This window comes from Amphiura filiformis, chromosome 11 (genome assembly GCF_039555335.1).
Source record: "Amphiura filiformis chromosome 11, Afil_fr2py, whole genome shotgun sequence".
NCBI lineage: Eukaryota > Metazoa > Echinodermata > Ophiuroidea > Amphilepidida > Amphiuridae > Amphiura > Amphiura filiformis.
The window spans coordinates 24,087,797-24,368,450 of NC_092638.1; the positions used below are offsets into that span (position 1 = coordinate 24,087,797).

Here is a 280,654-nt window from a genome sequence, read left to right on the forward strand (position 1 = left end):
ATTGGAGCTTGTTGAGTTGACATGTACATTTGTTTCTGTGCAAAGATCGCTTGACCATTTGTTTAGTGACATGACTTTCAATATAAAGCGGCAGTCTCTGTATGGTTAGGATTCGTGTTTTATTAATAAATCGTGTTATTTTGTTGTTGTACTTCCATTGTCGTTTTGCTCCATGTTTTCCGTTCTCTGTGTTATTTATCTGGAAAATCACGCATCATCCATATACCAACTCCTGAGAAAATCATTATAATATTAATTAAATGGGCGTAATATTGGCTAATCGTATTCGTACTATATTATTTTGTGTACAGATATTTTTACCGGTTGTTTGGAGACACGCACAGCGTCATTATCCCTATATCTCTGTGAGAAATAGCCATGATAGTAGGCGAATTCACTAGTTCTCCCACGCATGGCAAATTTGTTCCACCGTGTTTATAGTTTCCAGATAGGGTTCTTGCGACTCAGGCTAAGCACACCACCAGTACGATATATAGATACGTTTCTTTCCCACTGCGAATGTGCCGCTGCCATTCATCAGCTGAAATGACTCAATTTTACGATCCGCGCAGGCTAATTACTCATCTATAACGTTGCCAAATTAAGAAATTTCCATTTTGTCAGTTTTTGTATTCAAAGCACAGAATGGAAGTTCAAGCACAGACAGGAGCTTTGCCATATTCTTTCAACATATATATTCAACTGCAAGTCAATCAATAGGGTTTACAAATACCAAAAATAACGGGATATATTCAAAGACTTGAGATATAATCATAATATTGAATATCTATAGTAAATACACAACCATACTTGAAGTCTTCTTTAATTATAGCTAGGAATAAATACCAGCAATGATTTCAAGTGGCTGTCACGCAATTCATCTCAATGCAACTATGTTCTTTAGTTAGGAATGTGCTCTCACTGAGTTTTCTATACAGATATTGAAACACTATTATAAATAAAAGCTTTATTGTCCGACGTTGAACAATAGGATTTTGCCTGGATATTTTGAAAGACAAGTCATAGCTGAATTTATTACACCGCTGAGCTACAGCGATATGGTTTTAGCCAATGAGATAGAACTCCGGGAAAAACGAGCTACCTTATAATTATTGGTCAAATACCAATCGCTCTTCGAGCGCGGAGTATAAATTCAGCTTATTTTGTAATGTTTCCACCTTTGTGTCCTCACGTGTACCTAAAAGTATAATTATTATATAAGCATGTTGGCCTAGAAATGAAAGAAAATGCAGACTGTATGGACAAAGGTCACCCAATAGTATCGGAACAATTTTAGTCTATTTATGTCTTCTATGCAGATATACAGGGTGTCCCTGAAAGAACTGTATCGTCGGAAACGTAATTGTTTGGGTATTTTAACGCCACAACTAAATACAGCTAAATCCTTGGTGTGGTTGAAGAACTAATCAGCTATTACTTTTTGAATTTTGACAATTGACCATACCGTTCTTGAAATATAAGAATTTTACGAAAGTCCCTCATTTTCAAGCCTTTCCAAGGATTCAAATATCAATGATCTATATAGTATAGTCGGAGGGGTATAAGGCCATCTTGATTTAATAATTCGTCTCAAACCCCTCGCGCGCATTAGTAAAATCGCCCAGTTTTTTTTCACGTTATTCTCGCTTGATTGAGTAAATTTCAGTTATTTTCCGCTGTTTTATTTTTTCCCAATCCACCACACAAAAACCTCAAGTCATAGTCCAAAGCGTAAAACTCAATAAAAAAATTCTTCATCTTGACCACAGTGCAACCTCCCTGAAAAGGTGGTCTATCCCTGTCACAGTTACACAAAATTAAAGTTAAAAAACTAAATAAAAAATTAATTAAAACCGCATTCCGTATAAGCTTTTTTTTAAAACTTGGGAAGGGCTTTGAGGCGAACTATTAAGATAAAAAATTAAGAAGGCCTAATCACTGCGCATCATCAGCGCACAATGCGTCTGTTGTTATTGATAGATATTGACTCCGTGGAAAGGCTTGAAAATGAGCTGTCAATTGTCAAAATTCAAATAGTATGTGATAGCTGATATGTTCCTCAACATCATCAGTTATTGAGTTATATTTGGTGTATGCGTTAAAGTATCCAAAAAAGTCAGTTCCTGACGATACAGTTCTTTCAGGGACACCCTGTATGTACAGGTTTTCGCGGTACTGAATCCTGATTTTATTTTATTTGTCCTTAGCCTACTGCAAAAGGAATAAAGTTTGTCTCCAGCTACATAATACCACAGTGGTGAAATAACTATGTGCACCCAGGGTGGTGAATTCTCAAAATGATCTGCTAAAATCTCCCCCCTTTAGCCGTGTCAAAATATCTCTGCTTCCCCTTCGACGAGCCAACCAATTTTGCCCCCCCCCCCCACCTTTACAAAGATTTTGAGAACCAAATTTTAAAACCCTAAATTATATTATCATATAATGTGAGCTCAGCAAGCGGGAAAATTTGCATATTGTAACGTGTTTCTAATTTTTTTTCTACACCTTTTAAGGGCGTAATATAGAAACGATGCCCAAAACATCTATGCCAAAAATCGCTCCTCCCCCTCCATCGATCTGTCAAAAAATGCTTGCACCCATCACTGGGGGTAGGCATAATTATTGCACTACCCCTTACAACTTACATTAACAGTAGAGAGGTGACCGTATTTGCCGGAATGGGTTAGGGCTAGGGTTAGGATTAGGGCTTCCGGCAAATACGGTCATCGTCAATGTCTTACACATTCCCATTCCAAGAAGGCGCTTTATAATTATACAGATAACAATATGAGTATATGACCCACATGATATCTTCTCTTTTGAAAGCTTTTCAAGTGCTCATTATTATACGGGTCACCATTAAACAATATTATCTGTGCCAAAATATCTATGAATGTACCTTGGAAAATGAATTTATTTATTTATTTATTTATTTATTAATTAATTAATTAATTAATTAATTAATTAATTAATTAATTAATTAATTAATTAATTTATTTATTTATTTATTTATTTATTTATTTATTTATTTATTTATTTATTTATTTACTTACTTATTGCCTTTAATGCGGTAGACCGTGACCCATGAACTTGATCGAACAAATATAATGCTGTATTATATTTGGTAGGTAGGCATTTACATTTGGTATGACTCCTACACTGCACATATGTGATGCGATCAAGCAAAATCAGTCGGAACTCGGAAATATTAAATTTTCAGTTTTTTATAGGATAGTAAAAAGCATTTGCAAAGCTGGATTGTGCAGAATACCCCATTGAAATTGAACAACCAGTTCCAATGATATGAGCAATTAAAGAGTTTCCGAAACAAAAGGAAACAATAGAAAATATTTCCTTTGTTTGGCTATATCACAAAATCAATATTTCCGAGTTCCGACTGATTTTGCTTGATCGCATCACATATGTATATCACTACACAACGATCATAACCTGATGTCATAATAAACAGCTGCCTACTATACACAAAGTCCAACGCTGTCACTAACAGGTGCAAAATAACATTCGCCGTTTTGTTGGTAACTTAATAGGGTACGTAATAGGGTAAGTTTTAGTTATCTTTGATTTAAGAATTTATTAAGAATACACGGTCTTAAATATTATCAGGCTTTAACAAATGAAATTATAGCTAAAACATTAAGATATTGGAACTAAAAGTGACGATTCCCCTCCCGGCTAGTTTACCCAATAAAATAATTTATTTCTTAAAAAGTGAAAATCGCAACTTAACAAATTAAAGGTTAGAATGAAAGATTACTGAATCATTATACATATGTCTGACAACATGTACTTTAAAACATTGCTGTGATGTTTAAAGTCATACCCACTTTAGACTCACGCTCTTTTTCACAGATATTCTCGAATTCGGGTTTTTTTTGCGCGATTGCTGGTGAAAGGTGATATATTTTTTGAACAGCGTTTTTTGTTCCACATGTGTACACTCGTGTTCAATTATACCTTTCAATGCAATTTGCACGTCTACCATGCAGGTCTTGAGATACCAACTGGGTGACACTTATTATACGTCTCTTCAAATGACACCAAAAACACGAACGCGATAACCTTACATGTTATTTATGCAGTACACTTCAGTATGCTATACGTTACATGCTAAGGGATCATTGAGTATACTATTTAAAGAAAAAACGGGGGGGGGGAGTGGTGGTCATGGGTATATGTGTACATGTTAATACGGGTCACCATTAAACAATATTTTTGTGCCAAACTGTCAAAACTCAAATATCTTTGAATGTCCATTTGTTTATTTAGTACTTATGTATTGCCTTTAAGAGCTTTAAGAGTATACGAGGTATTGTTGGTCGAAGCAGCAAAAAACAAATCGATTTTCATTATCTGAATCAATATATTATTGAAAAATAACACTTTGGTGTTTTGCAAAAGTTCATTCTACAAATCATATACTTTGAAAACCTTGCTTAATTTATTGTTGTTAATGAGTTATGTACGTTTTACAAAAGTGTTGTTGTTTCAGCCCTCTTTACAAAATAACTCAAGAACCACAGGACCTACAAAAGTATATCTGTGATATTTCAATTCTTCTACACGCTCAGCAATGCAATTTTTTTGGCTGCTTCGACCAACAATACATCGTATACCCTTAATGCAATAACGATAGACCGTGACCTATGGAATTGATCGAACAAATACAATATTTTATTTACAATGGGTATAACTCCTAAACCGGGCTCCTAAAATACTGTACATGTATATCACTACACCGTGATCATAATAAACTGCCTACAAACCCGACGCTGTCACTTACAGAGGCAAAATAACATTCGCCGTACAGTTGATAACTTAAATAGGGTAAGTTGGAGTTGTTTTGAGTATGCACGGTCCTATTCCCGATTCCAGACAAATATAGCACTGACTTTTTTGGATTTAATTAATTATCCTGTGGCGTGTTTCATTAAGATGTAGCCTATATTCCGTAAGTAAAATTCCTACGTGTAGTATGTGGCTTTACTTACGACTGATCGTAGCAACGTATTGTACGTAGAACTATGTCACTACGTGGCTACGATGAGTCGCAAGTCTGATTGTACGTTTGTATATATTAGCGTGCCTGTAAATATTTTGATCTACAAAATGAACACCCCTCCCACAAATTCATGCTTCAGACCATTTGTCAACGTGTTATCACATCTATAGAATACCGACGTATAGGTAGATCAGTCAACACAAATTTAATTTGAACTTTACTGGAATTTAACACAATGATGCTTTATGTGCCATATCAAATTATATCAAATAGTCTTCCTATCCCCCTTTAGGGATTTTTACTGGATCATAATTACAAGTGACAAACTTGGTGATTTTCAATACACCTGAACGGCTCCTTACAGAGCTACCATAAGAATTGATCTTGAGTGTGCGCTTACATTTTGTATCCATAGGCTTATCTCCGCTACCATGTTGCTTAATTTTGTGGAGACCATCTTTACATCCGGCAGTGGAACCATTACCGTGGTATTGCTTACCATTCTCGCATCCCTTATTTATTGGAGTATTCGGAGGCCAAACGGGATGCCACCCGGACCTACGGGCCTGCCTGTTGTTGGGAATATGTTTGGTAAGTTTTTCGTTGACGCAGGCATATTACTATTTACTAGAATGATGTGAAAGATCACTTTATGTATGATAAAAACTTGGGACACATAAACTAGAGGAAAGAAGATATTGGGTGTGAATGTCCCAACTGGAGGACAAAAGGTTAATTAATGGGCTATTCCAGAATATATTCTCATTTGGTTATTTTCGTTCTTCTGTTACCTTCCATAGCGTCGTGGGGAAATATAACCTTCTTTTCTGGACGAGTCGTGTAGTTTCACTCATCATGCTTATGGTGATCCCATGTCTTTCGAGCCCTTCCTTTACTCCATCGGCTCACACCTTCATTGCTCCTCTTCGTGCCCTAGTTCCTGTTGTTTTGCTGTTATAAGTTTTTGCTGCAGGTTGGCTAAGGGCCATTCGCATAAGGTGACCAAACCATCTAACTTGTTGTTTTGCAACATATTCTGTGATTGATGTAGAACCCACCATCTTTCTGATATTCTCATTCCTGATTGTATCCCTCCTTGACTTATTAGCCGCTCTTCTTAGGTATCTCATTTAACAGGTAATGAGCTTTTGGGTTGTTCTTTTGTTGAGAGTCCATGTTTGGCATTGGTAGCAGAGTGTTGGGGAAAAATATGGCATTGATTAGCTTTGCTTTGGTATCCATCGGTATTGCAGGATGTGTAAGGAGTGGGTCTAGTTGCGAAATGATAGTATTGGCCTATTGACATCCTGCCTCTATTTCTCTATCATTGTCTATTGATACTTCCATCCTCAGAAAGATACTTGGTTATTAATGTTATCAATTCTACATGGACCAAACAGAGGCGACACCTCCCACACACGAACACCCCATACACCCTCCTCATACAACCATACCCACCCCACACACCCCCACACCCTCCTCATACATCCACCGCCCCGCACACCCACATACCATCCTCATACACCCACATCGACCCCACATACCTCCTCATACACCAACAACCACCCCACACATCCACAAACCCTCCACATACGCCCACATCCACCCTACACACACAGAGACCCTCATACACCCACACCCACCCTACACACACGCTCCAAAAAGAGAGGTCAATTCTATAGATAAGGCTGCAGCTAATTTGCCACCAACCGCCTGTAATTTTAAATATAATATAATTTTAAAATAAGTAAAAGTAGTAGCACGCATGACGGACGAAGTATTAAACAATAAGTATTTCTGCAAAGCCCCGTTGAAGGTGTTTACTTTTAGCAGAATGTTACGAATTACTGTCCAATCTTCGATGTCCTAGGTTATACTGTAAATAAAAGTGTAAGTTTTAACAAAACCAACTGTTTTTCTTTCAGATTTCGTAGATACACCTCATGTGAAATTTAAGGAAATGACAAAGAAGTATGGCAATGTAATTGCCGTGAAAATGGGACAGCAATGGATGATAGTTCTCAATCAAATAGATGTAGTCAGAGATGCACTGCTCAGAAAACCAGATGAGTTTGCAGGAAGACCTGACTTTTATTCATGTATGTATGCTTGTAAGGGTGGGTAAAATAGAGGCTAATGTAGTCTGAAATTCAAACTGTTTTTAGTGCATATTTAATTTAACAATATATGGAATTTGGTTTACAAAACGTCACCAAAAGGGTGTTTTATTAAGTTGTAGCCCTACGCGTCAAAATGTTATTTATATAATACGCCTAGCTTACACGTCTAAGATGCAAGTTTAGACGTCTAAGAATTTCGCGGTAGAAAACCCAAACAGCCAATCATCATAAGCGTATTTAATTATTGACCAATGAATCTAAGATTTTACACGCCTAAGATTTCTTAAGTGTAGTGATAATAAGTGTAGTGATGGACGGTATCACCAATGTGATAGCTCGCAAAAACACCTTGAAGACTACTGGCAGCTCGTACTCCAGATACCATGCGCAGTGATCGATCATAAAGTACGGCGGGATAATCAGTTCAGTTTATAAGTTACGAAGAAAATCACACGGAAAATCACAATCATATTATTATCCGGCATAATTATGGCAAATCATAATGGGGTTGGATTCAGTCCCTTCATTTAGAGACGCTAAAAGTATATGAATTAATAAGACCAAGAGGTATATCATAGATAAAGGCAAAACATTCAAATTGATTCATAGATTAGATTTTGTTAGAATTGGTAGGTTACATTATACTGGTATAATATATTTCAGTTAGAGTATCTCAAGCTATGTTCACATCAGAGACATCATGTTAGTACGCCTGATATCAGCGAGAAATTGATCTGATTGTGTGACCGCCATTTTTCAAGTGGCACTCGCCTAAAGCGCGTCCATCGGTACGCTTTGATCGAATTTGAGATACCGTTCATCGCTACTCATGGTAAACATGGTAAATGATCAATCCTAGACGTGTAAGAAATCTTAGACGTGTAAAATCAATACGCGTCTAAGATTTCATTGGTCAATAATTGAATACGCTTAAGATGATGGGCTGTTTCTGGCCCTGTGATTTAAGTCTACCGCGAAATTCTTAGACGTCTAAGATTGCATCTCACACCTCTAAGATTACATCTTAGACGTCTAAGTTTGCATCTGTAATGTTAGGCGTATTATCTTAGGCGTCTGTCCGCCATCCATAATTTCTTTTAATAAACGGGTGTGCAAGTATGATCGTGCGATTAGGTGGTTGCATAAACTAGCGGTGTTTGTGCTCTAATATTGAGAAAAATAAAGTCCCCACTCTTCGGGAAAGGTATGGGTTCAATACATGATATTCTTAACCATATTATTTTCCCCCGTGTGCATGATTTTCACTGAGGGGGGACTTTTTGTTTTGTTTTTACCTATTACTTGTCATAACACGACACGGTGGCTCAGTGGTTACGGCCTTGGACTGTTAAACTGAGAGCTTGCTCGATGTGCGTTGGTTCGAGTCCCCGCCCCACCACCGTGTTGCACCCTTGGGCAAGGCGCTTTGCCTCGCTTGCCTCACCTCACCCAGGTGTAATGGGAAGCTGTTAGGGGTAGTCACAGTCTTATTTATTTATTTATTTATTTTATTTATAACATTTGGCACAAGGCCAGGCAGATCCAATATTGATTACACAATAAATTGAAGGATTGCCCTTACATTAAAATCAGAAACATTACTAAAAAAAACATATAATCAATACAGAATAAAATAAAACAAAACATAAATTAGGTGAACTGGTTAGAGGAGGTGGGGCTGGATGGCCAATTTGAAGGCCTGGAGGGAAGAAGCATTGACAATAGCTTCAGGGAGAGCATGCCAGATGGAGGAGGCAAACGGATAAAATGATCTCTGGGACAATGAAAGCCGGCGGAAAGGAACTTGAACAGCGCGGGAATTGAGGTTTCGTAGACCAGGTCTGGGATGAGGCTGGAAAGGGTTGGGAGAAGAACAAAGATTGGCAAAGATTTTAAATAAGTGACACAGAGAAGCAACATCACGACGCTTACTAAGAAGAGGCAGGTCGGAATCCAACAGAAGGTCCTCATGGGAGAGGTTCCAAGACTGAAGAATGACACGACAGGCGAATCTTTGGGTAGACTCAAGACGGTTGGTAAGGGTTATGTTAAGAGGATGCCAAGTAGTACAACCATACTCCAGAATGGGGCGAACCAAGGCCAAGTACAAAGAACGACGGATGCTGAAGGGGCTGATTGGAAAGATCTATGAATGAAGCCGATGATTTTGCGAGCTTTTCTGCATATGTTATCAATGTGAAGATTCCAGGAAAGCTTGTCAGACAGCCAGACACCAAGAAATTTCGCAGATGACACACGTTCAATAGGCAGGCTGTTAAGAGTGAGATTGAGATCCGGAAAAGGGTCCTTCTTGGTGGAAATGACCATGACTTTTGTTTTGGAGGAATTGACAGAAAGGTGATTTAGGGAGAACCAAGAATGGATGGAATCAATGTCGGATTGGAAATCAACCAAGTCATCAGGAGCAGAGATAGGCTTGAAGAGAGTAGTATCGTCTGCATAAAGAACAAGAGAACTGTTTAAAGAAAAGGAAGAAAGACACAAGTCATTAACATAGACAAGAAACAACAGAGGCCCCAGGACAGAGCCCTGGGGAACTCCAGAAAGCACAGGAACAGATTGTGAGTCCACACCACGGATAGCAACCAACTGGGACCTGTTGGACAGGTAAGACCTGAACCAAGAGAGGAGTGGACCGGAAATACCAACAGCTCTGAGTTTATGGAGCAGAGGGCTGTGGGGGACGCGGTCAAAGGCTTTGGATAGGTCAAAAAGAGCCATGGCGATGCTTTTGCGATCCTCACGGTGATTGTACCATTCATAAAGAGCAGTTGAGAGTGCATCCGTGGTGGAAGACTTGGGTAAGAAACCAAACTGTCTGTTTGTGAGAATATTATTGTTGATGAGATGCTGCAAAACTTGACTATGAATAACCTTTTCCAGAAGCTTACTGCAAATTGGTTGCAAAGAGATAGGTCTGTAGTTAGAGGCAGCGTGAGGATCCCCAGACTTGAAAACAGGGATCACTCGAGACAGCTTCCATGCATCAGGAATACGGCCAGTTATGAGACTCAAGTTGAAAATATCAGAAAGAATAGGCGAGACAGTAACCACAGTGTGTTTCAACATGAGGCTTGTGATTCCATCAATCCCAGCGGCTGAGTTGTTGTTAAGCTTGGAGATTAAGGGGTGGATGTCATCGCTGGAACAACTGCAAAGAGAGATAAAGGAAGAAATGTCATAATGGAGAGATGGAATGTCGGAAAAGAAATTACAAAAAATATTGGCAATCTCAGCCGAAGTGGTACCAGAAGTGCCGTTATGGTGAACACTATCAGGAATTGGAGATTTACCTGACCTGGACTTGTAATAACTCCAAAAACGTTTGCTAGGAGAATCATTGTCAAGGAGATTGTCAAAGAAAGATTGTTTAGCATACTTAAGTTCATTACTTAATTTGTTTCTGATAGTTTTGTATTTGGCATAGAGTTCATAATTTTTTGTTTTTTTCCATTTTTTGAAAAGAATATGTTTCTTGCGACACATTTTTTTTTCGCAAGTCCCCGTTTAACCAAGGTGGATTTTTTGATTTGCATGAGACAGTCTTTTGAGGGACACATTCCGTGATAACGTCAATGAAAAAGAATGGAAATGATTCCATGCACTATCAACATCCTCCCCTTTGGTGAGTTGGTAAGTGGACAATATATAATTGGCCTTTTCCCAGTCGGCTTTGCTGTATTGCCAGATTTTGCGGCGTACAACGTCGGGTTTGGTTAGCTGAATATCAAGACTGCAGTGAATAACAGAATGATAACAAGCACCAACAGGAGGAAGGTGATTGACATTGGAAATCAAATCAGGATCATTACAATATATGTGATCAATGAGAGAGGGAGTAGTGTTGGGTGCGTGGTAAGTTGGCTCAGAGACAGATTGATGGAGGTTATGAGCAGACATAAAATCAGTCGTTGTACTGATGAACCCTGCGCCAATTGTAGGCTGCAAACGTGGTTCCGACATATTCTAATAACGGCGGAATAAATGTAAAGCGCTTTGAGGCTGTTTACGGCATAAAGCGCTATAAATATCTACATTTATTTTTTTAAACTGAATAACTGCAATGCATATTGAAATATAAATGTGAGCAATTCACTTTTTCGGTAAATCCCATAAGTCTTTGTGAGTACACCTGAGAATTCGTCGTTTGACGTCACGCCGACTTGCAATGCGCAGTAACGATGTTCGATAAACGATGTGTACAGGTGTACTCGCAAAGGCTTATGGGATTTACCGAAAAGGTGAATGGCTTCCTTTACTCATTTTCTCTAAGATGTATTATTCTGCAGAAATAAATTATTTGACCCAAATATATCCCCTGAAGGCTTCGACTCGCCTTAATCTTAAATATCAAACCAATATTGACATCTGTTTTAATTCAATTAATTCAGTTGACATATACAGCCAAAATCGCAAGAACATTGTATCAGCTGACTACAGTGCCACATGGAAACTTCACAGAAAATTGAGCCATTCCGCAATAAGGTAAGCATGGTAAGATGATTAGATGTTCTAGATGAGTAAAATAATTTCTAGTTTTGATGCCCTTCATGTAAAAATTCATAATAAATTATGAATTAAATTCCAACATACCGTAAGGATTAATGAGCTCCTTTGCCTTAAGGTAAATTTTACGTACAAATAGAGAGTTCTCTCCTCTGAAAATCCCAACAACGATTAAGGGTCCGTGCCCATATTTGTGGTGGGAGTTTTACTGCAGGGTAGTTATAATTTGTGCATAAAATTCCAGTTATGTCAAAAGAGCACATATGCGCCATTAGGAGAGTCTTTACGGTATTTTTACACGATTGAAATGTTCTTTATGGGCTCTGATAGCAACGTTTGTATTTTTCTAGGACATGAGAGCACATCAGACATATCGAATTGCATTCTGAATACAAGGGATGTCCTTCTGATATCAAATCATTTGTTTGAAATTCGCGATATAATACACATTTTAGGCAAATTAATAAAATGCCGATATGATATTGAAAACTAAAACATACGTGATGGTAACAAAATGAAAAAATATATATTGCATGGAAACGTTACAATATTGCTTTGACATATTTCCAGAAATTTTGCGACTGGAAAAAAGTTGGAAAGAATCGTTCATGAAGTCACCGAGCGCATAGGTAAACGAATAGATGAGCAGCATGGGAAGCCCATCGACCCTAAACAAGTGGTATGCCTAGGTATCTATAACATCCTCGGCACGCTTTGTTTTGCACACAAGTAAGTGAAAAGATAAAACATGACAAGCCACATTAACATTGGTCCAAAAGGCTCTTTACGCAAATTTAAAGGTTCATTTCTCAGAGTTAAGAACCGCTATTCACAATATCTAAGAATATTTGTTGGTGAACAAATTCGCAATAAACCCAAATTGTGAAAAAATCACCCCACGCAGATTTATGGCTATTTCTCCATTTACAATCCTGCCCAAAAGTGTCTGGTTTGACATGGGACGTCACATATGAAGTACATATTTTATTTACTTTCAAAGTTATAGCTGTTTTAATTGACATTTTTTGTAACAAAAGGTAAAAAGAAAAATCACAAAAACTGCATTTTTCAACCCAAACATCTTAGCCCACTCCACTTTTCAGAAATGCCAGACTGGTAATACGAATATATATCAGAGTGTGTAGATACATTTTAACACCCTACGACACTTTGTCGGGTTTTTTAATTATTATTATTTTTTTATTTACATAAATAAAGGAATGGTTAGAAGAAGATGGTGTGAGGTTCAGAAATATATAGTTACATGTTCATTGTACACATCTTGTTCAGATTGGGTGCCACAAGCGTCACGCTTTGTGTCTTTGCGGCATCCACATCTCTTCACTCTTCTTATGGTTTCCCATAGTAATATCATAATGTATTCTTTATCTTATTATCTTATTTTTTTTTATAACAATGATGTGAATTGAGATGAAAACAAATACTTGAAATAATTGAATATATAGTGCATAATAGTTTTGCTCCCCGGGTTCTGCTCTCAACCCAAACACTGTGGCAATTCATATTTCCAGGTACGAATTGGATGATCCAAGGATTACGTGGCTCGTTCGCCTAAGCCATGAGACATTTGAAGCTTTTGGAGTGGGCATGCTGGCTGATTTTATCCCTGTCTTGCGATTTCTTCCGACCCCTGGTGTCCGAAGACTGAAGCAGCTTCGTAGAGAACGTTTTAGATTTTTGTATGATGAATTGAAACTTCATCGCGAATCATATGATCCTGGTAGGTTTTTGATGTCGTAAATATTGTATATTCGTAGATCCTCTGTCTACCCAGCACACTCTGCAAAAGACATGATTTGGTGCCCTGTTCTCGACTACGTCTCGTCTATTATTTTAATACCCATAGATCGACCAATAAATATGGGCTCGATCGATCGAATTTTATATCAAAACATTGTATTGCATCCGGGAACTTTTCAAGAAATATACAATACGCAAATACCCCGTTTTATTGTATTGCTCAAAAGCCTGATATGAATATTGTTGTTTCTGCAGGCAATATTCGCGACATATTTGATTCGTTGCTTCTGGCACAGAACGAAACTATAGACGAAGGAAGCGATCTGGTGGAATCTCTTACTGATACACATCTGGTAGGAACCATCAATGACCTTTTCGAAGGTAAATATCAGTTCAAAGAACATTTCTGGTTCATTTCTAGAATATTCTCTTTGTTAATAATCTTGGGAAAATCCCTTTGATTGTGAAATGGATAAGATTGACAGAATGGTCTATTAATAGATTTTGGGTTTTCTGGTGTATAAAAGCTGGATGCTTGGAGCAGGGTTTTCTTTAAGCATTTTACTGAAGGGGTATTTTCAAATTTTTTTGACCCTTTCAATTGTGAATTTTTCCTCTGAAGGAGTCAAAAACATTGCCCAAGGGGTATTTTTATAATATTATTTTTGAAGACATTTTTAACAATATGTGTGTTTTTGGAGCCATATCCGGATTGGGGTGGTGGGGGATCTCCCCCAATATTTTGCCAGGGGGATCCCAATGTTGACGCCTGTATTTTGGTTTCTGACCAAATTAATCTCATATTTGGCCATTTTAGCCCCAAAAGTGCACATTTTTGCGCGCTTCGCGCGAATTTATTCCACTTTTGCAACATATTTCAACAGTTAAGCTTCAAAATGGCAAAATTTGTTGTACCATAAACGTTTTCTTTCTCCAAAAGGTGCTGGATTCACTATACTTCAAGACACCCCCCCCCCCCCCCCGAGTCAAAAAAAAAATCTACGCCACTCTTTGGAGCAGTGGCGGATCTAGAGCAGTCAGAAGGGGGTGGGGCAATTTTAGAAGAAAATAATAATATTTAAAGATGCCCCCTGAGAAGTAAGAAACTTTTGCAAAATGAAGACCCAATTGAAGCAATTTGGTGGATCATTTTGGCAATATTAATGTGTACAATTTTAGTTTTAAAAAGCCGAACATTTGTGAAATGAGCAGTCCATGGAGTCTTTCGTGGACGGCAAGTTTTCCCTATTATGGTAGGCCTATAAATTGTGTTAAACATAAATTGGCAAATGTCGAAAGCAGAAGTGAAAGTGGCCATTTGTTTATCAACTACGCAGGGTGATGTCTGGTGATGTACCCCCTTAGAACTTGGAAAATTTTGCAAAATGAAGACCTAATTGAAGCGATTTGGTGGACCATTTTGGCACTATTACTGTGTAAAATTTAAATTTGAACAGTTGAAAAGCTGAAAATTGTGAAATGCCGGTCCATAAAGCCTTTCGTTGTCCTACATATCGGGAGTATAGGTCCTAAATGCCAAAAGCCGAGAATAAATACACAATTATCAGGTGTTTCTCTATTCATTTTTTTTCTATTTCTCTTGCAATATCTGAACGCGTACGTTTTCAAGATTTTGTACGCATTGGACTTTGGAGCTAGGGATTTGAAGGAGTCAGAAAAGTGCCTGAAAGCGTAAATACGCGTGTTTTGTGCGTTAAAGAAAACCCTGGCTTGGAGTGTGCACTTTACAGAATGTCATGAGGGATTGTAAACTCTACATGATTGGGTTGGTCGTCATTGTGCTTCAAAAAGAGGTACATTTTTAACCAGTTTACATAGCCAATAATTGAGCTATTTTTTAAGAGGCAGTCTCCCTTATTATGTACGGATTTGCGATACAAAAAAAAAATAGAATTGTCTCTAAAAAATAATTTTGGTACATATTAGCACCAACAACTCACATGTAAAATATGAGCGTGCACAGCGCCCTCGTTCAGCTTGAAAAAAATCTTGAAATTTCAGCCTCTCTGAGCCTTACATGCAAATGGTAAACTTTGGAGGTGCATAACATTGTGCGCCATCATCATCCCAACCTGCATTTTGCATTTTTTTAAAGTACCAAATGGTTACATTACAAAAACCAAGAAAAAAAATTGGGATCTTGATGGCGCGCAAAATCAGCAAATCCAATGATTTGATGAAAAGCGCCCTCGTGCAAACTTCAAAGCATCATAACGGGCTGCGCCATCAAGATCCCAAGTCCGAACAAGTTTGAAATTAAAGACCTCCATGGCAAGTTTCATTTTTCAGCAAAATTTTTTTGGGATTTCATTGGCGCACCGAGTTAACAGAGGTCAAAGGTCAAAATTTCTTATTTTCGCACATATTTGCATGCCTGTATTATTGCGCGCCAACGTCACCTGACTTTTCGAATAGCATTTCATCAAAGAAGAGTTAATTCTCTGCAAGAACTGAAAAAATTAGCTTGGGATCTCTTGATCTTCATATTTTTCTGATTTTTTGAAAACGGACTTAGCCTCATTTTGGAGGTCAATTTGACCTCTTTTCCCACTCGCTGCACAATGTGGGCTTTTTACTGCATCACAAAAAGATGCGCCAACAAGATCCCAATTTTATTTTTCATCGTCTAGCTTCTTTGGCGACCAGTAGACAAAAAACAAGCAAAAGCTAATTGGGATCATGTGGGCGCACTAATATAAAAGAGGTCAAAGGTCAAGCTTTGTGCCAAAGTGATGCATATTTGCCTATGTGCAGCACGAAAGTGGAACTTTGACCCGCAATAAAAATGTGCGCCAACAAGATCCCATCTTACTTTTTGTATGATTGGATAAAGGGGCTTATGTATAACTGATAACAAGTAAAATAATAGTGGATCATGTGGGCGCACTAATTCAATAGAGGTCAAAGTTCATACTTTTTGCCGAATTGCCATTACTTTGCCTATGTGCAGCACAAAAGTAGAACTTTGACCCGCAATAAAAATGTGCGCCAACAAGATCCCATCTTACTTTTTGGATGATTGGATAAAGGGGCTTATGTATAACTGATAACAAGTAAAAAAAAAGTGGGATCATGTGGGCGCACTAATTCAATAGAGGTCAAAGTTCATACTTCATGCAAAATTAACCGATTTTTAGCCTAAAGTTGTCGAATTCAGCAACCTTTCACTCAAATTTGTCAAAATATGACTAAGTATTTTGACAAAAATTTTTTTTACTCTCACCAACTACCATGATGGAATCAGCATCATCTGAAATGCACTCACACAAGTTTCTATGAGACATGTCTGGTGATCCCATTGAAAAAAAAAATTCGGCACTAAGTATGAACTTTGACCTCTATTGAATTAGTGCGCCCACATGATCCCACTTTTTTTTAACTTGTTATCAGTTATACATAAGCCCCTTTATCCAATCATCCAAAAAGTAAGATGGGATCTGAATTGGCGCACATTTTTATTGCGGGTCAAAGTTCCACTTTCGTGCTGCACATAGGCAAATATGCATCACTTTGGCACAAAGCTTGACCTTTGACCTCTTTTATATTAGTGCGCCCACGTGATCCCAATTAGCTGTTGCTTGTGTTTTATCTACTGGTCGCCAAAGAAGCTAGACGATGACAAATAAAATTGGGATCTTGTTGGCGCATCTTTTTGTGATGCAGTAAAAAGCCCACATTGTGCTGCGCGTCATTGTTCGAGTGGGAAAGAGGTCAAATTGACCTCCAAAATGAGGCTAAGTCGATTTTCAAAAAATCAGAAAAATATGAAGATCAAGAGATCCCAAGCTAATTTTTTCAGTTCTTGCAGAGAATTACCTCTTCTTTGATGAAATGCTATTCGGAGAGTCAGGTGACGTTGGCGCGCGATAATACAGGCATGCAAATATGTGCGAAAATAGCAAATTTTGACCTTTGACCTCTGTTAACTCGGTGCGCCAACGAAATCCCAAAAAAATTTTGCTGAAAAATGAAACTTGCCATGGAGGTCTTTAATTTCAAACTTGTTCGGACTTGGGATCTTGATGGCGCAACCCGTTATGATGCTTTGAAGTTTGCACGAGGGCGCTTTTCATCAAATCAATGGATTTGCTGATTTTGTGCGCCATCAAGATCCCAATTTTTTTTCCTGGTTTTTGTAATGTAACCATTTGGTACTTTAAAAAAATGCAAAATGCAGGTTGGGATGATGATGGCGCACAATGTTATGCACCTCCAAAGTTTACCATTTGCAAGTAAGGCTCAGAGAGGCTGAAATTTCAAGAATTTTTAAAGCTGAACGAGGGCGCTGTGCACGCTCATATTTTACATGTGAGTTGTTGGTGCTAATATGTACCAAAATTATTTTTTAGAGACAATTCTATTTTTTTTTGTATCACAACCCCCCTTATTCATGTACATAATAAGTGAGATTGGCTCTTAATACAGCAACGAAGGAGATTTCGTGTACACAAATCTGCTCTTCCTCATTATATGAGTAAATTTTTCTGTCGAATTGCTGGAGTCTGGTTTATAAAACAACACATCTGTCAAATACAGTGGAGCAGTGTTAAAGAAGCCTATTTCCTGGAGGAGTTAAGTGTTTGGAGATCTGCGCAAGGAGTTAGGTGTTAGGATAACGGCGCAGGAGTTAAGTGATTGCAGAACGGCTCGAGGAGATAAGCGTTTGGGGAACGTAGTGCAAGGAGATAAGTGTTTGGAGAAAGCAACGCCATTTTTGTATGAGGATTTTATTCGCAAGAATATTTATAAATGCAAGTGTACAACGGACTTCGCTGATTTTCGCAGGACAAGTGAATAAGGATATATACATCAGCCGTCCAGAACAGTGCAAGAACTCTATATTACCATCAAGAAGAAGAATGCTGGCTAAGTATTGATTAGTTTAAAGAGTAATTATATTTGATTATTTTGTATTTGCATTTGTTGTCATATTTTGTACCAATCATATCTTGCTTTCAATTAAAGACTTAGATTTTGTTAGCTTAATCCAACAGTGTATTTGTATTGTGCATTCGTGTGAGTTCGGGTAAAAGGTGATTTTGGCCTTGAGTCAAGTACGACTCGTCAAATACCATTATCCCTGATTAGTGCCGATTAATAATTTTGTCGCACGAGAACACCAATACAAACACACAGTCGAATATGGCTCCATGATGGAAGGTGTCAAAGGTTAAGTTTTTGTTACTTCAAATACATTATTTCATATATCTAATACCGATCGCGCATTCCTTTTATATTATTAACAACAAGACCTATTTTCAATATTACTATTGCAAAAAGCCATTCTCACATCAAATTAGACATTTTTTGAAAAGCAAATCACTGCTGTCTGAAGGGACCATAGTAAGAGTTGTTTTGACTCTTTCCAACAGACAAGATTCGGTAAACTATCGACACCTTTATGTGGTGACCGAGTAAAAGTCAAGTGTGAATTCCCAGCACACACAAAACGTTTTCGACATCATTCGCAAAAGGTTAGAAAAGTTCAAATATCACAGATATACTTTTGTAGGTCCTGTGGTTCTTGAGTTATATTGTAGGAGGGCTGAAACACCTGCAACACTTACATAAACGTACATAATTCATTAACAACTAGGTTTTGAAAGTATATGGTTTGTAGAATGAACTTTTGAAAAACATCAAAATGTTATTTTTCAATAATATATTGATTTACATAATGAAAATCGATATTTTTGGGCTGCTTCGACCAACAGTACCTTGTCTACCCTTTAATGTTGGGTTATTTAAAATCTATATAAACGGTATAAAACATTTTCATAACATTCAATAACATTTTTTGAGAACTGACTGCAAATAGTCTAATATCATGTTATTTAAGTGTTGACAAAAAAATTTTACCATAACATTTTGAAAACATTTTACAAATATTTTTGTAGTGTGTTTTCATACAAAACGTTAAAAACGTTTTGTGTTTGCTGGGTTATTCATAACCGATCGATAGCTTGCTTCGTTTTGTAGATCGCAAACTAACGGAATTCGCCATAGAATTGCGTTGCTAATAAAAAACTGTGAAATTGGTGAATTAAATCTCAAAATCTCAAATATTTATCACAAATCCATCTCCTATGATCTTGTATTTATGTGGTGTTTTACGTTTCATTAACTGATTTTTACTTTTTCCACATCAACCCCTGTAGTTCCGTGGGTAACAGAACGACACAATATCCCGCATTGATACTTTAATACGTCAGAATTTACAAAAACTCCGTGACTCCAAAAGTGGTCCCGACCAAAGTGTCCGTTAGACTAAACTAAATTGAGTAAATCGAGCGAAAATATAATTGCTTAACATTATATTTCCATTATTTGTACATTAATGTATGCCATACTTGTGTTTATTTGTGATCAAAGCTGGATCAGATACAACTATCATTACACTGCACTGGACACTGGCTATTATGGCGGAATATCCTGAAATACAAAAGAAGGTGGCCATGGAAATCGAAGAGGTCGTAGGTTATGAGAGACCGTCCTCTTTGGAAGATAGAGGGCGCCTACCCTATACAGAAGCAACCATGATGGAAGTTTTACGCTTCAGTTCTATCGTTCCAATGGGTGTGCCACACGCAACGACATGTGATGTTATGTTAGGTAAATTTCAGGTGTGTGGGTCAGACCTATTTAGCCGACATTTTCATAGTGTTATTTTTTTTGATTTGTTTTTTATATTTAAATGCAACGGAAAGGTCGCCGAAACAGTAAAAAGGATAGAGCATATAGTATATGTATAGTTTATATATTCTATGGTATCAAGAATAATAACACGGAGTAAATTGTAAAACTAAAACAGCATCCACTACATAACAAAAGAGGATGTAATCACTTTGCACTAAAGTGCTACGTATTACCATTTTAAGACATGACTCTTGTACAGTGCCTAATATTAGCACTTTAGTGGGATTGTGAAGAAGCCTGAGCTGCCTTTTCACTTAAATATTTTCAGGTGACTTTCAAATTCCAAAGGACACCATGGTTTCCATTAACCATTATGCGCTGCATTTTGATGAAGAGATTTGGGATGAACCGAAATTCTTTAAGCCAGGTACGTCACAGATACATTCATAAATATGTTGTATATGATGTATCGAAGATCATTCGTCGATGCAACGAAAATAATTTAGTAGGCAAAGAAGTGAAAAGTGGCCAAATTTCGAAAACACTCTGGTCAAAATTGAATATCCGCACGTTTTTGGTTTTTTTTGGATCAAATTATTTGATCGCTCAGTTCAAGTAATGGTAGGTGAGACCTTTTCAAAGTCAACATCAAGTCCGAATTCTAATGTGCATATTGTCCATAACACAAATTGCTCTTTTTTCATAATCGGACTTTTCAGCTAGAATAAATGCTTTTTTTCTTGGTATGTAATTATAACATTAAAATTAATTCAGAATACAGTAGTCGATTTTGTTTGTTTGAAGCTTTCTAAAGATCTTTCCCATGATCTTTATTGTACTTGAACATCAAATGACGTGTGTCTGCTGTGTTCATTCTTAGCGTGCTATACCTATATAGTAATGTAGTATATCATGTATATATATCATGATTATGAGTTTGGCTGAATTTTAATAACTTCATCTTTAACAGAACATTTCTTAGATGATTCTGGTTCAGTACGTCAGCATCCCAATAGTTTCTTACCATTCTCAGCCGGAAGAAGGTCATGTCTTGGAGAATCTCTGGCAAAAGCAGAATTGTTCCTGATTTTTACATGGTTCCTGCAGAACTACGAGATCTCAAAAGTACCTGGAGACAAAGGCGAATCCTTGTTGGGCCGCATTAAGTCAGGGACAAGTTTTGTGCGGGAGTTGGACTCCTATGAGATCATCATGAAGAGACGTGCATAATAATTAGATTGGCGTATTACTGTCTAGTCGTATAATACTGTATTATTTTTTGAGTTTAATTTTGTAATGTTTCGACGTTTGTGTCCTCACGTGTGCCTAAAAGTATATTATAAAGCATGTTGGCCTAGATATGAAAGAAAATGTAGATTTGGACAAAGGTTACTCAAAAAATTGGAGCAATTTTGGTGTCAGCATGGTCAGCGACCCATCTAAAGTTCAGCACAACTTTTAACTGATGTCTAAGCTTTGAGTAAATAGTATAGAGGAAGTATAGATGTGATTAGGAGTATGAAACAGGAGGGTGAGATTTCATAAGAGCAATGTCGGCACCCAGGTCACAGTGCAATTCAAGTTAGCTCAATCGATAAGGCGTTCGACTATTGTGCGAGAGGTTGCGGGTTCGAACCCTGGCGGTGCCTATTACGCTCTCGTGGAAAAATTGAGTCTTCCAATCCTCCTCGTCTGCTTCCTGTTGGAGCTTGAGGAGCTCGCCATTAGCGAATCTCTAGAGATTATTAGGCACCGCTTAACTGAAGATACCATGCTAAATGAGAAAACAAAATAAACTGTTGACGACGTCATGAAGATTTTAGCTTTCGTACTCACTACCACATACTTCTCCTTTCGCGGCAAAGTGTACCAACAAAACTTTGGTACCGCGATGGGATGGGCTCGCGCAACTGATTTTTTACATTGCTCAAAAATAGCCACCGAGTCTTTATTAATGGTCACACATAAATGAATTTACAGTTGTGGGAGATCAAGATATTGATTCAACTATCAAATAAAATATTTTGAACAAATACCTCGTACTTTTTAATCTAGCGGCATTTTACAAACTGTATACTTTATTTTGATACACTCTGTATTGGCGATATTGAAAAAAAATGTAATATCACAAATCGTATACTGTAAAAAATAATGAAAGACAACCATTTTCATGAAAATTGTTTTGGTTGCCATGGCAACCAAACAAAGTTTGAAAAGAATTCGATTTGGCCATTATTTTTGTTGTAGTTTAACTGAACGAATACCAGTAACAGAGTTCCATTTTTGATGTGAAGGTTCAGAAAGACACGACTGGAAAATGAAGATAAATATTCATGGTTGCCATGGAAACGGGCCAACAAGTCATAGAAGTACCCTATAGTAGATGTTGCATCCCCCATATTCGGAATCCTTGGTATATAATTCATACTGTTAATATTTTATGATGGGTTACTCGCAAAATAAAGCCGTTTGGCTTGGATTTTCCATCTATTGATTACTTTAGACTTTATGTGCGCAGTCAAGAATTATTATCGACGAATGTTGATAAAAAATAAAATTTGTACATTATCTTGTATATGGAGTTGGCCTTGGACTATGACCTTATATTGGTGGCGCTCTACTAGATCAGCTGCACTTTCACTTCGCTCCAATTATACAAGCATTTCACTGCAGTTTTAACTATTTTGTGGACAATTATATAACTTTTTATGAACTTGTGAGTAATATGTGACCAGTTTGAACTTCTTTGTGATAATTTTGAATTGCGTCTTGTCTAGTATTTTTGGATATTTTCTTCGGTTCGTGCATCACTGTATTTACGTACTGTTGAATTCATCAGCCATGTCTGTAGGCCTACTTAGTGTTTTCATGATGTGTCGTCTAACATATTCGAAGGACACCTTGTTATCTATCCGAAAAGGTGTGATAAACTCTATTGAACCAAAGCCATTCACCCCAGACAAGTGGAATGAACTAAAACGATTGAACGTTGTTAGACAAACAAAGCGTGGGCGACGAGGTGGAAAGCGTTTAAGACGAAAGATCCACTCGATTGTCACTAATCGATTACCATCTCAGCAGTTTCTTGGAAATGAGAGTGACACCAAAACAATAAATCCTCACAATCTGATTCGTGTCAAAAAGTGCAATTCAAATACACCCTCTGCAAAGTTCGCTGTTTGGAATGGCCAATCAATTAGAGGGCGTAAGAAAGCTTCCGCAATAATTGATCTTGTGATGTCCGAACATCTGGACATTTTAGCGATAACTGAGAGTTGGCTAACTGGTGATGAAAGAGATAATCGAATTCTTTCTGACTTGAAAAATGCTCTTCCTGACTATGTTATGCATCATGTTCCGCGCCCGAAACGGGGTGGTGGTGTTGCAGTGCTCATGCGCAGAGGATTTGACATCGTTATCAACCCGTCTTTTCTCGCCAAATCTTTCGAACAAATGGACGTGACAATTTCGTCGAAATCTTCATCCATAAGGCTTTACGTCATTTACCGACCCTATCCATCCAAGGTCAACAAGTTCACAGCGAAGATGTTCTTCGATGAATTTTCTGCATTTGTGGAGACATGTACATCCCTTGCTATTCCATTTGTAATAGCGGGTGATTTTAACTTCCATGTGGACGTTCTGGATGATCGCGAAGCAATAATCTTTCGTGAACTTCTTGATTCTGCTTCATTTGATCAGCATGTAGACAAACCTACACATCGCTGCGGTCATACGCTAGATTTGGTGATTACGCGCAGCTCCGATTCCATCATTTCTGATTTGACAATTGATGATACACTTCCATCTAATCATTTTGCTGTCATTTGCAAGCTTGCTGTGTCACGTCCACCTGTCACCAAACATCAGTTTCGCTTTCGCAAACTTCGTGACATCGATCTCAATGCATTTAATAATGACATCGCTGCTTCGTCTCTTGTGACTGATCCAGCCAATGACGTTGAGTCCCTCAGTACTCAATTTGACAATGTCATGTCTGACTTGTTAGATTGTCATGCTCCGGAGGTTTCTAGAAGCGTTTCATTGCGGCCTCATATGATGAGGCGCTCCGAAAAGAAAAGCAGGAACGTCGTCGCTGTGAGCGTCAGTTTTGTAAATCTGGACTTGAAGTACACAGACAAACCTATCGTGATCAGTGCAAGAAATACTCAGCTAAGCTAGAAGAAGCAAAATCTAACTACCATAAATTGCAACTGAAGGACTGCGACCAAAAACAGTTGTTTCGACAGGTTGACAAAATGTGTTCGACTGGCTCCAACAGAACTCTTTCCTCCCATGACAGCACTGAAAAGCTGGCAAATGACTTCGCGGAGTTTTTTGCGGATAAGATCCGGAAAGTCAGAGATAAGCTTGACAACATCACTCTGCAACCATCCGTGCCTTCTGAACAAAACCATACCTCAACTTTCAGTAATTTCTGCGAGGTATCTGAAGAGACTATCCATCGTATCATCATGAAATCACCATCGTCGACATGCTCGCTGGACTCAATTCCAACTTCGCTCCTAAAAGAATGCCTTCCTGAGTTACTTCCATCGATTACTAAAATTGTCAATCGTTCGCTCCTATCTGGCATCTTTCCTGCATCATACAAGGTTTCTAGTGTAACTCCCTTGATCAAGAAACCTGGACTCGACGTTAATATACTGAACAACTACAGGCCTATCTCCAACCTGAAGTTTGTCTCAAATGTTGTTGAGAGGGCGGCGTCAGCCCAGCTTCAAGAATACATGCTTGATAACGAACTGTATGGTAGTAGGCAATCAGCGTATCGCAAGCATTTCAGCACGGAGACTGCTCTAGTGCGAGTACAGAACGTTATATTTCGTGCTGTTGACCAGCGTTCTGATGTTGTGCTTGTTCTACTCGATCTCTCGGCCGCCTTTGATACAGTCGACCATCAGATATTACTTCGGCGGCTGAGAGATCGTTACGGAGTCCACGTAAAAGCGCTTGCCTGGTGTACTAGCTACCTTTGTAATCGTCAACAATCAGTTGTTATTGGCGACAGTGTATCTGCGACACACTTCATGAACTGCTCCGTACCTCAAGGATCTGTCGCTGGACCATTCATGTTTACAGTTTATGCTGCTCCGCTTGAAGACTTGATTAGGTCATATGGTGTTGAAACTATGATCTACGCGGACGATACACAGTTGTATCTTGTATTGGATCCTAGTAGCGACGACCAACTTCAACGCCTTGAAGACTGCGTTCGAGGCGTGAAAGCATGGATTGCAGAAAATAGATTGCTTCTGAACGATTCAAAGACTGAGGTGTTGCATTTATCTTCGCGATTTAGCAGGAATCCGACACCAATTTCTACCATCAAAGTTGGCGACTCAGAAGTTGACATTGCTTCAGAAGTGCGCAACCTTGGAGTCCTATTTGACCAGTACATGACGCTCATACCTCAAGTGAACAATGTATGTCGCGCTGCGTGTCTGGCTATCTCCAAAATTGGCCGTATTCGGAAATACATCGACCGTCCTACGGCAGAACGTTTAGTGCATGCATTTGTGACATCCAGACTTGATGCTAACAATAGTCTGCTCTTTGGTCTAACAAGTTCTGCAATTTCTAAGCTTCAACGGGTACAAAACAGTGCCGTGCGACTAGTTTTAGGAGTCAGTGGCCATCGCGTTAATATCAACGATTTACGCTGAAATGAGCTGCACTGGCTTCCTGTGAAAGATCGAATTGTCTTCAAAATCCTCATGATCACATACAAATCACTGAATGGACTAGCTCCACCTTACCTGAAATAACTTCTTAACACCTACAAACCGAGCCGCTCCCTTCGGTCGTCGTCGCTTTCTCTCCTTGAAGTACCACAGACTGTAGCAACATCAACGTACGGAGAGCGTGCCTTCTCAGTTTCTTCACCTAAGTTGTGGAATGGATTACCTCAGCAGATTAGGAATGCCGCGTCACTTGCCACCTTCAAGAAACTGTTAAAAACTCATCTTTTTATCAATCCAACAGTTTAAATTATATGTGTTTTGCTGCTATGTTGTGCGTGGTATCCAGTTAAGCAGACGTTTTAGTTTTCTCACCTCTGTCGGTTTTTTCCATCCGTTCGGCTTGTCCGTTCCACGGAGGTGATGGTCTGTTTTTGCTCTCTCCAACTCGTCTGCTGCCTAGATGCCATGCATGAATCAATTTTGTGCAATTTTTCTTTTCAGATTGCTTATGTTGTTTTTAAGTCATATGTATATTGTATGTTTTGGACCTATACTATGTTAGCTTTTTAAATCACGTTTTAACGTATGGTCATGAGTGCTGCTTTCACTCTCTGAACTTTGTATATTTAATGCGGTTTTATCATTGTTTTTTATAACTTTTAATTTTGTGTATTGGTTGCATATTTATGTAAAGCGCTTAGAGGCCTTTTTAAAGGTATTTCTGCGCTATACAAACGCCTCATTATTATTATTATTATTATTATTAGCCTGGCCCTACAGATTGACCACTGTAATTGACCACAGCCTATCAATGTAGTAAGGGAAGCACCAGTAGATATCAAGGGGGGGGGGGCTTGGTAGTTTTTTGAAGAAAAAAAATTGTCACGCCGTCTGATAAAAAAAAAAATGCTCCACCTCTCAATAAAAAAATTTTGCTCCACCTCAGACGCAAAAAAAAAAAAAATTACCCACCTCGGACCAGAAAAAAAAAGATTTGGCTGATTTGGTATCGAGGGTGGAAAAAATTAGTCAACTTGGTGAAGAAAAATTAACCTCATATTGCTTTTAAATTGCAATTTTCATCATATATTTATTTTAGCTTCAAACTGGTAAGTATTGTGTATGCATTTGTTTGTGAAAAGTTATTCTGTGAGCGAGAACAGTAAAACACTTAATTCATTCCACTTCAAAGATTTTTACCAGAGTCCACCCCGGGTCAAAAAGAAGTCTAAGCCACATGATGATGGGAGCCATATGTGGGGATGGATCTGGGTATGTTTTTGGTGAGATATCCTCACATTAATTTATGTTTTGAAGACATGGATCCAATAATTGTCCCAATAAAGGCTCGATGTACATATTCCATCAATAATGCCGGGTCAAATTGATGATTTTTTTTGGATTTTTTTTTACTTTTACCCTCTGACCAAGAAAGCTGACTACGCCCTGATGTGAACTCATTTTAACAGAAGAATAATGTTTTTTTGCTACAGAAATTGAGGTGCTACAAAACGTAAAAATATGGACAAAATTCGTTTCACAAATCCAAAAACAAATTGGTGAAAATATAGAACTTCGCGATTTTTTTACCATTCTCGCATCCCTTATTTATTTGAGTATTCGAGACCAAGCGGGATGCCACCCGGACCTACGGGACTGCCTATTATTGGAAATATGTTCAGTAAGTCGATCTTTGAGAATATAAATGATGTTTTTAAAAGAATTTTCGGGAAAATATTTTTTGGAAGACATCAAATAATCCAAGCTATCACTCAGAGATATGATGGAATTTTACGCTCAGTCAGAACACAATTTTTGTTAACTTAAGATCTGACTAGATCATAAAATTAGAGTTAAAAATTAGAGCATTACTTAGGCACAACATCTAATTTGGTCCTATAACGCTATCGGTGCCCCAATATGTACTTATGACTCTTTCTATCGTATCCTGAACATTTGTACAATGCTTACGTTTTTTATTCAAATGAAAAACAATAACACTATGCAAATGTTAATTATTATGCTTGATGTAATTTATTATATCTCCAGTGTGTTATGCTAAGAGTCATCGGTACCTAGCCGGGAACCGATAGTTATATAGGATCAAATTTGATGCGGTGCCTTAAAGACAGGGATAAAAAGAATTTATCGCGTCTGATGTCACTGTCAATTACGATCTTGGATTGGTTTACACAGGACAGGGTTATATAGCGCGTAAAAGGAAGACCAATCTATCTGGTGCTGATCGGAGAAAAGGAATAGCAGTAAATGGCGAAAAATTACGTACTTTTACAAGGCAAAAATTAGCTTTTCTAGGCTTTGTTGACATGGTGCCTTCGCCAAAGAAAGTTTCCCACTATCAATACCTAACTTTTGAGATGGTTTGCATGTTTGAAGGTGCAAAATTAACCATAAGGCGCCCGGTTGTACCGCCGCGTTCAGCAAGTCATCATCACGATACTTGTAAACAAACCGTGCTCTTTTTATCTCTGCCTTTAATTATAACAAGATTTGTATGGGCCTATAATGTATTGATGGAGAACGCGTAAGGCACGTACAGAAGAACATATGGAAATAAACATGCTCAATGGGAGGGGGGCAGAAAATAACCAGCTTCCCTCTTATCACATGATGCGGATAAATTGTATGGAGTAATCCACTTTAAATCGGGCCTGTTGCATATTTGTTGACAAAACAAAATACTAATATTCACTTGCTCATGATACGTAGTCTCTGCGTACCACAATACGATTTGAATTTGGAAATCCGTTTTTTTATCCAGGTTTCCTGGATCAACCTCACATTAAGTTCAAGGAAATGAGAAAGAAGTATGGCAATATATTTGCCGTGAAAATGGGTCAGCGATGGATGGTAGTTCTCAATCAAATACAGCCTGTCTCAACAAAAATTGTGCAAGTGGAAAATGCCCTCTATGGCAATTAGAAAATACTGATGTGACATGATGCTTACATCAACGTCAAGGTCGCAGTCATAGCTTTTAGATACCGTTTGTTTTATTCATTTTGGTTTCGGCAATCCAGAGATCTGCTTCACTAAACACAAATGTATGAAACCCCTTTGTGCCACTTTTTAGGAAATTGAATAGAATGTTATATCCAAATAAATACCTGTACAGTACAGTTAATAAATGAACATTCATTTGCAGGATTAGAAATGATTATGTAACAATTGCTCATGCTTCTGTCACACTACACCGAATAGGTCTTCCGTACAAGAAACGGATGGTATTTTAGTAAATCCGTTGTTGTTCGTCAATGATCGTTTTATGTTCTTTTTATGTCCTGCTATCATCCGCCAAATGCGTTTCGTGTTAGGTGATGTTCGTTAAGTCCATCGGCATGCACAAAACTTGAAACGGAGTGTACCGAATACACATGTTCGGTATTTATCCGATGTGTGTTCGTATGGTGCTGAATATTGCCGGAGTTTGTTCGCTCTCCTTTCGTTCATGTTCGTTCTTTGTTCGTTGCACTCGGCCCGTGTTCGTTGCAAATACGTTCCTTTGAGGCCTTCACCACCGGATAGCATATTTATGCATTCGGTGATGTACGTTGACCCAGACCGTGTTAGTGTCACACTACACCGGATCGGTCTTCCGTATAAGAAACGGATGGTATTTTAGCAAATCCGTTAGTGTTCGTCAATGTTCGTTTTATGTTCTTCATATGTCCTGCTATTATCCGCCAAATGCGTTTCGTGTTAGGTGATGATTGTTTAGTCCGTCGACAATACGTTTCAAGTTTTGTGCATGCACAAAACTTGAAACGGAGTGTGCTCGAATACACATGTTCGGAAGTTGTCCGATGTGTGTTCGTACAGTTCTGTATATATACCCTGGGTTTGTTCGTTATTCTTTCGTTTATATACCGCAGGTGTTTGCAAGGTTTCGCAGGCGCTTGTGCCGGATGTAGGCCTATGGCGAACATGTGCATCAATCATGGGGGGGTTCTGAAGGGTGTGTGACGCAATATCATATTTCCCCAGTACTTTAGTGACTGACAAGTAGAAAAAAGGGGAAAGGAGAGAAAAAAGAAAAGAAAGTGAGAAAAATTGAAGAGAGAAGAGAAGAAAAAAGTTAAATTGCACGTAATTTAGTAGGCCTATGCATGTAAGTAGTATTGAGCATGTTGAGGGAGGGTCACTTTCTGAAGGGTAGAGGACGCAATATCAAATTCCTACCAGTTTTAGTGATTGACAAGAAAGAAAAAGAAGAGAAAACATGGAACAGGTTAAATTGTATGTTATTGAGTAGGCCCAGGATAGTATATAGTAAGCCTAAGTATAGGCCTGTGATTATTATAGGCAGTGCTTTAAATGTCGTTCCTTGGCCCAAAAGCCTGTGAAAATTACTGCCGGCCCGTCGATATGTAGGGCCCGTGACATTTTGTACTCCCATTTTGTCACCAAAATCAGTATTTAAGACGGTCTATTACTGACTTTAACATATCAATCCATGCATGCTTTACCTGAAATTACGAGTCTGAAGTCTTATATCTTAAAGTGTCAGTGGATCAGTGTAACATTTTAAATTTTGCAAATTCAGTTCGGGCCTTCTTTGTTTTTTTTTGTTTAAGGCAATAATAGTGTAAAAATGATGCACCAAAAACAAGTGTCCAAATTTTCCATTTTAAAACTAAATTTTTACACAATAGGCCCAGGCCTAATAGGCCCTACAGTCCCCATGCAAATGGCTTCAATTGGACCTTCATTTTAAAAATGGACAAGTCTTCCTTTTGCTTCTGCTATGGACATCCACGTGTTATTTTTAAAACAATTGTTTATATTATACAATAATTGTGAAAACTTTTCAATGGCTTTAATTAGGCTTTCGTTTCACCAATTTGCGGCTCTAAAAAATGACAAATGGCTTCAATTGGGCCTTCATTGTCCAAAGGTTCCTCACCTCTATTGCCCCCGGACTCTGGTTGCCCTGATATATCAGATTTGTAGCCCTTTTGTACTTATTAGCCAATATTTGACCATTTTCGTCAAAGTTTTCCCCCTTAAAAGTTGTCTTTCCCCACTTTGTTCACCCTCTGAAAAAGTGCTTGCTACGTCACTGCCTCTAAGGGGTCAAAACCCTCTCAAACACCCTCTCCTCCCCACTTTTCTGATAGTGTGGACGTCCCTGTTGGTGCCACATGCCACGGATTCGCCGGTTATTTGTCGGACGTTGAACGATTGAATATAAAACGCCTGCAGGATTATTAGCGGCCACAACGCATAGAGAGACGAACGGGAATCGGATCCCAAAATCCGTACATTTGTCGGACGTTGACCCCCATAATCCGGTCATTTGTCGGACGTTGAACGATCGAATATAAGACGCCTGCAGGATTATTAGCGGCCACAACGCATAGAGAAACGAACGGGAATCGGACCCCAAATCCGGTCATTTGTCGGACGTTGAACGATCGGATATAAGACGCCTGCAGGGTTATTAGCGGCCACAACGCATAGAGAGACGAACGGGAATCGGACCCAAAATCCCACCGAATCTTCTGCCGGACTGGTGATTTTTCCACCGAATAAAATATTTTTGTATTCGGTGATGTACGTTAATCCAGTCCGTCGTAGTGTGACAGACCTATCAGCATAATTGTATTGAAGACGAGGGCAGCACAGGTGACGGTCACGCAGAAGGAAGGGGGCTCTGAGTGACCCATGTACACGAACAATAATGTTAAAGACCAAACAGTAAAATGCACTAAACTGTTGATTTATAGAATGTCGGATTCAGCTGCTGCGCACTCGGAAATGTGCTTATGATTTGATAAAAATCATCATGAATTTTAAATCGTTAGTGTAAAATGTCAAACGTTTAATTATGATGTGCAATATTATGTTGACATGATTTTTAATTTTACAACAGAGTGTGCAATATTTGTCTGTCTTTTAACATGTCTTGACTGACAAAGAGAACAGTATATACCATGATAAAATCACTAACATTGTACACGTATTTAACTTTGCAGCAGAATGTGAACATATATATGTATTTATCTTTTATTCTGTTTTAAGTGGAAAAAGAGAATCATTATACCTGTATCATGATAAAACAGTAAAAACAGTATAACAATTTTGTATTGTTGTCATGTGTTATCGATTCATTCTTTTGATTTCACGAAGGAACGCTTGATAAACTTGATGCTATCATTGACTTACATGTACAGCCATCTTAGTAAAAGTGGCACAATTGTGATTTTACCCTTTCGTCGTTAACTAAACATATCTCGAGATCAAAACAAGCAAATTGAACAGAACAAACGGTATTCGACAGCTAAGACTGCGCCCTTGACGTTAATGTAAGCATCATGTCACAACATTTTCTAATTGCCAAAGAGGGCGCTTTTTACTTGCACAATTTTTTTTGAGACAGGCTGTAAATGTCGTGAGAGATGCAATGCTAAAGAAACCAGGACAGCCTGACTTATATTCAAGTAAGTAGGGGGTGTGGGGGTGTGTGGGGTGTGGGTGTGTGTGTGTGTGTGTGTGTGTGTTTGGTTAACGTTGCTTGTGTTTGGGTGTGGTGTGTTTGGGGTGCGTGTGTTTAAGTTGCGTGCTTGGGTATATAAGTCGCATCACATAAAGTAATTACCCCACCCTTCTTAACGAGACAATAACTCAAAATGTATGCATCCAATTTTACTGAATAAAAAAAAAAAAAAAAAAAAAAGAAAAGAGAAGCCCAATAAATTTGATGCCTCAATTGTCCTAATAGCCCAACATGTGTTGCTATTTCAGTTTTAAAATTGGATGCATACATTTTGAGTTATTATTTTGTAAATTAAATCAAATACTGGAACTAAAATTTGCAACTCACTTTGCTACGTTGCGTCCGAAAGCATCGGACTTCGTCAGGCATCTGATTGAAAATGTTATGATGACGTCAGATGTTGTGACGTCAGACGGCGAGGAATGTCTCGTAACGCCGGGTCCCATGCACGTGACAACTGGAAGCGGAGTCCCCCTTTTCTGTTAATGGCGGGATCCTCCACTCTCTCCCATATGGATTCTCTGACTCCTCGCTCAAACCACTTCTCCTCCTTATCTAGAATAACCGCTTCCTCAGGGTTGAAGACATTTTCAGTTTTCTTGTTGCAGTGGTTGAACTACTGGATGAATAATCTACACCAAGATATTTTGAGTTATTGTTTTGTAATACAGGCGGTATAAGTACTTTTTGTGATGTACGTTGCTGTAGCTGCCACGAGCTATAATTAATATTTTGGTAGACCGTAGAAGATTAGGAGCATGGAAATAGCGCTATCATGGACTTAGCGTTATCATTAAACTTTATTATGCGTTCTTTTTGTGTTCGCATTTTATTTCTGGTTTATCCGGAATCTGCTACAAACATGATAAATCAAATCTCAAACGACGGCTATTGGAAATTTGATTTAGAGGACGTCGTCCGTGCAATGTGCACTGCATATAGACCTTTTTCCCTCTATCCCACAATGCACTATTCCAGGGGGTATGACGTAGTTCATCAACCTCATAGATCGTGTGCATCCGATGGTCTTTGCCAGGCCTTTGCAATTATTTTGTCTTAATATGGGCATACTGATTCCATATATGCGGATTATCGTAAAGGCCATCGATGTTACTAATTATGTAATTATTGAATACACGAGTGATGCAGTTACGGAGCGATGCAGAACATCTGTGTAAGAGATTTTTGTTGACGTTTTGTTTTCATCTCCGAAAAAAAAGTGAAACGGATGCCGAAAAATATCACTGCGTGTCCCGTCATTAGTTTTTCACCATTAGGTCTATAAAATGTATACAAAGTTAGGTTTCAATAGCAGGAAACTTTTTTGGCTGATGACACCATGTCCATAAGGCATAAAAATGTTGTTTTTGCCCCCGAAAGGTATTAGTGATCGCGGCGCCATTATCGTGATTATCGGGGATTCCTTTTTTTGTGATGAAGGCACCAGCCGAAATGTCCGTATTCCAGAATGTAATGAACTTAACTCTGTACTCCCCGGGAGATGATGTAGTTTGCGACACTCATACCCCCCTGGAATAGTGCATGATGGGAAAGAGGGGAAAAGGTCTATTGTGTTGTGCATACCGCGGAAGGTGCGCATGATTACTATGGGGGTCGACGATAAGTACGGGTGCGTGAGTGAACTCAAAAATTTTGGTAGACCGTAGAAGGTTCGGAGCATGGAAATAGCGCTATCATGATGGCCCTTCGACTGTAGGGTACACACCACAAAATCACTCCACGCGCGTTGTAATGTGGATGAGTTCCGGTAAAAACAAAATCTTTTTGAGGGATTTTGGGCCTTTCTGTGGATAATAGATGAAAAGTATTTTATAACTTCAAAGTTCCAGACCTACACATGAACTTGGATTCTAAAAAGTTGCATAACTCAATTTTTGAAAAAAGTAGGCCCTCGGATTGACAAAATGGCCAGGAACATGGTATAGGTGCTGTCTAATCACCCATATCTCGAAATCGAAAGACAACGCGTACATTTAAACATATATTAAATTTTCACCGATTTGCAATCGATTGGTGGTAATTTAGTATTCAATTTGTTGTAGAAAAGGTCTAAAATCGCGCAAAGAAAAGACGCGTTTTCACGTGTGTCTCAATGGGACGCTCTATTGGTGATGTGCTTCGAGGGCACAGGCATGGAATATTCTAATCGATTTGTTATTAATCTATGGTGTGTGTTGGGCGGACGGATGTGCCGTATGGGTGTATACTCTGTACGGCTACTGTGTATCTATATTATTTAATCGTCACAACAAAAACATATCGTATCACAAACAATGTTGTTGAACAGTAAAGTTGGTCACTATGATATTTTAAAACACTTTCAAAATAATCATGACACGAATATCCAACGATGATTATTATGCAGTTAGCTTGTTGACCGGAAATTTCCAAGACATTGTATTTACCAACTACAGTGCCAGATGGAAACTCCACAGAAAATTGGGTCATTCCGCAATAAGGTATAATCGAGAAAGAACAAAACGATGAAAAAAAGGCTTGGTCATGTAAACACTGTCCGCCATGGTCTCATCCAGGGGCGTAGCCAGCTTTCTTGTTGGAGGAGGGCAAAATCAAATTTCAGGGGCAAATACAATAAAAATACCGGTTGCATCATTTGACCCGTTATTATTGGTGGAATATAGGGACCTATAATACATATACCGTTTTCGTAGAGAGACTGCACATGTAAAGTCTCCGAGCTTCGAAAACTTCGAACAACGTAGCCTTCCTCATGATCACTCCAGACCTTTCTATCTACTGCTACTCTCGCCCATGTTGTGCCAATATAATGATGTTATATAATCTCTCCACCTCCTCTTCTGTCTACCTCTTCTTCTTTTCCCCATCTTTGTTCATCTGTTATCATTTCTTCTGGCAACATCTTCATTTTGATTGTTTGATTTTTCTCATTAACATTTGCCGTTCCATTGCTCTTTGGGCGGATTGTAGTTTCGCTTCTAAATATTTAGTTAAAGACCATGTTTCAGAGCCATACATCATTGTCGGAAGGACACATTGATTATATACTTTCCTTCTGAGTGACATGGGTATATTTTTGTTGCATACGATTCCTTTTTTCATTCTCAATACTTCTTCCTTTGAGCAATCCTTTAACCTACGTGTTTGGCCCAGATATTTATACTCCTCAATTCTTTCAATTTCCTCAATTTCCTGATTTTCATTGATGATCTTTTCATCTGTTGCCAAATTTATCATATATTTTGTTTTTTTTTTTTTCATTTTCAATCCCAGCTTTCTTTATTCAAGTCATTAAGTTGTATTTCCATGTCCTTTACTGTTGAGGTAGTAAGGGCAACGTCATCTGCAAATTGGAGGTCTGTTAATTTTGCTCCATCAGCATTGATTACTCTTTCATGAAGATAGCCTCCATAGCTGCTGTTAATATCTTTGGTGACAACGTCTCTCCTAGTCTAACTCCTATGGATATCTTAACAATTTCAGAAACGTCACTATCCAGATGAATTCGAGATGTTGCATATGTGTACATATCCTCCAGAATACAAACATACCCTTCATTTATACCTATTTCTCTCAGTGCTTGAAAGAGATCCTGATGTTCTACGGAATCAAATGCTTTATCGTAATCAATGAATCCAATACACAAGGCAAGTTGGTATTCGTTTGACTTTTCAATGAGTTGCTTTATTGTAAGTAGGTGGTCAATGGCTGAGACACCTTTTCTAAAACCAGCCTGCTCTCGTGGTTGATGTTCATCCAGTTTTTTCTTTAGTCTATTTTGAAGAATTTTTGTGAAAATTTTGTACAGATATGAGAGACGACTAATGGGTCTGTTATCAGTTAACTTCGGTTATATATTTTTTTGGTGATGTTATTTTTTGGTGATGTTATTTTGTCTTCTTGGCTCTTGGCCTCTGTATGTGAATTGTATAGTTCTTGATAGAAGTCTGAACATATTTTGAGGATATCCTCCCTATTTGAAATTGGTGAACCATTTTGTGCGCAGTTTTTGGACTCTGACCTTCGTTCGACTTTTTTTTTTATTAATTTCTTTGGGACCCTTTTCCAATTCCAGTATGTTTTAAATATGTGTCTCCTTCCTCTCTTGCTGACTTATGAGTAATCTGGGAATTCCCAAAATTAATTTATAAATATTAACCTTTCTCATTACAACACTTCCTGGGGAATTCCAAGATGATGTCATATCCATTTTACTTTTTAGGGGAATATCCAATCCATAACTAGTCCTGACTTTTTTTACAGCGATTCCCAAATATAATTAATTTTCTCAAGGCACATCACACTACATTTTGTTATTTTATGCAGACATTTTGCGACAGGGAAAAAATTGGAAAACATCGTTCACGAAGTCACCGAACGCATAGGTAAACGAATAGATGAGCAGCATGGGAAGCCCATCGACCCTAAACAAGTGGTATGCCTTGGTATCTACAATATTCTTGGGACGCTTTGTTTTGCGCACAAGTAAGTGAAAGGGAAACGTGAACATGAAAAGAAATATAGGTAAAATATAGGTAAAAACGCGGTATACTTGTGTTACCTTTGAAGTATAGTGAAAAGTAAAAAAAGTATACGCGTATAATTTATGTAAAATTTTCTGAGAAATTTTATAGGTATTGATGTGCTTGCACATGTTGAAGTAAAGCTGTCCAACTAAAATGGGTCTCGTCTCAAATTGAGCGACGGCCATGTTGGATTTCACAGTGGCAGATTCGAATCAGTGCGTTTACCCAGTTGAGTCGCTAGCGTATGGATAACCCGCCCTTCTACGCGCGTGTAAACGCCCCGAGGGATTTGGTTAGCACGAGCGATTTGAATCTCCCAACAATGAATCTCGAAATCCAACATGGTGCTCTCAACTTGAGACGATATACTATAACCCATTCATAGCCAATAGACTCATTTGGAAATTCTCAGGAAATATTCCATGCACATGTCACACTTTTACAAACAAGAACTGTCTTTGAAAGACAAAGCAACGGTTGGAGATAATGCTTCATATTATCTATGCCCGTGCAACGGGGCATAGATATTTATCTATGCCCGTGGTAACGGGGCTTAGATAGTCTGCTTATGCTCTTTAGTCTTCTCCTTTTCCTTCTCCTTCTCCTCCTCAAGACTTTTCTTTGCTCCAGCATATCTTAGGAACTAAAAGGGCCCTAGAGCCCAAACTTAGTACAAAGATAGCCCATGGCCCCTAGATACTTTCTGGGGTAGTCTTGACCCCAGAGGTCAAAGGTCACGGGCCCCAGGGGCCCAAATGTAAAAATACAAAGCACGCAGTTTCTCATATAATAAAAAAGCCACAGGGCCGTGAGTTGGTACACTAATAGCCCCAGGAGTACTCTATTATGTAGAGGTATACATGAGCCCCATATGTAATATATAATGGGCCCTGTTTCAACAAGCTTTCCCGATTCTATTGAGGGTCCAAAGATATTGCAGTCAGAGGTTCAATCAGCTATAAAAGTGATGAGCAGAAATAAGGCTGCTGGGCCAGATGGAATAGTTGTTGAAATGATTGAAGCATTAGAGGATTATGGAATTGAGAAACTGACAGGAGTCATCAACAGAATGTATGATGATGGGATATTTCCGGAAGACCTGAGCAAATCAATCTTTATTGCTCTTCCCAAGAAACCTGGCGCTGTGGAATGTGAACAACACCGTACAATTAGCCTTATGAGCCATGTTACAAAGATAATTCTAAGAATCCTGTTACTCCGTGCAAGAAGTAGAATAAAACCTGAGATTGGTAAAGAGCAGTTCGGCTTTGTAGAAGATGCTGGTACCAGGAATGCGATTTATGTCTTGAGAATGATAACAGAGAGAGCGGTAGAGATGCAGAAGGATGTTTTCATGTGTTTCATTGACTACTCAAAAGCCTTTGACAAGGTGAGACATGATCAGCTTTTTGAAGATCTTGGCAGGCTAGACCTGCATGGAAAGGATCTACGACTGTTGCAGAACCTTTATTGGAACCAAACAGCGTGCATAAGGGTGGATGGAGATTGTAGTGAATATACAAGCATTAAGAGAGGAGTCAGACAGGGATGTGTGATGTCACCAGATCTCTTTAATTATTACAGTGAGATGATTCTAAGGGAGCTAGAAAAGGAAAATGGTCTCAGTATAGGTGGACATAACATCACGAACATAAGATATGCAGATGACACTGTCCTGTTAGCTGAGTCTGAGGAGGATCTGCAAAGGCCTCTTGATGTGGTGGTTCAGGAAAGTGAGAGGAAAGGTTTATCGTTAAATTGCAAGAAGACAGAATGTATGGTGGTATCAAAGACTGAAAGCCCAACATGCATATTGAAGGTGAAAGATCAAAGAATTAAGCAAGTTTCCTCCTTCAACTACCTTGGCAGTCTAATCACAGAAGATGCCAGATGTATTAAGGAGATTAAGAGAAGGATTGCACTGGCTAAGTCTGCATTCTCAAAATTAGACAAGATCCTAAAAAACAGTGCCCTCAGTATAGAGACCAGAATTCGGGTACTCAACTGCTATGTCGTCCCTGTATTAATGTGTGGAAGTGAAGCATGGTCAATAACAACAGACATTAAAAGAAGATTGGAGAGCTGCGAGATGTGGTTCCTTAGAAGAATGATGAACATCCCGTGGACTGGTAAAGTGTCTAATGACGATGTCCTAAGTAGAGCAAATGTGAACAGGAAGCTGTTACGTGAAATCAGAGTTAAGCAGCTCAAATTCCTTGGTCATATCCTCAGAAAGGACGGTTTTGAGAACCTAGTATTGACAGGAAGAATAGAAGGAACAAGGAGCAGAGGGAGGAAGAGAGTGATGTGGTTATCAAATCTGAAAGACTGGCTAAAAGAAAGGGGAGCTGAACATAAAGCGACAGAGCTTCTGGAGATGGCTTATAACAGAGAATTGTGGCATGACATGATCGCCAACGTCTTAGGATATGGCACCTAGAGAGAGAGAGAGAATGGGCCCCAGGGCCCCAAATGTCACCATCTCTACGTAAAAGGTATATAGGATGTTAGCCTTGTGCTCATCGCACTATTGCCAAGGATAATTAAATCAGGATGTGACAATAGCTCATTAGCATGTGTCCAATTAATTCTTATGTATAAAGGAATTGTTATAAAGCCAGGGGGAGTATGTAAATTAAATGGAACAGCCATTAAAGGGACACTCCATTTTGGGATTAAAGGGGTATTCAGATTTTTTTTTTGATTTGTTTTGCATGGAACATGTTTATTGATTTATTTAAAGAGGAGCGCCCTCAAGCGTTTACACAGCAAATGCAATTAAAAGTGCATTCCTTGATTTTCAATTTAATATTTTAGTCAGTATACTGATAGCCACTTTAGAATCAAAAATATTATGGGATGTCAGGGTGGATTAAAGGTGTCATGGTAGGTTAAGGGCCGAGGGGGTGTTAGTGTGATGGAACAGCCATTAAAGGGACACTCCGTTTTGGAATTAAAGGGGTATTCAGATTTTTTTTAAATATTTTTTTTTCCGCAGGCGGATATAATACGGAATTTGCTGGGGATAAAATATAATTATTTGACACATAATTGTGACTGTGGAAATTGTTTTTGTGTTTGGTAGCTTTATGTATAACAAGATTGACTTATGTAAAATTGTTGTTGTATATGTGTTGAGTTTGTGTACGATAATTTGGAAAAAACATTCATTTTAATATACTGTTTTTAGAAACACACTTTCTCTGGCCTCTTCACTGAGCTAGACGCATGCGTGGTGTCAATTTTGTATAGAATTGGGCTCATTTGCATATGCATAAGTTCGTTGATAAGGCTGTGGCGTACTTAGTGATAGTAGAGTTCCAGTAAAATGAAGTTGCACGATTGCGTTTGATGATATAATGCGTATATATTTAAACTGTTGAAACATTTGTTTTGTAAATCTGCACAATGTCCAGGCATGTCGCAAATGGCAAATATTGTATTACGTGTAATAATATGTCCTAGTGTATTGTATTTGTTCGAAAAGTTTAGCCCGCTAATTTACTTCGCGCAAGGCATAGTTAAAGGAGAAAGGCGCTATAACTGATAATAGCGATATTAGCGCTCTTTTTTATACTAGACGCAATTGCGCTATTTTGTCATTCGTTTCTACACATAATTGCGATAATAGCACTGCTATTATCAAAAAGTGCGAATTTCGCTATTATCAGTGTATTTTTTAGACTTAGAAGAAAATCAGTTTGGTGAAAATGGCTCTTAGACAAAATTGCGCAATTATGCATTTCACTTTACCCCACCACTCAAGTGATAATAGCGCTATTTCGCTATTTTCAAAATGGCCTTTAGACAAAATTGCGCAATTTTGCAATTTTCACTTTACCCCACCACTCAAGTGATAATAGCGCTATTTCGCTATTTTCAAAAATGGCCTTTAGACAAAATTGCGCAATTTTGCAATTTTCACTTTACCCCACCACTCAAGTGATAATAGCGCTATTTCGCTATTTTCAAAAATGGCTCTTAGACAAAATTGCGCAATTATGCAATTTTAACTTTACCCACCACTCAAGTGATAATAGCGCTATTTCGCTATTTTCAAAATGGCCTTTAGACAAAATTGCGCAATTATGCAATTTTCACTTTACCCCACCACTCAAGTGATAATAGCGCTATTTCGCGATTGTCAAAATGGCCCTTAGACAAAATTGCGCAATTATGCAATTTTCACTTTACCCCACCACTCAAGTGATAATAGCGCTATTTCGCTATTTTCAAAATGGCCTTTAGACAAAATTGCGCAATTTTGCAATTTTCACTTTACCCCACCACTCAAGTGATAATAGCGCTATTTCGCTATTTTCAAAAATGGCCCTTACACAAAATTGCGCAATTTTGCAATTTTCACTGTACCCCACCACTCAAGTGATAATAGCGCTATTTCGCTATTTTCACAAATGGCCTTTAGACAAAATTGCGCAATTTTCACTTTACCCCACCACTCAAGTGATAATAGCGCTATTTCGCTATTTTCAAAATGGCCTTTAGACAAAATTGCGCAATTTTGCAATTTTCACTTTACCCCACCACTCAAGTGATAATAGCGCTATTTCGCTATTTTCAAAAATGGCCTTTAGACAAAATTGCGCAATTTTGCAATTTTCACTTTACCCCACCACTCAAGTGATAATAGCGCTATTTCGCTATTTTCAAAATGGCCTTTAGACAAAATTGCGCAATTTTGCAATTTTCACTTTACCCCACCACTCAAGTGATAATAGCGCTATTTCGCTATTTTCAAAATGGCCTTTAGACAAAATTGCGCAATTTTGCAATTTTCACTTTACCCCACCACTCAAGTGATAATAGCGCTATTTCGCTATTTTCAAAATGGCCTTTAGACAAAATTGCGCAATTTTGCAATTTTCACTTTACCCCACCACTCAAGTGATAATAGCGCTATTTCGCTATTTTCAAAATGGCCTTTAGACAAAATTGCGCAATTTTGCAATTTTCACTTTACCCCACCACTCAAGTGATAATATAGCGCTATTTCGCTATTTTCAAAAATGGCCTTTAGACAAAATTGCGCAATTTTGCAATTTTCACTTTACCCCGCCACTCAAGTGATAATAGCGCTATTTCGCTATTTTCAAAAATGGCCTTTAGACAAAATTGCGCAATTATGCAATTTTCACTTTACCCCACCACTCACGTGATAATAGCGCTATTTCGCTATTTTCAAAAAGGCCTTTAGACAAAATTGCGCAATTTTGCAATTTTCACTTTACCCCCCCACTCAAGTGATAATAGCGCTATTTCGCTATTTTCAAAATGGCCTTTAGACAAAATTGCGCAATTTTGCAATTTTCACTTTACCCCACCACTCAAGTGATAATAGCGCTATTTCGCTATTTTCAAAATGGCCTTTAGACAAAATTGCGCAATTATGCAATTTTCACTTTACCCCACCACTCAAGTGATAATAGCGCTATTTCGCTATTTTCAAAAATGGCCTTTAGACAAAATTGCGCAATTTTGAATTTTTCACATTACCGCACCACTCAAGTGATAATAGCGCTATTCCGCTATTTTCAAAAGTCGAAAATGCGTATCTGTCTGACCTAACACGTAGCGGAATCGAAATGCGTAAACATTAGACGTAACAGTTCTGCACCCTTGCGATGGTCCAGAATTTCGAATCGGCAATAAAAATATCCGATCTTTCCGATCAAAAACACAAAGTTACAAGTTTAAACATACTATTGTATTGACAAAATACAATATTGCCAAACAATATAGAATAGAACTTTGCACGTTAAGTTGTCACATTATTGCAGGAAATACGGTTACCAAACATTGGGAAAGTTCGCAATGCAATTCCCATTCGAACGTGTGGGAAACTGAAAGTGCATTATAATAAGACAGGCTATCTTTTGATTCGCGTGGTAGACACTTGTAAGGGTAACAGTAAGGAATGTGTGTTATTTGTGGGGGGAGGTATATATTTTGACAAGGAAAATGGGGGACGGCATACAATTGTGGATGAGCAAAATGTCAAAATTCAAAGGATTACCACAGATAGTGTTTGTATTTCCTGAGTATAATTAACACACTAGCCTATTTGTGGTAATGTTATGACTTGCTACATTTTGGTCATTCACAATTTTTATGCCCCCGCCCCTATTATTCTTCCCACAATATGAGGGCCCCCTGGTGGACCCCTTTCCGAAACACTTAACATCGAAAAAGGAATTAAACCCCAAATGTAGAAGTAGACCTACCGTTTGGGCGGGGGGTATATATTTTGGCAAAGGGAATGGGGGGGCATAACATTGTGGATGTCAGAATTCAAAGGATTACCACACATAGTGTGTTTATTTACTGAGTATAATAAACACACTAGCCTATATGTGGTAATGTTATGACTTTTCATTCACAATTTCTATGAACCCAACGATACACCTTTCGCCTTCTTTTGTTAAAGGGGCGGGGGGGGGGGGGTTGAGGTTGAGAATCACGCCAATACCATGTGACCATGTGGCATAAAATTGTGGATGACCAAAATATAAAAATTCGAAGGATTACCACAGGTAGTGTGTTTATTTTGTGTGTCAATCACAATGTTTATCCCCCCCCCCCCCTATTATTCTTCCCACAATATGAGGGGCCCCCTGGTGGCCCCCCTTTCCAAAAAGACTTAACATCAAAATAGGAAAGTTTGGGTCATAGGGTCTACAAGATTTATGATCCCCCTATTTGTCTTGCCAAAAATTTCAGACCCCCTGGTTGACCTACTTCCGATATCATGATTTAATGAAACACCCCTAGGCTATAAATAAAGATATACTGTAAGCAAAACGTTAAGAAAGTAGGCGCCAATACCCGTCAACCCAATTTCGCGAACAAGTAAATGGTAGATTATCGCGTCCGACCACTGCTGCATTGGCGTTAATCAGATGGTGCTCCTAATTAAAAAGGAATAAGAATTAATGGCCCCTTCCATAGAAGACAAACATGTCGCGATTTGTATAGTCGCATCCATTTGCATGAAAAGTGCGATGATCTGTCTGAAGGTAGACTGTTAAACGATATCGCAAGTGTGTGTTATTTCAATATAATTAGGATAAAGAGAGTGGAATATCGAGTGTCGCAAATGTTAATATTAAGGTGGGTGCGACTCTGTCTTAGATTTACAGGGATCGATCTATACGATGATTATTTTCGGCAGGTTGACATTTAAAATACACGTAACCGATGCACCACGCATTTGAATAGCAGAGCGGTACTGCACAGTGCCGCTTGTTACCTGTCCATGATGATGATTATTATGATACTTATAGACGTACATCATCATTCATGAAAATGGCAAATGCACTAATGCTGCCGATATTCGGCTGTTCCATCTTGCGACCTCGCACACGAAGAGGACACTTACCATTGTTATTGCACTCAATGGGAGAAATCACAAAACATGACATAAAAGAAAGGTATTTGGATACAAAACATGCAAAAGTTGTATTTATGACCAGGAAATTGACTTGATTTCCCAGTGAACTAATTTTGCAATAACATACACGCAGCAGCCCAAAAGTTTCGAGAACATGCTGCAAGTGGGACCGAAACGGAACATGCTCCAAGTCATGGATTAAACGGAATAATTACCAAAGACAAGGCAAATGAGTGGTATTTTTTGTTTTGAAAAAAATGACTTTCAACTGAAAGGCCCTGTACAAAGCATTAGGGATTTTGCAATGTCCCCTTTCAGAACCGTGACAAGTGGGTAAATGCAATAGATGGAAAAACCCGTTCGGCTGCTGCATGTATATTATTAAGAAAAATAGAAACACATTTTGGCCGTAAATCCCCAGATGTGAAGGAAATGCGTAACCATCAGACCTAACACGTCAGACCTAAGAGTTCACACTTTCTTACTTGCCCTGCGGGGCTCTTCCGTTTTGGTCCCACTTGGAGCACGTTCTCGAAACGTTTCCGCTGCTGCGTGTATGTTATTAAAGAAATGAGCAGTTCAGTTTCTTTCTTACCCTGCGGGCTCTTCCGTTCTGGTCCCACTGGGAGTATGTTCTCGAAACGTTTGGGCTGCTGCGTGTATGCGTAAACGTTGAACAGTAGAATGAAGAGGTAAAGTGAAATTCTCAAAATTTCTCAATAACAGTTCGCACTTAAACTGCATAAACATCAATTTCTTAAGAAAGACCTAACACATCAGACCTAACAGTTCACACTTCCTTACTTGATTTGCGGGGCTCTTCCGTTGTGGTCCCACTGGGAGCATGTTCTCGAAACGTTTGGGCTGCTGCGTGCATGTTATTAAAAAATTAGCAGTTCACAGTTTCTTTCTTGCCCTGCGGGGTTCTCCCGTTCTGGTCCCACTTGGAGCATGTTCTCGAAACGTTTGGGCTGCTGCGTGTATGTTATGCTAAAAATTAGCAGTTCACAGTTTATTTCTTGCTCTGCGGGGCCCTTCCGTTCTGGTCCCACTTGGAGCAAATAGAAACACATTTTGGCCGTAAATCCCCAGATGTGAAGGAAATGCGTAACCATCAGACCTAACACGTCAGACCTAAGAGTTCACACTTTCTTACTTGCCCTGCGGGGCTCTTCCGTTTTGGTCCCACTTGGAGCACGTTCTCGAAACGTTTCCACTGCTGCGTGTATGTTATTAAAGAAATGAGCAGTTCAGTTTCTTTCTTACCCTGCGGGGCCCTTCCGTTCTGGTCCCACTTGGAGCATGTTCCCGAAACGTTTGGGCTGCTGGGTGTATGTTATTAAGGAAATTGGAATCTGGAAATTGCAAAATGTAGGGCAAAATTGCGCCATTTTGTGGAAATAGCGGAATAGCGCAATTATCACTTGAATGAGGAGGTAAAGTGAAAATCTGAAAATTGTGTCATTTAGCGCAAAATTGCGCAATTTTTTTGAAAATAGCGGAATAGCGCAATTATCACTTCAATAAAGAGGTAAAGTGAAAATTTGAAAATTGCGCAATTTAGCGCAAAATTGCGCAATTTTTTGAAAATAGCGGAATAGCGCAATTATCACTTGAATGAAGAGGTAAAGTGAAAATCTGGAAATTTGAAAATTGCGCAATTTAGCGCAAAATTGCGCAATTTTGTTGAAAATAGCGGAATAGCGCAATTATCACTTCAATGAAGAGGTAAAGTGAAAATCTGAAAATTGCGCAATTTAATTGCGCAATTTAGCGCAAAATTGCGCAATTTTTTGAAAATAGCGGAATAGCGCAATTATCACTTGAATGAAGAGGTAAAGTGAAAATCTGGAAATTTGAAAATTGCGCAAATTAGCGCAAAATTGCGCAATTTTGTTGAAAATAGCGGAATAGCGCAATTATCACTTGAATGAAGAGGTAAAGTGAAAATCTGGAAATGTGAAAATTGCGGAATTTAGCGCAAAATTGCGCAATTTTTTTGAAAATAGCGGAATAGCGCAATTATCACATCAATGAAGAGGTAAAGTGAGCATCTGAAAATTGCGCAATTTAGCGCAAAATTGCGTAATTTGGTTGAAAATAGCGGAATAGCGCAATTATCACTTCAATGAAGAGGTAAAGTGAAAATCTGAAAATTGCGCAATTTAGCGCAAAATTGCGCAATTTTGATGAAAATAGCGGAATAGCGCAATTATCACTTGCATTTTGTGAAAGTTTCATAATTGCAATGTTGACTTCATAATTGCGCTAATTTCAAAATGGGGTTGATAATTGCGCTAATTTGAACAAGTTATTATCATAATTGCACTATTTTCATCATGGATGTCCAACAAGTTTTAACTATAAATTAGCCCTTGATAGAGGGCAAAGCTTGAAGGATTAGGGAAATTATAACCACGAACCGCGAAAGTTGCCTTAACAAACAATATAAGTCAACATGGTAAGATAAGTTATACCAAGTAATAGTAATTGTTGACACCGTATAATTTAAATTATTGAAAAGCATCCTCGGGATGTAGAGGAGGGGGCGGCCCGAAATTAAAGGGAAAATTAAATCTCAAAAGACCGCCGACAACCGCCGCTCAATAGTGATATCCAACTAGATTGCCCCGCAGGGCTACAAAGAACCACAAACCGCGAAATTTGGATATCTAGCTAGATTGCCCCGCAGGACTCAGGAACCACAAATCTTGAAATATGGTTATCCTACAAATTAAAACGAAAAACCGCCAACAACTGCCGCTCAATAGAAATATCCAACTAGATTGCCCCGCATGGCTATAAAGAACAACACACCGCGAAATATGGATGTCCAACAAGTTTAAACTATAAATTAGCCCTCGATAGAGGGCAAGGCTTGAAGGATAAGGAAAATTATAACCACGAACCGCGAAAGACCTCCAACAACCACCTCAATAGAGATATCCAACTAGATTGCCTGCAGGGCTACAAAGAACCACAAACGGCGAAATTTGGAAATCCAACTATATTGCCCTGCAGGGGCTACAAAGAACCACACACCGCGAAATATGGATATCCAACAAGCTTAAACAATAAATTAGCCCCGATAGAGGACAGGGCTTGAAGAATAAAGGAATACCACGAACCGCGAAAGACCGCCAACAACCGCCGCTGAATAGAGATATCCAACTAGATTGCCTGCAGGGCTACAAAGAACCACAAACGGCGAAATTTGGATATCCAACTAGATTGCCCCAGGGCTACAAAGAACCACGTACATTTTAGTTATATAGCTACATATACTCGTATTTTTTATTGTCATAAATCAAGGATAATATTATTCAAACTTCTATTTTCGCTTTATTCGTCTTATGGAGTACTTCGTAACCGGATGACTTTTCAAGCTTGGAGCTACTCGGCTTCATTCATAAAAAGAAAGGAAATCTACCAAAAAAACGTTGACAACGTAAAGAAAGCAGCAAGTTTAAAAAGCCCCACCTCGGCTCACTTTTTGAAACTTGGTCCCATTTGTAAAAGATACTGATTTAAACTTTGTCATAATTATCAACTTAAAACATTTCCAGAAGTGTTATGAATCTTTAATGTGCCGATGCGATATATTACTTAAAAGTTGTTAGCATTCTGGAACGATCAGAAAGGTTATTATGTTGTTCTTGGCCAATATCCTATATATGTTTTGTTTTATAATAATTATGAAGTTCATGATCAATGATTGAATTAAACGAATAACAAGTAGGCATGTTAATGGCAATGATGCTAAAAAACACCGATTTGCTGTTGATATTCAAAATGGGACCAAGTTTCAAAAAGTGAGCCGAGGTGGGGGCTTTTTAAACTTGCTGCTTTCTTTACGTTGTCAACGTTTTTTGGTAGATTGTTCTTCACTGCCAATGCCATAATTGCTTTTTATAGTCTGGTACAACTGTTATATTATGTTTGACATATTTAATCAGTGGCGTAGATTTCTTTTTGACATGGGGGGGGGGGGGATGGAGTTGGAAAAAAATTGAAGTATAGTCAATCGAGCGACAATATATGGCAATTATGGTACAATTGCGCGCTAAGTGCTCTAAAAATTTTGGTATTTTGAAGCTAAACTGATGAAATATGGTGTAAACTGATGAAATATGGTGTAAAAGTAGAATAAATGCGCGCGAAGCGCGTGAAAATTTGCACTTTTGGGGCTAAAATGGGCAAATATGAGGTTAATTTGATCAGAAACCCATTATCAGGCATCGACATGGGGGATGACTGTATGGACCATCCCTGGCAAAATATTGGGGGGTAAATCCCCATCCTCCGGGGATCTACGCCTATGCATGATATTTTTGGATTTTAGTATATTTTGATGTTTTTCATAGTGCAATAGTATTTTGGTTAAATTAATATTTTGCGTGCAATAATATGACAGAGTGCTTTTCTGATCTAATACTTTTTTCCCTATAGATGCAATTTTTGATGTCTTTTAAAAGTTTTCTTGAAGTGTTTAATATTTATATGTATGTTCAAATTGTAATTTTACATGTAATTTGGCCGTTTGGCCACGATATGTGTAAAATAAAATACCGATATCAAATATAATAATAGCTGATTTCTCTACTAAGTAGAGAAATTACAGATTCATGTAAAATAACTTACTTTGTCTTTAATACAGGGCTTAAGGTTTGCACATCGAAACTAACAAAGATACTGGACAAGGTGCTAAAATCTAAATTTGGCTGATTCATGGATTTCTACATTCTCCGGATGAAATCACTGAACAGGCTTTTTACAGCCCTACATACATGTAGGCCTACTACGCATCAGTCATATTCACCATAGACCCTAGAAAATAACGCCACTGAGCTATATGGAAGTCCCCCCGGACAAGACAAATTTCAATACCATTTAAAGTTAGAAGTACTTGCCCACTGAAGCATGATTAATAGCTGCTAGTATTGCATAATATTATTACTATAGTCTGGTCAGTACTAAAATCGCAGAGTGATTTAAAAATATTACTATAGTCTGGTCAGTACTAAAAGCGCAGAGTGACTTTATTTATTGCATTTTTAATTAAAAGAACCACTTTTTAGGTAAGTTACACAGCTGAAGTTGTGATAGTATTGAGATACAACAATATCATGGTATAAACAAGAATATGTTCCTTTGGTAAAAATTTCTATAGTCTCTACCCTTAACATTAAATTTCCATTATTTGTACACTAATGTATGTCATACTTGTGTTTATTTACAATCAAAGCTGGAACAGATACAACTATCGTTACACTCCACTGGACACTGGCTATTATGGCAGAATATCCTGACATACAAAAGAAGGTGGCCATGGAAATCGACGAGGTCGTAGGTCATGAGAGACCGTCCTCTTTAGAGGATAGAGGGCGCCTACCATACACAGAAGCAACAATGATGGAAGTTTTACGCTTCAGTTCTATCGCTCCAATGGGTGTGCCGCACGCAACAACATGTGATGTTATGTTGGGTAAATATCAGATCATGTTTGTGAGTGGGGGGGGGGGTGTGGGTCAGACATATCAAACCGACATTCCCACAGTGAAAGTATTTATTTCTATTTTTTCTATTTCACCTAAACATTAAAATATAGTATATTTATAGTTTACATATTCTATGGTATCAAACAAAATAACACGGAATAAATTGTAAAACTAAAACAACATCAACTGCATAACTAAGACACGAATCTTGTACAGTGCCTGATACCCGGTTCCGGCACTTCGTACGTGTATCCGCGGGTACTCATGCTCGTCGGAAATTTCGCGAAATTAGGGGGTACTTGCAGATAAAGAAACGCGATTCGCGAAATACAATAAAAAGGGAAGGGGTAATTTTTCATACACTTGTTCACAAAATTAAAATGGGTGCTCTTTATTCACCAATCACATGTAAATCATCGTAGTTTCATCGTTTCATTTACGAATCCCAGTTTCATTATTGGCGCACATTACATTAGATCACATAAATTATACGATGCATACAACCGCGAGTGCCATGCATTAATTTGTGCGTTTCCATCAAAAAAGGGTATATTAAAAATATTGTTCACGTTTTAGCGAAAAAAGGGCCATTGTAGAGGGCAAAAATCGCTAAAAATAGGGGTGTTTATATCCTGAAAAGTTCGCGAAATGATATTCAGAAGGGAGTGTTTTCAAAGTTCGCCGACGAGCATGAGTACCCGCGGAAGAGTGTCGGAACCTGGACCTAATATTAGCACTTTAGCAGGGAGACTAGATTGGTCCAGAATTATAAAGAAGCCTCAGCTGCCTGTTCACTTTTATGAATATATTTTCAGGTGACTTTCAAATTCCAAAGGACACCGTTGTTTCCATTAACCATTATGCGCTACATTTTGATGAAGATATTTGGGATGAACCGAAACTCTTTAAACCAGGTATGTCACAGATACATTCATAAATATATTGTATATGCTGTATCGAAGATCATTCGACCATGCAACAAATATATAATTTAGTAGGCATAGAAGTGAAATTGAAAATAAAATGGCAAAATTTGGAAAACACACTGGTCAAAATCATGTGGTGAACGCCACGAATTCGTTAAATTCAGTTGGTTTCCGTTGTCAACCGTGTACTAGTAATTGAATGGGATTATTTTGAAACTTTAAAACGCTTAAAATATCACACACAAGTAGGTATATGTTAATAAATAAAATTATACAAGCTGAAACCGTTGGGGTTCGATATTGAACCCCACAAAACTAACCGAGTGTATGGAAAATTGAATATCCGCACGCTTTATTGATCAACATCAAGTCCGAATTCTAATGTGTATTATTGTCCATAACACAACAATGCTCTGTTTTCGTAATCGGACCTATCAGGTAGAATAAGTGCTCTTTCTTGGTAATGTAATTATAAAATTACATTAAATCACAATGCAGAAGTCGATTTCACACCTGTTTTAGTTTCTTTATTTGAAGTTTTCTAAAGATCTCTCCCGTGATCTTTCATGTACTGTTTCATCTTTCATGCACATGATGAACATCAAATGACGTGTGTATGCTGTGTTCATACTTTGCGTGGTATACCTAATAGTAAAGTAGTATACAGCATGATTATAATGAGTTTGGCTGATTTTTAATAACCTCATCTTTAACAGAGCACTTCTTGGACGATTCTGGTTCAGTACGTCAGCATCCAAATAGTTTCTTACCATTCTCAGTCGGAAGAAGGTCATGTCTTGGAGAATCTTTGGCAAAAGCGGAATTGTTCCTGATTTTTACCTGGTTCCTGCAAAACTACGAGATCTCAAAAGCACCTGGAGAGAATGGGGACTCCTTGTTGGGACGCATTAAGTCAGGGTCAAGTTTTCTACGGGAGTTGGACTCCTATGAGATCATCATGAAGAGACGTACATATTAAATGCCCTGAGCCTACGGGTGCCTCCCTAACCTTTTTCTTGTGTATGAAACTTTCATCAAATGTAATGACTTCGGTGATGCAATTTTACTTGCTGTATTGGCACAAGGCGCATATTCCTGATTATTTGCGTATTTTCGGACTTTCATTAAGGGATCTAAAATGAGCGTTTATTGTGTTTCGACAGTATTTTTGTGGGACATGGGAGCACCTCAGACCTATCGAATTGCATTCTGAATACGAAGCATGTCTTTCTGATATCAAATAATTTTCATTTTTGAAAATCACAATATAATACAAATTTTATGACAAATTATAAAAATTTGATATTTTTCAAATTTTTGATATATAACAGTCCTCGAAGTAAATTATATAAATCTAATGACATATTCTTAAAGTGTATGTAGCAGGAGAAAAAAGCCGACGGTCAATTGAAAATTTTGACCTTTCATATTTCCCAAAAAGACCTAATTTTTTTTGGTGTTTTGGGGAAAAAAATCCATATCTTCAATACGAAAGGTAAAAATTTTCAATTGATCGTCGGCTTTTCATCCCACCTACATACACTTTAAGTATAAATCATCAGATTTATAAAGTTTACTTCAAGTACTGTTAAATATCAAAAATATCAATTTTAATGATTTGCCATAAAATGTGTATTAAATTGCGAATTTCAAAAATCAAAATTATTTGATATCAGAAGGACATTCTTCGTATTCAGAATGCAATTCGATATGTCTGATGTGCTCTAATGTCCCACAATAAATACTGTCCAAACGTTCATACCCCAGCCCTTAATGAAACCCAAATTATTCCTTTTGTTAATTAAATTGACGCTAATTGCATATTAAATTGTCCCATCACTTCTCTTCCAAGTTATTGTGGATGCGTCTGCATTTGTGGTATGCATTATGCAGCGGAAAGTAGACGCATTTCTGCAATGAGGACGGAGAGATGCAGCGATGTATGTGAGACGCACTTTTGCGTCACCAGCGTGGGCCAGCCAATCGCTGCGCAACTTCACTTATGATTGGAGCTTGTTGAGTTGACATGTACATTTGTTTCTGTGCAAAGATCGCTTGACCATTTGTTTAGTGACATGACTTTCAATATAAAGCGGCAGTCTCTGTATGGTTAGAATTCGTGTTTTATTAATAAATCGTGTTATTTTGTGGTTGTACTTCCATTGTCGTTTTGCTCCATGTTTTCCGTTCTCTGTGTTATTTATCTGGAAAATCACGCATCATCCATATACCAAATCCTGAGAAAATCATTATAATATTAATTAAATGGGCGTATTATTGGCTAATCGTATTCGTACTATATTATTTTGTGTACAGATATTTTTACCGGTTGTTTGGAGACACGCACAGCGTCATTATCCCTATATCTCTGTGAGAAATAGCCATGATAGTAGGCGAATTCACTAGTTCTCCCACGCATGGCAAATTTGTTCCACCGTGTTTATAGTTTCCAGATAGGGGCTTGCGACTCAGGCTAAGCACACCACCAGTACGATATATATATACGTTTCTTTCCCACTGCGAATGTGCCGCTGCCATTCATCAGCTGAAATGACTCAATTTTACGATCCGCGCAGGCTAATTACTCATCTATAACGTTGCCAAATTAAGAAATTTCCATTTTGTCAGTTTTTGTATTCAAAGCACAGAATGGAAGTTCAAGCACAGACAGGAGCTTTGCCATATTCTTTCAACATATATATTCAACTGCAAGTCAATCAATAGGGTTTTACAAATACCAAAAATAACGGGATATATTCAAAGACTTGAGATATAATCATAATATTGAATATCTATAGTAAATACACAACCATACTTGAAGTCTTCTTTAATTATAGCTAGGAATAAATACCAGCAATGATTTCAAGTGGCGGTCACGCAATTCATCTCAATGCAACTATGTTCTTTAGTTAGGAATGTGCTCTCACTGAGTTTTCTATACAGATATTGAAACACTATTATAAATAAAAGCTTTATTGTCCGACGTTGAACAATAGGATTTTGCCTGGATATTTTGAAAGACAAGTCATAGCTGAATTTATTACACCGCTGAGCTACAGCGATATGGTTTTAGCCAATGAGATAGAACTCCGGGAAAAACGAGCTACCTTATTGGTCAAATACCAATCGCTCTTCGAGCGCGGAGTATAAATTCAGCTTATTTTGTATTGTTTCCACCTTTGTGTCCTCACGTGTACCTAAAAGTATAATTATTATATAAGCATGTTGGCCTAGAAATGAAAGAAAATGCAGGTATGGACAAAGGTCACCCAATAGCATCGGAACCATTTTAGTCAATTTATGTCTTCTATGCAGATATAATGTATGTACAGGTTTTCGCGGTACTGAATCCTGATTACCTAGCTGGGGGGGGGGTTTACACCCCCCAGCTAGGCACTGTAATGCTCTCCGATTCTTCTTTCTTTCTTTACCTAGCTGGGGGGTTTACAACCCCCCAGCTAGGTACTGTTTTTCTATCCGATTCCTCTTTAGTCCAGCCGAGCAACGGCTGGACTCTTGCATCCCAGCGGTTTCTGCTTCTTTCTTTCTTTCTGTCAACATTTGACATAATTGGCTCTAGCTCCCTAATTATTTGACCGATTCTAATCAAACTTGGGCAAAGGCTCCACTACCCCAGCCTTTACATTTGACATGACCCATTTGGGGTCAAAAGTCACGCATGAGTAATTTGGGCGAAAAATGCGATTTTTACCAAAAATGCTTCTTCTTTTACAGATTACATGGTAGCACAATGAGACTTGGTCATCGGCATCGACTATAGTTGGGGTCTATGGGGTAAACACAGATTTGGGGTCAAAGGTCATTAAGGGATTTTTTCTGCACATAACCAAATACTTTCAAAATGCTTCTTTTTCTACAGATTACATAGTACAGAGATGAGATTGACACATATGCACTGACATTAGCTGGTGTCTATATGGTAAACACGAATTTTGAGTTCAAGGTCATTAAGGGGTAAAATAGGGTTGATTACTGAAAATCACCTTAAAGTTCACTTTTTCCTGCATATTAAGTGCTGTGATCATCAGAATAATGCCAAAATGACTATAGCAGTGGGTGCATATAGGGTTATAATCAGATTTGGCTTAAACATGGGGAGGGGTCTGTTTTAGGGTCAAAAGGGGTAAAATTTTGAAATTTGCCCAATTCAAATGAAAATTAGTATATGTTATCACGGTCGGATTCAAAATATGATGGAGGTCATTTCAAGGTCATCAGAGGTCAACCAAAGGTCAAAATGGATCAAATTCCAAAATTTGTCCAATTTAAATCTAAATTAGAATATGCAATATTGATATGATTTAAAACAAAATGGAGGTCATTTCAAGGTCATCAGAGGTCACCAAAGGTCAAATTATTTTATTAGGTAGATTGTTATCAAACGTAATGCCAACATTTTTCACGAAAAGGCAATTGTGTTCCAAATCTTTTCAAGGTCATAAGAGGTCACTTCAAGGTCACGGCTGGACTTCGCAGCCTTCTGAGGATGCAATATATCTAGTTCTTTCTTTCTTTCTGGCAACAAACTTCAAAATGCTTCTCCTCCTACATGTTACACCCTACAATTACGTAACTTGCACATATGTATCGCCTATATCCAGTGCCCATATGGTGCAAACAGAATTGGGATCAAAGGTCATTAAAGGGGCATTTTCGGTATATAACCAAATATCTTCAAAATGCTTCTTCTGCCACATATTATATAGCACAATGACGTTACTTACACATGTGCATCGGCTTTACCCAGTACCCATACCTTGCACACAGAATTGGGGTCAAAGGTCATTAAGGGGGTAAAATCTTACAATTATATTATCTGGACATCTGTAAGGAGTATGGGGCTCAAACTCGATGCAATAAATCTCATGACCAAGGGGAACATTTTGCGGGGGTCAGGTCAAAGGTCATGCAGAGGTCAAATTTTAGAAACGCATTTCCTGGACATCTGCAAGGGGTACGGGGCTCAAACTTAGTGACAACAAACTTAATGATCAGGGGAACATGTTGAAACACTTTGCAGGGGTCAGGTCAAAGGTTATCTGGGGTCAAATCTTTATAACTTCATTTTCTGGATATCTGCAAGGGGTATGGGGCTCAAACTCAGTGACAACAAATCTCATGACCAGGGGAACATTTTGCAGGGGTCAGGTCAAAGGTCATGTAGAGGTCAAAGTTTCTAAATGCATTTTCTGGACATCTGTTAGGGGTACGGGGCTCAAACTCCACAACAACAAACTTACTGACCTGGGGAACATTTTGGAACACTGTGCAAGGGTCATGTCAAAGGTCATCTGGGGTCAAATCGTAGAATTTCATTTTCTGGATATCTGTAAGAGGTACGGGGCTCAAACATGGTGACAACAAACCTCAAGACCAGGGGAACATTATGGAACATCATGCATAGGTCAGGTCAAAGGTCATCTGGGGTCAAATCTTAGAATTGAATGTATTGGACATCTGTTAGGAGTACGGGACTCAAACTCGGTGAAAACAAACCCCATGACCAGGGGAGCATTTTTGGAACATTTTGTAGGGGTCAGATACCTCCACAACACCAACATGCCCCAGCTAGGTTTGTGGTCTATGACCACCATTTGCCACTAGTTCTTTCTTTCTTCTGGCAACAAAAATTTCAAAATGCTTCTCCTCCTACATGTTACACCCTACAATTACGTAACTTGCACATATGCATCGGCTATATCCAGTGCCCATATGGTGCAAACAGAATTGGGATCAAAGGTCATTAAAGGGGCATTTTCGGTATATAACCAAATACCTTCAAAATGCTTCTTCTGCCACATACTAAGTATTACATAGCACAATGACGTCACTTACACATGTGCATCGGCTTTACCCAGTGCCCATACCTTGCACTCAGAATTGGGGTCAAAGGACATTAAGGGGGTAAAATCTTACAATTGCCTTATCTCAACATCTGTAAGGGGTGTGGGGCTCAAAATCAGTGACAACAAATCTCATGATCAAGGGAACATTTTACAGGGGTCAGGTCAAAGGTCATGCAGAGGTCAAATTTTCGAAATGCATTTTCTGGACATCTGTAAGGGATACGGGGCTCAAACTCTTGTGACAAGAAACTTACTGACCAGGGGAACACTTTGGAACGCTGTGCAGGGGTCAGGTCAAAGGTTATCTGGGTCAAATCTTATAATTTAATTTTCTGGGCGTCTGTAAGGAGTATGGGACTCAAACTCGGTGACGCCAAACCTCATGACCAGGGGAACATTTTTGGAACATTTTGCAGGGGTCAGATACCTCTAAAACACCAACATGCCCCAGCTAGGTTTGTGGTCTATGACCACCATTTGCCACTAGTTTTATTTGTCCTTAGCCTACTGCAAAAGGAATAAGTTTGTCTCCAGCTACATAATACCACAGTGGTGCAATAACTATGTGCACCCAGGGTGGTGAATTCTCAAAATGATCTGCTAAAAATCCCCCCCCTTTAGCCGTGTCAAAATATCTCTGCTTCCCCTTCGACTAGCCAACCAATTTTGGCCCCCCACCTTTACAAAAGATTTTTGAGAACCAAATTTTAAAACCCTAAATTATATTATCATATAATGTGAGCTCAGCAAGCGGGAAAATTTGCATATTGTAACGTGTTTCTAATATTTTTCTACACCTTTTAAGGGCGTAATATAGAAACGATGCCCAAAACATCTATGCCAAAAATCGCTCCTCCCCCTCCATCGATCAGTCAAAAAATGCTTTCACCCATCACTGGGGGTAGGCATAATTATTGCACTACCCCTTACAACTTTATACATTAACAGTAGAGAGGTGACCGTATTTGCCGGAATGGGTTAGGGCTATTTATTATTTATTTATTTATTTATTTATTTCCTTTAATGCGGTAGACCGTGACCCATGAACTTGATCGAACAAATATAATGCTGTATTATATTTGGTAGGTAGGCATTTACATTTGATATGACTCCTAATACACTGTACATATGTATATCACTACACAGCGAGCATAACCTGATGACATAATAAACAGCTGCCTACTATACACAAAATCCAACGCTGTCACTAACAGGTGCAAAATAACATTCGCCGTTTTGTTGGTAACTAATTAATAATAGGGTAAGTTTTAGTTATCTTTGATTTAAGAATTTATTAAGAATACACGGTCTTAAATATTATCAGGCTTTAACAAATGAAATTATAGCTAAAACATTAAGATATTGGAACTAAAAGTGATGATTCCCTTCCCGCTAGTTTACCCAATAAAATAATTTATTTCTTAAAAAGTGAAAATCGCAACTTAACAAATTAAAGGTTAGAATGAAAGATTACTGAATCATTATAACATGTCTGACAACACGTACTTTAAAACATTGCTGTGATGTTTAAAGTCATACCCACTTTAGACTCACGCTCTTTTTCACAGATATTCTCGAATTCGGTTTTTTTTGCGCGATTGCTGGTGAAAGGTGATATATTTTTTGAACAGCGTTTTTTGTTCCACATGTGTACACTCGTGTTCAATTATACCTTTCAATGCAATTTGCACGTCTACCATGCAGGTCTTGAGATACCAACTGGGTGACACTTATTATACGTCTCTTCAAATGACACCAAAAACACGAACGCGATAACCTTACATGTTATTAGTGCAGTACACTTCAGTATGCTATACGTTACATGCTACGTAATAAAGGTCCTGCCGTTAACTTTGTTTGTCAAAAACAGAATATAAAAGGGATCATTGAGTATACTATAGAAAAAACGGGGGGGAGTGGTGGTCATGGGTATATGTGTACATGTTAATACCATGGAGGTATATAAATAAATGGAGAATGATCTAGCCAAGCATCTTTTGTACTACGTTGGTTATGACCAATTATTGTTGAATAGGCAATTTCAGGGGATATTGATTATGCTAAGCTGATTACATTGTTAAGTCTGTTTCACTGGTCATTTTCATTTATTTCAATGGGGTGCTAAATGCAGTTACTTATAATGTTTATTGGAAAGTGCTCATGTTTCAGAAAATTTAATATCAAAATGTCATTTTCGCCAAAAAATTGCATTGAAATCAGTCTTTTGAATAAAATAAACACCCTATCTGTAGGCCTATATCTGTGGTCATATTGTGACCCCCTACATTTTGGTCATGATTCTTGACAAATTAAATTAGGCTATGACCCCTATTTTTCTTTCCAAAAGTTATGACCCCCCGGTATAGGCCTATTTGGAACCCCCCTCCAAAGAAAATGATGGCCCCTAATAATAGTAATAATCATTTAGGCCTAAATACTGATAATTATTTATTATAAAATGAGAAATTTAATGATGATGAAAAGATTTTAGCTGAATTCCGAAGTACTTCCGGTAAATTTTACTCGCTCTTAACTCAATTGGCCCAAATTGGCCCAACATAATTTTTTCACAATCGGAAGGTAAAAACGTTTTGCTTTCATTTGCACTATATTTGAACTCCCTCAGACCCCCTTAAAAGCTTAATATATGAACATGAAAACTAAGTATATTTGTCAAGATACGGCACAACTAGTGTTGAAAACAGTTTCATAACTTGAGAACAGAACATCCAAATTTCATCGGGTTTTCGCACAATCATACATTGAAACTATAAGCTATCAAAACTGGCGACTTTGAACAGCTAATTGACTAGCTGACGTCATTATACAGTCTCTTTTACAAGCCTTCCGGTACGGGTCAATGTAGGGTCAATTCCTATGATGAAATTTTGGGAGTGACGATCAATGAACCATGGTAGAATCTCATAACCATCGTGGAGATCAATAGCTTGGCTGAAGTGGCTAGTCATTCAAGTTTGGTGACTCATTGAATAGAGGTAATAGGATAATCTCCACTTAAGGGCTGGGGTATGAACGTTTGGACAGTATTTATTGTGGGACATTAGAGCACATCAGACATATCGAATTGCATTCTGAATACGAAGAATGTCATTCTGATATCAAATAATTTAGATTTTTGAAATTCGCAATTTAATACACATTTTATGGCAAATCATTAAAATTGATATTTTGATATTTAACAGTACTTGAAGTAAACTTTATAAATCTGATGATTTATACTTAAAGTGTATGTAGGTGGGATGAAAAGCCGACGATCAATTGAAAATTTTGACCTTTCGTATTGAAGATATGGATTTTTTTCCCAAAACACCCAAAAAAATTAGGTCTTTTGGGAAAAAATCCATATCTTCAATATGAAAGGTCAAAATTTTCAATTGACCGTCGGCTTTTCCTCCCTGCTACATACATACACTTTAAGAATATGTCATTAGATTTATATAATTTACTTCGAGGACTGTTATATATCAAAAATTGAAAAATATCAAATTTTATAATTTGTCATAAAATTTGTATTATATTGTGATTTTCAAAAAATGAAAATTATTTGATATCAGAAAGACATGCTTCGTATTCAGAATGCAATTCGATAGGTCTGAGGTGCTCTCATGTCCCACAAAAATTACTGTCGAAACGCAATAAATGCTCATTTTAGATCCCTTAAGAGATTAGAATTCTGGCGATCATTCTCCATTTATTTATATACCTCCATGTTAATACGGGTCACCATTAAACAATATTTTTGTGCCAAACTGTCAAAACTCAAATATCTTTGAATGTCCATTTGTTTATTTAGTACTTATGTATTGCCTTTAAGAGTATACGAGGTATTGTTGGTCGAAGCTGCAAAAAAAAATCGATTTTCATTATCTGAATCAATATATTATTGAAAAATAACACTTTGGTGTTTTGCAAAAGTTCATTCTACAAATCATATACTTTGAAAACCCTGCTTAATTAATTGTTGTTAATGAGTTATATACGTTTTACAAAATTGTTGTTGTTTCAGCCCTCTTTACAACATAACTCAAGAACCACAGGACTTACAAAAGTATATCTGTGATATTTGAATTCTTCTAAACGCTCGCTACGAATTGAGCAATGCAATTTTTGCTAAAGCTCACTACCATTCGCAAGATGCTGCGAACTTTTTTTTTTTTCTGCTTCGACCAACAATACATCGTATACCCTCAATGCAATAACGATAGACCGTGACCTATGGAATTGATCGAACAAATACAATTTTGTATTTACAATGGGTATAACTCTTAAAATACTGTACATGTATATCACTACACAGTGATCATAATAAACTGCCTACAAGAAACCCGACGCTGTCACTTACAGAGGCAAAATAACATTCGCCGTACAGTAAGTTGATATCTTAAATAAAATATTAAGAATTTATTAAGAAATGCACGGTCCTATTCCCGATTCCAGACATAGCACTGACTTTTTTGGATTTAATTAATTATCCTGTGGCGTGTTTCACTAAGATGTAGCCTATATACGTAAGTAAAATTCCTACGTGTAGTATTTGGCTTTACTTACGACTGATCTACCGTAGCCACGTACTGTACGTAGAACTATGTCACTACGTGGCTACGATGAGTCGCAAGTCTGATTGTACGTTTGTATTAGTGTGCCTGTAAATATGTTGATCTACAAAATGAACACACCTCCCACAAATGCATGCTTCAGATTTTGTCAACGTGTGATCACGTCTTAAAACCAACGTATACAGTATAGGTGGATCAGCACTAATTTAATTTGAATTTGACTGCAATTTAACATAATGATGCTTTATGTTTCATATCTTGATCAAATTATATCAAATAGTCAAATGTCTACATGGAACAACTTATATAATGGGATCCATTCCTTTAGGGATATTTACTGGATCATAATTACAAGTGACAAACTTGGTGATTTTAAATACACCTGAACGGCTCCTTATACAGAGCTACCATAAGAATTGATCTTGAGTGTTCGCTTACATTTTTTACCCATAGGCTTATCTCCGTGACCATGTTGCTTAATTTTGTGGAGACCATCTTTACATCCGGCAGTGGAACCATTACCGTGGTATTGCTTACCATTCTCGCATCCCTTATTTATTGGAGTATTCGGAGGCCAAACGGGATGCCACCCGGACCTACGGGACTGCCTGTTGTTGGGAATATGTTTGGTAAGTTTTTTTTTCGCAGGCATATTACTATTTACTAGAATGATGTGAAAGATCACTTTATGTATGATAAAAACTTGGGACACATAAACTAGAGGAAAGAAGATATTGGGTGTGAATGTCCCAACTGGAGGACAAAAGGTTAATTAATGGGCTATTCCAGAATATATTCTCATTTGGTTATTTTCGTTCTTCTGTTACCTTCCATAGAGTCGTGTGGAAATATAACCTTCTTTTCTGGACGAGTCGTGTAGTTTCACTCATCATGCTTATGGTGATCCCATGTCTTTCGAGCCCTTCCTTTACTCCATCGGCTCACACCTTCATTGCTCCTCTTCTTGCCCTAGTTCCTGTTGTTTTGCTGTTATAAGTTTTTGCTGCAGGTTGGCTAAGGGCCATTCGCATAAGGTGACCAAACCATCTAACTTGTTGTTTTGCAACATATTCTGTGATTGATGTAGAACCCACCATCTTTCTGATATTCTCATTCCTGATTGTATCCCTCCTTGACTTATTAGCCGCTCTTCTTATTAGCCGCAGGTAATGAGCTTTTGGGTTGTTCTTTTGTTGAGAGTCCATGTTTGGCATTGGTAGCAGAGTGTTGGGGAAAAATATGGCATTGATTAGCTTTGCTTTGGTATCCATCGGTATTGCAGGATGTGTAAGGAGTGGGTCTAGTTGCGAAATGATAGTATTGGCCTATTGACATCCTGCCTCTATTTCTCTATCATTGTCTATTGATACTTCCATCCTCAGAAAGATACTTGGTTATTAATGTTATCAATTCTACATGGACCAAACAGAGGCGACACCTCCCACACACGAACGCCCCATACACCCTCCTCATACAACCATACCCACCCCACACACCCCCACACCCTCCTCATACATCCACCACCCCGCACACCCACATACCATCCTCATACACCCACATCGACCCCACATACCTCCTCATACACCAACAACCACCCCACACATCCACAAACCCTCCACATACGCCCACATCCACCCTACACACACAGAGACCCTCATACACCCACACCCACCCTACACACACGCTCCAAAAAGAGAGGTCAATTCTATAGATAAGGCTGCAGCTAATTTGCCACCAACCGCCTGTAATTTTAAATATAATATAATTTTAAAATAAGTAAAAGTAGTAGCACGCATGACGGTCGAAGTATTAAACAATAAGTATTTCTGCAAAGCCCCGTTGAAGGTGTTTACTTTTAGCAGAATGTTACGAATTACTGTCCAATCTTCGATGTCCTAGGTTATACTGTAAATAAAAGTGTAAGTTTTAATAAAACCAACTGTTTTTCTTTCAGATTTCGTAGATACACCTCATGTGAAATTTAAGGAAATGACAAAGAAGTATGGCAATGTAATTGCCGTGAAAATGGGACAGCAATGGATGATAGTTCTCAATCAAATAGATGTAGTCAGAGATGCACTGCTCAGAAAACCAGATGAGTTTGCAGGAAGACCTGACTTTTATTCATGTATGTATGCTTGTAAGGGTGGGTAAAATAGAGGCTAATGTAGTCTGAAATTCAAACTGTTTTTAGTGCATATTTAATTTAACAATATATGGAATTTGGTTTACAAAACGTCACCAAAAGGGTGTTTTATTAAGTTGTAGCCCTACGCGTCAAAATGTTATTTATATAATACGCCTAGCTTACACGTCTAAGATGCAAGTTTAGACGTCTAAGAATTTCGCGGTAGAAAACCCAAACAGCCAATCATCATAAGCGTATTTAATTATTGACCAATGAATCTAAGATTTTACACGCCTAAGATTTCTTAAGTGTAGTGATAATAAGTGTAGTGATGGACGGTATCACCAATGTGATAGCTCGCAAAAACACCTTGAAGACTACTGGCAGCTCGTACTCCAGATACCATGCGCAGTGATCGATCATAAAGTACGGCGGGATAATCAGTTCAGTTTATTTATAAGTTACGAAGAAAATCACACGGAAAATCACAATCATATTATTATCCGGCATAATTATGGCAAATCATAATGGGGTTGGATTCAGTCCCTTCATTTAGAGACGCTAAAAGTATATGAATTAATAAGACCAAGAGGTATATCATAGATAAAGGCAAAACATTCAAATTGATTCATAGATTAGATTTTGTTAGAATTGGTAGGTTACATTATACTGGTATAATATATTTCAGTTAGAGTATCTCAAGCTATGTTCACGTCAGAGACATCATGTTAGTACGCCTGATATCAGCGAGAAATTGATCTGATTGTGTGACCGCCATTTTTCAAGTGGCACTCGCCTAAAGCGCGTCCATCGGTACGCTTTGATCGAATTTGAGATACCGTTCATCGCTACTCATGGTAAACATGGTAAATGATCAATCCTAGACGTGTAAGAAATCTTAGACGTTTTAAAATCAATACGCGTCTAAGATTTCATTGGTCAATAATTGAATACGCTTAAGATGATGGGCTGTTTCTGGCCCTGTGATTTAAGTCTACCGCGAAATTCTTAGACGTCTAAGATTGCATCTCACACCTCTAAGATTACATCTTAGACGTCTAAGTTTGCATCTGTAATGTTAGGCGTATTATCTTAGGCGTCTGTCCGCCATCCATAATTTCTTTTAATAAACGGGTGTGCAAGTATGATCGTGCGATTAGGTGGTTGCATAAACTAGCGGTGTTTGTGCTCTAATATTGAGAAAAATAAAGTCCCCACTCTTCGGGAAAGGTATGGGTTCAATGCATGATATTCTTAACCATATTATTTTCCCCCGTGTGCATGATTTTCACTGAGGGGGGACTTTTTGTTTTGTTTTTACCTATTACTTGTCATAACACGACACGGTGGCTCAGTGGTTACGGCCTTGGACTTGGACTCGATGTGCGTTGGTTCGAGTCCCCGCCCCACCACCGTGTTGCACCCTTGGGCAAGGCGCTTTGCCTCGCTTGCCTCACCTCACCCAGGTGTAATGGGAAGCTGTTAGGGGTAGTCACAGTCGTTGTACTGATGAACCCTGCGCCAATTGTAGGCTGCAAACGTGGTTCCGACATATTCTAATAACGGCGGAATAAATGTAAAGCGCTTTGAGGCTGTTTACGGCATAAAGCGCTATAAATATCTACATTTATTTTTTTTAAACTGAATAACTGCAATGCATATTGAAATATAAATGTGAGCAATTCACTTTTTCGGTAAATCCCATAAGTCTTTGTGAGTACACCTGAGAATTCGTCGTTTGACGTCACGCCGACTTGCAATGCGCAGTAACGATGTTCGATAAACGATGTGTACAGGTGTACTCGCAAAGGCTTACGGGATTTCCGAAAAGGTGAATGGTTTCCTTTACTCATTTTCTCTAAGATGTATTATTCTGCAGAAATAAATTATTGGACCCAAATATATCCCCTGAAGGCTTCGACTCGCCTTAATCTTAAATATCAAACCAAATTATTGACATCTGTTTTAATTCAATTAATTCAGTTGACATATTCAGCCAAAATCGCAAGAACATTGCATCAGCTGACTACAGTGCCACATGGAAACTTCACAGAAAATTGAGCCATTCCGCAATAAGGTAAGCATGGTAAGATGATTAGATGTTCTAGATGAGTAAAATAATTTCTAGTTTTGATGCCCTTCATGTAAAAATTCATAATAAATTATGAATTAAATTCCAACATACCGTAAGGATTAATGAGCTCCTTTGCCTTAAAGTAAATTTTACGTACAAATAGAGAGTTCTCTCCTCTGAAAATCCCAACAACGATTAAGGGTCCGTGCTCATATTTGTAGTGGGAGTTTTACTGGAGGGTAGTTATAATTTGTGCATAAAATTCCAGTTATGTCAAAAGAGCACATATGCGCCATTAGGAGAGTCTTTACGGTATTTTTACAAGATTGAAATGTTCTTTATGGGCTCTGATAGCAACGTTTGTATTTTTCTAGGACATGAGAGCACATCAGACATATCGAATTGCATTCTGAATACAAGGGATGTCCTTCTGATATCAAATAATTTGTTTGAAATTCGCGATATAATACATTTTAGGCAAATTAATAAAAATGCCGATATGATATTGAAAACTATAAAAACATACGTGGTGGTAACAAAATGAAAAAATATATATTGCATGGAAACGTTACAATATTGCTTTGACATATTTCCAGAAATTTTGCGACTGGAAAGAAGTTGGAAAGAATCGTTCATGAAGTCACCGAGCGCATAGGTAAACGAATAGATGAGCAGCATGGGAAGCCCATCGACCCTAAACAAGTGGTATGCCTAGGTATCTATAACATCCTCGGCACGCTTTGTTTTGCGCACAAGTAAGTGAAAAGATAAAACATGACAAGCCACATTAACATTGGTCCAAAAGGCTCTTTACGCAAATTTAAAGGTTCATTTCTCAGAGTTAAGAACCGCTATTCACAATATCTAAGAATATTCGCAATAAACCCAAATTGTGAAAAAAATCACCCCACGCAGATGTATGGCTATTTCTCCATTTACAATCCTGCCCAAAAGTGTCTGGTTTGACATGGGACGTCACATATGAAGTACATATTTTATTTACTTTCAAAGTTATAGCTGTTTTAATTGACATTTTTGGTAACAAAAGGTAAAAAGAAAAATCACAAAAACTGCATTTTTCAACCCAAATATCTTAGCCCACTCCACTTTTCAGAAATGCCAGATTGGTAATACGAATATATATCAGTGTATGTACATTTTAACACCCTACGACACTTTGTCATTTTTATTTTTTTATTATTATTATTTCTTTATTTACATAATAAATAAAGGAATGGTTAGAAGAAGATGGTGTGAGGTTCAGAAATATATATAACTAGATTTCGCGGTTCTCGGGTCGGGCGGTTCTCGTGATAGGCCTATTTCTAATTACCCAACACCCCCTCCCCCCGTTACCCATATACTTGCCCTGACCTTTTAAACTGCTATGAAATGCGTCTCTTAATGACCCAACTGGACACAACTTAATCAACTCTGTTTGTTTTGTATCTGTGATGCTTTCTTCAGTCGGTAGTTCGGTAGGCCTACCCATAATCTGGAAACCCATCATTCGCCTCTTCCCAGCCCTGTCCTGCTACCACTTTGGAGGACATTAGTATCTTGACGTGGATATAGGCCGTTACTAAAGTAATGAAATCAATCGGGAGAAACGTGCAAGCAAACGCGGTTATAGGCCTTACCATAACTGATTATTTTATGTTAACCATTCTGGAGGACCCCGGAAATAGTCGTGTTCTGCTGAAATAGGCCTACATGCACGTGTTCGGTATTGAAATATGTGTGGAAAATAAGCCTATTGGTCCGATGAGATGCACCTGTTAGTTACACTGTAATGCTTTCCGATGCGCTCACTGTACTCCGCGCACACTCCCGTTGATACTCCGCGATAGCGCACCGCGAACACGCGATAGTGCATAATAGTTTTGCTCCCCGGGTTCAGCTCTCAATCCAAACACTGTGGTAATTCATATCTCCAGGTACGAATTGGATGATCCAAGGATTACGTGGCTCGTTCGCCTAAGCCATGAGACATTTGAAGCTTTTGGAGTGGGCATGCTGGCTGATTTTATCCCTGTCTTGCGATTTCTTCCGACCCCTGGTGTCCGAAGACTGAAGCAGCTTCGTAGAGAACGTTTTAGATTTTTGTATGATGAATTGAAACTTCATCGCGAATCATATGATCCTGGTAGGTTTTTGATGTCGTAGATATTGCATGTTCGTAGATCCTCTGTCTACCCAGCACACTCTGCCAAAGACATGATTTGGTGCCATGTTCTCGACTACGTCTCGTCTTTTATTTTAACACCAATAAATATGGGCTCGATCGATCGAATTTTATATAAAAATATTGTATTGCATCCGGGAACTTTTCAAGAAATATACAATACGTAAATACCCGTTTTATTGTATTGCTCAAAAGCCTGATATGAATATTGTTGTTTCTGCAGGCAATATTCGCGACATATTTGATTCGTTGCTTCTGGCACAGAACGAAACTATAGACGAAGGAAGCGATCTGGTGGAATCCCTTACTGATGCACATCTGGTAGGAACCATCAGTGACCTTTTCGAAGGTAAATATCAGTTCAAAGAACATTTCTAGTTCATTTCTAGAAGATTCACTTTATTAATAATCTTGGGAAAATCCCTTGGATTGTGAAATGGATAAGATTGACAGAATGGTCTATTAATAGATTTTGGGTTTGCTGGTGTATAAAAGCTGGATGCTTGGAGTTTGCACTTTACAGAATGTCATGAGGGATTGTTGTAAACTCTACATGATTGTGTTGGTTGTCATTGTGCTTCAAAAAGAGGTACATTTTTAACCAGTTTACATAGCCAATAATTGAGCTATTTTTTAATACAGCAACGAAGGAGATTTCGAGTACACAAATGTGCTGAGTAAAGTTCTTCTGTCGAATTGCTTTAGTCTGGTTTATAAAACAACACATCTGTCAAATACAGTGGAGCAGTGTTAAAGAAGCCTATTTCCTGGAGGAGTTAAGTGTTTGAAGATCTGCGCAAGGAGTTAAGTGTTAGGATGACGGCGCAAGGAGTTAAACGATTGGAGAACGGCATGAGGAGATAAGCGTTTGGGGAACGTAGTGCAAGGAGATAAGTGTTTGGAGAAAGCAACGCCATTTTTGTGTGAGGATTTTATTCGCAAGGATATTTATAAATGCAAGTGTACAATGGACTTCGCTGATTTTTGCAGGACAAGTGAATAAGTATACATCAGCCGTCCAGAACATTGCAAGAACTCTATATTACCATCAAGAAGAATGCTGGCTAAGTATTGATTAATTTAAAGAGTATTATTATTTTTGTTTGTTATTATTTTTTGTTGTTATATTTTGTACCAATCATATCTTGCTTTCAATTAAAGACTTAGATTTTGTTGGCTTATTTTGTTAATGTATTTGTATTGTGCATTCGTGTGAGTTCGGGTAAAATATGATTTTGGCCTTGAGTCAAGTACGACTCGTAACAATACCGAGAGTCAAATACCATTATCCCTGACTAGTGCCGATTAATAATTTTGTCCCATAGAACACCAATACAAACACACAGACGAATATGGCGCCATGATGGAAGGTCAGGTCAGGTGTCAAAGGTTAAGTTTTTGTTACTTCAAATACATTAGTTCATATATCTAATACCGATCGCGCATTCCTTTCATATTATTAACAACAAGACCTATTGTCAATATTACTATTGCAAAAAGCTATTCTCACATCAAATTAGACATTTTTTGAAGAGCAAATCACTGCTGTCTGAAGGGACCGTAGTAAGAGTTGTTTTGACTCTTTCCAACAGACAGGATTCGGTAAACTATCGACACCTTTATGTGGTGACCGAGTAAGAGTCAAGTGTGAATTATCCCAAGACACTGAAACACACTGGGAACTATTTTGCTAGGCACTCATCTAGCGATCAACTCCTTATCGAGGAGGAAAAGCTCCATATACCAATGGACAAATATTTCGCTAGGCAATCCTCTACACGATCATCTCCTCGGAGGAGGAAATAAAAAGCTCCATAATACCAATGGAGAGAATATAAAATGCCGCGGACTTACATGAATTCGCTAGGCAGTCATCTAGCGCGTCAAAAGAAATTAAATGGCTGATACCTTTCTCATTTTCCTATTATATTCATATTCAGATTACATAGTGGACATCGGTAAATATACCCATGCCAAATACCCAGTAGGTAGATACCTCCGGATATTGGAACTACTAAATCGAATTTATTAATGTAGTACATGTATAATTCTGTACATTAAATCGATCATTTTAGAAAAATGATCCAAAAACTGCCACAAGGACTACTTGTTAACATCCGTACCCTGTACCATGGAATAAGCTATTTCTGGTCCCCTCATTTCCTTTGCTAGTAAATACCGCAAGATCCACACTTATGATTATTTGAAGAGCCTCTGAATTTTACGGTTGAGGCCTCTTCACCACAGTGGACCATTAACCCGATTTGAACATGTTGAAGGAGTTAATTGCAAAACCCGTTATTTTTCGCTGCCAACGCCAAGCAAACACAGTGCCATGCTCTGCACATTTATGATTTTTTTTTTTCGAATACATAACTAGGATACCATGTCTAACACAAAAGGCAGCCTTTAACAGAAATTAACGCGATAACCAGCCGGCTGCGCAACCTTATAAAAACTTGAACCCAATATTTCATTTTTTATTTATACTTTGATGAACAAGAAAATCTGAGGGCATAGTACTTGGCCCCTGTCTAGCTATCCCATGCCAACCTGGTGTTAATTCCTCCCGTCCTGCTATAATTAAAATTACTCGACCTAAGACTGAAGGGTATTACCACCTAAGACTGAAAGTGGTACCAATTGTATCAATTTTGTTAATGCTTCTGAAGACACATTAGAGTGAACACATACAAAATAGAATTAAAAAAAAAATACAACTGCGCAACAGAATAGAATGTGTTACTGAGTGCTGAGATAGAAACTGAACCTAAAGTGATATACTCACGCACACTCTCACACCCGTATACAATAGTCGTACTACTATGTAACTCAACAAACCTCAATGTAATTAGAATATTATTCAAATTCGGAGAACTCTCAATCGAATATATTTACATTTCTCCTTCGTATTTCATCTCATTCCTAATTACCTTTTAATTTGAAGACCGACACTTTATATGTACTTGTCTCACTACTGCGAGACTCAAATTTTATGACCCACTATCAAACTCTTGAAATCAATTTTAAACATATATCAAATATTACATATGGGGAGTGGTGGGTGGGATAAAAAATTTCTGCGTCCGTTCTTGCTGAAAAACTGACAGAGAATGGCCTTAGGCAACAAAATGGCCACCGACGGCTCCAAGCAAGGATGCCCGTGATTGGCCCTCCTGATACCAAACAAGGCACCCAATTGTGACCTCACGAGGGCGATCCCATTTCAGCTGCAGGGATAATTTTGTGTTTCATTTGATATGTACAAATTAAACTGCATTATCCCCAGACACTGAAATGACGAAAACACTTACACCAAAATTTGGGCCTCTGGTCAGCCATTCAGAAAGAACGCATAATTTATTCAAGCAATGTTTTTAGAAAATTCCTGGAATCAGCCAAATAATAATGATTTCTGGACAACTTTTTCGAACGGAGTAAATACCCGACCGAGCCTCCCAACAATTACTGGGAAGCTTGTTGCGCCTATAACCCAAGAGTTCCCCTTAACACACTGGGAACTATTTTGCTAGGCACTCATCTAGCGATCAACTCCTTATCGAGGAGGAAAAGCTCCATATACCAATGGACAAATATTTCGCTAGGCAATCCTCTACACGATCATCTCCTCGGAGGAGGAAATAAAAAGCTCCATAATACCAATGGAGAGAATATAAAATGCCGCGGACTTACATGAATTCGCTAGGCAGTCATCTAGCGCGTCAAAAGAAATTAAATGGCTGATACCTTTCTCATTTTCCTATTATATTCATATTCAGATTACATAGTGGACATCGGTAAATATACCCATGCCAAATACCCAGTAGGTAGATACCTCCGGATATTGGAACTACTAAATCGAATTTATTAATGTAGTACATGTATAATTCTGTACATTAAATCGATCATTTTTGAAAAATGATCCAAAAACTGCCACCCAAGTTCCTTGTCATCACATGCAAGGAAATTGCCAAACCCCCCCCCCCCCCCCCCCCCCCCCCCCCTCGAGATTTTTATGCTTTACAAATAAGGCGAGCTCTTGGCTGTCTTTCCCTTCCATGTTTATGATCTACCTTATAGTGTTCTTAAAATAGTTTGTCCCAACTTATAAACCTGCCATTGTTGGTGGTGACGAATGTTGGTGCTAAAAAGTTTAGGATTTAACTTGACTGATTGGATCAACAGTCCTACCTTGTGAGCATTCTTATGCAGTACTAGTGGAAAAGAATGCCTGCCAATTCTTTGTTTTGGCCATCTGGTACATCCACGTACGAGAAAACCCCGAAAAGAAAACAACAAAACCCACTGACTATTATAACTTCACAAGGATTGTTTTGAATTATTTGAATTTCCTTCCTTCTGAACATGTGAGATGAGATAATTATGCTACTGTCGAGTGAGTGTCTACTTCTCATCTTTTGACCACTGTCAATTATCATGAATGAGTGTTTTAGTAGCTTAATAGGCCTACTATTACTTATTAACGAGTTACCATTGTAAAAATTGTGAATTTCCTTCTGCTTCAGGAGTAACAACTAGGTGATAACCTATTTAAAACACTGACATACCAAAAACATTACTATAATCTATGAATTTCCGTCTGTTTCGGACTACACATAGCCTATTTGTACATACCAACTAGGACAAATGTTTTAGTGACCAATTTACCGATAAATGAAACTATAAGGTCAATTTGCCATACATGGTGAACGAATCTGTCCTACAGTACGTTTAAAATCATAACTTTGATTTACCAAAGTTAATAATAATGAAGAATTGTTCTTTGCTTGATAGGTACAAAAAGAAAACCATTTGTTTTACCAAACTTGATAACACTCTTATAGCAATGTACATTAATTATGTTATATGAAATTCTTTTTGCTTCTTTAAATGACTACCCCTGGTCTATCCGTGAATATCTACTAGGACAAAAGGTGCTTAATTTAACTGCAATTTAATAATAATACATGGGATTTATAAAGCGCCCCACGATGTAAAAAAACATCCTCAAAGCGCGGCGCTGCACAGAATCTTAAAATACACCCACTAAATAAAAAAATAAAAAATAGGGCCTACATGCTGAACAAAATAGTATACATAAAAAAATACGCATGATAGAACTCATATACACACCTTACTATACTAAAACCATGAAAACATAATAATAATGTACAAGAGTTCTGGACTTCGTTTGATAGATACGAATAAGAAATCATTTACCATGAATTTGTTTTGATAATTTCATAATAATCCTCTACTCAATGTAGCCATTAACTATATGTAATATGTTATATGCATATCCTTATGCCTCTGATAGTAACTACCTACCGTCTATAAGCGAAACTTACGAGGCGGTGAAATTATAAGTATGCCATAATAGATGAAACTGTAATTCAATTAATGACAAATTATTCTCTTTGTTTGATAGATACAATTATTACAACATTTAATCACACACATGCTTAACTTGATGATAATGAAGATCCAGTCTTTGTTTGATAGATACAGAAAAATTTGGTAATAACCGCTCGACTAGCCATTAACAATAGGTAATATATTATATGCATTTCCTTCTGCCTATGTTAACATATAGTATAGTGTAAAAGGTAATTTGATTGAAAGCATTGCCAATTTGCAATAATTTACTTGATGAAAATTTTCCCCCAGTAAATAGGTTTTATTCGGACTCTGCACCTGCGCACCCTATCTGCAAATACACAAATTTCCCTTGTTTTATTAATATGAACATCTATAAAAGTTTGATATGATGAACAATATTTCACTTCAATTTGAATTCTACCCCATAGAATTTGGGGTTCTTTTTCCAACTAGCAAAAGTTTGCCGTTATTTCTCCAACTAGCAAAAGTCAAGTTGTCTGATGTGCTATGACACCTAAAAGATAATTCATGCAGCAACGAGTTTGGTTAATTAGCTACTCCGAGATAAATCCACTTACTTCAATTGCCTTCAGATCGCTTCAGCATTTAATGTATGACATTTTATCACTAAAATGATCCATTGATGACACCAAGATAATTCTGCAGTTTCCTGCAACCGCTTCCTTCATCTGTTTCTTGTATTATTTGACATGGACATATTGCCCAAGAATAATATAAGCCCAATCAGTGGTACAAAATAAATTTTGGCATTTCCATCAAGCTATGGAATGATCTTCCTCTATCCTTTATTGCAGCTCCATTCGTAGAAGCATTTTTGACATCCACCGCTTCCTTCATCTGTTTCTTGTATTATTTGACATGGACATATTGCCCAAGAATATTAAATATAAGCCCAATCAGTGGTACAAAATAAATTTTGGCATTTCCATCAAACTATGGAATGATCTTCCTCTATCCTTTATTGCAGCTCCATTCGTAGAAGCATTTTTGACATCCACCGCTTCCTTCATCTGTTTCTTGTATTATTTGACATGGACATATTGCCCAAGAATATTAAATATAAGCCCAATCAGTGGTACAAAATAAATTTTGGCATTTCCATCAAACTATGGAATGATCTTCCTCTATCCTTTATTGCAGCTCCATTCGTAGAAGCATTTTTGACATGGACTTGTTAGCATACAGAGCTTTGCTTATGCTATTTTTACTCGCATGAAGAACTGTATAATATATAATCTTCCCGTTCACCACTAGCATTTTGGTTCGCTTCCTCGCCATATTAAGGTGCAACAATACTCTCTTTGAAGGATACACTGTATCTAATGTAGATGAAGATTCTTCGTTATCTATACATGCTCTAAATGTAGTTAGCTGTTATACACAATAAAATTTCACCGTTAGAGAAGTTACCGTTTCCATCATGCTTGTGATCTAACAAAGATCGTTCCTCCCCATAGAGCCAGGTTACGATTCAAAATATACTCCCTCCACTGTCATAGGCATGGTAATTACGACTTTCTGTTGCAGATCCCGCAAGATGTCCTCCTTCTACCACCTGTCTCGAAGTAACCACATGACCTGCAGTGAATTAAAAGACAGAAAAAAAGAGAAGCAAATTCTGCCAGCAAAGCCATTTTACTTTGTGTATAATTCATGCCTGTCTATAAATGACATCCAATATATTCAACAATTTAACTCCTTTATTAATCTATTTGAAACTCCGACAACCTTGGATTGAACTTGTAATAAATGTCAAAAAACACATAATTAAATCCATTAAGGCCGTTTTGTTTTTCATAGACGACATAGACGACAGCGTTACTTCTTTTTTGTTGTGATTCGTTTTATCCAAATGGAAACCCGGATGGCTTCCAAAATTAGAGCATCCTGTGTCCACGTCATGATGCTTGCGCTAAAAAAAAATTGAATTTGACAATTAAATTCACTCATATGGTTTTTATATACCAAGAGAGAGAAGCACGCGTTTACGGCCATGATGATGATTGCGATAAATTGACCATGAAATTCACTCATATTATGACTATTATTATAACTATACCCAGAGAGAGCATCACGTGTCTACGCCCATCATGATTGCGCTAAGCGGATTGAAATTAAAATCACTCATATGGTTATTATATACAAAGACAGATTTTCCAATTCAGAACAAAATGTTTGAACCATGTTGCCAAAAGATTGAAATTGACAATTAAATTCACTCATAAATTATGGCTTTTATATACCAAGAGTGAGCATCACGTGTCCAATGCCATGATGATTGCGATACAAATTTTGAAAATGACGATTAAATTCACTCATATGACTAGGCCTATTATAATTTTACCAAGACAAAGCATCACGTGTCCACCCCATGATGATAACATGTGCTAACTTCACTCATATGGCTATTAAATACCAAGAGAGATTTTCCAATCCAGAACAAAACATTTTGAACCGTGTTGTTATACCACTTTCAATTTCAAACCAGAACAGAAACAGATTGTGTTCCTTCAGACTGCCTAATATAATTATGATGAACATAGAAATGGTTCAAAACTTTGCTTTCCCTTAATTTCAAGCATTTTCCATTCCACTACCTGCATGATTTATAAATATTTATGAGTTCAAAAACCCCTGCTAACCTAGTGACCCCCCGGCTATATACTACCGTGATTCAGTGGTCTATGTTACCATTAATAATGTACATACATGTATACATGTAGACGACCACGTTTGACAATTTTGAAAGCAAATTTCTCACCGTGTTTATTCACTGTTGACGCAAAATACAAATACTCTATTTGGCCATCGGCTGTTGCCACCGCTTACAAGCATAGGATAAATGTAGTCTCTCTTCTGCCAAATGTAATAGCGCTAAGATCTCGCCTACAATATTTCAACACATTAGAATTATTCCATACCACCAGTCCGGCAATCCCAATCAATAGTACTCGTACATGCATGACTTCCTCAGATCACTATTTAGACAATCGACCACGAAAGTTTTATCGAGTTATACAAACAACTCCGGACTGCTCATTGTACCGTCACAATTCATTTCATGTGGTGTGATGTGCTGTAAACTGTAAGCTTACTTGCTTTTTTTTTTTTTCCAGTTGTTCATATTCGAGGTATATCCTTGATGTGTTTTGTATCCACATCCGTTGGATTCACCACTACCCACTTGTTTGTAAGCTGTGACGGCCTATTCATTGTCTTATAGTTGAATAAAAAATTTCTGCGTCCGTTCTTGCTGAAAAAAACTGACAGAGAATGGCCTTAGCCAACAAAATGGCCACCGACGGCTCCAAGCAAGGATGCCCGTGATTGGCCCTCCTGATACCAAACAAGGCACCCAATTGTGACCTCACGAGGGCGATCCCATTTCAGCTGCAGGGATAATTTTGTGTTTCATTTGATATGTACAAATTAAACTGCATTTCCAGCAATCACAAAACGTTTTCGACATCATTCGCAAAAGGTTAGAAAAGTTTGCTAGTAAACGTTTAAGGTTTGACACTACTTTAAAGTGTTGCGATTTGGTAGTTCACAGTATCTTGCGAATGGTAGTAAGCCTTGGCAAAAATCGCGTTGCTCATTTCATAGCGAGTGTGTAGAGGAATTCAAATATCACAGATATACTTTTGTAGGTCCTGTGGTTCTTGAGTTATATAGTAGGAGGGCTGAAACACCTGCAACACTTACATAAACGTACATAACTCATTAACAACTATAAATCAAGCAAGGTTTGAATTAGGTATCTGGTTTGTAGAATGAACTTTTGCAAAACATCAAAGTGTTATTTTTAAATATTATATTGATTTACATAATGAAAATCGATATTTTTTGGCTGCTTCGACCAACAGTACCTTGTCTACCCTTAAATGTCGGGTTATTTAAAATCTATAAAAAAAAAACCGTATAAAACATTTTCATAACATACAATAACATTTTTGACAACTAACTGCAAATATTCTAATATCATGTTATTTATGTGTTGACAACAATTTTGCCAAAAATATTTTCAAAAAATATTTTACCATAAGATTTTGAAAACATTTTAAAAATATTTTTGTAGTGTGTTTTCATACAAAACGTTAAAAACCTTTTGTGTTTGCTGGGTTATTCATAACCGATCGATACCTTGCCTCATTTTGTAGATCGCAAACCAACGGAATTCGCCATACAGGGTGTATCAAAATGATTGATACCCATCAGTTTCCAGTGATTATGGACATGACTGACACATCAAAATTCAACATGGGATCCGCATAATTTGTTGATTAATGTCTTTAACAGTTATATAACAATAAATTATGGTTATTTTAAGAGGATTCAATGTTGCATTAAGAAAAAGCAGGCTTTTCAATAACCACCAAACTGCCGGGTACCAATCATTTTGATACATCTTGTAGAATTGCGTTGTTAATAAAACAAAATGTGAAATTGGTGGCAGCCCTCTGATCAGCCCCCTGATTCAAGCTATGTACAACTTTGACTGTGTGAATTAAATCTCAAAACTCAAATATTTATCACAAATCCATCTCCTATTACATTGTATTTGCGGGGTGTTTTACGTTTCATTAACGCGGCTGTGTACTCTAGCCATTGTTTCTTTCTCAAAATTGAGTTTTTATGATATGTTTGTACCTTGTTATGTTTTTTATAAATACAAGGAATGAAAATCCAGATTTGTAAACTCCAACTGCAATATTTTAAGGATTTTATTTCACTATTCCACTCGTGTTTGAAATTGAAAAGGAAAGAAAATCTTTGTTGTACCAGCAAGGTACACGCGCGCAACAACTCATCGCGTTGCGTATCGCGCAATTTGTTAACGCACAAATACGCGACGCATACGCGACGCTTATCTGCATGCGCGGCGCATCTTATGGAAACACCACGGAAGCACTGATTTCACAAAAACCTAGTGGTCAAATGGCTCCGTTTTAGTTGATAAAATGTGGGTTTTTCAAGTTCTTTCCCCGATTTAAATATCAAGTTATGAATGGATTTCGCTCAAACTTCTCAAGGGGCTGTGGATTTACCCGATGTTCACGTAATATAAGTTACAAAAACGAAAACTGTCGCATTCTCCTGTGAGATTCGATGAAAGTGCAAAATGTGACCACTTTAAACTTCATCGGCCATTATTTCAATGTTCATTTCCTCGGTAAAATGACGATTTAGGTACACGATAACTCAATAAATACAGCATCTATAGGTAAGCAAATATGATCATCGTAAAAGCATGATCGACTCAAGAAACGGTTTTCTCATTTTTTATATTTTGGTCTATTTCCGATTTTGGGCATCATTTTGTGCAAATAGGCGTTTTTGAATTTTAAAAGTTCATTTTGATGCCTTATATGGTCAATATCTCAAAAAATAAGGCCAATATCAAAAAATAAAAAAAACCGTTTTTGGAATGGAGCCTCAAGATTGAGCTAAAAACAAAATAAAATATTTTGGAAAGAGTGTTTTTTGTTATGATGTACCTAACAAATATTGCCAAAAACTCACTTTTTGTGATTTTCTTCAAAATTGTTGTTTTTACCCCAAATCTGTATTTATATTAAGATTTATTGATGTCTTGCCTTCATAAAACTGTATACTTTTATATGTTTTGCGCGAATAATTACAAAGTTATTGCACTTTTACTACATGCATGTCTGAGAGTACACAGCCACCTTAACTGATTTTTACTTTTCCCACATCAACCCCTGTAGTTCCGTGGGTAACAGAACGGCACAATATCCTGCATTGATACTTTAGTACGTCCGAATATTCCCATTTACAAAAACTCCTTGACCCCAAAAGTGGTCCCGACCAAGGTGTCCGTTAAACTAATCTAAGAGTAAATCGAGCGAAAATATAATTGCTTAACATTATATTTCCATTATTTGTACATTAATGTATGCCATACTTGTGTTTATTTGCAATCAAAGCTGGAACAGATACAACTATCATTACACTGCATTGGACACTGGCTATTATGGCGGAATATCCTGACATACAAAAGAAGGTGGCCATGGAAATCGAAGAGGTCTTAGGTCATGAGAGACCGTCCTCTTTGGAAGATAGAGGGCGCCTACCCTATACAGAAGCAACCATGATGGAAGTGTTACGCTTCAGTTCTATCGGTCCAATGGGTGTGCCACACGCAACGACATGTGATGTTATGTTAGGTAAATATCAGATCGTGTGGGTCTAGGTGTGTGGATCAGACCTATTTAGCCGACGTTTTGATTTGTTTTTTCTATTTAAATGCAACGGGAAAGGTCGCCTAAACAGTAAAAAGGATAGAGTATATATTATATGTACAGTTTATATATTCTATGGTATCAAAAAAAAATAACACGGAATAAATTGTAAAACTAAAACAGCAACAACTGCATAATAAAAGAGGATGTAATCACTTTGCACTAAAGTGCTACGTATTACCACTTTAAGACATGACTCTTGTACAGTGCCTAATATTAGCACTTTAGTAGGATTATAAAGAAGCCTGAGCTGCCTGTTCACTTATTGTCAAAATATTTTCAGGTGACTTTCAAATTCCAAAAGATACCATAGTTTCCATTAACCATTATGCGCTACATTTTGATGAAGAGATTTGGGATGAACCGAAACTGTTTAAGCCAGGTACGTCACATATACATTCATAAATATGTTGTATATGATGTATCGAAGATCATTCGTCGATGCAACGAAAATGATTTAGTAGTAGGCAAAGAAGTGAAAAGTGACAAAATTCGGAAAACACTCTGGTCAAAATTGAATATCCGCACGTTTTATTTTTTTGGATCAAATTATTTGATCGCTCAGTTCAAGTAATGGTAGGTAAGACCTTTTCAAAGTCAACATCAAATCCGAATTCTAATGTGCATATTGTCCATAACACAATATTGCTCTTTTTTTTTAAATCGGACTTTTCAGCTAGAATAAATGCCCGGGAATAAATGTTTTTTCTTGGTATGTAATTATAACATTAACATTAAATCAGAATACAGTAGTCGATCTCACACCTGTTTTAGTTTGTTTGTTTGAAGCTTTCTAAAGATCTTTCCCAGGATCTTTCATGTACTAGAACATCAAATGACGTGTATCTACTGTGTTTATTCTTCGCGTGCTATACCTATAGTAATGTAGTATATATAGCATGATTATGAGTTTGTCTGATTTTCAATAACTTCATCTTTAACAGAACACTTCTTGGATGATTCCGGCTCAGTGCGTCAGCATCCCAATAGTTTCTTACCATTCTCAGCCGGAAGAAGATCATGTCTGGGTGAATCTCTGGCAAAAGCGGAATTGTTCCTGATTTTTACCTGGTTCCTGCAGAACTACGAGATCTCAAAAGTGCCTGGAGCCAAAGGCGAATCCTTGTTGGGCCGCATTAAGTCAGGGACAAGTATTGCGCGGGAGTTGGACTCCTATGAGATCATCATAAAGAGACGTGCATAATAATTAAATTGGCGTATTACTGGCTAGTCGTATAATACTATATTATTTTTTTAGTTTAATTTTGTAATGTTTCGACGTTTGTGTCCTCACGTGTGCCTAAAAGTAGGGATAACCATCAAAATTTCATGTTGCCCCTATTGCTACAAAAGATTGTTTTCTGGATATATATACTCATCAATAGAAGTATTTTGGTGGTTAAATGGTCAAAATCGGTCAAAAACTTTTCGAATTATGAATTTTCAAAGTTTCCCATTCTGTTTCCCATAAAATGACAAGGTCCAAAAATATCAATTGGGAGCAAAATTGGCATAAGCATTATATTTACCTTTATATATTTCTTTATTTTAACATATATGCAAACATGAAACAAGCATATTATGAAAGTATCAAAGGGGTTTCTTATGAAATGGCACTTTACTAGTCAATGGCATAAATTATTTTTTCAAACCGAGGCATTGAAATCATGATGCATTTAGCGAACATTTGCCAAAAATCATCCAAGATGGCCGATATGGCACAAAATCAAACTTGCACTAAGTCCAGGTAAACTTTTTTTTTTCACAACCAAAAATTTCGATGTTATTGGGTTTAATATGACCAATTAGTAGGTGTATGTAAATTAAATCTTAAGTGTCATTGAAGGTCATTGACTCATTCACAACAATAGAAGTTATCCACTTCACTCATCATGCTCATGTGTGACTTCTAACAAAAGGTGCTGGTTCCCGTAGTATTCCTCATTCAAAACAATTCAATACATGACCTCGGAGTTACCTGCATGACTTTCGCGGGCTATTTTGAAACAGTTATGGTTGCACATTCAGGTACTTCTTTTGAAAGTTCTAAACAAGGTATAGCCAGCAGCAAGTTGTAGATGGTATGGGCCTAAATATAAGAAAACGTTTAGGGTTGACATCAGGTGAAAAATACATCAAATGAGCACGAAACTTCACATTTATGTTCAGAAAGGTGTCTTCTTAGCATGATTCGAAAGGAGTATGGAAATTCCAAAGGGAAGCTGGTGATTTAATTTGTAACTCGAGATCTACTTGTTCAATATTTTAACCTTTTTACAGAGGGTATGATAGATGTATTACTGGCAACTCTGCCAAATTTCAGCTCAGTAGGCTACGTTTTTTACCTGAAATTATTGACATGAATATTTTGTGTCATTCTTGAGCAGTGCTGAACTCAGCCACTGGCAATTAAGCGCACTGTGGCGATGGACCAATTTTGACTCGCACTTACAGGAAAATGAAATAAGTTATGTTGCTGTAATTTGCAAGATAGTTAAAAAATATAATTGGCATTAACTTCCCCAATTTTTACAGAAAAATATTGAAAAATAAAAGAATGAGATCAATTTAGAAATGTCTGTGCAAGCAGTGCACAGTTGAGCTCCCTGCATGTCTATGGGAGTGTTCTAATCAAGTTGATGGTTCATTGGTCATCCCTACTAAAAGTATATTATAAAGCATGTTGGCCTAGATATGAAAGAAAATGTAGATTTGGACAAAGGTTACCCAAAAACAATGGAGCAATTTTGATGTCAGCATGGTCAGCGACCCATCGAAAGTTCAGCAAAACTTTTAACTGATGTCTAAGCTTTGAGTAAATAGTATGGAAGAAGTACAGATGTCTTATTAGGAGTATGAGACAGGAAGATGAGAGTTCATAAGGGCAATGTCGGCACCCAGGTCACAGTACTGGGAAGAGATGTTATACAACCACCATGACCACGGCCATTCAAGTTAACTCAATCGATAAGGCGTTCGATTGACTGACCAATTCTCCCAATCCTCCTCGTTTGATTTCTGTTGGAGCTTGAGGAGCTCGCCATTAGCGAATCTCTAGAGATTATTAGGCACCGCTTAACTGAAGATACCACGCTAAATGAAAGAACAAAATAAACTGTTGACGACGTCATCATGGTCATGGAGATTTTAGCTTTCGTGCTCACCACTACATCCCGGGGGGGTTCTTCCTGGTTGAAGGTATACGGGGATGTGCCACGGTTTTGGGGTACCTTTTCAGCGATTTTGGTATATCGATGGGTGGGTCTTCAGTGGAGACCAGTGCGCCCAATTGGGCGCATTTTGGAAAAAGTGCCTTTAAAGCGCCCAATTATGGCCTTTTTGGGTGCTTTTTCTTGAAAATTGGTATACTGATGGGTAGCAAAAACAGCAAAAAGTAGGTATAGAGAAAGTCAGCATCCGAAAGTCTGCGTGGCACACCCCCGTACACAATTTTTCGAAGAACCCCCCCCCCCGGGCACTACATACTTCTCCTTTTGCGGCAAAGTGTTCCGATAATTTTGAAAACGTACATACAATGGCGACATAATAAACTGAATAAGGGGCGCACCATTAGATTTCCAGGGGGGCATGGGAGTTTTTTGAAAAAAAAAAAAATTCGCCACTAGTGAGATGAAAAAAAAAATTGGGCCTCACTGATGAGTAAAAAAAAATTCCCCCACCCAACTTTGTATAAAGGTATACATTAAAATTGAAAAATAAATACTTTGATGCCGAAGGCGGCAAAAAAATTGCTGCCGTCGGAAGCGGAAAAAAATTCCGCCGCTATCGGCGGCGAAAAAAAATTCTGCCTGACCCAAACTCCCATGCCCCCCTGAGAATCTAATGGTGCGTCCCTAACAGAACACTGTGCGTCATGGCGGTGTTTGATCAAAAGGACCAACATCTGTCACGTTTTACAGAGTGGCATGGATTGGCGACATGCGCTGGTATAAAAATAGCGATTTTATTTGTATTATCTTATATGTTCGTGTCAAAATTACAGTGAAAACTAACATTTTGTGGAAAATCCAGTTCTTATGGAAATATTACAATAATGGCTTACAGCAATATTTTTTGTGCACAATGTCAGAACTAATTATCTCTGATTCTAAAAACACTGAATGTCCCTTTAATGCCTTTAATGCAATGTCATTGCCAATGACCCATGAAATATTGATCGAACAAATAAAGCTTTTTTATAGACTGGGCATGCTGTGTATACGACTCATAATACATGACTGTTTATATTACTAGCACTACACATAAACTTTCTGTGTGAAGCCCAGCGCTGTTACTTACAGGTGCAAATAAATTCCGCAGTAAAGTTGGTAACATAATAGGTAAGTTTTAGTTTCTTTGATTTTCTATATTAAGAATTTATTAAGAATACCCAGTCCTAATCCCCATTACTGATTTTTTATGATTGCAAATGTAATCTTGTTTTGCTAAATGAAACCATAGCTACATCTTATTCTTAAGGGAGGTTGGAACTACAGATGACTATTCCTAATACATTGATTAGATTTCTAATACTATAGTATATTTCTTGAATAAAAGTACAAATCGAAATTTTTAGAATCATACTCTGAAAACATAAACTAGTTGGGGAGCAGCTTGACTAGCTTTAAACTAATCATGCTGTTTAGTCAATTGTTCAAAATTTCTAAATTTCATATTAAAATACTTAAATGAAATGCAATTTTAATGAGACCTTTCAAAAAAGGTTTTTGTATTTTTCTATGACAATAGGAAGCTATAGGATAGAGAAACAATTTTAGTTGTGAGTAGGAGAAAATGTTGTCTTTATTTGAAAGATATTTAATGATGCTGGGACGGTTTATTAGTACGGAATACTTTCTTTCGTATAATATTACTATCCATATCTAATAAGCAATCTAGAATCTCACAATACATAATTGTAAAATATATATCTAAAGCACTAGTGGTTGTGGCTTGTCCTGCAATATCCCTTTAGCATATTTAGTTAAGGTCATGTACATGTAAACGTTAGGTGAAAGTTGAAAGAACGATTGAATTGCATGAATTGTGTTCTTAAAATTTCTATTCTTTCCTGTATACTATGTGGTAGTTGACTAGGGGCTGTGCAATATTTTTATGTACGCCGGGATGGTAAACTCAAAAGAGTCAAAATTGTGTGACAAAAATACGACCTATTTAGAAATGAAAACGTGGCTTAAAATGTCACTTCTAGCAGCACGTCCAGGTTGGCCGTGTTCGTAACCAGGGGGGAGGGGTCATTTTCTTCGGAAGGTGGGGGGAGGGGTCATGAATATGTTGGTGACCGGAGTACATTTTTATGACCACCTATCGCGGGCTTAATTATTTTATGACTCCCCCATCCTTTGCGTGTATTGAGTATTTTAATGCACACATTTTGATTGATTGATGATCTTGATGATGTTGTATCTCACTCTGTTGTTTTTAAATAGACCCCTATTAGTATAAACAATTTCCCTGATTGAGAATCTAACGTCTTACGTTGATAGAAAATTATGCTATCCTTGATTAATGACAATAAATTGTTCAATAAAACATTGAAATAAATCAGGTGGTCATCGGTTATCGAACTTATCAAGAGTCGAACATCCTAACAATTGGGCCCCGTACTCTGTGGTAAAGCTTTGTGTCGTCCGTATCAAGAGTCGAACATCCTAACCATTGGGCCCCGTACTCTGTGGTAAAGATTTGTGTCGTCCGTATCAAGAGTCGAACATCCTAACCATTGGGCCCGTACTCTGTGGTAAAGCGTTGTGTCGTCCGTATCAAGAGTCGAACATCCTAACCATTGGGCCCCGTACTCTGTGGTAAAGCTTTGTGTCGTCCGGAAGAACAAAACAATGAAAAACTTGATATTTGGTGAATGCGGTTCAGAATTTGTTTGTAGGTACCAAAGGAAATGCTAGGGTATATTTGAAAGTGAATCAGAAAAGTAGTGTCAAAGTGTTTCGTAAGGCTGTAGCAGTGTGCTGGGGAGTTTTGAAAAAAAAAAAAAAACTTCGCCCACTAGCGAGACGAAAAAAAGTTGCCTCACTGATGAGTAAAAAAAAATCCCAAATTGAAAAAAGACAACTTAGCGAAAAAACATTTCCCACAAAGGCAGCGAACAAAATTCTACCTGACCCTAACTCCCCCCAAATTATCTAATGGCGCGTCCCTTATTAAGCAGGTTCCAAAGTATGTTAACATAGTTGATCATGTGTTCATGACTTTGCAATTCAGGTGTATATTAGGCGACGTGAAACAAGCTGAAAAAATATTATTCATGAAAACAATCAGGTGCTACCTCACAAAGTCTGTGTAAAACTGATAGCTCTACAAAGGTGGAAATAAACAAATAAAGGTAAGTAGAATTTTCTGTAATTTAGAGAAAATGATTGATAATGGTGCTGGCGCGATTTAGTTTGTTTGCTACTTTGAAGATATACAGGCTGAGTCAAAAAGAAGTTAACTCATGTTTGAGAGGCTGTAACTCGAGATCAGCAAGGAATCTGCTAAAATATAAATACCACTGGAAAGGGAAAATTCTACACGTTTAAATAAAAAAAAGAATTGTTGCAATTGCTCACTGCACAATAAAGTTATACTCATTTGAATACATCCACCCGTTTTTGTAGCTGCACACGGCTGCTTGATTTTCATCCATTTCAATTTCGATAAATCAGCAAAGTCCTAACAGGATTTATTGTTAAAAGACAAATTTTACTTTTATATAATTAATATTCAACAAAGTCTATGGCGGTACTATAGTTTGTAGGGATACCAATATTTTTTCAAGTCTTTACGAACGATCCAGCAGAAGCTTGTTTTGGGGATTGTTGGGTAAAGGATTGAGCTGATCTTTTTCTTGCTGTAACGCATGTCTAACTCTAGCAATGTTCACTTGTGATCTAACAGTTCGTGGTCTGAGTGAAGCTTCCGGCTGTCTGCTCCTTAGTGTCCCATGCACATTGAGCTTGCTCACATTCTTATATACTGCTAACTTACATGAAACCCGGTTAGCTGTAGGAAATTGGAGACGAAAAAGACGATGAACTTCGGTGGGACTCTAATCCGTCGACAGAAAAGTATGACCCCGTGTGGTAAATTGTGGTAAATTCATTTGGCCAATGTAGTGCAATGAGGTAAAATTCAAATTGAAAAGAGCTCTTTAACACTCATTTAGGAAATATTGATCGAAACCACACCTGCCACAGAACTTTATTTGCATTTGAATATCGCGCCTTACCAATGAATATAATAGGTAGGCCCCTACTTGGGAAGTGAAACCGTGTGCAGCTACAAAAATGGGTGGTCGTATTCAAATGAGTATAACTTGAGTTTGCTTTGAGCAATTGCAACAATTCTTGTATTTATTTAGACGTATAGAATTTGCTCTTTCCAGTGGTGTCTTCATTTTTAGCAGATTCCTTACAGATCTCGAGTTACAGCCCCTCAAACATGAGTTTACTTCTTTTTGACTCAGCCTGTATGTCATGGGCTTCTCAATTAGTCAAGTACGGCAACCTAGGGCGCCCTGCTAGACGCTACTTTAAAAAGTCTTCTAAATTGTTAATGAAGAATGAGCCATTTCAACATTTTTTATCTTTTTATTATAATGAATTTATTTTCACTATATTGGTTGCATTTATAAAAGTCGTGCACAATACCGAATATAAGTATGTAAAGATTTTGTTATATTACCATGGTTACTGTCACTAAGATGATCCAGGCCAAAATCACAGGTGCTACAACACCAAACACGCAAAAACACTGTTATTATATTATACCAAACAACATATGATTATTTATTAATTAGTGCAGTATGGCTATTAATCAAGTCACATGATTACAAAATCATGCAAGAATTACTACACAAATTTCTTTTTCCTAAAGTTTACTTATATATCTAAGCCTAGTGATTTTGATTGGCTCTGACTTTCTGAGGAAATTTCTTTGATGGTCTCAGTTCTTGATCCAAGATCCGGCAATGTCCAGGATCCTGTCTATTCAAGGGAAACACCTGGTCTACCACAGTCTCAGTCCAAGTCCTGAAGACCATGTTTTCAGTATGTATCCTAGCTGCAGTGTGTTCCAAACGGTCTTCTTTATATGTTGACCTTTTAAAAGCTCATCTGTTTGAGATCACTCGAGCAAGCTATCTGCTCTACTTAGCAGTCAGATAACGCAGTATTTAGTACAGCAAATTACCACAGTTTGTGGATGGGTTACGTCTGTCTGACAATTTGTTGAGTCAAAAAGCGGACTTAAGCTGTCAGCAAGTCAGCAATTGCTATATTGCTAAACTTGAAAAACGGGTCCACTTTTTCGAAATCATCCCCCCCTTCAATCCTTTTTTTTTTTTTTTCATCTAAAACAGGCACAAAATATGCTCGCCCTTATACTTCTGCCGCCACTGCTAAAATCTGACTCTGATACGTCTGTTCCAAATTTTACCCAATGAATGCAAGCGATTATAAAGTAACGCCTTCACAAAGAATACGGAGCCGTTACAAAATACGCCTATAGCTTTAGAACTATCGTATTCACAACATTTTAACATAATGAGGCCAGTCGAGTACAAATCCATCGGAACACCCTTTTCAATACGGAATAAATGCTAACCTCATCGTGACATCATCCAAGCAGCAGAGTTCATTCGATGGATCTGCAGTTGACTATTCTGCAATATGATATTGGAAGAAAGATAGTATAGGCTTACACGCATTTTGATAAAAGTACTTTCTCAAAAGTAACATATGCCATGACTACTATGTGTTAATAATTCAACAATGTTTTCGCTAAATTTGCCCGCTAATTTCAATATCATCGTTTATGCTGTTGTTTATGCCCATTTATGATAAAAGTACTTTCTCAAAAGTAACATATGTCATGACTACTATGTGTTGATAATTCACAATGTTTTCGCTAAATTTGCCCGCTAATTTCTGCATAATTTATGCTGTTATTTATACCAATGTGTTCAATTAACGAGACCTTTTGTGTTGTAATGGATATTCATCATTCCATATGTTTTTAGTATTATGTTTTTCATTATGTTCAAAAACACGTGCTGCCATATGAAACTAAACACAGATCCCAGGGGGATTGGGGGGATAAATACCTAAACACATCACAAAAGTGCTCACATCTAAACACATCACAAAAGGGTGCGGTAATTACTTTATTCTTATGTCAATACACACACACGTAATCTAAATATTTTGCCAGGGCGGATGGTCCATATGTAACAGCTTGATTTGCTCATGAAAAGAGCCACCCCCATAAAACTTTTTGGTATAACCTGGTGTGACCTTCGACACAAGAGTTCTTTTGTTGTTCTCTGCATCAGTGGTTAACATCATTAAATACTAGCTACTGATGAAGAGTACAAGCAACTAAATCTTGCTGTCAATGTTTTACTGTCACACAGGTATGTTAATATTTGTTAACAGTAACTTTATATTTTAGATGACATATCTTGGTAAGATTTAAGATAAGGTATTTTGGCATTATGAAGAAAGATGAAATTTAAAGACAAAGATCTTCTGTTACCGCCTATGAATATAATTATGTTCTGAGATGATCTTGCGCTCACCTAAGAGGTATGTTATCAGTTTAAAGATATTATCAGTTTTGTGTTTAGATGTAGATTTATCATTAATTTGATAAGATAAGAGTATTGTTTAGTTTAGATTTTAGACACTTACAAAATATCTAAGTGTAATGTATTTTGTATAATACGGCCTACCTATATTACATATAGGCCATATTAGGAGATATTAGGTTAATAGTATTGCCATAATTAGCACCCAAAAGTCCTGTCTAGTCAGAAATTTATCTAGGTTCAGATTGTTCTTTTGTTCAGATTATGTAAGAAAGTCACAATTTGGGCTTAATAAGTGTTATCTAAGCAATATGAAACAACCAAACTATGCATAGTGATCAATGGTGATGAGACCTTCACTTTCTATTGAAACTCGTTTGGCCATGCTTAATTCAATAAGATTTGCAAATAAAAGGCTAGGTAGTTTATTTGAAGATGGTTAAAAAGTGGAATTTAGTCTTTTGTTAAATTGTCATGTTATGATAAGAGATTTGCATTTTAGCTTGGAACTTCTCTATATATTACTAGTGTACAGTGTGGCAGGGTAATATAACTCATAAGGAAGTGATGTTGTTGTAAATAAGAAATTCAGTGATAGTAGTTGATGCTATTATTTAATTATTATGTCTAGATAGTGAATATAACTTTATATGCTAGTAATATGAAACTATTATTAAGTAAATAAGCATAAATATTTAGTAGTTATATTTCAAAGATTAAGGGAGGTGTAATGAGCGTGAACCTGGTTTGGATGCAGAGGGAGTGTGCCTGTAACAGACACAGCCACCAGAAAAGGACCAGCTCAGATCGCGCGCCAAATAAGTTTGCAGTCCAGAAATTTCATTTTTTTCTCAGCCTAGTCGTCAGTCGTGTGGTTTTTATGAGATTTGATACGGCGCTGAAGTCTATTGGCTGTCCCAAAATCAGTACCAGACCCGGTTTCCAGACGGCAATGTGTGTGTTGTTACAAGGAATGCAAACTCATTTTATCAATGAGTGAACCAACTCATATAAAGGGTCATATATTAGACCTTGTTATTGCTCGCCTGGATGACGATATTATTCAGAACGTCAAAGTTGACAATTTGCATTACTCTGATCATTTTGTTGTGTCATGCATTTTCCAATGTGCAAAACCTCCCCCTTTAGTAGTCACCACTACTTCTCGTGAGTATGGTAAAGTGGATCAAAATAAATTAACCACTTTGCTTGAAGAGCACTTAGCAGAATTCCCTGAGAGTGAAGATCCTAATGTTCTTGTCGCTTCGTATGAGTCTATTACATCCTCTGTCCTTGATGAGGTTTGTCCTCTTGTGACAAAAACGCGTACCATTAAACCTAGACTTCCATGGTATAATGATACCATCCATCAAGCGAGGAATATCCGTCGGCGTCTAGAACGTAGATGGAAGAAAAGTCGCTCTGAAGCTGATGAGACCGCTTTCAAAGATCAGAAAGACCATGTCTGTAGACTTATAACAAATGCTAAAATCGATTACTTTACTAATAAATGTACAAATGCGTCTGTAAAGGAAATGTATAATACAATCAATGTACTGTTAAATAAGACACACAAAGTTCTCCCTGACTTTCAAGAAGATCTTGCGGATGAGTTCCTACAGTTTTTCATAGAAAAGGTTGAAAAAATACGAGACAATGTGTGCTCAGGTAGTTCTTGTGTAAGATCTGATCAGGATACTGCTACGGACAATGTAGATTTAAGTATGTGTAGTTTTAAGCCACTCACTCTTGAAGATGTTCACAATATCATTATGAAATTTCCTAGTAAGTCATGTCTGCTGGATACTATGCCCTCATGGTTAGTAAAAGACAACCTTCCTACCATGCTTCCTGTAATAACAAAAATTGTCAATGCTTCTCTTGCATCAGGTGTATTTCCATCAAGGTTGAAACATTCCATCATAAAACCTGTTATTCAGAAGAACACCATGGATCCAAACTCATTAAAGAGCTATCGCCCTGTTGCGAATATTACCTTTCTGTCTAAAGTAGTGGAAAAGGCAGTGACATGTCAGGTTACCGACTATGTGGACAGCAATTGCCTTGGTGAACAACATCAGTCTGCCTATAGGCAAAACCATAGTACGGAGACTGCATTGTTAAAAGTTAAGAACGATATCCTGCAGTCTCTTGACAAAGGTAATGCTGTCTTCATGGTTCTACTGGACATGTCCGCTGCCTTTGATACTGTGGATCATAATATCTTACTTCATAGGCTTCAGACTAGGTTTGGCATGGGCGGTGCAGTTAAATCTTGGTTTCGTACATATCTTCATAACCGCACCGTAAAGGTCAACGTCAAGAACACATTTTCCAAAGAGCATTTGCTCACGTACTCACTTCCTCAGGGCTCTATAATAGGCCCACAGGGGTTTACGTTATATACCGCCCCTCTTGGTGACATCATTCGTGCATATGATGTTTCTTTTCATGCTTACGCGGATGACATCCAACTTTTTGCTGAATTCAATCCTAAGATCGTAGGGGACTGTGAATGTGTTCTTGATAAATTAACATCTTGTGTTGCTAGAATAAATGAATGGATGGTGGACAATATGCTCCAACTTAATCAAGACAAAACAGAATTTATTGTTTTTGCAAATAACCGTGTTTTGCCTACACTTCAGAATTTTCAACTCAAACTTGGTAACCTGTGTATTCATCCAAAATCATCTGTGAAAAATCTTGGTGTTATGCTTGATTCTTCTCTAGACATGTCTGTTCACATAAATTCAATATGTAGTTCTGTTAATTTTCATATACGCAATCTGTGGCGTATTCGCCGTTTTATATCACAGGAAGCTTGTCACAATGCTGTCAGAGGGTTGGTACTGTCTCGTCTAGATTACGCCAATTCGCTTTTACTAGGTGCACGTGCGAAAGATCTTATGCGTTTGCAGCGCCTCCAAAATAAAGCTGCGCGCCTGGTTTTTAGTTGTGGACGGGACCAGCCCTCTGCCAGCTTACTTGACGAGCTTCATTGGCTTCCAGTTAAACAAAGGGTTCATTTCAAATTACTTCTGTACATTTTCAAATGCATAAATGCTCAAGCTCCAGGTTACCTGACTGATCTAATTCATCTCTTGAATAGTAGTGTTGCGCTTGGTCTCAGATCTCGACTTCGTTCCTCATCTGATCTCACCCGCCTTTGGGTTCCTCGCTCTTTTAGAAAGGCTGGGGATGCTTCATTTGCCATAGGTGCTCCCAAAATATGGAATGAGCTCCCTATTGAGATCAGAGAGGCAGGGTCGGTGTCTGGGTTCAAGCGCATGCTCAAAACTCATCTTTATCCAGATTAGTATTGCTGCTTGTTTTTGTATATTTTATTCAATTGTTGTAATTGCTTTGTATAATTTGCTTGAATTGATATGTATATGTTTTCTTGTAAGGCGCTCTGTGCTTTGTGGAGCGCCATATAAATGTTTTATAATAATAATAATAATAATAATAGAGGAATACGACATCTATCGTGAGCCAATCTGCATTTTGTTGCCTGCAAAAGCCGACGATCAGGTAAAAATTCTAAAAGCAGCGTGACTAGATATTTGTAAAACGCATTGAAAACGCCAAATTGCAGTCATAAAATATATAATATTAGTAAATCACCCAATCGAATGTTAACGTAGGTATGTGGAAAAGAACTGCAATAACAATAACAAACTATGTGCCCAAAGAGTTGTCTTTGGCATGTCGCTTTTTTTTGAAATATCACCAAAAATATCAAATTTTGGAAAAACGCCCCAAAATTTAAAACAAACACGAACCTTCCAAAATAAATAAATATTAGCACTCGGCGGCCCAGTCACTACCTGCCGCTGTGATTTGGGGTAACTTATTGCTTCCCCTCTCCAGATACCGGAACTTCAAGGTCGCTCATACCCCAGCCCTTAATTAAGATACTTAAATTGACAAATTCCTTTGATAAACTATCAATCATGATTAAGATTTCTTTTAGCTTATATATGTTTGGATTTAGCATTAATATGAGTAATTAATACAAATTTCATATTCAAGTTATTGTTTTGCTCCAGAAATTCGAATGCATAATTAATTATAACATCCTACATTACTTGACTTGCATATATTATGTTTTGAACAATTAGTTGATAATCAATACTATTGTCATATTTAATGATATCATTTGGAATTAATTAGACTTAATTAAACTAGTTTCATGATCATGATTATTTAGAAATATATTTGGAAACCTTAAAAGAACGTAAATATTTTGATAATCGTATTAAGTAAGCATTTGAACATGTTATTATATGATTAGGTTAATAACATCATTAAATACTAGCTACTGATGAAGAGTACAACCAACTAAATCTTGCTGTCAATGTTTTACTGTCACACAGGTCATCAACTACAATAAAACTCTACCCATCTAAATACTAAACTGGGGTAACACATACAATCATCCCTCCAATGCCTGGATGTGGGTTTCTGACCAAATAAAACTCTTTTTGTGCGCTTTTATTCCACTTTTGCACTATATTTCACCAGTTTAGCTTCAATTATGTCAAACATTTTCGCGCGCATTTCTACCAACAAAATTTTCTGTCACCAAAAGGTGCTGGATTCACTATATTTTTCAGAAATTTTTTCCAACCCCATCCCCCCCCCATGTCAAAAAGCGAAGGGGGGACTGACTTGCCACCATGCTCTATGGCCACTGGCGTAGATTTCTTTTTAATATTGGGGATGGGGTTGGAAATATTGAATCCAGCACCTTTTGGTGACAAAATCAGTTTGTGCTACAAATGCGCGCGAAGCTCGCGGAAAAATTTACCATATTGAAACTAAACTGGTGAAGTGTGGTACAATAGTGGTTACATAAATTCGCGCGAAGCGTACAAAAATTGGCACTTTTTGGTTTATATGAGGTTAATTTGGTCAGAAACCCACATACAGGTGTCCACATGGGGTGATTGTATGGACCACCCCCCTATCAATAGATTGGGGATTTATCCCCCATCACCCCAGGGATCTACGCCTATGCCCATGGCTAATCTACATTGGTGCTGATGAAGGGCGCGGTACAGAGGGGTGATGGAATGCGCATATAATATGTCGATCTTGCAAAATCATTAGTTCTGTGTCACCTCAACGCGCCTAACCAAGAGCATTGTAGGTCCCATATACCGGCACAATAGGGCCTATTATTACGAACTGAATGTAGTTTTTATCCCCTCCCCTCCCCCCTCCCTCCCCCTCCCCCGTTCTCTCTCTCTCCTCCTCCTCCTCCTCCTCTCTCTCTTCCCATTCTCTGTATTTCTTTTCTCTCTTTCTTTTCCCCTTTTTATAGGGATCGCCAGAGGTGTCGCACCCCCACCCCCCCCATGGCGACGGCCCTGCTTGTATGACTCACTCACTACGATGGAGAATAGTAATGTGGCATTCATCAGTATGGAGGAACATTCGACTAAATGATGCTCATTTTCTTACACTTTTCCCTGCAGATAGATCCCTGTCACCATGTTAGAGCCCATCTCGACATTCGTTGGAGAGATTTTCTCGATTACCGTGGTATTACTTACCATCCTCGGATCCCTTATTTATTGGAGCATTCGGAGACCACGCGGGATGCCACCCGGACCTATGGGACTGCCTATTGTTGGAAATATGTTCAGTAAGTCTATATTAAAGAATATTTTTGATGTTGTTTAAAATTGTTTATAATATTTATTAGAAGACATCAAATAATCCGATCACTCAGAAACTAGATGGAATTTTACTAGATAGAAGTCCTCCTTGGGATCAGTCAGAACACGAGTTAACAGTTAACTGAGTTAAAATTTCTTGAACAGAATTAGGTCACCGGCCGAAGAAGCATACGAATGTTTCCATGGAAAACTCGTAAGGCACGTTTTTATATGCAATACCCATTTATCACGTAATACGTATATTACTTTTGTGGACTGATGTAGCCTTACTTAAAATCAGGCCTGTTGCATATTTGTTGACAAAACAAGAGACTGATACTCACGTATCACATCTCGATGATACTTAGCCCTAGTCTCTACAGGATATCCAAAAAAATCAGGCGGTGATGGAAGCGATATCGCCCATTTTGAGGTCGCCATTGGATTAACACATAATCATGAAATCTTCACAAACAATTCTAAATTTGTTATGTGGTGTCAAAGCAAAATTATCTTACTCTAAAACCGTCGGGGTTCTACAAAGTACCCCACTGCAAGTATGTTAATTTTCCTGATTTTGCCTGAAAAAAATGAGAACCCTCATTGCGCCCTCTTTTTTCTCCTATTTCTGAAAAGTTGACCAAATATATTTGGGTATGTAAAGAAACCTTTAATCGTTAACTTTAACTTTGGAAGATATGCCCTTTTAAAGAAAAGTACCCGTTTTACACTCTGTCCAAGGATAGCAAACAGAGTGGTTGGGATGGGTCATGCTGTGGAGTGGCCTGCAAGATCACCAGACTTCACACCACTTGATTTCTTCCTTTGGGGCAAAATACGTGATGTCTATGAGCGAGGACCATCTGCTAAGCCCGATCCTCACTCCACTTCGCAGCGCGATGCGATGCTTTTCAAACATCGCAGCATCGCGCGATGAAATTAAAATGTACCTTTTAATTTTAACGCGCGATGTTGCGTTGTTTTAAAAGCATGTGAGGTCTGCATCTCCTTTTAAGGTCATTCTACCGACCTTGATTTTCCAGCAGCCAATCACAAACGTGCACGGCTGCGATATCGCAGCACGATGCGAAAAAGTTGAACATTGTTCAACTCCATCGCGGACCGAAATTTCCACCGCGCGATGAGAATTTTCACCGCTGAGCTCGTAAAAACCTGGCTCAGATTACAGTTTTTATAGCATCGCAGCATCGCATCGCGCTGTGATGTGGAGTCAGAATCGGGCTTACAAGATCTGCGCAAGCGTATTACTGCTGCATTCGCAAGTATCCGGTGTACAAGGATCGTACACAATGCAATTCATTAACCAGATAGAGGGCAGAGCAGTACAGTAAACTCACTTCAGAAGAACCAAATACAAAACAGCCATTTTCAGTGCTACCTTAGCTCAAAAAGAGAAATGACTTGTAAATAAAAAGAAAGCAAGAAACAGGAAGGTAAGAGACATAATATAAGACAAAAAGGCATAAATAGCCAAGAAAATAAGCAGTTGCAAGTATAGCAAAAGAAGTCCCATCCCACATCCATTTTACCCACACTTAATGACACTTAACAAAAGCCATAGCCCATAAACCCACCGGTAAAGCCCATTCCCTAAATAAAGTTATTTTATAAAGTTATCATTGAGAAATGTTTGATATTCATGTATGGTACGTGTACTACTTTTCTATCTTTGAAGTAGCCAAACCTCCTCCCTGGACAGAGTGAAAAACGGGTACATTTATTCAAAAGAGCATATCTTCAAAAGTTGTGAGCCGATTGAAATAATTGTTTTGGTTTGTTAAAACTAACGGTTAAAGGTGTCTTTTTTACACACCAAAATATGTTTGATCAACTTTTCAGAAATAAGAGAAAAAGAGGGCGCAATGAGGGTTCTCTTTTGTTTGGGACACCCTGTACAATACATATTGAATATGGAAACCCGTTATTTTTATCCAGGTTTTATGGATGAACCTCACATTAAATTCAAGGAAATGACGAAGCAGTATGGCAATATATTTGCCGTTAAAATGGGACAGCGATGGACGGTAGTTCTCAATCAAATAGATGTGGTGAGAGATGCTTTACTCAAAAAACCAGTCGAGTTTGCAGGGCGGCCTGATTTATATTCAAGTAAGTTGTAGTGTGTGTGAGTTAACGTTGCTTGTGTTTGGGTTGCGTGTGTTTAGATTACGTGTGTGTGTATTGACATAAGAATAAAGTAATTAATACCCCACCCTTTTTATGAGATAATAACTCAATGTATGCATCTAATTTTAAAATTGCAATAGCAAAAAGAAGCCCAATTTCTGATGCCTCATTTGTCATAATAGCCCAAAATGTGTTGCCATTTGCGTTCAAGAAGTCACCTTGACCGCAACTTTTGTGCTATCCAGACAAAAGTTGCATAACTAAAATGAGTTTCATTTTGCTATTTCAGTTTTAAACTTGGATGCATACATTTTGAGTTAACTCACTTTTGTGATGTGTTTAGATGTACGTTGACGCACCATGATGCAGTCATGTCTACAGTAGAATTCATCTCGACCTTTGTAGGACTTAAACCCCATTAAAAGCTATTAAACCAAGATAACACTCATTGAAGCAGCTCAACTGATTAAATCAGATCTTCTCTGGTTGTGTACAAGTGTCTGTTTTCAATGTGCGACATCGCAATAAAGCTGGTATTACAGCTTCAGTTGGGTAACCGATTATAAAGGAATGAAAGGAAACAATGGTATGTGTACCATTGTTCACGAAATGACCCAAAGACCTGCTTTTTGTTAACCAGCATTCTTCAAAATGAGCAACATAATGATTGTTGACTTAACACGGTTTGGAAATAATTTCTTCATATTTTTGGTGTTATCTGTCGTTTACATATCCTTCCTAAAACACAAAAGTGCGACCCTCTCCAAACATCTAAATTAGCTAAAAATTTAGGACATGTTACAAAACTTTATTTTCTAGAACCTATTTAGAATAATTTAAATGTAGCTTTTACCGGTTTTTGTGGCATCCTTCAGAAGTGAGCGGTCCGATACCAATATTTTCGGTCAAATCTCCATTCAATTACCACGGGGAGTTGGCTAGCTATGCCTTGCCCTCACTCATATTTTACAAAAGTGCGACCATTTCTGAACATCTAACCTAGCTGTAATTTTAGGTCATGTTAGAGAAATATATTTGCTAGAAGTTTTGGAGAATAAATAAAATATTGGCTGGTTATTTTCACACAGTGATGTTAACTAGGCAAGTGTCCATTCTCCCAACATACATCATTTGTTGAGGTCACACGTCAATGGTGAGAGCACTGTGTATTGTGTATAGGAAAACGGACAGTAACTGCAGTATGCCAGCTATAATCAAAATATTGGTAGACCCAAGAAAGATGCTGTGAACTACCAAATCGTAACAGTTTAAAATAGTTGCAAACTTAACAGACGCAGTGCATATTGCGTTGTGCATACCGCTGAAGGTGCGCATGATGCCTTTGGGAGTCAATGATAAGTACGGGGTGCGTGAGTTTAACATTGCGCGAGCGTACAAAAAAGAGAGTTCGCGCATAAGCGCTGACAAATTGAAAGCTCCGTGTTTGCTCAGGTCCGAACGCTGTACATGCGTCAACTGAATTCAAATACGCTTCGAGGGCACAGGCTTGGGATATTCCAATCGATTTGTTATTATTCGATGTTTGTGTGAGTGCTTGACTCACCGGACGGTGGGGTCCTGTGGTACTAGTCTTGCGTCAAATGTTGGGTGGATGGATGTGCTGTATGGGTGTTTCTGTATGTACGGGTACGGTCTGTTTCTGTCTGTACGGAGTCATTTTCACCCAGAAATACAAGATGGCTGCCGGCACCATTTTGAAAAATTTACTTTTGAACCAAATTATAAGACCAGAGAATGGTCACAAAATTGATGTTATGGGCCTAACTAATCTATATCCCACAAAAAAACATCGTGTCACAAATAATGTTATTAAACAGTAATGTTGGTCACTATGATATCTTAAAACACTTTCACAATAATCATGACACGAATATCTATCGATTATTATTATTCAGGTGGCTTGCTAAGCGAAAATTTCCAGGACATTATATTTACCAACTACAGTACCAGATGGAAACTACACAGAAAATTGGGTCATTCCGCAATAAGGTATATTAAAGATATATTCGAGAAGGAACAATAGCCCTGAAAAAGGATTGGTCCTTTAAACAGTGCTCGTCATGGTCTCATTCTGTTTTAAATTATAAGATAATACGGTACTTTGCGATATATAGACCATTTTAAAAGTCAGGGATCAACATGGATTTCATGGTTCATAGGAATTCTTCATGTATTTGTGACTAAGCTCTTTCTGCGCTACTTTGTCGTTATTCATTGAAACCGTTAAGGGATGGGGTATGAACAGACTTTGAAATAAGAAGAAAAATCCAAGGGTCCTTCGGACCCTTGCCTTTGAAATTTTTAAGAGAAAGAATTCACTACGGCGATCACGGTATGTCTAGATTGTTGAAAACTCGGGTTCAAAACTAGATGGGAAACTAAAATGAAAGTGTACTCAGGGAGCTGGACCTATTATGTGAACCAGATTTTCCAGTGGAACAACAAAACTAGGATTTTCTGCTCTTTGATAAGTTCAATTTTTATGGTTCACGCGGACCCGAACCGTAGCAAATTTCCGGGTCCGCGCCTACTTCCACGGGTATTTGACGCAAGGACGCGCCTAATTTCGAGCGCTGGGTATGAACGTTTGTACAGTATTTATTGTGGGGCATTAGAGCACATCAGACATATCGAATTGCATTCTTAATACGAAGAATGTCCTTCTGATATCAAGTAATTTTGATTTTTTTGAAATTCGCAATGTAAATCATTTATGGCAAATCACTAAAAATTGATATATTTGATATTGATATTTAACAGTACTCGAAGTAAACTTTATAAATCTGATGATTTATACTTGTATAAGTGTATGTAGGTGGGATGGAAAGCCGACCATCAATTGAAAATTTTGACCTTTCGTATTGAAGATATGGATTTTTCCCCAAAACACGAAAAAAAAAAAAAAAGGTCTTTTTGGTGAAAATCTTCAATATGAAAGGTTAAAATTTTCAATTGATCGTCGGCTTTTCCTCCCAGCTACATACACATTAAGAATATATCATTAGATTTGTAAAATTTACTTCGAGGACTGTTATATATCAAAATGTGAAAAATATCAAATTTTAATAATTTGTCATAACATTTGTATTATATCGTGAATTTCAAAAAAGGAAAATTATTTGATATCAGAAAAACATTCTTCGTATTCAGAATGTAATTCGATATGTCTGATGTGCTCTCATGTCCCACAAAACATACTGTCGAAACGCTCAAAACGCTCATTCCTGATCCCTTAAGAATGTTTCAAATCAACACGCACAAAAATGTTTCAAGCTTTATTTCATTTTAGGCATTTGTATAGCTGTATTAAGGTATTAACGCGGATATCCTATTTAAATTTAAATTTCGTTCCTCAAAATATTATTTTATTACAGTATACACAGGCCCCGACCCAAAAATGCACTTAAAAAGAAAGAAATCATTTATTACATCTCACTCTCTAAACTGAGCTCAAAAAGAAACTTATAATTTTGTACAACTTGTGAATCACAAGGTCATATCTTAAAATAGTGTCAATCAAAATTAACCAAAATTACACACAGGATTACTTTAATACTCTACTCAAAACACATGTCAGTAACCAAGCAGTTGTCCAACTGACACAACAGCAAAATGCACTGTCATGGGACAGCTTCCTGGACTTCCTTCACTTTCACAGCCCAACATTTGGCACCCAGGACAAAAAATCTGTGAGAATGCACACAAGATCCTTGCACAGATGATAAAACGGTGCTGCTTTCTGCTTTTCATACACTTTTTTCATGAAACAGGGCTGAGCTGTGAATGTGGTCCAGGAAGCTGTCCCATGTCAGTGCATTTTGCTGTTGTGTCAGTTGGATAACTGCTTGGTTACTGACATGTGTTAAGAGTAGAGTATTGAAGTAAATCTGTGTGTAATTTTGGTTCAATTTGATGGACAGGATTTCAAGATATGACCTTGTGAAAAATTATAAGTTTCTTTTTAGCTCAGTTTAGTTCTCGCTAGCATTAATATGCAAAAGTTGAAAAATGCTAGGGAGTTGATGAAAATATTGTGAAATAAATAGTTGTTGCTCAATAACAAAAATGTTACATAGGAGTGCAAAATGAAACTCATCTTCAACATTTCTAACTAAACCCGAGAAGCTCCGAGTTGGAAACTCTGCAAAATCTTTCTTCTCTTATCTACTCACCTCATTATCCCTTTCAACATGCAATTTTTAGTAAAAACGAAGATTTTAACTCACGTTTTGGTGACGTTTCACCACTACTGGTAACTTATCGCATCAGACTGTTTCCTTTTATGGGCAACAGGGACCGCAGTAAAAGGTGTGATGAGTCAAAGATGCTGTCTTCGTTTTTACTAGCAATTGTTCAAAATGAAAAAAAAATCACATTTGAAATTAATATTCCTATTGAACTTGTTCAAAGATGTTAAGTATTTTTCACAACCAATCCCTTGTTAGAAAACAGAGTAATAACTCAATTTAGAGCTGGACACATCTAAGCAACGGCACTAATGTGCAACAGAGATCCCAGCAAACACAAAAACGTTTTTAAAACGTTTTAAATAAGTTATATTTTGGGTTTTGGTTTAGGTAAAAACGTTTTAATAACATTAAAATGTCGGGTTATATAAAGGCCATGAAATCGTTTTAAAACGTTTTATATGAAAATACACTACAACAATATTTTTAAAATGTTTTCGAAATGTCATTGTAAACTATTTTTGCAAACATTTTTGGCCAAATATTTTGTTAACACTTTAATAACATTATGTTAAAATATTTGCACCCAGCAAACACAGAAATGTTATCAAAATGTTTTTTACAAAACGTTTTCATAACATTTAAATGTCGGGTTATATAAAGGCGGTGAAAACATTTTAAAAACGTTATTGTAAATATTTTTTCACCCCCAAAATAACATTCTGGTTAGAATGATTTGTACCAAGTTTTCAAAAATGTTTTTGGAATGTTATTAAAACGTATTTATACCCTTTATATAACCCGACTTTTAAATGTTTTCTATAAAACATTTGTGTTTGCTGTGCAGTAAATTACCAACAAATGTTATTTAATGTTATGAAAACGTTTTATACCATAAATGTACCCTTTATATAACCCGACATTTAAACGTTTTCTGACAACCTTTTATAACCTTTTGCGAATGATGTCGAAAACGTTTTGTGTTTGCTGGGAGATACAATGTATACTGCGCCAAGAAAGTATACTTACACTTGGAAAAATAATCATAATTTCAAAACTGAACTATAGTGGGGTAACTTTGTTATTTTAATAGATGCACTATCTAATCCGGCATATTTTGATACCCCATTGAATCCAATGTGACTTCAAGAAGCAAAGTTACAATCATTTTATTAGACGAAGGTCCAGTTTTAAAAGTGACACACTGGCCTATTCAAAACTCCAAGGACTATACATCTGGTTTGAGAGTGGTAAATGGCTAATTTGTGTGTGCCTTTAATTTAAAACAAAAAAGGAACAAAAGAAAACTGAAACAAAAGAGCTGACAAGTAAAATGCAAGTTATGAAAAGTGAAAAGAGAAGTAAAAACTGAAATATATACTGTTTTAAATAAGGCTTCATTGAAGAAACTGTTGTGCCTTGTACAGGCCAATTTGTCACTTTTAAAACTGGACCTTCGTCTATTCAATTGCATGTAACTTTACTTCTTGAGGTCATATTGGATTCAATGTGGTGTCATAATGTGCAGGATTAGATAGTGCTTCTATTACAAAAACAAATTTACTCCAATATGGTTCAGTTTTGAAATTGTGATTATTTTTCCAAGTGCAAGGATACTTTCTTGGCGCAGATTATTTAGAAGCAACAGCACAACTCACATCGCACATCGCATTAACAATTTTTGAATATATCGTACTGCACTAGTACATCTCTGCATAGAACTATAAATGTCAAAGAACACTGATAAAGACCTGGATCGTAATTCTATAGAATATTCATATCATGCTGATCACTCGCACCTGTAAGATTATTATCTTTGGTCGGTACTGTATTCGATCTATGATTGCAGAGGTACACAGGTGATGAGTGCAACCTGCTTGTAGTGCAGGGCGATATGTTTTTGAACATAATGCTATGGTAATCAATCTTGTTACATCATCACTTCAACGGTGAATAGGCCAACTGGCTTTTAATCTCCTTGAATGAATATTAGCAAATAACCGCAAAATGTAGTGTTGCGTATATACGCTCTGTTCGTCATCGTGTTAGCTTTTTTATTTAAACTATAATCATCAGGTATTATTGTAATTAATAGTTTTGTGGAGTGCTTTAAAATATTTAAGTTTGATCAAATCCTATACTTCGTTATTTTATTCAGAAATTTTGCGACAGGGAAGAAGTTGGAAAACATCGTTCACGAAGTCACAGAACGCATAGGTAAACGAATAGATGAGCAGCATGGGAAGCCCATCGACCCGAAACAAGTGGTATGCCTTGGTATCTACAATATCCTGGGGACGCTTTGTTTTGCACAAAAGTAAGTGAGAAGAAATTTTATTATATTCTATTTTATTTTATTTATTTCTTATTTAACCTGGGGTGATCAATCAATTCACTGGCACTGTTCTCCCTTGGTTCACAGGTGAAAAACGTGAACATGTAAACAAATGTTAACACAATTTGAGCAAGTTTGAAATTTCACCCTGTGCAAGGTTCGATGACCTTTTACCCCCCTTGGGGCCAGTTTATGGGAACATCCTGATTATGTTTAGGGTCAACTCTGGAACCTAAAAAGGTTGGTTTGGTTCGGTCCTGTGGGGGGTGCAAAGCAGGTGGTCCTAACTCCCCGAGTAATACTGGTAACAGAAAAATCCTAATCGTTCGAGTAATTCATGGACTCAATTAACCATAATTTCAGGTACGAATTCGATGACCCAAAGCTAACATGGTTCATTCGCATGAGCCGTGAGACCATCGATGCACTCGGAGCGGGCACGCTGGCTGATTTCATTCCTATATTGAGATTTGTTCCAATGCAGGGTGTCACAGAGCTCAAGAGAGTTATGGACGAGTTTCTAGGCTTCATTTATGCTGAACTAAAGCGTCACCGCGAATCATTTGATTCAGGTAGGTCTTTCAGGCTTATCCCTGTAAGTGAGCTATAGGTCTATGGCCTAATAAATAAACAAAATAACAAAAGAATTATGTAATATTATACTGAGATTGACGATCAGTCCATTTGCTTCTAAACATTTGAGGACGGAATCCACATCAGAAATAAATTTATTTCTTGGGACTTTAGATATCGTAATTTTATTTGAAATATGTCAACTATTTTAACGGCTCTTTTTAGAGCCATGAAATCAATAGGTTAGAGGCAACCTACTTTTAACAACTCTCCTTATAGCCACCAATCTTTAAGAGGATATGGTGCAGTTTGACTGAAGGGCTCTTGTCAGAGCAATCGATTTTTAGTAGGAAGAAAATACCTTCTCTTTTCAAACACATCGCAACATGGGTAGCTACAATCAAGGAAAAAGAATAGTTGGCACACTTGCACTAAACAATGGAAATGCGTGCCCTATCAAAATTGGAGAGGCGCGTGAAATATGCATGCAATATATGTGAAGTACATACTTTCCCCTATGTCTCACCCTTCCCCACTCCCCATCTTTCAATGTTAGAGGGTCTCACGGACCTGTTGACAACATGGCTTGGTCCAACATTGAATTTGGGGAGCGGGGGTAGAGATATATACCAAAAGACAGGTAAAGTGTGCCAACCTTTTGTCCTGGATTGTAGATAGGGGACAATCTACTATTGTGTCATTGGACAAAGATATTCTGTAGAGTTTTGGGCAGCCTTGTTGCATAACTCATATATTAATAATATTAAATTTAGACAGTTTCATCCTTGTCCAAAATCCAACCCGTTGAAAACCTGAATAGTGTTTTTTGATTTCACACAGTGATGTTGTTATTTTGTGTGTGTAGATAATATTCGTGACATATTTGATTCGTTACTTCTGGCTCAGAAGGAAGCAAAAGACGAAGGAAGCGATCTCGTGGACTCTCTTACTAAGGGTTCATGCCAACTTAAATTAATAATCAATAAATTCCAAATCAGTCTGGAATCTCGATCAAATTGTTTGATTGCGCAATCGTTAGAGAGGATACACATACCCTGTGCAATCAGCAGTCGATCGAATAATAGTCCCAAACGTCATATATTTTGCCATTGTACATAATAATCAAGAATCGCCTTGAAAGTGTACTTAAAACTTTCCTGGCATTAATCCACACAAATATGATTAAGTGTTTTTTTCTCCCTTTCATTCAAAGCTGGAACAGACACAACTATCATTACTCTCCACTGGACAATAGCTATTATGGCAGAATATCCTGACATACAAAAGAAGGTGGCCATGGAAATCGAAGAGGTCATAGGTCATAAAAGACTGACCTCTTTGGAAGATAGAGGGCGCCTACCATATACAGAGGCAACCATGATGGAAGTTTTACGCTTTAGTTCTATTGTTCCATTGGCTGATCCACACGCAACAACCTGTGACGTCACGTTAGGTAACATATCATATAGCAGTTACGCTTAACTTGGGCATTCAGTGGTTGAAGAAGCATTAACTTTTTTGAGGGCGACAAGATTCGGGGCCTGATTTACTGGGTCACTATCATGCGAAACGCGCGAAAATGTTCAATTCCACAAACTTATTATCCCAAATCCCCATGGTAAAAGAGACGTTTTCCCTCTCCCCGCTTCTTCCGCCTATGGGGGCATTTTACCAAGTAGTATTGGCACTGGAAAATCAATGACTAAAGAGAGACGTCTCTTGACGCAGTAGATTAAATTGATATTTGTGGGCAATCGGCGTTTTTAAGCAAATTTATCTTGCTTTTTTTTTGCTTTTTATAGATATTATGTCCACTTTAATAAGATTTGAATTTTATTTGCAGATAACTTTCAAATTCCAAAAGACACGATGGTAGTCATCAATCTGTTTGCGCTGCATTTCGATGAAGAGTTCTGGGATCAGCCGAAATGCTTTAAACCAGGTACGTTCGTTTGCTATAAGCATTCAGCAATCATGTTCTTGGTATTTATTTTAACCGTGGGCTGTCAGTTGTGTGTTTATATAAGAACTATGTTCGACCTCTATCCTATATACATCATAATGGGCAAATTAGATGTTACCTAAAACCTAAAAATTTGATCAGCGCCTTTCAACCATGATAACACAATTTAAGACCAGAGCGCAAGATGACCGTATGTCCACTTGGCCCCTCAACATGTATACACTAAAGTTGCGTATAGATGAGTTGACTTCTGACGTCAATGCCTGGCAGTATGCGCACGCATCATCACCATTTCTATTGTTTTTGCCTGGCAGTATGCGCGCGCATCATATTTTGTTCAGGGCTCATGTTTTTGAAACTCCCGCCACATCACAATAAGACTATTGAACAGTGTAGTGGTTGCATGGGTTCACTCAAGCATAAATATATACCGGTCCCTTGCCTTTGTTGAGGTCAACTCATCTATAGTTTCGTATAGTTTCGTATAGTTTGGTAATGTTTTATACATGTTCAGGGGCCAAAACAAATCTTTCACAACTGTTCATGATGTTTTTACCCTGGAACATGTATTAAACATTATAAAACCCTAAGAAACTATACGTAACTTTAGTGTATACATGTTGAGGGGCTTACGGTCTTCTTGCGCTCAGGTGTTCAATTTTATGTCATATGAGTAACTAACACACCGAATACGAATCGGAAGTATACATTCTTCAAGTTGTTTGTATAATTGACAAATAAGGAGGCTACACAAATAAGGAGGCTTTCGTTTTCTTCAGAAGGAGGTTCATTAAATATTGGAGGACAAAGATTTTAATACCAAAACACATTAAAAATGTGGGATTGTAAAATTATGAGGGCCTAATTTCCCCGCACTACGCACGCATTCTTTATACTTACGAGTACAGTCAAAATGTTTGCACAATCTTTAGTTACAATCAACATTTTTGCGCGCTTCGTGCGTTCGTCACTCGCACAGTAAAAATCAATATTGTTTGTCAATTACTCGCGCCTGAAATACGACAAGCAAACGCTTACGGTTAGCAACAACTTTAAACTGTTGCGATTTGGTAGTTCACAGCATCTTGCGAATGGTAGTGAGCTTTGGCAAAAATTGCATTGCTCAATTCATAGCGAGCATGTAGAAGAATCTAAATATCACAGATATACTTTTGTAGGTCATGTGGTTCTTGAGTTATGTTGTAAAAAGGGCTGAAACAACAATACTTTTGTAAAACATAGATAACTCATTAGCAGCAACAAATTAAGCAAGTTTTCAAAGTATAAGATTTGTAGAATGAACTTTTGCAAAAGATCAAAGTGTTATTTTTCAGTAATTGATTTAGATAATGAAAATCGACTTTTCGGTTGCTTCGACCAACAATACCTCGTCTACCCTTAAGTTGATCTTTTTGGAATAATTTGTTTCGGTTCTTTATGCGCGGAAGAGGAGTCATAAAAATGTTCAACCCGGTACGAGATAGTGGGGGTCATAAAATATTCTGTCCACGATAGAGGGGTAATAAAAAGTTGATTAACGAAATAACAGCATCCTACATAAGAAACCAACAAGATAGAAATGACCTTGGCATTCTGCTGTCTGCAAATATTCAAACGTGAAATTTTGCTTTGAAAAGAGTGACCGCAAAAGAATAGATGCGTGAAAGTCTAAGTTTATTTTAGTACAACTACTTTTTGGTTGATTCGTTTATTTTCATTTATTTTGACAGAACACTTCTTGGATGACAGCGGTTCTGAACGAAAACATCCCCATAGTTTCTTGCCATTCTCAGCAGGAAGGAGATCATGTCTTGGAGAATCTCTGGCAAAAGCGGAGCTTTTTCTGATTTTTACATGGTTCCTTCAGAACTACGAAATCTCGAAAGTGCCTGGAGACAAAGACGAATCCTTAGTTGAGCGCATTAACTCAGGAGCGAGTATTTTTCGCGAGTTGGCCTCGTATGAAGTGATAATGAAGAGACGTGTTTATTAAAGGAGAATATTACTGATGAAAACATTCCAGCAAACCTCAAAAACGTTTTAAAAACGTTTTAAATAAGTTATATTTTGGGTTTTGGTTTTGGTTAAAACGTTTTAATAACATTAAAATGTCGGGTTATATAAAAAAACACCTTACAACAATGTTTTTAAAATGTTTTCAAAGTGTTATTGTAAACTTTGTTTGCACACATTTTTGCCAAATATTTTGTCAGCACTTAAACATTATATTAAAATATTTGCACTCAACAAACACAGAAATGTTCTTAATTTTTTTCAAAAGGTTTGAATAACATTTAAAGTTGGGTTATATAAAGGTCATGAAAGCGTTTTTAAAACGTTATTGCAAATATTTTGGGCAAACATTTTTGCAAAATATTTTTTCAACCCAAAAATAACATTCTGTTTAGAATGTTTTGAATCAAGTTTTCAAAAATGTTTTTGGAATGTTATTATTATTATTTTAAAACGTTTTTATGCCCTTTATATAACCCAACATTTTAACGTTTTTTGTAAAACATTTTGTTTTTGCTGTGCAGTTGATTATCAAATAATGTTTTTTAATGTTGTGAAAACGTTTTATACCCTTCATATACCCTTTATATAACCCGACATTTAAACGTTTTCAGACAACCTTTTATAACCTTTTGCGAATGATGTTGAATCTGTTATAAACGTAATTATTGAACACTGGTTTTACCGAAAACGGGATGATATTCACCACGACATCAAATGAAATGTGCCGTTTCCCATTACGTGGTATTAGAGTCTCGCGCTAGTGTATAAAAGGCCGCTGGGATAGCTATTTGTTTTAGTTTTTCTTCTCTTGAGATTTTAGGGGGACGTTCCACGTGGAAAAAGTAGAAGGCGTGCCCCTCCGCCGCCGCCTATGCGAGCATTTTACCAAATAGTATTGATATGGGCTACTAAAGAGAGCCGTCTCTCGATACCGTATACCGTAAACGTTCGCCTAGTAGCGCTATGGGCACCCTTGACATAACTGGAATTTCAGACACAAACTAAAAGTGCCCTCCCCGATGATAAACATCCCACCAGCAAATAAGGGCACATACCCTTAATTCGTGTTGGGAATTTTAGAGGAGGGAGCTCGCTATTTGTATATGAAATTTACTCCAAGGCAAAGGAGCCCAGGTGCGCCATTAGGCGAACATTTACGGTATTAAATTAGGGAGTGTTCAGAAATACTTTGTTGGATATTTCCTAAAAACAAGTTTTGTTTTACTTTATATGTATTTTATTGCTGCTTCTTTCTTTATTCATGTATCATTATATCATTATTTGTTTTTCTATTTGTATGTAGTTAATGAGAATAAACTGGCTGATTAAATTTTAATGTGTTGTATGAAGTTTAATTTCAATTTTTGCATACTAATTATTTGAAAATAATATATTTCATTCTTATAACCAATAATTAAATAAATGAAAATAACACAAACAAGAGCAATTGAGGGCAACATCTGGGCACATACTCAAGATTTGTAATGCTTAAGACTTGTTAAGTCATTTGCTGAGGAGGACGCCCTCAAAATGTTTCAAAATTCCTTTTTTTTCACACTTATAACATACTTTGCAAGAATCAAGACTTTTAATAGGTGAAAATTCCGATATTTTGAAAAAAAGACTGAATAACAGAACACTGTACGTCATGGCGGTGATTAAAAGGACCAACATCTGTCACGTTCGACAGAGTGGCTTGGATTGGTGACATGCGCTGGTATAAATATAGTAATTTCCTTTGCATTGTCTTAAATTTTAGTGCCAAAATTAAACGGGGACATATCTGGAAAACTTTATTTCATATATACGGAAATGTTACAATCATATCCGGCAATAATGGCTTCCAACAATATTTTTGTGTAAAATGTCAACACTAAACTATCTCTGACCCTGAACATGCTGAATGTCCCTTTATTGCCTTTAATGCAATGACGCTAGACCATGACCTATGAACTTGATCGAACAAATATAGCTTTTTATAAACGAGGCATGATGTGTACTACCCATAATACATGAATGTTTATATCACTACACATAGCGAGAATACCCTGATAAACTGTATATACGAAGCCCAGCGCTGTTACTTACAGGTGCAAAATAAATTCCGGTGTAAAATTGGTAACGTAATAGGTAAGTTTAAGTTCCTTTGATTTTCTATAATTAAGAATTTATTAAGAATACCCAGTCCTAATTCCCATACTGCACTGATTTTTTAGGATTATACAATGTTATCATGTTATGGAAAATGAAACCATATAGCTAAATCTTATTCTTTGGAACTATACGTGACGATTCCGCTCCCAGGTTTCTAATACAATAATTATTTATTTGTTATATTAAGTAAAAATTGCAACTTTGAAAAAGAATTTGAAAGTTAGAATGTATCGTTATAACAGGTCTGCCACAAATTTAAACAATTGGTATGATGTTTTACGTTCATACCTGTGCGTATCAAAATGTTGGAATGTAGATACTTATTGTGGATTTTACTCTTCTTTTAAAATATCACTTTTTAAATCAAAAAACTATATCCACATTATACATTTAGAGTTAGTGAAAGCAACTATACCATTGCAAATGCTAGCAGATGTGAACATTTAAAACTAGAAGAACATTGCAAGCATAGACCCACTGAAATGGACTACTGACAGATATAGCATTTCTACGATAATAAATAGAATATGTGGCATCAGTTTCTCTGTTTTAGGGCAGAACAAAATCAGCTCCAAAACATAGCTGTCATGTAATGTTGGCATAATTGGAAAATATTGATCATCAGTCCCATTATAAACTTTCAGACATTATCCTCGAAAAATGATAGAAATTTAGCACAATTTGACATAACTTTAAAATGATTTTTCTGTACTGTGAAAGGGCAGCATGAGTAAATAACATCGCGCTATCGGCGAATTTTCTTCTGATATCAAATAGTTTAGATTTTTTTTTAATTCGCGATATATTAAACATTTTATGGCAAATAATTAAAAATTGATATTTTTTAAATTTAACAGTCCTCGAAGAAAATTGTATAAATCTAATGGTATGTACTTTTAGATACATAATGTGCCATATCTTGATAAAATTATATCAAACAGTCGAATTGTTTACACGGAAAAACTTACATAATGTGATCCATCCGTTTTAGGAATTTTGAATTTGAATGGCAGAAGTGACACAACTACCTGAATTTTCAATGCACATGAACGGCTCTTTACAGAGCCAACATATCACAAGAATGATCTTCAGTGTCCGCTTAAATTCGTCCGCTTTAAGGTGGCAAAGTACGCGTGATTCAGTACATGGCCGTGTGTTTTGAACTCGCCACCCTTAGCGTTGCATCACAAATATTATGAGTTTTTACACCAATCAAGTTTTAAATGAGAATATCTCCATAACTATCAACCCTAAACTAGCAAAAGTATACATTATTTGAAAGCTGAAGGCAAAAGCAATTTAAATTCAACACATTTCAACTCATTGTACAGGGTGACCTTGAAGTTATACAGGGTGGAATAAAACATTCCAAATAAAAAATGGGTCACTTAATGCATTGCTTATTACTAACTTGCAGATATAAACTGAAAGTAAACAAAATTGATTTGGTTAGAGGTTAGGGGAAGCCTACTGACGTTGGAAGGAAAAAATCACAGCTGTTTGGTAATCTCGGAATACAGGGTGTCCCATAATATGTTCAATTTTTTTTTACAATTCAACATATTTTGAACTGAAACATTTTACCCCTAATACATACAGAAAAAGTAAGTACATATTTAGATTCCTCATTAAATGTCCTCTCAGGAAATGTTTACTTTGACTATGATAGGGTAAGTAATTAAAAATTTATAGCAACTTTTAAAAGACATCCGCATTGCTTACTACAGTGTTTAATATGAAAACGGGTAGTTTTGCACGTAAAAGTTTGTATTTTATAGACTAAACCAATCATAAAGAGTTCAAAATGATTAAAAACAATTAGCAGAATTAATAATCTTTATAAAGAGCTCTTAACCATGTCTGTAGCCCATATGGATGCAAAGATATGATCAGTTGATTAAAAGGTCACACACAAAATCTTTATTTCCCATAGACTTTTCCGCCACCGCCTCAATCGCCACCGCCTCAACAACCACCTCCGCCATGCTGAACTCAAACAACAGTAACTCCACTATCTTAGCTGATAAACAAACTGACACCAAACACACTACAATACCTTTTGTTTAAGCAGAGATATAACAATTTGAACGAGTCTCGATTTGGAAAAGCGCAACAAAACCACCATTTTTGGGTGGCGAGTTCAAAACGCGTGGCCACCAAAGGTATAACTTAATTTACTACGACGGAGAATAGTATCACCATGGAGGTATATAAATAAATGGAGAATGATCCAGCCAAGCCTCTTTTGTACTACGTTGGTTATGACCAATTATTGTTGAATAGGCAATTTCAGGTTTATATTGATTATGCTAAGCTGATTACATTGTGAAGTCTGTTTCACTGGCCATTGATTTCAATGGGGTAAAATGAAGTTTATACTTATTGGAAAGTGCTCATGTTTCATAAAATTTTGATATCAAAATCTCATTTTCGCCAAAAATTGAGTGCTTAAATTGGATCAAGAAATCAGTCTTTTTGAAAAAAGAAACACCTTATCTGTTGTCATCTTGTGACTCCCTACATTTTGGTCATGAAAAATTGAATTATGACATTTTTTCCCCAAAAAGTTATGACCCCCCACCGTATATTTGGAACCCCTCCCTCCAAAGAAACTGATAGCCTCCTAATAATATTAATAATCATTTAGGCCTAAATACTGATAATTATTTATTATACAATGAGAAGTTTAATGATGATGATTTAGGCGGCCTATACGATTTCATGACAATACAGAATATGACATATCCGTCATGGCACTCAATCAATTTGACCCGAAGCTTCAACCAAAATCACGGTTATCATACACTAAACTATGAGAAACTGTTTAAACAAAGTGTAGGGCCTATACATTCCGTATATCAATTTCTCTCTAGAAAAGATTGTCTGATCATCACTTTTGCTTGAATTCCGAAGTACTTCCGGTAAATTTTGCTCGCTCGTAACTCAAATGGCCCAAATTGGCCCAACATACTTTTTTCACAATCGGAAGGTAAAAACGTTTTGCTTTCATTTGCACTATATTTGAACTCCCTTAGACCCCCTTAAAAGCTTAATATATGAACATGAAAACTAAGTATATTTGTCAAGTTACGGCACAACTAGTGTAGAAAACAGTTTCATAACTTGAGAACAACATCCGAATTTCTTCGGGTTTTCGCACGATCATACATTGAAACTATAAGCTATCAAAACTGGTGACTTTGAACTAGCTGATTGACTAGCTGACGTCATTATACAGTCTCTTTTACAAGGCTTCCGGTACGGGTCAATGTAGGGTCAATTCCTATGAGGAAATTTTGGGAGTGACAATCAATGAACCATGGTAGAGGCTCATAACCATCGTGGAGATCAATAGCTTGGCTGAAGTGGCTGGTCAATTCAAGTTTGGTGACTCATTGAATAGAGGTAACGGGATAATCTCCACTTAAGAGCTCTTAAGAGATTAGAATTCTGGCGATCATTCTCCATTTATTTATATACCTCCATGGTATCACTATGGAGGAAAACTGTACTAAATACTGCACATTTTCACCTTTAGACTGATCCCCGTCACCATGTTGCTAAATTTTGTGGAAACCATCTCTACATATGGAAGTGGGATTTACTCCATTACCGTGGTATTGCTTACCATTTTCGCATCACTTATTTATTGGAGTATTCGAAGACCAAGCGGGATGCCACCCGGACCTTCGGGACTGCCTGTTGTTGGAAATATGTTTGGTAAGTTTATCGTTGACATAAGCATACCGTATTCTAAAATAATGAAAAAGATCACTTTATGTAAGATTAAAAACTTGGGAAACACATACTAGATGAAAGAAGATATTGGGTGAGAATGTCACAACTGGAAGACAAAAGGTTAATTAATGGGCTATTCCAGAATATATTCTCAATTGGTAATCAATGTTATCAATTCAACATGGATCAAACAGCGGCGACACCTCCCACACCCGAAAAGCCCATACACTTATACACCTCCACACACGCCCCCCCCCCACACACCCCACTCTTCATTCACCCAATTTTAAATATGAAAATATTGAGAAAGTAACAGCACGTTGTCGATGTTTATAATGTTCGTGGTGACAATGTTCGTGGTGACAATAATTATTTCTGAAAAGTCCCGATCAATAGTGTTTAATTTTTAGTTGAATATTACGATTCACTATCCAATCTTCGATGTCCTTTGTTATACTGTAAAATAAACATTTTAGTGTAGATTTTAGTAAAACAAACGATATAATTTCTTTCAGATTTCGTAGATACACCTCATGTGAAATTTAAGGAAATGACAAAGAAGTATGGCAATGTAATTGCCGTGAAAATGGGACAGCGATGGATGATAGTTCTCAATCAAATAGATGTAGTCAGAGATGCACTGCTCAGAAAACCAGATGAGTTTGCAGGAAGACCTGACTTTTATTCATGTATGTATGTTCGTAGGGTGGGTAAAAATAAAAATAGGGGCTAAAATAGTCTTAAATTGATACTGTTTTGGTACATATATAAATATTTCTTAACAGTATAGGGATTTTGGTATACAAAAAGTTTGCAAGTTCGCAGTGTGCAAGTATGAGCGTGGGAGTACGTTTTTGCTTGTTAAAGGCAAGTTGGAATAGTTCCTGAGCTAACGGTGTTTGTGTTTTCCCCCGTATGCATGATTTTCACTGAAAGGGGGAAGAAGAATATTTTGGTTTTTACCTATTATTTGTCTTAACTCCATAACTGCAATACACATGGAAATATAAATGTCACCAGTGGCCTCCTTTCTCATTTCCTATAAGAGCAATGCACGTATTACTCTGCAAAAATAAACTGTATTATTTAAGTAAAATAAACAAAACTGGAAAAATTTGACCCGAAGACTCCGACTTGTCTTAATCTTAAATATCAAAATAATCATAACATCCATTTTTAATACAATTTATGCAGTTGCCATATTCAGCGAATATCGCAAGAACATTGTAACATCCGACTACAGTGCCACATGGAAACTCCACAGAAAATTGAGCCATTCCGCAATAAGGTAAGCATGGTAAGGTGATGATAACTTCTAGACGGATAAAATACTTTCTAGTTTTGGTGCCCTTTCTAGTTTTGGTGCCCTTTCTAGTTTTGGTGCCCTTTATAATTATGTAAAAATTCATTATTAATTTTCCTGAATTAAATTAACAACATTTTACACACGATTGCAATGTACTTTAATGAACTATAGTAATTTTATATTAGCCTGACACCTCTTGCATATTGAGATTTGATTGAGAAAACATCAAAGGGTTTAACAGACACCCAAATGTTTGTGAAATTTGCCAGATTTTAACTAGACCGCGTTTAAGGGTAATTCGTAATTCGTCCTTATTTTAAGCAATGTATGCATTTTGACGTGGAAATAAGATGAAATATTTGTTAATAACATTGTATATACTTACAAAATACAAATTATGTGCATTCGACTTATTTGATTTTATCTTATGACCCAATTAATACGACTTGAACAAACAAGAGCTCACCCGGTCGAAGTCAACAACCTATGGAAAAGGATCAATATGAAGGATATTCTGAACATCGGTTTTGTTGTGTAAAACTGAACTATCTGCAAGCATTAGATTAACTGAATAAATATAAAGCAATTTAATCATTTTCAGAACTAAATGATTTCCACATAGATGTGGGCAACATTTTAAATCAAAATTGACCTTTCTTTTCAGACCATTTCCGACGTACCAAATTTGTATTCGCTTTAACCAACATATCTAAACAACCAAAAATTACATTTTTAATCAAATAACTTTTATTTTATAGCCAAGATTTAAGATTATATTCATGAGTAACTTCCTGGCACATAAGATAACAAAGATGTGACGATGGAGGTAGAACTTTTTGAATGACCCACGTATATCTGATATTGAAAACTAAAAACATTTCGTTGCATGGAAACTTTACAATATTGCTTTAACATTTTTCCAGAAATTTCGCGATTGGAAAAAAGTTGGAAAGTATCGTTCACGAAGTCACAGAACTCATAGGAAAACGAATAGATGAGCAGCATGGGAAGCCCGTTGACCCTAAAGAAGTGATATGCCTTGGTATCTACACCATGCTTGGTAGGCTTTGTTTTGCACACAAGTAAGTGTAATGATAAAACCTAGGGATAATATATTGTGATTACGCGCGCACCTGCACAAATCGGTGAAAAGATTGGCAGTCAGATTTTTAAATTATTTTACATTTTGGTGCACTAAAAGACGTTAGACCATGCATCAGATACAGCTTTTGTAAGCGAAAATGTCTTCCCTAAACACACGAACGTTTTGTGTATAATTTGGAGACATTTTTCAGTAAGAACGTTGGCTTTCGCAGTGTCCACGTTTGACAATAATGCGCGCTTTGTTTAGGTTGTACTGGGCATCCTTGTCGAAGTTTTCTGAAGACAGCTGCCGTTTGTTTATGGATGACCCAGTTTATTGTGGGTCGTCAACGCTAACACAAAGGCAATTATTTAATCCGAACACAAATCTACACCAAAGACACAATCATTGTCTTGTGTACAAAATTGAGATTGATTTTTACATCCGTGAGGTAGGTTTTGGCAAAATTATTTGTACTGAAAAATAACGAACATTTGCACTTGGATTTGAAGTGCTATACAACGGACATGTTAGTTCAGTATGTTAGGAAAATATTTTACCTGATGACCCCATAGTGACATTGGCTAAATAAGCTATATTTTCAATCAAAAGGGTACAATTATTCATGATTTTCTTGTCCGCTATTTTGATCCCCCTAGCTTACTGAATAAATATCGCTAACTTTACGATCTTGATTTGAAATGGTCCATTGTCCTCTCTCTCCAATTCCCGTACAAGTCAATTTTCATTAAGGAACATGTTGAAATGTTGCCGAATGATAACCGAGACTAGGAGGATCTGATTTCGTTCAGTCGTTCGTCCTGTAGTCGTGGTAAGACACTGTACAAACTTGCTAAAAATTATCAAAACGTCCATATTATATTCCTTAGGCCAGTCAACAGTCCTGTATTCACTATTTATAAATAGCTATTTATATATCACCATGGGGTACATGGGCGCAGCCATTACAGGTATCACAATACCAATAAATTTCCCTATACTTTGTGTACAAAATAGGCTCTATTCAAATGGCTCTACCTACCTTACGAAGTGACTCAATTTTTCGAAGTAATATTTTCCTGAAAGATAAACAAATAAGCAAGTAAACAAATAAAAAGATATATATAGTTGACCATTGAATTTTCGAACTACTGGACCGCGAAGATTATCAAGTTTCTTCACCTAATTTTCAGAATAGCGCCACATGTAATATTACCTAGAAACTGGCGTCTTGAGAAATGCATTTAAAATCTGAATAAAAGTACTGAGTCTTTTTAAATCTTGGCAGATGCTTGGATTCAAGCCTACATTTAATACCTGGCACAAATTTTGCACAAAATCTGCCAATTTATTTTTGAGTTTTGATATTGATTTAATGTTGGTCAACTTTTACCGAAATGCAAAAACACTGCATCGGGACGGAAAGCGTTTAGAGACATTATTTGGTGATGTGAAATCTACACAACATCGTATCACCAAAGAGTATCTAGATAAGCATTCACTCCATACAAATGAATAGGAAAACAAGATGTCGGTATTCACGAATTTGCACAAAAATGATATGTGTCAAAAATCTGAAGATTGGGGGATCCTGTAACTTACGTTATGAGAAATTGATTTTAGAGAAAAGTTACCGAAAGCGTTTTAAAATTTACCGAGCGCCATTCATTTTATGATGTTTTTTATTTGGTAAAACACACCAAATTTTGAGCGACTAGTTGCTGAAGTCAACTGCCTTACCATAAGTACAGGAAGACCACCCACTGTGCTAGAGGTCAACTCTCCAGACATACTGGCGCCCAGTCAAAATGGCAACCTCCATTTCTCTCTATCAAGAATTTATATATTGCTATTTATTCATAGCGAATACAGGACTGGTCATGATGTTAATTCGTATGCATAAAGTCATAAACTATGTATGTAAAACCCTCAAAGATAGTAAAGAGTACATTACAGTTTTACTCCCTGGGTTCTGCTCTCGATCAACCTAAACACTGCAGCAATTCATATTTCCTAGGTACGAATTGGATGATCCCACTGATTACGTGGTTCGTTCGTATGAGCCGGGAGACATTTGAGGCTCTTGGAGTGGGCATGCTGGCAGATTTTCTCCCTGTCTTGAGGTATCTTCCGACCCCTAGTGTCCGGAAGCTGAGGCAAATTGTTGGAGAATTTGTAAGCTTTTTGTATGATGAATCATTTGATCCAGGTAGGTTTTTGATGTTTAAAATACAAATATTCGTATATCCTCTGTCTATCCAGTTCACTCTGTCAAAGGCATTCTTTAAAGAAAGATGACCTGATATATCTGGACAATCAAATTCTTTAAAACTTACGTATAACATAAAATGTCATCCCTTTCAAGCACTTATTCAAAAAGAACATGTAAATATTTTTTGTAAATGTGACTAATCCATTATGGAATTATTGAAATATATCGGGAAATATATATGGCGTGATATTGGTAGCCTACCATGCCTACTGTGTATTTATTAATGATAATCATCATGATCATGTAATTGATCTCAATGGAAGACCCTATTTTTTCAGTACACTCATAGAAATTGTTCGTTGGCATTACTCAGTAAGTTGATGTAAGTCGGTGTGTCAACTTTCCGAGTAATGCCAACGCGTACAATTTTGAGTAACGCTGACTCGATATCATTATGTTGGTGGCACTCATTTGCACTTACCTTATTGAGTTGTTACAACTCCGAAAATGAAACTAGGTTAGCATAATTTTCTAGAGGTGTGCTATAGTATACAAAATGTTTGCAATGATTAAAAAATAAATATTTGAATACTGCTAATTGTGCAGAAAATGATCCAATTACGTGAATTAAGTAACAAAGTACCAAATTGGAATAACTCAAAACAATAAGTACTAGTAACTTAATATGGCGAACGAGTTACATCAACTTACATGTTGAGTTACAATAACTCAACTAATTGGTTCTTTGAACCTTGTTTATTTTGAATTCAGAAGTTGGCATTACTTAAAAAGTTGACGCAACGACTTACATCAACTTTTTAAGTAATGCCAACAAAGTTGATTAGTTGACGGAACTGTTTGAGCTTTTTCAGTATTTTTTAAGTTCGGATAACTAAATTGAACTTTGCTTTGGCAACTTTTACACTATTTTTGAGTTGTCCAAACTTACTCCTTTTGAATTACGCCAACAAGGGGAACAAGTCATTTCTATGAGTGTACATATTTAAATTAGAAGCTCCAACTCGGTGTATTTCCAAAGATATCATCAAAAAACGTTCTAAATTAGTCTCAAACGTGGTATACCACAGTTAAGACGAATACGACAGTTTTTTGATGAATTCTTCGGAAATTTGCCGATTTGGAACGCCTAATTTCAATATGTTAATAAGAAAAATATGAGCTTTCATCTGATACCAAAATCTGCATTTTGATGGGGGTAAACTGAAAGATGAGGCTGTCAATCAGGTTACCCACCGTTAAGTCTACAATATAAACACAGTCATGTTATTTATGTATGTTCACAACACTCCGATTCCTTATTTAGTAGCCTGTTCTTTCTTACTTGAAGCCTAACTGTACATTTTCCAATGAACACGAGGAAATCTTTGGCTTCAGATTTGCCCGTCGCGAAAGTTCATAATGATGATCTTTTATGCATGTGTGTATTCTTGTTGTAACCCTACTAATTTATTTTTTGGTATCTTTTTCTTTTTTTATTATAAAGAATGTATATTGTTGAGATCTCCATGCCACCAAGCATAACCAATTAATGCATATTGTATAAGCTTGCCTTTTGACCTTCTCGATATATGCTTTTTATTCAAAATATTTACAGCTTTATATGACATATAATTTGGCAATTGAATTTCCCAGGATATCATGTTATCATGATGGTTATTCTCGAGTCTTGTTGCGAATTCTTTACCGTGTATATTTCTCTTGAACCGATGGATGTGTTGATGTTTTTCAGACTTGTAGTATTGGGACCCGTCATGAGTACGGGTACGGGTCCCAAGCCATGGGTACGGGTACGGGTACGGGTCCCAGGTCATGGGTACGGGTACGGGTACGAGTCCCAGTCCATGAGTACGGGTACGGGTCCAAAGTCAAAATAGGGCATGAGTACGGGTACGGGTACGGGTCCGAAGCCACGGGTACGGGCCATGGGTACGGCTATGGAATGGACACCCAGACTGTGCAATACTAATTTCAACATACTTTAGTATATTTAGCAGTGATGTTGCTTTCGAGTCTGGACTCAAGTCCAATTTTTGCTGGACCCGGACTCAAAATTTAACATTAAAAGGCTCAGCTCAGCTCGGCCAAATAATACTCGGGCTCGAAGTAGACCCCAGTCCGATTCCAGTCCAATCAATCCATGTACAACATTATGTGGAAAAGTTATTTATCTTAAAACATCAATTGGAATTAAATTAATTGTCAATTTTCCAAGTACACTCATGCACACAAATATTATACACAATACACATTTAACAGATTATCCATTACCTTAATCATATAATTATTATCATTAATTATGCACATCTGGATAATTATATTCATGTTTTATTAATATTTTAAAGCTCCTTTAAATCTCTTATAAAATTCAAAATTTCTGTAAGGTAAGGACCTCTCTATTCATATGACTCAGATTCACTAGCCCAAGCGGCCCTGATTTGGTAAAATGCTCTAACTTGAAATTAAAATCGCTGTTTCGAGAAAAAGAGCTTTTAAGTTTGAACACTTGACGTTTTTCCGGGTACGGGTCCGAAGTCAAAATAGGGCATGAGTACGGCTACGGGTACGGGTCCGAAGCCACGGGTACGAGTACGGGTACGGGTACGGAAATTGGGACTCGAGTACGGGTACGAGTACGGGTACGGGTACTACAAGTCTGATGTTTTTACAAACGAGTAGAACGACAAACTTAATTTGTGGCAATTATGGATGATGAATTAAACGTTAGGAAATATCATTCACATTACAAATAAGTATATATATTCCGAATTTGTCTTTGGGGAAGAAAAAGCAGAAAACAAGAAGGTCAAAATGGGCTATTCCAGAAAATAAGTGCACACCCCCTATAGAGGAGTAAAGTTTCAATCAATGAAATGTCCGAATTTCCAAGCCTGTTTTCTGAAAACGACTGGAATTCCAGTTGCCAATGTCACTTGAAAAAGCTTGGAAATCCAATTAAATGAAGGAAAAATCGCGGAAATGTCCAAAATGAGCCCTCAAATTGAGGATTTCTGATTTTGAACTATTTTTCTGCCGGATATTTTTACCTCTGGACACTTTAAAAGTCTGGATTTCCAACGGTTACGATTGGACAAAAAATCTGGAAATCCGAACTCCTCTATAGGGGGTGTGCATCTATTTTCTGGAATAGCCCAATGTAAGCTTACATTCAAGGGCGGATCCAGGATTGGTTCCCCCCGGGGTGCTTAAAAAAAAATATCGTAAAGAAGTAAAAAATGGTCGCGAAGCGGGCATTGCGGCGCGCCTGAGGGGGGATGAGCCCCCCTCAGCCTTTGAAAAATGAAGACCTAATTGAAGCGATTTGAGGACCATTTTGTCACTATATAGTGTGTAAAATTTTAGTTTGAACTTGTTGAAAAAGCCGAAAATTTGTGAAATGACGGGGCATGAAGCCTTTCGTGGACAAGTATTCTTATAGGCCTATATATTGTTTTAAACATAAATTGGTAAAATTAATGTCGAAAGCATAAGCAAAAATGGCCACTTGTTTATGCACTACGCAGGGGGGGTGTCTGAAATGACGGGGAAGCCTTTCGTGGACAAGTTTCCCCTATTCTTATAGGCCTATATATTGTTTTAAACAATAATTTGGCAAAATTAATGTTGAAAGCAGAAGCGAAAATGGCCACTTGTTTATGCACTACGCGGGGGGTGGGGGTCCGAGGGGGGATGTTCCCCCTCTGAAGTTGGAAATTTTGCAAAATGAAGACCTACTTGAAGCGATTTGGTAGACCATTTTGGCATTATTAGTGTGTAAAATATGTTAGTTTGAAAAACCCGACAATTAATTTGTGAATGACGGCCCGTCCATGAAGCCTTTCGTGGACAAGTTTTCCTTATATTATTGTCGTCTCACTTTAGTGACAAAATGTGATAGGCCCTTCATATCAGCGGGCCCGCAGTAATTTTCAAATGCTTTTGGTATGAGGTCCCGCCTTCAAGCAATGCCTAAAATAATTGCAGGCCCATATTATAGGGCCTACTTCCGATCGACTCGGCTCTGCGGTTTTTTAGGCATGAACCTACTCAATTGCGTACAATTTAAATTTTTCTCTCCTGCTTTTCTCTTCTCTTTTTCTCCTTCTTTTAGCTTTCCCCCCTTTCTCTTCTCTTCTGTCATTTTCTTTTTTGGTGGGAGGAGGGCCCGCCCAAACCGCGCCTGCTGTAAAGTTAGTGACCAATATGGGGATCCAGTGTTAAGGGGGCAGCGTCCCCTTGCCTAGAGAAATTTTGCATTTCTGAACTCAATTCACACGATTTTGTGCATACTTTTTTCTTTCTTTTTCTTTTCTCTCTTTTTTTTTTTTGCGATTCATACCCCGGGGTGCTGCAGCCACCAAAGCCCCCCCCTGGATCCGCGCTTGCTTACATTAACAATACGCTATAGGTAAGCTTAAATTTGTTTTCACCGTATAGCGAAAACCTGATTTAAGAAATAATAATAATACTAACATTGAAAGCCGTATTTTCATGTAATACGATATATGCACTCGATAGAAAAATATTCTTGCATTATACTCATCACACTCAAAGCCAAATAAATATTGTTGTATCTGCAGGCAATATTCGAGACATATTAGATTCGTTGCTTCTGTCACAGAAGGAAACTATAGACGAAGGCAGCGATCTGGCGGAATCCCTTACTGATGCACATCTAGTAGGAACCATCAGTGATCTTTTTGGAGGTAAATATTGTGTCTAGAGTACAAGCTGGTAAAATTCCAGAAGTAGGACTTCCGATTATAAAACAGAGACTATTTATTAAACTTGGGAGAGGACACCTTCGCTTTTGATTCAAAATGTACAACGGTTCCTTTGATGTTGACCTTCATTGGCATTTGATCATATTAACATTATTATACAAGAATAGAATAGAATAGAATAGAATAGAATAGAATAGAATAGAATAGAATAGAATAGAATACAGTAGAATTTGTTTGTCGCCCTCATGGGGGTCAGCACAATAAAGTCCATAAATTAGGCCTACTTGAAAGTATATTGTGGTATGTACTTTCATTCATGCATCACCACAAAGGTAGAACTGATCAACTGTTTCAGTTAGGGGTGGTGCAATAATTATGTGTACCCCGGGGTGAATTATAGGGGGGGCAAAGATTTTTTGGCAGGCCAAAGGGGGGGGCAAGCATTTTTTGGCAGGTCGAAAGGGGGGGTCAAGCGATTTTTGGCAGGTCGAAAGGGGGGGGCAAGCAATTTTTGGCACAGATATTTTGGGCACCGTTTCTATATTACGCCCTAAAAAGGCGTAGGAAAACGTTACGAACATGTTCAAATATGCAAAATTACCTGCTCGCTGCGCTCGCATTATATGTTAAGACAATTTAAGGTTTTAAATTCAGGTTCCCCAAAATCTTGCATGTTTAGGGGGGCAAACATTTTTGGCACGTCAAAAGGGGGGCAAAGGTTTTTGGCACGTCGAAAGGGGGGCAAATGTTTTTGGCACGGCCAAAGGGGGGCAAGCGATTTTGGCAGACCATTTTGAGAATTCACCCCCCGGGAGTACACATAATTATTGCACCACCCCTTATATTTTAATTGTATACATTGCAATGGGAAATATATTTTGTGCACTTTTTTTCTGAAACGGGCCAATAGCCAAACACGCACTTCGGCTCGAGAGGAAATATTGCGTCTAACGTCCAGGTTGTGTTCCGTGACATTTTTGCTTTATTATCGCCGCATTAAAATGACGTCGTCTGTAAGTTTGATAGCTTTTTGTTTGAGAGGGGGCAATACTTTAGTATGAATACCGAATATTCTGAAAATATAACCATTGTTGCATTCTTATACGCTCGATTTGATATAAAAAAAAGTCGTTTTATTATATGAGTGTAACGAATCTCAGTTTCTTTTTCTAGTAATTTCTGTGTATCATAAGTAACCTAATGTATTAGATGAATAAATATATATGTCCTATAAACTATTCTCTTTCTTCATTGCTATTACAAGACGAAGAACTTGGGACCATTTTCATAATAGTCGGAGGAAATATTCTGTTTTGATCCTTGTGGAGCCCAATTGTTTACCATCGTCCTTTGCTCATAACTATAAGTCGTAGATAGGTCCAAATTTGCTGAATCATTTTGACAAAAGGAATTATACTATAATTCAATTGGTGGGTGGGTGGGTACAGCTTGGTATGAGGAAGAACGAGTTCATATTTTAAGGTCAAAGGTTAACGACGGTAATTTCAAACACGTTAAATGGCAAATCTAGTCTTTTGTGTTGACCTTGGATATCAAACGAAAGTTTCCAAGGTGACCTTTTCGTCAGACCTACGGTTAAGAGGTCATTGGTCAAAAAGGTAAAATTGCCAATTGCTCATTATTATATTTTCAGAATCTTGCTTCCTATACCTCTCCATACAGTTTAAAATGCATATTGCATCCAATATTAGCGAACATTAGCGTTCTCATTCCCGTGATTTTTTTAAATTGCCCATTTTGCCGCCAATTTTAACGTATAGTGAATAGACCGATCGTATTCGATCAAGAGTGAACAGAACACAAACGCACTGTATGAGACCATGCCCTTATAAATGTACCGACGGAAATATTTTTTTGCCGACGGAAGTTGTGATATGTTGACCCTAAATTTCCATGGATTGAAAAAGTGAAGAGCAAAAAACAAAAACCAAACAACAAAAAAAAGAATAATAGGCGGTACAAACATAATAACACAAAAGATTTAGGTATAATTTAATTTAATTCCCAATTTGTCATCATTTTTTTTTAATTCTCCCTTTTTTCTGTTCACCGTGAGTAAAAAATAGTCTATTGTTAACCCAACTTTTTTTCACCAACGCCTTACGTCTACCGACAGCCTTTCATGAACCGACGGTCATGACGAGCGGGGAACCGGCCCCCCCCACTTGCTATGCCACTGTTCACTAGGTCATCTGCGGTCAAAGGTCAGGTCAAATTTATTTTTTCTGAAACGGGGCCAATAGCCAAACACGCACTCGAGAGGAAATATTGCGTCTAACGTCCAGGTTGTGTTCCGTGACATTTTGCTTTATCATTGCCGCATTCAAATGACGTCGTCTGTAAGTTTCATAGCTTTTTGTTTGGGAGGGGGGGCAATACTTTAGTATGAATACAAAATATTCTAAAAATATAACCATTGTTGCATACTTATGCGTTCGATTTGATAAAAAAGGGTCGTTCTCTTATATGAGTGTAACGAATCTCAGTTTCTTTTTCGAGTAATATTGCTGTGTATCATAAGTAACCTAATGATGAATAAATATAGGATGTCCTATAAACTATTCTCTTTCTTCATTGCTATTACGAGACGAAGAACTTGGGACCATAGTTTCATTAAGTTAAAGGAAATATTCTTTTTTGATCCATGTGGAGCACAATTGTTTATACCATCGTCCTTTGCTCATAACTATAAGTCGTTGCTGAATCAGGAATCATACTATAATTCAATTGTTGGGTGGGTGCAGCTTGGTATGAGGAAGAACGAGTTCATATTTTCAAAGGTTAACGACGGTAATTTCAAACACGTTAAATGGCAAATTTAGTCTTTTGTGTTGACCTTGGATACCAAACAAAAGTTTCCACGGCGACCTTTTCGTCAGACCTACGGTTAAGAGGTCATTGGTCAAAAAATTGCCAATTGCTCCTGTGGAGCTCATTATTATTTTTTCAGAATCTTGCTTCCTATACTTCTCCACACAGTCTAAAATGCATTTTGCATCCAATATTAGCGAACATTAGGGCTCTTATTCCCGTGATTTTTTAAATTGCCCATTTTGACGCCAATTATAACGCATTGTTAATAGACCGATCGTGTGCGATCAACAGTGAACACAAACGCACTGTATGAGACCATGCATGCATGAACTTGTAAATGTACCGACGGAAATATTTTTTGCCGACGGAAGTTGTGATTTGTTTACTCTAATTTTTTTATGCATGGATTGAAAAAGTTAAGAGCAAAAAACAAAAACAAAACAACAACAAAAAAGGATAAAAAAGGACAAACATAATAACACAAAAGTTTTATGTATAATTCAATTTAATTCTCCCCTTTTTTCTGTCACCGCGAGTAAAAAATAGTCTATTGTTAACCCAACTTTTTTTCACCAACGCCTTACGTCTACCGACAGCCTTTCATGAATCGACGGTCATGACGAGCGGGGGGACGCACCGGCCCTCTGCCCCCCCCCGCACTTGCTACGCCACTGTTCACTAGGTACTGAGGTCAAAGGTCAGGTCAAATTTCAAATTGAGGGCGGAAGTTAGGTCAAATTGCAAGAAGCTGCAATTGAGCTCAGCTGTGAGGACAGTGATCCCAACCGAGAGGACACATCCTGATTTTGAGATCTTCAAAAGCAAATAACCATGACAGCCGAGAACTGCAAAATACAGGTAACCGCCTAGTATTTTGGAATTGGTAAGGATTTATGAATATGATTGATGAATGTTGATCAAATTAAAAAGTAATATAATGTATGGTGGAGTTTGTTCTGGACTATTACCTAACAGACTGGCCTTATAGATTGAAACAGCAAATGTAATAAACGGGTTCCAAACTATGTCGAAATAGTTCGATTTGATCATGACGTTAGAATTCACGTGTATGTTGACTTGGAACAAACTAAAAAAATCCGATAGCTCTACAACGTTGGAAATAAGGTAAGAAACATTTTTGTAATTTGTTGGGTACATTACATAGTGACGGATGTTAGACTCCGACAGAAAAAAGTTTTTGAGTTGACCCGATCAAAGAGTATGCCAATTTGTGATCAACACTAACAAGTAAAATCCTCCAAAAGTTGCCGTATTGTGAAAATCTTGTATCTAAAGTATCTTGAAACACATATATTAAATGAGTAAAATTATTGTAAAGTTATACGTCAGTATGTAAAAACATCTTCGCAAACGTCCGTCACATATCCGACATTATATCCATCATTAATATAATCTCGTTCATTAATTGGATAAACGAGTATTATGTGATCAACAATGTTTTAAACTATTTTGCAAAGCAGGCAAAAAGCTGATTGATGAGGGAACGGAATACTCTTTAATTTACCTACCTACCTACCTACCAGATATCATCATACATTTCTGCACCTGCTGCCTGACGTAGGAGAAACTTCCATATGACCCGGTCCTTGGTAGCAACTTCAGCTTCTTCCACAGACCACCTGGTGCCAAGTCTATCCAAGTCCCTTTGAATAACATTCTTCCAAGTTGTCCTAGGTCGTCCAGGTCTTCTCTTTGCGTGGGAGGAGTTTCAGAAGAATGATGTTGGTGAGCTTCTGCTGATTTGTCAATTTTCTTATGAAGTCATTGGTAATATGCTTAGTCCATTTGATGAGGAGAATTTTCCTCTGGCATCTCATATTAAATGCATCTAATCTGGAATCATCTCTCTCAGTGAGAGTGCAACATTCAGAAGCACATTGAAAGGTAGAAAGAACGCAGGTATTTCCCTAGGGAAATAGTAGTACTATTACCCTATTGAATTGATGCTGCGTCGCTGTTCCTAGTGGCCGGTGCAACTCGCCACGTACGCGGGCTTTCAGCACCGGTTTCGGGGTAGAAATGGGTAGAACTGCAGCTGAAATGCTGAGTTCTGTATCAGGATCCGTATATTGATATTAACAGAGAACATGGTAACTCGCACGGGTTACTCGTTTCACGGCGATATTGTATTAGAGGTTACAACATTTTCACGGTAAGATTTGGCCTAATAGCCATTCAACCCGGGCATTCAACTGTGTGCGTGTCGTGTGCATGTGCATCAAAACAAAACAAGGCCCGAGCCTAGCCTTGACTAGGCCTAGCCTACATGTATGCGTTTCTAATATTTAACCAATCAATGAGTAAAGAATATATTAATATGTAGGATATAAAACAAATATTTACTGCTCTAAATTCGGGACCAGGTGCACTTAATTGGTCTCCTCGGTGAACTGGAGACTGGGCATGTGCATCAAAACAAAGCAAGGCCCGAGCCTAGCCTTGACTAGGCCTAGCCTACATGTATGCGTTTCTAATATTTAACCAATCAATGAGTAAAGAATATTAAAGCCATATTATAACATTTGCTGAGGAAGACGCCCTCACTGAATTTTTAAAATTCCTTTTTTACACGATTAAATTGTACTTTATTAAACCAATATACCCTGCAAAAATCAAGACTCTAAGTGTTGTAGTTTTGTCAAAATCCGTGATTTTGAATTAAAGGCTGATTCAGCGCTTTATTATTACGATGGAATTATTAGTCGAACGCATACACGATGTTCATAACACACAGTACGTCACGGCGTGCGGGACGGTGATATACACAACAAAGGGTCGTACCACAACATGACCGAAGGAGTGGTACGTATTGGCGACATGTGCGCTGGTAGTAAATTCCAATTTTCTTTGCTTTGCCGTAGTTGTTCGGCTCAAAAATAAAAGGGGATATATCTGACAGTAAAAGCTAACATTTTATGGCAAAGAAATGCTAATCTATTTTGTTGAAAATGTTATAATATTGCTTTAATATGTAGGATATAAAACAAATATTTACTGCTCTAAATTCGGGACCAGGTGCACTTAATTGGTCTCCTCGGTGAACTGGAGACCGTGAGCTTAATCTATAGTAGATTAGGCGTGCGCCTGTGTCGTGAACGTTAATATGGTTTCTTTTGTTGATCTATTAGTATCCGTCACATATCCGACAGTATGTCATGCGCATGAAAATCGGATAAAGGACGGACTTCGAAGCATCCATCGCTTCTTTACGCTTATTCTAAAACGCTTGTTCATGATAAAATACACTCGACATGAGTGCCCACGACATACATGTTATATTGTATTTGATTATTTACTCCGGATCTTACTAATTCTCACTCTCATGATATATCTAGCTGTAACTTCTTTTTACAAAACGTCATTGATTGTATTCAGTTTTTACCAATTTACACTGTATTATCTCTCAACTTGGAACCGTTTCTAAACATCTTGATCTTTTGATCATCTCTCAATTTACCTACCCAGAAAAATATCATATTTTTATTTGTCCATTTCATTTGTTGATTTCACATATGTCCATGTGTTTACGTTTTTCACAGAAGGGGGTCTTAAAATGAAGAGCTTAGTTTCAAAACCCCTTACATCCACTTTCCGAATTTTGAGAACACATCAAAAAATCATCATGGCTATTTCTTTATTTGACATGACACGTCACATATATCCGTAAAAAATACTGAGGCAAGTTGAAAATACAAATTTGTCTTGCAATAAAACATAACAAATTAATCGTATGAACCGCTTAAATCACTAAGAAATCACCAAAATTATTACTACTTCCTCAATTACTAATCACACGTTTCCCTACTACATGTTTTTATTTTGACTGAATCGGTTCAAGATAAATACAGTAGAATGATTTAAACTTTTGCGTCATGTGGTTTTTACGAGTTGTAGTAGGTCTAATGTCTAATTTGGAAATGGTACAGATCACCAGTTTTGCTTTGACCTTGGACGTGAACTTGAAACCTAACAAAATCTTTTGTACCGTGTTCATGTGTGTGTGACATTCTTTGGAGCGGAAAATCCAATCAATGACATTTTGCTATATATTCCGTATATTTTATGACATTGGCAGCCATACGAGGAAAATTGGAACATAAGTTGCGACAAGTTATTGTGTCGTAAAGCATGTAAGATTTTCATTAATTTATCTATCTTTGATCTCCAAAATGAGTGATATTTTAGCTATTATATGAGTTATGAATATATGAATTATTGAATCGTTTAGAAACAGTGATTTATTACACTACACCTATATACATCATGGCAGTCAGATGTATCGGTATCGATACACCTTTGCATAGTTAATTTCTGATGCGAAAGAGGCGCGAGAGCCACCAGTATGTCTGCACAATTAGACCTATGTCACTGGCGCTGATGAATGGTGTGGTGGGAGGGGTGGAGGGATAGCTCACACATTATTATTGCTTATCTCATAATCATTTCATGTACCCATCATTGCCATCCATAACATCCTTTGGCCCAGTATGTATCCAAGAATTGGACACTACTATACTGGGCCCAAGGATGTACTCCAATAGGCCCAATTCATATCAATACCTATAGGGTTCAATTGTACAGTTTTGACCCCAGTAATTGCAATAGCCAGTCGGTGTCGTAATCACGCACGTTGGCAACATTAATAGAAATTGTTCAGAAATTGTATTGGTTGTAAACACTGTCGTGAGCAAAAAGGGGGTGACGATCTACTTGCGGTTCCCGAACTACCTAAAAGGGACCATACAGAAGGCGCTATTATTAAAGCCGTCCACTGCACGAACGTGCCAGAAGGCAAGTTAAAATAGCCCCTGGAGTGTATGTAAAGCTTCAGTCTGTGCAATTTAGAGGTTTGAAGCTACAACAAATTCACTGCAGCATGTCATTTTTCACTTGTGTTTTGAAACGAAATTTTATTTTATGCTTTATAACACTCGCGATCATTATTTTTGGTCGTTTCTTAGTGACGATCGAGTCCCGTAATACTATAAACCAACCAATGACGTTGTGGCTATTTCTACCACTCGACGCTTTGTATATGCCATATCGCGAGATTTATCCGTCACGGATTATTCGCCGTCGTAGTGTGACTTCAAAATCATTCATTGCCATGTCAACTGGTTCGCGCTATATATTCACCGTAGAAGTAGCGATATAACAGGATTAATTACCATAGCGATAGGTGAAAACAATTTTTGAATGTATTGCCCTGCCTGTCATGTCTATGTATGTTTGCAATCATAGATGTGCATATGAAAAGGTTTGGCTACAATACGATTATCTTATAAATGCATCTACGCACAGTTTCCGCCTCAAAACACCTGATATGAATACAATACCGCTCTTTTCAAAGACACTAATCTTGCAAGTGTGAGTGAAACGTAAATGGACTCTGTATAATGTGAATTTGTTTATAGAATTACGATCCAGGTCTTTATGCCTATTCTTTGATATTAATGGTGCGGTGCAGAGTTACATCGTACGTCTAGTCCAAGGCAATATAATTATTCAAAAAATGTTTTCACCTATCCTATGGTAATTAGTCATCTTATATAACAACTTCTGCAGCGAATGCTCGGAACCACGATCAAAATGATCGCAACACAAAATCAATGGGTTGCTAACTGGTAGGCAAAGTAAGCGAGAACCAGTAATAAATGTATATGACTTTATTCACTACGACGACGAAGAGTAATATGGTATTTATTCACTATGGAGGAAAACTCGTCTAAATAATGCACATTTTCTTACACTTTCGCCTTTAGACTGATCCCCGTCACCATGTTGCTTAATTTTGTGGAGACCATCTCTACATATGACAGTGGGATTTACTCCATTACGGTGGTATTGCTTATCATTCTCGCATCCCTTGTTTATTTGAGTATTCGGAGACCAAGCGGGATGCCACCCGGACCTATAGGACTGCCTATTGTTGGAAATATGTTCAGTAAGTCGATCCTTAAGGATATAATTGATGCTGTTTAAAATTATTAAAAATATTTATTGGAAGACATCAAATGATCTCAGAAACTATATGGAATTTTACAATCAGTCCTCCCAGGGATCAGTCAGAACCCAGGTTAAATGATAACTGAGTTAAATTCCAATTAAATTTCTTGAGCAGAAATAGGTCCCCGGCCGAAGGAGTATATACGAATGTATTGATGGAGAACGCGTGAGGCACGTTTTTTTATGCAAATAATCATACTCATAACTAGCATCCATTCATCACGTGATACGTAAATCAAGTGTGTGGACTGATGCAGCCTTACTTTTAATCAGGACTGTTGCATATCTGTTGACATTTACTCACGTGTCACGTGCTCTAGGAGCTAAATCTCATACGGGCCTTAATTAAGGATTGAGTTCAACACCCATGTCTACCAATATTTGTTACCATGAGGTGTTAGGATACACCCTCTAGAAAATGCTTTCATCTTGTTGTAAGATACAGCCTGTCTCAAAAACTTGTGGAAGTGGAAAGCACCATCTTTGGCAATTAGAAAACACTGTTGTGACATGATGCTTACGTCAACGTCAAGGAAGCAGTCCTAGCTTTCAAATCGTTTGTTTCATTCATTTTGGTTTTGGCAATCTAAACACAAATGTATGAAAACCCTTTTGTGCCACTTTTTTAGAAAATTGAATAGAATGTTAAATCAAATACCTGTACAGTGTAGTCAACAAAAGAACATTCATTTTGATTATGTAACAATTACTCGGTAAATTTACGTATACGATATGCAATATTTCGTTGACATGCTTTTTATTATACAACAAATTGTACAATATTTGTTTGTCTTGAGTAACAAAGAGAACAGTATTTACCATGATAAAATCTTTCACATGTACGAGCCGTACATGATGTACATTGTACATGTATTCAATTTAACAGCAGAGTGTTAAATATTTATCTATCTTTTAATCTGTTTCAAGTGAAAAAAAGATAATCATTTTACCTGTATCATGATAAAACAGTAAAAATAGTAAAAACAATTTTGTATTGTTGTGTAATCGATTCAATCTTTTGATTTCACGAAAGAACTCTTGATAAACTTGATGATATCATTTATTTACATCATCTACAGCCCTGTTCCCTAGTAAAAGTGGCGCAAGGGTGATTTTACCCTTGTCAACTAAACATATCTCGAGATTAAAACAAGCAAATTGAACAGAACAAACGGCATTGAAAGCTATACGACTACGCCCTTGACGTAAATGTAAGCATCATGTCACAATAGTCTGTTTTAATTGCCGAAGAGGGCGCTTTTTACTTGCACAATTTTTTTGAGAGAGGTTGTATATCAAATTATTCGTCTGATGACAAGGATTAAGAAAATGTATAGTTTGAGCTGTCTACGTCTCGTCCAATATTTTAAAACTCATAGCTCGACCAATAAACATGGGCTCAATCGATCCAATTTTATATCAAAAAATGTGCCTTTCTCCTAAAAAATTAGGTTTTGTAAGAAACTTCAATAACGATAGGTCGTAGATAGCACAACTACACATTTTCTTAATCCTTGTCATCAGACGAGTAATTTGATATATCTCCTAACAAGATCGAAGCATTTTCAACTTTTTACCCCAGTGTAACCTTTCGTGACCTCTAGCGTAGAACGTACCCTACAAGTCCAATACCCCCCTAGCAGTGATCTAGGGGGTCTATACTAACACCTCAAAGTAACAAATATTAGTAGACTTGGATGTTGAACTCGACCATTTTTCAACGCCCCTTGCTCCTAGACTACTGGTCTCTACGTATCACAATGCAATTCGAATTTGTAAACCCGTTATTTTTATCCAGGTTTAACTGACCAACCTCACATTAAATTCAAGGAAATGACAAAGAAGTATGGTAATATATTTGCCGTGAAAATGGGACAACGATGGATGGTAGTTCTCAATCAAATAGATGTGGTGAGAGATGCAATGCTCAAAAAACCAGTTGAGTTTGCAGGACGGCCTGATCTATATTCAAGTAAGTACCCAGTAAAAACGTTTTAAAAAATGTTTTAAACAAGTTATATTTTGTGTTTTGGTTAGGTAAAAACGTTTCAACAACATTAAAATGTCGGGGTATTTAAAGGTCATGAAAACGTTTTGAAACGTTTTGTATGAAAACACATTACAACAATAATTTGAAAATGTTTTCAAAATGTTATTGTAAACTATTTTTGGCAAACATTTTTTGCAAACAATATTTTTTCAACACTTAAATAACATAATGTTAAAATATTTGCAGTAGGTTACCAAAAATGTTTTTAAATGTTATGAAATCCTTTATATAACTCGACATTTAAACGTTTTCTGACAACTATTTATAACCTTTTGCGAATGATGTCGAAAACGTTTTTTTGTTCGGGTAGGGATGTTGGGATGGCAGGTGTTGCGTACGCTGCCTGGGTATTAAATATTTTTGTAATGTTTTTCCCATTTTGCGACAATTAAAATGTATACAAACGTATCAATATTAAGAATATGTTAATGGTATGATAAGTTTGTTATTAGGTTCAGCGTCAGTGTGGTACTGATATAAAGTTGGACGGATTATTACCTGAATTTATCGGGCGAGTTAGAGTTTTCAAATATCACGTCGAGCGAAAATATGATTTTTTAGTTTAAAAAACATGATTTTCCTTAAAATTGGATTTATAATCAAAAATGTGATTGCTAGATAAAAATATGATTTCTTATGATTTCTAGTCAAAGATGTTTTTTGGTCAAGAATGTGATTTTTGGTCAATTATGTGATTTTTGGTCAAATATGTAATTTATGGTCAAAAATGTTAATTTGTTGGTCAAAAATGTGATTTTTGCTCAAAAATGTGATTTTTGGTCAAAACTGTGATTTTTGGTCAAAAATGTGCTTTTTGGTCAGAAACTCATGTCACGACTTACAACAAAAATACGAATCATGGTTATACATGGGGACTTGTGCACATAAAGTTTATGAAATATGCACTCTGTGAAGAGTTTTCCTTTAAATTGGATTTATAATCAAAAATGTGATTGCTAGATAAAAATATGATTTCTTATGATTTCTAGTCAAAGATGTTTTTTGGTCAAGAATGTGATTTTTGGTAAATTATGTGATTTTTGGTCAAATATGTAATTTATGGTCAAAATGTTAATTGTTTGGTCAAAATGTGATTTTTGTCAGAAACTCATGTCACGACTTACAACAAAAATATCAATCATGGTTATACTTGGGGACTTGTGCACATAAAGTTTATGAACTATGCACTCTATGAAGAGGTTACAGATATGAAAAAAACCTGTAGCTCCAGGCAACCGATACACAAATTTATCGGACAGTTAGGTTATGTACAAAGGTACTGGGTTCAGCCTTCTAACAATACAAATGTTGGTCACTTTATGATAGTAACCTTAGAATTAATCATGACACGAATATTGATGTTTATTATTCAGGTGACATACTATCAGAAAATTACCAGGACATTGGATTTGCCACCTACAGTGCCAGATGGAAACTCCACAAAAAATTGGGTCATTCCGCAATAAGGTAAGCCATGGTCTCATTCTGTTTTTAATTATAAGATAATACCTCATGACTTTATAGACCATTTAAGAAGAGGTCAAAGATGATTTCAACGTCACTAGAATTTCTTCAAATTTGTAACGAAACTCTTTCTGCGTTAACACGTCGAAGCTCATAGTGTCTGACCTAGGAGTCCGTAGAATTTTGATGATTGGAAGATCTGGATGTGCTCTACACATGTCTAGAAACAGGAATATCTTTGTTTCCAATTTTGGAAATGCTACAGAGGGCGGTCGTCATCTTGGATTTCAAGATGGCCGCAATTTTATACTCTTTTTTTCCTATATCTCAGCTTTTGAGCAACATACAAGGTTGAAACTGGTGTGATGTTTGTGATATCAAGGATTCCATGAAAGCCATTACCTATAGCTATAAATAGATTTATTTAGCATCCATCTTGAATTTCAAAACGGCAGACGTATTTAATATACTTTCACCTATATATATCTCGGCTTCTAAGCAACATTAAGCTAAAAATGGTGGCAATACCCATGTTTACAGGGTGTCCCAGAAAAAAATTACCGAGTGAATAAAATTGAACTTTAGTCGAGAAACAAACATCAGAATGAATACATTTAAAATGTAGCGCTTAGCCGATTTTATTGTGCATCACATACGAAAATTTTATTTGATTCGGTTGACTGGTTGCGAAGAAATTAACGGTTACATAATGCACACACCAATGCAGTTCATTCCAAGTTTGGTCAACAAGCGCTTTTTTCATGATCTCTACAGCTTCCTATTAAAGTATGTGTATCTCATTAAAGCCAGAGTAATGGAAGACACATCGTCCAAGTACGAATGTGAGATTTCTTGATATTTATCAACACTAAGATGTATTCTTTCACTTGAAACAGATAAAATTAAACTTGCTAATATTTACTGGTATTATTGCTTGATTTATTTCACTCTTTCCAACTCTAAAAAGTCACATGGCTCGAGACAGCTTAGCAAATTGGCGGGGAATAATGAGTCAGAAATGCGCGAATGAGAAATATTTTGATTACGCGTGCGATTCGCATCGCGTGACGCGACGCAACTCTGCGCGTATGTCCAACGCAGTCAAGGCGCATTTGGTTGGTTGTTAACGCCAGCAAATGTGGTGTAAACAAAACAAATAATTGCAGTCAAAATGCCACTTAGAATGTTGGCGCACTGAAAGCAGACATTATAGATTCATTGGTGCAAAAAGATGCATATTTAGACCATGCACCAGATACAGCTTTTACAAGCGTGAAAGTCTTACCGTTTTAAAATATAAGGACGATTTGTGGATAATTTTGATTTTTTTTTAAACTAAAACGTCGATTTCTGGGTGTAAAAGATTTAAACTTTGCATTACAATTTCTTGGAAATATTCCAAAAACATTATGTGTGTGAGAATTTTTTTAAGCTTTATGCAATAATTCTTTATGCAATATTTATATCAAGTGCAGGTTAATATTATGTGAAATGTTTTGAAAGAAACAGATTGTTTAAAAAGAACGAAAAGGTTTTCACCGAACAAAATATGAAGCCCATTGACAGTGTTAACCACTAGTGCGCATTATGTTGAATAATCTTTCTTTCAAACTTGGAATGAAGCGAATTGACGCATGCGTTATGTAATTGCTCATTTTTTCGCAATCAGTCAAACGATTCCAATAACACTAGCGTATAAGATGCAAAATAAGATTTTTACATTTTTGGATTCTGATGTCTATTTCGAGACTTAGGTCCAAATTCATTCGCCCGGTATTTTTTCCGGGACACCCTGTATGACATTAGAAGTTTCAAAATCACATCTATGAGTAACATTATAGAGTTGTAATTTAACTGGTTACTAATTATGTAACATGGATTTACATAATTTCCTTGCAAGTTGCTACATATGCTATTCTAGTTAAACATCATCATCATCATCACTGTCCTCCTCATTGTCACAGTCACATTCTGTATGAGAAGGAAGGGATTGTCACTTAGTTCTCTCTCTTTACAAACGTAATTTTCTTGACCTGAGAGCGACTCAGTATGGTGATAGGTACGGGAGTAAACCATACAATCTTTCGGGTCATCAAAACCAGCAGCTCTTCATGGGTTACCGTAAAATGGGGTAACTTTGGGCACTTTTCAGAGTTTTTAAACCACTGCTTCCAAACAAAACCAATAATATTTCTAATTATCTCTTTTTATGACATTAGGGTTCCCTTCTACACTTTGAAGTTGAAAAAGATTTTTTAATAATTTTGTAAGGGTGCCCTAGGGGTTAAAAATAGCCTGACCAAAGTTACCCCGCATTTGAGGCAACTTTGAGTATATACATTCCATGAAGAAAAAAATCAAAACATTGATCTTCGCTGTATATGGGCAAGTTGTTGTTTTTGTGACATTTGACCCCTTGCAAAATTAATCAAGCACACATCCTTGCTCATTTTGAGGAAATTGGACATGAGCGACTATTATTTCATCCAAATATATTTCTTAATAAATTGATACCAAATATGACTAAAAACAATATTGCTGTATGAAAATATGACCATTTCAAAAAATATATGTGACCGACCAAAGTTACCTTGCTGACCGAAATTACCCCCCATTGTACGGTACATGTTGCAAAGCTCTATGTTTGTGTCATCGTGGTATTTATTTAATTTTTATTATCTCAATGTTAAGTTGTTTTTTATAATTTCTGCTTATAATTATTATCAGATATATAGTTGACAGTTTTGCGGAGTGGAGCAAACTATTTCAGCTTTATTATTATACCAATATTGTGTTGTTTTCTCTAGAAATTTTGCGACAGGTACGAAGTTGGAAAGCATCATTAATGAAGTCACAGAACGCATAGGTGAACGAATAGATGAGCAGCATGGGAAGCCTATCGACCCTAAACAAGTGATATGCCTAGGTATCTACAATATTCTTGGGGTACTATGTTTTGAACACAAGTAAGTTGAAAGAAAAGGTAAATTAACACAAGTAAAAGAAAGGGTAAACCACTCCCTACATAACGAGTCTGTGCATCGTCCCAGTATAAACCCATTTATACAACTTGATGTAAAAAGACAGCTGAGGTTGAACACTTTGTCTAAGGGCAATTTTCAGTGGAACTTTTACGTATGAGATGAGTGGATATTTTCTTCAATATCAGGAATTACAAACCTCGGCACAGCACCCAATTTGGGTTCGTGGTTTTAAAATAATGCAATAAAAACGTCATCGTCAGATTTTTTTTTCAAATGCATTAAAAACACCATTTTGTCCGATAACCTTTTGGTCCGATAACCATTTAGTCCAACAACCAATAAGTCTAAAACCATTTAGTCTAACAACCTTTTAGTCTAATACTCATTTACTTTATAGCCATTTGGTCCAAACCATTTGGTCTACACACCATTTAATCTTGTTAATAAATACATTGTAGACGAAATGGTACAATGTATTAGACTAACTGGTTATTAGACCATACATGTATTAGACCTAACGGTTATTAGACCAAATGGTTATTAGATCAAATGGCTATTAAAATATTAGACCAAATGGTTATTATTAGACTATATGGTTAGTAGACATACCGTTTATTAGACCAAACAATATTAGACTAAATGGACATTAGACTATATGATTATTAGACTAAGTGGCAATTAGCCTTTCTGGTAATAGACCAATTGAATATAGACTAAACTGAAATTAGACGAAATGGTATTAGACCAAATGGGAATAGACCATGCCCATCCCTGCCAGTTAATCAATAAAAGTACCGGGGAAGGAAGGAAAAAAACTAATCGGGTCGTACCCTTAAAACAATCAAACAACCACGTTGCCAGAATAATACAAGGACTCATTCCAAATCATAATTTCAGGTACGAATTCGATGATCCAAAGCTTACATGGTTTATTCGAAAGAGCCGCGAACAAAGCGAGGCAATTGGAGTGGGTATGCTGGCTGATTACATTCCTGTATTGAGATTTATTCCAACGCAGGGTGTCACAAAGCTTGAAAAAGTTCTGGGCGAGTACCATGGCTTCTTGTATGCTGAGCTAAAACGTCACCGCGAATCGTTTGATTCAGGTAGGCTTTTCTATAGTTATCTTAAGTTACATAAATTTCAACACATTTAGTCCATGATATGGGTTGGTACCTTAGGTTTCACGTCCGTATACTACGGGCGATCATCAGCCAACTGATTATTTCTTTTTTACACGGCTTGTTACCTTTCTCCTATGACGACAGGTCGATATGAGTTCTGATTTCTTATTTAAAGTGTTTTGATAATTGATGATTTCGATTTTCTCCTCTAAGCAAAGGTTGCATAACCCCGATTGACGCATAGATGTATTTGACCTTTTTACTATGTCCCATCGAATTTCAAAGTCCTTTTGCTTTTTCTTTAATTTCCATACAAACTTGGAAAGTTCTGTTTCAGTTGAGTATTTTTCGTGCCGGAATGATTTCGTATGATTACGGTAACGTGTTTTGAATGGGCCACCAGACAGGCCTACATATACATTTTCTGTGTTATCTGATGACACTGTAGCTTTGTATATTATGGAGCTGACGAGGCAATTCCCACGGAGTGTACATGACCCTTTGACCATGCAATTGCACATTTTTTTGGGCGTGGCTTCCTGTTTTTCATTCCTGATTACTCTGGTGTTGTGCGCTTTGATTTTGCTTTGCATGTTGGACATGCAAGAGTAACTCATTTTTACTGTACTTCTGTTAAAGATCTTGTTAAGGGCATGTCAACGTGGGAAGTGCCTGTCAATTAACCTTAAGAAAGTTTTTCCCACGTTAGTTTTCACGTCCCTACTGAAAGGTGGATTGAACCACGTTATATTTCTGTTCCTGGGGTGGTTATTTGTGTTCTGTTGTGCTGGACATGAATCTTGAAATGATATTTCCTTGTTGTACCCACATGATGAAAGAGCTGCATTGTATGCGGGAGATGCTTGCTTGAACACATTTTCATTAGATGATAACATGGAGATCCTCTTTTCGATGCTGGATGGTATATGATTGAGTATGGCTGGTGGGTGATTTGATTCTGCATTGACATACAGGGGATTGTCATTTGGTTTTCTGTAGGGTTTATGGAGGTCGATGCTCAGATCAAGATTGACGTCGAGGTAGTTCACTTGTTTCAGGTTTACCTGGATCGAGTGATTGCATGACTTTGGTTAAGTCCTTTCTTATTTTATCAGCTTTGCTGCCAGTGGCTTTATGGCAGCCAGGCCGTCATCGCGGTACAAACCTATGTTGTTTTGGTGCAGTTTTGTTTTAAGGGTACTGCAAAGGGTACTGTAAAGTCCTACGAGTTCTGATATCTCTGCGCCGTCGTAGGCGCCCATCGTGACGTCGAACTCGTTGGATGCGTCTTTCTTTACCCAGTCCTTGCCATCACTGCCAAACAGTAAAGATCTTCTGGCATGCATTAAGGTCCTACGCTCGATGTCGCTTATGTGCGTGCGCTTTTTAGCCCATGTGAGGCAGGTTGTTAAGAGGTCTTCAGTTATAGAGGGATAGAACTCTACAATGTCAAACATAAGGAAAGTTAGCTTTCTCTTGTCAGTGAGATTGTTAAACCATTCAATCACTGATTTCGTACTGCGCCATTGGTTCACATCTAGTTTACTTCTGATGTTGTGTTACGCATGAAATCACCGAAACCATGGAAATATTCGGCTGAAGAGGAGAATGATGAGACCGACAGTATTTTTGATAAAGATGACGATGGCATGGACTTGGATGATGAGTGGGAGTGACAAATGGTAGTAATCATGATGCAGTCATGTCTACAGTAGAATTCACCTCGAACTTTGCAGGACTACCTAAACCCCATTAAAAGCTATTAAACCAAGATAACACTCATTGAAACAGCTCAACTGATTAAATCGGATCTCCTCTGGTTGTGCACATGTGTCTGTTTTATATGTGCGGTATCGCAATGAGCTGCTATAATACAGCTTCAGTTGGGTAACCGATTATAAAGGAAACGAAAGGAAACAATGGTATGTGGACCTTTGTTCACGAAATGAGACAATGGCCTGCTTTTTTGTTAACCAGCATTCTTGAAAATGAGCAACATAATGATTGTTGACTTAACACGGTTTGGAAATAATTTCTTCATATTTTTGGTGTTATCGGTCGTTTACATATCCTTCCTAAAACACAAAAGTGCGACTATTTCCAAACACCTAAATTAGCTAAAATTTAGGACATGTTACAAAACTATATTTTCTAGAATTTCATAGAATACTTTAAATGTAGCTTGTACTGTTTTTTTGTGGCATCCTTCAGAACGGAGCGGTCCGTTACCAATATAGCCCAATATTTTCGGTCAAATCTCCATTCAATTAACACGGGGAGTTGGCTAGCTATGAGCTAGCTATGCCTTGCCCTCACTCATATTCTACGAAAGTGCGACTATTTCTGAACATCTAACCTAGCTGTAATTTTAGGTCATGTTAGAGAAATATATTTGCTAGAAGTTTGGAGAATACTTTAAATATTGGCCAGTTATTTTTCACACAGTGATGTTAACTATTGTCTGTCCAAATAACTTAGACACCCGGTTTTTAGGATATATTTCGAAAAGTTTTCACTTTGGAAAAAAGTCATGAAAGAAAAGTTGCTAAACACGGTCAGACCTAACAGAAATTCTTAGTAAAGTGATGAAAAAATATTCTTCCTTGTCTACTTTTATTCAATTTTGACCGATTTACAGCAAGATATCTGGGTCCAGCCGAATATTCCTAATGACTTGAAACTTTTGATGGGATAATCTATTTACAGTAAGGGGTGTTTGAACATTGTAATCATGCATATTGATCAGTGATTCCACCCTTTTTTCTTTGATCCTTTTACTAATTCACAATAATGGCGGTCTACTCAAATGCATTCAACAAAAGCATGTTTGCAATCTACCGCGAGAGGTCGTCTCACACACATAACAAATACACTACGATCAAATAGGTTGATGACAATATTTGACTGAATGGACTGCACTGTGCCATGATTTCGGTGAAGGACACCGGCCAATCAATAATTCCATGCACAACCTCTATAACTCAAAAGATGTCACAGTTGGTGCATTATAACAAATGATGGAGCAAGTTACTATGCGGCTGGAGTGTATTGTGAATTATACTCCTCACCAATAACATCAGAACATTTATAGTGCATACAATTGGTATTTTCTTAGAATTGGGCCAAGCCAAAAGCATGCACAGAAGAAGATTCAAATACCGCGCCGAATTGTTGTAATTGGTTGAGGGACAGCTGGGATACACTAAGAATAAATATGCCAATTAGAAACACTGTCTGCATTTTATAAACACTGTCTGCATTTTATGAACTGAATATATATAAAATGTTTTTGGTGAGGAGTATAATTACTTTACTATTCATCCATTCACTATCCAAAATCACCATACCTACAAATCTGTATAATGAGACCTTCCACAATAATGGTACCCTACTTCTACCGGCTTATTTTTAAAGTGTTGAGAAAAACCTTCCAATTTCAATAGAATTTCTGGTAAACTCTCACTCAATGCTTTGGAAACACAAAAATCCCGTTAGGTCTCAGCGAATGTTAACACTTTTCTTTCACGACTTTCTTTAAACGTGGATATTTTTTCAAAAAAGTAACAAAAACTGGGTGTCTAAGTTAATTGGACAGACAATAGGCAAATGCAATATACTTCTAACATACACTATTTGTAAAGGTCGCGCGTCAATGGTGAGAGCACTGTGTATTGTGTATAGGAAAACGGACAGTAACTGCAGTATGTGTACAGTAAACGCCAACTTATGGTATACATGTATAACACATAACACATATCAAGTTACGGGTAGGGTTTTATTGCACTATATAACAAATAGACAACTTCAATTTATGTGTTAGGGGCTATGGACAATTCTTAAAGCTCACAGATATAGGAATTGACAGGATATTGGCACAAAATCATGAAATAAAAAGGTATTGATAAGAGTTAGATCTTAGAGCATTTGGAGTTACCTTGATGCATTTCATGGTACCATTATAAATGCTAAGATGCTTCTTACCTAAAGATTTATATAACACTATACAGTTTTATTAGTAGAACGCATGCAGCTATTGCGTTATACATGTTATATTCAACAACTCTTCATATACCTTTGTACAGGAGCCAACCGTTGTTAAACCGTGATGAACCGACACTTTTACTGTAGCGTATACGCGTTACGCGAGAGCGCGTAAAATTCGTCATGCCTGGAACATTTGTGCGTATGCCAGCTTACAGGTTGAATTCAGTATTTTCAGGTAGCGGCTAAACATTGCCATTTTATACTGTAGTTTTGTTGCTGATATCAAAAGAGAAATCATCGAAGTTTTTGTAAGGCTGAGTGGCAATGATTAACTGACATTCCTCGTAAAATAATCGTGAATTATACGATATTTAGCCTCTTTTCGTTGTTGAAAGGATTCAATCATAGCCACCGTTGTTCATCACCGTTTAACAACTCGCGTCCGGCGCGTCTGCGTGGTTTACTTCGCTCGGGCCCTCGCGAAGTAAACCACGCAGACGACGCGGTCGCATCGTTGTTAAACGGTGATGAACAACGGTGAATCGAGATGTTACCCCACCAGGCGAAGTACAGGGAATAAATACCAGTGACAACAAAAATAAAAATGGAAAATGTATTTCATACTATGGTTATTTACGAGAAATTTTGAATGGCATCTGGCAGCCATCTTGGATTTGAGCTGATCCCGCCATCTTGGACATGAGCTAATCCCATCCTTTGATGAAATTATTAACCCCAGATATGGATTGCTCATATTAGAAAACCCACTAAATGGTGTATTGCACATTAGTTTTGACCAAGGGGTTCAAAAGTTATATTTCTAAGATGGCGGATGGCGGCCATCTTGGATTTCAGCTGATCCCAACCTTTTTAAAGAAAAGTAACTCCAGAAATGGATTTACTAAAAAAACCAAAAAACATTGAAATGATACATTGCACATTAATTTTGGGCAAGGAATTCAAAAGTTGCATTTTCAAGATGGCCGATGGCGGCCATATTGGATTTATGCAAATTACGAGAGTTGCCCAAAGTTGCCAATTTGGCAACTAAGCTGAATTTGCTCAGTGACCCCTTTATACCACAAATCAAGAAAAAAACTTAGTACCAACTATTGCAAGGTTGTGTACAGGGCCAATGGGGGTGTCAGCTGGACTAGTAGTCTATTGGTTGTATTTGGACAAGGAAAGCCCACTATGATAATCCATAGTTGTGGAGCAGTCTAGATATAACTGAGGAAGATAAGATATTGACGAGCTATAGTAGGCCCAATTTGTCTCAAGTCGAACCCGTCAACGAAAACGTCATCCTGCATTTTTTGATTTCACACAGTGATGTTGGTATTTTGTTTCTATAGAAAATATTCGGGACATATTTGATTCGTTGATTCTGACTCAGAAGGAAGCAATAGATGAAGAAAGCGATCTCGTGGACTCTCTTACTGACACACATCTGACAGAAACCATAAATGATCTTTTCGCAGGTATGCCTGATTATGCCGCCCTAATAATTCATAGCAAGTGCTTATGCTAATTTGCCAACTTAAATATTGGATTAACATTTTGTTAGTTTTCATTAAGTTACGATACTTTAATACATCCATATATCCGATGAAATTCATTTTTTAAATTTGCATTCAATAGCTCGGTTCAAGTTTTTGACTTTGTTTTGTTGTGGTTTTGGAATGCGTAAATCCAATCGATTGGACGGTTGGATGAGTTACTGTCAATTATGCTTCATCTTGTGGATTTAATAATCTAGATAGGAAATTAACCTGAGATTTGATCGAGCACATAAGCGCACGAAGCCCTCCATACATATTATTATCTTGGCATAGAAGATTCACATATTCTGTCCGGCAGTAAATGATTAAACGTCATATATGTGTACGCTTATTACATAACCCTTTAAAGTGTCACTGCAACCTCCCTGTAACACCTAATTTGCATACAATTATTTCGTTTCTATTTTTCTTATTTAAAGGTGGAACAGATACAACAATTATTACTCTCCACTGGACAATAGCTATTATGGCAGAATATCCTGACATACAAAAGAAGGTAGCCATGGAAATCGAAAACATCATAGGGCATGATAGGCTGCTCTCTTTGGAGGATAGAGGGCGCCTTCCATATACAGAGGCAACTATGAAGGAAGTTTTACGCTTTAGTTCTATCGCTCCGTTGGGATTGCCACACTCAACAACCTGTGACGTTATGTTAGGTAGCGTAGCGTAGCCATTAGGCTTACTTACTTACTTAGCATGGCTCAATCGACACTGGACTGTGCTACTCAGTATTCAATGATAGTCAGTCATCTATATCTCAAAAAAAGTAACTAACCCCCCTTAAACAATGGCCATTATTAAAAAAACGGGCGATTGTATTACAAATCTGTAAAATGCGTTGGAAGCAGAATTTATTTCTGCACATTGTTACGAGTCGTACTTGACTCAAGGCCAAAATCACCTTTACCCGAACTCACACGAATGCACAACACAAATACACTGTTTGATTAAGCTAACAAAATATAAATCGTTAATTGAAAACAAAGTATGATTGGTACAAATAACAACAATAATTGCATATAATAAAGTCACACAATCACAGTTTTATTCTATCAGTACTTAAACTTCTTGTTGGTGAACCAGAACCAGATTGAGCCCCATAATCAGTGATCTCTCCAACTACACAATCCGGGATTCCATTCCAAACATGCACTGCAACATGGACGAAAGTTCTGCCTGTTGACAAGGTTCTTGAGACTGGCTCAGTCAGTGCATGACTTGGCATTGAGAGACTGGTGCGAGTGGCTCGTCTGATCACGTAAGGCTTGGGCAGCAATGCTTTCAAGTCTGGCGGGCACAAGCTGGTGTGCATCTTGTAGAGCACAGATGCAGCAGCCACCTGTCGTCTGTGATGTAAAGAGGGGATGTTAAGATCCATTCTTACCTGCTGCTCGTCTACGCCAATAGTCCTCAATGCTTTGCTCTGTATGGAGTCAAGGAGCTTCAGGGTGGTGGTTGAGGCACTCATCCAGCATAGTGAGGCATACTCCATAACACTACGAACCTGGGCCTTGTAAACTGTGGCTCTCCCTTTAACATCAAGCTTGTTTGCTACCCTCCTTAGTGCTCCAAGGTTCTGTCCAGCTCTGGCAGCAGTGTTGGAAATGTGCTTAGCCCAGGTGAGTTTCTTATCAATAATAACACCCAGGATTTCCAGCTCATCCATCTCTGCCAGTTTGGTGTTTCCAAAATAAAGTGCTAGTGTAGTTGGATTCCACTTTCTTGAGATAGTCAGGGCTTTACACTTGGAGGGCTCGAAGGTGACTTTCTACTTGTCTGCCCAGATCCTCATTTTCTCCAGGTCCCGGTTGAGGCTCGCTGTTGCAGCTATGCTGTCATTACTTGATCTGATATCGCAGAATAGGGTGGAGTCATCTGCACACAGATACATGGTGTTCTCGCATTCATCTCCCAGATCATCAATAAAGACAGTGAATAGCAGCGGGCCCAGGATTGAGCCTTGTGGTACAGAGGCATTGATGGACGTACTGTTTGAGGATTGGCCAGATATAACCACTTTGATGGACCGGTTGGATAGGTAGCTCTCAATCCAGGTCAGAAGCTTACCAGAAACTCCTTTGCCTTTCAGCTTAGAGCAAAGTCCTTTGTGCCATACCTTGTCAAATGCTCCTTTGATGTCCAGGGCAACTAGACGCACTTCATGACCTCTGTCTAGAGAGTTGGACCATTGCTGAGAGAGGATGGTTAAGATGTCAGCTGTGCTGTGATGGGGTCTAAAGCTAAATGAGATGGTGCTGCAACAGGTACTTCTGAAGCTGCTTCTGTACCACTGCCTCCATAACCTTGCTGATGTTGCTAAGAAGAGAGATGGGCGGTACATGGATGGATTAGACTTTGAGTCCCTCTTATGGACCGGGATGACTGAAGCACACTTCCACTGGCTGGGAAACACTCCATTTGCTAAGCACAGCTCAAATAGGCGGCTGAGAGGTCTTGCTAATTCAGCACTGCACTCTTTCAGGATTCTATTGGGGATCTCATCAGGTCCATTAGCTTTATCAGGTTCTAATTTTCGCAAGAGCCTCCTGATGTCCTTGGCCTTGAAAACTACGAAGTCCTTAGAATTTGGTGGTATCCCCTTTACTTCTGGAGCAGGGTCTTCTGCATTCTCAAGTTGGCATTTCTTAGCAAAAGTCTGTCCTAGTATTACAGATATGTCTGCCCTAGTGTCCTTTATTACATGTATGTCTGCCCTAGCTTTTCTTCCAGTGTTAACCGTATTCCATCGCCTCAGCTTGTTGTTGTACTTCCTTCTGGCTTGTTTCTCAACCTGATTGTATTCCCTTCTGGCTTCTGCAAATTTATCCTTGTTTTCCTTAGTGTTGTTTTTCTTCAAATTCTTGAACAGGCAACGCTTCCTATTTGCAGCTCTCTTGCAGCTGTCATCAAACCAAACTTTGTCGCCAGTTTTTTTGGTGACAAACTTACCTGGAATATATCCATTGCATCGCTTATGATGTCAGTAACGTTATTGCAAGCTTGTTCAGGGTCGTCGGTTTGGAAGACTTGAGTCCAGTTTGCAGAAGAAAGAAAACCTCTCATGCCCCAGTAGTCAGCTTTGTCATTGCACAAATTGGAAAGCTCTCCTAAGTTTGATCGGAGGCCTCTGATGTTCACCTCCAGTATACTCACATCCGTTTCACGTAGTCGATGGACGTGCGTTGGTCGTCTCCGTTTAAATCTGTCCTTTCGAGGCTTGTTTGTCTTTTTCTTAGCAAGTTGTTTACAGGGTTGGGGGTTGCTGGTCCCGTCACCCCAGAATCGCACCTAAGCAGTGCGGCAAGGATGTACGCTAGCATGGCCTGAACAAAAAGCATCCTGGGACTCATAACAGTTCGGGTATCCAGATGAGGTTGATACCGCTTGGTCAAGGATTGGGTGATCATAGCATAAAGTACATCCCCACTACCCCCATTGCTATGTTCTGGACGACTGATGTAATATATCCTTATTCACTTGTCCTGCGAAAATCAGCGAAGTCCAATGTACACTTGCGTCTATAAATATCCTTGCGTATGAAATCCTCACTAGAAAATGATGCTGCTTTCTCCAATCACTTATCTTTCACCAATCACTCTTTTTCCAGGGAACAGGTTTCTTTAACACAGCTCCGCTGTATTTGACAGATGTGTGGGTTTCATAAATCTAGCAAGCTCCAGCAATTCGACAGAAGAACTTTAATCCTTTGATGAGGAAGAGCACATTCACGTACTCATAAATCTCCTTCTTTGCTGTATTAAAAATAGCTCAATTATTACCTATGTAAACTGGTTAAAATGTACTTTGAAGCACGAAGACCAGCACACACATGTGGCGTTTTACAATCTCCTCAACTCTCAACTCAAGCCTCCAGCTTTTATACCAGTACTCATGCAAAACCCATCATCTATTAATAAACCATCACTTCATTCACAACTTCACAGATGATGCAAGCTTGGGATTTCCCAAGATTAATTATACACATTAACCTTTCTCATTACATCACTTCCTGGGGGGTTTCCAAATGTCAATTTCACAATCTGTTATCAGGGGTTACCCTGATGGTGCAACCATGCACTGAACATTGAGCAATATGGAAATCGCCTAATATATTAATAACTCTGATTCAGTTTGTTTTGATCACCTGATGCATCTAAGGGAATTCCCCTAGAACATGCCATAACACACACACACACACACACACACACACACCCACACACACACCCACACACCCCCACACACCTCAATAACAATTGACTAAATATTGACGTTAGAGCGTACATTTAAATCAATGTAACCCAAAAAAGGAAAGAAAAGAAAGAAAGAGAGAAAGGGAGAGAGGGGGGAGGGGAGAGGGGAGGGGAAATAAAACTACATTCAGTTCGTAATATAGGCCCTATTGGTCCGGTATATGGGGCCACAATGGCTACAATGATGTGCACAAAGAACTAATGATTTTGCAAGATCGACAAAATTATGTGCGCCTCCTATGACCCCTCCGCACAGTGCCCTTCATCAGCACCAATGGAGATTAGCCATGGGCATAGGTGTAAATCCCAGGGGGGTGTGGGAAAAATCCCCCCAAAATGGTCCATATAATCACCCCAACATGTTTACAAATTAACCTCATTATTTGGCTATATAAACCTTAAAAGTGCCAAATTTTGCACGCTTCGCGCGAATTTGTTCCACTTTTGTACAATACTTCACCATGCTAAATTTTTAAGAAAAGAAAACTACGCGCCACTGATTATAGGCAAGGTGGCAAGTCAGTACCCTCCCCTGCTCAGTCGACAGAAATGTTGTGAAAAAATTAAAGATTTGCATCTCCATTTGGTCTATTTTAGACCTAAACATTTTTTTGGAACATTTAGTATTAAAATGCCAAAATTGCCGCGCGCTTCTCGCGCATTTATTTTCGCAAACACATTCAGTGGTAGATCTGCGAGACGCCCCATGAGAAATTATTTCTTTTTTCAAACTTTTCATCTCAAACTTGAACACGATCACCAAGTCTCAAAAATGACAGTTATATTTCCATCCTTACTATATATTATGTAAATCATATAAATATGAATGCTAGTAGGGCAGCTCCTCTGATGCTTGGAAAAGCTCATGAGCTGGATCAAAATGCCAGGACTAAATTAACCAAAAATTGTAAAGGCCTATGTATCTTCCTTTAGCACGATTTTAGGACACAATTTTCCTCATTGTGTTCATTTTAGCATTGAAATTGTAATTTTTTCGCGCATTTGTCCCGGTAATGTTCTTTTAATAGCAGATCAGTGGGACGATTTGGAAATTTTGCCCCTGGCTCGGTGACTCCGGTACATCCCATTTTGAATTTTAGCATTGAAATAGCAACTTTTCGCGAGCTACGCGCGCAATTTATCAAAATTTCGTTCACTTAGTTTCCCTGTAAAGGAATTCTGGGGACAGCTTGGAAAAAACTTGGGTTACAGTTGTGGGGGAAGGGTCAGGGGTGTCTTCTATCCGATGCGCCAGGGGTTGCAATCATATGCCAGCAAAAGCTAAATCAGGCTATATACCAGCAAAATTTATTTGTATAATGGAAGGAAATCTGTATTATGATATCTGAGTGTTTTTGTATTGTTTTCAGTGTAACTTTCAAATCTGGACCTCACTACATTAAATTGACCGGTGTTTTATTGTTTTTATTGTTTTATCTTATCAAATGAGGTGTCAAAATGCATTCAACGCATTTTACAGGTGTGTTATACAATAGCCCTTTTTTTAAATAATGGTTATTATTCAAGGGGAGTTAGTTACATTTTTGATATGTTTATGACTATCATTTGAAGACTGAGTGGAACAGTTTTTGACAATAGCTTTGAATTATTGGGGCAGAAGTTATCTTTTGAATCCTTTCATGACCACTGAAGCATAGTCAAGGAGACACGCGTGAATTCACAGAACTGTCGCTCGCGCATAAAGAATGTCAAATGTCATAAAACACAAATTTTGTGTCTTTCACCTTCCAGGAATATTGGTGTTTTGTACTACATCTGCTCGACGCCGTAGATTAAATTTACATTTCAAAATAATAGGAGTAATAATGACTTCTCTTACCTTTAGAAATAATCCACACAGTTTTTTAACTTTATTTGCAGATAACTTTCGAATTCCAAAAGACACGATGGTAGTCATCAACCTTTTTGCACTGCATTTTGATGAAGAGTTCTGGGATCAGCCGAAATGCTTTAAACCAGGTAGGTGCTTTTGCAATATAGACCTTCGTCAACCATGCTCATGTTGATTATTATAATCGTATGCTATGTATATATATAGAAGCGCAGAAAAATATGCACAGTGGCCGCTCCTATCCCGGGGGCTGAAGAAAATTACATTTTGGCGCCCCTTCCTCTACAGCCCGAAAAGGTTGACCCAATTTGAAAAAGTGAAGAGCAAAAAAAAAAAAGGATTTTACGCGCTAGCGCCCTAAAAGCAATGTATAGTAGCATTTTTCTACTTTTTCAAAATTTTCCTTTTTCTTTACTAATTCTTTTTGCCGCCCCTTCTTCTTTTTGCCGCCCTTCTTTTTGCCGCCCCTTCTTCTTCCGCCGCCCCTTCGTTTTGGCCGCCCCTACTTTGACCCCGGGGGGCTGGCGCCCCCAAAGCCCCCCCCCCCCAAATACGCGCGTGAATTGCAACCTCTATTCTATATACCCCGTAATGTTGAATCAGTGATTTCTAACCTACATTACAAACGGATACGAATCAGAAATACACAAAAGTTGTTTGTATAATTGACAAAGGTCACAAAGCTGTAACTTCAGCACAGCAATCATACAATGAAGACTAGTAATTAGGAAACGAAACAGAAATGTAACGATAAAAATGACATTTTCAACTGTCGTTTATTATTCCGTGAACTTCTGCTTTGGAAAGAGTGGCCGCAAAAGCGGAGAACCGCAAAATTGTAATTTTATTTCCAAAATATAAGCAAAAAACTAAACTACTTTTGATTGATTTGGTTTATTGGTGTGTTTTTTTTTGGTGTTTTTGACAGAGCACTTCTTGGATGACAGCGGTTCTGTCCAACAACATCCCAATAGTTTCTTGCCATTCTCAGCAGGAAGAAGGTCATGTCTGGGAGAATCTCTGGCAAAAGCGGAATTGTTCCTGATTTTTACCTGGTTCCTGCAGAACTACGAAATCTCGAAAGTGCCTGGTGGCAAAGGCGAATCCTTGCTGGGACGCATGAAGCTAGGGGCGAGTTTTGTGCGAGAGTTAGCTCCGTATGAAGTGATAATGAAGAGACGTGAATATTAATGTCCCATTTAAAAATGTTCCAGACCACTGTGTTTTGTGGCTCATCTCAAACCATTTTTGTTGCGCTCGTGTACCATATTTAGGCTTTTTTTGGAATCTGTGTAAGGTGAGGTACGCGTCACAACCATGTTTGAGCAGGAGCGGCATCTTCTTTGTAGAAATATCGTGGGGAGGGTTGAGGGTCAGCTGATCAAAACTTTAGCGTGGTTCGTGGTTCTAAAAAGTATTTTCTTGTTTTGCACATTGTTTTGAGAGTCAAAAAGTCTGAAATTAGGTCAGGGTTCAAGTTCATGTCATTGTTTGTCAGGGATTGGAACAAAAACTTGTTTTTGCATAACAAGCAGCACAGAACAAATTGTCCTGACATTTGGGTAGAGAAAGTTGAAGTTTCAGATATGAAGCTATTTTAAGCTATTTTATCATGTTAATTGAAATGCTGTTGCTTAATTGTGATGCGATCAAGCAAAATCAGTCGGATAGTAAAAAACATTTACAAAGCTGGATTTTGCAGAAAACCCCATTGAAATTGAACAACCAGTTCTAAAGATATGAGGAATTAAAGAGTTTCCAAAACAAGAAGAAACAAAAGGAAATATTTCCTTTATTTGGCTATATCTCAAAATCAATATTTCCGAGTTCCGACTGATTTTGCTTGATCGCATCACAATTATGGCGCACCAAAAGCGTGTGAGAAAAATAGTTAAGATATAATGCCTAAAGTAGGCCAGGGCGGAATGATGTGATTTACAAGTAGTAATGAGTAACAAGTAGTTGCATAATTTAAGAGGTTTGCGTAATCATATTTTGGTTTAGGCAGAATGCTTTGTGTAGAAGTACATGAATATACAGCCTGTCTCAAAAAAAATTGCGCAAGTGAAAAACGCCCTCTTTGGCAATTAGAAAATACCGTTGTGGCATAATGCTTACATTTACGTTAAGGTCACAGTCTTAGCTCTCAAATACCGTTTGTTCTGTTCAATTTGCATGTTTTAATATCGAGATATGCTTACTTAGCAACAAAAGGGTAAAATCACAATTGTGCCACTTTTACTATAGTCATTGATAGGGAAGAGGGCTGTACACCAATGATAGCATCAAGTTTATCGAGAATTCCTTCGTGAAATCAAAAGAATGCATCAATACAACAATACAAGATTGTGTTTACTGTTTTATAATGATTCTCTTTTTCCACTTACGACAAACTAAAAATAAATAAATATTTCACATTCTGCTGTAAAATTAAATACATGTGCATGTCAATGATTTGATATCATGGTAAAGACAGTTTTCTTAAATTTGTCACTCAATACGCACAGATATTGCACACTGTGCAGGTTAATGAACTTAGACAAGTTCATGAAAATTGACAAATGAATGAACTTAGACAAAATAATGCACGCGCGCTGATGTTGATGCATCTAATGCACGAGCCCCGATGGGGGTGGGGGTGTATTAGAGTTAAATATATACATCAACATCAACATCAGCTATCATTGATTTTCATGTAACAGTCCTATTCCCTAGTAAAAGTGGCACAATTGTGATTTTACCCTTTCGTTGTTAACTAAACATATCTAGATTAAAAAAAGCAAATTGAACAGAACAAACGGTATTTGAGACCTAAGACTGTGCCCTTGACGTAGATGTAAGCATTATGTCACGATGGTATTTTCTAATTGCCAAAGAGGGCGCTTTTCACTTGCACTTTTTTTTTAGACAGGCTGTAGTGCACCATTTAATTCAAGATTTGCTCAAAAATATGTCTTGATAAAATGTGTATTCATGCTTTGTAAATAACTTTTGTAGAACATGTAGAAGTAGGACACTATGTTGTTTAACTTTGTTAAAACACTTTGGTGAATAACATTGCCAGTGACACAGGAAAATATGTATTAACTATAATACTATTATTAGGAATATGAGTATGTTACATGCTGAAAACATGTTCGGCACAACTGGAACAGTGCCACAGGAAAATATGTATTAACTATAAAACTATGATTAGGAGTATTAGTATATAGGAAGTTGAAACAATGTTCGGCACAACTGGAACAGTGCTACAGGAAAATATATATTAACTATAAAACTATGATTAGGAGTATTAGTATATAGGAAGTTGAAACAATGTTCGGCACAACTGGAACAGTGCCACAGGAAAATATGTATTAACTATAAAACTATGATTAGGAGTATTAGTATATAGGAAGTTGAAACAATGTTCGGCACAACTGGAACAGTGCTACAGGAAAATATATATTAACTATAATAGTATGATTAGCAATATTAGTATATAGGAAGTTGAAACAATGTTCGGCACAACTGGAACAGTGCCACAGGAAAATATGTATTAACTATAATAGTATGATTAGCAATATTAGTATATAGGAAGTTGAAACAATGTTTGGCACAACTGGAACAGGGCCACAGGAAAATATATATTAACTATAAAACTATGATTAGGAGTATTAGTATATAACATGTTGAAACCATGTTTGGCACAACTGGAACAGTGCTACAGGAAAATATATATTAACTATAAAACTATGATTAGGAGTATTAGTATATAACATGTTGAAACCATGTTTGGCACAACTGGAACAGTGCCACAGGAAAATATATATTAACTATAAAACTATGATTAGGAGTATTAGTATATAACATGTTGAAACCATGTTTGGCACAACTGGAACAGTGCTACAGGAAAATATATATTAACTATAAAACTATGATTAGGAGTATTAGTATATAACATGTTGAAACCATGTTTGGCACAACTGGAACAGTGCTACAGGAAAATATGTACCAACTATATTAGTATGATTAGGAATATTAGTATATATAATGTTGAAACAATGTTCGGCACAACTGGAACAGGGCCACAGGAAAATATGTATTAACTATAATAGTATGATTAGCAATATTAGTATATAGGAAGTTGAAACAATGTTCGGCACAACTGGAACAGTGCCACAGGAAAATATATATTAACTATAAAACTATGATTAGGAGTATTAGTATATAACATGTTGAAACCATGTTTGGCACAACTGGAACAGTGCTACAGGAAAATATGTACCAACTATATTAGTATGATTAGGAATATTAGTATATATAATGTTGAAACAATGTTCGGCACAACTGGAACAGGGCCACAGGAAAATATGTATTAACTATAATAGTATGATTAGCAATATTAGTATATAGGAAGTTGAAACAATGTTCGGCACAACTGGAACAGTGCCACAGGAAAATATGTATTAACTATAATACTATGATTAGGAATATCAGTATATATAATGTTGAAACAATATTCGGCACAACTGGAACAGTACCACAAGAAAATATGTATTAGCTATATTACTATGATTAGGAATATTAGTATATAACATGTTGAAACCATGTTCGGCACAACTGGAACAGTGCCACAGGAAAATATGTATTAACTATAATAGTATGATTAGCAATATTAGTATATAGGAAGTTGAAACAATGTTCGGCACAACTGGAACAGTGCCACAGGAAAATATGTATTAACTATAATACTATGATTAGGAATATCAGTATTATATAATGTTGAAACAATATTCGGCACTACTGGAACAGTACCACAAGAAAATATGTATTAGCTATATTACTATGATTAGGAATATTAGTATATAACATGTTGAAACCATGTTCGGCACAACTGGAACAGTGCCACATGAAAACATGTATTAACTTTAATATTATGATTAGGAATTAGTATATATAATGTTGAAACCATGTTCGGCACAACTGGATCAGTGCCACAGGAAAATATGTACTAACTATATTATTATATTAGGCATTTACCTACAATTTACCTACAATGCACCTCTGATCTGGAACAATTTACCGTCATCTGTGCGAAGTGCTCAAACAGTCTCTGCCTTTACAAAAGGCCTCAAAACCCACCTGTTTCCGCAAACATAATTTTGCTTGCTTCATTTTTCTTTTGTTTTTCAATTGTTTCTTGTATATATTTTGCATATGTTTTGGTTTTTCACGCTGTGATCTTTTGAAATGGCGTGTAACAAAAGCTCTCATGTATGTATGTATGTATGTATGTTTGTATGTATGTATTATGGTTAGGAATATTAGTATATATAATGCTGAAACAATGTTCGGCACAACTGGAACAGTGCCACAGGAAAATATGTATTAACTATAATACTATGATTAGGAATATTAGTATGGTGTATGCTTTGTATGAGTGGAATAGTCACACATATCTATATAATGTTACTTTCTGATATTTTCGTGACTGTTTACTTCAAGGTAGAACCGGAAGAAGGTCATGTCTTGGAGAATCTCTGGAAACTTCGGAATTGTTCCTGATTTTTACCTGGTTCATTGACAGTTTCCACGTGTGTTGTGATCATTTCGATCATTGGTTCGTAACAAAGAAAGCGTGATCCAGTTGACCTAGCAGCGGTCATTATTCTAACGTGCACTACGACAGCGAATACTTTAGTATGAATACCAAATATTTTAAAAATATAACCGTTGTTGCATACTTTTGCGTTCGATTTAATACAAAATGGTCGTTCTGTTAAATGATTGTAACGAGTTTCTTTTTCGTATTATGAGTAATTGCTGTGTTTCATATCAAAGTAACCAAATGTCCTAGATACATAATATAGATGTCATATAAACTATATCTTCATTGCTATTACGAGCCGAAGAACTTGGGACCATTTTTTTATATTTTTATTTTATTTTTTATTTTCATAAAAGTCGGAGGAAATATTCTGTTCTCACACATGACCAAATGTTGAGGACGAAGGTTCGTCCTTTGCTCATAACTGCAGAACGATAATTCATAGATGGGTCAAATTATATATTTGATGAATCCTTATGACCAGAGGAATATTTTGACATTAACTATAGCAAAATTTAAGCAACTTTGAAATTTGACCCCGGTAAAGAATTATTACCGATGAATGTTCATGAAAATAAATATTAACATAATCTCCAATATCCATCGACTATATTTATAAATACGCACGTTATGGGCACGACATACCAAGACCAGCAAGCGTTTGTCAAATCCATTGAAAAGGATAGGAACTTTTTAATAAATATCATCAAATTAAAGAATTATATAATTACACATGGGGGATTCCGAATGTTATCAAAAAACAACATTATGAAAGTATTTGCCGACGGCAAAAAAGAAATAGGTATTGACGGAAATGTTCATATACAATGTGTGGCCGTACACTACGAGTGAGCCATAAAGTCGGCAAATTGTATTCACAGTTACAGTGAAATTAATGTGCGTGAAGGTCGTATTCATAGGTACCTCAATTTGGTGCGACATATTTTTAATTTGATAGCGCGAGTCAAAAACACTGTTTAAACCAATCAATAATCCTCCTAGCTGAAGAGGATAATAGTCTTCTACCTATTTCTATAGAATCCTTAAATAGCTCTAGTCTTTGTTTACTTTGGCTAAATCTTGTTCAAGTGGTGGGTTACAAAGCATTGTATTTTTCTAAGTATTTAAAACCAACAATTAACATTGAGAGGACAATCCTGAACCTCGTTGACTTAGGGGTGTTTTGAAATGACCGCCAATTATGACTGTTTGATATTTATTACCAGCAATGTGGAAAAAGAGACACATGTAGAACCGAAAAAGGTACCATTTTGTTGAAGGAGCAGAGTTTAACAAACCATAATCCCGCTTCTAGATATCGTTTGAAGTCAAGTGATATACCATTTTAAAGCTTATGATATATATTTTCTAAACACGAATTAAAACAAAATTTAACGGGCCGACTTTACGACTGATTCGTGATGTACGGTCACATATAATCTCAAAGTTGAACAAAATAGACACATTTGCTGCACAGTAGTCTCGTGTTGTTTGTCGCCTTCGCATTTAAATATACAAGAAGACCATCCGTGTGAGACTTACTACCTACAAGCTATTATGGCAACGCGGAGGTGGTCACGTGCACATTTATAAATACGTATTTATAAATATAGTCGAATCATACTGATCATGTATAATGGTGGAGTTAGCTTTGGACTATGACCTAACAGACTGGCCTTATAGATTGACACAACCAATGTAATAAATATATAGGTCATGTCGAAATAGTCCATTTGATCATGGCGTTAGATTCAGGTGTATGGTGACGTGGAACAAGCGGGCAAACCAATAGTCACTAAAACTCATAGGTGCTACATCGACCACAAAGTCTGTGTAAAACTAACAGCTCGAAAACGCTGGGAATAAGGTGTAAGTAAAATTTTCTGTATTTTAGAGAAAATGAACGATATGGTGCTAGCGCAAGATATTTTGTGTATTAAACTATTGTTTCCACGCACAAGTTCCCTCAATTATTCACGAATACGGCCAATATGGGGCGTGCTAATTATAATGCTAGACGCCATTAAAGGTGTTCCAACGTGTAAATGAAAAAAGAGACATTACAATAGTTTTTTAACTTCGCATTTGTCGTTAAGGGAAAAACAATTCGTGCAAGATGCCGAATATAAATGTGTAAAGATTTAGTCTGTGCAATTTCGAGGTTTCAAGCTACAGCAAATTCACTGCAGCATGCCAATTTTCACTCTATGTTTTGAGTCGAAATTTTATTCATGGTTTATATCGTGATCACTATTTGTGTTTGTTGCTTAGTGAAGATATAACCCCCCCCCTTGTACTAAACCAACCAATAAGGTTGTGCAATTTTAGTGCCATTCCTACCCTTGACGCTTGTGTATGGCACCTCACGGGCTATACAGGGACGGATTATTCGCTGTTGTAGTGTGACGTCAAAATCATTCGTTACCAAGTCAACAGGTTCGAGCTATATATTCGCCGTAGAAGTAGTGATGTAACAGGATTAATTGCCATAGCGATAGGTGAAAACAATTTTTGAAGGTATTGCCCTGCACTATAAGTAGGCTGCACTCATCACCTCGTCACATCTGTGTATGTGTGCAATTTTAGCTTGAATACAATACCACTCTTTTCAAAGACACTAATCGTGCAAGTGCGAGTGAATTGTATATGGACTCTGCATAACGTGATTTTTAAATAGAATTACGATCCAGGTCATTATCCCTATTCTTTGATAATCAATGGTGCGACCAGAGTTACAGCGTACGTCAAAGTGCAAGGCAATACATTGAACATTTATTTTCACTTATCTCTATGGTAATCAATCCTCTTATAATCACTACTTACGTATGCAGCGAATACTCGCAACCACGATCAAAATGATCGCAACACAAAGTCAATGGGTTGCTAACAGGCTTGCAAAGTAAGCGAGTGGTATTCTTCACTATGGAGGAAAACTCGACTAAATAATGCACATTCTCTTACACTTTCACCTTTAGACTGATCCCCGTCACAATGTTGCTTAATTTTGTGGAGACCATCTTTACATCCGGCAGTGGAATATACCCCATTACCGTGGTATTGCTTACCATTCTCGCCTCACTTGTTTATTTGAGTATTCGGAGACCAAGCGGGATGCCACCCGGACCTATGGGACTGCCCATTATTGGGAATATGTTTAGTAAGTCGATCCTTGAGAATATAATTGATGTTGTTTAAATTGTATAAAATATTTTTGGAAGTCATGAAATAATCCGATCACTCAGTAACTAGATGGAATTTTACAATCAGTCTTCCTGGATCAGTCAGAACCCAAGTTAAAGCCATATTATAACATTTGCTAAGGAGGACGCCCTCAATATATTTCAAATTCTCTTCTTTACACTTTATACTTTATTAAACAAAAATACCCTGCACAAATCAAGACCCTAGGTGCTGTAGTTTAGTCAAAATCCGAGTTTTTGAATAAAACACAGGCACCGTCGTTTTATTATTACGATGGAAATATTAGTTGAACACATACGCAATGTTCATAACACAGTACGTACATGGCGTGTGGGACGGTGATCTACACAACAAAGTATCGTGCCATAACACGACCGAATGAGTGATACGTATTGGCGACATCGGCGGTGGCAGTAAATTCCAATATTCTTTGCTTTGCCTTAGTTGTTCGGCTCAAATGAAAAGGGGATATATCTGACAGTAAAATATCTAACATTTTATGGCATAGAAATACAAATCTATTTTGTATGAAAAAATTATAAAATGGCTTTAAGAGTTAAAGCAATAATGTGTGATTTGCATAAAAAATAGATTCCTATTTAATTAAATGTTAGTTTTCACTGATAGCTACTGATCGCATTGCCCCTTTAATTTCGAGCCAAACAAATGAGGTACGCCGTAAAATGAAGAAAATTGGTATTTCATTCCAGCGCCTACAATGCGTGTGTTTAGCTCACCAATTATAATTATCATGGTTTTCGGGAGCTTCACGTAGTCTCTGCGTATCACAATAATAATTTAAATTTGGAAATCCGTTATTTTTATCCAGGTTTAATGGATCAACCTCACATTAAATTTAAGGAAATGACAAAAAAGTATGGCAATATAGTTGCCGTGAAAATGGGTCAGCGATGGATGGTAGTTCTCAATCAAATAGATGTAGTGAGAGATGCAATGCTCAAGAAACCAGTTGAGTTTGCAGGACGGCCTGATTTATATTCAAGTAAGTAAGGGTGTGGAGATGCGGTTGACGTTACTACCACATATTTAACGCACCAGCTAAGCAATAATTAAAATTTTGGTAGGATGTTTGGATCGTGGAAGGTGTGGCTCTTTGTGTCCTTAAGCAAGGCACTTCACTCTACTTGCTTAGTGCTTCGGAGGGCACTTTAAGTCGTCGATCCCTGTACATGTATTTCTGATATTAATGCAGTGTGTGTGCACGTTAAAGAACGTCACAGGCTATACGAAAAGAGCAGGAGATCATTCCGGTACTGTTGACTGTACTTCTAAAATACACTCATCTACTCTAGGTACCAGAGTAAAGATAAGTGCAGCTTGTCTGTACGTTGTGCGCTAATACTCATACATATGAGGCCAGCACTAATAAGGAAGAAGAAGAAGAACGGGGTGTGCTGAAGTGTGGTGCAGTGGCGACGGCCTGAGCATTATAATGGGGGGGGGTCGAAAATATTTTGTCCTGGTCTTACAGGGATATTTTAGCCCCCCCCCCCCCCACACACACACAGCTTTCGCTGCTTATAGTGTGTTGTATGTGTGCCTGTATGGGTGTATCTGTATATTGTTTGTGTCAATATATTTACATATCTCGCTAGAAGGACAAGATATCGTATCCCACACAATATTGTTAAGTAGTATATAAATTATGGTGATCACTTTAGGATAGTAACCTTAGTATTAATCGTGACGCCAATATCGATGTTTATTATTCAGGTGCCATAATATCAGAAAATTTCCAGAACATTGGATTTACCACCTACAGTGCCAGATGGAAACTCCACAGAAAACTGAGTCATTCCGCAATAAGGTATCAAATATTTCATGGTTTAATAAAAGACACAGTAGCAGTTAAATGCTGAATTGATGTGAAATTTACAATCAGTAAAAAACAACGAGAAAGCATGACATAACTATAATAAAATATCAAAACTATCACATGCAGCACATATAATCAACCAAGGGGCGAGATCTCCTCCTACAAAGATATTCAAGAAGGGACTAGGCCTAAAGCCCGGAAAAAAGGTTTGGTCCTTTAAACAGTGTCTATGGTCTCATTCTGTTTTAAATTATAAGATAATACTTCATGACATTATAGACCATTTTAGAAGTCGTCAGGGGGTCAAAGGATATTTCAAGGTCACTATGATTTCTTCAAATTTGTGACCAAACTCTTTCTGCGTTAACATGTCGAAGCTCATAGTGGGGGAGGCAAAGTGTCTGTAGAATTTCGATGATTAGAAGATGCCACTCACCTAGATATCTTCTAAAGGAAAATCTTTGTTGCCATCGTACCGATCTTGGATTAAGAATGGCCGTAATTTGCACTCTATTTTGCCCTATATCTCAGCTTGTGAGCAACATACAGGTTAACCCCCAGATAACTATCTGCCGATCTAACATTGCCTCTGATTGTTCAATTACTTGATATCTTCACTTTAATCACCAATCAGAATGGAGCTTTGCAAATATTTCACCCCAATTTTGTTATACTAACAATGTTGCTGATTGGTCCAATTGATAATGAAAACTTCTTTTTGACCAATAGGCAGGTAGTTCCCATGGGGTTAAGAATGGTATCAATACCCAGATTTATGATACCAATGATTCCATAAAAACCATTACCTTTAGTTGTAAGTAGTTTTCTTTGACAGCCATCTTGATTTTCAAAATGGCAGACATGTTTAACATAGTTTCACCTATATCTCGGCTTCTGAGCAACATAGAAGGCTAACACTGGTGGCAATACCCATGTTTATGACATTGGGAGTTTGAAATCACCATCCAATACATTGTAACAATGGTCCCTTAAAGTGTCAACCATTTCAAATAACATATGCTTAATGTCCATCTGTCCATGAGTTAATTTATGGATCACTTTACACACGTCCTCAAAGATTAACTTGATGCACCTCCTTGAATCACTACCTTCAGACACGTCTAGGATAGATGCCATGGATATAGTAGTTCATCTAGTACTTTACCTGATCCGCCCTTCCCCGAAGACCTAGTATCTTTTACTGTTCCTGTATATCATTTGCATGGGGATACCAGTACTGCTGCTGTACCGGACAGTTTCCAAAGTGTGGCATTAGTCGATGGTATGGCTGATACAAGCCAGAGTGGGTGAACACTTACTCAGAATTAGCCTGTCGCTTTATTAAACGTTTCTGGAGAAGTGAAATAACGATGAGGTATGCCTAGTTTTTTCTGCTTCACTTTGGTGACATTTGGTGTTAGAAAAATAATTATCAAGCACGAATCACATGATTTCATTTGGAACAAAGTCATATTGGCCATTAAACGAATAAAAACAGTCGGGCCTCAACACGCGATATTCAAAAGTGCAATGCCGTAATGGTTATTTGAGCTCAATTGTTGTCAGCATTCATTTTGAATATCGCGTGTTGAAAGACGGGTGCTTTCATTAGTTTTTATGGTCACTATGAGTTTGTTTTCAATAAAACCACGTGATTCGTGCTTGATAATTATTTTTCTTACGGCATAATGTTGTGATTTCCGGAGGTTTCCTTTAACATTTCAACACGTGAACGGCGAAAACTGAAAACAAAGCTGTGGCTTATCACATAACAGACAATTGCAAATACATGTATGCGATAGTTACTTCCCCAAATATGAGTCAGAGACTTAGCTCATGCTACATGCCATTGAGGACACCAACAATGATGCTACATTTACCTCGCAGAACATCTTCTCTCCTGACAGAGACGTCTTGGTCCTGTCTGTAAGGCGCTATCCCTATGGTCCTTGCAGCTAATACAAGTATGGTAACAGGTACGGAAGTAAACCATAAAATAAATAAACTAGGACCAATCTACAGTGCTTTAAGGTCATCAAAACTAGCAGCTCTTCAAGGGTTTATACGTGTCTTGTCTAGGCCTGACATTGTCTGGGGCTGACATCTCAATGTTAAAGCTGTTTCTTATAATTTCTGCATATACTTATTATCAGACATAATTGACAGTTTTGCAGAGTGCACCAAAATATTTTAGCTTTATTATCATACCGCGAAAGTGACTGGTACCGTAGGGGAGTGCGCGAAGCCATTCACATCAAGAGACGAGACTGCAACCTGAACAGGGACCAGGGCAGGCACATCCTCCCTCTCAGCTACGACAACATCATCAAGTCATGTGACCCGAGAAACATCAGCGGTCACGTGACGACCACGGAATAATCCAGTGGCTCCGAAGGCTTGTGGATGCAAGCCGCAGGCTACCACAGCTCTGAAGAATCAAGTCGTGAGACGTAAGTGAAAACTTTCTTATACTATCGATATTATGTTGTTTTCTCCAGAAATTTTGCGACAGGTAAGAAATTGGAATGCATCGTTCATGAAGTCACTGAACGCATAGGTAATCGAATAGATGAGCAGCATGGAAAGCCAATCGACCCAAAACAAGTGGTATGCCTTGGTATCTACAATATTCTTGGGACGCTTTGTTTTGAACACAAGTAAGTGAAAAGAAAACCTCTCCCTGCACAACGAGTCTGTTTATTTTCCCAGTATAAACCGATACCCATTTATACACCTTTGTGGAGAGAGACAGTTGCGGTTAAACATTTTGTCTAAGGGCGATTTTCAATAGAACTTTTACATTTGAGATGAGTGAATATTTTCCAAAATATCGGGAACTACAAACCACGGCACAGCACCCAGTTCGGGTTCGTGGATTCAAAATAATGCAATAAAAACGTCAGTGGTTTTTTTTTCAAATGCATTAAAAACATACTTAAAATTAACAAATAATAATAATAATAATAATAATAATAATAATAATAATAATAATAATAATAATAATAATAATAATAATAATAGTAATAATAATAATAATAATATTTCCAATTAGTGCCTCGTTACCATAAGATATGGGCCACGTATGTCAGCTTATCTTGTAACGTGGTTCAAAAATTCGCCTCTCTCTAGTTGCCAATGTTCATCCCTGCCAGTTAATCAATAAAAGTAACTACCGTGAAATAAAAGGAAATGTGGCGCTACTCTAAAAACAGTCAAATAAGCACGTTATCAGAATAATTTAAGGGTGTGTTAAAGGCAAGGTTTAGGGAAATCACGAATTCCAACATTTTTGCAAATATCTCCAAAACCTTTCATGATTGGCCATGTTATGAAGGTAATAAAACCGTTGCCATGGTAACCAAGCAGTCGCTATTGGCTTCTGACCAATCACATTGAAAGTTGGTTGTTTCCTGTTTTTTCGCAAATCACTTCATTTGTCCCAATAAAAGTATACTCACATGTTGAGTCATGTTCCTGCGCACATCCACTGATTTTCCCGTAAAAAAATCCCAGTGGAATTCCCACGGGGGGGTTTCAGAGTGATATTTTCGTTTTTTGGCCACATATTCCATATTACTTACAAACTCTTTACGGGGAAATCAGCAGAGGTCATTCGTGATGTTCTTGAACGATTTGACACCATTCCAATATTTATTTGGACATGTGCATTTTCAACCGTATGAGGGCAGTATCCAGGTCTAAAATTTCTCGGTCCCTGGAGAGCAATAATCAAAAAACACTGCCGACATTTAAAAAAATTATTATCTTCTTCTGTGCCAAAGATGAAAACGATCCGTAGATCTTTAATTTGCATTTAAAACCACCTTCAGGTACGAATTCGATGATCCAAAGCTTACATGGTTTATTCAGGTGGCCCGTGAACTCATCGAGGCACTCGGAGTGGGTTTGTTGGCTGATTTCATTCCTGCATTGCGATTTATTCCAACGCAGGGTGTCACAAAGATCAAGAAAGTTATGGATGAGTTTCTAGGATTCTTGTATGCTGAACTAAAATGTCACCGCGAATCTTTTGATTCAGGTAGGCTTTTCTATAGTTATCCTAAGTTATATAAGCATTATATAGCTAGGATCATTGCCAAGCGTAGAAAATTTGACTCATTCAGTCATGAACTCATTGCGCTCCAATGGCTCCACATACACATATAGCGATGCATCATTTTAAAAGTCCTCCTTTTGGTGCACAAAGCTCACTAAAAACTAGCATCTTCTTGTTATCTCTGATTTACATCAGCCACAACTGCGGTCATTAACATCATATACTCAGTTTCTTGAACTCGGAACACATAGTGTGTCATTCGCAGACAGATCTTTCTCATGATTTGGTCCAAAAGAATGGAACAAACTTCCCATCCATATATATGCTCAGACTGTTGGCATTTTCAAGAAGCTACTAAAATGCCATCTGTTTCAACAGAGAAGATGTAAGAAAAGGAGGGAGCACAGAATTACATCCTTGAGATAATCCCGTAGGTAATCCTGTCGCACCTATTCATAGTCCTTTATTCTCAAGTAGTTACACATCTACTTGAAAGTAGCCTTTGATCATGTTGATGTGATGTGTGTTGCCGACCACGGTTGATTAATTTTCACTCCAGAATTGGAAATATTTCCAATGTTTCTATAGAGAATTCCTTGAAGTAGCTGTTGTTCTGATGGGATACCAAACGTGGAAACTACAAGAAAGAAATGTAGTTTTGTAAAAAATTCCCAAAAAATCCGCTCATTTTGGAACATTATATTAATTATTTAGGGAGAGTGTTTTAGGATTTTGTTAGAAAAGGGATGATTGTTGATCATATTTATTTTATTGTTTTATGTATTATATTTTTCCTGTCATTTCCTGCAAACCTAATAAAGATATTTTGATAATTGAAAATAGTCTGTATCATAAATCGTAGACGTTGAAAGAGTCAACAAGCGTCAGAAATTATAATTTGCCATGGAACTTCGGTCATATTTTATTTGAAATATTACTGGATGTTAGGGTCTACATGCATGGTATGCATAGTATGATGATATACAGACACTGACCTTTCCCTAAAACTAGTAAGCAGCAACTTGTGTATCACACCCATCATGGGTTCGAACCCCTTTGTTGTATTTTATTGTTAAACCTGAATAGCGTGATTACTTTTGAATGAGCGGCAGCACACATATTTTGTTTGAGGATAGCTGGATCTATCTCCTTTTCCTCACATCTTCTCTGGTTTCAACAAGCATATCGTATTTAATTTCTTTTGTATTTTTTGCATTAGCTCTATATAAATTTTTTATGTTGTAATTTGTTTTCATTCCAAATTCCAATAATAATGATGTATAGGCTTATCCTAAGTGAGCTTAGTGTACCTGTCTATTAACAAGCTAAATAAGGCAATAATTATGTGATATAATAATGAGATTACAGGACGATGATAGACGATAGGAGGATGATAGAGTTTTAGCTATCGTAATTTTATATGAATACGTCAACTATTTTAACGGCTCTTTTATAGAGCCACGAAATCGTCAATAAGTCAGCGGCCACCTACTTCTTACCACTCTCCTTGTATCCACCCATCATTTAGTGGACAAGGTGCAGTTCGCATGAATGGCTCTTTTCAGAGCCACCGATCTTTAGTAGGAAGAGGGTACTTACTTCTTGCCAACACACCACTTTTTAGGTGGCTAGATGAGGGGCAGTCTATTGGTTGTATGTTTGGACAAGGGCAGCCCACTATGATATTCTTTAATGATGGCCTTATGGGGCAGTCCAGATGCATAACTGAGGAAGATAAATATGACGAGCTATAATAGTCCTAATAAATTTAAAAATTTTATCTTTGCCTAAAGTCGAACCCGTTGAAAACCTCAACTTTTATTTTATTTTTATTTCACACAGTGATGTTGTTATTTTGTTTCTGTAGACAATATTCGTGACATATTTGATTCCTTACTTCTGGCTCAGAAGGAAGCAAAAGAAGAAGACAGCGATCTCGTGGACTCTCTTACTGATACACATCTGACACATACCATTCGTGATCTTTTCGGAGGTATGCCTGATTATGCCGCGCTAATAATTCATACCAAGTGTTCATGCCAACTTAAACATTGGATCAACATTTGCCTAGTTGTCAATAAGTTACGATATATTAATACATCCATATATCTGATGAAATTTAATTTTGTAAAATTTTTATTCAATGGCTCGGCTGAGATTTGATCGTACACAAAAGCGCATGAAGCCCTCCATAAAAATAATTATCTTGGTATATAAGATTCACATATTCTGTCTGGCCGTAAGTGATCGAACAAAGAATAGTCTTAAACGTCATATATTTGTACGCTTATTACATAACCCCTTTAAAGTGTCACAGCAACTTCCCTGTAACACCTAATTTGCATACAATTATTACGTTTTTATTTTTCTTATTTAAAGCTGGAACAGACACAACAATTATTACACTCCACTGGACACTGGCTATTATGGCAGAATATCAAGACATACAAAAGAAAGTGGCCATGGAAATTGAAGAGGTCATAGGGCATGATAGGCTGCCCTCTTTGGAGGATAGAGGGCGCCTTCCATATGCAGAAGCAACTATGATGGAAGTTTTACGTTTTAGTTCTATCCTTCCGTTGGGATTGCCACATGCAACAACCTGTGACGTTATGTTAGGTAGCGTAGCAATTCGCTGTCGTAGTGCACGTTACCAGGTCAACTGGATCACTGATCGAAATGATCACAACACAAATCCTATGGCATATCAAAATTCGGAACAGGTGTATGAGCCGACGCTTGGAGCAGTAACCAATGGCTACTAGCGTGCACTACGACAGCGAATTAGGCTTTACGTAAATATTCGCATTAAAACTCCGTGTCTCAATCGACACTAGACTACCATGCTCAGTCGTCAATGATAGCCAGTCATTTATCTATTGGTCGTTATATGACTATCTTTTGAAAACTGAGCGAGCCACTTTCTGACAGCTTGAGATTATTGGGACAGAGGTAATCTTTTGAATCCTTTCATGACTCACTAAAGCATAGTCAAGGACACTCACGTGAATTTATAGACTTCTTGTTCATGACAAAAGAATGTCAAATGCCATAAAACACAAATTTTGTATATTTCCCCTCCCAGGAATATTGGTGTTTTGGACTACGTCTGATTGATGCCGTAGATTAAATTTTTATTTGAAATCAATCGGACTAATACTAATTTCCCTTACCTTTTTGCAGACATATCACTCAATATTTGAATTTTATTTGCAGATAACTTTCAAATTCCCAAAGACACGATGGTTGTCATCAACCATTTTGCGCTGCATTTTGATGAAGAGTTCTGGGATCAGCCGAAATGCTTTAAACCAGGTAGGTGTTTTTGCTATATAACCCTTCGTCAACCATGCTCATGTCATGAGCATGGTTGACGAAGGGTTAATGAGGTTGATTAGGCCTAAAAAATGTTTGATTGGTATGGCGTAACATAAAAACAAAATTAGGGTAGGTAGGTCGGGATTTGTAAATTGCGTTTTATGCAGGCCTTCTTCTTTTTTTTAAATTAATTAATTAATTAATTAATGTATTTATTTATTTATTTATTTATTTATTTATTTATTTATCTGTTTATTTATTTAATTACTTATTTCTTTATTTATTTATAGCAAGTCGGGTTACGCCAATCAAACAATTTTAGGCATTTGTATATATTTGTCTGTGTATATAGAAGCGCAGAAAATTATACTCATTTGTATATACTTCACTAAGTTTTAACTTCACCACAACACACATACGATAAATAAATAGCAAACTGAAATTAAAACATAAAAATGACATTTGCAACTGTCGTTTCCTAATATTTTACTGTGAACTCCTGTTTTAAAAAGAATCACCGCAAAAGTGGAAAACCGATAATTTTAAAATATATTTTAAAATTTCAGTAACAAATAAACTACTTTTGGTTGATTTGTTTATTTTGACAGAACACTTTTTGGATGACAGCGGTTCTGTACGTCAGCATCCCAATAGTTTCTTGCCATTCTCAGCAGGAAATAGGTCATGTCTGGGCGAATCTCTGGCAAAAGCAGAATTGTTCCTGATTTTTACATGGTTCCTGCAGAACTACGCAATCTCGAAAGTGTCTGGTGGCAAAGACGAATCCTTGCTGGGACGCATTAACTCGGGTTTTCTTCGCGAGTTGGCTCCATATGAAGTGATAATGAGGAAACGTGTATATTAATAGGACAAACGTTATTTGAAATTCATATTTAGGTATTAAAGATAAACCATAAATAATTTAATAAATTAATAAATGATATAATGAAATAATCCGATCTATTTATTTACTTAACAGGTCAAATAGGGTACCTTGTACAATACTATACATGTATAAATTATGTTAGTAACATAGGCCCTAAAAACTATTTGTCATCAGATCAGATTTTATCCCTTGAAAAGACAAAATTGATGTTGAATATATCAATTATTTCGTTATGAAGCTTTTCATTAATTTTTATCCACAAATCAATACAGGATAATATTGTGGGATAGGCTTTTACGACGGTTTTCATAACAATTAGTGGGTTTTTAGCGGGTTCGCCGTCGGACAAGTTTAGAACTGTCAAGTTTTTGTCAGGAGTAGCTCTGACCTCTTAAGTACCTAAGAATGAGACATGTAGGGGCCCCATGCCTACTGATGGCTCTGAAAACTGCCGTTCACTTAAGACTACCCCTTGTCAACAGCGAACAAGCAGATCTCGCCAATCTGCTAATTTAAAAAGTTTTGGTGACTATGAAAAGAGCTGTTCACTGAAGACTATCCTTGTCTACAGAAAACAAGCAGACCTCGCCTATCTGCTAATTTTAAATGTTTGGTGGCTCTGAAAAGAGCCGTTCACTGACGACTTCCCCTTGTCTACAGATATCAGCTGTCACTCTGCACTAAAAAAATGGGCCATTCGCGAGATTTCGTTGATTGCAGCAAATTTCATTTATGAACAAAAAACATATGGAGCACATTTCATATCTGCCTAAATTCTTCAAGTAGAATAATAGCCTCATCTCTTATTCTGAAAATAGCCACATGTTGAAGGCCACCATAAGAAGTAATGAATAGGCAATTTAATGTAAATGAGGGAAACATACATATTTCCAACTTGGTAACATAGTACACTCATGGCCCAATTTAGTCACATCATAGCACCCAGTTTTCGTTCGTAGTCTTGAAACATAGCAATTAAAATATTTCTTTAAGAAAAACACCAATTCTAGTAGAAACAATATTAACATTTATAAAGCTAATACCGATGTGAGCGAATTTTCAATGGAAAAGATTAGACCCAAGATACAGTACACCCAATTTAAGTGCAAATTCCTTATTATAGCGCTATGGCGGAAAAAATAAAGAAGGTTTAAAATCGAAATACTTGAGAGACACGATAATTATATAGGGTGGCTCAAAAATGTAAATAATCGATATTTACGTTAGAACCAAGATGAACATGTCCATTGTTGAAAGTTAAAAAAAACCACCTTGTGTAAAAATAAAAGTGTTACGGGATTTCCCCCTACAAATAAAATGTTTCCTCGATTTTGTTAAATTATCAGGTGTTTTGCTGTTCATCTCAAAGCATTTTTGTTATGCTCAAGTACCATACTTAGGCTATTCATGGAATCTGTACAACTTGATGTACGAGTCAAGATTCATCAACTCAAATTTCTCGCCCATATACTGCGTCTTGAAGATGGCGAGCCTGTGAAAGAATACAGGGTGTATCAAAATGATTGGTACCGGGCTATGTGACATTTTCAAAAATATATCAAAAATATAAAATTGCTAATTAATATAGTTTTTGTACTATAAATAGAAAGGGGCATATGTTAACTTATTGATCTATTAATCTGAAGATTGACGTAATCATGGTTTGACTTACACAACACAAGATGAATAGGTTCACTGCTTGCACCATTTATTGCATACATAATTTCAATATCTCACCTCAGTATACATAACATAAAATTGCTTTGCACATGCTTTTAGAAAGATAGTTCCTGAAGTCCCTGCCTTACGACCCGGGCAGTGTGAGGTGAAGCCCTATCTTGAAAGAACTTAACAACTGGGATGGGTCCATTCTGTAACTGCCCATATCAAATTTTGAAGTTATAGCATGTTTGCATAGAATATGCCTTGCTCTTAGAAACTGTCTCCTAAATCTTCCCTGCACTTCTCCATAGCTTCGTGTCGACCAGTGATTCTTAACTATGAATGCACACTGAAGTGTGGAATACTGTGGAGCCATTCCAATAACTTTTACCAGGTCTAAACTAACTTACACTGTCTACAGTCTATAGCCATTCTGCCACACCATCTACTTATAGTAATCTCAAAAATACAACTTAAATTACCACCCTGGATGGTGTTGATACACAAACTTCTTTCACCCCACCTAAATTATTCAAGTCAATAATATTACTCTCAAGCAATAAATATTGATTATTACATTAATATATATTATGAATGAAGAAATAGGCAAGGAAACTATTAAACATTTCCATGGTATTTGCAGTAAAATAGAGCTTTGAAAATGGTGCGCTACTGATCCAGCGTTACGATGAAAAGTGTAAAAACACCTACTTTCCTTTAGAATCCTGTAACTTCTGAATAGAATGTGCTATCTTTATGATCTAAAATTCTTAAAGAAGATAAAACTACTATAATTACAAATATTTCAACAATTAACCCCACACTGGCACAAAACATAGTAAAAAAATCTGACAAAAATGAGAAGTCTTCGGTACCAATCATTTTGATACACCCTGTATGCGCTTTATATTCCACCACATGGGAAGAGGAAACCGGGACGGCCGCGCACACTGTACTTACAGTATGTCCAGCACCTCCTGGGAGATACTGAAGGGATGCTGCAGCCAAACAAAATGTTTCGCTTGCCCAAGATCGCATTAGTTGGAGAAAGCTTGTAGTCGCCTGCCCCGCAGCCGACTGATGATGATGATGATGTACGTGTACAACCATGTTTGAGCAGGAGCGGCATTTTATTTGTGGTAATCTCGCAATCTATTTTGTTTATTTTTCACCCAACTTACCCGGGTGAAAAAGCAATAAAATAATTAAATGTCCAAAGCTAATGTTAAATAGGGCGCCTCCGCCTAATGATTAGGCCACCAAGTTTCAAACTCATATTTTCTTCAAAATATAATTTTGGAAATATTTGCTCGTTTTATTCGTTGGAAACACCGAAATACACTTTTGTTTGCTTACAAACTGAAAAGCAGTTCTTACGGACATATTTACCATAAAAAGTTCTACAAAATATTTCAAAATATCCGCTAGTACTCTAATATTTTATGTACACAAAACCGCTCACCGATTCATAGAACCAGCAATTAGCTTGCGAAAATGGTTCAGGCATGCATTTAAACATATTTACTAGTATTTGGGATTATGATCAATCTTTGAACAAGAGCAAAATGATAATGAGCCAGATTAAAGTGAACAATCAGAAATGGGTAGGGTGATAACGTAAGTGTTGACATGGTCAAGTTGGCCTTGGACTATGACCAAACACAGCTAAGTATAAGCAGGTTCCAGATTATGTCGAAATACTGTAGTTCATGTGATCCTGACGTTTAGATAAGATCATATAAATAACGTTATAATTTATTTGTATGGTGACGTGGAACAAGCTGAAAGAACAGTCACTCAAACTGACAGGTGCTATCTCGCAAAGTCTGTGTAAAACTGATAGCTCTACAAAATTAGAAATAAGGTATGTAGAATGTGCTGTAATTTAGAGAAAATAAATGGTGCTGGTGCAAGATATTTTATTTGGTTTATTGAAGATACATGCTATTGCACCATTGTTTCCAAGCAAACGGATTTTTCAATTGGTCAAACACGGCCAACTTAGGACGCGCTATAATGCTAGACGCTATTGAATTCTTCTATGCGTTAATGCAGATATATTGGAGACATCAGTTTCAACATTTTATAGCTTTGAATCAACGAACCTGTTTTCATTTTTATATTGGTCGCATTTATCGCTACGGAAAGAAAATTGTGTACAATGCAGAATATAGATAAAAATTCGGTGCAATTTTGGTTTGAAGCTACGTCAAATGCATTGTGCCCAGCATGTAATTTTGCACTGTGTTGAGGTGAATTTTATTCATTCTTTACAACATTTGTGATCATTATTCCTTAAAATGACTAAGGTCTGTTTTTGTGATGTTCTTTCTTTTTGTCAATCTCAACATGAGCAATCGTGGCCATATGCTTCGAGCCATATTGACCATAGTTGGTCACTAGGACCACTGTGTAGGGGCACAAATTTAACATGGAGTCCATTTCACTAAACGTTTAACACTTCGTAACTCAAGTAACCGTGCGTAATGTTACGAATACTCAATACTAGACGTAACTTTACAAAGGGTCCCTGTAGTAAATCCCTATTACTTACGAACAGTACCGTTCGTAACGTAAGTAGGGTTTATAGTGAAATGGAACTTACGACTCGAGATTTCGTAAAGTTCAATGAAATGGATCCCAGGTCAATTACCAGTCAAAGGTCATCGACTTCCTGTCATGGCCGAAAAAGATGTTCACTAAAAGCTATTCCTTCCGCAAATTACATGGCACGATGATGTCGGTTGCACACATGCATCAAGTATAGCCATTGTCTAAAAGTTATTATCCAGAATTGGGGTCAAAGGTGATTTAGGGTTTACGTCAAGTATAGCTTCAAAATGCTGCAACTTCCGCCAATTACATAGTACAACGATGTCACTTGGTCACTAGGACCAATGTTATTGGTGGCACAAATGTCAAGTGAACAAGTTGAGGTCAAAGGTCAAACAAAGGTAATTATGGCCAAGGATGTGATTTCTGTTGTACAAAAAATACTACCCTTTCCACATAATTGCGTAGCATGATAACGTCACTTGCCCACATGCATCATCTAAACTCTGTATCTATCGGGTAGGCCCTGTATAAATTTTTGCCACGTATGACAACCATTTTTGTCATAACCTTTTTTGTTGTCATAATTGGCTAAGGCTATGTGCAATTAGCTCTTGTTTTTGTTTGTTTGTAGTGACGATCGAGTCTCAGATTACCACTCCTTACAGGGTGTCCCTGAAGGAACTCTATCGTCGGAAACTTAATTATTTTGGGTATTTTAACGCCACAACTAAAACTAAATACTTGGTGTATTCTTGAAATATAAGAAATTTACGAAACTCCCTCATTTTCAAGCCTTTCCACGGATTCAAATATCAATCGATAATCTATATAGTATAGTCAGAGTGCTAAGGTCATCTTGATTTAATAATTCGTTTCAAATCCCCGTTTTTCGTGTTATTCCCGCTGGATTGAGTAAATTTCATTTTTTTTTGTCCACTGTTTTTTCCCCGATCCACAACACAAAAATCACCCGTCTGACATCGTCAGATGTCTACATAGCACGAAGCGTAAAATTTCTTCATCTTGACCACAGTGCAACCTCCCTGAGAGATGAAAAGTTGGTCTATTCAAAATTGAAGTAAAGGAAAAATAATAATAATTAAAACCGCATTCTGTATTAGGTTTTGAACTTGGGAAGGGCTTTGAGACGAAATCGGTCTATTGTCAGAATTCAAAAAGCATGTGATACATGTAACTGATATGTTCTCAACATTATCAGTTATTTAGTTACATTATTTTTTATGCGTTAAAATACCCAATTCAGTTCCCAAGTCAGTTCCCGACGATACAGGGAAACCAATCAATGAGGTTGTTGCATTTTAGTGCCGTTTGTACCATTGTCGCTTCCCGCGCTCGGCGCTTTGTGCTTGACGTGTTATCAGGAGGGTGAAAGTGCATAGGAACAATGCCGGAAACTACGTCACGCTATTGTTCGACCTAGGCTACATATTTTTTAACGCATGCGTGTTCGTCAATACAGCTTTAGTCTCCTCCACCTTCGCAACACGGTACGTGGAGTGCCTGGAATCACACTGACGGCGGAGGAGAATACTATCTGGTCAGACAGTTTAATTTTATCAAGCATAAAATACCTGAACAATCACCGTCATTTGATCGATTTACTACAGAATATATTGCATATTCAAAATATAATTTTAATATTGTAAACCTGTTAACTTATATATTTGTGTACTAAAGTATAAGGACACGTGAAAAAAGGCATGTCGAAGACAAAATGGCCGCTAATCCGCCTATTTTCTAGACCTAGGATACATATTCCGAATGAGGGCAGCAGTCTAGGATGCTTATCCCTTCGTGTAGATCCCTGGTGTTATACAGGGACGGATTATTCACCGTCGTAGTGTGACGTCAAAATCGATCGTTACCAGGTCAACTCGTTCGCCCTTATCTACGCTCGGAACCACGATCAAAATTATCACAACACGGAGTCAATGGGTTGCTAACAGGTGCGCAAAGTATTAAAGCTTGAACCACTAACAAAGGTCAAATTCACTATGACGGAGAATAGTAATAATTATGGCATTCATCATTATGGAGGGACACTTGACAAAATAATGCACATTATTATTATACTTTCATCTTTAGACTACTCCCGTCACCATGTTGCCAGATTTTACGAAGTCTATCTCTACATCCGTCGGAGAGATTTATCCGATTACAGCGGTGTTGCTTACCATTCTCACATCCCTTATTTATTGGAGTATTCGGAGACCAAGCGGGATGCCACCCGGACCTATGGGACTACCTATTGTTGGGAATATGTTCAGTAAGTCGATCCTTAAGAATATAATTCATGTTGATTAAAGAGTTTAACTTCAACGCTACACTATTTTTCGCTCACCTGGAATGTTTTCACTAATTCGACTAGCGTCTTCAGCAGATGGTGATGCTGTGATGATATCTAGTCTACATTCGGGATATCTCTCACTGATGACGTCATATGATTGACAGGATGACGTCATAGGATGTTACGATGTAGCGCCCCTCCCCCTGGGCATCAGTGAAAACGTTCCAGGTGAGCGAAAAATAGTGTAGTGATGAAGTTAAACTCTTTACACAGCCGTGACGTTAGTCTTTTTTCTTACAGGTTATTTCTTTCTTCTGTTAACCATTACATTTGCTCTAGCACTCACACGGTTACATCGATTTTGACCTAACTTGGTCACAATAATCATTGACCGTGCCCCTACATGTCACATGAAATTTGTGAGGTCAAAGGTCACGCAGGGGTCATAAACGTGATTTCAACTAAAAATGCATCTTCTCCCACAACTTACGTAGGACAGCAACGCCACTAGCACACAGGCATTGTTATTACCCAGTGTCTATGTGGTGTACACAGATTTGGGGTCAGAGGTCGTTAAGGGGTCACTTCCGGTATAAAACGAAATACCTTCAAAAAATTTTATTAGCTAAACAAAACATAGGACAGTAACGGTATGTTCACACATTAATTGTGGTTACCCAGTGTATATGTGGTATTTTTTTTATTTTGGGTCAAAGGTCATTAAGGGGTCACTTCCGGTATAAAATGAAATACCTTTAAAATGCATCTTCTCCCACAAATTACGTAGGACAGTGACGCCACTTGCACACATGCATGTCATTACATAGTGTCTACGGGGTGTACACAGATTTGGGGTCAAAGGTCATTAAGGGGTCACTTCCGGTATAAAACGAAATACCTTCAAAAAATTTTATTAGCTAAGAAAAACATAGGAGACTGATGGTATGTTCACACATGAATTGTGTTTACCCAATGCATATATGGTATTTTTTATTTGGGGTCAAAGGTCATTAAGGGGTCATTTCCGGTAAAAAACGAAATACCTTTAAAATGCATCTTCTCCCACAAATTACGTAGGACAGTGATGCCACTTGCATATATGCATTCTTATTACCCAGTGTCTATGGGGTGTACACAGATTTTGGGTCAAAGGTCATAAAGGGGTCACTTCCGGTATAAAACGAAAAACCTTCAAATTTTTCTATTTGCTAAGAAAAACATAGGACAGTAACAGTATGTTCACACATGAATTGTGGTTACCCAGTTTATATGTGGTAACGTCACGGCTGTGTCTTTTTTCTTACAGGTTCTTTCTTTCTTCTGTCAACCATTACATTTGCTCTAGCACTCACATGCTTACATCGATTTTGACCTAACTTGGTCACAATGATCATTGACCGTGCCCCTATATGTCACATGAAACTCGTGGGGTCAAAGGTCACGCAGGGGTCAAAAACGTGATTTCAACTCAAAATGCATCTTCTCCTACAAATTACGTAGGACAGTGACGCCACTTGAACACATGCATTGTGATTACCTAGTGTCTATGTGGTGTACACAGATTTGGGGTCAAAGGTCATTAAGGGGTTACTTCCGGTATAAAACGAAAAACCTTCAAAATTTTTATTACCTAAGTTAAACATAGCACAGTAACGGTATGTTCACATATGATCTGAAGTCACCCAATGTATATGTGGTATTTGTTTTTATTTGGGGTCAAAGCTCATTAAGGGGTCACTTCCGGTATAAAAAGAAATACTTTTAAAATGCATCTTCTTCCACAAATTATATAGGACAGTGACGCCACTTGCACATATGCATTGTTATTACCCAGTGTCTATGGGGTGTACACAGATTTGGGGTCAAAGGTCATTAAGGATCAAAAATTTTTATTAGCTAAGTAAAACATGGGACAGTAACGGTATGTTCACACATGATCTGCAGTCACCCAATGTATATGTGGTATTTTTCAATTTGGGGTAAATCTCATTAAGGGGTCACTTCCGGTATAAAACGAAATACCTTTAAAATGCATCTTCTTCCACAGATTATATAGGACAGTGACGCCACTTGCACATATGCATTGTTATTACCCAGTGTCTATGGGGTGTACACAGATTTGGGGTCAAAGGTCATTAAGGAGTCACTTCCGGTATAAAACGAAAAACCTTCAAAAAATTTTATTTGCTAAGAAAAACATAGGACAGTAACCGTATGTTCACACATGAATTGTGGTTACCCAGTTTATATGTGGTATTATTTTATTTGGGGTCAAAGGTCATTAAGGGGTCACTTCCGGTATAAAACGAAATACCTTTAAAATGCTTCTTCTTCCACAAATTACGTAGGACAGTGACGCCACTTACACACATGCATTGTTATAACACAGTGTCTATATGGTACACACACATTTGGGGTCAAAGGTCAGTAAGGGGTCACTTCCGGTATAAAACGATATACCTTCAAAATGTCCCTTCTGCCACAAAAAGCATAGCAAAGTGATGCCACGTGGACACGTGCATTGACATTAGCCAATGTCTATGGGGTTTTCATATATTTTGAGGTCAAAGGTGATTAAGGGGTCACAACACGGCTGTGTTTGTGGTCTTAGACCACAGCTAAGTCTAGTTCTTTCTTTCTTCTGTCAACCATTGCATTTGCTCTAGCACTCACATGCTTACATCGATTTTGACCTAACTTGGTCACAATGATCATTGACCATGCCCCTACATGTCACATAACACTTTTGGGGTCAAAGGTCACGCAGGGGTCACAGGGGTTAAAAACGTGATTTCAACTAAAAATGCATCTTCTCCCACAACTTACGTAGGACAGCAACCCCACTTGCACACATGCATTGTTATTACTCAGTGTCTATGTGGTGTACACAGATTTGGGGTCAAAGGTCATTAAGGGGTCACTTCCGGTATGAAACGAAAAACCTTCAAAAAATTTTATTAGCTAAGTAAAACATAGCACAGTAACGGTATGTTCACATATGATCTGCAGTCACCCAATGTATATGTGGTATTTTTTTAACTTGGGGTCAAAGCTCATTAAGGGGTCACTTCCGGTATAAAAAGAAATACCTTTAAAATGCATCTTCTTCCACAAATTATGTGGGACAGAGACGCCACTTGCACACATGTATTGTTATTACCCAGTGTCTATGGGGTGTACACAGATTTGGGGTCAAAGGTCATTAAGGGGTCACTTCCGGTATCAAACGAAATATCTTCAAAACATTTTATTAGCTAAGAAAAACATAAGAGAGTGATGGTATGTTCACACATGAATTGTGTTTACCAAATGTATATATGGTATTTTTTTATTTGGGGTCAAAGGTCATTAAGGGGTCATTTCCGGTATAAAACGAAATACCTTTAAAATGCATCTTCTCCCACAAATTACGAAGGACAGTGATGCCACTTACACACATGCATTTTTATTACCCAGTGTCTATGGGGTGTACACAGATTTGGGGTCAAAGGTCATTAAGGTGTCACTTCCGGTATAAATTGAAATATCTTCAAATTTTTTTATTTCCTAAGAAAAACATAGGACAGTAACGGTATGTTCACACATGAGTTGTGGTTACCCAATTCATATGTGGTATTTTTTTATTTGGGGTCAAATGTCATTAAGGGGTCACTTCCGGTCTGAGACGAAAAACCTTCAAAATGCCCCTTCTGCCACAAATAACATGGCAAAGTGATGCCACGTGCACACATACATTGACATTAGCCAATGTCTATGGGGTTTCATATATTTTGGGGGTCAAAGGTCATTAAGGGGTCACAACACGGCTGTGTTCGTGGTCTTAGACCACAGCTAAGTCTAGTTAACCATTGTATCTACCACTACGTATGAATATCCACTCCATATGGAAAAGTAGTCTCTTTTGCTCAAATAAAAGGGGTCCCACAGTTAAGCAATGGGAGAAAATTGTCTTTTTTCACTTTCAACTTCAATTATTATAAAGGGAAAGTCTTTTATTTTTTGGCTCACTCTTAATTGTCTCATGTATATATTAAACTCTACTTTCACCGATTTTCAAGGAAATCTGATGAAAGACCTTGTCGTACAGGAGCACTAAACACCGCAAGGTATTCCCAAAATCTCACTCAATTTACTGCAAAATACACTGACATGCACCCCGTGTTATTAAAGTAGCGTGCTATAGAGGGCCCTCACTTGATAATAGTCAGTCCGATTGACTTGGCTCACACGATATTTCCTAGAAATACTTTGCCAGATTCTACTCTCTAAAAAGGAATCTCGATTGGTTACAAAATGCCGTCGTACAGTAGGAAAAACCATACCCTCTTCCGTACAGCCCTGCTTAGTGTGCTGTGTGGTAATGTATGCATTGTGCATTGACCTCGAACGCCTCTGTACACACAGCGTGCACACACTGGAGTCGAGTATAATTTATTTAAAGAGACTTTCATAGGAAAACTTTTCCATATGTATAATTGATGTTGTTTATATCAATCAATCAATCAATCAATCTTTATTTCATTCAAAATACAACAATACAATAACAGCAAAACAACACATTTGAATGAGGAGATGCTCAGAAGGCCAAAAAGGCCTGAACAAGCACCCCCGTAACCTTAGCCTAAGTTTCTTAATTTGTCTAATAAAATACAATTTCATACATACAAACACCCCCACCCTCTTTCATACATTCATGTAGAACGAACTAAGCAGGAAAAAAATGATGAATAAAGAACATGCAGAATATAAATTAGGATTTCATAACATTTGCTCACGTACGTATATCGCACAAGAAAGCTGACATTTTGTGAATATAGTATAAATGCTAAGAGATCAGTTAATTTTAATCGATTTTTTGTTTTAAAAGGAGAAAAATAAAATAAGTAAATCCAAACTAAGAGGTATTAAGTGTACATTTCTATAAGGTTTGTTTTAATTTGGGATCTAAAGAGTTTTACTGATGTAGCCGTTTTGGCGCATCTGTCAATCGAATGCCATTTTCTTGGCCCGGCGGTTCTTATTGTTTTGTTAGCAAACTCTGTTTTTGTAAGACAGATCTTGTAATCTTCAGCGTTTCTTGTGTGATACCTGAGGTGATTCCTCTGCTCAACAAAATAACTATTGAAGGCCTTTGGTAACTGATTGGTATTATACTTGTACATAAAAGTGCTTAGTTCGAGATCATAACTATCATAAACATTAAGCAAATTGTAATTCTTGAAAATAGGGCTGAGTGACTTAAAAGTGACTATTCGATATCATTCTAAGGGCTTTTTTTGAAGTTTGAAAATCTTTTCCAAATATTTTTGACAAGTATTTCCCCATGCTAAGATACCATAGTTTATGTAAGGAAGTATTAAAGTACAATATAGTGAATACATTATTCGCTCGGGGACAAAATGTTTCAGTTGGTTTATTACACCAACACCTCTAGATATATTCTTTGAGATGTTGGTAATATGAAATTTCCAAGTTAAATTCTCATCAATTGTCACTCCAAGAAATTTGGTCTTATTCAACCTTTCCAGGATTACATTATCTAATATAATATTTTTAGTAACATTGTACAATACGTGTGATGTTTTGTGATTTGTACCAAGCACCATATAATTAGTCTTGCTTGCATTCACTGATAGCTTATTAGCCTTAAACCAATTATTTACTTCTTTTAATTCATTGTTGATAAGATCGTATTTGGACACAATGTCCTTATGTGAATAAGTTATAGTAGTATCATCGGCAAACAAGACAAATTTTAGAATGGTGGAAGTATTTATGATATCATTAACATACAAAATGAACAATAATGGGCCTAGGATGGAGCCTTGAGGTACTCCACATATTATATCTTTATGTTCAGATTTACAAGAATTGTAATACACATACTGTTTTCTATTATGTAAGTAATCTTTAAACCATTTTAAAACGTTTCCTCTAAAACCATAATGTTCCAGTTTATGTAATAAAATACTATGGTCGATAGTGTCAAAGGCTTTTGACAAATCTAAGAAAATCCCAACAGTTGTCTCATTGTTTTCGACAGCATTACTAATTTTGTCAATAAATTCCAAGATAGCCATATAGGTAGAATGTTTAGATCTAAAGCCAAATTGCTTATCATTTAGAATTTCATATTTATCAATGTAATGTATGCATCTGTTGAACACAAGCCTTTCAAGTATTTTTGAAAAGCATGGCAGAACAGAAACTGGACGATAGTTTGAGAAAACTTCTGGATTTTCTTTCTTATAAATGGGAATTACCTTTGCGATCTTTAACTCATTTGGTACTACACCAGCAGTAATAGACATGTTGAATATAATAGTTAATGGAATCGATATTTCCTTTGCATTCCTTTTTACCACGTAATTACCAATAGTATCGTGACCAGCACTCTTGTTTTGATTAAATTTATGTATTATTTTTATAACGTCTTCATCAACAATTGGTTTCATGTACATGCTACTGCTTAATGGGCTCTTTAAATAATCATAGTACTTCTTGCCATTTGTTGTAATCTTGGAAGCTAATTTAGGTCCGATGTTAACAAAATATTTATTAAATTCATTTGAAATTTTCTGGGGATCTGACACCGTTTCGCCTTCATCATTTTTGAATTTAGCTTGCATATTTCTTTTGTTGTTACGTCCAATAATACTATTTATTGTTTTCCATGTTTTTTGTAGATTGTGTTTAACAGATTCAAATTTCTTTTTATAATACTCTCTTTTTGATTTTCGTATTAACGTGTTTAACTTATTTCTATATGTTTTGAATGACTCAAGCGTTTCATCACATGGCTTTTGTATATACCTCTTATACATCTTATTCTTAGTTTTTATACTTTTGAGAAGACCTCTACTTATCCAAGGAAATTTTGGTTCTTTTTTATTATTACTCTTGTGTTTTGTCAAAGTCACACATTCATCATATACATTATTGAAAATACGTATAAACTTATTGTAACTATCATTTACATCTTCATTATCCAGTTCAGCATGCCAATTCACATTGGAAAGTTTTTGCTTCAAATTATTTATATTACAAGTATTATGATTCCTCTTATAAAAATAATTTCTTTCATCAGGCGATGTTTTTCTTACTGCCCGATTTTTGAGTACTATAGTTAATAGATGATCACTGACATCAGTAACTATTATTTCTGAGTTTACATCGTTGTGATTATTTGTAAGTATATTATTAATAATGGTTGCACTATGTTCAGTTATTCTAGTTGGTTTGTAAATTGTTGGCATGAACGAATATGAATAAACAAGATTAAGATACTCATGAGTTTGTTTGTGACAGTCATCCTTTAACAAGTCTATATTAAAATCCCCCATTAGATAGCATTCCTTATTTTCTTTAGTTATTTGATCCAAAATAGGACCAATATCTTTGATGAAATGCTCAATTTTCGTATGTGCACGATAAATAGCACCTACTAACATATTTCGTGTATTTTCTCTTTCTATTTCTACAAAACAAGATTCAAAATTAGAGTTTGAAATACAAAGATCAGATCTCAGTTTATTGATTGAAGTGGAACTATATAAACAAACACCCCCTTTTTCTCTTTCTGTTCTGTTTGTATATTCCATATTATAACCATTTAAGTTGAAGTATTCGGATGGCGATTCTTTTAAGTGGGTTTCAGATAGGCCAATGATGTTAAATTCGTGATTTAAGGTCTTAATGTTTTCTTTCAATTTTTCAAAATTTTTCTTGATACTTCTAATGTTAACATTCAGTATGGAGAGTTCACTATTGGTATCAATATATTTTTGGCTGAATTCTTCCGGTGTTAAATAATTGCATTCTGGTATTTTGTTCATTTCAATAAATTCGTCATTTTTTTATTATTTTGAAATCTAATTGGATTAAACATCATTTTATCATATTTGTCTATATTAATATCCGATACCTGGATTGTTTCTCCAGATTCATTCATAAGGTCATTATCGCCATCAGAATCCTCATCATTATCTATATTCACATCATTGATTTTGGAACATTTATTACATACATATTCATCTATTTTAAGTAACGAAATTTCCTTTCGACTGAGGTTCATACATTTCTTATGCACATAGTTTTTACATATTTTACATGAGAAAATTTGATGTTTCTTTTGCATGTTCTTTTTACAAACGATACATTTTTCTTTACCTGTTTAATGTTTAAATATTAATTTATTAATCATCATGTGGTATAAAAATCTCAACTTTTTTTTTTTTTTTAGGGGGCGAGACTGTGGATCACGAAAGGCCTTTTAAGAGTTAACTGAGTCAACGGCAGAAACTCGAAGAAGCATACGAATGTATTGACGTATTTATATGGAAAAACAACATGCATCCGCTTTATCACGTGATATACATATTCATTTTGTGGACTGATGCACCCTTACTTTAAATCGTATTTGTTAACAAAACAAGAGACTGATATTCACATGTCACATGCTCATGATACTTAGGCCTAGTCTCTACGTATCACAATACAATTGAATTTGGAAAGCCGTTATTTTTATTCAGGTTTCACGGACCAACCTCACATTAAATTCAAGGAAATGACAAAGAAGTATGGCAATATATTTGCCGTGAAAATGGGTCAGCGATGGATGGTAGTTCTCAATCAAATAGATGTGGTGAGAGATGCAATGCTCAAAAAACCAGTTGAGTTTGCAGGACGGCCTGATTTATATTCAAGTAAGTAGGGGTGTAGGGGATAGGGGTGGTTTAGTTTCGTACCTGATGCCTGGGTAACATTTTGGTAGAAGATTCGGTTCGTGTAAACTTTGCAAACTATCATCAAATTCCGTTATGGGTTGTTTTTGTGTTCACGTATCTTAAATGTCGGCTCGTCTCATGTTTTAAATATTTTTTACAATACTTGTCCTGACTACATGAATGAGAATTTTACTAGACTATCAAGTGTGCATCATTATAGCACAAGGGAAGGGACTTTAATTTTCAAGTTCCCCAGATCAAGTATTTTAGTTCTGGTTCTTTTTATTTGAATGCTATCAAAAACTGGAATAGCTTGCCGGAAGATATTTAATCAGTTTCACTGAAATACAAGTTTAAAAAAGATGTCAAAGCTCACCTTTTAAATCAAATGAATGTCTAGTTTTTGTTGTTTTTGCTCCAATGCTTTGTTTGTAGTTTTTTGGTGTTTTTTTACCAGTCTTAACTTTTAATATTTTTTTCCGTAATATAAGGACCCTTTGGAGGGAAGTTTTTAAGCTTAAAGGGCTATCCTTGGCATGGTGTTATGGATTCTGTATGTTTGTTTATAATAAGTATTGTACCTGTAAGGGCAATATAATATTTGTAATGTGTATCCATTTTTAACATGCTGAATAAAATCAAATCAAATGGGTGGGGTGTGCAGTAGTGTGGAGCAGTGGCGGCGACCAGAGCATTAAAATTTAGGGGAGCGAACATATTTTGTTCTGGTCTTACTGAGATATTGTATGGGGCCGCCGCCGCCCCGACCGCATGTACCTGTATCTGTATATAATTTAGTTTGTGTCAATATTTTTACATTATCTCGCTAGATGAATAACCAATCTTATTACACACAATATAAACAGTAATGTTGGTCACTTTATGATATTAACACTAAGTATTAATCATGACACAAATATTGATTAGAAGAATTCTTTAACTTCAAAACTACTTAAATTTGATCGCTTACTGGGAAAAGAACCCGAAGAATTTTCCAGAAGCGCCCTAGAAGCCATACGCAACATATCTTAAACAGAGACACTGGACTGGACTTAGATCCAATTTGGGACAACCTTCTTATACCCAAGACCACCAGGGGGCGAGGAAAACACCTTTGACGCCATCTACAAGTGTGACGTCATCTAAGGTTGTCATAAATGCCATAACATCCGGCTGAGGACACAGTCGGTACTGTGAAAGCGCTCCCGGTAAGCGATCAAATTTAAGTAGTGTTGAAGTTTAAAAATTCTTCTAATTTAGTATATACCAATACGATCGTATGAATATTCAATTTTATGCGAATATTGATGTTTATTATTCAGGTGGCTTGATGACCGAAAATTTCCAGGACATTGCAGGTGCTACCTACAGTGCCAGATGGAAACTCCACAGAAAATTGGGTCATTCCGCAATAAGGTATCAAATATGTTCAAGTAGGGACAAAGGCCCGGAACAAATGTCTTTGTCCTTACACAGCCGTGACGTTAGTCACGGCTGTGTCTTTTTGCTTACAGGTTCTTTCTTTACACAGCCGTGACGTTAGTCACGGCTGTGTCTTTTTTCTTACAGGTTCTTCTTACAAGCCGACGACGAACGTCGGCTTGTACTGTCTTCTTGGCGTTCTTCTTTCTGTCGACCACATTCGTACGTATAACTCAGTCACGGGTTGACGTATTTTAACTAAACATTGTCAGAAGGACCGTTGGCATTGCCCGCACATGTCATATGACTTTGACTTGCATCTGACCTTTGACCTAGCTACAATGGTCAAAAAGGTGATTTTTTTTGCTTTTTCTTAGCAAAACGTGACATTTTGCGTGATTTGCCACGTTTTGCCCTAGCTCTGCTATGCTTTGACCGATTTTGATATATTGGATCGGTTGAGCCCATATTTATTGGTCGAGCTATGAGTTTTAAAATATTGGACGAGACGTAGTCGAGTCCAATATTTTACAACTCATAGCAAGACCAATAAATATTGGGCGTAAAGCATCCAATTTTATCATTATTATGTTTTGGATCCAATATTATCACAACTTGGATCCATCAAAACATAATAATGATCATACTTGGTCACAAACACTACTGACTATGTCCCCACATGTTACATGACATTGAACTCCATTTGACCTTTGACCTGCTCACAATGGCTAAAATGCGATTTTTGCTATAAAATGTATCTTCTTCCACAAATAACATGTGATGGTGACATGCTTAGGTCATGTGACTTGACTTTGGTCGGTGTCTATAGGGTGTTCACAGATAAGGGGTCAAAGGTCACTAAGGGGGTCATTTCCGGTCTGAAAGCTAAAACTATTCAAAAAATCACTGTCTTTACAAATTACATAGCAGAGAGTCGCCATTAGCACACATGCATTGCTACTAGCCAGGGTCTTTAGGATGCCTACAGTTTTGGGGTCAAAGGTCATTAAGGGGTTACTTCCGGTCAAAAACCAAAATTATCAAAAATGTTCAAAATAAATTTATCTCAAAATGTAAACGGACCAGAGTAATAAAACCATCATACATGAATCAGTATTCCCTGATGTATGCATGGTATTTTTATTTTGGGGGTCAAAGGTCATTAAGAGGTCACTTCCTGTTTTTAGCTAAATAACTTTAAGAATTTTTATCTCAACAACTGAACAGAGTAGAATTTTTTAATTAAAATTGGAACAATGCATTTTATCGGTATACGTTAGGTTTTTTTTTCATTGAGGTCAAAGGTCATTAAGGGGGTCAAAAGGTCAATCAAAAATTTAAAAAATCAAAATCCATGTATAAGTTCCGATTAAGCTGAAATTCACCAGGAATATTTCTTATGACATCCTAAGCGCAATGCAAGAGCAGTTGACCCCATCCGTGACCCAAAGGTCAAAGTTTAGGGGTCAAAGGTCAAATTTCTAAATTGTTCAAACTTGACCCATCAACAGGTCGGCTTGTGTGTCATGTCTCGCATGACAATTTCTATATAGCTCTTGTTTCTTTCTTCTTCTTCTTTCTGTCAACCATTACATTTGCTCTAGCACTCACATGCTTACACCGATTTTGACCTAACTTGGTCACAATGATCATTGACGGTTCCCCTACATGTCACATGAAACTCGTGGGATCAAAGGTCACGCAGGGGTCACAGGGGTCAAAAACGCGATTTTAACTCAAAATGCATCTTCTCCTACAAATTACATAGGACAGTGACGCCACTTGCACACATGCATTGTAATTACCCAGTGTCTATAGGGTGTACACAGATTTGGGGTCAAAGGTCATTAAGGGGTCACTTCCGGTTTAAAACGAAATACCTTCAAATATTTTTATTAGCTAAGGAAAAAATAGGACAGTAACGATATGTTCACATATGAGTTGCAGTTACTCAATGTATATGTGGTATTTTTTTGTTTGGGGTCAAAGGTCATTAAGGGGCCACTTCCGGTATAAATCGAAATACCTTTAAAATGCATCTTCTCCCACAAATTACGTAGGACAGTAACGCCATTTGCACACATGCATTGTTATTACCTAGTGTCAATGTGGTGTACACAGATTTGAGGTCAAAGGTCATTAAGGGGTCACTTCCGGTATAAATTGAAATATCTTCAAAAAATTTCATTAGCTAAGAAAACATAGGAGAGTGATGGTATGTTCACACAATGTATATATGGTATTTTTTTATTTGGGGTCAAAGGTCATTAAGGGGTCATTTCCGGTATAAAACGAAATACCTTTAAAATGCATCTTCACCCACAAATTACGTAGGACAGTGATGCCACTTGCACACGTGCATTGTTATTACCCAGTGTCTATGGGGTGTACACAAATTTGGGGTCAAAGGTCATTAAGGGGTCACTTCCGGTATAAATTGAAATATCTTCAAAAAATTTCATTAGCTAAGAAAACATAGGAGAGTGATGGTATGTTCACACAATGTATATATGGTATTTTTTATTTGGGGTCAAAGGTCATTAAGGGGTCATTTCCGGTATAAAACGAAATACCTTTAAAATGCATCTTCACCCACAAATTACGTAGGACAGTGATGCCACTTGCACACATGCATTGTTATTACCCAGTGTCTATGGGTGTACACAAATTTGGGGTCAAAGGTCATTAAGGGGTCACTTCCGGTCTGAGACAAAAAACATTCAAAAGGCCCCTTCTGCCACAACATGGCAAAGTTATGCCACGTGCACACATACATTGACATTATCCAATGTCTATGGGGTTTTCATATATTTTACTGTGTCTTTTTTCTTACAGGTTCTTTCTTTCTTTCTTTCTTTCTTTCTTCTTTCTTCTGTCAACCATTACATTTGCTCTAGCACTCACATGCTTACATCGATTTTGACCTAACTTCATCACAATGATCATTGACCGTGCCCCTACATGTCACATGAAACTCGTGCGATCAAAGGTCACGCAGGGGTCACAGGGGTCAAAAACGTGATTTCAACTAAAAATGCACCATCTCCCACAATTTACGTAGGACAGCGACCCCACTTGCACACATGCATTGCTATTACCCAGTGTCTATTTGGTGTACACAGATTTGGGGTCAAAGGTCATTAAGGGGTCACTTCCGGTATAAAACGAAAAACCTTCAAAAATTTTTATTAGCTAAGTAAAACATACATACATACATACATATATCGATTTATATTGTGCCTATACAATTTTAGCTCTAGGCGCATTACAATAAGAGAAAACAAAGAAAGAAATAGCAATAACAAGAAATGGATCAAATTGGAAAAAAGTGGGTTTTTAAAAGCTTTTTGAAGCTGGCCAGTGTTTGGGCCTCCCTGATGTTGCATGGGAGGTTGTTCCAAATTCGAGGACCAAAGGAAGTGAAGGCGTTATCACCAGCTAATTTGATTGTGGGAGGAATGGAGAGCCGAGTAGTATCCATGGAAGAGCGTAAATGACGAGATGTGGTGTAGGAATGAATTCCAGATTGAAGGTAGAGTGGAGCTATGTCATTGACACATTGATATATGATGGTGAGGATCTTGAAATTGACACGCTCCCTGATGGGCAACCAATGTAAGTCCTTGATGTATGGGGTTATGTGGTCACGACGTTTGAGGCCGTAGATGAGACGCACTGCCCTATTTTGAATACGCTGCAGTTTGGATACATTGATGTTGGTGGTGCCAGCAAGGAGAGAGTTGCCGTAGTCGAGGCGAGATAATATGAGTGCACGGATGATGTGATGGCATGAGTCTGTATCAAGGAAGCGCCTGACTCGAGCAATATTGCGAAGTTGGAAGTTAAGAGTTTGGCAGAGTCCAGATACATGGTCATTCATGGATAGAGGTGAGTCAAGTTTAAACTGAAGTGGCAGGTTTAATAACAGTATCGCCAACCATAAGATGAAGTGAAGAGGAGACGAGATTGATATTGTGTGGTGAGCCAAATACAATGAACTCGGTCTTGTCCATGTTTAGTTTCAAGTTATTAGATTTCATCCAGTTGCTTAATTCAAGAATGCAGTTTTGTAGACGATCAACAGCCAGCTGAGAATGGGATGCAATTTTTGGATTAAAAGATGTATACACTTGCGTGTCATCAGCATATATGTGGTACATCAGGCTATGATTACGGATAATGCTGCCAATTGGGTAGATGTAAACAGTGAATTGAAGAGGTCCCATGATGGATCCTTGGGGGGTACCACAGTCCAAATCGGTATTATCCGAAAAACAGTTTCCAATGCACACACGGCTATGACGATCAGTAATATATGATTTATGATTTAAACCAGTCTAAAGGCGGACCAGAAACATAGCACAGTAACGGTATGTTCACATATGATCTGCAGTCACCCAATGTATATGTGTTTTTTTTTATTTGGGGTCAAAGCTCATTAAGGGGTCACTTCCGGTATAAAAGAAATACCTTTAAAATGCATCTTCTTCCACAAATTATGTGGGACAGAGACGCCACTTGCACACATGCATTGTTATTACCCAGTGTCTATGGGGTGTACACAGATTTGGGGTCAAAGGTCATTAAGGGGTCACTTCCGGTATAAAACGAAATACCTTCAATTTTTTTTATTAGCTAAGTAAAACATTGGACAGTAACGGTATGTTCACACATGATCTGCAGTCACCCAATGTATATGTAGTATTTTTTATTTGGGGTCAAATCTCATTAAGGGTCACTTCCGGTATAAAACGAAATACCTTTAAAATGCATCTTCTTCCACAGATTCTGTAGGACAGTGACGCCACTTGCACACATGCATTGTTATTATCCAGTGTCTATAAGGTGTACACAGATTTGGGGTCAAAGGTCATTAAGGGGTCACTTCCGGTATAAAACGAAATACCTTCAAAAATTTTTATTAGCTAAGTAAAACATTGGACAGTAACGGTATGTTCACACATGATCTGCAGTCACCCATTGTATATGTGGTATTTTTGGGGGGTCAAAGGTCATTAAGAGGTCACTTCCGGTATAAACGAAATACCTTTAAAATGCATCTTCTTCCACAGATTATGTAAGACAGTGACGCCACTTGCACACGTGCATTGTTATTACCCAGTGTCTATGGGGTGTACACAGATTTGGGGTCAAAGGTCATTAAGGGGTCACTTCCGGTATAAAACGAAAAACCTTCAAAAATTTTATTTGCTAAGAAAAACATAGGACAGTAATGGTATGTTCACACATGAATTGTGGTTACCCAGTTTATATGTGGTATTATTTTATTTGGGGTCAAAGGTCATTAAGGGGTCACTTCCGGTATAAAACGAAATACCTTTAAAATGCTTCTTCTTCCACAAATTACGTAGGACAGTGACGCCACTTGCACACATGCATTGTTATAACACAGTGTCTATATGGTGTGCACACATTTGGGGTGAAAGGTCAGTAAGGGGTCACTTCCGGTATAAAACGATATACCTTCAAAATGCCCTTTCTGCCACAAAAAGCATAGCAAAGTGATGCCACGTGGACACCTGCATTGACATTAGCCAATGTCGATGGGGTTTTCATATATTTTGAGGTCAAAGGTGATTAAGAGATCACAACACGGCTGTGTGTGTGGTCTTAGACCACAGCTAAGTCTAGTTACACAGCCGTGACGTTAGTCACGGCTGTGTCTTTTTTCTTACAGGTTCTTCTTCTTCTTCTTCTGTCAACCATTACATTTGCTGTAGCACTCACATGCTTACATCGATTTTGACCTAACTTGGTCACAATGATCATTGACCATGCCCCTACATGTCACATGAAACTCGCGGGGTCAAAGGTCACGCAGGGGTCACAGGGCTCAAAAACGTGATTTCACCTAAAATGCATCTTCTCCTACAACTTACGTAGGACAGCGACCCCACTTGCACACATGCATTGTTATTACCCAGTGTCTATGTGGTGTACACAGATTTGGGGTCAAAGGTCATTAAGGGGTCACTTCCGGTATAAAACGAAAAACCTTCAAAAATTTTATTAGCTAAGTAAACCATAGCACAGTAACGGTATGTTCACATATGATCTGTAGTCACCCAATGTATATGTGGTATTTTTTTACTTAGGGTCAAAGCTCATTAAGGGGTAACTTCCGGTATAAAAAGAAATACCTTTAAAATGCATCTTCTTCCACAAATTATGTGGGACTGAGACGCCACTTGCACACATGTATTGTTATTACCCAGTGTCTATGGGGTGTACACAGATTTGGGGTCAAAGGTCATGAAGGGGTCACTTCCGGTAAAAAACGAAATATCCTAAAAAAATTTTATAAGCTAAGCAAAACATGGGACAGTAACGGTATGTTCACACGTGATCTGCAGTCACCCAATGTATATGTGGTATTTTTTTTATTTGGGGTCAAATCTCATTAAGAGGTCACTTCCGGTATAAAACGAAATACCTTTAAAATGCATCTTCTTCCACAAATTACGTAGGACAGTGACGCCACTTGCACACATGCATTGTTATTACCCAGTGTCTATGGGGTGTACACAGATTTTGGGTCAAAGGTCATTAAGGGGTCACTTCCGGTATAAAACGAAAAACCTTCAAAATTTTGTATTTGTTAAGATAAACATAACGGTATGTTCACACATGAATTGTGGTTACCCAATTCATATGTGGTATTTTTTTATTTGGGGTCAAATGTCATTAAGGGGTCACTCCGGTCTGAGACGAAAAACCTTCAAAATGCCCTTCTGTCACAAATAACATGGCAAAGTGATGCCACGTGCACACATACATTGACATTAGCCAATGTCATATATTTTGGGGTCAAAGGTCATTAAGGGGTACAACACGGCTGTGTTCGTGGTCTTAGACCACAGCTAAGTCTAGTTCTTCTTTCTTCTTCTGTCAACCATTACATTTGCTCTAGCACTCACACGCTTACATCGATTTTGACCTAACTTGCTCACAATGATCATTGACCATGCCCCTACATGTCACATGAAACTCGCGGGGTCAAAGGTCACGCAGGGGTCACAGGGGTCAAAAACGTGATTTCAACTAAAAATGCATCTTCTTACACAGCTTACGTAGGACAGCAACCCCACTTGCACACATGCATTGTTATTACCCAGTGTCTATGTGGTGTACACAGATTTGGGGTCAAAGGTCATTAAGGGGTCACTTCCGGTATAAAACGAAAAACCTTCAAAATTTTTATTAGCTAAGTAAAACATAGCACAGTAACGGTATGTTCACATATGATCTGCAGTCACCCAATGTATATGTGGTATTTTTTATTTGGGGTCAAAGCTCATTAAGGGGTCACTTCCGGTATAAAAAGAAATACCTTTAAAATGCATCTTCTTCCACAAATTGTGTGGGACAGCGACGCCACTTGCACACATGCATTGTTATTACCCAGTGTCTATGGGGTGTACACAGATTTGGGTTCAAAGGTCATTAAGGGGTCACTTCCGGTATAAAACGAAATACCTTAAAAAATTTTTATTAGCTAAGGAAAACATAGGACAGTAACGGTATGTTCACATATGAGTTGCAGTTACTCAATGTATATGTGGTATTTTTTTACTTGGGGTCAAAGGTCATTAAGGGGCCACTTCCGGTATAAATCGAAATACCTTTAAAATGCATCTTCTCCCACAAATTACGTAGGACAGTAACGCCACTTGCACACATGCATTGTTATTACCTAGTGTCAATGTGTTGTACACAGATTTGAGGTCAAAGGTCATTAAGGGGTCATTTCCGGTCTGAGACAAAAACCTTCAAAATGCCCCTTCTGCCACAAATAACATGGCAAAGTGATGCCACGTGCCCATATACATTGACATTATACAATGTCTATGGGGTTTCATATATTTTGGGGTCAAAGGTCATTAAGGGGTTACAACACGGCTGTGTTCGTGGTCTTAGACCACAGCTAAGTCTAGTTCTTCTTCTTTCTTCTGTCAACCTTTACATTTGCTCTAGCACTCACATGCTTACATCGATTTTTACCTAACTTGGTCACAATGATCATTGACCGTGCCCCTACATGTCACATGAAACTCGTGGGGTCAAAGGTCACTCAGGGGTCATAGGGGTCAAAACATGATTTCAACTAAAAATGCATCTTCTCCCACAACTTACGTAGGACAGCGACGTCACTAGCACACATGCATTGTTACTACCCAGTGTCTATGTGGTGTACACAGATTTGGGGTCAAAGGTCATTAAAGGGTCACATCCGGTATAAAACGAAATACCTTCAAAAAATTTTATTAGCTAAACAAAACATAGGACAGTAACGGAATGATCACTCATGAATTGCGGTTATCCAGTGTATATGTGGTATTGTTTTATTTTGGGTCAAAGGTCATTAAGGGGTCACTTCCGGTATAAAACGAAATACCTTTAAAATGCATCTTCTCCCACAAATAACGTAGGACAGTGATGCCACTTGCACACATGCATTGTCATTACCCAGTGTCTATGGGTGTACACAGATTTGGGGTCAAAGGTCATTAAGGGGTCACTTCCGGTATAAAACGAAATACCTTCAAAAAATTTTATTAGCTAAACAAAACATAGGACAGTAACTGTATGTTCACACATGAATTGTGGTTACCTAGTGTATATGAGGTATTTTTTTATTTGGGGTCAAAGGTCATTAAGGGGTCACTTCCAGCATAAAACGAAATTCCTTCTAAATGCCTCTTCTGGCATAAATAACATAGCAGAGTGATGCCACGTGCACACGTGCATTGAGATTAGCCAATGTCTATGGAGTGTTCTGAGATTTTGGGGTCAAAGGTCATTAAGGGGTCACGTCACGGCTGTGTTCGTGGTCTTAGACCACGGCTAAGTCTAGTTCTTTCTTTTTCTTCTTCTTCTTCTTTCTTCTGTCAACCATTACATTTGCTCTAGCACTCACATGCTTACATCGATTTTGACCTAACTTAGTCACAATGATCATTGCCCGTGCCCCTACATGTCAGATGAATCTCGTGGGGTCAAAGGTCACACAGAGGTCATAGGGGTCAAAATATGATTTTAACTAAAAATGCATCTTCTCCCACAGCTTACGTAGGACAGCGGCCCCACTTGCACACATGCATTGTTATTACCCAGTGTCTATGTGGTGTACACAGATTTGGGGTCAAAGGTCATTAAGGGGTCACTTCCGGTATAAAACGAAAAACCTTCACATTTTTTTATTAGCTAAGTAAAACATAGCACAGTAACGGTATGTTCACATATGATCTGCAGTCACCTAATGTATATGTGGTATTTTTTTATTAGGGGTCAAAGCTCATTAAGGGGTCACTTCCGGTATAAAAAGAAATACCTTTAAAATGCATCTTCTTCCACAAATTATGTGGGACAGAGACGCCACTTGCACACATGCATTGTTATTACCCAGTGTATATGGGGTGTACACAGATTTGGGGTCAAAGGTCATTAAGGGGTCACTTCCGGTATAAAACTAAATACTTTCAAAAAGTTTTATTAGCTAAGTAAAACATGGGACAATAACGGTATGTTCACACATGATCTGCAGTCACCCAATGTATATTGTATTTTTTTATTTGGGGTCAAATCCCATTAAGGGGTCACTTCCGGTATAAAACGAAATACCTTTAAAATGCATCTTCTTCCACAGATTCTGTAGGACAGTGACGCCACTTGTACACATGCATTGTTATTACCCAGTGTCTATGGGGTGTACACAGATTTGGGGTCAATGGTCATTAAGGGGTCACTTCCGGTATAAAACGAAAAACTTTCAAAACATTTTATTTGCTAAGAAAAACATAGGACAGTAACGGTATGTTTACACATTAATTGTGGTTACCCAATTCATAATAATAATAATAATAATCTTTCTTTATTGAGGGTAATTCCACTTCAGTGTCAAGCACTGCTTTCCAAGCAGGCCCTCATACAATTATAAATACTGTAATACATATTGATACACAGTAAATTTACATATTATACACATGGTAAATCAATAACATAATAAATAGTATTGAACTCATATGGCAAAGTTTATACAAAATACAAGCTAAAGTTAAAATGTCCTTATAAAAAGTACAATTTATAAGGGAATAGAAATCCCAAATTATTTAGCAGAAATATTTGTTTGCGCTTTAAATTGATACAAAGACATATTATTTAATTCTTTGCGGATTTGAGGTGCAATTCCATTCCAAGTATTAACAGCTCTGGCATGGAAAGTACGCTTGCCTGAATTTGAATTACATTTTGGAACAACAAGAGTATTTGATGAATGATTCCTGGTAATATGCATATGACTATCGTGAACAAATTCAAATTGAGATGATAGATGTGTTATTTTTTTATTTGGGGTCAAATGTCATTAAGGGGTCACTTCCGGTCTGAGACGAAAAACCTTCAAAATGCCCCTTCTGCCACAAGTACCATGGCAAAGTGATGCCACGTGCACACATGCGTTGACATTAGCCAACGTCTATGGGCGTTTTCATATATTTTGGGGTCAAAGGTCATTAAGGGGTAACAACACGGCTGTGTTCGTGGTCTTAGACCAAAGCTAAGTCTAGTTTAAACTGTGTCCTCATTTAAATACTTCATGACATGTAGAGTATTTTACAAATCAAATGGGAATCCAAGAACACCAAGATTTCTTTGAATTTGTGACCAAACTCTTTCTGAATTAACATGTCGAAGCTCATGGGGGTGTCCGAACGAGGAGTCCGTATAGTTGTTATGATTAGAAGATGCCACCTACCTAAAAACAAAAAAAATTGTTGCCAATTTTGAAAATGTTATTGAGGGTGGCCATCTTGGATTGTAAAATGGCCGACATTTTTACTATATTTTGCTCTGCTTGTGAGCAATATACAAAGCAAAAAATGGTGGCAATACCCATGGTTGTGATGTCAGGGATTCCATCAAAGCCATTAACGTAACACAAAAGGCTACAAATGGTGACAATTTGTATGACATTGGGAGTTTCAAAATCACCATCCCATAAGATGCAACAATGGACTTTTCGCTGCCACCATGAATTTCAAAATGACAGCCATTTCAAATACCATTGTGTTTAATTAATATCCTACACATCTATGAGTAACATACAGTGCCGTAATTTAATTTGTGGCATCTAGATTAAATAAGTCGTTGCAAGTTGCTACATCTGCTAATCTAAATTTTGAAATCTGACATATAGTTGAAAATTTTGTGGAGTGCAGCAAAATATTTCAGCTCTATATTCATAGCAATATGTTGTTTTCTCTAGAAATTTTGCGACAGGTAAGAAGTTGGAAAGCATCGTTAATGAAGTCACCGAACGCATAGGTAATCGAATAGATGTGCAGCATGGAAAGCCAATCGACCCAAAACAAGTGGTATGCCTTGGTATCTACAATATTCTCGGGACGCTTTGTTTTGCGCACAAGTAAGTGAAAAGAAAACGTAAACCTCTCCCTACACAACGAATCTGTGTATCCCAGTAAAAACCGGTACCTATACAACTTGGTGCAGAGAGACAGTAGAGCTTGAACATTTTGTCTAAAGAACTCAAGGTTCAATTGAACTTTTACATTTGGGATGAGTGAATATTTTCTTCAATATCAAACCACAAACAACGTGGTTTCAAAATAATGCAATGAAAACGTCGAATAAAAAAATAACTAAATTCTAGTCAAAATAGACTTTAAATTTAAAACAAAATGAATAATAAAATCAAAAATAAAACTACCGATGTGGGCGTTAATGTTTCGTGGTACCGATTTGCTTAAACATGACCCAATATACAGTAGGCCCAAACATCACCAAAGTGGGTGCCAAATTTCAAATTAATGCCTCGATACGGCAAACATGGTTAGATGTTGGCCACGTATGTTATTATGTGGTTCAAAAACTCGCTGCTCTCTAGTTACCGATGCCTATCCCTTCCAGTTAATCAATAAAAGTAACTACCGTGAAGAGAGAAAAAAGGTAATCGGGCCGTATCCTAAAACTGTCAAATAACCACGTTATCAAATAAACACGTTATCAGAAGAATTTAAGGACTCATTCAAAATCATAATTTCAGGTACGAATTCGATGATCCAAAGCTTACATGGTTTATTCGTGCGAGCCGTGAAGCATTCGAGGCACTCGGAGTGGGTATGCTGGCTGATTTTATTCCTGTATTGCGATTTATTCCAACGCAGGGTGTCACAAAGCTCACGAAAATTATGGACGAGTTTCTAGGTTTCATTTATGATGAGCAAAAACGTCACCGCGAATCGTTTGATTCAGGTAGGCCTTTCTATGGTTATTCTAGGTTATACATGTAAAACCATTAATTAACAGAATGTTCTTCTTGTCAAAACCAATTAATTTTACTGACCTGACAGTTTCGGCCATCTTGGTCGAAGGCCATCATCGGAGTGATGGTACTTGATCCTTCCTTCTGGTTGATTGGTCACCAACAGAGGGCGCACTAGCGCCCAGAAGTGGATCGTATACGTGACTGTTACGTATGTTGGTAACCAATCAACGAGAAGGAAGGATCAAGTACCATCACTCCGATGATGGCCTTCGACCAAGATGGCCGAAACTGTCAGGTCAGTAAAATTAATTGGTTTTGACAAGAATAACATTCTGTTAATTGTATCACACAAACCTGATGAATTTCTTCAAGAATATGTAAAACCATTATATAGCTAGGATTTTTGCCAAGCGTTGAAATTTTGACTCAATCACTCATGACCTCCTTGTGATCCACTGCCCAATATAGCAACGCATCATTTTCAAATTCCAAAGTCCCGCTTTTGTTCTACAAAGCGCCTGTCTACAACTGTCTCCTTATCCATCATGAAAGTTCATCTGTGTTGGTAATCAATGCAGAATTGAATTTTGTTCACAACACATAAAGTTGCTCACCTGAAATTTTCGGTTGTTTAGACTTCAACCTTCTTCAGCAGAATGATCCAGTTCGTTGACCGATTTAACGACTCTTGACTTGTGACGTCAGAGCCAGATCATATACTCTTGCTAAGTTGTAACGCCCTCGTCCTCGAACCCGTTGAAAACCTCAACCTGTATTTATTAATTTCACACAGTGATGTTGTTATTTTGTTTCTGCAGACAATATTCGTGACATATTTGATTCGTTACTTCTGGCTCAGAAGGAAGCAAAAGACGAAGGAAGCGATCTCGTGGACTCTCTTACGGATACACATCTAACAGAAACCATTAGTGATCTTTTCGGAGGTATGTCTACTTATGCCGCCCTAATAATACATTGCAAGTGCTCATACCAATTTGCCAACTTGAATTTTGGGTTAACATTTTGATAGCTGTCATTATTATATAATATATATATCCGATAAATATCACATGTAAAATTCGCATTCAATGGGTCATTTCAAGTTTCTGACTTTGTTTTGCTGTGGTGTTTGTAATTGAAAATCTTTCTGTAAACCTAATCAATTGGACCGTTGGACGACACTTAAATTATGCAAGAGGCACACTTATTGTGAATTTATTAATCTAGTCAGGAAATAGACATGAGTTATAATATACTGTGCCAATAAAGTATCCTTACACTTGGAAAAATAATCACAATTTCCAAACTGAACAATATTGGGGTCAATTTGTTTTTAATAGATGCACTATCTAATCCTGCACATTATGACACCACTTCAAGAAGCAAAGTTACAAGCATTTGATTAGACGAAGGTCCCTTTTAAAGTGACAAACTGGCCTATTCAAAACTCCACAGACTAGACATCTGGTTTGGGAGTGGTGAATGGCTAATTGATGCGTTTAGCTTTAATTTTAAACCAAAAGGAACAAAAGAAAACTGAAACAAAAGAACTGACAAATAAAATGAAAGTTATGAAAAGTACAAAGAAGTAAAAACTGCTTTAAATAACTCTTCATTGAAGAAACTGTGTTGTCTCTTTGTTGCGCTTGTTGGAATCTTTTGCGCCTTGAATAGGTCAGTGTCACTTTTAAAACTGGACCTTCGTCTATTCAATTGCTTGTAACTTTACTTCTTGAGGTCACATTGGATTCAATGTGGTGTCATATTGTGCTGGATTAGATACTTCATCTATTAAAAAAACAAATTTACCCCAATATCATTCCGTTTTGAAATTGTGATTATTTTGTAAGGATACTTTATTGGCGCAGTATATTTATATAATATTGAATGGCTTTGAGTGTGATACAAAAATATTTTTCTATCGAGTGCAATATATTATGTATCACACGAAAATAAGCCATTCAATATTATTATTATTATTATTTATATCAGGCTTTTACTAGGCGGTAAAATGAAAATTTAAGCTTACCTAGCCACCGGGTTTAACTAATGTGTATTGTAATATTATGCTTACCGCTTGACCTTCTTGTTTTCTGCTCTTTGCTCTCCAATTTCGGAATAATTATATATAGGTTTATTTGTAGATGTGGATTATATTTCCTAATGTTATCATCATCCAGCATTGCCGCGAATTAAGTTTGTGATTTTACTTGTTTATACAGTACGAGATCTCCTGTGAGCCGTTACGGTGTCTGTATTGTTGTGCTGTTGTATCATGACTCGTGTTGGTGCTGTCACCATGGTAAAGCGCGACGCGTACGAGATACGCGTACAATATAAAAACAGATTGTATTGCATCCGGGTATTTTGCAAATATTGTACAATACAGTTTTATTGTATCGCTCAAAAGCCTGATATAAATAATAATAAGAATTATCTTGGTATAGAAGATTCCCGGGAGAAGATTCACATATCCTGTGTGGCAGTAAGTGATCCAACAAAGAATAGTCACAAATGTCATGTATTTGTACGTGTATTACAGAACACTTTCTGGTATTACATAACATCTTATTTGCATACAATTATTGCGTGTCTATTTTTTCTCTTTATTTAAAGCTGGGACAGACACAACAATTACTACTCTCCACTGGACAATAGCTATAATGGCAGAATATCCTGACATACAAAAGAAGGTGGCCATGGAAATCGAAGAGGTCATAGGTCATAATAGGCTGCCCTCTTTGGAGGATAGAGGGCGCCTTCCATATGCAGAAGCAACTATGATGGAAGTTTTACGATTTAGTTCTATCATTCCGTTGGGTGTGCCACACGCAACAACCTGTGACGTTATGTTAGGTAGCGTAGAAATTAGGCTTACGTAAATATTGACATAATAGATAAATAAATAAGTAAATCGACGCTAGACTGCGGAACTCAGTCTTCAATGATAGTCGGGCATTCATCTATTTGGTCGTTATCATTTGAAGGCTGAGCTATTATGATGTATCTTCCGTGGATCAGTTTCAGACAATGGCTTGGGATTATTAAGGCGGAGGTTATCCTTTGAATCCTTTCATAACCATTTAAGCTTAGTCAAGTGCACTCGCGCGAATTAAAAGATTTGTCGCTCGCGACAAAATAATGTAAAAGGTCATAAAACGCAAATTGTGTGTATTTCCCACGGCTGTTTGATGTATATAGAATTGGCTTCATTATTAAGCAAATGCAAACTATAGATGGCGCTATTTATCCTAAATCATATATCTTTATTTGCAAGGGTTAGATGATTAATACCGCCATTAAAACAGCTGGAATAGGTGAAACAAGCTACAAGGAAATTTTATAAACATATTTTATCAAACAATAAAAGGAATTATTTGTATTAAAAGGTTGAAAGGGTAATTTCCAGTAACTAAATAGCGCCACCAATTTTGGCATTAATACACACATTTTATATCCGAAAAAGCTTTAAAAATAATATTAAAGTGAATAATTTTGTAAAAGAGGGGAAATTAAAGTTGAGCCTACGACTCAAAAGCATCTGTATACATTAGCACGATATCACTTTTAGCTGTTTAAGCCTAAAATTTGGTTGTACATGATGTTTTGTTTGAAAAACTAATAAATGATCCCATCAAACAACCGTGTTCCACTCCCGGTAATATTGGTGTTTTGGACTACGTTTTGATTGCTCCGTAGATTAAATTTATATTTGAAAACAATCGGAGTAATACTAATTTGTTTTACCTTTTTGTAGACATTATAGCCTCTTAATATTTGAATTTTATTCTCAGATAACTTTCAAATTCCCAAAGACACGATGGTAGTCATCAATCATTTTGCGCTGCATTTCGATGAAGAGTTCTGGAATCAGCCGAAATTCTTTAAACCAGGTAGGTGTTTTATGTAAGCGTTCGCCAAACATGTTCATGATGGTTATTATAATCGTGGGCTATATATTCTATATACCATGATTTAGCCGATACCTAATAATTGGATCAGCGATTTCCAACCTTCATTACAAATTTGATGTCAGATGATTTCGTATAAATATTACCAGACAACGGATACGAATCTAGTAAATATGTATCCTTCAAGATATTTGAGTACTTGGCAAAAAAACGTACGATAAATAAACAGGAAACTGAATTAAAAAAGATAAAAATGACATTTGCAACTGTCGTTTCCCAGTATTTTACCATGAACTCCTGCTTGAAAAGAGTGACCACAAAAACGGAGAACCGACAATTTTAGATTTATTTTAAAAGTTTAAAAGTTAATAATAAGTTATACGGGTGGATATTCATACGTAGTGGTAGATAAAATGAATTAAAGTTTTAAATTCAACACTACACTATTTTTCACTCACCTGGAACGTTTTCACTAGTCCGACTAGCGTGTTCAGCAGATGGTAATGCTGTGTTGATATCTTGTCTACTGCAATCGGGATATCTCTCACTGATGACGTCATATGATTGACAGAATGACGTCATGAGAATGTTTATGAAAATGTTTATGAAAAGCTAAAGAATGTTTATGAAAAGCTAAAGAAAGATCCTACACAGAAATATCAAACCAAACTCATCAAATTATTGAAAGATCTCAAGGAGAAGGGTGCCATTGACTCTAGAACTTATTAAAAGTTGTATCCCACCGTGTGTGATGTACCTAAATTGTATAGTTTAATTAAATAAAGCCGGTGCCCCGCTTAGACCAATTATTTCCAGCATCGGATCGGTCACTTACGAACTTGCACGGTTTGTGTCTGGGATCATTCCTCATCTCATTGGCAACACTGATCACCATATTACCAACACTCAATCGTTTATGGAAAATATTCGCGATTTGCAGTTGGAATCGGATGAATCCTTGTATCATTTGATGTGTCAGCGCTTTTCAATTTCAATAACCCTGTTGACAAGACACTTGAAGTAGTTGGTGACATTTTAAGGAGTGATACCAGATGGAAGAAAGGTGAGGCTGAAAATCTTGAGCCTGAGCAAGTGCTTGACTGTCGAAGCTTTTGTCTTGACACTTCTTATTGCGTGTTTCGTGAGACCTTTTATCTTCAGCGCTATGGATGTGCCATGGGAAGATCTTGTAGTCCGCTTACCGCTGATGCGTATATAAAATATTTCGAAAGCCAGGCACTAATCTGCCCTCACCCGCCGCGTGTTTGGAAGAGATATGTGGATGATACCTTCGTGGTCATAAAAAGTGTGCATAGCGAGGAATTTACCGATCATATCAATAAGCTCGTAATAGGCGGGAACTGTTAGGCTTTTCCCACTACGCCGAAAAGTAGACCTACGTTAACATGGTTAAGAGTGCTATTAGTTGATCTGTCTGGTCTATATTTTGTGTGTTAAAGAAAGTGGGCAAAGTATAAGCATTGGATTAATAATTTGTGATGCTTCTGGCGAGATGTCACAAGGCAATTTTCAAAATAAAATATTTTGATATTAATCCGCGATGTTATAAGGGCCGCCGATTATGAGCTGATCAAAGTATAGAAGGTCTTTCTGAGACTTTCAGGACTGCGGGAATTTCAACCACCTTCAAACCTCAAAATACTGAGGAGTGCGCTTGTAGCCCCTAAAGACAAGACAGAACCCTTTAAACAATCTGGGATTGTGTATCAAATCGACTGTGCTGATTGTGACGCGAGTTATATCGCGAGTCTGCCAGGAAGCTTGAGAAAAGGCTTAGTGAACACAAGTCTACTTCTGGCAGCTCTAAATCAGCGGTCAGAGAACATGCAGTGAGATCTAAAGGTCACCAGATTGATTGGAAAAACGTTAAGGTGCTTGAACGGGAGCAAAAAGAATTTTCCTGGAGAGTTCTTGAAGCCATACAGATAAGGACTCAAAAACCGAGACTAAATCGTGACCAAGGACTAGAAATAGATCCTATTTGGGATAACCTGCTGATGCCCCGGGGGCGCTGCATCGTAACATCCTATGACGTCATTCTGTCAATCATATGACGTCATCAGTGAGAGATATCCCGATCGTAGACAAGATATCAACACATCATCACCATCTGCTGAAGACGCTAGTCGAACTAATGAAAACGTTCCAGGTGAGCGAAAAATAGTGTAGTGTTGAAGTTAAAAATTCGTAATATGTTGCTTTTGGTTGATTTGCTTATTTTTACAGAACATTTCTTGGATGACAGCGGTTCTGTACGTCAGCATCCCAATAGTTTCTTGCCATTCTCAGCAGGAAGGAGATCGTGTCTTGGAGAATCGCTGGCAAAAGCGGAGCTGTTCCTGATTTTTACATGGTTCCTTCAGAACTACGAAATCTCGAAAGTGCCTGGTGGCAAAGACGAATCCTTGTTGGGACGCATGAAGTCAGGGGCGAGTTTTTTGCGAGAGTTAGCTCCGTATGAAGTGATAATGAAGAGACGTGAATATTAATGTCCAATTAATAAAAAGGTTTTAAACAACTGTGTTTTTATCGAAACAAAACATTTTGAACGGTAATACCGGAAAACAAAACAAGAACTTCATATACACTCGCACCTCATCATCTTTCATTGAACTCAATATTTCAGTTCTTAAAGGACCTAAAAATGACGGCATTTGCTGAAGTCCAAAGTTCCTTCTCAGATTTCCTCCTGCTTGAATTATTTTTGGGCTCGCAAAGTCAGTGATGGCCGCAGATTACGGCTATTAATGACCGTGCGTATGCTGACAAATCGAACTTGGGCTTAGTCTACGAACCGCCAAATCGAAGTCTCCACCCCGTTGTCACATTTTAGCTCGCTTCGTTGCGATCAAAAGGTGTTTTTGGGATTTGCTTCGTAGCGTCGATCAGGTACCTGTTTTGCCCGGCGTACCTGTTTTACCCGGCGCAGAGCATTAGGACTAGGATTAGGGTTTTGGATTAGGATTGGGGTTAGGGTTAGGGTTAGGGTTGGGGTTATTCATTGATAACATACTAGTGATAATACTAATAGTAATAGTATACCGTGTGCGCGCGCTTTATTCCGTAAACAATAAGTATAATAAATAGACGGCTTTCTAGCACAACCACTTGTAGCATAGTGTGTAGTGCCTCGACTATGGATCGACAGGTTGCTGGTTCGAAACCTGGTCGATCTTTGGTAGAATTTGTTTCCTTTCTTTTTATTAAGTAAGAGGAAATAATAGTAGCCTAGGTAACTCGAACGGAACGCAACGCAACGCAACGCTAGTAAGCATTTCGTAAGGTGTGAAGAGGCAGGCTTCGTAGCGTTTGTTAGGTACCCGTCGGATATCGTGAAAGTGTGACAAGAGGTTGAAGTCTTGCCCTACGGGCTCGTAGGCTCAATCCGAGTTCGATCGTTCAATTTACGCATGATTATAGGTAGCTGCAGTCTTTGCCCTCATATCATGGACTTGGCGAGCCCCAAAAGCAGTGCAGATTAGAAACTAGGTTTCAAGTGCTGGTCATGAGGGAGGAAACGTAGAGGTCCTTGAACAAGGCTAACTCTTCATTAGCTAAATAAACTAACGAATCTATTTAATTGGCGTGCATTTTGCAATGATCAATATCAATTGAAAATCGGCTATTTATGCAAGCGGCTTAGTCGGGGGGGGGGGGTCTTCGTATTTTTTGTACGGGGATGTGCCACGCAGACTTTCAGATGCTGACTTTCTCGATACCTACTTTTGTAGTTTTTTACACCCATCAGTATACAAAATTTTCACCGAATAACCCAAAAAGTAAATTGGAGCACAATGCGACTGGGACCGAGACAGACAATTTGTGACCGCACATAATATATACCCCATAATCTGCTTCGACTGTATGTAAACACGCTTAATATGCAGACATCCCTTACTTTCATTAAAAATTCATTGTTTTACTTAAGGGCTGGGGTATGAACATTTGGACAGTATTTATTTTGGGACATTAGAGCACATCAGACATATCGAATTGCATTCTGAATACGAAGAATGTCATTCTGATATCAAATAATTTTGATTTTTGAAATTTGCAATTTAATACACATTTTATGGCAAATCATTAAAAATTGATATTTTTGATATTTAACAGTACTTGAAGTAAACTTTTTAAATCTGATGATTTATACTTAAAGTGTATGTAGGTGGGATGAAAAGCCGACGATCAATTGAAAATTTTGACCTTTCGTATTGAAGATATGGATTTTTTTCCCAAAACACCAAAAAAATTAGGTCTTTTTTGGGGAAAAATCCATATCTTCAATATGAAAGGTCAAAATTTTCAATTGACCGTCGGCTTTTCGTCCCTGCTACATACACTTTAAGAATATATCATTAGATTTATATAATTTACTTCGAGGACTGTTATATATCCAAAATTTGAAAAATATCTAATTTTTATAATTTGTCATAAAATTTGTATTATATTGTGATTTTCGAAAATGAAAATTATTTGATATCAGAAAGACATGCTTCGTATTCAGAATGCAATTGATAGGTCTGAGGTGCTCTCATGTCCCACAAAAATACTGTCGAAACGCAATAAACGCTCATTTTGGATCCCTTAAGGGAACTGGAATGAGCGTTTTGAGCGTTTCGACAGCATTTTTGTGGAACATGAGAGCACATCAGACCTATCTCTTTCTGATCTTTCTGATATCAAATAATTTTCATTTCATGAAATTCACGATTTAATACAAATGTTATGACAAATTATTAAAATTTGATATTTTTCACATTTTGGAGATATAACAGTCCTCGAAGTAAATTTTATAAATTTAATGATATAGTCTTAAGGGCTGGGGTATGAACGTTTGGACAGTATTTATTGTGGGACATTAGAGCACATCAGACATATCGAATTGCATTCTGAATACGAAGAATGTCATTCTGATATCAAATAATTTTGATTTTTGAAATTCGCAATTTAATACACATTTTATGGCAAATCATTAAAAATTGATATTTTTGATATTTAACAGTACTTGAAGTAAACTTTATAAATCTGATGATTTATACTTAAAGTGTATGTTGGTGGGATGAAAAGCCGACGATCAATTGAAAATTTTGACCTTTCGTATTGAAGATATGGATTTTTTTCCCAAAACACCCAAAAAATTAGGTCTTTTGGGGAAAAATCCATATCTTCAATATGAAAGGTCAATATTTTCAATTGACCGCCGGCTTTTCCTCCCTGCTACATACACTTTAAGAATATAAAATATCAAATTTTTATAATTTGTAATAAAATTTGTATTATATTGTGATTTTCAAAAAATGAAAATTATTTGATATCAGAAAGACATGCTTCGTATTCAGAATCCAATTCGATAGGTCTGAGATGCTCTCATGTCCCACAAAAAATACTGTCGAAACGCAATAAACGCTCATTTTAGATCCCTTAAAGTGTATGTAGCTGGGAGGAAAAGCCAACGATCAATTGAAAATGTTGACCTTTGATATTGAAGATATGGATTTTTTTCCCAAAAAGACCTAATTTTATTTGGTGTTTTGGGAAAAAACCCATATCTTTAATACGAAAGGTCAAAATTTTCAATTGATCGTCGGGTTTTCATCCCACCTACAGCTACATACACTTTAGGTAGAAATCATCAGATTAATAAAGTTTACTTCGAGTACTGTTAAATATCAAAAATATCAATTTTTAATGATTTGCAATAAAATGTGTATTACATTGCGAATTTCAAAAAATCAAAATTATTTGATATCAGAAGGCCATTCTTCGTATTCAGAATGCAATTCGATATGTCTGATATGCTCTAATGTCCCACAATAAATACTGTCCAAACGCTCATACCCCTTCCCTTAATACACACAATGTTTTGTTGGGTTTTTTTTGTTGGTTTTTTTGCGTATCCTTACACTTAATTGGGGGAAAGGCGTTTTTGGCCTTGGTCTTTGTTATTATAATAGTGTAATTTAAAAAAAAATAATGAGGCAAGTTAAAAATATAACTCACAAATTACCGAATTCAGTACGGCTTGATCAATGTGCCAGATATTGCGAGTTTCCCCTCTATCAGTGTTTATTATGGGTTTTACTCGTTGTAGTGTAGTAAAGGAAATGACACAGATCATCAGTTTCACTTTGAACTTTGCCCTAAATCTTTTGTATTGAGTTTCATGGATGCGATATTGTATCTATTGGACTGGAAAATCCAATCAATCACATTGTACCATCCCGTGTGCTATACGTATTGTAGTTTATACGTCATGATAGTGTGTAGTTGTGTGTATGACATTGGCAGCAGAACGAGCAAAAAGGAACAATAATTGCTGCAAGTTTTTGTGTGTCGTAAAGCAGGTAAATCTTTATATTTTGATCTCCAAAATAAGCGATATTTTAGTCATAGTGCAGTTATACTGCACAGCAAACATGATTCGACATTTGCAGTACTTAAACCTGGTTAACAGGAAACTATTCCAGCAAAATCAATCGATAAAGTCTAGTCTATCCTCCACGTTGAATGGTGGATTGCACTTATGCCCAAATATGGCACTTGCCAATCAATAATCACCCACTTGAAATCCACTGACACGCTGCACTGACCAAAGTTAAATCTTTATATTTTGATCTCCAAAATGAGCGATATTTTAGTCATAGTGCAGTTATACTGCACAGCAAACATGATTCGACATTTGCAGTACTTAAACCTTGTTAACAGGAAACTATTCCAGCAAAATCAATCGATAAAGTCTAGTCTATCCTCCACGTTGAATGGTGGATTGCACGTATGCCCAAATATGGCACTTGCCAATCAATAATCACCCACTTGAAATCCACTGACACGCTGCACTGACCAAAGTTATGGGGCTGTTTTTCCTGTTATCTGTCATTTACATATCAGGGAGGTACGAACATTTGCAGATGTCCCATATACTCAGTGTTTAGCCTACGTGTAATGTCTATCTACCAAAAAAACGTTGACAACGTAAAGAAAGCAGCAAGTTTAAAAAGCCCCACCTCGGCTCACTTTTTGAAACTTGGTCCCATTTGTAAAACGTACTGATTTCCTCGGACTGATTTAAACTTTATCATAATATTATCAACTTCAAACATTTCCAGATGTGTTATGTGTCTTTAATGTGCCGATGCGATATTAATTTGTAAGATCAGAAAGGTTATAATCTTGCTCTTACATGGTAAGCCAACATCCTATATATGTTTTGTTTTATAATATTAAATTCATGATTAATGATCGAATTAAATGAATAACAAGTAGGCATATTAATGCCAGTCATGCTATTATTAAAACGTTATAACTTGTTGGAAACGCTGTATTTTGTTTAAAAAAAATAAAATAAAAACGCCGATTTTGCTGTTGATGTTCAAAATGGGACCAAGTTTCAAAAAGTGAGCCGAGGTGGGGCTTTTTAAACTTGCTGCTTTCTTTACGTTGTCAACGTTTTTTGGTAGATTTCCTTTCTTTTTATGAATGAAGCCGAGTAGCTCCAAGCTTGAAAAGTCATCCGGTTACGAATAATAATAATAATAATAATAAAACCATGCTTATAAAGCGCAATACACAATTAAGTCTCAAAGCGCTACATAAAAAACACTGTATACAAATAACAACAGAACAACAAGTTTAAAATGTAACCATGGTTACAGGCATGATATAGAAATGAAGCATTAAACATTTTAACATTAAACAAGTATGTTTTCACAGAGCATTTGAATTGATCAACAGTCTTAGATATTTTAATATTGTAAGGAAGATTGTTCCAGAGCTCAGCTGCAGCAGAAGAAAATGAACGTTGACCATAAAATTGAGTTGACACTGGTGGAGTTACAAGAAGAAATTGAGAAGTAGAGCGAAGATTGCGTGTAGGCTTATATTCATGAAGAAGTTCTTTTAAATAAAGAGGTGCAAGTCCATGAAGAGATTTGTAGGTAAGAAGAAGAATCTTATACGTTATGCGGGATTTGATAGGTAGCCAGTGTAGTTCGCGGAGAATTGGAGATATATGATCACGAGATTTTGTAAGTGTTACAAGTCTGGCGGCTGAGTTCTGAATGCGTTGAAGCTTAGATATTTGTGAATCAGGAAGACCATAAAGTAAACCGTTGTTATTATCCAAACGACACGTTACGAAGGCATGAACAAGTTTTTCTGTAGTATGTTGATCAAGATATTGACGAATTCTGCTAATTTTGTAAAGAGCATGAGAGGCAGATCGACAAATATTATTTATATGAGATGCCATGTTTAGATCATTTTCAAACAGAACACCAAGATTGCGCGCATTTAAAGATGGTTCAATCTGAGCATCGCCGATACACACAGTTGGAATACTATCACTGGATCTGAAGCGTGATGTAATATGAAGAACTTCAGTTTTGTCTTGATTTAACTTTAGATGATTAGCAGTAGACCAGTTTTTAATATCCCTAACACATAGTTCCAATCCTGAAATTGTAGCTGATGATTTATCATCTTTCAAAATAACATAAACCTGTGTGTCATCTGCATAGATCATTCTACTAATTCCGTGAGCATCAATTATGCTTTCCAAAGGGATGAGTACATTGTGAAACCTAAAGGACCAATAACAGAACCTTGAGGTACACCCTCATCAAGAACATGAACAGAAGATTCCTTGCCATCAATAACTATCGACTGAGAACGAAGTACTCCATAAGACGAATAAAGCGAAAAATAGAAGTTTGAATAATATTATCCTTGATTAATGACAATAAAAAATACGAGTATATGTAGCTATACCTATAACTAAAATGTACGTGGTTCTCTGTAGCCCTGCAGGCAATCTAGTTGGATATCTCTATTGAGCGGCGGTTGTTGGCGGTCTTTCGCGGTTCGTGGTATTCCTTTATTCTTCAAGCCCTGTCCTCTATCGGGGCTAATTTATTGTTTAAGCTTGTTGGATATCCATATTTCGCGGTATGTGGTTCTTTGCAGCCCTGCGGGGCAATCTAGTTGGATTTCCAAATTTTGCCGTTTATGGTTCTTTTTAGCCCTGCAGGCAATCTAGTTGGATATCTCTATTGAGGTGGTTGTTGGAGGTCTTTCGCGGTTCGTGGTTATAATTTTCCTTATCCTTCAAGCCTTGCCCTATCGAGGGCTAATTTATAGTTAAAACTTTTCGCGGTGTGTGGTTCTTTATAGCCCTGCGGGGCAATCTAGTTGGATATTTCTATTGAGCGGCAGTTGTTGGCGGTTTTTCGCGGTTTGTGGTTTTAATTTGTAGGATATCCATATTTCAAGATTTGTGGTTCCTGAGTCCTGCGGGGCAATCTAGCTGGATATCCAAATTGTCGGCGGTCTTTTGAGATTTGTGGTTTTAATTTTCCCTTTAATTTCGGGCCGCCCCCTCCTCTACATCCCGATGATGCTTTTCAATAATTTAAATTATACGGTGTCAACAATTGAATATATGAATACAAAAGCCACCTAAGTCCATACTTTGGCCAAATGGAGGTAAGCATGGGAAATTGTTGCTATACATAGGCTTGTCATATGTATGAAAGAACAACTCAAATTCATTCTCTGTGTCTATTAAGCATGTGAAAAATAGCATGTATGAACGAATCACCCAATTCCATGATTTGAGTCTTATAACACATTGATTGAAATCCATTATGTATAAAAGTCCACTTGTAACACATTCATTGCTAGAGAGTGACTTTTGAACAAAAAATGGGTTTAATAAAGGAAAGTGTGTGGTTTATATTACATGGCAGAATGCTTATCAACATTATACACACCTGTGTGCTTTATTTTGTATTATCTTACTAGTGGTAATCTCATTCTAACATTGTTGTCTTTGTATATGATTCAAAAAAACACCTAAGTCCAAAATTTAAAAAGAACCCCACGAAGTCCCTGAAAGGCTAATCGTCATACCTAATACAGGTTAATCCACTCATTTGCCCGTAAAACTTACCATATTGACCAGGTAAATCTAACTGAAGGAATTAAAATGATACACAGGTTTTTCTCTCAAAATCACTTCCTATGGACTTAGGTGGCTTTTGTATTCATGTATTCAATTACTATTACTTGGTATGATAATTTATCGTACCATGTTGACTTATATTGTTTGTTAAGGCAACTTTTGCGGTTCGTGGTTATAATTTCCCTAATCCTTCAAGCTTTGCCTCTATCGAGGGCTAATTTATAGTTAAAACTTGTTGGACATCCATATTTCGCGGTGTATGGTTCTTTATAGCCCTGTGGGGCAATATAGTTGGATATCCAAATTTCGCGGTTTGTGGTTCTTTGTAGCCCTGTGGGGCAATTAGTTGAATATTTCTATTGAGCGGCAGTTGTTGGCGGTTTTTCGCGGTTTGTGGTTTTAATTTGCAGGATATCCATATTTCAAGATTTGTGGTTCCTGAGTCCTGCGGAGCAATCTAGCTGGATATCCAAATTTCGCGGTTTGTGGTTCTTTGTAGCCCTGCGGGGCAATCTAGTTGGATATCCCTATTGAGCGGCGGTTGTCGGCGGTCTTTTGAGATTTAATTTTCCCTTTAATTTCGGGCCGCCCCTCCTCTACATCCCGAGGATGCTTTTCAATAATTTAAATGCGGTGTCAAAAATTACTATTCCTTGGTATGATAATTTATCTTACCATATTGACTTATATTGTTTGTTAAGTCAACTGGACGGGACAAAATATCCTGCTATGTAGACATTAATTCGTCGGTCGCAAAACATAGTGGCGTACGTGAAGGACAAAATACGTCTCCGAGCAAAACGTTTTTGAAGGATATGCTACTACTAACGGAGTCGATACTCCTCCACTGTTATCTCTGTTTGTATTCAACCTACCGGGACGGTATGACAATTGTCATGTTCTACGATAGCTGACGATGGTCTCTGAATCGATTCAACAACCATTCATGCATGGAAGAAAGAGATGAGAAGGAACCACAACGACTTCGATCGCCCAAGTTTTAATCCGCTTATCTATTGACGCATGAAAAGAAAAGCTATCAATGGTACTTCCCGTGGTACTTCCTTTCATGTATGATCCATTTACCGCGATCGATGCTTGGCGAAATCATTACTGAAAAAAAATTATAACAAACCCATCCACGAACAAACAAACGCTACCCAGAAGTAAGATTATGGAATTTCACTGATGCTCTGAACATGTATAGTAGCTTTGTTTTGGGATCTACAGTCAAACTGTTTTCTTGATCTTCATCTTTAGCAAATAAGGTAAGATTTTGGTGACTTTTTCGATGAAAAATAGATGTAAAATGTTCTTAAATAATGCACAATGTTCCGGTTGAGTCCGGTACATAAAACCTGTTTAATTTAATAGTTTATATGTGTATAATCGTAACTAGCTAACTCGTTTCAGTGCCAAAGACTGCCAACTCTGAGAAAAAAAAGTCATCAAAGTTCAGAAAAATTGGGCAAAATGGAAGAAAAAGATGTAGGCCATCAATGACCGATGATCACGTCACCAGAGAAAATCCTATAGGGTGCTTGCACGGAAGGTCATTAGTTCAAATCATCCTTCACACACGCTCCAGAAGACATGCAAATACTACACCACATTTCGCCATAATTCATTCTAGAAACGCTTGCTGTTAGAATAAGAAAAATTTTAATGCTAAATTATTGCACATTCTAGGGAAGCGTGGTTACTGTTTTGAAATAACCGAGTGAGAGGGTTTTCAAGAAAATATTTTTCCTGTCAAAACTGAAGCATCCTCTGTATAAAAGAAAATATGAATATTAACTGCACATCATATATAACTATTCGTGATACCCAATTGTGGCATATTTGAGGTCGTTTATGAAGCAGAGAATTTTATTTAAATTTTATATACGCCAAAATATTTTTTTAATTGAGCAAGAATAAGGATAGAAAAACGTTAAAAATCTATGTATAAATAACATTAGACCCGGCAAAAGATTACTGTTTCGTTTTTATGGTATTCTAATCTTTTTTTCCCGAAGAAACATTTGGGGTCTAAAATGGATTTTTATGTAATTGATCAAAACATCGAACGTGTATACAAGAAAAATGGTAGGTTTTTCTCTATAGTATTTTACTGACCATGGAAATGTACTGAGACACAAGCACGTGTCAAAATCGATATAATGTATTGTCCATATAGACGCCCAGTTATCATGCTTATCGTTGATTTTTTTGTATAAAACACGCAGTTAACAACAATTGAGCACTAATAATACACATAAATGTTTTTATTTGAAATACAATTCCAAAATATGGTACGTTTTCTGCCTTTGCTTGTCACGTGGTAGGCCTATGTTGAAGTTGCTATTATATCTTCGAATAAGTTCCAAATGAATTCCAACAAGACAAGTAGCCGAGTGGTAAAGGCGCTGATGGGTTTATAGTGTGTCCAAAGTAGTCCGCCGCCGTGAGTTCGAACCCCGCCTCCGCCGAACTTTAATGAAGTAAAATTAAAATTGAAATTTTACTTTTATTTCATATTGGGGAAATGTGACTGGCAGAATTTATGTATGGCGTGGAGTGGTGTGTGCAAATACATGGAATACAATACCAATCACCTATTTAACGCGGGGTATTGATCAAAGTAAATCCTCATGAATAACAATGTCAACTAAATGTCGGTAAAGGGAGTGGACAAAGTGAATGCGTTCGTTGTGGTTCCTTCTTATCTCTTTCTTCCATGATTCATGTATATCACAATCATGTTTTATTGTCCTATTATCATGCGAATTTGCCCGTGGTAGGACAAAATATATTTAAATGAGAATAACAATGAGTAACGTCGTATTGCATACCCTATAATACCTGATCTAGTTTCTTGTGTTATTATTATTATTATTATTAAACGACACTTATAGAGCGCTATATTAAAATTGTCAAAGCGCTTTACAATAAAAACATTAAAATGCAGATACAAGAATATACATCAAACTATATCTTAAAAAGTACATAATTATTAAGAAATATACATGATATACATATTAAAATCACATGAAAAATACACATTAAAAATTTAAGTAAAACCAAAGAACTAATGAGTGTGGCAAGAAAATCAAAATAAACATGAAACCTGGGGAAAATGAGGCAAACCCCTTCTGTCAACGTATTTAAGAATCAAATCCCTATACAGGTGGGAAGAGGTACGTTTTTAGGTGCTTCTTAAACACGTTGACAGAAGGTGCAAAACGAAGATGACCTGGAAGTGCGTTCCAGTGGCGTGGGCCAGCCGAACAGAAGGCGTTGTCACCCATGGATCGTGAAGTGCGCGGAACATGAAGCAAATAGTTATTGCTGGATCGCATGTTATCTCTACCAGGAACGTAGAGGACGAGGTGATCCGACAAGTAGGCCGGAGCTACATCATGCAGAGCTTTGAACACTAGCAGCAGCACTTTGAAGATGATCCTTTCGGCAACTGGCAGCCAGTGAAGGTCTCTAAGCAAAGGTGCAGATGGTTCCAGTCTATTGCATTTGTAGACAACTTTGGCGGCTCTATTTTGAAGCCTCTGCAGTTGTTTCCTATCCTTTGCCGAAATGCCAAGTAGAAGTGAGTTCGCATAGTCGAGTCTAGACAAAATGAGAGACCTAGCAAGATGGTGACAGCTTTCAGTTGTGGTATACCTCCGAATTCTGTACATGTTTCTGAGATGAAAGTTCACTGATTTAGTGAGTGATTTCACATGAGCATTCATGGACATTGTTTGATCGAAGACAACTCCAAGGTTCTTAATGGTCGAAGAGGGTCTAATGTCCATATTACCAATTTTGATAGATACAGTCTGTAACTTCTTTAGATTATGAGACGAACCTGCTACAAAAAACCCCGTTTTGGAATCATTGAGCTTCAACAAATTCGTCATCATCCATTGCCGAATAGCATTGATACAAGACGATAATCTGGATAAGGCAAGTTCAGCAGCACCAGCAATCTTTGGGTCAAAGGAAAAGTACAGCTGCACGTCGTCAGCATAAATGTGATAGCAAATCCCAAACTCTCTGATAATATGTCCAATGCAGTAGGTGTAAAGAACAAAGAAGAGTGGTCCAAGGACCGATCCTTGTGGTAGTCCGTAATTCAGATCATATTTTTCAGATGATACAGCACCTACTGAAACGCGAAAGTTTCTGCTCTGTAGATAGCTTTTAATCCAGTTAAGAGCCATACCAGTGATATTGAATGTGCGTGACAAGCGGTTTAGAAGGATGACGTGGTCTACCGTGTCGAAAGCGGCAGAGAGGTCAAGAAGCACTACAAACACCGCTCTGCCGCAATCCATGTCTTTCAATATGTCTGTTTTGACCCTTAGCAGTGCCGTTTCGGTACTATGCCTAGCCCTGTACGCCGACTGAAACTCTTCCTGGAGACCATGAGACTGAAGGTGTTCTTGGAGTTGAACAGAAGCAATTTTCTCCATGATTTTGGAGTAATAGCTTAAGTTGGAGACAGGACGATAATTCTGTAAGACATTCTTGTCAAGAGAAGGCTTTTTTTAAGACCGGACAAACTACAGCCTCACGCAGTGCGTGTGGAAACTCACCACTACTGAACGATTTGTTAACAAGGACTGTAAGGACATTGCATAAAACATCAATATTATCTTTAAAGAGCCACACTGGAAGTGTATCAAGGATACATGACTTGTTAGCAGAGTTTAGAACAGTCTTTTTGATGACTTCAGCACTAACAGGCTTAAAACTGTCAAATACCTGTACACTATCATCACACAGAATGTCACTAGGATTACTTACACTACAACGTGTGCCACTATTGACACAGAATTCTTGTCTAATTTTAGCAACTTTGTTGATAAAAAATCTGGCAAATGAATCACTCAACTCTAAGGCTGAGTCGCAACATGGTAAAGACTTGGAATTCTTATTTAGCAGTCTATTTAGCACAACAAACATATTTTTACAGTCAGATGATTCAAGTGCTTCATTATAATACACCTCTTTGGCACTTTGAATGAGTTTGTTGACTCTATTAGATTGTTCAATATAAGCAACATGGTCAAGATCAGTTCTTGTCTTACGCCATTTACGTTCTAACCTTCTTCGTTTGCACCTTTCATCATTTATTTCTTGATTATACCACGGAAAGCGGGGTCTCAAGCTTCGAGAACGTGTCTGAGAAGGTGCATGGGCATCAAGAACACTAGAAACAGACGATTCGAGCTGCCCAAGCATCTCATCAGCAGTACCCCGAAGATCCAGACCCTCAATTTCAGAAGTAAGATTTTGAGTGAATTCAGATTTGTCCATACATTTGAAATTTCTTACAGATGATGTAACTCTTAAAGGTGCAGGTTTTGCACAATTAATTACACAGTCAATGAGCATATGATCAGAACCTAAAGATGGAAGCACACAACATTTTGAAACTAATTTGTCCTCTGGACGAGATATAATTAAGTCTATAGTGTGTCCACTAATGTGTGTAGGTTCTTGTATGTGCTGATGTAATCTATTGACAACAAGAGTATCAAGAAAACGGGCAACTTCTGGTTTTCCTGGCTCATCTACATGAATGTTGAAATCCCCTAAGAAAATAGTCTTTGCAGGAACAAGGCACTCATCCTCCAGAAAAGACTCCATTTCCTCCAAGAACTGGCTTGTTTTGAAACCATTTACTTTGGAGGGCGGGGGGCGGTAGACAGTGACAATCCTAAGTCCAGTGTTTTTGATTACCACAGATGCATGCTCATTCAGATGCATGCTATTCAGATTTCTTGTGATCCTTGATGGTGTTGTATCACACTATGCTGTGTTTTTTAAATAGGCTTTAACACAATAAACAATTTCCCTGAGAATCAAACAACTTGCTTTAATAAAAAAATAATATCACAATAGCACTGGATGTTTAAAATTATATTATCCTTGATTAAGGGATCTAAAATGAGCGTTTATTGCTTTTCGACAGTATTTTTGTGGGACATGAGAGCACCTCAGACCTATCGAATTGCATTCTGAATACGAAGCATGTCTTTCTGATATCAAATAATTTTCATTTTTGAAAATCATAATATAATACAAATTTTATGACAAATTATAAAAATTTGATATTTTTCAAATTTTTAATATATATAGTCCTCGAAGTAAATTATATAAATCTAATGATATATTCTTAAAGTGTATGTAGCAGGGAGGAAAAGCCGACGGTCAATTGAAAATTTTACCTTTCATATTGAAGATATGGATTTTTTCCCAAAAATACCTCATTTTTTTTGGTGTTTTGGGGAAAAAATCCATATCTCTATACGAAAGGTCAAAATTTTCAATTGATCGTCGGCTTTTCATCCCACCTACATACACTTTAAGTATAAATCATCAGATTTATAAAGTTTACTTCAAGTACTGTTAAATATCAAAATATCAATTTTTAATGATTTGCCATAAAATGTGTATTAAATTGCGAATTTCAAAAAATCAAAATTATTTGATATCAGAATGACATTCTTCGTATTCAGAATGCAATTCGATATGTCTGATGTGCTCTAATGTCCCAAAATAAATACTGTCCAAACGTTCATACCCCAGCCCTTAATGACAATATATTGTTTAATAAAACATTGAAAAAAAATCAGTTGGTCACCGGGTTTCGAACTCGGGATAGCGTATCTGGAGTCAAGCGCCCTAACCATTAGGCCACGGGCCTCTGCTGTAAATTACTGTGTCGAAATACAGCATTTATTATATAAATGGATGCGTCGTCCGATAAGAACAAAAGAATTGTGAAAAACTTGATTTTTTGGCGAATGGGGCTCAGAATTTGTATGTAGGGTATCCATGAACTGCTAGGGTATATTTGGAAGTGAATCTGAAAAAGTAGTGTGAAGGTGATAACCAGGTAGACCTGTAGCAGTGTCTAAACATTCTGGATCAGTTAGGCTTGATTTTTGATTGCCAGATCAGTATGATTTGCAACTAATTTTCGCTATGAAATACCGCGTGAAATGGAAGCAAAAATATTTGTTTATTACGAACAATGATTGACTGTAGGATTGGTGGCCCTTTTGGAATTAATGAGTTGTCACGATATTACACCTGGGACTGTAAATAACATTTAGCATGGTTTTAGATACATTTTGTACCCAGCGAAAAATAACATCGAACAATAGAAGTCAAGTGTTTTAATGTTAGCTGTAAATATAGTCTCGCGGGAGCATCTGTTATTAGTCTTCTTTATCAGTCTTTTTTTAAAAAACTTGCTGGTCACGGCTACCGCGTGACTCTAATTATTCTTGATTGACAGCAAGCACAAAAATATCCGTCAAGTGGTTTAGCTTTAATGCTCTTCGGAAGAGTGAGTGATAGTCACTAAAAGTTGCATTCGATTTACACAGGGAATTTTGCAGGTCATGCCGTGCCCTACTTACTAAAACACCAAAGTGCGAATATTTCCAAATATTTAAATTAGCTACAAATTTAGGACATTATTACAAAACTATATTTCCTTGAATTTCAGGAAGTACAATGAATATTGGCCGGTTATTTTTCACACAATGACGTTAACTAGGAAATGCCCTATACCTCTAACATACACTGTTTGTAGAGGTCATACCTCAATGGTGAGAGCACTGTGTATTGTGTATAGGAAAATGAACAGTAACTGCAGTATGTCGTATGAGGCCTTAGGTGAAACGAGCATGCTCCTGATAGTGTGGGTGGGTTTGACATGAACCAAAACACCCACTTTACGTATCTTGCGGCTAAGTCCTTTAACTCCCTGAATGTATGGAAGAGTGATACTGCCTGGTTGGGGAGAAGAATTCTGCGTTTTGGGTTTGGGGGTAATTTGTTGCTGCCGGAGAAGTCCCAAGCGCATTTGGTGTAACCGCAGACCGACAGAGCACGCTGAATGTGATCAAGTTCTTGGTTGAGAAAACCGCTGGTGGAGGAGATGGTACGTGCACGATGTTACAATATTTGTAAGACACACAACTATTGTTCCAAGGGTTGATGACCGTCTAAGTGCAAATATTGGTCAGTGTGAGTGCTCTTTCGGTACACACTGAAAGCTAAGCTGCCATCAGCATTTCTGCTGATGAGAGTATCTAACATGGCAATCGTATTTTCTTGCTCAAATTCGACGGTGAACTTTAGCCGGGTGACCGAATTGAGATGATTCGTAAAATCCTCAACTACTGAACGCTTAGGATCACCATGGTGTCATTCACATAATGGCCATAAAAAGTGGGTGGAGAATTAAAAAGATGACAAAGCCAATGTTTCCAAGTGTTCCATGAACAGGTTAGCGATGATAGGACTAATCAGGGTGCCCATTGCAACGGCCTCACATTGTGATTAAAACTGACCATCATGGACAAAGTAGATGGTTTTAAAATACACAGTAAGCAAATCAGAGATTCACTGCGGGGTTAACTTGGTGCGAGCAGACAGAGTGGTATCACTAGTCAATAAATCTTGAATTATTCATTCATGAAAGTTCATCTGTGTTGGTATAAATCATGAATTATTTTGATACTTTCGTCGACAGGTACGCTGGTGAAGAGCGCCGTAACATCGTAGAATACATGGCATTCATGCTCACCAACAATAACACCGGACAATTTGTCCACTAAATCCGAGTTGAAAGACAGACAATAATAGTACCAATTGGACCTTCAGTTTGTAAAAGTTTCTCACTTCTCAGGGGGTACATCCTCCTCAGACCCCTTCCCCCTGTGACGCGTAAGTTTGACACGATAGCCGTTTCTCGGCCATTATTTACCACCATTATTTACATTTTTACATCCGCCACTTATTAATAGGGTATAATTGTACAGTTTTGAAAGTGTTCACACATTGTATTGGTTGTAAACACTGTCGCATATGGTGTACATATCATTTAAACTTTTGAATGCACAGGTTGACGGCTAGAATTTCTACTGGTGTATACCGTGTATTCATACCTTATGTCATTATTGACCAGTTAACAACATGTGGATAAGTCTGTATGAACATACCATGCCCTCTGGTACATTTCTCCCACATACAGTGAAATCAGTATTTTCGCAGCAAGCCATGTTCACTGCAAGTTTAACTATGGTCTACACTCTGGTCATCATGGTTATCTGACGCTGTTGTATTTTAAATTGCTTCTTTGCACTAAAAAACAACAGCTTTTACTATACTCGGGGAGCTAGGATCACTTTCTGTGCACCCCCCACAGGACCAAACCAAACCAGCTTTTTTAGGTTCCTGAGATGACCCCAAAACATAATCAGGATGTTCCCAAAAATAAAAACTGGCCCCAAGGGGGGTAAAAGGTCATCAAACTTTGCATAGGGTCAAAATTGTGTTGAAAACCATTCCAATGTATTCCCCTAGTCACAAGGATTCAGAAAATGTATAGTTTGACCTATCTAGGATGTACAGTTCTTGAGTTATAACCCAAAAGGTCAAAGGTCATGTTTTTGCCTCTATGGGGGTCCAAAACATCAAAGTGCTCCGATTTTGCCAAAAGAGGTGTCAAAATGTTCGTTTTGATGAAACAAATCAAATAAGGATAGGATTGCACCATCTTGGATTTTTTGTTACCTAGGTAACACAGCAAAATATGTCAAGGTCAATAGGCCTCAATGGTAGGGCCTACTTGACCTATTTTGCTGTGTTACCTAGGTAACGAAGCATCCAAGATATTAAAATCCTATCCCTATTTCGACCCCTATAGAGGTAAAAACGTGACCTTTGACCTTTTTGGTTATAACTCAAGAACAATATGTCCTAGATAGGTCAAACTATACATGTTCTGAATCCTTGTGACTAGGGGAATACATTGGAATGGTTTTTAACACAATTTGAGCAAGTTTAAAATTTTGACCCTATGCAAAGTTCGATGACCTTTTACCCCCTTGGGGCCAATTTATATTTTTGGGAACATCCTAATTATGTTTTGGGGTCATCTCAGGAACCTGGGTTTGGTTTGGTCCTGTGGGGGGTGCACAGAAAGTGGTCTAGCTCCCCGAGTATAGTTTCATATAATTATTCACATAACGAAACTACAGTGAAAAAGTAAGAATAAAATAGGATATAAATATCAGTGCTCAGTGCATGGTAGAGTTATTCATAGACTAGTCACTGTGCCCTCAGGCGTCTAGCCAAGCAATATTAACTCCTTGTATGAAGCAGGTATATGTTCATGATGATTTAACATGAACTATAAAGGTAAAATTATTACTATAAAGAATAAGGGATTGGAAAATTTGAAGAGAAATAATAGCTATCTTCATGAGAAATTGACCCCTGTATGAGAGGCCGGGATGAGATGCCAATGTTGAATTTTACCGCTTGCAAAAGCGTTTAATAAAATGAATAGTTTGACATATCGCATGTGGTAACATGGCATCAATTCCATTGAGCCATGTTGACCTTGACTCTATCTTGTGATGTTACTTACAGAACATCTAAAACAATGCAACTTTTATCATTTTGATTTATTTGCCAAAGGAACAATTTGAGACCAGTTGGAGCATATTTCAGTGGGTCCCAAAATTTAACCTTTGAGCTTTTTGCCTATAACTCAAGAACTATATGTCGGAAACTGAATCCTTATGATAATATCAATAAATTGGATTTTGTTGCAATTAGTGGTGGGTTAACCCCTAATTTTTCTTAATTTGACTAGCCTATTTTAGTAGTTCAGATGCCTACAAGAAGTTGAAAAAAAAAAGTTAACGGTTAATCAGAGACACGTCTTAGCTTTTAGCGAGCAAAAATTAATTTTCCTTTGGCGTAAAAATATCTTTCAAAGGTCTGTAACACGATCGACAGCACCATTCCCCCGATTCTGCTCATTGTTGATGAGTTTTTGGTATCATATAATAGATCATATTTTGCTCATGCTATCCTTACATTGACGCTCCAAATCGATGTATTTCCGAAGAAATCGTGACAAAACACTTGAATTGTACGTCGTAGTTACCAAATTTCACATACACCGGCATTCTGGACGTTTCACTCCGATACCAGTTCGCTCAGAAAAAAAATCAAAATTGATAGAGAGTGCTATAATGATGGACACTTAAAATAAAAAAATAAAGCAATACATAAGGGGTGAAATCATGACCTTATCTTGTCAAGCATGATACGAGGAACATGGAAAATAATAATTATAACAGGGACGAATTAAATAAAGGGCATGCGATATTTTGTCAAGAATGATATTTGGGCGTAGTGGTGTGGAGAAACATTGGACACGAAGCGGGATACGGCACACAGTATTGTTTCGAAAATGCCGGAATGCAATTCACGCGTACAACCGTATTGGCTTGCTAATTGTGCTGAATATTCACATCACACTTAAATTGTTCTCGTTTTTTATTCTGCACCGTGATTTATCTATCAAGATGACACTATTTTTGCCCACTCTTGCATTGAGTTAAATATATTTTTAAAATAAAATACTAGAGTAACATATCAATTTGTAAGCGCTCTTAGCAAAGTCATAGTTCATTGAATTTACAACTATACAAAATTATTGTTGCACAAGATTTGCAATTTAAAGAGAATTAGCCATGGCTCATTCTAGTGACGCTGATATATGGACAATATAAGTGTGCTTTTTCATTTAATGACATAAAATGTAAAAAAATATTGTAAGGAACACTTTAGTGCTTGGATAAGTAGTTTTCAACATATTTTCCACATTCGCCTTGCTATAACATTGAATTGCGTGAATCTGTTGGCCTAGGGACGAAAAGTGTTTTGGGGGAAGTGTTAGCTTTCGTTTGATATTTTAAAAAAAACCATTCTGATTGGATGAAGAAAATCAAAGAGGTACATCTTTCAGCTAGAAGCTCCACAGCTCTTTCATTGCTATGTACTCAACCGTGTAATCAACTACTTTGCGGAGATAATCACTGTTTGCTTGAGATCTCTTGTACGGAAATGCGTGGTCAGGTGTATCGAGGTGGAAACTGTGCGCATGATGGTTTATAAGATAATCGTTTTTGTATAGAAACCTTTCCATATGACAATTGCCCATCGAGTGAGACATGTCAAGAACTTATTATACTATACAACCACATGGTCCAATCAGCGGTTCACAGCAGCTTAGGAACAGCAAGAGTGAAAAGGTACAGTAAAGCATCAGACATGATTAATAACATGCTCAAGTTAATATGGACTCTGCTCTTGAAGGATGGTACACCTTTATCAGATATGTATCCGACTACTCCATCTTGTAGGCTATTCCAAAAGTGTACCGCAGTGTATATGAAGGTCAATAATAATAATGGATGGCTTTGAGATCCGTACATTCGAGGCTTTAACTTACTTTTAGCGAGAGAAGTTGAAGAGTGTAGGGTTACTGGCCCGGGGTGTGCGCTATACACCTAAACTAACCTAAACTGAAAGCATCCTGAGATTCAGAACTGTTTGGGCATCCAGATGGCAAATGATATCTCTCGGTCAAAGACGGGGTGGTCAGTGATTTACGTTACACCCCTCACTACCCAAACAGACATAAAAGAAGTTGCTCTCCTCAATTTGGTCAATTTTGATTAAAACCCGGTGGGGCTAAAAGGAAAACAGAATGCAAGATATCGGACTATGCATTGGCATCTAAGCGAAACGATGTTATTTCACCTCCACCGCCACCTTACAACCATTAGATCTGTATATAAATTTATATAGTTGGATCACGTCAAAAATTAGCACCAAAATTGTTTTTGTTTTTCCTTTCATATAATTCAGAAATGTACTTCCATCCCAATTAATACAGCATAATTTTGGTAATGTCAAAAACATTACCGACTCCCCTTACAGAAGATTGACGGTAATAGATTATACAGTGGAGACTGCAGTTCAGATTTGACTCCATATTATTGTTGGGCGATTTATATTCATTTGGTTTTCATCACTACGGAGCAAACTCGACTAAATAATGGACATTTTCTTATACTTTCACCTGCAGACTGATCCTCGTCATCATGTTGCTAAATTTTGTGGAAATCATCTCTACATATGGCAGTGGGATTTACTCCATTACCGTGGTATTGCTTACCATTCTCGTGTCACTTATTTATTGGAGTATTCGGAGACCAAACGGGATGCCACCCGGACCTATGGGACTGCCTATTGTTGGAAATATGTTCAGTAAGTAAATATTTTATTGGAAGACATCAAATAATTAGGGGTTCATTCATAGGATTGAGGGCATGATCGCTGTTTATAAACATAAACAGTGAACCCCGTTCATACATACCCAACATTCTTAGCAATTAATACAGATGAAAATAATAAGGGTTTACAAGTTTAAATAACATTTCCATACCGTTTTCCTTCATAAATTGGAAGAAAATGAGTAGGCCTACTTGCAGGAAGCAGCTCGGCTCATGAGGTCAACGGCCGGGAGTCAACGCGTGATACGCGTCATCTTTTGCGCTCCGCGTGAGATGGGCGCGGTGACATGCGCGTGTATGCAACACTAGCAAATCGTGGATCGTGCTAATTGGGTTCCAACGCTGCGTGACGCAGCTTGTTTATGCCCTGCGTACTGGTCATAAACGGTATTTATGACCAGCAAAAAGGGCGCAAATCCAATCAAAAACGTCGTTATATCGTGAGTATATATGAACCATGCTATCACTCACTGGCGATCAGTCAGAACCCAAAATAAGAGTTAATATGTCTGCATTCGACAAGCTATGTTGGTCACCGGCATATAGAGTAATATACAACGTATTGATAGAGAACGCGTAGGGGACGCTTTTATATACATAAATATCACGTGATACGTGTATAAATTTTATAGACTGATGCACACTTATTTTAAATCAGGCCTGTTGCATTGACAAAATAAGAGACTGATGCCCATGCTTATGATTTGAATTTGGAAATCCATTATATTTATCCAGGTTTTATGGACCAACCTCACATTAAGTTCAAGGAAATGACAAAGAAGTATGGCAATATATTTGCCGTTAAAATGGGTCAGCGATGGATGGTAGTTCTCAATCAAATAGATGTGGTGAGAGATGCAATGCTCAAAAACCAGTTGAGTTTGCAGGACGGCCTGATTTATATTCAAGTAAGTACAGTGGCGGCACCAGGGATTTTTCGGGGGGGGGGGCATGGGGGAAAAGTGAATTTCAGGGGGGGGATCAAAATTGTCGCAAAAAGTGGAAATTTACGTAAATTTGGGTTTTTTCCTGTAAAGTGGCAAACTGAGCCCCCCCTCCTTGTAGCACCGCCACTGAGTAAGTAGGGGAGAGGGGAATGGGTGTTTGGGTTGCGTGCCGTGCTGCCTGAGTATTAAAATATATTTATGTTGACGTTGCTACCACGTATTTAATGCATGCCAGCTAAGCAATAATCAACATTTTGGTAGAAGATTCGGATCGTGGAAACTTAACAAACTATCATCCCGTTATGGGTTCGTTTTGTGCTCACGCACTGCAGTATCTTAAACGTCGGCTCATTTTAATTATAGTGCTTGTGAGTGCTATGAGTGTTTGAGTCACCATATACGGGCTCGGGATATGCTGTTAGTGTGGTACAGTGGCGTTGGCCTGAGCATTATATTTTTAGGGGGACGAACATATACATATTTTGCTCTGGTCTTATGGGGATATTTTAGGGGAACCTGACAGCTTTCGTTGCATATGAAGACCTGAGCGCAAGAAGACCGTAAGTCCACTTGGCACCTCAACATGTATACACTAACGTTACGTATAGTTTCTTAGGGTTTTATAATGTTTAATACATGTTCCAGAGTGAAAACATCATGAACATGTATAAAACATAATCAAACTATACGAAACTATACGCAACTTTAGTGTATTCATGTTGAGGGGCCAAGTGGACTTACGGTCTTCTTGCGCTCAGGTCTTCATATGGTTTGGTGGCTATACCTGTATATGTAGGCCCATATTGTTTGTTATGTTATATATCTTGCTAGAAGAACAACACACCATCCAGGGGGGTGGACGGGGTTGTCAGGCTCCAGACTAGAATCCCTCACCTGTTTCCACCGGGCATATCGTATCCCACACAATATTGTTAAGCAGTATAAATGTTGGTTACTTTATGATATTAATCTTAGTATTAATCATGACGCCAATATCGATGTTAATTATCCAGGTGGCTTAATGACAGAAAATTTCCAGGACATTGGATGTGCCACCTACAGTGCCAGATGGAAACTCCACAGAAAACTGAGTCATTCCGCAATAAGGTATCAAAGAAATTCAAGAAAGGACTAAAACCTGGAACAAGATGCTTGGTCGTTTAAACAGTATCCGCCAAAGTCTCATTCAGTTTAAAGTTATAAGATAATACTTCATGACATATAACAACCGTCAGGGGTCAAAGGGGACCTCAAGGTCACTAGGATTTCTTCAAGTTTGTGACCAAACTCTTTCTGCGTTAACATGTAGAAGCTCAATTTCTCACTGGATGTACTCTGGAGCTACTCCGGATTACCCCCAGGGCTACTCTGTAGCGGTGCACCGTAACGCGAGTCAAAAATCCGTGGACTACTCCTATTCGGTTTTCCACGGTGTACCTCCCGTAGAGACAGCCTATAGCGGAGTACCTCTAGAGGTACTCCGTAAAAAAAATGTGTGATGATCTGTTGCCAGATTGAATGCTATTTTCTCAATTTAGCTTTATTGTATGCTTTTATTAGGATATATTAGGGATTTTTGTTCTTTCTTTCTTTCTTTTTTTTTCAAATATATGTTTATACAGTATAATAATAGAAAATAGTAAACAAGTAGAAGTAGCTTCAGAGTAGCTCCATTAAGGTGTAGCTTCAGGGCTACACCAGGTGTAGCCGCGAAGGTAATCTGCCGCGGTGGTAAATCGTGAATGAGAATCTGGATGTGTAATGAGGTGGGGGGATGTGTCCGACCTAGGAGTCCGTAGAATTTTGATGATCCACCTACATGGATCTCTTCTACACATGTCGAAACAGGAAAATTTGTGTTGCCAATTTTGAAAATGCTACAGAGGGCGGTCGTCATCTTGGATTTCAAAATGCCGCCATGTTTACTTTATTTGGCCCTATATCTCAGCCTGTGAGCAACATACACGGTTACAAATGGTGGCAATACCCATGTTTGTGATATCAATGATTCATTGAAAGCCATTACCTTTAGTTATAAATAGATAAGTACACATCCAGATTCTCATTCACGGTTTACCACCGCGGCAGATTTCCTTCGCGGCTACACCTGGTGTAGCCCTGAAGCTACACCTTAATGGAGCTACTCTGAAGCTACTTCGAAGTAGCTACACCTTAGCAAACCCCATGTGGATGCACCATATCAGAGCTACTTCGCTGTTACTCCATCCATAGTCTGTCTAGAAGCCAACTCCGGTGCTACACTAGTGCCAACTTCTGGATACGCCATATCGGAGCTACTCCAAAGGTACTCTTAAGAAGCTACTCTGAAGTACATCTGATAGCTGTCAACCACGAGCCAACCCTGGAGTAACACCGAAGTCAGCTCCGGTGTACAACCGCAGCCAAACGGGTCATTGACCGGCAGCGGTAAACAACTCACCGGACGCGTAATCGGCCGCGTACTAGTGCGCGTACCTAGCTATTTTTAGCAAAGCGAACGTTTGTTGTTTTGATTAATTGATTGACCATGTTTGCACGTTTGCATAGGGCGTCATGAATCGGTTTCAGCCACACGGAGACACGGACTATCATTTTGTTTCTTTTTAGTGGTTTTGTTTCCTTTGTAGAAACTTGTTCTTTTGTTTAACGACAGTACGACTTCTTAATTTGTTTTTAAAATCATTTTCAATCATTATTTAATTTTGTGTTTCTTGTTATGTTTTTAGTTTTGCTAAACTTGAGATGCTTGCATGACGTTGTCGTTGTTTTTCTGTATTTTAAAGAAAGTGTGCATACTGCGGTTCGCGGTTCTACTTTCCCATGTTGTTTGTTTATTACAGGAGTTTATTATTGGACCCACAGTTAAAATTTATTCATAATTTATACTTATTGAATTTCTTGTTTTCACGCTGTTTTCCTAACATTTTGCACCACATTACTTTACTGTTGCAAGTCGTAGCCTAGGCCTAGGCCTATATTAATATGCCTAGTTTTGATATTTTACATGTTTTGGCTAGGCCCTACTAGTCTTTTAACTTTCATTGATGTTACTCGCAGTTTTCATATTTTCGCGGTTGTTATTCATCTTTTACTTTGACTTACCTGTTTGATATGTGTTTTTTCGTTTGTTTGAGTAGGCCTGTATTTGTTTGTTTTTTAAACATTTTTCTTTGCTTATTATTATACTTGAATGATTGGTCACTTACTTATTAAAAAGTAAATATTTAAATAAGTTACTAAACAATTAAAAAGTAAATAAGTAAACGTAAATAAATAATAAATATAAAACTAATAATAAATGAATAAAAGTGGGGTCCTAAAATAAATGACCAATCATTCAAGTATAATATGCAAAGAAAAATGTTGAAAACATACAAATGCAGGCCTACTCAAACAAATGAAAAAACATGTAAGCAAACAGGTAATCAAATTAAAAAGCTAAATAACAACCAAGTTAATGATAATTATTATCATTCTAATATTGATTATTTTACATAGGCCTAGGCCTACGAGTACTGTTCTTTTTTTTAAGGCCTAATAGGCCTACACATGTTTACTTATTTACTTTATTATTTGTGTAGTTTTTACTTGTTAATTTAATTAGGCCTACCTATTGTTTTATTTACTTGTTTATTCATTGATAAATTTATTTGGTCAGTTATTTACTTCATTAATTTTACTTGCTTATTTCTGGACTTGTTTATAATCCTATTTACTTGTTTACTATTTTCTATTATTATACTGTTAACATATATTTGAAAAAAAAAAGAAAGAAAGAAAGAACAAAAATCCCTAATATATCCTAATAAAAGCATACAATAAAGCTAAATTGAGAAAATAGCATTCAATCTGGCAACAGATCATCACACTTTTTTTTACGGAGTACCTCTAGAGGTACTCCGCTATAGGCTGTCTCTACGGGAGGTACACCGTGGAAAACCGGATAGGAGTAGTCCACGGATTTTTGACTCGCGTTACGGTGCACCGCTACAGAGTAGCCCTGGGGGTAATCCGGAGTAGCTCCAGAGTACATCCAGTGAGAAATTGGATGTGTAGTTTTGTTTGGCAGCTATCTGAAATTTGATAACGGCAGACATGTTTAACATATTTTCACCTATATCTCGGCTACCGACTATCATACATGTGATGGCTAAAAATGGTGGCAATACTCATATTTATGACTTTGGAAGTTTCAAAATCATAATCAAAATGTCATTGAGGCCACCAAAAATACATATACCTCACAGCCCATCTTCTCTCCAGACACTTGGTCCTGGCTGTAAGGCGCTATCCATATTCATGCTTTGCAGTTGACGCAAATTTGGTAACAGCTACGGGAGTAAGGCATAGATTATTTAAACTAGGACCTATCTACAATGCTTTAGGCCATCAAAAACAGCAGCTCTTCATTGGTTACATGCCTTGTCTCAAGTTGTCTGCGGCCGACATTGCCGGAAAGCTCTCTGTTTGTGCCATCGTGTTATTTATTTATTTTATGTCTCAATGTTAAGTGTGCGTTTTTTATAATTTTTGCTTATAGTATATAGTTGACAGATTTGCGGAGTGCAGTCAAATATATCAGCTTTATTATCATACCAATTATTATGTTGTTTTCTCTAGAACTTTTGCGACAGGTAAGAACTTGGAAAGTATCGTTCACGAAGTCACAGAACGCATAGGAAAACGAATAGATGAGCAGCATGGGAAGCCTATCGACCCTAAACAAGTGGTATGCCTAGGTATCTACAATATTCTTGGGGCGCTTTGTTTTGAACTCAAGTAAGTTAAAGAAAGGGTAACCCACTCCCTGCACAACGAGTCTGTTTATCTTCCCAGTATAACCAGTACCCATTTATACAATTTGGTGGAGAGAGAGACAATAGAGCATGAACATTTTGTCTAAGTAGGGCAATTTTCAATGGAACCTTTACATATGAGATGAGTGAATATTTTCTTCATTATCGGGAAGTATAAACCGAGGTACCGCACCCAGTTTGGTTTCGTGGTTTTTAAATAATGCAATAAATATGTCATTTTTCAAATGCATAAAAACCAATACAATTCTAGTAAAAAAAAAGACTTTAAATTGACTTGACTTACTTGACTTATATGCGCAGGCCGGTGTGGCCCATTGCGCTCTGCCGAGTAAGTCCCCTCCATTCAGTTCTGTCTGTTGCTTGTGTCTTTGCTTCATGTGGGGTCATTCCCAAGTCCCTCTGAATTTGGTCATTCCATCTGGTTGGTGGACGACCTGGTGGTCTTTTCTTGCTGAAGTCATTAATGTAAGCTTGGTGGGGAAGCCGATGTAGAGGCATCCTGAAGATGTGCCCAGCCCATTTCAAACGTCTCCGGCAGATAACATCATTGATGGAGCTAGTGATGTTGAGACTCTGTCTGATGGAATTGTTGCTGATTTCGTCAAGTAGGGAAACTCCAAGCATTGCCCTAAGGCATCGCATTTCAAAGACATCCAGTCTGTGACGATCGGATTCACGTAACGCCCAGGATTCTGACCCATAGATGGCAATAGGGAGGATGAGCGACTGGTAGATCCTTACTTTCAGCGATCTGGTGATGTCATGGTTAGACCAGATGGTATTTTTCAATCTACCAAATGCCCAGGCTGCCAACTTTGTGCGACGTTTAATATCCTCTTCTACTGAGGGCTCACTGCTACCCAGAAAGACAAAGTTTTTTACTTTGTCAATGGGCATTTGGTTCAGCATGATATCTCTTGGATCGTCAGTCATAATCTTGCATTTTTTGGGTTAATTTTCATTCCCCAGTTGCTGCATGCTTTTTTCAATTCATTAGTGGAGATTTGCAGGTTCTCAAAGTCCATATCCATGAGTGTGGTGTCATCTGCATATCGGATGTTGTTAATGCACATGTCACCCATCTGCACACCTGAGCCTAGATTTTGGATGCCCTTCATGACAAACTCCAGATATAGATTGAAGAGGCATGGTGAGAGAAGACATCCCTGTTTAACACCAACTAGGACTTCAAACCAATCGATGATCTTTCCATTTACCACGACTGAGCATTTGGTTTGCTCATACATTTTTACAATGAGGATCGCAGACATTTCCAAAGGGCCTCCCTCCATATGGTGTCAAATGCTGCTTTGAAGTCTACAATGTTCCAGTGTATTGGAATGCGTCTTTCTTTAGCCTTTTCATAGATTTGGCGTACTGTAAATACCGCATCTGAGGTGCCTCTGGAACTCCTGAACCCACACTGTTCCTCTCTCAGATGGTTATCTACAGTCTGTTGTATTCGGTTAAGAACCATCCTACAGAATACTTTTTCCGGGATTGACAGGAGGGTAATAGCTCTGTAGTTGGCTGGGTCCAGTTTGTGGCCCTTTTTGTATACAGGGGTTATTAGACCAGACCTTTACTCCAGTCTTCAGGGATTTTTCCTTCAACCCAGGCGGTGTTGATGATCTTCAACAACATTTGTTTCAACATGGGTCCTCCTGCTTTCAACACTTCTGCTGAAATCTTATCCCAACCACACGCTTTGTTGTTTTTAAGCTTCTTGATGGCCTCTTCAACTTCATCTATTGAAAAGGGCAAACTTGCTGTAGCAGGGTTGACAGGCTCCGGGATGGAGTTAAGTATATTACAGTCTCTGGGGAATTCTTTATTCAGATGTTTACTGAAGTATTCCTCCCAGCACTTCATTACTTTCTCTGGGGCTGTTTTCAGTGAACCATGTTTGTCTTTGGCTGCAGTTTGAACTTTGGGTTTATCACCTGCTAGCTTTGTGACTTTCTTGAAGAGATCATGAATTATGTTCTTTGCATGGGCTTCTTCCATTTCTTTTCTTTTCCACTGCTTCACTTGATATTTGACCCCTTTGTTCAGCTTCCGATAGCAGTTCTTGTTTGGAGCTGAGGGGTTGTTTAACATCAAGACTCTGGCTTTTCTTCTCAAGTGGCACATTTTCATGACTTCTTCAGGCAATCCCTTCACTTGACGAGCCATCCTAATACCAACTGATTCTTCAGTAACTTTGTTTGTCGTTTCTCTGAACGGGTCTTCTACATCAGTATCCTCCAGTTGAAGCAGGGGTTCAAAAGTACCACCAATCTTGGCTCTGAACTCTTCTGCAATCAGGGGGTTGGTAAGTCTACTGACGTCATAGCTGTTTGGAGTTGTTTTCAGGCGTTTGTTTCTGACTGGTGCTGACACCACTTTAGCGATCACTAAATTGTGATCTGAGCCCACATCAGCTGAGCAGTATGAACGGCAATTCTGGATGGTACTTAGGTTCTCCTGTTGAGTTATGATGAGGTCAATCATATTTTTGTATTTCCCACAAGGTTTTACAGGCTTTATGCTGGAAGCGGGTGTTACAGACTGTCAACTTGTGGATCATGCAGAATTCCAACAGTTTCTCCCTCTGCTGTTGATCTTACCAATACCATACTTGCCCATTGCGGGGGTCCAAGCTTTACTGTCAGAGACTTTCTGAAGGTGATGTTGTAGCCCATCATAAAATTCATCACTCTCTGCATCACTGTGCGTAGTGGTGGGGGCTTAATGATGTTGAGTATTCCTTCCTTCATTTTGAACTTTGCTGTTAAAATTGATAATTAAAAAAATAAAGTAATTATGAAAAATTAAGTTAGTAACAAAATGACAAATAAAGCTATACCGGTGTGGGCGTTCATTTTCCGCAGTACAAATTTCCTTAAACATGACCCAAGATACAGTACCAGTGGCGGATTTAAGCTGTCAGCAAGTCAGTTGCTGACAAGGCCCCACCGTTATTTTGGCCAAAGGGCCCCCCTGCTTTTTGTTGTTGTTTTTTTTTGTTTTTGTTTTTTTGTTGCTTTAATTGTTTTCGGCAAGGTTCAAAGGTGCGGTGCGGGGTAGAATAGTACTGAAAAGGTTTATATGCCCATGCATGCAAGAGGACATTCTATTTATTACCGCATTTATGATTCTTGAAAAGTTTCATTGAATTTTGCCCGTTTTGGCCACAGCAAGAGGTCAAAGGGGCCCAAATTTAATATTTGGGAATACAATTTCTATAGAATCAGGACTACGATATTGGTACACAGAGCATTACACATTCTCAAAATACAAGTAGGTCATCTAGTATGGCTCCAGGGCCCCAATGGCTCTAAAATTAACACTACAAAGGACCCCGTATGTGGACCGTGATGCACTTAAGCCGAAAGGTCTTTCTCCTAAGATATGAATTTTGCCAATTTTGGCCCAGATATCCAAGATCAAGAGTTCCCGGGGGCCCAAATGTCACTTGACACTTTGTTTTAACATTTGCGGCCCTCTGCCCCAGGGCCTAAAATGTTTTTAAAAAGTAATTTAAAGCAAATATATATAACAGTTCATGGTTCTGAGTTGGAACACCCAGTACTTGGACAGTGTATCTTTATGGGTACATGAGCCTCATAATGTCAAATATTATGGGATACAGGGCCCAAATGGGCCCAGGCCCAGGGCCCCCAAAATGGGCCCTCAGGCCAATTGCCCTGTGCGTCTTCCTTTTTAGTGCCAAAATATGGTAAAATTGCATAATTTTGCCCACGCGAAGCGCACATCGGCCCTATATATAGCAAAATTCAAAATTTCCAATCCCATCCTCCCTAATGTCAAAATTCACGCATACCAACGTATTGGCTTCCTATTCCTTGAGGTCAGAAAAAAACTGATTCTGCATGGACCTTAATCTGGGATTTTGCTTGCTTCTTGACTATCAAGCAAAAACAGAAAAGGAAATATTCCTTGTTGTTCAGTACCGTTTAAACACTAACAAATCTGATAAACCCACGATTTCGGTATTGAATAGTGTGAAATTACACATTTTCGCGCGCTTCGCGCGAACTTTACCAAATGTAGGCCTAGGCCTTCCTCAAATTTTACTTCAAATAGTATGACATGGAATGAATGTTCGCGCACTACGCGCACGTATATCTCATACATTGGGCCGAACTAATGATCACTACCAGATTTTGTTCTTGCCCTCCTCCCGACAAAAAGTCAGGGCATGCTCCTGATTTCAACTCTTTACTATTGGGCCCCCGGGATATTTTGCTGACAGGGCCCTTTTCCTTAAATCCGCCTCTGCTATTGGGCCCCCCGGGATATTTTGCTGACAGGGCCCTTTTCCTTAAATCCGCCTCTGTACAGTACGTCCAAACACCACCAAACTGCGTGCCAAATTTCAAATGAACCTCGTTATGTATTAGATATGGGCCACGTATGTCAGCTTATGTCGTACCGTGGTTCAACAACTCGCCACTCTCTCCCTGCAGGTTAATCAATAAAATTAATAGAAGCTAATCGGGCCGTAGCCAAAAAAAATCAAATACCACGCTGTCAGAATAATTTAAGGACTCATTCAAAATCATAATTTCAGGTACGACTTCGATGATCCAAAGCTTACATGGTTTATTCGACAGACCCGTGAACTCAACGAAGCACTCGGATTGGGTTTGCTGGCTGATTTCATTCCTATATTGAGATTTATTCCAACGCAGGGTGTCACAAAGATCAAGAAAATTAAGGATGAGTTTCAAGGCTTCATTTATGCTGAACTAAAACGTCACCGCGAATCGTTTGATTCAGGTAGGCTTTTCTATCGTTATCATAGGTTATATAATATTATACAGCATGTCTCAAAAATTGTGCAAGTAAAAAGCGCCCTCTTTGGCAATTAGAAAATACTGTTGTGACATGATGCTTACATCAACGTCAAGGGCAAAGTCTTAGCTTGCAAATGCCGTTTATTCTGTTCAATTTGCTTGTTTTAATCTCTCGAGATATGTTTAGTTAACGACGAAAGGGTAAAATCACAATTGTGCCACTTTTACTAGGAACAGGGCTGTACATAAATGATAGCGTCAAGTTTATCAAGAGTTCATTCGTGAAATCAAAAGAATGCATTGATTACACAACAATACAAAATTATTTTTACTGTTTTATCATGCTACAGGTATAATGATTCTCTTTTGCCACTTGAAACAGATTAAAGATAAATAAATATTTCACATTCTGCTGTAAAATTAAATACATGTACATGTACATGTCAATGATTTTATCATGGTAAATACTGTTCTCTTTGTCGCTCAAGACATGTTAAAAGGCAAAAAAATATTGCACACTATGTTATGTGTATATAAAATTAAAATTAAAATTATGTCAACAAAATGTTGCATATCGTGTTCGTTTGATTTTTACTGAGCAATATTGTTATATAATCATTTCTAGGCTACAAATGAATGTTTTTTTAATAACTGTACTGTACTATTTGGATATAACCATGATAACATTCTAAAAAGTGGCACAAAAGGATTTTCATACATTTGTGTTCAGTGAAGTAGATCTCTGGATTGCCGAAACCAAAATGAATAAAACAAACGGTATTTGAAAGTTATGACTGATCCAGGCTGTATAGCTAGGATCATTGCCAAGCGTAGAAATTTTAACTCAATCACTCATGAACTCGCTGCGTTCCATTGGGTCCCCATATAGCAACGCATCATTTTCAAAGTCCTCACCACAAACTGTCTCCTTGTAACATATCTGGTTTGCAACATCATTTTCTCAGTGTCTTGAACTCCGACCATATACCCAGCAAACACAAAAACGTTTTAAAAACGTTTTAAATAAGTTATATTTTGGCTTTTGGTTTAGGTAAAAACGTTTTCATAACATTAAAATGTCGGGTTATATAAAGGTCATGATAACGTTTTAAAACGTTTTGTATGAAAACACACCACAGCAATATTTTTAAATGTTTTCAAAAAATGTTATTGTAAACTATTTGTGCAAACATTTTTGCCAAATATTGTGTCAATACTTAGATAACATTATGTTAAAATATTTGAAAACAGCAAACACAGAAATGTTCTTAACATGTTTTTTTCAAAACCTTTTAATAACATTTAAATGTCGGGTTATATAAAGGTCATGAAAACGTTTAAAAAACGTTATTGAAAATATTTTGGGCAAACATTTTTCGCAAAATATTTTTCAACTAAAATAACATTCTGTTTAGAATGTTTTATATGAAGTTTTCAAGAATGTTTTTGGAATGTTATTAAAACGTTTTTATACCCTTTATATAACCCGACATTTAAACGTTTTCTGTAAAACATTTTTGTTTGCTGAGCAGTAGATTATCAAAATGTTTTTAAGGTTATGCAAACGTTTTATACTCTTAATATACCCTTTATATAACCCGACATTTTAACGTTTTCTGACAACCTTTTATAACCTTGCTGGGTAGTGTGTCATTCGCAGACAGATCTTTCTCATGATTTGGACCAAAAGAATGGAACAAACTTCCCATCCATAGAAATGCTCAGACTGATGGCATTTTCAAGAAGCTGCTAAAATGCAATCTGTACCAACAAGCATATCAAATCGTCGGGTGTATTACATAGTGACGGATGTTAAACTTCGCCAGAAAAAAAGTTTTTGAGTTAGACGCGATTAAAGAGTACGCCGATTTGTGATCAACCATAGCAGAACACTGTCAAGTAAAATCCTCCTAAAGTTGCTGTATTTTAAAAAACTATTATCTAAAGTATCTTGAAACATCTATCACATGAAGAATTATTCGCTATTAAATCAGTAGAATGATTACAAAGTTATACGTCAGTATGTAAAACGTGAAAACGTTGCACCCTAACATCCGTCACACATCCGTCACTATGTCTTGCGACAATATCGCGCACGCGAATCTGGTCTCTCGTGTTGATCTGTGGACATCCGTCACATCCGTCACTATGTCTTGCGCATAAAAGTCGGATCAGAAGGACTTCGAAGCATCCGTCGGTTCTTTACGCTTATTATTAAACGCTTTTTTCATGATAAAACCGACTCGTCACGAGTGCCCACGACATACATGGCATATTGTATTTGAGTATTTACTCCTGATCTTACTAGTACTCACTCTCATGATATAGCTAATCACACAAGCTGTAACTTCTTTTTACAAAACGCCAATGATTGTATTCAGTTTTTACCAATTTACACTGTATTATCTGTAAATTTGGAGCCGCCTCTAAACGCCTCTGAACATATTTTGATCATCTTTCAATAACCTACTCATTAAAAAGGATCACATTTTCATTTTTATTACTTAATCATCCTTTTATATTGTATAGCTTTGAAATAATGTCTCTAAATAATTGTCGAATCAACTCGAACCATTAAAAATTTATTAAAAGTGATATTTTACTAAAATAATGATCCATTGAATATCTGCTCTACGTAAAACTTTTTGGTTTATACCCAGTTATCAACATCCGTCAAGAAATTATGTAGGTTTCAATGAACAATATTGAATTACGTACGTTCAAATTGAAAAATAATGTTTTTACATAGTGACGGATGTGACAGATACGCCATACAATTTAGTTGTTTTTCCGAGTAAACGGCGTTTTACATAGTGACGGATGTTTAGATACGCCACTATGTAAAACGTCGGATAATGTAATATATCAACATCCGTCATTTGCATAATTAATTAACTAATTAATTATGCAAACTTGAGCTTCAAATCTTGGTAATATTATACTACTCACTATTTAAAATACATTGGCCAATTTTCATAAAAATGACAAAAATCAACAAGGAAGCAAAAGACGAAGGAAGCGATCTCGTAGACTCTCTTACTGATACACATCTGACAGAAACCATTAATGATCTTTTCGGAGGTATGTCTAGATATGCCGCCCTAATAATTCACAGAAGTGCTTATGCCAACTTAAATATTGGATGAACAGTTTGATAGTTGTTATTAAGTTACGGTATTTTAACATCCATATATCCGATGAATTATTCATTTGTAACATTTGCATTCAATAACTCGGTTCAAGTTTTTTACTTTGTTTTGATGTGTTGTTTGTAATTGCAAATTGCTTCATCTTGTGGATTTATTAAGGGATATGGAATGATCGCTTTGAGCGTTTCGACAGTATTTTTGTGGGACATGAGAGCACATCAGACATATCGAATTGCATTCTGAATACGAAGAATGTCTTTCTGATATCAAATAATTTTCATTTTTTGAAATTCACCATATAATACAAGTTTTATGACAAATTATTAAAATATGATATTTTTCACATTTTTGATATACAACAGTCCTCGAAGTAAAATGATATATTCTTAAAGTGTATGTAGCTGGGAGGAAAAGTCAACGATCAATTGAAAATTTTGACCTTTCGTATTGAAGATATGGATTTTTTTCCCAAAAAGACCTAATTTTCATACAATTATTTTCTTTTTATTTAAAGCTGGAACAGACACAACAATTACTACTCTCCACTGGACAATAGCTATTATGGCAGAATATCCTGACATACAAAAGAAGGTGGCCATAGAAATCGAAGAGGTCATAGGGCATGATAGGCTGCCTTCTTTGGAGGATAGAGGGCGCCTTCCATATGCAGAAGCAACTATGATGGAAGTTTTACGCTTTAGTTCTATCGTTCGGTTGGGTGTGCCACACGCAACAACCTGTGACGTTATGTTAGGTAGCGTAGCCACTAGGCTTACTTAAATGAAGAGCTTATTTCCAAACCGTGTTAAGTCCACAAGATTCACTTTGAAGACAATTACAAATTTTCTTTATGGCAATGAAAAACAGTTAGATTTCTATAAAATTACTGTGAAGTGAAGGTGACATAGGACCATAAAAACATAATAACATAAAATTCTCTGCCTCCTAAACCACATAAATTTTAGCACGATTGGGTATCACGAATCGTTATATATGATGTGCAGTTAATATTCATATATTCTATATATATTATATATATAGGATGCTTCAGTTTTAACACACAAAATATTTCATTGAAAACCCTCCCACTCGGCGATTTCAAAATGGTAACCACGCTTCCCTAGAATGTGCAATAAATTAGCATTAAAAATTTTCTTATTTTAGCAGCATTCTAGAAACTCTGGCGTATGGCGATCACTGCTGTATTATATGACTATCATTTGAAGACTGCGCGGGACAGTTTCAGACAGTAGCTTGGGATTATTTGGGCAGAGGTTATCTTTTGAATCCTATCATGACTCACTGAAGCATAGTCAAGGACACTCACCCGAATTGATAGACTTGTCGATCGCGACAAATGTCATAAAAACAAATTTTGTATATTTCCCCTCCCAGGAATATTGGTGTTTTGGACTACGTTTGATTGATGCTGTAGATTTAATTTATATTTGAAAACAATCGGAGTAATACTAATTTCACTTACCTTTTTGCAGACATTATATCTACTCAATAATTTTATTTGTGACCGTACACACGAATGAGCCGTAAATGTCCTCAATTGTATTCTGAGTTACAGTGTAAAATGGGCATGAAGGTCATATTCATAGGTATTTCAATTTGGTGCTACGTGTATCTCAATAAATGAGGTACACGTAGCACCAAATTGAGGTACCTATGGATACGACCTTCATGCCCATTTTACACTGTAACTCAGAATACAATTGAGGACATTTACGGCTCATTCGTGGTGTACGGTCACATTTTATTTGCAGATAACTTTCAAATTCCAAAAGACACGATGGTAGTCATCAATCATTTTGCGCTGCATTTTGATGAAGAGTTCTGGGATCAGCCGAAATGCTTTAAACCAGGTAGGTGTTTTTGCTATATTAGCCTTCATCAACAATGCTCATTTTGATTATTATAATCGTGAGCTGTGTATATAGAAGCGCAGAAAAATATGCAATCTCTACATGATGCAATCATGTCTACAGTAGAATTCACCACGACCTTTGCAGGACTTAAACCCCATTAAAAGCTATTAAACCAAGCTAACACTAATTGAAAACAGCTCAACTGATTAAATCAGATCTTCTCTGCTTAAATCCACACAACAAATGTTTCTGATTTACCTGTGCAATGAGCAATGAGCTGGTATTATAGTTTCAGTTGGGTGAACGATTATAAAGCGAACGCTAGGTTACAATTCTGTGTGGGCTTTTGTTTACGAAATGAGACAATGGTCTGCTTATTGTTAACCAGCGTTCTTGAAAATGAGAAGCATAGTGGTTTGCAGACTTAACACGGTTTGGAAATAATTTCTTCATATTTGTTGGTGTTATCTGTCGTTTACATAACACAAAAGTGCGAATATTTCCAAACACCTAAATTAGCTAAAAATTTAGGACATGTTACAAAACTATATTTTCTAGAATTTCAGAGAATACTTTAAATATTGGCCGGTTATTTTTCACACAGTGTCGTTAACTAGGCAATTGCCTATACTTCTAACGTACACTACTTGTCAATTGTGAGAGCTCTGTGTATTGTGTATAGGAAAACGGACAGTAACTGCAGTATGAATCTATACACCCCATGGTGATACCTAATAATTGGATCAGCGATTTCTAACCTTCATTTAATACAAACGGATACGAATCAGATATACAGTACACTCGTTTGTATAATTATACTTCTGCACTTAAAGTTGTAACTTCAGCACATCACACATACGAAAAATAAATAGCAAACTGAAATTAAAACATAAAAATGACGTTTGAAGCTGTCGTTTCCTAATTACCGCGAACTCTTGATTTGAAAAGAGTGACCGCAAAAGCGGAGAACCGAAAATTTTAAAATAAAATAAACTACTTTTGGTTGATTTGTTTATTTTGACAGAACACTTCTTGGATGACAGCGGTTCTGTACGTCAGCATCCCAATAGTTTCCTGCCATTTTCAACAGGAAGAAGGTCATGTCTTGGAGAATCTCTGGCAAAAGCGGAGCTGTTCCTGATTTTTACCTGGCTTCTGCAGAACTTCGAAAGTGCCTGGTGGCAAAGATGAATCCTTGCTGGGACGCATTTACTCGGGGTTTCTTCGCAAATTGGCTCCATATGAAGTGATAATGAGGAGACGTGTATATTAATAGGACAAACATTATATTTGAAGATCTGAGCGTGCGCAAGAATACCGTAAGTCCACTTGGCACCTCAACATGTATACACTAAAGTTACGTATAGTTTCTTAGGGTTTTATAATGTTTAATACATATTCCAGGGTGAAAACAGCATGAAAGGTTGTGAAAGATTTGTTTTGGCCACTGAAAAACATTACCAAACTATACGCAACTTTAGTGTATACATGTTGAGGGGCCAAGTGGACTCATGGTCTTCGTGCGCTCAGGTCTTCATTTGAAATTCATATTTAGGTATTAAAAAATAAACCACTGAGTTAAAATTTAAAAAAATAAAATACTCAACAGCAATCCAAAGAAATTAAGAAGGTTAAAATCAAAATACTCGAGACACTATAATTATACAGGGTGGGTCAAAAAAGTGCCATAAGGTAATTAATCGATATTTAATTACGTTAGGACCGAGAGAATTATGCAGGGTGGGTAAAAAAAGTGCTATAAGGTAGCCTAATTAATCGATATTTACGTTAGAACCAAGTTGAACATTTCCATTGTTGAAAGTTTCAATAAATGCTACACAAAATAGTCACCTTGTGTGAAAATAAGAGTGTTACGGGATTTCCCCGTATAAATAAAATGTTTCCCCGATTTTGTATGCTAAATTATCATGTACCATACTAAGGCTATTCATGGAATCCGTGCAAGGTGATGTACGCGTACAACCATGTTTGAGCGGGGGCGGGGGCTACTTTGTGGTAATCTGGCAATCTATTTTGTTTATTTTTCACCCGACTTACCCGGGTGAAAAATCAATGAAAACGCCAAAAAATATACTTTCGTTTGCTTACAAACTGAAAAGCGGTTCTTACGGACATATTAACTATAAAAAGTTCCACAAAGTTCCAAAAAACATCCGCTAGTAATCTAATGTTTTATGAACACAAAACCGCTCGCCGATTCATGCCGATTCATACAGCTAGCACTTAGCTGGCAAATGGTACAAGCACGCATTTAAACATATTTATTTGGGATTTATTCACCAATCTTTGCACAAGAGCAAAATGATAATGAGGCAGATTAAAGCCATAATGTGTCATTTGCGCCACAGCGACACCATCAATTTTTGTTTGATTTATACTTTTTGCATGACTGTAATGCCCAATGGTGTACTAAAATACCCTGTGCAAGACTAAGCCTGAAGTGCTTTAATTACAGTAACATTTAAGTTTTTGGGGCGCCCGCAACGGCGAGCGCACCTTATTGGCATAACTTTGTGAAAAGCTTCTAATTTCACTCTTGCTAGATTTACTTCGCAATTGTTTTGCTAAAAGTATGCCCAGCTTAAAAATAAAACCACAATTTGCTTGGATTTGATTTTATTACTGTTTTCTGATATGCACGGGATAAAATCTTGTGCGTATATTCTTTGTTTAAAATACAAAATTAATGGACTTAAAGACACACCAAATAAACCGAGACCTTTGACCTATGTATGGCTTAACCAGTTTACCGCCTCTTAGAACCCGATAGACGGTGACCAACACTATGGACTACAATAGCCTAATCTCAATGGCATAGTCCAATAACCTCAAATAAACAATCATAGTGCAAAATTTGACCTGATTTGCAGAGTATGAGTTTTTGTACCCAAAGTTTCAAAGTCATTCAATGCATGTACAAATGTATTGGGGTTGAAGAACCGTGTGCTGATAAATGCGCATGTTGTGGATCCTAGTGCAAGTTGACCATAAGGCCACAAAAAAAAGATGTTTGTTTGCCCTCAACCGACCGGCCCTATAAATTTTGGAAATCAGAAAAAATGTGGTTTTTGTTTTCTATTTACTGTACAAAAGAATACAGACCCTTTCATTTAGTGGTGTGCGCCCCTCGAAGGGCCTAGGAGTAAAACTGTGCTTTTCAGAGATTCAGCCAAAATTGAAGTCGGCTTTTGATTAAATTGCAGTTTTTCGATTTAAATAGGTAGTTTTTATGTTAGTGAATATATTTAATGAGTTTTAAATGCAAGTCGCGCTAAGATTATTCCCTCAGAGGCCTTCAAATTTGAAGAAATTGCCACAATTTGTGTGAAAACGCGATTTCTTGGATTTGAAGCAATTTGGACTTAAGGTGACAAATCGGTGCATGCCTTTTAAAGCTGCAAATCTTGGTTTTCTAGGGGGCGGGGGGGGGTGATTGTTATAAAATCATTAACAGTAGACCCTTGCAATTATTAAACGTAATTTACTCTTATTTAAAACCGAATTTTATCAGAAAGACGGTCAAAAACTATCTAGAGAATTGGAATTCAATGCAAATTTAGAAGAATAAGCATGAATGGTCAAAATGTTGAAAATTTTCCTATTTTCGGAATCCACCATAGAACTTTGAAAGGCTAGTTCTCTTGATGTGAATGTCACAGAGCACTTAAATTTAAAGTGTTTTACTCAAAACATTTTATATTTCAAGAAAAGATAAAAGAACTCAATTTTATGAACATCAAAAAACCCTTGAAGGGAGCACACCACTAAATCAATGCGCCATTTGTGCAACCCTACTGAGTTCCGGTAAAATTCAGAAAGTTTTTGAGGTATTATGGGCTGCTCTTTGGACTAATAATCAGAAAGAGTAATGAATTGTAGCTTAAATGAAAGTGTAAAGCCTGTGCATGAATTTGAATCACCAAAAAAGTCGCATTTTTGCAATTATCGAGAAAATAGGTCCGCGTATTAAAAAATGGGCAGAAACAGGTTTTCAGTCTTGAGAGCATGTCGAAAACAGTGAGGGCGCTGTTTAGCGGCTCCTACCGGGAAAACGAGACAGAAGACTACCCATACATTGAAACATATGTTAAACTTTCATCGATTTGCAATCGACTGGTTATCATTAAATTTCTCAGAAAGCGCCGAAAAGGCCTCAAAACGAGCAAAGAAAACTGGTGTTTCTACACGTATTTCAATGGGGCGATTATTTAGTGGTGTGCGCCCTCCAGTATTATTCAGAGGTCATCGATCGAGCGGTGACTAAAGACAGCGCGTGCATATTTACTGTGTGCATATCGCTATTCGTCTTACGTCTTGACGTGTAAACTGTGTGCATATCGCTATTCGTCTTACGTCTTGTTTGTTCGTCCCAGCTGTGTGAAGCTACGCCAATATTGATGATAATAATACGATCGGCGAGCTAATATGCGCTAGAAAAAAATAGCAATTTTCTTCGTTTTACCTCATTTGCTTGGCTCGTTAAAGCCATATAATAACATTTCTTTAAAAATAGATTAGTATTCATTTTCAATAAAATGTTAGCATTTACTGTCAGATATGTCCTCTTTTAATTTTGAGCCGAACAAGTGAGGTAAAGCAAAGAAAATTGGAATTTACTACTAGCGCCAATGCATGTTACTCCGGCGGTTGTAATATGGTACGATCCTCTGGCGTTTTGGCCACAGCAAGAGGTCAAAGGGGCCCAAATTTAATATTTGGGAATACAATTTCTATAGAATCAGGACTACGATATTGGTACACAGAGCATTACACATTCTCAAAATACAAGTAGGTCATCTAGTATGGCTCCAGGGCCCCAATGTTAAAAGCGTATCATCAAAGCTGGCTCTAAAATTAAAACTACAAAGGACCCCGTATGTGGACCGTGATGCACTTAAGCCGAAAGGTCTTTCTCCTAAGATATGAATTTTGCCAATTTTGGCCCAGATATCCAAGATCAAGAGTTCCCGGGGGCCCAAATGTCATTTGACACTTTGTTTTAACATTTGCGGCCCTCTGCCCCAGGGCCTAAAATGTTTTTAAAAAGTAATTTAAAGCAAATATATATAACAGTTCATGGTTCTGAGTTGGAACACCCAGTACTTGGGCAGTGTACCTTTATGGGTACATGAGCCTCATAATGTCAAATATTATGGGATACAGGGCCCAAATGGGCCCAGGGCCCCCAAAATGTGCCCCCAGGCCAATTGCCCTGTGCGTCTTCCTTTTTAGTGCCAAAATAGGGTAAAATTGCATAATTTTGTCCACGCGAAGCGCACATTGGCCCTATGTATAGCAAAATTCAAAATTTCCAATCCCATCCTCCCTAATGTCAAAATTCACGCATACCAACGTATTGGCTTCCTATTCCTTGAGGTCAGAAAAAAACTGATTCTGCATGGACCTTAATCTGGGATTTTGCTTGCTTCTTGACTATCAAGCAAAAACAGAAAAGGAAATATTCCTTGTTGTTCAGTACCGTTTAAACACTAACAAATCTGATAAACCCTCGATTTCGGTATGGAATAGTGTGAAATTACAAATTTTCGAGCGCTTCGCGCGAACTTTCCCAAATGTAGGCCTAGGCCTTCCACAAATTTTACTTCAAATAGTATGACATGGAATGAATGTTCGCGCACTACGCGCACGTATCTCATACATTGGGCCGAACTAATGATCACTACCAGATTTTGTTCTTGCCCTCCTCCCGACAAAAAGTCAGGGCATGCTCCTGATTTCAACTCTTTACTATTGGCCCCCCCCCCCCAGGATATTTTGCTGACAGGGCCCTTTTCCTTAAATCCGCCTCTGTACAGTACGTCCAAACACCACCAAACTGCATGCCAAATTTCAAATGAACCTCGTTACTATTAGATATGGGCCACGTATGTCAGCTTATGTCGTACCGTGGTTCAACAACTCGCCACTCTCTCCCTGCAGGTTAATCAATAAAATTAATAGAAGCTAATCGGGCCGTACCCAAAAAAAAAAAATCAAATACCACGCTGTCAGAATAATTTAAGGACTCATTCAAAATCATAATTTCAGGTACGACTTCGATGATCCAAAGCTTACATGGTTTATTCGACTGACCCGTGAATTCAACGAAGCACTCGGAGTGGGTTTGCTGGCTGATTTCATTCCTATATTGAGATTTATTCCAACGCAGGGTGTCACAAAGATCACCATTTATGCTGAACTAAAACGTCACCGCGAATCGTTTGATTCAGGTAGGCTTTTCAATGGTTATCCTAGGTTATATAATCATTATATAGCTAGGATCATTGCTAAGCGTAGAAAGTTGAAATCAATCACTCATGAACTCGTTGCGTTCCATTTGCTCCCCATATAGCAACTCATCATTTTTTAAGTCCTTGGGGAGGGCGGGTTAGTGTAGTGGTCTTCTCACTCGCTTCTCACCACTGTGGCCCGGGTTCAATTCCCCGCGGCGCCACATGTGAGTTTGGTTGCCGATCCATGCTCGTCCTCGCAGGTTTTTCTCCGGGTGCTCCGGTTTTTCTCCTGCATCTAACATGTCTAAAATCGGAGCTCTTCCCATATCCCTGTCCCGTCATATCCGGATGGCGTCCCTTAAATTTAGTAGCTTCTGGGCACTATTGGGATTAGCCTGGCTCCGGCCGAATGTTATAAATAAAAATTTTTAAAAAAACTGTCTCCTTGTAACATATCTGGTTTGCATAATCCACAACCGGTTCATCGACATCTGCGTTAAAGAACATCATCTCCTCAGTTTCGTGAACTCCGACCACATAGTGTGTCATTCGCAGACAGATCTTTCTCATGATTTGGACCAAAAGAATGGAACAAACTTCCCATCCATAGAAATGCTCAGACTAATGGCATTTTCAAGAAGCTGTTAAAATGCAATCTGCACCAACAAGCATATTAGATTTAATTACTTGTGTATTTTTTGCCTTTGCCTTTGAACAATTGACTTACATTAGTGCTTTATACATTTGTATTGTTGTTATTGATTTTAATCCAATCCCAGCAAACACAAAACGTTTTCGACATCATTCGCAAAAGGTTATAAAAAGTTGTCAGAAAACGTTTAAATGTCGGGTTATAAAAGGGTATATTAAGAGTATAAAACGTTTTCATAACCTTAAAAAACATTTTTTGATAATCTACTGCTCAGCAAACAAAAATGTTTTACAGGAACCGTTTAAATGTCGGGTTATATAAAGGGTATAAAAACGTTTTAATAACATTCCAAAAACATTCTTGAAAACTTGATACAAAACATTCTAAACAAAATGTTATTTTGGGGTTGAAAAAATATTTTGCGAAAAATGTTTGCCCAAAATATTTTCAATAACGTTTTAAAAACGTTTTCATGATCTTTTATAACCCGACATTTAAATGTTATTAAAAGGTTTTGAAAAACACATTTCAAGAACATTTCTGTGTTTGCTGGGTTCAAACATTTTAACATAATGTTATTTAAGTAATGACACAATATTTGGCAAAAATGTTTGTAAAAATAGTTTACAATAAAAAAATTTTTAAAACATTTAAAACTATTGTTGTAGTGTGTTTTCATACAAAACGTTTTAAAACGTTATCATGACCTTTATATAACCCGACATTTTAATGTTATTAAAACGTTTTTACTTAACCAAAAGCCAACATATAACTTATTTAAAACGTTTTTAAAACGTTTTTGTGTTTGCTGTGGGCTTACTCCTATAATTGTCTTCCTTGTCGAATCCGTTGAAAATGTCAAACTGCATTTTTTTCACACAGTTGTTATTTTGTTTCTGTAGACAATATTCGTGACATATTTGATTCGTTGCTTCTGGCTCAGAAGGAAGCAATAGATGAAGGAAGCGATCTCGTGGACTCTCTTACTGATACACATCTGACAGAAACCATAAATGACCTTTTCGGAGGTATGCCTAATTATGCCGCCAAATAATTCACAGCAAGTGCTTATGCCAATTTGCCAACTTAAATATCGAGTTAACAGTTTAATAGTTGTTATTAGTCAAGTTAGCTCAAGTTAGCTCAATCGATAAGGCGTTCGACTATGGTGCGAGAGGTTGCGAGTTCGAACCCTGGTGGTGCCTAGTATGCTCTCGTGGAAAATTGAGTTAGCTTGAAATTCCCTTGGACAAGGAACTCACTGCTAATTTGTCTCGTTGTAACCCGTACGAAACTCGGGGAGCTGATCCTGGTTGCGATGGTTATCTGTGGAATGTCTAGGGTGTGCGCTCTTGAAGCAGCAAAGTCCCTGAATTGTTGTTTAATGGTTTATGGAATGATGTGGTCCATAGTGGTCAGCGACAACCTGTAAAGTGTGCTGAGGCTTGTGGATCAACGTCTAGGCGTTGTGCCTGTGCGTAGCGCACTATAAATCACTGCGCTTTTCTTTTCTTTTTTCTTTTTTTATTAAGTTACGCTATTTTAACATCCATATATCCGATGAAATTTATTTGTAAAATTTGTATTCAATAGGTCGGTGCACGTTTTTGACTTTGTTTTGTTGTAGTGTTTGTAATTCCAAATCTTTCTGTCAATCCAATCTTTTACGCGTTGGACGAGATCCAAGAGGCACGCTTCATCTTGTGGATTTATTGATCTAGTCAGGAAATTGACCTGATATTTTATCGGACACAGAAGCAGGTGAACCTCTCCATATAAATAATTATCTTGGTATAGACAAATCACATACCCTGTCTGGCAGTAAGTGATCGAACAAAGAATACTAGTAGTCTCAATTGTATGCTTATTACATAACCCCTTTTAAGTGTCCTTGCAACTTCCCTGGCATTACAGAAAACCTAATTTTCATACAATTATTTTCCTTTTATTTAAAGCTGGAACAGACACAACAATTACTACTCTCCACTGGACACTGGCTATTATGGCAGAATATCCTGACATACAAAAGAAGGCGGCCATGGAAATCGACGAGGTCGTAGGGCATGAGAGACCGTCCACTTTGGGAGATAGAGGGCGCCTACCATATACAGAAGCAACTATGATGGAAGTTTTACGCTTTAGTTCTATCGCTCCGTTGGGAGTGCCACACGCAACTACCTGTGATGTTATGTTAGGTAGCGTAACAATTAGGCTTACGTAAATGAAGAGCTTATTTCCAAACCCTGTTAAGATTCACTTTGAAGAAAATTAGGAATTTTCTTTTTGGCAATGAAAAATAGTTAAGATTTCTATAAGATTACTGTTAAGTGAAGGTGACATATACAGGACCATAAAGATATGTTAAGTTAAAATCTGGAGAATTTTCTTTTTTTTATAATCAATTCATTTGTTTTTAAAATAACTTGAACTTAACACGTTTCGGCACAAAACGCAATTTCTGGCATGGACATTTAACACAAAACACAGTATCTGTAACACAGAACTAACCACATTTTTTCTCAAACTAAAAACTTAAAAGATAACAAATGTTAAAAACACACAATGTGATTTTCTCTACTATAAAACATAATCTTGCCACAAAACACCACGCATCTCGACCCCCACCCCCTTCTCCAGCTATTTTTTACCCAAATTCGACGTTCAAAATCTAGTAGTTCAAAACTTTTATGTGACACACTTTTTTCTTCATTAAGCATTAGTAAAAGCCACCAAGCTGTGTCCAATAGTACTAAATATTATATACAGCCAGGGCCGTCGCTAGGGGGTGGAGGTGGGGGTAAGGGGTCCCCCGCCTTATAATTTAGTTGGCTAAAATTGACTTTTTCGGCAAAACCATTTGATCGTTGGCAATTTACAAGAGTTATATAAATTTTAATGTAGGCCTATTATTTGCTTGTGTGTCGTTATAAAATAGTCCTGTTGTGAATGTATTACTAGTAACTATTACAAAAAATAATTATGACACCCCCCTTCCCAAACGAAAACGCAAAACAAAGCAGCGTAAACATGCAGAACTGGGGCAATTAACTATTTGAAAGCCCGTATGCCGCGCTACGTGCTTACAAGCTGCCGCGTTTTTCTTGCTCTGATTGGACTATTGGCATGTTCGTGGACATAACATAGTTTGCTACCAAACTGGGTTGGACTTAACACGTTGTGGAAAAAGTCTATGCTTTGCTTTGTGTGTTAATATATCGGGACTTAAGGGAACTAGAATGAGCGTTTATGGAGTTTCGACAGTATTTTTTGTGGGACATGAGAGCACCTCAGACGTATCGAATTGCATTCTGAATACGAAGCATGTCTTTCTGATATCAAATAATTTTCATTTTTTGAAATTCACGATATAATACAAATTTTATGACAAATTATTAAAATTTGATATTTTTCAAATTTTGATATATAATAGTCATCGAAATAAATTTTATAAATCTAATGATATATTCTTAAAGTGTATGTAGCTGGGAGGAAAAGCCGACGATCAATTGAAAATTTTGACCTTTTATATTGAAGATATGGATTTTTTTTCCCAAAAGACCTAATTTTTTTTGTGGTTTGGGAAAAAATCCATATCTTCAATACGAAAGGTAAATATTTTCAATTGATCGTCGGCTTTTCATCCCACCTACATACACTTTAAGTATAAATCATCAGATTTATAAAGTTTACTTTAAATATCAAAAGACCTAATTTTTTTTGTGGTTTGGGAAAAAAATCCATATCTTCAATACGAAAGGTAAATATTTTCAATTGATCGTCGGCTTTTCATCCCACCTACATACACTTTAAGTATAAATCATCAGATTTATAAAGTTTACTTTTAAATATCAAAAATATCAATTTTTTAATGATTTGCCATAAAATGTGTATTACATTCCGAATTTCAAAAATCAAAATTATTTGATATCAGAAGGACATTCTTCGTATTCAGAATGCAATTCGATATGTCTGATGTGCTCTAATGTCCCACAATAAATACTGTCCAAACGTTCATACCCCTTCCCTTAACTCCTTTGGGAAAAAACCACACATTGCTGGATAGCCCTAGTTACTCACTACCCATTTTCATCAAAATCTCAATTTTGAAGGTGGGTGGACTTAAGGGATCTAAAATGAGCGTTTATTGCGTTTCGACAGTATTTTTTGTGGGTCATGAGAGCATCTCAGACCTATCGAATTGCATTTTGAATACGAAGCATGTCTTTCTGATATCAAATAATTTTCATTTTTTGAAAATCACAATATAATACAAATTTTATGACAAATTATAAAAATTTGATATTTTTCAAATTTTTGATATATAACAGTCCTCGAAGTAAATTATATAAATCTAATGACATATTCTTAAAGTGTATGTAGCAGGGAGGAAAAGCCGACGGTCAATTGAAAATTTTGACCTTTCATATTGAAGATATGGATTTTTTTCCCAAAAAGGCCTAATTTGTTTTGGTGTTTTGGGGAAAAAAATCCATATCTTCAATACGAAAGGTCAGAATTTTCAATTGATCGTCGGCTTTTCATCCCACCTACATACACTTTAAGTATAAATCATCAGATTTATAAAGTTTACTTCAAGTACTGTTAAATATCAAAAATAGCAATTTTAATGATTTGCCATAAAATGTGTATTAAATTGCGAATTTCAAAAATCAAAATTATTTGATATCAGAATGACATTCTTCGTATTCAGAATGCAATTCGATATGTCTGATGTGCTCTAATGTCCCACAATAAATACTGTCCAAACGTTCATACCCCAGCCCTTAACAGGTTTGGAAATAAGCTCTTCAAATATTGGCATAGAAATTCAATGACTCAATCGACAACTCCGTCGTTAATAGTAGCAAGTCATTTATCTATTGGTTGTTACTGAGCGGGACAGTTTCAGACAATAGTTTGGGATTATTTGGACAGATGTTATCTGTTGAATCCTTTCATGAGTCACTGAAGCATAGTCAAGGACACTCGTGCGATTTGTTAGACTTGTCGTTGTGTATTCCCCCTCCCAGGAATATTGGTGTTTTGGATTACGTCTGATTGCTGCCGTATATTAAATTTATATTTGTAATCAATTATACTTTTTGCAGACATTATATCCACTCAATAATGAATTTTATTTGCAGATAACTTTCAAATTCCAAAAGACACGATGGTAGTCATCAACCATTTTGCGCTGCATTTTGATGAAGAGTTCTGGGATCAGCCGAAATGCTTTAAACCAGGTAGATGTTTTTGCAATTATAAGCATTCGTCAACCATGCCCATGTTGATAATAATCGTGGGCTATGAGCCTGTGTATATAGAAGCGCAAAAAAATGTGCAACCTCTATTCTATACACCCCATGATGATACCTAATAATTGGATCAGCGATTTCTAACCTTCATTACAAACGGATACGAATCAGATATACAGTACACTCGTTTGTATATGTGACCATCCTCCACAACTGAGCCCTGAGGGGTCACATATGTGACCCCTCAGCACAACTGAGCCCTGAAGTCGCCAATCATCATTTTTGAGATATTCAACCAAAATATTTTGCTTTAAATTAGCTTTAAAATGATGTATATCATGTTTATAGTATTTGACATTTAAGTAGTGAAAAATCAATAAAACAGTCAATAAATCCTTTGTTTCCTATTGTTTATTGTTAAGTTCGATGGAGCATATCTCAATAGTGGCACTGGCGACATCCTGGCTCAGTTGTGGAGGATGGTCACATATATACTTTTTAACTTCACCACAACACACATACGATAAATAAATAGCAAACTGAAATTAAAACATAAAAATGACGTGTGCAGCTGTCGTTTCCTAATATTTTACCGCGAACTCTTGCCTTGAAAAGAGTGACCGCAAAAGTTGAGAACCGAAAATTTTAAAATATATTTTATAATTCAAATAAAAAATAAACTACCTTTGGTTGATTTGTTTATTTTTACAGAACACTTCTTGGATGACACCGGTTCTGTACGTCAGCATCCCAATAGTTTCTTGCCATTCTCAGCAGGAAAGAGGTCATGTCTTGGAGAATATCTGGCAAAAGCGGAGCTGTTCCTGATTTTTACATGGTTCCTGCAGAACTACGAAATCTCGAAAGTGCCTGGTGGCAAAGACGAATCCTTGCTGGGACGCATTAACTCGGGTTTTCTTCGCAAGTTGGCTCCATATGAAGTGATAATGAGGAAACGTGTATATTAATAGCACAAACATTATAATATTTGAAATTCATATTTAGGTATTAAAAAATAAACCACTGTGTTAAAATTTCTCAGCAGCAATCCAAAGAAATAAGAAGGTTAAAATCAAAATACTCGAGAGGCACTATAATTATGCAGGGTGGGTCAAAAAAGTCCCATAAGGTAATTAATCGATATTTACGTTAGAACCAAGTTGAACATTTCCATTGTTGAAAGTTTCAATAAATGCTACACAAAATAGTCACCTTGTGTGAAAATAAGAGTGTTAATAAAATAAAATGTTTCCTCGATTTTGTATAATAAATTATCATGTTCATGGCTATTTATGGAATTTGTGCAAGGTGATGTACGCGTACAACCATGTTCTCTGTGGTAATCTCGCAATCTATTTTGTTTATTTTTCACCCGACTTACCCAGGTGAAAAATCAATAAAATATTTAAATGTCCAAAACTAATGTTAAATAGGACACCTCCGCCTAATGATTATGCCTTGGCCTTCAATTCAAGTTTTAACCTCATCATATTTTCGTCAAATAATTATTTGCTCGATTTTATTCGTTGAAACCCCAATATACTTTCGTTTACTTACAAACTAAAAAGCAGTTCTTACGGACATATTTACCATAAAAAGTTCCACAAAATATTTCAAAACATCCGCTAGTACTCTAATCTTTATATACACAAAACCGCTCACCGATTCATATAGCCAGCAATTATCTGGCAAAAATGGTTCTAGTATGCATTGACACATATTTATTTAGAATTTATTCACCAATCTTTGCACAAGAGCAAAATGATAATGAGGCAGATTAAAGCCATAATGTGTCATTTGCGCCATTTGCGCTATAGCGACGCCCTCAATTTTTTTGCTTAAATTCTCTTTGCATGATTGTAATGCCCAATGGTGTACGAAAATACCAGATGAAAGACTAAGCCTGAAGTGCTGTAATTACAATAAATTTTTATCAAAGGCGGAGATCTCCGTTTTATTCAGAGTTCACCGATCGAGTGGTGACTAAATACATCGCGTGCATGTATATTATTGAATCATTGAATCAGTGACGTATATAATGTGTGCATATCGCTATTTGCCTTACGTCTTGAAGTGTAAACTGTGTGTATATCACTGTTCATTTTATGTCTGGTTTGTTCGTCCTAGCTGTGTGAAGCTACGCCAATATTGATGATAATAATACGATCGACGAGCTAATACGCGCACTGTATGCGCTAGAAAAAATAGTAATTTTCTTCGTTTTATTTGTTTGGCTCGAAATCAAAAGGGGCAACGTGATGAGTGAACACATTTAAATAAGAATAAAGTCTTTACGCAAATCACACATTATTGCTTTAAAGGGAATAATCAGAAATGAATAGAGTGATAACGTAAGTGTTGACATGGTCACGATATGGTGGAGTTGGCCTTGGACTATGACCAAACAAACTAAACACAGTTAATGTACGCAGGTTCAAGAGCATGTCGAAATAATTCAGGTGATCATGACGTTCAGATGAGATCATAATAACGTTAGAATTCATTTATATGGTGACGTGGAAAAAGCTGAAAGAACAATAGTCACTCAAACTGACAGTCGCTGTGTAAAACTGAACTCTACAAAGTAGGTAGGTAGTATTTTCTGTAATTAAGAGAAAATAACTGATATGGTGATAGCGCAAGATATTTTATTTGGTACATTGGGGATATACATGTCATTGCACCATTATTTTCAAGCAAACGAACTTTTTAATTGGTCAATTACGGCCAACCTAGGACATGCAATAATGATACATGCTATTGAATTCTTCTACGCGTAATGAAGAAAGAGACCTTTCAACATTTTTTGGCTTTGTATCAATGAACTAGTTTCCATTTCTATATAAGCCACCCCTTTGTACTAAACCAACCAATGAGGCATTTTAGTTGTCGCTTCCCGCGATCGGCGCTTTGTGTGTGGCACGGGTTATACATGAACGGATTATTCACCGTCGTAGTGTGACGTCAAAATCGATCGTTACCAGGTCAACTGGTTCACCCTATCTACGCTCGGAACCGCGATCAAAATGATCACAACAATGTCAATGGGCTGCTAACAGTAATTCAAAGTATTAATAAAGCGTGAACCAGTAACAAAGTTATGACTTTATTCACTACGATGTAATATGGTATTCATCACTATGGATGAAAACTCGACTAAATAATGCAAATACACTTTCACCATTCACCTTTAGACTGATATCCCGTCACCATGTTGCCAAAATTTACCGAGACCATCTCTACATCCGTCGGAGAGATTTACCCCATTACCGTGGTATTGTTTACCATTCTCGCATCCCTTATTTATTGGAGTATCCGAAGACCAAGCGGGATGCCACCCGGACCTACGGGACTGCCTATTGTTGGAAATATGTTTAGTAAGTCGATCCTTAAGAATATAATTGATGTTGTTGAAGACATCAAATAATCCGATCACTTAGAAAAACGCAATCTGTTCCCTTTTGAGTCATAACCCAACGAGTTAACTCAGTTAAATTGCCTGAGAAGAATTAGGTCCCTGGCCTGAGGTTGGAGGACATCTCCCATTCACCCGTGTTTCGTGAACTGACAGCGTAATAATTACACACTCAAGGGCATAGACCAACTGCACGTATCCATACCTTTCGAAAGCCGTTAAACAAATGTATTAAGGCCAAAATATCACAATTGTTATTGATTTGAATAATGTTATCTTCATCTTCCATGCAAAAAAATTGAAAAGCTTTAAAAAAACCGACTCAGGTACCGATATAATTTCAAGCAAACATTTTTAGTGTTTCGTAGTGAATTAAGGCTACGATGGCGGTGTGCTTCCATTCATACTACATTTTGCCTTCAGGTACCATACAATATTCATAAATATACCACTATAACGCCCATTATTTGGCAAACCATTACACAAATATTAATATTATACACAAGTGCGCTAGGAATTGATGTTTACTGAGGTATGGAAAGTGTGGCCTTCAACACGTAAAATTGGGAAGGCTATTTAGCATAATAAAGGATTAGTTCCCGATACACTGTGGAGCAATGTAAATTGGGTGATGATGTCACAGCTCATTAGAGTTTGTCACTCGGTTAATGAAGAACGCGTAAGGCACATTTTTTATATGCAAAAATGCATGCAAATGAACATACTCATGAAGACGAAATATCAAGCATCCGCCTTATCACGTGTTACGTATATCAATTTTGTGGACTTATGCACACTTACTTAAATCAGGCCTGTTGCATTTTTTTGACAACACAACTGGTGTCCATGCTTATGATACGTAGTCTCTACGTACAGTACAATACAATTTAATTTGGAAACCCGTTATTTTATGCAGGTTTTATGGACCAACCTCATATTAAGTTCAAGGAAATGACAAAGAAGTATGGAAATATATTTGCCATAAAAATGGGTCAGCGATGGATGGTAGTTCTTAATCAAATAGATGTGGTGAGAGATGCAATGCTCAAAAAACCAGTTGAGTTTGCAGGACGACCTGATTTATATTCAAGTAAGTATGGGGTGTTGGGGATAGCGGTGTTTTAGTTTCGTACCTGATGCCTGTTTATAAAGATATATCTATATTAAGTTGCTACCACGTGTTTAACGCATGCCAGATAAGCAATTATTAACATTTTGGTAGAAGATTTGTTTTGTGGAAACATTGCAAACTGTCATCAAACTCCGTTATGGGTTCGTTTTTGTTTTCACGTATCTTTAATGTCGGCTCGTTAGCAGTGTTTGCATAATTTTATGTGTGCTATAAATGCTTGAATCACCGTATGGGCAGGGTGTGCTGTAGTATGGTGCAGTGGTGGCGACATGAGCATTATAATTTAGGGGAAATGAACATATTTTGTGCTGGGCTTACTGGGATATTTAGGGGACCTACACGACCCCTTCCGCTGCCTATGGTGGGTGTAACTGTATCTATATATTGTTTGCGTCAATATTTGTACATATCCGGCAATCACAACAGTATGCCTTATGTATGAAAAATAATTGTCAAGCACGGATCACGTGGTTTTAATTAAAACAAACTCATAGTGACCATACAAACGAATAAAAACATCTGTCTCTCAACACGCGATATTCAAAATTCCCGGGCGCTGAAATTGTCGAGTGCAATGGCGTCCCAGTAATACAATGAAGGCTGACCACAATTGAACACAAATAACCATTACGCCATTGCACTTTCGGCGAGGGAATTTTGAATACTGTTTTTACGGTCAATATGAATTTGTTTTAAATAAAACAATGTGATTCGTGCTTGATGATTATTTTGCCAACGTACTCGTGTAAGACATAATGTTATGATTGCCGGAGACTCCCTTTAAAGCAGTAAGCGACTCGATCAGTACGTAATGAGAGTTGACATGTGATCCCATTATTTATATATGGAGCAAAGCTGTGTGAACACGAGCGAAGTAAACAGCACCATATTGGAAAATACTATAGACTGAAAGAGAAAATTAACCAAGGTAATGATAACATCAGCGTGGTCAACATCTCCGATAGAGCATTAAGCATGTATGAAAAAACCGTGATTTCCAGAGGTCTTAATTTCCTCGTGTATCTGAAGGTAATTTCGGTTTCCGAATTCGTCTCCAGTGCCAACTTGCTGTGCAAATTGTTGAATGACGACAATGAGGCAGAAATTGTTCCAGCGGAACTATCAGAGTGCTCAAATCTTTTAAACCTCCCAAGAATAACATTAGTTAGGGTAAACGGGCGGCGATTCAGGACTTTAAAAAGGACAACAACATCATTATCCTTCCTGCGGACAAGGGTAGGTCGAACGTTATCATGAATAAATCGGATAACATCAAGAAAAGCGAGGAATTATACTACTACATACAAAAAGTTGACACGAAACTTTAAGACCAGGTTGTTTCGGAAGATGAACAAGGTAAAAGTAACTGCTATATCTAAACAAGATTTTTGGAAGTTGTACCTCACCTCGGAAACCACCCCATGTATTATGGCCTTCCCAAAATTCACAAGACATCTATCCCTCTCAGACCTATCATTTCGTTATCCTTCCTGCGGATAAGGGTAGGTCGGCAGTTATCATGAATAAATCGGATTACATCAAGAACAGCGAGGAATGATACTACCACGTACAAAGAAAAGCGAGGAATTATACTACTACATACAAAAAGTTGACACGAAATTTTAAGACCAGGTTATTTCGGAAGCTAAGATGAACTAGGTAAATTGACTGCTATATCTAAACAAGACTTTTGGAAGATGTACCCCACCTCGGAAACCACCCCAGGTATATGACCTTCCCAAAATTGAAATCATTTCAGGCATTGGTTCAATCGTGTACGGTACAGCCACAGAGGAGAAAGAAAACAGAGAGCGTACCACCAGTCGAAGTCTCCGCATCATCCGATAATGAGGGCCGATTGTTCATTGAAATGCGACAGGCGGGACTGCTACGCAATTACCGCGTATTTTCATAGTCTATCGCGTAATCGCGAAAGCACGCAACGCTCTATCGCGAATACGCGAAGGCACGCAGCGCTGGCGTGATTGTTAGACACGGCACAATCGAACAAATTGGCCCCCATGAATATGCGAGAACTCACCGAATACAATACAAGGGGACTTCGACTGGTTGTACGCTCTCTGTTTTCTTTCTCCTATGTGGGTACAGCGCAGTATTGTGCCTGGATCGTCTCGCCGTTAATAGGTAATATAAAATACCTGGACCTTGTTGAAAATGAAAAAAAGCAGAGGTGCAAGGATGAAGAAATGGTGCCATACGACGTCACCGCACTTTTCATCAGTGTACCAGTCGGAAGCCTTAGATATAATACAAGCCAGACTGGAGCAGGGCACTACTTTACACAAGATAACTAATCTTGACCCTTCTCAAAAAATAAAAACGATTTATAGTGCACAGGCACAACGCCTTGACGTTGATCCACGAGCCTCAGCACACTTTACAGGTTGTCGCTGACCACTACGTCCCCACATCATTTCATAAACCAAACAACAATTCAGGGACTTTGTTGCTCCAAGAGCGCACACCCTAGATATTCCACAATTAACCTTCGCAACCAGGATCAGCTCCTCGAGTATCGTACGGGTTACAACAGGATAAATTAGCAGTAAGTTCCTTGTCCAGGGCAATTTCAAACTAACTCATTTTTCCACGAGAGCAGACTAGGCACCGCCAGGGTTCGAACCCGCAACCTCTCGCACAATAGTCGAACGCCTTACCGATTGAGCTAACTTGGCTGCTCAAGTGGTTTGTCCTGCCCAAAACAAGCGGACTTTTTCAGAGGAGGGGCAAGGGGGGCAAGGCAAGTTTCCAGCGGGAGGGCAAACTTTTACGAAAATGCTCAAAAATGAGCTAAATATTACAAAAAAGGCCTCCCACAGGGAGGCAAGAGAAACCAAGACTTCTCACTCGGAAAGCTGCCCCATTGGCTATGCTGCTGCTCTCGGTCGTTTTAAATTCATGCCTTTTCTGTAATTTAAAAGGCCCGCCTTTTTGCTTGATTTGGCAGTGTCCATGTTACGTAATCAAGTATACAGTATCATTTACACATTATGTGCTTTGAAAAACAAAGGTACAGTCTTTATGTGATCATAAAGAAATTCCATCAAAATATTCAATATGGACTCAAAGGTCATCTCTCATTACATACTGATCGACCCTCGTAATGTTGGTCACTTTATGCTATTAACCAAAGTATTAATCATGACACGAATATCAATGTTTATTATTCAGGTGGCTTAATGACAGAAAATTTCCAGGATATTGTATTTACCACCTACAGTGCCAGATGGAAACTCCACAGAAAATTAGGTCATTCCGCAATAAGGTATGCCTATATATCATATGCGAGAAGGAACAATAGCCCGTAACAAAATGCTTGGTTCTTTAAACAGTGTCCACGATGGTATCGTTCTCTTTTAAATTATAAGGGTTTGCCAGGATTTCTTCAAAGTGACCAAACTCTTTCTGCGTTAGCATGTCAAAGCAAATAACGGGGGCAAAGCAACTACTGCACGATTTACCTACCAAGTTATCTAGATGAGCAATGGTTTTGGGGGTTGTGATGAGCAGCGGTGGTTTCCGATAAGGATGTATAGGTGCGCCATGGCTACAGACAGCGCTCGAAATAAGGCGCGTCCTTGTGTCAAATACGCATGAAAGTAGGCGCGGACCCGCAAATTTCCTACGGTACGGGTCCGCGTGACCCGTAAAAATTGAACCAAGCAAAGAGCAGAAAATCCTAGTTTTGTGGTTCCACAGGAAATCTGGTTCACATGATACGTCCCGCTCCCTGGGGTACACTTCATTTTAGTTTCCCTTCAAGTTTTCAACACTGGTTTTCAATTTTCGACAATATACATACTGTGATCACCGTAGCTAATTGAATATATGAATACAAAAGCCACCCGAGTCCATACTTTGCCCAAATTGAGTTAAGCATGGGAAAGTGTTCCTATACATAGGCCTGTCATATGTATGAAAGAACAACTCAAATTCATCCTCTGTGTCCATTGAGCATGTGAAAAATAGCATGTATGAAAGAATCAGCCCAAGTCCATGATTTGTAACACATTGATTGAAATCCAGTATGTATAAAAGTCCACTTGTAACACCTTCATTGCTGGAGAGTGACTTTTGAAATATAAAATGGGTTTAATCAAGGAAAGTGTGTGGTTTATATTACATGGCAGAATGCTTATCAACATTATACATAACTGTGTGCTTTATTTTGTATTATCTAACTAGTGGTAATCTCATTCCAACATTATTGTCTTTGTATATGATTCAAAAAACCACCCAAGTCCAGAATTTAAAATGAACCCCACGAAGTCCCTGAAATGCTAATCGTCATACCTAATACAGTTTAACCCACCCATTTGCACGTACAACTTACCATATTGACCAGGTAAATCTAACTGAAGGAATTAAAATGATACACAAGTTTTTTTCTCAAAATCACTTCCCATGGACTTGGGTGGGTTTTGGATTCATGTATTCAATTATCTCTCTTGATATTTCAAAGGCAAGGGTCCGGGGTCGGACCCTTGAAAATTGGTGAGGGCCCGTGAAATTTTAAAGGCACGGGTGCTGAGGACCCTTGGATTTTTCTTCTTATTTCGAGGCCTGGCTACAAAGCTATGCGCTCTGTAGCCATGACGCCTATGTTCAAGGGTATTAGGTTTGGCAGACAACGGTGGCCGATCATTTAAAGGGGGTGACCCTATTGGTTTAGGATATGGATTGCCTTCAAACTTACATACAATATCAAATATCGTCCCCTTTATGCATCTATGTGAGAAAACGAGAATATTTTCAGCGTAAATGTAAATAATTAGCACAATCAGCAAGCCAATCATTGCGTGAATTGCATTATGGTCCGGTATCCAGAAACATGCAGCACCGTCGCCACACCACTACGACCATCATTCTTGTTGACAATATATCTCATTATTTTTGTTTTAATTCGACCCTGAAATATTTTTTTTTAATTGTGTATATCATCATGTACATTAAACATTTTTCATTTATTTTATGATTTATGTAAATTAAAAAAACTGAGTTTTCATTCTTGTAGTTAACTAATTAATTATTAATTAATTTTGTAGAGGGGCATTTTTTTCTTATATTTTTTTCATGTTCCTAGGACTAGAACTAGGACAAATCTGCAAAGATTTAAGGCTATCATAACCAGCAGCTCTTCATGGGTTTCATGCCTTGTATGAGGCCGACATTACTGAAAAGCTCTATATTTGTGTCATCTTGTTAATTATTTATTTTTTTAATATCTCAATGTGAAGTGTTTTTTGTTAATTTCTGCTCATAATTATTATCATCAGGTGTATAGTTGACAGTTTTGTGGAGTGCAGCAAAATATTTCAGCTTAATTATCATACCCATATTATGTTGTTTTCTCTAGAAATTTTGCGACAGGTAAGAAATTGGAAAACATCGTTCATGAAGTCACTGAACGCATAGGTAAACGAATAGATGAGCAGCATGGGAAGCCCATCGACCCAAAAGAAGTGGTATGCCTAGGTATCTACAATATTCTTGGGACGCTTTGTTTTGAACACAAGTAAGTTAAAAGAAAAGGTTAATGAAAGGGTAAACCACTCGATGTACAACGAGTCCGCTCATCTTCCCAGTATAAACCCATTTATACAACTTGGTGGAGAGAGACAGTAGCAGTTGAACATTTTGTCTAAGGGCAATTTGCAATGAACTCTTGCGTATGAGACGAATGAATATTTTCTTGGGTCCACAACTTCCCCCCTAAATATTTTTTTAATAAATCAATTAATATTTGACGAAATGCACACGTGTAAAAAGATATAAGTAGCCTTAATTCAAAATCATAATTTCAGGTATGAATTCGATGATCCAACACTTACATGGTTTATTCGAAATAGCCGTGAAGCTTTCGAAGCACTTGGAGTGGGTACGCTGGCTGATTTTATCCCTGCAATGAGATTTATTCCGACGCAGGGTGTCACAAAGCTTAAGAAAGTTATGGACGACTTTCTAGGATTCTTGTATGCTGAACTAAAACGTCACCGCGAGTCTTTTGACTCAGGTAGGTTTTTCCATAGTTTAATATCCTAGGTTATATAATAATCATTGTCATCTATGGCACGATTTAGGATAAGAAAAATCTGCACTGTTTTTAAACAGAGAGGTAAACAGAGAGGATGCTGCCCTTTAACGGTGTAGCTACATATGTCACTTTCTGCTCTGTTTTTTTCGCTCTGATTTTGAAATATAGCCACAGATTTCATATTTCACATTCCGCTCTGTTTTTCGCTCTGTTTTTGAAATATAACCACAGATTTCATATACAGAGCGGTAAACAGGGAGGATGCTGCCCTCTAACGGTGGAACTACATATTTCACGTTCTGCTCTGTTTTTGAAATATAGCCACATATTTCACATTCTGCAAATCCACTCAGACTTTCGCTCTTTTTTTTTTTTAAATAGAGCGACATATTTGACTTTCTGCTCTGTTTCTCGCTCTGTTTTTGAAATATAACCACATATTTCAAATAAGAAAAATCTGTTCTGTTTTTAAGCAGAGGGGTAAACAGGGAGAATGCTGCCCTTTAACGGTGTAGCTACATATTTCACTTTCTGCTCTGTTTTTCGCTCTGTTTTTGAAATATAGCACCAGATTTCATATTCCACTCTGTTTTTCGCTCTGATTTTGAAAACGTAGCCACAGATTTCATATTTCACGTTCCGCTGTTTAAATATAACCACATATTTCAAATACAGAGCGGCAAACAGAGAGGATGCTGCCCTCGAACTGTGGAGCTACACATTTCACATTCTGCTCTGTTTTTTTCGCTCTGATTTTGAAATATAGCCACAGATTTCATATTTCACATCCCGCTCTGTTTTGCGCTCTGTTTTTGATATATAACCACAGATTTCATATCATGACAGATCGGTAAACAGGGAGGATGCTGCCCTCTAACGGTGGAGCTGCATATTTCACATTCTGTTCTGTTTTCGAAATATAGCCACATATTTCACATTCTGCAATTCCACTCAGACTTTCGCTCTGTTTTTTGATATAGAACGACATATTTGACTTTCTGCTCTGTTTTTCGCTCTGTTTTTGAAATATAACCACATATTTCAAATACAGAGCGGTAAACAGAGAGGACGCTGCACTCTAACGGTGGGGCTTCATATTTCACATTATGCTCTGTTTTTCGCTCTGTTTTTGAAATATAGCACCACATTTCATATTCCACTTGCTCTGATTTTGAAATATAGCCACAGATTTCATATTTCACATTCCGCTCTGTTTTTCGCTCTATTTTTGAAATATAGCCACATATTTCACATTCTGCAATTCCACTCAAATGTTTGCTCTGTTTTTGAAATAGAGCCACGCACTATATAAGTATTTCACTTTCTGCTCTGTTTTTTGCTCTGTTTTTGAAATATAGCACCAGATTTCATATTCCACTCCGTTTTTCGCTCTGATTTTGAAAACGTATATACGGCACGATTTAGGATTAGAAATTTTTGCTCTAAAAAATCGCTGATTAGTTGTTTGGTTATCAAAACAAAAACTTCCTTCACCCAATGGAATTGGGGATCTTCACAGTTAATTGGTGGATATTACAATCTAAGTGCGGATAGGTTTACGCCAGGTTTGGCCGCAACCTAGTTGATGCGATCTGATTGTGATGATTCACCATGGCAGCGAAATTACAGCGTTTTGAATCCTCCAAGATCTGGAAGAAGGCGCCATATAAATCCGAAACTTATTTATTTAATTAGTTGTTTACAAATGCCATGCTTAGCTCATAAACATCATAATTAAGGCTATTTTGGGTGACTTAAGCTATTATAATTTTATATGAAATACGTCAACTGTTTTAACTGCTCCTTTAAGCACCACAAAATCGTCAATAGGTCAGCGGCAACCTACTCTTTGTGACTTTCCTTTAATAGCCACCAATTTTAGTGTACAATGTGCAGTTCGCATGAAGGGCTCTTTTCAGAGCCAGCGATCTTTAGTAGGAAGAGGGTACCTACTTTATTAAGCACGTCGCTTTTTAGGTAGCTACAGGGTGTCCCAGAATGATTTACGTCAGCAGTGTATATAATCTTAATAAGTGCAATACAATGCCACACATGTCTCCTACTTATTATGTGACTTTCATGGAAATAGCTTGATTCGTTTTTGCGTGACATTACTATTACTGAAAATGGACGAAAACGGCATGTGTGTAATTTACAGTGCAAAGGCATCATAACACATGGATCCTTTATCACCACCGTCCAGCTGCATTGTGCAATATATAGGAGAAATCCTACATTCTTTTATAGAATCTGGCATTTTTTTACAGATTTTCAAAATAGGTTGCTTTGTCAAAACTTGGAATTCGCCATTTTTACGCAATCCTCTCTAACTTCTACTAGAAACGTCCAATTTTGAAAATCTAAAAAATCTGAGAAAGCTAGATATATCATGTATATGTACTGTACGCGTAGGACTTAAAATGCAAAACAATATGACCAATAGAAATGCAAGTCATACCTACAAAATTCCATATTTTCCGGTATAATTCATTCTGGGACACCCTATACATAAGGGGCAGTCTATTGGTTGTATCAATGGACAAGTGAAGCTTCATCCTTGTCTCAAGTCGAACCCGTTGAAAACATCAACCTGCATTTTTTGATTTCACACAGTAATATTGTTACTTTGTTTCTGTAGACAATATTCGTGACATATTTGATTCGTTGCTTCTGGCTCAGAAGGAAGCAATAGAGGAAGAAAGCGATCTCGTGGACTCCCTTACTGATACGCATCTGACAGAAACCATTAGTGATCTTTTCGGAGGTATGTCTAATTCATGGCAAGTGCTTATGCCAATTGGCCAACTTACGATATTTTCATACATCCATATATCAGATAAAATTCGTTTGTAAAATTTGCATTCAATGACTCGGTTCAAGTTTTAGATTTTGTGGCGGTTGTCATTGCACATGTTTCTGTCAATCCAATCTATTGTACGCACGCTTCATCTTGTGGATTTATTAATCTAGTCAGAAAATGGACCTGAGATTTGATCGGACATAGAAAAGTATGAAACCCACTGTAAAAAATAATTATCTTGGTATAGAAGATTTACATATCCTGTCTAGCAGTATGTGATCGAACAAAGAATAGTCTCAAACGTCACATATTTGTACGTGTATTAAAGAACCGCTTTAAAGTGTCCATGCAACTTCCTTGGAAATACATAACTCCTAATTCGCATACAATTATCGTGTGTCTATTTTGTCTTTTTTATTTAAAGCTGGAACAGACACAACAATTATTACTCTCCACTGGACAATAGCAATTATGGCAGAATATCCTGACATACAAAAGAAGGTGGCCATGGAAATCGAAGAGGTCGTAGGTCATGAGAGACCGTCCACTTTGGGAGATAGAGGGCGCCTACCATACACAGAAGCAACTATGATGGAAGTTTTACGATTTAGTTCTATCATTCCGTTGGGTGTGCCGCACTCAACAACCTGTGACGTTATGTTAGGTAATAAAGGTAGTGTAACAATTAGGCTTAGAAACGCATTGACTCAATCGACACTAGCCTGCAAAACTCCGGGGGGCACTTCATTATGTAATGGATATAGATGTAGGTGTAGGGCTGGCACTTTCGCAGTAAGGGGCATTCAGTGAGAGCAAAATGTAAAAATATGGGGTCAATGGGTGAGAGCATGATTTTTGGCATTCGGTAAGAGAAAAATGTGAAAAATATGGGGTCATTGCGTGAGAACATGACCTTTTTTAAATGAAATCTTCGGGTGAGAGCCGAAACAGCGCCACAGAAACCTCGAACATCGAATTTTTTTTTTTTTTTCAAAATAAATAACAAAATCAGTGATAAATGAAATTTGCTGTTTAAAGGGTCTTTGGGTGACAGATCAAATGGACAAATAAAGGGTCTTTGGGTGACAGAGCATGTGTTTGTAAAAAAAATATGGGGTCTTTGGGTGACAGCGACGCTGAAAAAGGGGGTCTTAACTGTCCTACATACGCGTCACCTCCAAAGTGGGAGTTATGACTATCATTTGAAGACTTTGAATATTTTGAATCCTTTAATGACCACTAAGTATAGCCAAGGACACTTGGGCGAATTGAATGACTTGTCACTCAAGAAAAAGGAATAGCAAATGTTATAAAACACACATTTTTTTGTGTGCATTTCCCTTCCATGAATATTGATGTTTTGGACTACTTCTGATCGACGCCATAGATTATGTTTATATTTGAAAACAATCCGAGTAATACTATTTCTCTTATCTTTTGCAGACATAATATCACTCAATATTTGAATTTTATTTACAGATAACTTTCAAATTACAAAAGACACGATGGTAGTCATCAACCATTTTGCACTGCATTTTGATGAAGAGTTCTGGGATCAACCGAAATGCTTTAAACCAGGTAGGTGATTTTACTATAGGCCTTCGTCAGCCATGCTCATGTTGATTATTATAATCGTGCGCTGTGCATATAGAAGCGCCGAAAAGTAAAACCTCTATTCTATATACCCCATGATGGGTAGTTAAGATGATACGTAATAATGGATCAGTGATTTATAACCTACATTACAAACGAATACGAATCAGAAATATACATTCTTCATTCAAAAGATACAAAGGATAAATAGGAAACCGAAATGAAAAGATAAAAGTGACATTTGCAACTGTCGTTTTTTAATATTTTACCGTGAACTCCTGGCTTTGAAAAGAGTGACCGCAAAAGCGCAGAACAGAAAAATTGTAGATTTATTTGAAGATTAAAGTAAATAATAAACTAGTTTTGGTTGATTTGTTTATTTTGACAGAACACTTCTTGGATGACAGCGGTTCTGTACGTCAGCATCCCAATAGTTTCTTGCCATTCTCAGCAGGAAGGAGATCATGTCTTGGAGAATCTCTGGCAAAAGCGGAATTGTTCCTGATTTTTACATGGTTCCTGCAGAACTACGAAATCTCAAAAGTGCCTGCTGGCAAAGACGAATCCTTGCTGGGACGCATTAAGTCAGGGGCGAGTTTTTTTCGCGAGCTGGCTCCATATGAAGTGATAATGAAGAGGCGTTTATATTAATAGCACAAACATTATAATATTTTTTAAATTCGTATTTAGATATATATATAAAAAAAAAAACACCAGTGATAAAATTGAAAGAAATGTCTCAACCGGAATGTTAGAGAAAAAAAAAACAGATTAAAAATCGAAATACTCGAGAGGCACTATAATTATACAGGGTGGGTCAAAAAAGTGCCATAGGTAAATAATCGATTTTACGTTAGAACCAAGTTGAACATTTCCATTGTTGAATGAAAGTTTCAATAAATGCTACACAAAATAATCACCTTGTGTGAAAACGGGAGTGTAACGGGATCTTCCCCCTATAAATAACATGTTTTCTCCGATTTTGTATACTAAATTATCAGGTGTTTTGCGGCTCATCTCAAACCATATTTTGTTGCGCTCATGTACCATACTTAGGCTATTTTTGGAATCTGTATAAGGTAATGTACACGGCATCTTCTTTGTGCATGGTAATCTCGCGATCGTGGAGGAGGAATCAGGTGATCAAAACTTAAGCGTGGTTAGTCTCCACAGCAGCCAGTTTGGTTCCGCCCCCTCCACACAAACATTTTGCCAATGACGACGAACGAGTTCTTTTTGATTGGCCAGCCGTTTCCCATGACGTCATCCAGCACGTGCTATTCGCGTATCTGATTATACAGCCAGGAGTTCAACCCACGGGCAATCAAGTTCCCGGATGCAGTGCTGCTGATCAGGTTCTCATAGACTTTGCATTGTCGTCCTCTTAGCTAATCAGTCATTGGCAGACTGTTTGTATGGAGGGAGGGAGCGTAACCAAACTGGCTGCGTGGCGTGGTTCGGATGCGACTGCGCGATATAGAAAGTGGTCAGATTGATTGTAGACTGACTCTGGACAGGCCGAGTGATGTGACTAGGCTAGCAAGCCGTAGACAGGACCTGAACGGATAGATGGAAGACGGCAACAGGGGAAGATTTTGACCAATAAAATAGAGATTTGCCTTGGTATGATTTGGCAGCAATGTTGGCAGCAATAGAAGAATGTTGGCAGCAATAGAAGATTCATTCCCGGGATTCATTTAATTTAACTTAGACAATATTCGTTGAAGACCAAAGATGGAGCAGAAATAAATGGACAATACAAATCACGAATTTGACGAGTTTTTATTGCGATTAATGCCGAGATATGTAGAAAGCTTCGCATTTTGTCTTCATGTGAGTGGATATTATTGCCCAGATTGGAGTAACAACCTCCGATGAAGCTTTGAGAGCTTACTTGGACAGGATAACGTATCGAAGATTGATTAGCGAAGACGCCATTATGCATCGCAAATTAAAAAGCTGGTCAGCCAAAACTTCGGATTAAATTTCTTCGATATGTACACCTTGCGACGACGTTAGGACAAGCAAGTTTGTGTGTATAATTTGAATATGGGTTTGTGATTTTGATGTGCATCTAATGTAACAATCTATGCTTCTTATTGTGAGGAAGATAAATGTTTGTTAAATTGGGATGTCTTTTGAGTAAGGTTTTGGTTTTTATTTTCTTGTTTTGGACATTGTTTTGAGAGTCAAAAAGTCTGAAATCGGGTCAAGGTTCAAGCTTATGTCATTGTTTGGCAGGGATTGGAACAGAAACTTGTGGGAAAGAAAAGTGGGTTAAAATGTTATATTTTTGTAGAACAAACAGCACAGATAATTGCAAATTGTCCTGACATTTGGGTAGAGAAATAGTCAATAGTGATTTGAAGCTATTTTATCATTGCTGATTGAAATTTTGTAGCTTAAATATGGCGCGCCAAAAGCGTCAGAATTGCGATTGAGTTCAAATATAATGCATTTTGCGTAAAAGTAGGCCAGGTTGAAATGATGTGATTTTTGAGTAACAAGTAGTTGCATAATTAAGGAGGTTTTGTCCTTGCTTATTGGGTAATCATATTTTGGTTTAGGCTAAATGATTTGTGTAGAAGTATATAGTGCATCATTTGATTCACAATTTACTTTAAAATGTGTGTTGATAAAAATGTGTGTAAATAGCTTTTTAAATAGCTTTTGTAGAAGTAAGAAACTATGTTGTTTAACTTTGGTAAAACATTTTGGTGAATACAATAATTGTATATTTCTAAACTTGGTTCTGGCAGGCCATTTTGACAAAACTATATTGAAGTTGGTGATTGGCGAGTGAGGAAAATAGATCATATTAATGTGATAAATGGCTTAGCCATTATTGAAACATTGTTCATGTATTGTAGACTGTCAAGTTGAGTATTTGATAAAATTCCACTGGCTGTGTGTATCAACTCAGAAATGTATGTTGAGTAAACAGATTGTGTTCCATTAAGGGTCATAAGCCTCCTCGTGCACTTTGCAGTATGCAGTAAGCCCTAATGTGTTTCTGTGCCCCCCCGCATCAACACCCTAATGTTGTGTGCAATGAGGATTTACATGAGGACATTCGTAATGTGTGTTCAGTGTGTAAGTGTGGATTATGGTTTCAAAAAATGATTCTAGTGTGCATTCATTATGTCATTTTGTGAAATAACTGTAAAAAATTTAATATTTCTGTTGACAATTGCACTCTTGTAGTTTTTACATTTAGGAGTTGCAGATTAGGCGAAATGTGAGAAAGCTTGAGTGAAACAAGTTTAGGGAAGCGAAGGCTTGCGTTGCTAAAAAAAAGTGTGAGTTAACGTGTGCGCTAGAGTCGTGCGTAGGGATTGTGTAGGATTAAAAATGTTTAGTTTGCGTTGGGGTTTAATGGTAGAAATACTTTGGACCGAGGGGTTACAGGTGAGACCTTTAAAACAGTTTCGGCCCAGGTGCCATGGGTAAAATTATTAAAGGAAAGAAAGGAGACGCGGTTCAAGCAACATGATGATTATGAGTACAAAATTTAAGTGGACACTCAAGATCAATTCTGGTGATATGGTGCTTCATGTGCATTTAAAATTCAGGCAGTTGTGTCACTTCTACAACTAAAGCTAGTCAAGTCAGCTTGAATAACCTAAAACTAGTCAAGTCAAGTCCTCCTTCTTGACCAGTGGACTTCGGTTGTATATATAAATGCGCATATATAAATGCGCACATGACATCTACAATTAAGTCACCATACCGTATTAAACGATATAAGGTACCCGGATGTACATAAACTCTCCGTGCAAAAGTATAGGGGAAAATGACAGGTCGCAAGGAAAATTGCTTTTGCAAAATAGTGGCATTGATTGCAAAGGGTAAAATAACTTGACCCGAAAGATAAACTCTTTATTAACGTTTTCCATCACGGAAAAAAAATTAACTACGGAAAAGCTAGATATAGCTGATTTACAAACTTATATTTCATAATTTCCGTGCTAAATATCTATGACGTAGTGCTGGTTTCATACTATCATGCTGCTTGCCGCCGAGCGGCGTGACACACGCGCATTGTAGACAAACAGACACAATCAAGACTTGTGAATGGCTGATAAGTCATGCCTCTTGTCGCAACGGCATGAAAGTATGAAAGGGGACATGATTGGCTTTAAGGTCAGAACTGTGCAGGCGGCGGATGACATGATCGAGCCGGCAACTTGTGAAACCGCCCGGCCGTATGGCATTTTCCAATATAGTCGGTTAATTTTGTGGGGTTCATTATCGAACCCCAACGGTTTTAGCTTGTATTTATATTATTTATCAACATAGGCCTATTTGTTTGTGATATTTCAAGCGTTTTAAAATTTCAAAATAATCCCATAATTTTCCTAGAGGGCGTTGCGATACGTTAAGACGTCTCTGGATGAGCTGAAGAAAAAACTATCAAAATACTGCGTTTTACAAAACTATAAGTACGTAAGATTCTCACCAAACTACTGCAGAGACATCGAGGACAAATGTGAGTGACATTTTTTAATCATTTGGATGAAAAAAAACCGTCAAAATAACTGTTATCTGTTGTCAGCTACATGCATGCTACGAGCTTGTCGTCGGCATAGCGTACTAGCATTGTACAGTGTATAGCGGAAGGTGACCTTGATACCATTGGTGCTGATCCGTGATCCGAGGCGCACAATATGAATAACAATATTGCTAACGTGACTGATCAAGATACGGCACGTACCGTTGTAGGTCCAATGTTCTTTAAAAACAACGATATAATCACACGTCAAGATGAAGATTTAACTGTATTGGAGGTGTGCTTAGCAGCCGAATCTGTGTCAGGCGATAATACGATACGGGGCGCTCAGCGCATCAGAAACCTATGGCGGATATATGCAATGAACACTGAAATACGAGACAAACTCCTTGTTGAAGGAATAACGCTACGCGGACTGTATGTTGATATACTCTCAAACAACCCATACGCCAAAAACCCCAACAATCCCACCACCAGAGTAACAGTCAGTAACGTCCCGCTGGCAGTCGACAATGAAAATATTAGGAACAAGTTCATCAGTATGGGCTATAAGCTCACAAGTAAAGTCTATCATGATCGATGCCGTGATCCTGAAGGGAAATTGACTCGATTTGTGACTGGACGGAGATATTTTTACATGGAAAAACCACCCCAGCCATGTCCGCAGACAATCCAATTCGGACTTTTCGCGGGAAGAGTCTTCCACCGCGAACAAACTCAGTACTACCGCGAACAAACCCAACCCCCTGAAGGCAATCAGTCCAGAAACGATGCTGAATCAATACAACAAAACATGGATGGTAGCTATAACAATGAAACTATAGGCCTATCAGATAGTCAGAGTATTCTCGCAGCTTTTCCGAATTCGGAAGTTCGCACCCCGGTTCGCACTTCAAATGCTTTCGCTGTGTTAGCTAATGACATTGAAAGTGATGACCAAAGTGATAGTCTGACAGCGGACACAGTTGGTAGTAGTGCTTCTGAAACAGCTGTTGATAACTCAGATTGGGATGCTGAAGAAAACAGTGATGATTCTCAGGCTGAGTCTACCTTCCTTGAAGTGGACACTCCAATGGATACATCCACACCTGAAAAACAATCAAATGATACCGAAAATAACCCAAAACCCACACCCTCTTCTCGTGAGTCTTCATTCCGGTCTACACGTTCTGGCCGAGGGCGCGGACGTACCAGAAGTGATGAAAGTCGAACATTTGGAAACAAGATCAACCGAATCACGAACTATATGGGTGGCAGCACTACGTCTTCTCCTGCTTTTGATGACGCCTCGACGAATGATGACATTGGAAAAAAGAGGTCAAGAGTGTCACCAGGACAAGAAGGACAGAAAACAAAAACACAAAAGGCTAATAAAAAGCCTGGAAAACGTTAAATGATGTTTATCTCTTTAAAAAAAAATCTATAAAATCAACCTTATGGATAAAGTAAAATACATTGCTTTAAACGTTAGAGGCATTAGAGATAAAACGAAAAGACAAGCCGTTTTTAAATGGATAAGTAACCAAAAAGCAAACATCTGTTTCTTGTCCGAAACATATCACTCGTGATATAGTTGATAATGTTAATACGGATTGGACTGGTTTCTGTTACCATTCTTATGGAATTAAACATGCTAAGGGCGCAAGTCGTGGCGTCTCTATTCTAGTGAAAAACAATATACCGTTCACATTTCTAGCTGAAATATTGAGTGAAGATGGAAGGAAACTAATTGTTAATTGTGACATAGGTGGTACTAAATTTTCACTGATTTCAATATATGCACCAAATAGTAAAAAGGAGAGGGTAAATTTCTTCGCTGATGTTAAACGTTGTCTTAACGATATTGAATTGCATAATATAATAATGGGTGGTAACTTTAACACAGTGGTTGATAAACATCTTGATAAAAAGGAGGTCTCCCTGCGGAGACACATTCAAGTAAAGCTTTAACAAAGCATTTAATTAATCATTTTAACCTTTTTGACCCCTGGCGAACTCAAAATCCTACAAAACAACATTTTACTCATAAATAGGTCAATCCTTTAATTCTTACTAGAATTGATTTTTGGTTGATTTCTAAAAATTACAAACTGATATTATTTCAAGTAATATCATTCCCTCTATTCGAACTGATCACAGAGCTATAACCTTTGAATTTCATGTGAAACAGATTAGTAAAGGTAAGGGCTTTTGGCGCCTAAATACTTCAATATTAGAGAACAAAGAGTATCAAGATGGCATCATTGAATTAATTGATAGTGTTACTAAAGAATATGCACATTCAGAGATGGAGAAAAGGTTATTGTGGGATCTCTTGAAAATAAAATTCAAAGAATTTTCCATTAAATTTTCGTGTAAGCTATCACGTGAAAGAATGAGCGAAGTGACATGGCTTCAGACCCAACTGGAGGTGATTGAAAAGGAAATTGATCAAAATGATAAAGATGCCAATTTAAATATACGATATGAAGAAATTAAAAATAAGTTAGAATCTCATTATAATTATGAAGCAAAAGGTGCTCAAGTGCGATCTAGAGCTGAATGGATTGAAAAAGGAGAAAATCTACCAAGTATTTCCTTGGGTTAGAGCAGAGTAATGGAAAAAAGAATGCAATAGACTCATTACTTATAGAGGGCAAAGAAGTTGATACAACTAATGATGTATTAAAAGAATGTGTAAGATTTTACAAATGCCTCTATACCACGAGAGATATTGAAGATGGAAAAATCAATGAGTATCTAAAAAGCACCATCCTAGATTCAATTGTTTCGAATGAAGACAAGATAATTTGTGATAAAGAACTGACGCTGGAAGAATTATACTTGACAGCTAAGTCAATGAAAACAAACAAAGCTCCTGGACCTGACGGTCTTCCAATTGAGTTTTACTTAACTTTCTGGAATTACATAGCAAAACCTATGCATGACTCTTTTGCAGAATCCTTTATAAAGGGGGAGCTTTCTGTTACTCAAAAGCGAGCAATTATTAGACTCATTTACAAAAAGATGATAAAAAACTTCTGAAAAACTGGCGTCCTATAAGTCTTCTGAATACTGATTATAAAATTTTAACGTCTGCTCTTGCTAAAAGACTTCAACATATTCTACCAAAAATAATAAATTCAGATCAATCTGCATATATTAAAGGGAGATTCATAGGACAGAACATTAGATTAGTCAATGATATCATTGAGCTGTCTCAGGAACAAAATACCAGTGGAGCTATATTATTTTTAGACTTTGAAAAGGCTTTCGATAGCCTAGAAAGAAATTTCATGTTTGCAGTGTTGGAAAAAATTAATTTTGGCTCTAATTTCGTAAACATGGTTAAGTGTATATATAGAAGGTGCTTTAGTTGCGTTACAAATAAAGGTTGGAACTCTGAATACTTCAATATCTCGCGTGGTATTCGTCAAGGTTGTGCCTTATCCGCACTCCTTTTCGTCATTTCGGTGGAGTGTTTAGCATGTAATATAAGACATAATAAAAATATTCACTTCACTTCACTTACTTCACTTAAAGCTTTCCTCCCATGACACAGGTAGGTCTTGGAGATAGCTGCCTAGCCACTATGCTTCGCCACTCAGCTCTGTTGTTTGCCATCCGACCGGCTTCTACTACAGATTGGATTCCCACTGCACTGCAGTTTGCTTTGATGTTGTCCATCCAGCGCATTGGGGGTCTTCCTTTAGGTCGTTTCCCTGGGATTCGTCCTTCTAATATGATTTTTGGATATCTGGATGGAGGCATTCTTTTCACATGGCCATAGTAGGACAGCTGTTTTGCACGGATCTTGTTCATTACAATATTCAAGGTTTCCAATTATCTGAAGACAAAATACCCTCCAGTCTAGTAGACTTTGTCACAGAGGTAAAAATTAGTCAGGTTGCAGATGATACCACCATTTTTTATAAAAGACGCTCATTCGACTTTAGAAGCTATCCGTGAAGTAAATCGTTTTTCTAAAGTTTCTGGGCTTCAATTAAATATGACAAAAACTGAAGGTATCTTGTTGAAGGATGACCCAGTTCAAACAGAAATGGTGCAAATTAAGTGGACTTCTGGCCCTGTCAAATCCCTTGGTATATACTTTGGACTTGACAAACTGGAAATTCAAAAACTAAATTGGGAATCAAAGCTAGATAAATTAAGAAGGTTGCTCTCAGTATGGAGAAAAAGAGACCTGACTTTATATGGTAAATCAGTTGTACTAAAATCACTGGCCTTATCGAAACTATACTATAATATGAATGTGATTGTAACACCTGAGTATATAATAAAGAAAGTTGAATTAGAAATATTTAACTTTTTATGGAATGGTAAGAAAGATAAGAGAAAAAGAACATGTATGATTGGAGACTATGCTGAAGGAGGTTTGAGAATACCCGATATAAGATCACAACACGAAGTATTATATTGTAATTGGGTTAAACGACTTACCGACAGTGAATACGCGAAATGGAAAATTATTCCACTCTATTACCTTAATCATTTTGGAAATGGATTGTTGATTTTAAAATGAACTTTGAGACCTCGTGTCTGTTTCCTATATTGAAATCGAAACAAATCTCAGAATTTTATAAAAACGTAGTTGAATGTTGGCATAAATCACACACTGTATATACTCAACCAATTTCTGTAGAAGACATCAAAAAGGAAATTATTTGGGGCAATAAATACATCATATGTGACAGGTTCTGTCTATTTATTAAACATTGGATAGATAGTGGAATTGTGTACATTAATGATATTTGTAATTCAAAAGGTCTCTTAACACCCAATTCAATAAAGCAGAAGTTGACTAAAAAGAACAACTTTCTGTGTGAATATAAGTTAATATTGCAAAGCCTTCCTAGAAGATGGAAGACGACTCTTAAGACAGGTGGAAATAGAAATGTTGTCATTGATAACAATTCATTATTCTGGAATACAAACTGGTATTCATGTCAAAGTATTAGTAAGATATCTTCTAAGATAGTATATTATTTTCTTGTTAAAAACAAAGTAACCAGATGATATTGTGAACAATTTTGGAATTCATTGTTTAAACAAGAAAAAGATTGGTCAACAATTTGGCTAAGCCAAACAAAAAATATTACTGATAATTCCAAAATGGCTGAATTTAATTATAAAATTTTGCACCAAATTCTACCTTCCGGGAAGCTATTAAAAGATGGCATCTAGTTAACTCAGATCTCTGTATACTATGTGAATCAGTAGACGACTATGAGCATATGTTTATTACATGCATGCATGTTAAAAACTTTTGGCCCAAAATAACCAACCTTGTCCAAAAGACATTCAATTTGATTTTGGACATAAATTTTGAAACTATAATAATTGGAAACCAATCAATTACGCATAATGATACACTACTCAAGTTTATTAACATGGTCTTGACCATAGCAAAATACACAATATTTAAATCATGGTGTAAGAATAAATTAGATAAAAATCTGTTCAAAAACGTTAACATATTTATGTACTTTCTGGCAGATCTAAAACGTCATCTTGAAGTGGAGATCTGTCGGAGAGGTTGCTACATAAACATGTTAAAACAATTAATAAACTGCATATAATACAAAAATCAGCTTCAAAAAAGGTTACTGATACCACTGGAATAAAATAAAAAGAAAATCATACTCGTAGACATGATAGTCAGAAGTAACAGATGTGTATCAATAAAAAAAAAAAAAAAAAAGGTAATGTTATCATGATCATGCTATTCTATGTTAAAAGCTTTAAATACTACATGTACAATGAAAATCTATCTACCAACGAAATAAATAAATTAAAAGTGAAACATTGAAAATATATTGTATGGATATACAAACTATCAAGTAAAACATGTATATAGATTAGCATACACTATAAAAATGACAGTGTAACAAGGTATCCTTTTTGATTTTAGGGAAGAAGGTGAAAGACCATAAGACCCTGCACTTTTCTTAGCTAAAATCATTTGGAAGATGCAATGATCATATACGGTCGTTTATAAAATAAGTTGTCAATTAATTGTGAAAAAACCTTAATTCTTATTCTACCGTATGAAGTGCTATAAAGTGATTCTCCTATTGTATTGAAGTGAAGTAATCTAAGAGCAGGGGTCTGGTGGTTCATCTTGATGTACTTTTTCCCCACACCAGTCCCAAGTACAGGGAATAAAACACACTGGAAAAAAAATAATAAAATAATCCCATTCAATTACACAGTTGACGATGAAAATTTACTGAATTTAGAGAATGCAATGCGGCCACCACCTGGAACTGTGGTCGCAATTTCAGTGATTGACAGTGAGGTAACACGAACATGGCACTGGCCATCTGGTCACGTGCGCATTTATATATGCTCATTTATATATACAACCGAAGTCCACTGTTGACTAACGTAAAGCTGTCTATATTTGTTCGATCAAGTTCATGGGTCATCTAATTAATGTATTGGTTATCGTCACGTGTAGTTCATAATCCCTTAAAATAAGATTTAGCTGTGGTGTTGTTGGGCAAAACAGGAGCTAACAGGATTAAATGTTTGAATCCTTAAAAAATCAGTGCAGTATTTGTCTGGAATGGGGTTAGGATTGGGCATTCTTAATATAGAAAATTAAAGAAAACTAAAACTTACCCTATTATGTTACCAACTTTATGGTGGACTTTATTTTGCACCTGCAATTAACAGCGCTGGGCTTCACAAAGACAGTTTATTACGGTATTCTCGCTATGTGTCGTGTATTCATGTATGATGAATCGTAGCAAGCATGGCCAGTTTATTAAGAGCTATAGACGAATCCAACGAGCCAAGTCATGGTCATGGTTTGGTCGGCCGTTACTGGGTCCCCGCAGCACCAAACTGGTGTTGTGACTGCCCAATTGGGTGGATTAAAGCCGCTTATAATTCTTGAATGGTGACCTTATTTATGCACACTTCAAAAGCTATCAAACTACAATTTGTTTTTTCGTTGTTTAAAATTACAATTGCAGTGGGCGGCCATCTTGGATTTCAAAATGTGGCCCTTTTTTATTATATTTTGCCCAGTATCTCAGCTTAGCTGTGAGTAACATTCAAGGCTAAAAATGCATTCTCCACAGTTGTGATAGGATTCCATAAAAACCTTAGCTGTAAGTAATTTGGTTTGGCGGCCATCTTGAATTTTTAGTTAACGTTTAATTACTCAAAGAAGTACTGTTTAACTGATTACTGAGACATAGATATAATAGTAGTAGGGAACAATAAGTATGCAACAATGATATACGGTATTTTTGGATTCATTAATAAAGTACGTATTGTCACCAACTAATTATATTGTTTGGATCCTGGGATTTGCCCTTGGTGCCTCTCTACCTACTGCAGATGTACCACCCTAATATTTGACCAGTACGTGTAGCCCTAGAACTACATGGTCATTATGGGTTGAGTTCTTTAGTACGTGGGGCTAC

General features: G+C 37.3%; 11 protein-coding genes across 17 annotated transcripts; 10 read left to right on the forward strand and 1 right to left on the reverse strand.

The window, feature by feature from the left end:
- The first annotated feature begins 3,169 nt into the window (after nt 1–3,169).
- Nucleotides 3,170–51,983, forward strand: LOC140164600 (steroid 17-alpha-hydroxylase/17,20 lyase-like). 6 transcript variants are annotated; one of them, XM_072187918.1, is made up of 10 exons: nt 3,170–3,561; nt 5,436–5,611; nt 6,946–7,119; nt 11,553–11,646; nt 12,238–12,396; nt 13,200–13,408; nt 13,684–13,809; nt 49,487–49,726; nt 50,555–50,653; nt 51,382–51,983. In XM_072187918.1, exons 2-10 carry the CDS (start codon nt 5,452–5,454, stop codon nt 51,642–51,644), a joined length of 1,524 nt encoding a protein of 507 aa, XP_072044019.1. In that variant the 5' UTR covers nt 3,170–3,561; nt 5,436–5,451; the 3' UTR covers nt 51,645–51,983. The 6 variants fall into 6 exon arrangements, with proteins under 6 accessions (XP_072044019.1, XP_072044022.1, XP_072044023.1 ...); XM_072187921.1 differs by having other exon boundaries at nt 3,170–3,549; XM_072187922.1 differs by lacking the exons at nt 49,487–49,726; nt 50,555–50,653; nt 51,382–51,983 and adding exons at nt 19,822–20,061; nt 20,414–20,512; nt 21,056–22,587.
- A 5,671-nt stretch (nt 51,984–57,654) lies between these two features.
- Nucleotides 57,655–80,572, forward strand: LOC140164602 (steroid 17-alpha-hydroxylase/17,20 lyase-like). 2 transcript variants are annotated; one of them, XM_072187924.1, is made up of 10 exons: nt 57,655–57,793; nt 61,563–61,738; nt 63,064–63,237; nt 65,221–65,314; nt 65,908–66,066; nt 67,249–67,457; nt 67,720–67,845; nt 78,845–79,084; nt 79,443–79,541; nt 80,104–80,572. In XM_072187924.1, the coding sequence occupies exons 2-10, from the start codon at nt 61,579–61,581 to the stop codon at nt 80,361–80,363; spliced, it is 1,521 nt and encodes a 506-aa protein (XP_072044025.1). In that variant the 5' UTR covers nt 57,655–57,793; nt 61,563–61,578; the 3' UTR covers nt 80,364–80,572. The 2 variants fall into 2 exon arrangements, with proteins under 2 accessions (XP_072044025.1, XP_072044026.1); XM_072187925.1 differs by lacking the exon at nt 57,655–57,793 and adding an exon at nt 60,810–60,921.
- Nucleotides 80,573–82,641: 2,069 nt separating this feature from the next.
- On the forward strand, nt 82,642–108,988 carry LOC140163568 (cytochrome P450 1A4-like). The gene is made up of 10 exons (XM_072186882.1): nt 82,642–83,499; nt 94,247–94,416; nt 96,386–96,559; nt 98,494–98,587; nt 102,944–103,102; nt 103,484–103,692; nt 104,559–104,727; nt 104,881–105,146; nt 105,537–105,635; nt 107,387–108,988. Exons 2-10 carry the CDS (start codon nt 94,263–94,265, stop codon nt 107,647–107,649), a joined length of 1,587 nt encoding a protein of 528 aa, XP_072042983.1. The 5' UTR covers nt 82,642–83,499; nt 94,247–94,262; the 3' UTR covers nt 107,650–108,988.
- A 672-nt stretch (nt 108,989–109,660) lies between these two features.
- LOC140163570 (cytochrome P450 2K6-like) lies at nt 109,661–168,845 on the forward strand. Its single transcript, XM_072186883.1, has 4 exons — nt 109,661–109,802; nt 122,765–122,890; nt 168,108–168,347; nt 168,814–168,845. The coding sequence occupies exons 1-4, from the start codon at nt 109,685–109,687 to the stop codon at nt 168,843–168,845; spliced, it is 516 nt and encodes a 171-aa protein (XP_072042984.1). The 5' UTR covers nt 109,661–109,684.
- Nucleotides 113,414–118,060, forward strand: LOC140164603 (cytochrome P450 1A1-like). Its single transcript, XM_072187926.1, has 5 exons — nt 113,414–113,546; nt 114,080–114,253; nt 114,759–114,852; nt 115,794–115,952; nt 117,972–118,060. Exons 1-5 carry the CDS (start codon nt 113,501–113,503, stop codon nt 118,030–118,032), a joined length of 534 nt encoding a protein of 177 aa, XP_072044027.1. The 5' UTR covers nt 113,414–113,500; the 3' UTR covers nt 118,033–118,060.
- On the forward strand, nt 129,792–153,807 carry LOC140164599 (cytochrome P450 1A1-like). The gene is made up of 10 exons (XM_072187917.1): nt 129,792–129,894; nt 131,527–131,708; nt 133,569–133,742; nt 135,194–135,287; nt 138,092–138,250; nt 139,166–139,374; nt 144,732–144,857; nt 145,358–145,597; nt 151,073–151,171; nt 151,972–153,807. Exons 2-10 carry the CDS (start codon nt 131,543–131,545, stop codon nt 152,232–152,234), a joined length of 1,530 nt encoding a protein of 509 aa, XP_072044018.1. The 5' UTR covers nt 129,792–129,894; nt 131,527–131,542; the 3' UTR covers nt 152,235–153,807.
- Nucleotides 168,846–176,260: 7,415 nt separating the features above from the next.
- On the forward strand, nt 176,261–206,417 carry LOC140163571 (cytochrome P450 1A1-like). The gene is made up of 9 exons (XM_072186884.1): nt 176,261–176,437; nt 184,990–185,163; nt 186,507–186,600; nt 197,891–198,049; nt 198,689–198,897; nt 199,729–199,854; nt 201,527–201,766; nt 202,705–202,803; nt 205,069–206,417. The coding sequence occupies exons 1-9, from the start codon at nt 176,272–176,274 to the stop codon at nt 205,329–205,331; spliced, it is 1,530 nt and encodes a 509-aa protein (XP_072042985.1). The 5' UTR covers nt 176,261–176,271; the 3' UTR covers nt 205,332–206,417.
- Nucleotides 206,418–208,116: 1,699 nt separating this feature from the next.
- On the forward strand, nt 208,117–250,679 carry LOC140163573 (cytochrome P450 1A1-like). Its single transcript, XM_072186887.1, has 8 exons — nt 208,117–209,186; nt 225,756–225,937; nt 226,699–226,871; nt 227,924–228,017; nt 231,531–231,689; nt 236,304–236,512; nt 249,361–249,486; nt 250,414–250,679. Exons 3-8 carry the CDS (start codon nt 226,781–226,783, stop codon nt 250,677–250,679), a joined length of 945 nt encoding a protein of 314 aa, XP_072042988.1. The 5' UTR covers nt 208,117–209,186; nt 225,756–225,937; nt 226,699–226,780.
- On the reverse strand, nt 217,313–218,554 carry LOC140163572 (uncharacterized). The gene has a single exon (XM_072186886.1). It carries the CDS (start codon nt 218,552–218,554, stop codon nt 217,313–217,315), a length of 1,242 nt encoding a protein of 413 aa, XP_072042987.1.
- LOC140164122 (cytochrome P450 2U1-like) lies at nt 239,511–242,743 on the forward strand. Its single transcript, XM_072187367.1, has 4 exons — nt 239,511–239,610; nt 240,193–240,432; nt 241,451–241,549; nt 242,577–242,743. Exons 1-4 carry the CDS (start codon nt 239,511–239,513, stop codon nt 242,741–242,743), a joined length of 606 nt encoding a protein of 201 aa, XP_072043468.1.
- A 6,245-nt stretch (nt 250,680–256,924) lies between the features above and the next one.
- Nucleotides 256,925–269,359, forward strand: LOC140163574 (steroid 17-alpha-hydroxylase/17,20 lyase-like). Its single transcript, XM_072186888.1, has 9 exons — nt 256,925–257,090; nt 258,045–258,218; nt 261,453–261,546; nt 263,638–263,796; nt 264,086–264,294; nt 266,954–267,079; nt 267,540–267,779; nt 268,595–268,693; nt 269,097–269,359. Exons 1-9 carry the CDS (start codon nt 256,925–256,927, stop codon nt 269,357–269,359), a joined length of 1,530 nt encoding a protein of 509 aa, XP_072042989.1.
- Nucleotides 269,360–280,654: the final 11,295 nt, after the last annotated feature.

Bases quoted from the DNA above. Each gene is read 5' to 3' on its own strand.
- LOC140164600 (XM_072187918.1), top strand. From the start codon at position 5,452: ATGTTGCTTAATTTTGTGGAGACCATCTTTACATCCGGCAGTGGAACC. The intron at 11,647-12,237 runs GTAAGCATGGTA...ACATATTTCCAG, and splicing joins TTGAGCCATTCCGCAATAAG to AAATTTTGCGACTGGAAAAA. The intron at 49,727-50,554 runs GTAAATATCAGA...ATATATTTTCAG, and splicing joins AACATGTGATGTTATGTTGG to GTGACTTTCAAATTCCAAAG.
- LOC140164602 (XM_072187924.1), top strand. From the start codon at position 61,579: ATGTTGCTTAATTTTGTGGAGACCATCTTTACATCCGGCAGTGGAACC. The intron at 66,067-67,248 runs GTAAGTGAAAAG...TCATATCTCCAG, and splicing joins ACGCTTTGTTTTGCGCACAA to GTACGAATTGGATGATCCAA. The intron at 67,846-78,844 runs GTAAATATCAGT...TTGCAATCAAAG, and splicing joins CATCAGTGACCTTTTCGAAG to CTGGAACAGATACAACTATC.
- LOC140163568 (XM_072186882.1), top strand. From the start codon at position 94,263: ATGTTAGAGCCCATCTCGACATTCGTTGGAGAGATTTTCTCGATTACC. The intron at 94,417-96,385 runs GTAAGTCTATAT...ATTTTTATCCAG, and splicing joins TATTGTTGGAAATATGTTCA to GTTTTATGGATGAACCTCAC. The intron at 103,103-103,483 runs GTAAGTGAGAAG...CCATAATTTCAG, and splicing joins ACGCTTTGTTTTGCACAAAA to GTACGAATTCGATGACCCAA.
- LOC140163570 (XM_072186883.1), top strand. From the start codon at position 109,685: ATGAATGTTTATATCACTACACATAGCGAGAATACCCTGATAAACTGT. The intron at 122,891-168,107 runs GTAAATATTGTG...TCTTATTTAAAG, and splicing joins CATCAGTGATCTTTTTGGAG to CTGGAACAGACACAACAATT. The intron at 168,348-168,813 runs GTAGCGTAGCAA...TTCCCCTCCCAG, and splicing joins AACCTGTGACGTTATGTTAG to GAATATTGGTGTTTTGGACT.
- LOC140164603 (XM_072187926.1), top strand. From the start codon at position 113,501: ATGCCACCCGGACCTTCGGGACTGCCTGTTGTTGGAAATATGTTTG. The intron at 114,254-114,758 runs GTATGTATGTTC...CAATTTATGCAG, and splicing joins AAGACCTGACTTTTATTCAT to TTGCCATATTCAGCGAATAT. The intron at 115,953-117,971 runs GTAAGTGTAATG...CATATTTCCTAG, and splicing joins AGGCTTTGTTTTGCACACAA to GTACGAATTGGATGATCCCA.
- LOC140164599 (XM_072187917.1), top strand. From the start codon at position 131,543: ATGTTGCTTAATTTTGTGGAGACCATCTCTACATATGACAGTGGGATT. The intron at 145,598-151,072 runs GTAGCGTAGCGT...CTTTATTTGCAG, and splicing joins AACCTGTGACGTTATGTTAG to ATAACTTTCGAATTCCAAAA. The intron at 151,172-151,971 runs GTAGGTGCTTTT...TGTTTTTGACAG, and splicing joins GCCGAAATGCTTTAAACCAG to AGCACTTCTTGGATGACAGC.
- LOC140163571 (XM_072186884.1), top strand. From the start codon at position 176,272: ATGTTGCCAGATTTTACGAAGTCTATCTCTACATCCGTCGGAGAGATT. The intron at 176,438-184,989 runs GTAAGTCGATCC...ATTTTTATTCAG, and splicing joins TATTGTTGGGAATATGTTCA to GTTTCACGGACCAACCTCAC. The intron at 199,855-201,526 runs GTATGTCTACTT...CTTTATTTAAAG, and splicing joins CATTAGTGATCTTTTCGGAG to CTGGGACAGACACAACAATT.
- LOC140163572 (XM_072186886.1), bottom strand. From the start codon at position 218,554: ATGCATCTGAATGAGCATGCATCTGTGGTAATCAAAAACACTGGACTT.
- LOC140163573 (XM_072186887.1), top strand. From the start codon at position 226,781: ATGGATGGTAGTTCTCAATCAAATAGATGTGGTGAGAGATGCAATGCT. The intron at 236,513-249,360 runs GTAGGCTTTTCT...TTGTTTCTGTAG, and splicing joins CCGCGAATCGTTTGATTCAG to ACAATATTCGTGACATATTT. The intron at 249,487-250,413 runs GTATGCCTAATT...TTTTATTTAAAG, and splicing joins CATAAATGACCTTTTCGGAG to CTGGAACAGACACAACAATT.
- LOC140164122 (XM_072187367.1), top strand. From the start codon at position 239,511: ATGACAAAAATCAACAAGGAAGCAAAAGACGAAGGAAGCGATCTCGTA. The intron at 239,611-240,192 runs GTATGTCTAGAT...TTTTATTTAAAG, and splicing joins CATTAATGATCTTTTCGGAG to CTGGAACAGACACAACAATT. The intron at 241,550-242,576 runs GTAGGTGTTTTT...TTATTTTGACAG, and splicing joins GCCGAAATGCTTTAAACCAG to AACACTTCTTGGATGACAGC.
- LOC140163574 (XM_072186888.1), top strand. From the start codon at position 256,925: ATGTTGCCAAAATTTACCGAGACCATCTCTACATCCGTCGGAGAGATT. The intron at 264,295-266,953 runs GTAGGTTTTTCC...TTGTTTCTGTAG, and splicing joins CCGCGAGTCTTTTGACTCAG to ACAATATTCGTGACATATTT. The intron at 268,694-269,096 runs GTAGGTGATTTT...TTATTTTGACAG, and splicing joins ACCGAAATGCTTTAAACCAG to AACACTTCTTGGATGACAGC.